Source organism: Adiantum capillus-veneris, chromosome 2 (genome assembly GCF_014529385.1).
Source record: "Adiantum capillus-veneris isolate H3 chromosome 2, ASM1452938v2, whole genome shotgun sequence".
Lineage (NCBI taxonomy): Eukaryota > Viridiplantae > Streptophyta > Polypodiopsida > Polypodiales > Pteridaceae > Adiantum > Adiantum capillus-veneris.
Genome location: NC_140932.1, coordinates 89603160 through 89891517, shown reverse-complemented (window position 1 = coordinate 89891517; position 288358 = coordinate 89603160). Strand labels below are relative to the sequence as shown.

At 44.7% G+C, this 288358-nt stretch overlaps 2 protein-coding genes across 4 annotated transcripts; one reads left to right on the top strand and one right to left on the bottom strand.

The window, feature by feature from the left end:
• Nucleotides 1–65467: 65467 nt before the first annotated feature.
• Nucleotides 65468–192572, bottom strand: LOC147463160 (uncharacterized). 2 transcript variants are annotated; one of them, XM_086487524.1, is made up of 12 exons: nucleotides 192396–192572; nucleotides 192044–192321; nucleotides 191858–191959; nucleotides 159135–159215; nucleotides 116756–116865; nucleotides 116536–116671; nucleotides 116320–116418; nucleotides 108766–109368; nucleotides 108532–108678; nucleotides 108231–108428; nucleotides 66018–66344; nucleotides 65468–65935 (listed from the first exon to the last, which is right to left on the bottom strand). In XM_086487524.1, exons 2-12 carry the CDS (start codon nucleotides 192314–192316, stop codon nucleotides 65843–65845), a joined length of 2169 nt encoding a protein of 722 aa, XP_086343650.1. In that variant the 5' UTR covers nucleotides 192317–192321; nucleotides 192396–192572; the 3' UTR covers nucleotides 65468–65842. The 2 variants fall into 2 exon arrangements, with proteins under 2 accessions (XP_086343650.1, XP_086343658.1); XM_086487532.1 differs by having other exon boundaries at nucleotides 192044–192303; nucleotides 192396–192571.
• A 16337-nt stretch (nucleotides 192573–208909) lies between these two features.
• Nucleotides 208910–287468, top strand: LOC147463159 (uncharacterized). Of its 2 annotated transcripts, none has more exons than XM_086487512.1 (16): nucleotides 208910–209176; nucleotides 230922–231116; nucleotides 232187–232261; nucleotides 232344–232508; nucleotides 232607–232764; nucleotides 264075–264293; nucleotides 264376–264502; nucleotides 264878–265063; nucleotides 265185–265274; nucleotides 265535–265698; nucleotides 284959–285078; nucleotides 285405–285630; nucleotides 286113–286172; nucleotides 286270–286443; nucleotides 286606–286715; nucleotides 286806–287468. In XM_086487512.1, the coding sequence occupies exons 1-16, from the start codon at nucleotides 209006–209008 to the stop codon at nucleotides 286966–286968; spliced, it is 2403 nt and encodes an 800-aa protein (XP_086343638.1). In that variant the 5' UTR covers nucleotides 208910–209005; the 3' UTR covers nucleotides 286969–287468. The 2 variants fall into 2 exon arrangements, with proteins under 2 accessions (XP_086343638.1, XP_086343629.1); XM_086487503.1 differs by having other exon boundaries at nucleotides 208911–209176; nucleotides 232341–232508.
• Nucleotides 287469–288358: the final 890 nt, after the last annotated feature.

Genomic DNA, 288358 nt, shown 5'->3' with positions numbered 1-288358 from the left:
CTACCCTCCTTTCATATGTTAAAACCACCCAAGCAAATGCCAGGACCAAAATATGTGTATCGACAGAAAACCCTGCACTTTTGAAAGGGAATCACAAACCAAGGACGTAGATACAAGCGTTTGCACTTCTTAATGATTCATCAATAAATTGAAAGCATTTACGAAAGGTGAATAAACCAACCAAGCCATAAACATAAAAGGCTCAGTAGAAGTGACATTACAATTTGTGCATGAGGAATAGCATCATAACTTTAGGTGAATCAAACCACACCATTCGGACAACAGTAAATTCTAAAATGATACAACATTAGTTGCCATTCAAGTACCTCTACTGGCATATGCATGAGAATACCAACTAGAGAATTACAACCCAACAGACGGTCTGACAGCAGTCCATTTTAATGAAAAAATTCACCTGAGATTGAGTCAGAGCGGCCAGCTCCACAATGGCTTGCTTCTCCTTGCCCTTTGCCATATATCCAATACTTAACACTACCTCTTAGTAGGAAAGGACGTATACAATCTTAATGTACAGACTACTACACCCAAGTACACACACACACACACACACACTACCAATGCTAAGTGATCTTGTAAAGCTCACCTTTTATAGGGGTTGGAGCAAGTGGCACCTTCCTTCATGGTTGTAAAGCGGGCCCGACCTCATTAGTTGAATGGTGAAGCAGCACCGCCAAGTACAGAGAGAGAAGAGGGGAGAGAGAGGGGGGGAAAAGAGAGAGTGTGGTTGGAGCTAGTGGCATCCTACCACCAGCATAGTAAAGCGGGCCCAACCTCAAGAGGTAGAGGTAACCAGTGTCGCCTCGTACAGAGAAGGGGGAGAGCGAGACAGAAAGGGGATGAGATAGAACAGTAGCGTAGACCTTCCAAGAGGAAGCCACCATGGGTTAAAACGGAGCATGACAGGGTATGCAGAGCCATGAATCCCGCCATAAGCACATAAGCACATAACCCCTATTAACCCCCGACCAACAATCCCAGCAAATTATATCAAGTACCAGAACTAGCCATAAGTGTGTGTGCTGGGGGGGGCGACGGGGCGGGGGGGGGGCTACCTGCCAGAATCCCTCCCCCCTTTATATATAGTATAGATACTCAACAACATTGAGCCGCCAAAGAATGGTTGGGAGCTCACCATCCACCACTAGAGCTCACCACCCAACCATGAGAGAACGAGTGCCCCTCATTCCTGGACATTTATTTATAGTGTGTCCTGCGTGTTCACCCAGGCACCATGGCCGGGCGATTTACTTCTGAACCCCACCTTCTCGGCTCTACGATTGAAAGGTGGTCGACACGGACATAGTCATTACAGGCTACATGCCATCCCCCCCCCCCCCCCAAACACATTATAAAGAGTTTTCGTCGTAAAAAACATCATGAGTAAATCTCTTGGCAATCGTACTATGTCATTCCCAAGTTGCCGCTTCCTCGTTTAGGTCTATTCACTTAACTATTATCTCTTTGTACACTTTATGACATGTTTGTTTATCTCGATATTTTAGAATCCTTTTCAGTTCATGTGGTATCTTTGGTGGCTCTATCAAGTCGACCAAAATCTCTGAGAAACTACGTTCTCCAAACTATTAACTGATTTCTTTGTTTACCACTGTGGAAGACATGGTGAGCTTGAGAACTCTTCGGTAACTCAAGTTTATATGCTAGATCTCCAATCTTTTTAAGAACTTTAAAGGGACTACAGTATCTAGGAGAAAGTTTGTCACACTTTTTTGCTTTCATGAATTCTGACTTCACAGGAACCTTCAGGAATGCAAAGCCACCTTCTACAAAGGTAACTTTTCTTCATCCTTTATCAATATACATTTAAGCACGATCTTGTGTACTATGAGTTCTTTCCTTTGCTGCTTTCAACATATCGTTCATATCCTTGACACATTGTATCTTCTCCTTTTCTAGGCCTACAAGCATAGGAGATCTCGGCTGGAAACCATACATCAACATGAATAGTGTAAATCCAGTTGTTGAATGTTTGGAACTGTTGTAAGAAAATTCCAAAATGGGTTAGTACTCTTCCCAGTTATGCAACATGTCCTCTAGGATTTGGTTAACCCTTTTGGTTTGACCATCAAAGTTGTGGTTGGAGCTACAATTGCTCCCACAAAGGTAGATTATGCCTTCTTTTCTCTTTCCTAGCCAGTTGAGGCAACCATGTGTGCGAGTGAAAGTTTGAGAATGGCACTGAGAGAGCGAGACATAGGAAGAGGTAGATATATTGATGCACTATAGGTGGCTAGCCACCTATAGTAGCAATAATTGTAGAATTACAAGGGCTGTTGCAATTGCTACCATGGTTGTGCCTGCATGGTGATAGCGGTTGTGAGAATGTCAAAAGGAAGTGCGCATGCAAGCTAAAGACCATAGCGGGGGTGGTTGGATGGCTAAAAAAAGAAATGTGTGGGGCGTTAGCCGCAGATGGAGAGGGATGAAAGGGTGGACAAGGGGGGGAGAAAGAATGGATGGAGACTATAGTGTGCTCCACAAAGGCGGCACTAAGCACCAACACACAAAAATGTGATACATCTCATTCCAAAAATGGTGTATGCAGTTTGGTGGGTGGGAGAGAGTTATAGAGCAAAGAGGAGGGCTATGAGTGGTTGAAAAATTGCATGACAATAGGCCCTCTAAACAAATAAAAACAAATTGCACCTCTAAGAAAAGCTTACTAAGAGTGGGAACACCCTCAATATGTGTGTGTATGTGTGTGTGTGTGTGTGTGTGTGTGTGTGTGTGTGTGTGTGTGTGTGTGAGAGAGAGAGAGAGAGAGAGAGAGAGAGAGAGAGAGAGAGAAGGAGTAATAGTAAGCAAAACTACCCAGCTATGACCTTAGTGATCAAATATTTTCTTGTCAAACGTGATGCTAAGATTCATAGAAAAAAAGAGCCGTGCAAAAAATATTGAGCACAATGCAATGAGAACATAGACCATGCATGGGGTCAACAAATGAAAATTTTTCATTTACATCCACTAGTCCTTGTTATATACATTAAATAGAATCATAAATAGATATACATGTCCATACAACCTAAGATGCTTCTAATCTAATCCTTAGTGAGATTGTTTTTAGTTTTGTTTCATAAACAAGCATAACCATAATTTGTTACATTAACAAACTTTTCTTTATATCTGACAATCTTAGCTACTTAACTTGGTTTGGATACCTCGTGTTGTGAAATGGTCCTCTCAAATGGAAAGTCACCAGCACCATGGAGACTTGTCGTGACACAAAATCAAATACAGGTGCAAACATAATAGTCCATGAGACCTCCTATTCCCCACGTGGAATATGTTTCATATAATATTGTAAAGAAAGTGGACATATGTGTTGGTTTCCGTACCAAAAAGGAGAACCATGTGTGGAGGTAGTGAAAACTTGTTCCAAACCATGTATATTTGGCTAAACAAAACTCCATGAGCCCCAAAACCAAGTTATCCACCCTTGTTACTAACAATACAATGCCACACAAAAAGACATGTATTTGTGTAGTCATGTGATCTTCATCAATTTAATTTTGTGTTTTGTTGAATGATAGGTTTCTCATAGTCCATTCTTGCTTTCTAGATTTGAAAAACATGCACCATAGCACAAACATAACTGCTACCTCTTATAACTTCTTGGATGGAATGCTAACAAAATAAGGCACCATTCAACCTTTATTCCTATACCCTCTCTAAGTTGCTACCCATGTGACGATACATAACCGTTTAACTTGGAAGAAAAGCCTATGTGATGAAGCCTCCATAAAGAAATCATTAGTTGATCATGGTGAGGTGAGCGCACTTGCATTGCATGTCTCCTAATTTAAGTTCATCTCTTAAGCTTTGAAATCTCGGAAGAAAAAAAATTGCAAAATTTATTTGTAAAGTTTGAGAACTTTGATTAACCCTTGTTGTTCTATTGCCTTGTACATCAAAACATCTTGTTTTCATCACATCATTTTATGTGAAACTTGGTAAACAAATTAGTGAAAATTGTTAGTAGCTTTGCTAAAGACCATGTAAGAAGGAAAAGTACAAGCCATGCTTGGAAGAGTAGTAGTTGTCATTGCAATTCTGGAATCCCATCCCGCTAAAGAACTATGGACATGTAATATTGAAATGGGTTTGTATTTGCAATCAATCAGTCCATACATGTCAATATACCATACCTCTAAACATGTATAAACTATTGAACAATGATGGGAAGTGAACTAAGGTAAACGATAACATAAGAACTTTGCTATTTTATCCATCCTCCCTAACACAAGAATTTTTATTTTCCATAATCTTAGACTATTGAACAATGATGGGGAGTGAAATAGGGTAAAAGGTAGCATAATAACTTTGCTATATTATACATTTTCCCCAACACAACAGTTTGTATTTTCCATGATCTAAGACTATCTTTATCTACGATTATGTTGTACGATGTTGTTACATGTAGACAATCTTGCAAAATACAAAACTACTATGTGAATGCTATGCTATCTAATTGTGACCACAAGGCTTGAAGGAAATAGATCCATAGTATCTAACATTGGTATACTTCATATCATTGTGCGGGAAACTCTCTTCTTTTAAACAACATAGAAAATTGGGTCGTCCACACCCTAAGTGAGTGATGGTGGTTAATCACATTCGCTTCAGGTTGATGTGTCAATACTTGGAACTTTTGTATCCTTGGTTGTAAGCATTCTATGAGATACTCATAGGACAAAGTACTCGTGGCATTAAACCACATTAACAAACAAAATTTTCCTTGGAAAATATGTACAAACTCATCATTTAAACTCATCTAAGTACATACTCCTCAGAACTCCTACACTCCATGGATGTCATAGATTTAACTTAGATGTAGATCATATTGAGGCCCTTGGCCTTTGTTTGAACACCCCTTGGGAGAAAGAATGTGCCAAAAGAGACTTGGCTTGCATGTGTTTCATATCTTTGCTAGTGTATGAATCTAACCAAGGACCTTGACCATCATACCTACTACTTGACATAAAAGAGTTCCCTACTTTAAATGTTGTTCTATGTATATAGCACTTACCGTAACTATGAATAACATTGTATGGTAAGAAGAATAAAGAAACCTTTATATGTCTAATAAAACCTATGAAAGTTGCATACATCCAATCCAAATTGTCGAAAAAGGATGGGGTAGAAAGATCTATGGCCATATTGCAATCCAAGAAGAGAAGTTATAACTCTTCAATGGAGAAGTGAATAGAACATTAGCTAAGGAGAGATGCCAATAGACTACTCAACTATTTCACATTAGCTACACCTTCATGATAGTGAAGCTCTAAAACAACAAAATCCTACTTACACACTCATGTAGTACAAGAGACATGCAATATTTGGATTTTTTGTGTGAGATCTAAGTATAAGAGGAGGGTAAGTTAAACATGATTGCTCATAGCAACATCTTTCAACTTCTTGGATTGCTCATGAAAATGTAATTCCTTCGTACATAACTGTTCAATAGTTTTTGAAATAAATTGTGTGAGTCCAAAAACATGCTTTGTATGGAAAAGGAAAACTAAACACATTACATCCTTTGGATGGAAAAACAAAACTAACATTGTGAGGCTTTGCCTACATGATATAAAGATGGTTACGCAAAAATATGACTCACACGTAACTCTCATGCTACAAGCATATTATTGAATGTGCGATGCCTTGGATGAAAGAAACATAACATTGCAAAATACTCTAAATTCATAATCCACCTCCATAGCTCAGAATTATCAACATGGGGATTGAGATACATTGAACCATCTATGCACTAGGTGGAGGCTAGATGTGTTCATGCACTTGCTATCAAGATGGATACAATCATTGTGATATGTAATAAGCAATAATGTGAATGGTTACAAATAGATAAAAGCACTTGATATACCTTGAAGCATATGGTGAAGCTAGGTAGTAGTCATTAGGAAGTGAATGGGGTATAGGAGGGCCTCTTTATTTGGCAGTTTAAGGAAATGCTTAAAGCTTAAGCCAAGTTTGACCAAGCCTAAAAGAGAGGGCAAAAAGGCCTATGTTGAGATTTTTAAAAATACCATTTGTATATTTGGTATTTGAAAATAGGCTATTTTAACCCAAAAGAGAGGCGGGTAACCAAATTTTAAAATGTCTTTTTTCCATCTCTCTCCTCTCTCTCTAATATATAAAACACTCTCTCTCACTTAGTTCTCATTAAAAGAATCACTTTTCAGCTCCCCCTACCAAAAAAGCAGATTTTGCATATTCTCTCACCGCATTCTCTCTCTAAAACACGAGCCAACTCTTTCTCTTTGCCCCCCCTTTTCTCTCTTGTCACTTCCACCTCCCAATCATTAAGAGAACATTCTATGCTGCCTACATCTTGACACAAAGTGCAGATCCTCCAAGGTTGCAAATTTTCTCTCTCCCATTCTCTTTCTTTAATGTCTCTCTCTCCCACTCCCTCTCCCTCCCTCTCTCTCTCTCTCTCTCTCTCTCTCTCTCTCTCTCTCATGCTTCTCCCACTCCAACTCTAGGCGAGAGCAATGGAAAACTCCATTATCTTGTGTGTGCATTAACATTTCTCTCTCTAAATCTCTCATGATCAACAATTTGAATTCAAAGGAGATTGAGCTGCACTCCCTCTCTTTCTTCTCTCCACAACATAATCCTTTTCTACTATCTCTGAGGACTCTCCACTTTTTCCCTCCATAGCTAGCTTTTTCTCTTGTAGCAGGCACAATTACACATTATCTCTCAATTTGCTTGATTAGCTAACAAACATGTCATTCAATCCTCCTCCATTGCAAGACATTAGTAATAGGCCAAAACGATATCGATTAAACACTGATTTGGAGCAGGAGTACACTACTGTGCAACTTGGCCCATTGAATTCCAATGTTGCAAATCAGCTACGAACAATTGGGTGTAAGGCAATCAACTTATGGTTTGATGGCCACATTTACCCTAGTGATCGAATGACCAATGCACCGCTACCCTTTTGTAATGTCATTGAGCTTCTGCGTTTTATTAGAGATGGAAGAGACGGATTGTTTATTGTATTCAGCTTTTGTCAATGAAAGGGAAGCAAGTAAACATCTCTTTGCTTCCTATTCATCATTGCAAGAGAAGTCCGCAAAAGGTCTACAACAAGTTAGAGAGGAATTTGACAAGAAGACTAAGCAACTGATGAATGCTGAGATGGCGAATCTCAATAAAAAAGTACATCAGCAAAAAAAAAAGAGTAGGAGTCGACTAGACAATTATGTTCAACTACATTGACGAATCGATCATCTCACACACAATTCCCTTGGCTACCACATTCATAAGCGCAAGAGACAAGCAATGTCCTTGCTCTCCTCAAGTGGTGGAGCTTGAAAGAAACATGTTTGTCAAACTCAGTAAGAATATGGATGCAAGCTTCTGATTTCCTACATCTTTTGCAGGTTGGTGTAACATTAATTCAATATGTAGTAACTTGGCTCGAATGATGATGTGAATAGATTCCAATGCTCAAACGATAGGACGTGCTCTACTGCTACATATTATAAAGCCAAAGGAGTTGGTTGAGCTACTGAATGATCCATCCAATGCTGGCATTGCTAAGGTTTTACGGCAGAAGTATTTCAATGAGCTAAAGAGCATTGTGTTGCCTCAAGAGATGATGGAAGTGTGTGACAGCGTAGGAATAAGTTTCAAAGCCTATAAAGCTTTGTATAGAAGTGTCATACTTGGTCATCAGGCGAACAAAAGATTTGTTTAGGTTTCTGTCAACACCTTACAATGTTAGTGTTGCAAAAAAGTGCGCCAATAATGATGTTTCAAGCTTGTTGGGTGGATTTCAGTATTTGAAGGATGCCATGCCATTAGAAGATAACAAATCCTTCCACTAAAACGCGTTCAACAATGTGTATGTTGACTTGTTGAAGCTCCAAGAGTCAATGATAAGATTTTATGGGTTGACACAGGAAGAGTGTGATAGAAAAGTGATATTTGTTATGAAGCTTGATGAGTGTCAGGTTGTTAAAGGTCAATGGCTCAAAAGGGTAAGCGTTACGTTGATGAGAAGGGCCTTGGCGGGTGTTGATGTTGAGCTAAATGCCAATGAGAAGGGAAACACGTGTTTAGGTGTTCAGTCAGAGAAGAATATTTAGTGGCTAGCAGATTTTCATCTCCCACATGAGACACATGAGGCCCTAAAATGGTATTTCAATCACTCCACAATCGTTGACATCATTCAACAACAACAAGAAGGACATAGATTACATGTTTCAGGTTTTGGAATGTTCCAAGTTGAGTGGGATTTGGTAGGAGACTTGAAGACATTCAAGTGTATGTTAGGGTGCAAGCAAGGTACAATGACCCTCTTTCCATGCATTTATTGCTGTCATAGTAAAGTTTCAATGGGAATGGAGGGTAAGGGTGCAAATATCAAAAAGTCAAAAGGTGGTAAGGGTAAGGGTGGCAAAGTTACAATCAACTCTGCAAAAGGTGTACCCACTACACAAAAAGTTGGTAAAGCACTACAACAATGGTTTCAAGGTATCCTCAGTTGTGACCAACAAAAGCAATAAAGAGGACAAAATTATTGTATATTGCTTTGGATATTACATCATGGTTGGTTGATTTTCTTGTAAATTACATATGTGGGTATAGGGAGCATAACATACTTGACACCAAGGGTTTTTACAATATCCTCTATGTTTGTCACCCCTTGACCTAGGCTCAAGGCACAATCGGAGAGGACTGACCGAGGGTGCTTGCCTATAAAGGCATATAATGTCGCCTCCCGGTCCACCAAGATACATTTGTGAGCAGTAAGGGTAAGGGAATCTTCAACAAGGATGGCACTTAATGATTTGCACTTGAGCAGCTCAAAAAAACCATGCTTGGATAACTTTGTGTGAGAAATTCTTATAATGGATAGCCCCAGGTGGCTAAGATAGTGCCACAGGGAGGTATCCCTACCCATAGGAACGTGCACGAACCTCCATTACGCATTGCGAACTTATCAACATGGTATGCGGTATGCAAAACATTTTAAATGACTTCAACACTTGCTATAAGGAACAATAGACTATCGACTAAGTTAAAAAATGCTTACCTCAATTTTTTCATCCATCTCTTCAAGAGTTTTCCTTGTAAGGTCGATGCTAGAGCGATCTTCTCTACCCATAGTGATCAACGGTTTGTGTGGATGGAAACTGCTTTCTGGGACAATTTCATAAAATGAGGCACATGATTTGATTTCTATAAGTGTATTTGATATAGTTTGTACCAACTTCTGTTCGTTTTCACTAGGGAGAAAAGAGAGGCTTGATGGGAGACCTTGGTCTTCACACTCAATTTGAAAGTTGACCTTCTCTTACTTTCCACTGGGATCCTTCATGCCCGCATAGATAGCAAGCACTGAGAGCAACTCATCTTCTTTGAGTCGTTGTATCTTTGCAATGTCATCAAGAAACAAAAAGCGATGACTATCCACCACCACTGCATGCAAAGTAAGAATTTGGAGGTCAAGAATTTCCTCCAACACCTCGTCTCCCTCTATCATCCGATCTTCCTCCCTAGTGGAGCTGGGATCTTGCAGAAGGACAGTGCCATAGATGCTTTAGCCTGATCATCAACCTCTTTGATAACTTCATTTGATTCCTCCACAATGGTCATAGGCGGTTTTTGGCTGGCCTTTTCCTTTGATTTTCCCTTCTCTATGCCCTCAAGCACAAGCAAGACCAGAACCATGTCCCAAGAGATGAATTGGGTGCCTATTCACCCCATGCCTAAGTCTATGAAGTCATCCTCATCCTCTGTCCTATAGTCCCACTTAGTAAGTCCTTTAATAAACCTCAACAAGCAATAGTGAAAGTTTTTGTTGGCCGCATAGAGGTGTTTGAGAAAATCCACTGGCAACCACGCCATGTCGGATCCCTCAAAGACTATTGCATATTCTTCCATGTGTTCCATCATGTAGTTAAGAAAGCTTTGGAATGCCTCTACATGAAGGTTAGCAGTGGCATGCATGTCGATTGTCCCCTCAAACACATTGGCTAGTTCATGTGCACGATCTGCAAGTCCTATCTTTCCTAGTTGTGTGAGAAGTGCATCAGAAGATGTTTCCATGGTTTTGTTCGCAAAGAAGATGGGAAGAGAGCTGAAAGCTAGAGCTTTGTGAATGTGAGTTTAAAACCTAGAAAGTCACTTTTATACTCAATGTCACTTTTCAAAAGCACTTAAAATTAACGTCGAATTAACTTAAAACTATAATTATAAACAAAATCACGCGAGAAGACATTGAAAGACACCAACATTGAAAGTATTCATGCTCCACATTAAAAAATTTGCACATTTCAATCAAAATCTTGAATAAATTAAGAATGAAAAATTTTGCACAAGAAGAGATTCAAAACACCATATGTATTAATGGGAGCGAAATCCGCTTCAGCTACAAGCTTTTACATTGATACATTTCGAAAAACCATTGTTTGCACACAGAAAGCTCTTCTCTTTTCTGGAACGAACAACCTTTTTGTTGATTACAAATACATATTGATTGGGCAAGCTTGGTATATATAAGATTAAGATACTCGTGAAGGTGACTGAGATTCCAGTTGTTATTCATCAAGATGTCGTGCAATGCATCGTTGTTGAGGCATATTTGCAGATCAATTGATTCTCTAGCAGCAACATCAGAGTCTATTGCCTCCCATTCTCCCTTTGTCAGCTTCCATCTTCTATAGGGAAAGACAAGTGACAAGCTTTGCTTTGCAATATGGTATCTGCACACCACATTCTCAGAAACTACAGAGCACTTGATTGTATCTCCTTGGTGGTTGACCACCATAGTCTCCCATCCAGCTGCAAGGAATCCATTGATTGCACTTCCCTCTTTGCAAGTCCACATTGTTGGTGTCCTGTGAAAACTATGCACTCGAAAGATAAACAAAAACACATGAAGGGACATAAATCAAGTTAGGGAAGTTTTGTGGGAACCATAGGTGCACTTCATTTTGCTGATCTACCTTGATTCTCCTTTTGGTTGCTGTGATTAAGGCACTATCTGGCTTAGGCCATTCCAGACTCTCCAAGCTTGGTGGTTGAACCAAAGAAAGATTACCATACCAAGTTTTCCTAGAAGCTACATAAGTATGGTTTTCTAAAAAAAAAGTCCCATGAGACAAGCTCCACAGATGGACAACCAGCATAGAGCAGCTTGCCAAGGTCAACGTGGATGGCCTCAAAAGTTCCTATGAAGGACTCTATTGGCTCCCACTCTACAAAATTAGATGGGAAAACATTTGCAAACATGAACAAGCAATGAAAACCTTATAGACATCAAAGCAACGTTAAATACAAAATATACAATCTAAAAACTTGACAGAGGAGTGAAATTACAGTTTGCAGGAAACCTCGATGGAGCCATTGCTCTCTAGATTCAGTTGTGAAGCAACATACACATACTGTGCCTTTGCAAGCCGCTTGCCATCATGGGTTTGCTTGAACTCCATGATCCTTCCCTTCCAATGGTGTGCTCAAGAATCCATGTGTCTCCTTGAGACCTTGTGTGCACCTTTTGAGCTGGGTTGCATTGTTACCCACATCAATTGTTTTAACTCCCAACATCTCGTCTTGTACATTGCTGCATGAAATGGAGTGAATGACACTCCTAGGTTTTCAAGTACTTGATGATGCCAAGAAAAATAGTGGCACAACCTGAATACAAACACTTATGATTGACCTATGCACATCCATGTTCTCAGCTGCACAAGAGCAAGATTCTTGGTGGTGCACAAAGATGGTTAATGTCACTTTTTGTTGTATTGCTCCACTTGCAAGTTGGCTTAATGGGAAAGATAATATTGAAAATATTGAGAGGGAATTAGATCCTCCCTAGAGATGTTAATGGAGAAGGAGCAAGAACCCAATTGAGGAAAGAAAGAGGGAAGATCTAGCAAAAGGATATGCTACAGATCTTCAATTTTAGGTAGAGATGTTTAGTGAGGGTCATGGACTAATGGAGAACTACATCTTGAGTAGAACAACTAAAAGATCTTTTTTGTATATTCCCAAGACCCGTTCATCGGCATTGAGCCTTTGGCTCTCATATGCTGATAGCCGATTTTCAGAAATCCAAGAAAAAAAGAAAAAAAAATATTTTTCTTCTGCCGAAGCCTTGGCAACACCGTCAGAAGGCTCGGCAATGCCCTGGTCCACCTCACGGGCCTAGCTCGTCCATATCCCAGCCTAGCAGGCCGCCATTTTTTCCTATGCACCTCCCTGTTCTCCTCTCTCCCTTCTCGGCACACACTCTCTCTTCCTCATTCATATTATCTCTCTCTCTCTCTCTCTCTCTCTCTCTCTCTATCTCTCTCTCTCTCTTATCTACACACACACACACACACACACACACACTCAGCCTTACCTTCCCATTCCCCTGGCCCGCTACTCCATCTCCCCTCTCGTCCACATCCCTTTGGCCTCACTCTCCTCACCATACCCCCCCTGTTTTCTTCCCAGCTCTGGTGGACCACCAGCCTACCAGCCCCCCTATCTTCCCCTCCCATTAGCTCTCACTCTCTCCTTGAGAGAGCGGCCCCGCAGGCAATAGATAAGAATCTCTCTCTCTCTCTCTCTCTCTCTCTCTCTCTCTCTATTCATTTCCCCTCCACCTACCCCCTATCCTCTCTCACAACCTCACACTCCCTCTATCTCTCTTTTTCCCCCATGGTGGGAACCCGCCTTAGGGGAAATCTCTCTCTCACTAATATACCCCCCTCCCTTTTTTTGTTGACTAAGCTCCCCCCCACCCCGTTTTGCGCCCTCTGTCGGATCCGCTTGCGCACACGCTCTCTCGCCCCCCCGGACCCAGCCCATGCGGGCGCCATGGAATGCAACCACCCATCCCCTATCCCCTTCTCACCCTCACCCAACCCCTCTCTCCCTCGCGCTCGCGCACACAGTAGGCAGCCAGCACACACGCTGCTCGTGCTCTTTCTCTCCACTCAGCCCGTACAAGCGCCGCATCACTCACTCACACACACACACACACACACACTCACATACACACATACATACACACACACCCCTCGCGCACACATCTTCTCTCTCACCCCATCTCTCCCCGCCTCTACGTTGCAGCAGTTCATCGAAAAAATAAAATAAAAAATAAAACTATATATATTTACATATATAATATATCCCCCCCCCCGTTCCCACGCACGCTCGCACACACATATAAATACACACATACACATACACGATTACACACATATATATACTCATACGCACATGCACCCATACATACACACACACACGCATAAACGCACACACATAAATACCAAAAAAACGGAGGATTCGACGATTACGACGACATCAACAAAAGGAGGATGACCCAGATCACGCGTCGCCAACACCAAAACAAGCAAAGGAGCCAAAGGCATGCCCCGGCCAGCACCGAAAGGGGGTAACTCAAACATCTCGGCTTCTCACGATAAAAACCGACTCCAGTAGCACTAAAACCTCACACCGACCACCCAAACCATCGACAAAACCCGTGTAAATACCCTAAAACCCCACTCTTCCCTAATAACCTAGCCGTGACTAGTGGATAGTAAAAAAACTCTCCCCAACCCCACTCTTTCTCTCTCTCTCTCTACCTTTTCTCTCTTTATCTCTCTTACTAGAGAGGAATCTAGGCCTTCTACTACGACCAGAGGATATTTTCAATGACCAGTGGGTAAGGACCACCTCTCAAGCCTATATAAAGAGGCCTCCGCTTAGCACAAAATACATACAATACACAGGGGAGAGGAGACACCCAAGAGAGAACACTCAAGTGAAGGAGAGGCATACTAGCTCCATGCACTCTACATTGTAAGCACCACTAAGCACGTAGTGCACCCATGCTTGAGAGCTAATGGCATCATGTTTGGTTGCAAGCTTTGGGCACTTAGCATTGGCAACATCACTCACCATTCTTCCCATGATTCACCACACCATGTTGAGTTACTAATCACAACCACTCTATGCACGTGAAGTAGTCGCTACTCTCTCACCAAGCAACATGAGCACGCTTGGATTGAAGGTATCAACGCCATGCCACCTTGGCCCGCTCTCAATGTTGGTGATCAAGGTCGTCGATGGCTGCATCATCTTGATGTTCTCCCTCAACTAACCCTCCCACTAACTCCAACCTCGCTGTGCACCATATGGCGCTCGTATCTCATGTTGCATCCCAAATGCCAAGAGCCAGGTTTGTAGTCGTCAAGACCACCACTTGTAAGTATATTCATCACCAATAAAGGGGTGTAATTGTGTCTTGATCTTTGGGGTCCATCCTCTATTCTGAATTCCCATAGTTACGAGATGTTTCGTCTCTTGTATATCACCCTACTCGTGCTCCATCATGTGCAATCTTTTCCGCCAGTCAGTGTGCCCTGTTCCGATCTTTTCACATTTGTCTCTCGTGTACATACTAATGATTTGTGATGAGGCATTTCTCTACATGTGAACGGTTGTTACACCACCATTTCATATTGACTACCTAGAGAGCATTTCACGTTTGCTACCCTAGGTCATGTATGTTTGCGTCCTAGCCGCATTTATGCTAGGTGGTGCCCCTTCCTACCCATAGGATCACTCCTACCTCGAGATGATGCTCGGGGATGTTCAGGCTATGTGTGGTGTAGAGGCCACCCCATATGGCATGTCATTTCTGGCCATCATTTTCTTGGTGCCCCCACTGAGGATCCTTTCATGAAACCCTCCAGTTTACAAGACTGAAACCCCTAAACTTTTGTGGATGGATGAATGGCTAGTAGGGTTCGCTAACTGGACGACAAAAGAAGAAGAGCTCCAAGCACAACTAGACGAACTCCGCATCTCCATCAAAGCTCGAGTGCTAGGCGTAACGGTAATCGATTTGCAGTGGGAGAGTCAACCAACATGCCAAACTCAGTGGATATACATAGGCCAAGTGCCAAGAAGAAGCAGGAGAAGGTCGAAACCATGTCCACAACCTACAACCAACCCGCAACAACAAGATGGAAGGAGCTCTGCACAATAGAGAATCAACACTATTCTACTTCAAGAATCGGGTAACTCAAGTCAACGAGGTAATTATCACAGTTAGTTTCCAAGTCACACCTGATGCTGCAGCATAGATAACGGAAGCATTTGCTCACACTGTCACTAGAGAAACTAGGGATCTACTGAGTTTGCTTCAGGAAAGAAAACCACCCTCTCCCACAAGCTTGGACAGTGACTAAGCACCTCTAAGGTTCACATGAATCAGTACAACCTACCTCAAGACAAATCACACATGCCAACACGTGTACGCTCAATTAAGGTAATACTGGACTTGAAGGCTTACTACTAGCACGTCATCAACACCATGCTCGGTGGGGAGCGGTTTTTTGAGGTTCTGGCATCAGATCATCCATTTGTCTTACCTTTGGTACAAGGCAATGTACCATTTGAAGTTTTAATCTATGTCCTAGTATAATAGGGTATACATGCCTCCTTGTAAAGAAAAAAAAAAACTTTTGCAAGCTAAGCAGTGTGTCTTTTTAGCTCTCTCTCAGTAATCATGGCAAGTGTAGCATTTCCAACATATAAAGGAAAGAAGGGGGAGGATGTAGTAATAGACTTCCTAGATGACTTTGAAGTAGCATGTCTAGTGAGCAAAAAGATACGGATGAATCCCGGGTTAGAATCTTTAAGCATCTCATGAAGCTAGAAGCTAGATCATGGTACAATGCACTTCCACAAGCAACCAAGGATGACTGGGAGCCCTTAAAAACCGCTTTTAAGAGGCGCTTTGGGGGAGGTACCACTTCAGAGAAGTTGTGGGACAAGTTGAGAGACTTGAACCAGGAGGGTTTTTTAGAATATGCCACCTATAAGTCCAAATTTGTGGATTTGTGGGAACGGTGGTTTAGTCACTGGCAAGGGGGGAAGCTGCACCCGATTTCCTAAAGAAAGATCGGTTCACGCATGGATTATAGCCGCTTCTCAAGGAGAAGGTGAAGGGTAGATTCCCGGCTACGTACGAGTTAGCCGTTGAGATTGCTCGCCTTAAGGACAAGAAGCTGCGAATGAAATCCAAAGAAACCGAGTCAACAAAAGCAGGAACATCGTGCCTACCAGCAACCACGACAACCACCATTCCACAACCACCACCGGCTCTTGGGGTAAGAGATGACCAACAAGATATGTTGGCCCATATTACTGACCAACTGCAGAATCTGTCTGTCCACTTAATACAGCAAGGAAGGAGTCAAGAAAGAGATCAAGACCCAAGAAGAGCACAACAAAAAAACATGGAGTATCACTGCTACAAGTGCGGAGAAGATGGTCACCGTATGTACTACTGTCCCAAACCACGACAAAACTATAATAGAGGAGGTAGGAGGAACCAACTGTCACCCCCTAGAGAAAGAACGCCCCCACCCCGGGCACCAGTCCCACCAACACAAATTCTACGTCCACCCCAGACGCCACCACAAGCATCCATCCCACCTCTTCCACCAGCAGCGCCACCTGATCGCCTTGTAAACATCATAAGGCTAGAAGAGAAAGGAAAAGCCGTAGTAGTGGATCCACCCAGAGAAAAGGAGAGGGACAAGGTTAAGGAGAAGGTAACCTTTTTAGAACCACTTGAAGCCATGACTGTGAAAAGAGCTAGGAGGGAGAAAGCCACACAATCAGATGATGAGAGAAGCATGAGAGGAGAGACTAGCAAGAGGTCATCCAGGCCACGACGGAAATTGGGCATCACCAACTTCCAGTTAGGGGAAAGTTCTAAGCCCTATGATCTAACATTGGATGTGGCAGAGCAAGGACCAAAGATTACATGGGCACAACTTCTACATCTCGCACCAAAAGTGAGGCGAAAATGGTCCAAAATGGTAAGTACAAGACGCTCCAAACCAAAGGTAGTCGGAGCAATTTTGGGTTGCAGGACGACATCCTTCCAATTGTCGACGTCAACATAAAAGGAAAGAGGGTTGGAAACACCTACATTGATGGAGGTGCACAAATCTGTGTGATGAGCGAAGCTATGATGCTTCAATTAGGGCTCAAGGTTGACAGGCCTTCTCCATGCAAGGCAAAGATGGAAAACAACGCAAAAGTAAAGTGTGCGGGTGTGGTAAGTGCCGTGAAGATAAAAGCTTTCAACACTGAGGTAGAAGTAGATGTTTTTGTAATGCCTACTAAGGGGGAGGGCTATCCACTAATCTTGGGAAGGTCATGGTTGATGGCCATGAAGGCAAAACAGGACTGGGGCACTTGCCTTCTACGCATGACTGGTAAGAAAAGGGAGACAATCTACTATGACATGAAGATTGGCAAGCAGAAGTAAATGAATCTGGAAACATCAGCAGATGAAACCACTAGCAAGTCTTCCACTTCTGAGGAGGAGACCACATCCACCGACGAGAGTGACAATTCCATCGATGTGATGGGTATCATCATGAAGGATCCACAAAGGGTAAGCACAACTGGTGATCCATCACCAGAAGGGCAACACAATGGAAAGGAGAGCAAATCACCTGGCCTAGGAGAAATTAGGTTGAAGGGTATGTTGTCCACGGAACTAACACTTGACGAGAAAGATAGTTTTTTGCATATGTTGATGGGATTTCCTGACCTGTTCATTGACATCTATGAAAGATTCACATGCATTACAGTGGTGGAACATCATATCAAGTTGAAGGAAGGGGTAAAACTACTTGTGCAAAAGCTACGACGACTGGGGGGTCATACAAGAGAAGGCACTCTTGGCCGAGGTAAGGAAACTGCTGGAGGCAGGATTCATCTATCCTGTAGAAAACTCAGAATGGGTGTCACCCGTAGTAGTGATGCCTAAAAAGAATGGTAAGTGGAGGGTCTGTGTTGACTACAAACCACTAAATGCAGCTACAAAGAGAGACCACTTTCCTCTCCCTTTCTTGGATGAAATTTTGAATGAAGTAGCGGGTTTTGAATGCTATACCGTGTGCGATGGTTATTCTGGATACTTTCAAATACACATAGCCTTGGAAGATCAGCTAAAAACCACTTTTATCATGCCATGGGGTTGTTTTGCATACAGAGTTATGCCATTTGGTCTCACAAATGCACTTGCCACATTCCAAAGATATGTCACATATGTTTTTCAACCGTTCTTTGGAACATCCATAAGAGTGTTCATTGATGATTTTTGTATATATAGCTCCCACATTTCACACTTAGAAAAGGTAACTGAAGGTTTGGCCAAGTTGCAAAGCCTAGGTGGGCAATTAAATGTGGATAAATGCCACATTGGGGAAAGTAAAGTCATTCTACTAGGCCATAAAATTTCAGCAAAAGGTATCAACGCCGACCCAAGTAAGGTGTCCGCACTCATAGCCCTACCTTCACCAACGACCGCACGTCAACTGGTCTCTTTTCTACAAAAAGTGAGGTACTTGAGTAGATTCATACATCTACAATCGTAACTTGTTCTACCACTACAACAGCTCACTCAAAAATCAACTTTCACTTGGGACGAGGAAAGCGAACATCACTACAACAAAGTAAAGGAGGTCTTAGCCACCCTGCCAACTATCCCACCACCTAAGTGGGATGAAAAATTCTATGTCACCTCAAGTGTGGGTGATAACTCATTGGAGGCTGTGCTACTCCAAAAGGATACGACGACATCTTTCATGAGGCCAATCTACTTCTCTAGTCGAATGATGACAGCAGCAGAGGAAGGTTTTACACATGTGGAACACTTAGTCCTAGCCCTTAGGTTTGCAACTGTCATATTTTTTGCCTAAGCAATTTGTGATTCTAACCACGGATGAGATATTTCCCTATGTCGTACAACACATGGATGTATCTACTAGGATTACTAAATGGCTAGTTCGTCTGCAAGAATTTGACTACACGGTATAGGTGGAAGGCACGACAAGGGCAAGCTTGAGGGGACTCATGACCTACCAAGTCTTTGTAAGGAAGGAGAAGCAATCTAAAGGGGAAGAAGTTCGATTACCTCCAGTACCACCGATGGTAGAAGGAGCACACTCTCTCTACTTTGATGGAGCCTACAAGCCGACCCAAGTAAGGTGTCCGCACCCATAGCCCTACCTTCACCAACGACCGCACGTCAACTGGTCTCTTTTCTACAAAAAAGTGAGGTACTTGAGTAGATGCATACATCTACAATCGCAACTTGTTCTACCACTACAACAGCTCACTCAAAAATCAACTTTCACTTGGGACGAGGAAAGCAAACATCACTACAACAAAGTAAAGGAGGTCTTAGCCACCCTGCCAACTATCTCACCACCTAAGTGGGATGAAAAATTCTATGTCACCTCAAGTGTGGGTGATAACTCATTGGGGGCTGTGCTACTCCAAAAGGATATGATGACATCTTTCATGAGGCCAATCTACTTCTCTAGTCGAATGATGACAGCAGCAGAGGAAGGTTTTACCCATGTGGAACACTTAGTCCTAGCCCTTAGGTTTGCAACTGTCATATTTTCTGCCTAAGCAATTTGTGATTCTAACCACGGATGAGATATTTCCCTATGTCGTACAACACATGGATGTATCTACTAGGATTACTAAATGGCTAGTTCGTCTACAAGAATTTGACTACACGGTACAGGTGGAAGGCACGACAAGGGCAAGCTTGGGGGGACTCATGACCTGCCAAGTCTTTGAAAGGAAGGCGAAGCAATCTAAACGGAAAGAAGTTCGATTACCTCCAGTACCACCGATGGTAGAAGGGGCACACTCTCTCTACTTTGATGGAGCCTACAAGCGAGCGTCCGACAAAGCAGCTGCAGGCATAGTGGTCTTTGATGACAAAAGTATTTTCGTTGGGCCGATTGTTAGATTCACATTCTAACAATGAAGCTGAGTATGCGGCACTAACCAAGGGTCTACAATGGTGCGTCTCGCAAGGTGTACAATGCCTTAATGTATTTGGGGATGCTCTACTTCTAGTAAGACAAGTAAATGGAGTATGGACATGCAAGAATCCTAGCTTGAGGACTCACTTACGTGGTGTAAAAACCTTGTTGGTTAAGTTTGAAGAAGTTTCAAATACACCATATCCCAAGGACTCAAAACCATGAAGCAGATGCCCTAGCAAGTGAAAGACTGTAGGAAGTGGTGGTTGGGGCTATAAAGCTAAAGATCCCTCTATTTCAAGGTAGTGACGCCTTACCTGACATCATGCATTTTTTGGAAACAGGGGAATGCCATCATGCATTTTTTGGACATCATGCATTTAACAAAGGGACAGAAGCAATGGCTGACGCAGAAGGCCACAAGGTATTGGCTCATCAATGACGGTTTGTACTGTAAGGGTAAGGACCAAATACTCAGGAAGGTCCCTCTCTCTCATGAAATCACGTGAGTAATTGCTAGCTGTCACGACGGGGTTTGTGGTGGTCACTTTGCCCTAGACATAACAAGTAGGAAAATCTTGCAGGTTGGCTTCATATAGCCTAGCCTCAACCGTGATGTACACCACTGGTGCAAAACGTGTAAGTTGTGTCAAAAGGCCGGCACTAGGTCACTTATGCATGAACCACAGACACCTATTCTTTCATATGGACCATTTGAAAAGTGGGGTATCGATGCCATAGGACCATTACCTAGGGCCAACTCAAGAAAATTCTATATCATCATGGGGGTCAACTACATGACTAGATGGGCAGAAGCTACAACCACTACTAGAATCACAGCGGTAGAGGTAGGTAAGTTTATCTACGAGCACATATGCTGTAGGTTTGGCACACCATTAGAGATCATCTCTGATAGAGGGCCAGGTTTCAGAGCAGACTTGGTAAGAGAATTAATGCAGAAATTGGGCATTACAAGGAGGCACTCTTCACCATATTACCCTCAATGTAATGGCCTAGTTGAAAAGGTGAATGGAATGGTTTCTAAAATTATTACCAAGTAGGTAAACAATCATCCTGGAGACTGGGATAAGTACCTACTACCAGCTTTGTGGGTCTACAGAACCTCATTTCGTACATCCTTGGGATTCACACCGTATCATCTGGTATTTGGTAAGGAAGCAATCTTGCCCATTGAAGTGCAAATACAAAGTCTCATAGTAATGGCAAGCCAACCTTAACGGCCCAACATGCATTTGAGAGATCACATCATCGACTTGGAGAGACTACAGCTGGACAGAGAAGAAGCAATAGATTATTATGCGGCACGCAGAGCACAGACGGCTTAGCTTTAACCAGCATCTTCGGCAAAAAGAATTGAAGAAAGGAATTTTGGTGCTCCGCTACGACAATCGCTTTGACACGCACAAAGATAAGAAACTCCTACTCCGATGGGAAGGCCCTTTCATCATCAGGAAAAAGTATGCCAATGGAAGCTACCAGCTTATGGAAGCTAATGGAAAACTTCATAAAACCAGGGTAAATGGTTGGCGGCTCAAACCTTATTTTCTTCAATTTGACCAGGCTCCACCTATCGACATTCTGAATGAGGATACACCATCAACCGCCACCTCCGGCGACAATGATCAAACAGATGAGCTAGAAACATGAATGCCTCTAGCCAAAAGGGGAGGGCTAATGATAGCCAATTTTTAAAAATCAAAAAGGAAAAAAAAAATATTTTTCTTCTGCCGGAGCCTTGGCAACACCGTCGGAAGGCCCGGCAATGCCCTAGTCCACCTCACGGGCCTAGCTCGTCCATACCCCAGCCTAGCAGGCCACCATTTCTCCCTATGCACCTCCCTCTTCCCCTCTCTCCCTTCTCGGCACACTCTCTCTTCCTCATTCATACTCTCTCTCTCTCTCTCTCTCTCTCTCTCTCTCTCTCTCTCTCTCTTATCTACACACACACACACACACTCAGCCTTACCTTCCCATTCCCATGGCCCGCTACTCCATCTCCCCTCTCGTCCACATCCCTTTGGCCTCACTCTCCTCCCCATACGGGGGTTGTTTTCTTCCCAGCTCTGGCAGACCACCAGCCTACCCCCCCCCCCCCCCCCCCCCCCCCCCCATCTTCCCCTCCCATTAGCTCTCACTCTCTCCTTGAGAGAGCAGCCCCGCAGGCAATAGATAAGAATCTCTCTCTCTCTCTCTCTCTCTCTCTCTCTCTCTCTCTCTCTCTCTCTCTCTCTCTCTCTCTCTCTCTCTCTCTCTCTCTCTCTCTCTCTCTCTCTCTATTCATTTCCCCTCCACCTACCCCCTATCCTCTCTCACCCTCTCTCACAACCTCACACTCCCTCTCTCTCTCTTTTTTCCCCATGGTGGGAACCCGCCTTAGGGGCAATCTCTCTCTCACTAATATACCCCCCCCCCTTTTTTCGTTGACTAAGCTTCCCCCCCCCCCCCCCCCCACTCGTTTTGCACCCTTTGTCGGATCCGCTTGCGCACGTGCTCTCTCGCCCCCACAGACCCAGCCCATGCGGGCACCATGGAATGCAACCACCCATCCCCTATCCCCTTCTCACCCTCACCCACCCCCTCTCTCCCTCGCGCTCACACGCATAGCAGGCAGCCCACACACACGCTGCTCGCGCTCACTCTCTCCACTCAGCCTGTGCAAGCGCTGCATCACTCACTCACACACACACACACACACACACACACTCACATAGACACATACACACACACACACACACACCTCGCGCACACATCCTCTCTCTCACCCCATCTCTCCCCGCCTCTACGTTGCAGCAGTTCACCGAAAAAACAAAAAAATAAAAACAAAACTATATATATTTACATATATAATATATTCCCCCTCGTTCCCACGCACGCTCGCGCACACACATATAAATACACACACACACACACAAGATTACGCATATATATATATATATATATATATATATATATATATATATATATATATATATATATATATATATATATATATATATATATATATTCATATGCACATGCACCCATACATGCACACACATGCATAAACGCACACACATAAATACCCAAAAAAACGGAGGATTCGACGATTACAACGACATCAACAAAAGGAGGACGACCCAGATCACGCATCGCCAACACCAAAACGAGCAAAGGCGCCGAAGGCATGCCTTGGCCAACACTGAAAGGGGGTAACTCAAAGATCTCGGCTTCTTACAACAAAAACCGACTCCAGCAGCACTAAAACCTCGCACCGACCACCCAAACCATTGACAAAACCCGTGTGAATACCCTAAAACCCCACTCTTCCCTAATAACCTAGCCATGACTAGTGGATTGTTAAAAAAATCTCCCCAACCCCACTCTTTCTATCTCTATCTCTATCTCTACCTTCTCTCTCTCTATCTCTCTTACTAGAGAGGCATCTAGGCCTTCTACTGCGACCAGAGGATATTTGCAATGACCAGTGGGTAAGGACCACCTCTCAAGCCTATATAAAGAGGCCTCCGCTTAGCACAAAATACACACAATACATAGGGGAGAGGAGACACCCAAGAGAGAACACTCAAGTGAAGGAGGGGCATACTAGCTCCATGCACTCTACATTGTAAGCACCACTAAGCACGTACTGCACCCATGCTTGAGAGCTAGTGGCATCATGTTTGGTTGCAAGCGTTGGGCACTTAGCATTGGCAACATCACCATTCTTCCGATGATTCACCACACCATGTTGAGTTACTAATCACGACCACTCTATGCACGTGAAGTAGTCGCTACTCTCCCACCAAGCAACATGAGCACGCTTGGATTGAAGGTATCAATGCCATACCACCTTGGCCCGCTCTCAATGTTGGTGATCGAGGTCGTCGGTGGCTGCATCGTCTTGTTGTTCTCCCTCAACTAACCCTCCCGCTAACTCCAACCTTGCCATGCACCATATGGCGCTCGTATCTCATGTTGCATCACAAATGCCAAGAGCCAGGTTTGTAGTCGTCAAGACCACCACTTGTAAGTATCTTCATCACCAATAAAGGGGTGTAATTGTGTCTTGATCTTTGGGGTCCATCCTCTATTCTGAATTCCCATAGTTACGAGATGTTTCGTCTCTTGTATATCACCCTACTCGTGCTCCATCATGTGCAATCTTTTCCGCCAGTCAGTGTGCCCTGTTCCGATCTTTTCACATATGTCTCTCGTGTACATACTAATGATTTGTGATGAGGCATTTCTCTACATGTGAACGGTTGTTACACCACCATTTCATATTGACTACCTAGAGAGCATTTCACGTTTGCTACCCTAGGTCATGTATGTTTGCGTCCTAGCCGCATTTATGCTAGGTGGTGCCCCTTCCTACCCATAGGATCACTCCTACCTCGAGATGATGCTCGGGGATGTTCAGGCTATGTGTGGTGTAGAGGCCACCCCATATGGCATGTCATTTCCGGCCATCAATGCTATGGCATGCCCTTCTTGAAGCAAAACTGCTCCAATGCAATCGCCACAAGCACCACATTGGGCCTCAAATGGCTTTGAGAGATCCGAAAGCATGAGGACTGATTGAGAGGTAAGATTCTCTTTGAGCTTTTCAAAAGCATTTTGCTCCTTAGCAGTCCATGAATACTGAACGTTCTTCTTTGTTAAGTCATGTAATGGTCGTGCTATTTGAGGAAAATTTTCTATGAAGCGTCTACAGTATACACACATACCAATAAAGCTTCTTAGTGCATGTAGATTCCTTGGATTAGGCCATGCTTTTATTACCTCCGACTTTGATGGATCCATACGAATACCATCTTGAGAGATAATGTGACCTAAATATTGAATCTCTTGAAGGAAAAATTCACTTTTCCTCTGATTAATGAAAAGCTTATTCTCTCTCACAACTTGAAAGATTACCTGGAGGTGTCACTTGTACTCCTCAAGAGAATTTGAGTGGCCTGAGGATTTTTGTCCATCATGAGTTTAAATGCGGTTGGAGCATTTGTCAGGACAAAACTTGTAACTTATCAAATAGATCTTCTACTAGTGGCACGAGAAATATTTTTTTATAGTGATCCTATTTAGTGCTCTATAGTCGACACACATGTGATATGTGTCATCTTTATTTTGCACTAAAAGTACTGTGAACAAAATGGAGAGGAGCTAGGCCTCACCATCCCCTTTTCCACCAATTCATACACTTGCCTCATGATCTCCTCTTGTTGAGCTTGTGAAACTCAATAAGGAGGTTTATTAGGTGGTGAGCTTCCTAGTAGAAGCTCTATTGCATGGTCATCATCCCCTCGTTTTGGAGGTAGCTCACTAGGGATTTCATCAATGAAAACATCTTGGAATCCATTTAGAAAATTAGACAACTCTAATTTCTCTTGATTCCCTTTATTGCTACTTGTGAAAACATTATAATCATTTACAAATTCTCTAACAAAAATAATATATGAAAAATTAGAGCTTTTCATTGACTTATCAAAAGCAAGCGTATTTACCAGGGATCATTAGCATATATGTACATGCTCTTTTCCGTGTAGATGAAATAGATTCTCCTTTCAGGGAACTTCATGTTGGTAGCCATGCGGTTGAACCATGGTGCCCCTAGGATAACATTCTCATGTTGGAGAGGAGAGATATAAAAAATCTTCTTTGTTGGTGTAGTTTTTGACATGAAGCCTCAACTTCCCAATCAAGGGAGTAACAAAGGCTTGCTATCCCTTGAAAGTTGTGTCAGCAGTTACATTATCTCCCATCTTGAAAGCTTGAATGCCCTGGCCAACTCCGTTGATATAAAGTTGTGAGTAGAGCTAGGGTCAAACAAGATGAAGGCGTCATGCTCCCTTACCTTTTCCAAGCATAGGAGAGGGATGAGCCTTTGCAATGATTATCCTCTTTTGGAGCTTCAACAATGGAAGCTTTAGGAGTGTCATTGAGTATATTTCTTTTGGGGCAAGAACAATAACCATGTCCTTGCTCCCCACACTTAAAACTCTTATGGTCCTTGCAAAAAGATTCTAATTCTTCAGGAGAAAGCTTATTTTTACCTTTGTAAGCTCTTTTCTCCTTGGCCTTGTTGTTGTTGGTGTTGGTGTCGCCTTGGGAAGAGTTTTGAGCATTGGTCTTCCCTTTACCTTCATTTTGATCCTTGTTTTCCATGGGCTTAAAATTTCTTCTCACCCCTTGTTGGAAATTGATCCTTGAAGCAACCATAGTGTGGTGGATGCCTTCGGTGATAGTGCTAGGCCATTGTGTGAGTTGACATACTTGGCCATTTCATCAAGTAATACCGCACAAAATTGTTGCTTTTGTTCGATGAAGTCTATTTTTTCAAAAGCTGTAGCTTTGAGATGTAAATCCCAAAACTTGTCTACATATTTGAGGATAGACTCGTTGAAGAATAGCTTTAAACTTCGCCATTCGGTGAGTACTTTGTCCTTGGCATCACTTGCAAGGAATTGATTCATTATGGAAACTCATGGAGTTTTCCATGTCTTTGGGGCTTTTCCGTTGCCACGAAGGCTAGCCCACCATTGACAAGTAGATTTCAAAGTGCATAGCTACATGGTGTAGCTTAGAGGAGTCTGTGAAGCCCTTGTCTCCAAAGGCCGCATCAAATTGCCTGATGAAGGTCAATACTTTGTCGGTGGCACCAAAGGTGCCATCATAGATAAGAAAAGAGATACTCTTTCCTCTTTCTTTGAATTTCTTGAGCTTTTGGGACCTTTGCCATGCAGGATAAGTTTTGCAATGTCCTCCCCTCTTGCATTCTCTAGGAGAATAGCTGTTGCTTTCGTCGGAAGAGGAAGAAGGTGAAGAAGAAGGAGAAGAGGTGACCTCTTTCTTGCCTTTTTTTTCTTTTGTTTCCTCTCTTTCCTTATGGAATGATGAGGAGAAGGACTATGGGTTGGCTGTTTCCTCTTGGGAGGAGTTGGTGACAGTTTAGACTGCCGTCTTCGTGGAGCCACATCTTCAGAGGAACTTAGGGACTTTCTTCTTTCTCATTCTTTGGATTCCTCCTCTCTTATGGGAGAGAGTCTTCTTTTGGGAGTCTCATCAAGAGGCCTCCTAAAATCTCTCTCCTCTTGGAGAGGAAGGGAAATCCCATAAGCACGTAGTTGTTGGGTAACTTCGGCTTGCAAAGTAGGGTTGCCCATAGCTTGATGCAACCTAGTAACAAGATAATTGATAAACATGGGGGCATCATCATTAGCACCTTCATGTGAAAAATCAAAGTTATCAATGTTCATTCTACTCTCTTGGTTATTGTCAGCCATGCTAATTATACTTATGTGTTTACTTAGTGTATCCTTCGGCAATTCAAAACCTTGATTGCTACTCCTCTTAGCCTTTGAAAATAAGCACTTAACTATCTACACCCCACGGCTCGGAGTAGTAGGGTGGGTCTAACATAGCGGAATTTCCAAGGGATAGCTCATTTTGGACTTCTTATGGCTCAATAATGGTAAATCCGTACGCAAGTATAAAAAGAACCCATTATTAAGACCAAAGCTCCCAAGATGTGCACCATACCCCACATAGTGGGCTCAACAAAACTGACAATAGATCCCACTCCCACTTACTCTAATATAATTAACAAAATCAACCATTAATAGGCTACTTAAGGACCTCTCTTCTTAAGTAAGAGAAGAGAAACCAAATGCTTTGATAACAATGTAAAGGAAATGGCCTATGAACTTTTAGAATAGCAGAATTAAGAGAATTAAAGTGAGTATTTTTGTGAGATCACTTTGAGAACATAGAGGGTGAACTTAATTGATGGTAGCAACATAAACATAGTACTTAATTAACTTGGCATGAACAATACTTTTGCAAGAGAGAGAGTATTAGAGAACATGATAATACTTGAGGACCGAATTTACTTGGAGCCGGTCCCCCCCTCCAATAGGTGTTTGTATTATAGATTATCCCATCAAGAGATACTTGGTACAATACAATATTTGTGCTCTTTCTGACCTTGGTGACGCTATGAAGATGGAAAGCTTCATGTATCACGAGCATAACATAAAATTTGCAAAAAGCATTAACTATCCGAAGCCTCAGTCCCAAGGCCTCAAACACCTTCGAAGGTGGAGAGAGCTAGCAGGGAATGAGGGTAGGGAAGAGGAAAAAGAATCATTCATAGCAGAAAGAAATAGTTCCTCACTTATCATTACTCTTCTTGCTTAGCATAGCATAATAGCATAGTAAAGAAGATGAAAAAGGTGGCAAGATTAAGCATTGAAGCATAGCTCTTGGTTGAATTTTCATTCCATAGCCAAGAGTGCTATTGTAGGCTCTCAACTTCTCAACAAGCTTGGAGAAGGAGATGGAGCTCTCGCACTTTGCACTTCACACAATGAGTGTGTGTGTGTGTGTGTGTGTGTGTGTGTGTGTGTGTAGGGGGGGGCGGGGGGGAGAGAGAGAGTATACCCCCCTCTCATGCTTGGTCCACCTCTCTCTCTGTGTGTGTGTGTGTGTGTGTCTTGTATTTAATTAATTCATTTGGACATGTGTCCTCTTTTTTCTCTTTGAGAGAAAGAAATTATTTATTTTTATGCATCTAAATTCTCATTGGACCCCTTTAAAACCTATCCAATAGGATTCAAGCACATCATGACGGCCACATGTGGAGGATTATTTGAACATATGTCTTTTATGCTTCTTAAGTCATTTGATTTGAATTGAATACGTTAAGCACTTAGTCAATCAAGCATGAAACCGTTGATGGCTCTTGAGAGTTTATCTTTGAATCGAACACTTAGTCAATCAAGCATGAAACCGTTGAATACGTTAAGCACTTAGTCAATCAAGCATGAAACCGTTGATGGCTCTTGAGAGTTTATCTTTGAATTGAACACTTCAAGAACCTTAGTTATGTTAAGCATAAAAATCACCTCAAGCTTTGGGCAAGGTTCCCACAAACATTTTGAGCACTTTAGTTAGCAAGCCGACAAGCACCTCATGCTTGGGTAGGGTTCCCACCTCAAGGTGAGCCCTAGCTTTGCCTAAGGTCAAATGACTTTTTAACACTAACTTTTGGAGGTCTTTAATAAAGCTAACCCTAAGGTCTTTTAAGCTCCATTAGATGCACATTGCTCTTTGATAGAATACCTCCTTTCTGACCCCTATTGAGATGTAACCATCTTTCCTCTTGGTCCCTTGCTGAGGCAAATCTAGAAGCACTTATTGCACATTGCTCTTTGGTAGACCGTCTCCTTTTGGACCCCTATTGAGATGCAACCATTTCTCCTTTTGGTCCCCATTTGAGATAGGTCTAGAAGCACATATCTATATCCTAACTCTTGTTCCCCTTTTATCTTCCCATATTAAATAATCAGTTTAATATGAGAAAATCATTTGGTAAAGCTAGATATTATATTTTATGATAGAGATGGTCGGCCATCTAATGCTCTTTTCTGGGGTAAAGGACAACCTCAAAATCAAATTGCTGAAAGAGCAATAGCCACCTCCAAACGCGTCCAGCAACTTGAAGCTTGTTGAGTAGATACTTGAGAGCTTGGTGGTCTGTTATTACTGCAAAATGGAAACCAAAGATAATTCCTAAAATTTTTCAGAGCATAGACAATGGCCAAACTCTCTCTTTCAGTGGTACTATAGTTCCTTTCTTCCTTTGTGAGTAGCCGACTTGCATAGCAGATAGGCCGGTCTAACTTGTACTCCTTCCTAGGTGGGGTAAGGACTGCACCTACACCTGTGATACTAGAATTAGTGTGCACATGAAAAATGAGTGACCAATCAGGTGTGACTAAGATGGGGGCATGTGTGAGGCATTTCTTCAGATAGTTGAAAGAGAGATCTTCTGCAGAGGTCCATTGAAAGGGTTGGGTTGGACTAGTGAGGTGAGATAGGGGCTTGGCAATATCTGCATACATTCTAATGAACCTTCGGTGGTAGCCGATGTGGCTACTACAAAGCTCTACACTCCTTTAGCATTAACTAGCATAGGCATGTGCAAGATGGCTATAACTTTTTCTGGGTCAGGAGCAAGTTCTTTAGCAAAAACAATATGACCTAGCAAAGTGCCTTGGGTGACCATAAATGACACTGATTAGGGTCGAGTTTCAGATTTACCCCTCTACAGCGAGCAAAAAATGAGGGCCAATTGCTCCATGTGTTCTTGCAAACATTCCACTAGACTTGCACAGCCTTGGCCCGAGAAGCAAGAAAAGTCGTCCATGAAAATCCACAGAAACTTGTTGAGGAAGGGCTCAAATACAATGTCGGTTGTTATGTTCCAGGAAGCTGGTGCATTCTTCACGCCGAAAGGGGGTAGGAAATCCATCTAGGATAATGACCTTATTGAGTGCTATGAAGTCCACACAAGCTCTAATCTTACTTGAATTTTTCTTTGGGGCAATAACCATTCGCAAGATCCATTGTGTGTGTTCAATGGGCTCAATGATACCTGCATCCAACATCTTATCAATTTCTTTCTTGACTACTACTGCGTACTTAGGGATGAGCTTGTATCCCCGGTCTTGCACATGCTTGGCATTTTCCTATAGGGGTATGAAGTGAATGCCCAGAGCTGGCTCAAGGCCTGTGAGGTCCTTGTATGACCAGTCAAAGACATCCTTCCAACTAGTAATAAAGGAAACCATCAAATCCAGCAATTATGGATGATTCTAAAGCCATGCATCCAACAACATTGGGTTGGGTTCTTTTGCAATACCTAGGTTGACTTCTTTGATTGGATCTTGATAGTTGTCTGGATTCCACTCTTCAACTGCATCCTGGCTAGCTTTGGTCAATGCTTCCACATCATGAGCATGATTATAATCAATGGGAAAGTCTTATGCCTGCTCTTGTAACAATCCTTGAGGAAGTTCATCCCAAAGATAAGTCATCTCTACGTTTCTTGGAGCTAGCTTGCTCACTCACTAGTGAGGTGGGTTCGATCATAGCCTTGCCCTTGGACATGGAAGAATCATCTGTGTCACTTTCATGCTCTCAATCTTCTTCTTGTTGCACTTGCAAGAGAGACTTCTTATGGCACGTGTCGTGAGTGATGGGCTCTCCGAGACCAAGAGACTCCACTTCTTCTTCAATACATGTGTCTTCCTCAATCCCTATGAGGACTGCAAAAAAGTGAGGGTCGGGTGGTGCTTCTAACTACTCCAGGATCTTGTTGTATTCACTAGGGACTATACTCTTGTGGGGTCTCCTCCATCGCTTTAGCTTCTGCCTTCTGGTCATCATGCTATGAAATATTGATGGAAGACCTTCTATTAGATGGGTCGGCTCCACTTTCTAGTTGGATCTACCTATGTCCTCTGCTTGGTGTGGTGATCCACATTGTACCATTACCCTAGCCATGAAGTGCACGTGTATGTCATAGCCAAGGCCTACCAATCAGTAGACCATCCACTTTTGGTAGTTGGACCACCACAAAACCGAGCCAAAAAGTGAAGTCTTCTACTACCATTAGGACTTGTTCCACCACTTGGATTGGGAAAACTTTGCGTTGGTCAGCCAAAGTGACAGTAAAAGGGGTAGTCTTAGTGGGCACCAAGCCAAGTTGTTGCATGGTGAACTCTAGCATGAGGTTAATGCATGAGCCACCATCCACAATGACACTGCTGGCCATAAATGGACATTGTGAGGCGAGGATTTTTGTAATCTGTGAGGGGTTCCGGTGGGTAGAAAATCATGTATGACACTTCAGAGGAAAGTGTTGGCAAATGCTTGCCACTATTTTGGCACGAGGGGTAGAGATCCTGAATTGCCCTTAGAAGCTCACCCCTAAAGGTAGGGTTTATTTAGAGAAGTTTGTACAACAAGACACTTTTGTAGGTGGTTTCTAGAATCTCCTTAACTGGCAATGATGTTAGTCTGTGTAGCCTTCCTTGTGGAAGAGCTTGGGCTTCCATGTCTTGTAGGCTTTTGCGTATGCTTGCTCCAATGCCAATGTCATAATTGTATTATGTGGCTTTGTCTCTTCTTCTTCCACTATCGACTGCAACTTAGTTGATGCCTTGGGGGATCTTGTAGGCAAAGTCCTTTCTATGGGCAAGGAGAGGTTCTCGGATATAATTTGGGCTCTTGTGAGTACTTTAGTAGTGCTTGAGATTTCTTTAGCCAAGGTAACATGTGAAGGTGAAGGGTGAGGAGTGAGAACTTGAGTGGATAGTGAGGGAAAAGTGGATACAATGGGCTTCTATGAAGTAAGCAAAGAACTTACCGAGATCATGTTGAGAGAAGAAGATGGGAGTTGCTTTGGGTAGTCTCTTGTGTAGTGATCTTTGGCATTCGCACAATGTCTGCATGGTGGAGCTCCTTGTGGTAGGGAACATCTAGTTTGGTAGTGACCATATTCACCATAGCTGTAGCACATCATCGATCGGTTGGCTAGCCGAGAGTCAGGTGGATGTGGAGGGCAAGGTAAATCTGTATCAAACGACCACCATAGGAGGACACAATAGGTATAATGGGGATGGTAACAACGACAAGGACGTATTAGGGCTTAAGTGGGTAGCCCAAGGTGAACCCATAGAGGGGCCATGGGAGCGGTGCTCATGTGCGATGCTCATGTGCATGGTCGAGGCCAAGTTTTGTTGCAGATAATGGACACCCTTCACACCCTTTAGATAGTAGCAATCATTGGCTTCATGACCTCCTTTTCTACAAAACTGATAGTGGACCATCATGGGGCATTCTTGAGGTGGATGGCTAGGGTTTTGCAATTTCTGCACCGTACTTGAGCCCTGGCCTCTTGATGTGCTTTCATTCTTCTAGCTCCCTTTTGAGTTGTGCCACTATATCTGTCTACCTGAGAGGGCCGAGCCGATGTTGCTAATGACGTCTTTTCATCTTGTAGTACACTCTCTGCAGCTTGAGAGTTTCTAACTATCTTTTGAGAGCAAGCAGGGTGTCAAGAGTAGGGTCATTCAATAGAACAGTGGGCAAAGAGTTACCTGGCAAGCCACCAAATTATAGTCGTGCATTTTTTTATTCGTGTGGCAGCCATAACAAAATCATCCATGTTAGCTTCAATCCTCAAGGTTTCTCAAAGATTTTGTGGAGTCGAGGCAGGCAAGGCCTTCTCCACCCACTTCTTGATCATGAAATCACCCGGTTGTTGGGGTAACCCGATTACAAGGGATCTAGCCCGTGTCATTAATTCGGCAAAGGTTTCCCCAGGACCCAACTCCAAGCTTTCTAGTTGGTCCAAGGCCTTCTTTCTATAGTCTCCCTATTGAAACTCAATAGTGAAGGCCAATTTGAGGGCATTCTAGCTGGCGAAGTGTCCCTCTGCAAATTGACTATACCACTTGTCGGCCAGTCCCTCCAGGGTGGAGGGAAAAAGCACCATATAATAGCATCTTCTCAATTTATCCCATGGCTTGAGCAAAGTGACAAGAACCACTGCACATGGCATCCTCAGGAGATGGTCCCTTAAAAGCAGGAAACTTGATCTTGACCCTCGAGAGAAGGGTTGGCAGTTCCTCCGCCATGACATGCCTAGTGAGAGAAGTGAAAGGTGGCTTTGGAGAAGAGGTCAAAGGAGGAGATGAGGTGGGGGTGGAAAAGGCCTCCTTTGTGACGGAGTGGGGCAAGGCTTGGCCAAAGGTTGAGGCAATGGTGCATGCGAGGTAGCAGAAGGCGAGTACAAGTGATGATGGTGATGAATCTTCTCAAGGCTTCTTAGACGTGCTCCACTTGACTTAGAGCAAGTAACATGCATGCATAGATGCAAAATAGGGTTTCCTAAATTTAAGGCTAAAATTTAGGATAGGTGGTCGAGCCACTACAAATGCCTATGGCACCTTGGAATGTGGCCACACTGTTTGCTTGCCTCAATGTAACTTTTAGGTGACTCAGCTAGCTTGCAAGACCCGATAGAGCTTTCACCGGAGTGTGCCAAATTTGAGATCAATTGTAGATGGAAATTGTGTACAATGCTCTCTAGTAGTGTGGTGCTCTAGATGCAGTATGCATGCGGACTCACAAGCTAGATCAAAACTGATAGACAATGCAAAAACTTGAAAACAAGACTGAACAATGAACTGAACAGTATAGCAGACAAGCCCAAGCCCTCGAAGGCAACACCATGTACATAATTTAATTTCCATACAAGACTAGTCTGGCTAGGGCCAACTCTGCCCAGTCCACAACTACACAACAAGGTACAATGGTGATGTAGATGTTGAGGTGCAATGGAGAGTGCAGTGGGTGCAACGCGACTAAAACCACAATGTAACTAGATGAAAAGACTACAAGGCTCATAGGCCCGAGTGTAGGCAACCAAGGTGAAGTGCTCCAAAGGCTAAAGCCCAAGAGTGCTAGGCAAGTGCTCTAGATGGTGACACATATAGTGGTAAGGCTATGAAAAGGATCACAAAACACTGGCTAGACTCTCAAGACTGTCTCTGTATCTGTTGTTACTGGAAATATCTATCCAAGGCAACTCGTGGCAACTGAAAGTATCTACTGATGGTGGCCTAGTGAAGCCACTAGTGAGTCTGTTGGGCACTAGTTGCATGGTTGGCCACTGGGAGCATAAACGAATTGATCACTTTAAATTTGCTCTAAAAAGAGAGGAGCACATACTCCCACCTTCGCAACGGCCTTATCATTCCATTCTTAATAGCCCATTGTATTTGTAATAATCTAATCTTGTTTTGCATAAAATCCTCTTTAAGGAGGTTTTAAGGAGGAGAGCTTCTTGGGATAAGCTCAATCTTATGGTCATCTTCTCCTCAAGAAAGAGAGAGCTCCCTTGGTATAGAATTGAGAGAATGGAAGCATGCTTATCAAGGAACAATTTTAAAGACAAATTATCCTTGAAAGAAATAGTATCAAGAGGAGATGAGTGAAAAACTTTGGTGCTAGATGCAAAATTAAACTTCTTTATTGATTTATGAAAGTATGATTGTTTGCTATCTACATGAATTTTATTTTTATTCACTTGGTGAGCCTAATGTGCTCTTGAGCTCCTTGGAGACGACAGAAGGCTACTTGGAATGATAATAGTTGTTATTATTGCACGGCTTAGATTCTCTAGGTTGAGCTTTCCACTCCCAGCTTGTATCAATCGTGTGAAAATTTGCATCTTTTTACTTGCAGCTTTTTTTTACTCACATAATCGTCACTGCAATGCCAATAGCCTTATTTCCAATGCTTATAATGAACTGTGTACAAGCGGTCTACAACACAAATCTCAATCTTGCTCTACTTGGTGACATTACCTCCCTCCATCTCACAAATCTCAAGTACCAAGTCTCTCTCTCTCTCTCTCTCTCTCTCTCTCTCTCTCTCTCTCTCTCTCTCTCTCTCTCTCTCTCTCTCTCTCTCTCTCTCTCTCTCTCTCTCTCTCTCTCTCTCTCTCTCTCTCACACTCACACACACACAATTGGTCACTATACTTGCCTTTGATTGCTTCATATGTGAGACACACACACTATTCCATTGTACCTCTGATAAACTTGGACTCACATACTAGCTTAAATTTTTTACCTGGCATAACCGAGTTACTTGCATGAATATAATTGCATTACATTGGCCTAACCTAGTGGCCTTGTAACTTTTTTACCTGGCCTAACATAGTGGTCTACATGGATTATGTGGGCCATCCCTTGGCCTGAAAACCTTTAATATTAAAGAGGCCCTATTTGTTGTGTGTGGCCCATCCCATAAATTGGGTTTCTCCCATCTGTAAGAACACTCCCTTATGCTTTTTAGTTCACACCTATCAGGTGGCATTATTATGTCTTTGGATTGCCACCTACTAAGAGCTTAGATAAATGGGCCCTAAAACAACTCATCCCTTGTGGCATGACCTATCCCCTATAATTTCCCAACCTGGATAACCTTACTCACTTAACCTAGTGGTAATGGGTGGGACCCTTAGGTAAAGGGGTGAATTACCCCTCCACGCACTTTTTCTGAGTGTGGTATGTTGCCTTTACTATGCCCTCCTCTTGAGTATGACGATCCACCTATAGTGCGTTCTTTGCTCGCCTACTGCGTATTAACTTGACCTTTGTATTCCCCCTATACCATTGAGTAATTTTAGGTGCATGATTTAATACATCCTCCTCCCGAGTTTTGATGCTCTAAACCTCTTCTACCTATGGTGTACTTGCCTAATTAATAGCACCATAGATATCTCTCTCCTCCCTATGAAAATCAAGTGGATGGCTTGCTATGCTCCCTTGTAAAAACCTTGAAGCTATGTTTTCTGCTGACTTGGATTTTGGACCGATTGTGTAAGCACAAATAGAGGATCTCACTAATCGAGGTTTGTTGATTGTAGTGGCTCTTTCAAACTATTTAAACAATCAGGTGAGAGACTCTCTTATCCCTCACTTAGCCTTGCTTTACGTATTACTTTCTATTTTTCTATGGGTGAGGGTTATTGTTCACTTTGCTGCTCTACAAACTTTGAAATGGACTTGGTTCTGAAGCCTTGCAGGTTGGTGTTGTGTTTTGGATTACTGTGATGAATGGTATAAATAGCGGGGTTCATCTGATTTCTAATGCAAGATACACCCTGATGTCTTTTATAACCGAGCTTGTATATTACTTTAATAATTGTATTAACCTTTGATAAGTTACTATTGCATTAAAGCTTTTTGGTGATAGTTTATATTGGTTTTTATTGTGACAGTTGTATATTGAAGGAAAAATTATGCTAATTTTTGGCTGGTTATTTCTACTGAATGAAGTGGATTTGACCAAATATAGGGGTATCATTTTTTTGGATATAAATAACTCCATCTTTGAGTTATGTTGTTGCCTTACTTTTTCTGATTGTCGAAAGGCTGTACTAGCTTTAACTCTTGCAGAGATTTTACATCTAGTTGATGTTTTTTCTTTTTTATTGTGGTTAAGACATAACCCATATAGCTTGGAAATCGGGCAATCGCATCTGGAGGTGGTGTAAATGATTGTCTATTTCATAATGTCATTAACACCTTGTAGTACTCTGCAAATTATTTTGGGAGTCTTCCAATTGAAATTTGAATCTGGAAGTATCTAGTAGTTCTCCATCAACTCGCCTTGATACACTTACTCCATTAGGAGATAGTGCTTTTCTATCGTATTTTTAGCTTTCTGATAGGACTGAATGAATTTTGGGTTACATACCTTATAGCTGAGATTTTTTCTACTCATCTAGAAGAGAAATTACCGAGATTTTCCTATGGCTATTAAAATATGACGGTGTTGCATGAGGACCGTGCCATAGAATGCGACTTGGGCATATTTAGGAGTGCAATAGCACTTACAACTGGCATTTAGCTTAATACATTATAGTATAGTGTTCATACTATTTGTGGTTGCCCGATTTAATCTATTGATTGCATGTATTAATTGATTTTTATGTGATCCATTGAGTCGGATATGGTCTAAAATTGGGAAAACACTGTTGGTTTCTATTACTACTAGACTTTGGGAGTTTTTGTACTATTATACTGGGAGCTTTTATACTACTATTGGGCGTTTTTATATTGGCTTCTCTGGATGGAGCACATATTGGGGAAATTCTGTTGGTTTCTATTACTTATGGCTACTAGGAGTTTTTGTATTGCTATATTTCAAGCTTGGGAATTCTCACATTTGTAAAATAGATTGATTTATGAAAATGGTCTACAAGATAGGTAGATATTAAAGGAATTCAATATGAAAATATTGTGTGGATTAGTTGAGACTGTCACTTAGAGTTATGAATTTGGATTGTACTGATCACTCATATAAATAGGCATCGTGGGTAATGTTTTTGCACTATGACCTAACGCTTGGATCATTTTGGAACTTGTATACTAGTCTAATACAAGCTATTGATTGAATGAGGGGTTGGTTGGCTACTGAATTGGCTCAGGGATGAATGAATAAAATCTTGGATTTAATCCTTTCTTATTATTAAACACCTGCTTCAAAAGGATAATGAACCTTATGTACTTATTATTATTGTCATTAATAATATTGTCCCTGACATAATGATAATGAACCTTATGTGCTTTGTGTGAGCATGGATCATTGGGTTCCTCACCACTACCAAAGAACTCTAATTGTTAGTAAAGATTATAGTGATAGACTACTATCCAATACCCAAGCTAGTTATAAGATGTTTGAGCCAAAAAAATTCAACCACACTTATGGAATTTTTCACTATACTCAACCTCTAAACTAGAAGTGGACATTGTAGCTACTTTTTTCTCATCCAAAATATGCAATTCTGTAAACTAACGTATTTTGTGGGTGTTATTTGTGTATGATTAGCCATGGCCGATGACGATGAGCCACACTCTCCTAGTTTTAGTTTTCCTGTCACTCCGGTCGGCATGTCACCCGAGCAGATGGGCTCGTTTTTGTCTCAATTCACACCCAAGCAGATCGTGATGGCACAGAACCTTTGGGCAACATGTTCCTCTAGACCTACTATGGCCAACCCTACGCCCGGGATGAGTTTCTTTATTAAAAAAAGGAAGAGAAGGGAAGGGGTAGGAGGAGAGAAATAGAGGTAGGATGCTTGCACTGAGGGTTTGTTGGTGGTAACAAATCGCAGGCAGTGAGGAGTTGAGGAGTAAGGGTACGTATGAATGGTGGGTAGTCCAGGTGCTTGCTTGGATCTTCGGCTCCCAAAGTATATTTCTTGCCGATGAGATGGTCCCACAACAAATTTTCCACAATCTTGAATATGTGCTTTAGATCGAGCAAGTGATTGATCATGAGTCTCTGCCAATTTGGAAACTCGTACCATAGAGAGAATCTCTTCATCCTTGGGGATAAACTCTCATCACACATCTCCTTCTGCTCTAACCATACTCGAGCAAACATCCTTGGAGGTTCTCTTCCCAAAAAACCGTCGTGTAACTCGTGATCCTCTGGAAGATGCACTTGCTGACCTTCGTGGTTTTGCTTCTTGAGTGAGGGCACCTGACGTGCATTAAGTCTAGGGCCACATGTGATGCATGCTCTATATTCACTTGTATGGAGCCCTACATATATACACATGACAATAAATCCACATGAGAAAAACAAAGGTCTATAGTGTTTGACTTTGAGTATCACTTGAGCATTCTGTTGGTCCGGGATAGTCATACATGGCCCACGTCGACCTATGTGTCGGCTCATATCCACCACTTCTATGCTAATCCACAATTGCTCTTCCAATAGAGGATGAACATACACATCCATATTCTTTATTTATACCGCCCTGGCATAATCAAACTTAGAAATAGGTGTCCCTTCTTGGTCGTCAACCACGGGGGAATGCTATAGTTGACGATGACAATTGGTCATACACTGTAAGATGTCGACCTCTGACCAAATGGATTTACATCATCCATAGCCAGGCCGAGACACAAATTTTGAGCATCCTTGGCAAAATTTGGCCATGTGTCATCTATATGATTCCATGCCGTGCAATCTGAAGGGATTCGTACCACACCATTCGAAGGTATTTTCTCCTCGCGCCATGATGCTAGAGTGGCCATGGACTTGCATGAAGAAATGCTTGATGCGAGGTAGTAGAGGAAAGTGTCGCAACACCTTCTGCGGTACTTTTTTGTTTGTGGAGATCTACTCGATATCTCTCAGAATCACATTTTGGACACTTCTCCATGTCTATGTATTCCCCTCTGAAAAGAATACAGTCGTTAGGACAAGCGTAAATGAAATTGTAATCCATCCCCACGTTTTGCAAGATAATTCTTTCTTCCTCTCTAGAATTTGGCATCACATTATCAGGTGGCAATATGTTCTCTTTGAGCAATCTACACAGAGAAAAAATTCAAGACACTTGTGTAAGTAATTTGGTACATTATACATTTAGAGTTTTTTATGGAAGTAGACACATTGAAATAGATCACCTGAAAAGTGTTGTGACGCTAGTGTCACTCCATCCAAATTTTTCCTACATATTGAGAAGATCCAGGAGCGCCTTCAATCTAGACACTCACGCTCTACCATACAATGACGTATTGGCCTCACTTGTCATGTCATCATAGATAAGCCTTTCTGAATCCATGGTTGTCTCGATCATTTTGTTGATCTCGGGCTCAAACATAGACTCATTGGGAACGTGCTCTGCATGATCACCCTTCAAGCTGTCAGAGGCTACATCTTGTGGCCTCACATATGCTGCTTGAGTAAAGCGCATGCGAACATGTCTATTAGGTTGCAAGATTTCTTCCCGTTGGCCAATGTCAGAGTTCACCGAGTTGTAATTGTTTGTCAACAACTCAATCTAGAATAGATAGGTCAAACTCGCCAAATTTACGAACGTGCTGCAAAGAAACCCGTCTTGTTCGTCGCACAACATGTTTGCATTGATTACAAAGACATAAGATCCTTGTTGAGGGATACGCGTTTCGGTTGGACGGCCCCACATCATCATCACTACTCATAATGAATATAAAAACCTTGAACCTTAAACATAAATTTAATCTTCTTTTATTGTCCTCCGTCTCTCTCTCTCTCTCTCTCTCTCTCTCTCTCTCTCTCTCTCTCTCTCTCTCTCTCTCTCTCAATCTCCCTCGCAATCAAGAAACCATAGATCACACTGTAAACTACCTCAAATTCTCTAGCCATTTTTTATCCTCGCACACCTCGGTCTAGAGGTGCACGATGATCAAAACCACGGGGTTATAATCTCATCTTTATTGGTCAATGCCTATATTTGTGGGTACAAGAAATCTACACATCCACCTCTACACAAAAATGCATGTACTAAAAAAAGCCCCTTTGCCTCTTGTTCAGATGTAGCTATTGCCTAGTGTAAACTACCTCGAAGAGCTATGCTTGTAAGTGAAGCCACTGTTTTGTGGTGTGCACAGTATGAGAGTGCTCCCGCGGGCTTCTCTAGAGTGCATTGAAGAAGAGCTTCTTTATTATGCTTCTTGCTCTTCATCTCTTCACAGTAACTCCTTGTTCGAGGGATTACTGTGCATATTGCATGTCTGCCTCCATTCTGAGGTACTGTGTCATTGAAAGCTTTGCAACCTAATTCCGCATCCGTGGAGAGAAAGAGAGGGAAAAAGAGAGAGATAGACACACACACAAAGAGAGAGAGAGAGAGAGAGAGAGAGAGAGAGAGAGAGAGAGAGAAGGTAGAGAGAAGAGATTAGCAAGTCATTTTTGAACTTCATCTTGGGGACATTACAAAGATCTTGCAAACAACTACATACCTAAGCTCTTTACTCACTTGCAAGCTCACATGTGAAAAAGTTTTGTCTGCGAGTCATTTGCACACGTGAGGTTGCAAAGAACTACATACCTAAGCTCATGTGAGCTACATGCAATCTACTGCGAACGTAACTATAAACCTAGATCTAAATTTAAACCATGATATATCCTGAAGCTAAACTTAAATATAAAACTAAATCCAAAATCTAATCTTAAATATCAACTTAAACTCTCATCACTAACTATCATTAAATATCCCTAAGTATGCTCTAAACCTTAAATATAGAGTTAGATACTAAACCAAAATCCAAATCTCTAACATTAAATCTAAACCCAAACTCTAACTTCAATATAAAACTAAACCCTAAACCTATGAATCTCTCTCTCTATCTCTCTTTCTCTCTCTTTATCTATATATGTCATAATACGTCTATTTACAAAGACGGACATTGATGAAGCTCTTCACCGACCGATGCACTACTTTCTCCGACAACATAGACATTAGATTAGATCCACAAGGAGTTTATCGGATTGGTCTCATAAATCATTTTGACATTTTGAAGACATTTAATATAACATTTCATTTCATTTCTCTCTCTCTCTCTCTCTCTCTCTCTCATACACAATGTCTGTGTGTGTGGGAAAGAGAAATAAAGAGGGGAAGGGAACCTGAGAGATAGGAGAGGGAGGGAGCAGCCATGGTTCTCCCTCCTCTCCTCGTGTGTGTGTGTGTGTGTGTGTGTGTGTGTGTGTGTGTGTGTGTGTGTGTGTGTGTGTGAGAGAGAGAGAGAGAGAGAGAGAGAGAGAGAGAGAGAGAGAGAGAGAGGGGCGTGGGTATACCTGTTTTGCAAGAGCGCCAAAACTCAGATCTACAAATCTGAGTTTTTGGCACTCAAGGATTATTTTTTACATGATCGACATTGCTATTGCCGTCTCTATGAGGGTCTCTATACAACAAAGAGTATAGCAACACTGTGAATTTTCCACATTTGAGCATCGGACTATAACCGTCGCTACATTGAAGAACATCTTGTACTGTTGAACTGGTAATGGATTGTAGATGCAATGCTGCTAATTCTTGTTGCTGCCTCTTGGATGGCAAAGCACCCAATAATAATACAAAAGGGAAAGCAACAGGAGTGTCTATTTCATTTGTCTGTTGACCTCGTTTATTGCTATATATGTGAGGTATGCTGCCATGCAGGAGGGACATATTTCTAGATTGTGAGCAAAGATGTCACATTGCATGCTCCAATCTTTATACAATGCAGTAATTTCAAACTATGACCTAGCATATGGATGATAAGCTAATTGCATAGCTTATTGCGCTTGGACTGTAATGTTCTAGGTCTTGAGAACTTCATACTGACACCTAGTATGGGAGAAATGAGGACATATATAGTATGGAATCAATTATTTAGACACCTAGTATGGTAGCAATTATTTAGAGCTAAACCAAAGATACACAAGTTCAAGTCACTACTGCCTCTCTCGCACACACACACACTGACATTCTCTCTCTCTCCCTCTCTCGCACATTCTATCTCTCTCCCCCTATCTTTCCCTCCCTCCCTCTCTCTCTCTCTCTCTCTCTTTATCTCTCTTTCTCTCTCTCTCTCTCTCTCTCTCTCTCCAAAAACTCTATTTCTTTGTCTAATCCCCCTCTTTCATTTCTCAAGTTTTTTCCTATTTTATTTACTTTAACTTTTTTTTTCTATTTCTCGCACAATCCATTTGCAAACAAATCTACTCTTACATCCATTTGCAAACAAAGCTGCTCGAGTATCCATTTGCAAACAAAGCAAGCAAATTTACAACAACGCCTCAGAAGAGTTATCTACTTCACTAAGCAACCTACATCAAAAAATCATTAATGATAATCCCTATTGCATCAATCGGTCAAATGAATAAGGTATTTGCACTTCTCAATCACCTATTGTTTCTATCTTTATGCATGCAAGTGTGTTGGCATACACGCATGTGTGTGTGTGTGTGTGTGTGTGTGTGTGTGTGTGTGTGGAGTAGAAAACAATAGGGAAAGAGGGTGGAAGATTTTGTGATTACCTTAAGTTGTAGATATGGTTGACCGTTAGGTTGAGCATCCTATGACAATCGTGGTAAGCCCCCCTTCAAATACTCCTTCACAAACAACCTGATAATGTGTGTGTGTGTGGGGGGGGGCGGGGGGGGGGGAGAGATGGACAAGGGAGAGAGAGGTAGAGGGTGTGGGAGGCAGAGTAGGGAGGATTGGACAAGGTGCAGGGGCAATGGCAGAGAAGAAGAGGACAAAGTATGCCACAAGTATGTTGCATACTCTACCCTTCTTTCTTTTTTAGGCGCGAGTGATTATCGTTGATATTACCACGCTTATTACGGGTTCTATTATTATTACCTTTTGAATTTTTTTATGATTATTATTTTTTGTTTAATTTTTCTTATTGAATATTTTATACTAACATGTACTTGAATAATTAGCATATATTTATTTGTAGGACTTTTAGATGTTTTTTATATGTATTTTTTAATCCTTTTGTATCATTTTCAATTTAAAAAAAACCATTTAGTCTAAGTATTGGTTGTATTTTATTCTCTTTGAATTTTTAGTCATTTCTCTTTTTTTATTGAAATATGTAATTGACACTATTTTCTCTAATGAATTGTTTATTTTTTAGGACACATATGGCTAAATATAATTTTTATAAAATTATAATCTTTCTTCTGTGCGAGAGCAGAACGACTGGGATGATTGTGGCCCTCTGAACGGCCCTAAACGTGATCAGTGGCTCAAGGACAAACTCCCTTATCCTTGCACCAAGTGCAAAAGGGTAATCCCTCACTTCATGCGCATTGCTTTAGATCACGTGGAAAAAAAAGGGCTTTGGCATCCTCAAAAAAGTATTTGAAAATAATTCTAGAGAATAAGATCCTCAGGTAACCCAAGTGGGACCTCATTTTCCATGTGCATGTGGATGCATCAGGACTAGCATGAGGAGCCTTACTAGATCAACCTGAAGAGGACACTGACATTCCAATATATTTTTCCAATAGAAGATTCTTCTATGCAAAACATGCATATACTAACACTGAGCATGATGATCTAGGGATGGTATTTGCAACACAAAAGTTTAGGAATTATTTAATGGGTAATATCTTTGTGCTTTATGCTGACCATCAAGCCTTGTTGCATCTTATTAATAAAGTAGTTATTTAGGGTAGGTTTTTTAGATGGATGTTGCTCTTACAATAATTTGAACTCAAAGTAATCAACAAGACAGACAAACGTTGTTATTGGGAAAATTTCCTGTCCATAGAGATGCTAGCAGACAAAATCGCCAGCCTAAATGAGGAGCTCCATGATGTAGCCTTGTTAAAAATTGATAACTATATGGAAGAATAAAAAATGACAGCTTACTTGCAAACAGGAGAACTAGGCCTAATAACAAGAAACGTGCACTGGTCATTCAAGTTAGGAACTTCACATGGGTAGCTAGAGCATTGTACAAACTAGGAAAGGGTAGAGTGATGAGATGGTGTGTGCTAGCTGAGGAATGAATTCAGTTGCTAGAAGGAGCTCATGATGGAGAAGCAAGAGGACACATGTCAGGGGAAGTAGCAACCAAGAAATTATTACAACTTGGGATAGTAATGGGAATAACTCTTCAAAGACTCCCATGAATGGGCTAAGGATGTGATGTGTGTTAGAGAATGGGAAGGCCATTACCCAACAACATGGGGCCATTATAACCTATTCAGCCCATGGCTCGATCTATGAAATGGGGAATTGATTTCATGGGACCCTTCAAAAATATGGGGAAATACAAGTATAAAGTGACAGCAACAACTAACTATGTCACCAAGTGGGTAGAGGCTAAGGCACTCATAGACAGCACAACAAGAAAAGTATAACCACTTTCTTGTATGATCAAGTTATCATAGGTATGGCTACCCACTGGAATTAGTCAATGACCAAGGTACAGGTTTCTTAAATGAAATGGTTATCATCCAAGATGCAATGGTTAGGCAGAGAGCACCAACAAAATTCTCAAGAATATATTAACAAAAAAAGCACAAAGAGAGAAGGGACCTTGGGATATGCATTTACATGCAACATTATGGGCACTCTATGGGCATAAAAAATGTCCTTTTAAGTAGCCATTAAACAAACACCATTTTTTTGGCGTTTTCATAGGAGGCCAAAGTTTCATTTGCATTACCATCCTGGTATTGTAGACTTTATTTTAGCATCAACTGGTGGAGCCAGAGATAAACCTTTAGAGTCAGCTGATGGAGCTAAGAAAACTGGATGAGCTATGCCAAAAGTCCTTGTGGGAGTAGGAAGTAGCCTAGAGAATAATGAAGGCCTATCATGACAAGGAACTAAAAAAGAAAAGGTTCATAGAAGGGGACCAATGTTGTGGGTTCCTAGGAAGCTAGATGCAAGGAAGAAGAGTTTGACCCTATGAGCTCTACCGACTCCATGATAATGGTTCAGCCAAACCAAAAGACCTTCAAGGACTAGAACTCCCAGATTGAGTAAACATCAATAAACATAGGTGAGACCAAGATCAAGGTGGTCACGGGGAGGCCATATTACCCAAAAAAGAAAAAGAGATGACACCAGCTAGAAGCCTCAAGTGAAGATAAATAGAGTCCACACCATGGCATGCACCAAAGCCTAGCAAAAGATGTGATAATGACTAGGTTTAGGCGTTGACAACAATAGGCCAAGCACAAAATAGAGAAATTGTGCGAGAATGCCAACATGGAAACAATCGGGCTAGAATCAAAGGAAAGAACATGATGGCTAGCACTTAAGAACCACTCATCATACAATAGCACTCATGATTTTGTTGTTATTAATGGTAGGATTCTGGGTGTCAGCTGATGGGCACCCTCCTAGTCAACCAAACCTTATACAAACCATTTTTTATGTAATTTATCATGTAAGAACCACTCATCATACAATAGCACTCTAATGATTGTATTGTTGTTAATGGTAGGATTTTGGGTGTTTGTCCAATGCAGGTGATGGGCGCCCTCCTAGTCAACCAAACCTTGTACAAACCATTTTTTATGTAATTTATCATGTTCTTTTTGAGAAGCCTTGCAATTGAGTTTATGTAAAGTTGAACAAAAGTTGTACATTGAGCTATATTATTTGATTATGAGCCCAAAGCAATGTGAGTCTACCGTCTTCCATTTGAAAGCCCTAGGTATATAAGCCAAAAGCTTTAGTTTGAAAGGAATACATTATCTTTTGGATTTTGGAGAGCTATGTGTATGTGCAAGTGTAAGCGGCTACTCGGATACAACTTGTAACTCATTTTTATCTAGATCTGGTAATCCAAATTCAATTCCAAGAAGCAAGGATTTCATTAACGAGATTATAAATACACAAATATGTAAATAACATTGAGTGATTACTTTTTAAAACACGTGATTATATTAATGTTCACATGACCTTACTATTAAATTGCAAAAACCACCCAAACCGATATTCTCATTGGGCTTTTCCATATCGTGGCAAGCTCACTAGCAGATTTTTTCCATATTGCATCGAGCCTGCGATGAAAAAATAATAGCCCTACCAATTTTTTGTGGATTATTAGTTCACCATTCATCGCCTTAAATGTGATCATGTAAAGTGTAATCATGCGAACATGATAGTAACACATGGTAATCACAAAAATTTCACAGGATTATGTGATTATTAATTCCCTACCAAGAAGTGCATCGTGTCCCTTGTCTCTTGCTCTTTCAATTAAGTATAAGTATTTCAAGTTTTATTGTGGTTCATGACTAGACATTTGTGAGTTTTATCTGCAAATTTGAGTGCTCTAATCACTATTGTTTTACATTTTGACCATAGGTGAGTGTTATTAGGGCAACCTATTCATGCTATTCTAATGTGGTTTTTTTGACCTGGTACATGATGGATCATGATTTTGATATGCTGTCAGATGACCACTAGACTCGGTACTTGTGCCCTTAGATCTAATATATCTTCCCTTAAAGTTTCCTTAAGAGACAAGTCTATCTAGTCATTAAAATGGCATGATGACCTAGAGAAACAAGATAGGACATAGGCAAAATTTTTTATCAGAGAGTGGAGGTTTTCTTGTTGAGTTGTTATGTTTTCTTGCTAGGTTCACTTCTTAAGGACTAAAAACCTCAAAGAGTCTCTCTGCCTCATCCAAGTCCCTTCCTTGACTCGCTAACATTGGTATCGTTGTCATGGGAATGATGCTTAGGTGGTGAGCAACCAGTCATATTTAGAGTCTTCTTTTCCAAAGACTTGTTATCAATAGTAAAGCAACTAGACAGGGATTTATATGCTTGATAGAGTCTAGAGTCGAGGGATCGGCTAAGCGAAACAAGCCGTGGATCTAATTTTGGAAAATCTTGCCTATGAAGGAGCTCTCTCTCTCTCTCTCTGTGTGTGTGTGTGTGTGTGTGTGTGTGTGTGTGTGTGTGTGTGTGTGTGTGTGTGTGTGTGTGTGTGTGTGTGTGTGTGTGAGGAGGTAGTGTACATGCATGGACGCTTAGTAAAGAGGGGAAACCGGGTTGACCACCACCAAACAACCATTGTTTAGTGGTGGTCAAGTGGTGGTCCAAGTGGTGGTCAACCCAATAGTTGAGAGCTTGGTGGATACATATCAAGGTGCCCCAAAGGTTGGGCATCCCAAAAATTTGAAGGGTTAAGGACATGTGCACACCCATCGGCAGTCACAGCTTGAGCAACAAGCTTGTCTACAAAGGGACTACTCTTTTGATGGGATGGTACTAGTAGCATGAAGGTACTTCCGTAATGATTTTTAAAAATTCTCTGAAAAGGCCTGAGAATTTTGAGAAGTTTTTTCTTAAAAATTTTAAAGCATTCTTCAAGACTTCTTATCAAACAAGTCACGGAAGCTGACGGTTTTTAAACATCGTATTTAAAGTACGAAGCAAATTCAGCAAGTTTTTAAAGAAAATTTCATTATTGGATAATGACTAACAAAGTTAACACTCGACATCAACATTTGATTACAAATTGATGGTATCGATTTAGCAAGGTTAGTAGATTTCCTTTGTGGTTGCTCTTTGATTTTTTAGGCCAATCTTTCTTCAAGGGTTTTACTTATCTTTGGTCTAGTATGCATTGCTTCATGGACTCCGTGTTTAGTTCGTTTGACATGCAGCTTCCTCAAAATCAACATTTTTATATTAAAATCTCTCCACAGGTATCCCATCCTCCTCCCCAAAGTGTTCTCAATATTATTGAGGATGACAGTAATTTACCCGAAGCAAAGGAATACGTCACATGACATGATTCTTAAAATTTTGATGACTGATTTTGTAAGTTGGCAGTGCATGTCCAAATACTTGCGCCACTTAGCTGGAGACACTTACTGAGTTAGTAACCACTCTATTTTTTTGTGAGGTTTTGGCTTTTCAGGTCAGCTAAAAGTCAAACCCTAGGTCCAACTTTGCAATTTGTCACTTGGAAGTGTTTTTGTTCCCTTTGACCTATTTTCTGGATTCTTTTGGCCACCTTCCTTTGGGATGTATTGTTTACAATGGTCTCTACTATAGACTGCTAAAGTCTCTGTCTAAATTCTCAGATGGGGGACATGAACTGCGATCCATATTCCATCACTTCTAGACTTGATATTTGGCCTATTGATAGCATATGATATCTACAGTCTATCCCCAATATATTTTTTGATTAGAATCAATTTTTGTCAACTAAAAGTGAATTTTTAGATGTGCTTTGACATCTTCCGAGTATTTTTGTACTTTGGCTCTTTTGACCACCTTTTTCAACTTTTTTGCAACTATTCCTTTGAATAAAGTGTTTGTCTAAGTCTCAACCACCCCTTGCTCAAATCTCAGTCAAAAACTACAATGAGGTACATGGAAAGTGATCCATGTTTGACCTCATTTTGACATGAAACTAGTCCGTTGGTTATCAATGCTATTTTGAAGTTGATCCCTAAAAACTTTTGGATTTGGATTACAAAAAGTTGAAAATCTCTAAAATTTGGTCAGTTTGAATAGCTTTTAGTGACTTTGTTTCCCAATTTCATTGATTTGAGTGTGATTTTGGTTTTAGTTTGATCCCAAGCTTTCATTTCACTTACTTGAAATCAATATAAGTGAGATGGTCTTGAATATGGCTCAGTTTGTCTAGAGGACGTGGATTGCAATCTATGTTCCACCATAGAATGGGATGAAAATTACCAGTTTGTACCTTGTGGGTTTTGTGATACCCTTGGGCACCAAAATTTTTAGTTTTGATAAGATTTTAGGTCTTCAACATCAAATTTCTAAATTTTAGAGTTATGATCTTTTTGCATGAGTAATGATTTTTAGCCCTTTTTGCTCTAATCTTTTCACTCCAATTTGATTGCGGTAGTTTCTCCTTACCCTACTCCTATGTGCTCAAAAGAAACTAGGAACAAAAACAAACAAGAAGGTACGATTTAAAGTTTGGATGGAAAAAGGAACAATACTTTCAAAGCATCAAGAAATTTGAAGAATGAAATGCTTTTGGTATCTCACTCACAATTCTCTTTGCCCCTTGGGTGCCCCTCAAGGATAGATCTAGTCGGTCCCTTGAGTCTAGACTTTATCAAGCACTAAATCCTTGTCTAATTGCTTTACTATTGTAAAGATAATGGATAACAAAAATAAAACTAGGAACAAAAACAAACAATTTAAAGTCGGAATGGAAAAAGGAATAGTACTTTAAAAGCATCAATAAATTTGAAGAATGAAATGCTTTTGGTATCTCATTCACAACTTTCTTTCCCCCTCAAGGATAGATCTAGCTTAGCTTTAACACCACTGTGAGACCACCGTGTCTAGAAGGTGTTTGTCCTCCTAGCCTTTGCCCCTTATATAGGCAAACTCTGAGCTCGGTTCAAACTAACCCTTCTGGCCCTCAGCTTGACACTTCTCATCTCTATGCTTGTCTAGCAGCCACATTCTTCCTCACTAGCTAGCATGCCAATTTTTGCCGCAAATCACACCTTGGCTTTGTCAAGGGATGAAAAATCTTAGGAAGGGAGGATTGTTGGAGGCTTCCAACACTTGTAGTTGTCATGCTAGTTTGCTCATCTTCACATTTTCCATATCCACTATGTATAGGCTTTAAGCTCGTTATGAGTTCTAAAGTGTATTAATCTATTCATTGTTATGCCGTGGGAAATTGGACATATTTTATGCAACCCTAAGTATAAAGGTGAAATTTAGCTTGTCTTGGGGATGGAATCTTTAGAGTAGAGATAACCTTTGTGAAGGAGGTGGCTATGGAGGAGAGATTTTCAACTCATTGTAATAACATTGTAGCTCTAATGTAAAGATAAGTCTCCTTACTCTTCTCTTTCATCTAAATGTGTTAATGGTGCTATCATTAATGTTTTAGTATTCTCTACCTTGGGATTAATCACTTTCTTGATTCTCCAATTTCTCTTGTGTGTCATGATTAGATTGTGTATTATTGTGCTTCCATGAGATTAGGATAGGATTAGTGTAGGTTTTCTCAAGTTTAAGGATTGCATTATTCTCATTAGAGCTTCTTGAGTAGTTCTTGTGTGTGAATAATAAGTGATTAGTGAATTAATAAAAGATAAGCACCATTTTCCTTTAGATTGTGAGATTGAGTGAGTGGTGGATTAGGTTATGTATGTGTGAAGATCTTCTCTCTCTCTCTCTCTCTCTCTCTCTCTCTCTCTCTCTCTCTCTCTCTCTCTCTCTCTCTCTCTCTCTCTCTCTCTCTCTCTCTCTCGCTCGCTAGCTTCTTTATTAGTCTCTTGACCTTCTCTCGAGAACCCTCTTCTCATAGCATTTTTTATTCCATGCCTACATGCCCTATCCGGGTTTTGATCCTCCAAATTGACATTATGTCAGTAGATTGTGCACTATGTTACAACCCTCGAACAATGTCACATATTCTTTAGCACAAAGAACTAGTCTTGTAGCTCATTCAAGGCCAAATTACTAGAATTTGCTCCATTTGAGCTCAATCACATCTGATGCTACAGTAAGAAGGGGTTCACTTTGCATGGTCCTCATGATGCCAATCTGACCAATTGAAGTTGAGACAACTAACAATTAACTTCTTTTGCTTGCTTCCCTTCTTCTATCCTTTAATAAAAGAATATGTTTCATTTTAATACTTTTCCTTGTAGGGATTGTCTTGTCTCCTGGCTCGAAATCCAAGGACTATGCTACCATCCAATTTTCCTCATTCTTATTAGGTGTCTCCCATCCTTATTTGCCTTACTTGGCACCTTTTTTTTCTCTCAATTTATGTTGGGATAAAGGCCATGTTGGTCAACCCAAGACCACTAATGCCCATCTTTGACTCACTAACCTTATTTTTTTGGATATAGTAGATCAATAAGGGGTCACATCCCATTCATGTTGTAGTACTAATTCCACCAAGCAAGTGTCTCCCTCTTCTTGTTTCCTTCCTCACTACAGAAGCACATGCACACTCTTTCACCGTGCACTCAAAATTTCTATCAGAGTTTGGTTCACCATGAAGAGCTTATTGAAGAGAGCTTTCACTTTGTGGCATGCAAACATTGGTGTATCACAATGGGGAGCAGACCCGAAACACAAGCAACTGCCTGTTTATAGCATCTTAGGGTATTAACGAAACACCTTTCTTCTCAGAAACACCTTCAAAAGATACAACACACACTAGCATACCACTGCATGCACACCTCTCAACGCACACACACTTAGCAAGACCACTATTCAACTCACACACATCGCCAAGGCTCGTTTCAACAAAACCGACACACACCACAACTCCATTTCACTTCCTTTGCACCACAAAGTAGTCTACGAGCACATACATATCCACTAGTACCAACACTCACACACAGAGCAAGAGGAAAGAGGGAGAGAGGGGGGAAACAATGCTAAAAACCGGGGGGAAATGGCTTGATATTTCTCAACACAGTGCACATACAACCCTTGCAATTCCATGAATGGTGAGCTCACAAAAATCATCCTTTAAGGCTTGACCCTTGGCCTTCTCGATACTCTCCGTCCAGAAAAACTAAGGAAAAGCTCCTAAAAAGTCAAAAAATTAGGTTTCATAGAGGGGCCCTGCCCTTTTTTGGAAACTTTGATCTTGTTGGACCTCCTTGGCTCCGAACTTAGCAACTTATATAAGGCTTGAGGCCTCTTAATCAACCTCTCTGAATCTATCTCACATTGCTAGATCAGCTTTTGAGGGGGGGGGGGGGGGGGGGGGGCAGCGCTAGTGCCTTTCTCACTTAGCCTTCAAAATTATTGGGGCCGAGAGGGCCTCCTGGGAATCCCCAGGCCTTTGCTTTACCTCACAAGACCAATGGAGCCATTTGCAACTTCTCTTTATCACTCCACATTCGCAATGAGAGCATAAACAAGTCAAAATGTGTGATCCACTCATCTGCATCTTCATCACCATTAAAAATTGGGCCATTACTCTCCAAATTTTTTCTTATGAACACATCACCAAGGGGAAATCACTGTGCTCCTCATTGGGGGCACTAGAAGATGGAGAGGGGGAATGGGGACCGAGCACAAACAGCTCCCTCTCTATAGCTCAAGGTATTCATTGCACTCCTATCCTCTCAAAAAAAACTCTCAAAAGATATAATGCACACTAGCATACCACCACGGGCACATCTCTCAATGCACACATGCTCTCAGAAACACCTTTAAAAGATACAACGCACACTAGCATACCACCACGTGCAGACCTCTCAATGCACACATTCTTAGCAAGACCACCATTCAACTCACATACACCACCATGGATCGCTTCAACACACCCGATGCACACCACAACTCAGTTCCACTCCCTTTGCACCAAAAGCGGTCCGTGGACACACACCTCCGCTAATACCCACACTCACACAAAGAGCAAGAGGAAAGAGGGAAAAATGACAATAGAAGTGGGGGGGAGACGGCTTGATATTGCTCAACACAATGCACATACAACCCTTGCAATGCCATGAATGGCAAGCTCACAAAATCAGCCCTTTAAGGCTTGACCCTTGGTTTTCTTAACACTCACAGTCCAAAAAAACTGAGGAAAAGCCCCTAAAAGTCAAAAAAAAAGGGTTATATAGAGGGGCCTTGCCCTTTTTTGGAAACTTCAATCTTATTGAACCTCTTTGGCTCCAAACTTAGCAACTTATACATGTCTCTCTCACATTGCCACACTTCAGCTTTCGAGGCGGGGGGCTGCCTTTCTCACTTAGCCTTCAAAATTATTGGGGTCTAGAGGTCCGCATAGGAATTAGCCTGTAGGTGGCTCTGCCATGTCATCACTATGAATTTCCGCCTGTCAATCGACCGATGCCGCCGCACTTTGCGCCTTGCAAAAATTATCAGCTAGCGCCACTTGGGTCACGCGAGCGGCACCTACAAGTGCCCCGCCATAGCCATGTGGAGAGAGATCTCTCTCCTCGTTTGATACACCACTATGAGTTCTCGCTCTGGATTAAATACCCCACCCCCCATGGTCATGCGCTCACGTATGGGCTCAATAGCATGCCACTTGGCAGCCTTCAAGCACCCCAACCCTCCAAGGTCATAAAACATCATGAAAACCTTCAAAAAAATCCAAATCCCCCCCCCCCCCCCCCCCCCCCAAAACACACACACACACACACTTCAGAGACTTGCTATTTGGTGCTCATGCATCCAATGCTTGAATCAGAAAAACCGGCCAACAGCTCCATTGCCAACTTCAAACTTTGCAGACCATGCCGCATTCTGACCTTCTCAAGCCCACAAACAAAGGCCGCAAAAATACCAGGAAAAAGTATATGGCACCACTCCACGAGCAACCATCCCAAATTTTGATCGGCCATAACTCGAAAACCACACCTCCAATTGCCAAGCCGTTGATCCCTCATGATGTAGACCACCCTTTAGAGCCTAGTCAAACCCAAAAAAATGCCAAACGGCATGTCCACCAATGCGGCTAAAGTGCCCCACAACTGGCCCCCGACAAATCTTCCACTAGCCATAACTAACCCATATGAGCTCCAACTGACGATGTGATAAGACCGAATTGCTCCAAAACTTGAGTACTTTGCACTATCCACTCACACTAGCTCTGGCCACCTGTCTCCACCTACCCCATTCGTCAGGGATTTGCAAAGCCTTTCAAATTTGGATAGGCATAACTTTCACATTGGGACTCTATTTGAGGAGCCATCTAGACTCGCTTCTAAAGCATCTCAAACACCACATTGCAAGGTTAATACCCAACACTGTGGACACTTGGACCATCCATCCCAATTGGCCCTTTTTGGAGGCCTTTTGTCCTAAAAAAAACTACATTAAGCATGCATTTTCGCTGCCACTGGCCTGCCCAGGTCCTCCACACATGCCTTTGAACCTTGCCCTGCAAATTTCAGCATACATACCCATGCATGTACCCACTTCTATCACCGACAAGATTTGGCTACACCATCACAAGTAGGTGGCCATTTCAGAGCTCACCATTGGAGCTTGGTGAAGGTGAGATCAATCAAACCTTGAGTAGATTAGAGTAGATAAGAATTAAGTGAGCTTCATTTGAGCTCATAGTGTGTAAAGAAGTAGGTGTGGGCTTGCATTTGGATCACATAAGAATTTGGGAGTGTATGTGTGGATAGATTGTTAGAATAAACTTCTAGATTTTTTGCAGATCTATTTTCTCCTTATGCACAACCTATTTCAGGCCGATTCTTCTTACCCCCTGATTGACTTTTTGTGCTCTCCAACTTCACATTCTTCACTGATTTTGAGATAGAATGTTTAGACTGCTTACACATTATAGGTAAACAACAACAAAATTTGTAGCTTGATTTTTGTTTCTCTTAAATGAGATTTTGAAGACACATCTACAATACTTTACCATTTTTTGAGATCTACAACTTTAGAAAAGAAAATGTTTGCCAATTCCTCATGGTTTGGTAGATATGATGATTTGATTAAGGTTAGTTTGATTTCACTACATCTGTGGCAACCATTGTTGTTTGATTTGGCATCGACAACGACACACTTTTCCTTGGATGATCAGACACGATACAAATGGATTGCACTTGATACGCATACACAGGCATACACATACAATTGCTCATACAAGAGCGTACTTTTTTGTACTTTGTAGCCATATATGCTTTGATTTCTGTATTCCATATGCGTTTTGAAGTTTAATCTCTATAGCTTGCACACATAGCCAGATTGGATTGTTGATTCTATAGGATTATAGGTTAGACATAGATTTCACAGAGTATAGGCTCCATACATTTGTAGATCTAGAGTTTGCAGCAGTATGTCATTTCTATGGATGTGTACGATCATTATGTCACTTCTATGGGATGATGTGTATGAGAATTTTTTTTCTTTATGGTTTATGCTATAAATGCCTTGAGCAGTTTTGATTGCATTGAGCTCTTTTGAGAGCAACTTATGGGTGCATCTCTATTTATGCTTGTTTATACGTAGATTTCACATAACAATGACTTACTCCATATATTATTGCCTTATACGAGTCTCATTGGCATCTATGGCATTTCTTGATGTTTTTTGAGTTTTGATCACTAGTAGATAGTCATTTCAGAGCTTGACAATAGTCTTGAGTCAATTGTTGAGCCATTGGAGGGTTGTGGTGAGGTCTTATTAAGCTAGGGAATTATCAAATGTTGAGATTCTTTCACTAATATAGGTTGCTACAGTACCTTATATGAGGCATCACCATATGACACGTACAGAGAGGACTAGGTGATATCGATGTCGTGTTGACAATCAAATTTTCTCAGTTATTGCTCCATTTTATATAAACACTAGCTAGAAACACTCTTTATGCATATTGTTAGCCTTTTTTGATCTGTTTTATCCTCATTTGAGTTTGAAATTTTGCTCCAGCTACAAGAAAAATTCAACAATTTTTTTTTTCTTTTGCCATAGTTTTTGACACATTGCATTATGGCTTCTAGTTCTGAGAAGGACATTTATAACATTCGGAAATTCAATCTAGAAAGAGCAAATGCAGGATGTTTTGATCCAAAAATGTTAGTTGGAGCATTGTTTGAATTCCATGAGGGTGATGCTTACACAAATTCCCAATGGAAATCATGATGCAAAAGCAAGGTCTACCACACCTTGTAGAGTTAGTGTTCTTTAATTTTGCGGGTTAAGCCACCACTTTGATCTATGATAGAAGTTATGCAGCACTTTTGAAGCAAGACAACTAGTAAAAAAAAAATCTTGATGAAAATTCTCTATGAGCTTCATTCGAGGGAAAATGGTAATGTGTTAGGACACTTGAATGAGTATAACATTATTCTCAATCAACAGACTGTGCGGGGACTTAACTTCAATGATGAAGTCGAGTCTATTTTCTTACTATGTTTCTTATTTTCGTCATGGGAGACATTGTATATAGCCCTAATAAATTTGGCATATATTGGCAAGCTTGTCTACGATAATCTCGTTGGTAGTTTACTCATTGAAGAGATTTATAGGAAATCTATTGGACCCTACCAAGGCTTGCGATGCTTATATTGCACTCTCTCAAAGAGAGAGGTCATACATTTGATTGTGTGAAGTCTAAGGATCGCAAGAACTCAAGAGGAGCTTTCATAAGTCTCGTGGTTCCATGCGTAATTTTGAGTGCTACTTTTGCCATAAGAAAGGGTATATGAAGAAGAATTTTCGTGTTTCACAAAGGGACAAGAAGTCTCAAGAGACTAAGAATTCTAACAATGATGCAAAGGGAAAAGCTAAGCTTCAGGAAATTGATGTTGTAGGGTCTCATAAGGATCATGATGTTTTTGAGACGATTCTTATTTGAGAAATTGCCGTTTTCACCTTAGATTTCATTACAAATTCCCTTGTCACACAAGATGATAGGTATGCACAAATTTGGATGATAAATTATGGTGAGAGTTTCCATGTTATGCTATTTCGTCTTATGAAAAGGGCTATGAGCATATAGTCAAATTGGTTGACTCTCATGCACTTGAGATCGATGGAGTTAGAGACATGAATTTGGTGCTTCCAAGTAGCATGGAATTTATGGTAAAGGATGTTAAACATGTTCTTGAGTTAGGTAAGATTTTAATCTCTGGTGGACCTATTCTTGAGTTAGATAAGATATTAATCTTTGTTGATGGCTAGATGTGGGAATAGTTCATGGATTGTCAAAAAGGGAAATGTTGTAGTTCTTAGGGGCCCAAAACATGGTATACTCCATGCATGTGTCTTTTCTGAAAGACATTTTTACTTCTATGAGTGAGCGGCTTTCTATTGAGTTTTGGAAAAGCCGGCTAATCCATATGAGCCAGTAAAGAATGAAAACTCTTGAGCATTTTGATTATTTACCCGTTGGAGAGGGGGAATGGGGTAACACACCCAACACACAACAATATGCCTCTCTATAGATAAGGGCATTCATAGCACCCCTATCCTCTCGAGAAACACCTTCAAACCTCACTTTGCATAAGCAGACCATCACTTGCACACTTCCCAATAGTCACACTCTCTCCAAGAACACAACACCACTCACACCCATTGTCACAGTCCGTCTCAACCCTTACACAAGTATGCAATCGCTCAATCTCACTCTCTTGCACAAAACACCGCCAGTTCGGGGGAGCACACACATCCACACTGCTGGCCGAGATTACAGTAGAGCAGGAGAAAGAGAGGGGGAGAAGGCAAAACGACACCAAGAACTGGGAAATAGTGGCTTGGTTACACTTCTAGAGAACATTTGCAAAGCTCCATCGGCCATCAACTTGGAAAATTTCATGACCAAATACAAAGGGGGTTGACTGGCACACTCCTCTATCAAAAATATCCACTTTGTAGGCTCCAAATGGCACAAAAAAGCCCCCAATTTTATTAAAGAATGACTTTTATAGGAGGGGCCCTTCAACTTTGGAAATTTCTCTTTAATTGGGCCACTTGGCACCTTAATTTGGCAATTTGAAGGGGGGAAACTGCCTTTGCAAGCTCTCTCGCAACAACTTCTCTCTTCTCTTGACGGGGGAGTACTAGCGAGGTCGCTAGTGCCTCTATCATTTTTTCAAATTTTTTCTCTTATTTTTCCTTTTCTTACCTTTTTTTTCACCTTGGAACTTGCCTTTTAGCTCACCTTTGGCCGCCCACATGAACTGCCCTTGTCTGGCCCTTTGACTTGCCCTTGGAATTGTCCACTTGGAGCTCGGATTACCCATATGTCCCTCTGAGTGCTCACTTCCATGCTTAGCTTTGCACATGAACTCTCCCTTGCTCACTCAGAGATCCACCTCCTCTCACTCTCACGCCTTCTCACTAGCGAGCTTGTTAGTGCTAGGGGAGGCTCCACACTTACCTTCAAAATGTTTGGGGGGGAACTCGTCCCATGTAAAAGGTCCCCCTAGCGGGCCACATTGCTACGTGAGCTGCTTGAATGCCACTGGCTGCCAGTCTCAGCCTCGCCAAAGACCGCCCGATTCCACCAATGTGCATCGCCAATGCGTGAGTGCCATAGCCAAGAGCTGTGTGTGTGTGTGTGTGTGTGTGTGTGTGTGTGTGTGTGTGTGTGTGTGTGTGTGTGTGTGTGTGTGTGTGTGTGTGTGTGTGTGTGTGTGTGTGTGTGTGTGTGCATGCAACTCCTCATACCCACAATGAGCACACGCTCCAACCATTATATTGTTTACCCCAAGGTCACGCCTTTGCATATGGGCTCTTTCCATTGCCATGTGGCGCTGCCATGGCTACCCACCTCTTGAGGCACTCCCCAAACCTACATAAAAAAGAACCCCCTATTGTGCCACTTTAGGAAACTCCCACTCTTCTACTGCCATGCTCAATACTCAAGCTACAACATTTAGTCGAATCTTCTCTTCCCCAACTTTATTCCATGCAAACCCTACCACCTTTGACTTATCCAAGCCTGCCAATTGTGAACCCAAAAACTGAGAAAAATCATATGCACCCATTTGCTTGACATTGGCTCCCAACTTCAAACTATAATATCTTGATGACCGTGCATCCAATTGACGATTGATCAAATCCTACTAACTCCATGTGGTGCACACTACCTATTGGAACCCTTTCAAGGCCCAAAACCACCAAATGGCACACTTTCCATTGTGGTCAATCCGGCCCATAATTGGCCCCCCACAAATCTTCCATTGGTTTGCCCATTTGAGCTGTGATTGATGATCCAAAAGAGCCAACATGCTCCATAGCTTGAACACTTTAACTCTCTCCACTCACTCCAATTGTGGCCACGTGTCCCCAATTTCCCTGTCCGTCGGGGATCTGCAAAGCATTCCAACTTTGGACAACCATAACTTTCACACCAAGACTCCCTTTGACGAGCCGTCTAGACCAGTTTCAAGAGAATCTTGAACACTGCACCCTAGGGCATATTCCTAGCACTTCAAACACCTAGAATTATCATCCCATTTGGCCCATTGGGGAGCTCTTTTGGTCTTAAAAACCACCTTAGACATATATTCCTGCTATCCCTAGCCTGCCCAGGTTCTTCCGACCTGCTTTAGCACTTTTCCCTACATCTGTATACACCCAAAGACCTGCATAGCACACTTCTTAGCACATATACAAACTATGGTTGCGCCATCATTGCCCAACCCCCTTGTTGAAAATTTATGTTCAACCACACATAAGCTTGTTGAACTCTAAAATTGCACAACCAAACAGGTGCTATGTACATCACAGAACCACTACCATATGTACAAGACCTGTCTCCTTCCACTACTCAAGCAGGTTGCCCAACCCCCTGCATCACAACATAGCTTCCTCTTCAATCAAAAACTTGGCTTTGATCACATCCATCCACCTGCAACAACTTCCTGTAGTGCTTCACCCCAGCACATAGCCCCTCATGCACATAAGCCACCAATAACATATCTCCACTACTCCATGTTCCCATTGGCAAACTGCCTACTTCTAACCAAGCATCACTAAGCACACCATCACTTTTATCATGCAAGGACATACACACACCTAAATTTCCAAAGCACATACCTGAACCTCCCTCCCAACCATGTAAAGCGAGGTTCTCCTTCAACAAACTCTGTATTTCCTTAATAGCCCACTCCACAATCGCTCCTACCAGCATACCTTTCAACCATTTCCCACATACCTCCAATGGAATCTTGGGCAAAACCGCAACATGGGATTCTCCTTCATCTACCATAGAGCATATATGTTGCACTAGAAACTACTCTACCTTTGGCTCCATGCTTTCCTCCTTACCTGCAAGGCACTGATTCCAACATCATCAAGCCCTTCATCTAAAATTGGCCCTTCAAGGTTGATTAGCATCACTTTTTTGTCAACTTCACCTACCTTCTCTCCAAGTATCTACTTTACGATGCATCATGATCTGTCAAAGAATATAGAAACTCATCCTCTACCGCAGCATCCTCGTCTTCTACCATAGGGTTTTCCATCTCATCCCTTTTGGGAAAACTTTGCACATGTTTCACCACCATACCACACTCCACTACCATTTTCATCAACATGGCCATCAGCATTGCACCGCACACCATCCTCACCTGCATATCATCACATGTAGGCCTGGATTCCTCCACTTGGTCTTCCTTATGACACATTAGAGGAGAAAAGATGAGTCATTAAGCAAACAAAAAGACTTAAAGGAACCAAGATATGGATTTCAGATAAACTCACTCCCATACAATGGAAAAGTGGAGCTAGTGAGCTAGCAAAAATCAAAAAATCAAGGAAAGAAGGGAGTAGGAAGCATACATTGAAGGAAAGGCACTCATCCGAGAGTTCAAGAACCCCATGCCTAAACAAGAGATCTAAAACAGGAGATATATATATATATATAGTACAAGGGATCTCTAGGAACACAATAGGGCTATCTCTTAGAAGAAGTACAAACTGGAGGAGTATAGTAGCACACTAGCTATTCATCATAGTGGCATATGGAGACCACACCCATAGCCAAGAACATAATATCTACGTATCCCAACGACTGTAGAGGATCCTCCAAATGGATGGATACCAGTGGTTGTGTGCCTACCAATGGATACAATGGCTATGAAAAGTAAGAGACAACTCTAATTGCCAACGCGTAGATGTTGGGGAAGGTTGTGAGTAAAATGAGCCTCCCAGATAATTCATAAAATAACGTAGAAAATTGTGGTATGAATTGTATTTTGTGGATGTACATCACACTGATGCACATTGGGTGGAAGCATATGAAGTGTGACTTGTCCATAACCCAAATATGCGAGTATGAAGACCAGATTTGTAGGAATGGGGCCTTGAAAATGGCAAGCCCATTCCCCATCATAAACTTGTCATGAATTCCAACCCTCAAATAGAGTGTGCGCTTGAAAATTGCAAGGCCATGCAGCCGCCCCCCCACATCATAAACTTGTCATTTATTCCAACTAGATAAGTGAACAACATAGTTGTTGGACATAACCAAAAATAATGGACTATAGACTCCTTGTGTTGTGTTGTACATCATTAACACATGGGGTCGTGTCTAGTGCGTGCAACCTAAGTTTCAATGGAAAAAACATTCACTAAAAAGCATGGGGGGAGGTACTGCTTAGACTAGTTCCACGATTGGCACAAATGATGAGGAGGGTGTTGCTCCCTTAAAAGGATCTTTCGTCCAACGCAAACAATGTTTTCAAAGAAAGAGACTAGCTAACCATCAACCTACTCAGAAGGCCAATGACACTCACTAGGATCCCATACCAACTCCACCAAGGGGGCTCCATCCAAATCTATAATCTCCAAAGACCTACCTTCTTTGTGAGGAAAGGCTCAACACAAGGGTGCTTGCCAAGGGACCCCACTACTCAAGTAAGCGTTATGAGCATCAGACGGTAATTAAGCGACACCATACCATGAAAAACCAACCCTAGATGATGTCCATGATGACCAGTCTTAGCAATATCAAAAACAAGAGTCCCATGACAAGCAACAATCGGTTGGTCAGAAAGGACAAAGAACACCCACCACACCTAATGGGAAGGCAAGGTAGTTTGTCCTCTAAGAATGTCATGCCTTTTGGTTGGAATAGTAATATCAACACATGTAGCAACCCTAAATTGGACCCCATATCTACAGCGAATGAAATAGCAAGGAGTCCTTAGACCAACTATGTAGAGATGTTGTCAAACCACGCTCTTATCTAGCCTAATCAATGCGAGTCCTCTTGCCAAGCTATCACCCCTCATGATTTGTAACATAAGGGTTCCAAATCAAGGGCTACCTCTTTAGGTCCTCTAAGCATCGAGGTTTCTATGGAATCAGTGCAGGGCGCAACTAGCCAATCCTCAACAAGAAATACATCAAAGGTAACTTATGAGATATATTGAGGAGGGCATCAGTTATTTGAAATGGATCATTGTGCACCAAGGTGCATCATTGTCCATAGGCCCAAAACGAGGATTGGCCGTCCGAGCCACCCCACTAGAAAATTGGGCACTAAGTGCCTTTAGGTGTAGGGTCAAGCAAGATTTCATAAATGAGGCTTTTGCAAGGAGAACCTAATTTACACTCAAAGCTCTACCATCCATAGATAAATGCAAAGAGGATCAATGGCAAAGCTTCCTCCTGATAGAATACAAGACCAGCTCAAATTGATGCTTAAAAGATACATCAATGCAAACATAAAAATGCAAAAATATACAAGTCTATTGACCTCACACGGACCAATTAAAGTGATCATGCATTCTCCACTAGCATTCCCCCGCAACCCCCACAAGAAAACAAATTACTTGTGCAAGTTGATAAGAGCACTACTGGCCAAGCAAAAGGTAGTGAGAGTTGCCTGTAGGCTGTCCAAGATCTCTCTCTCTCTCTCTCTCTCTATCTCTCACACACACACACACACACACACACACACATTGTATCATCTCCCCCCCTTCACAGTTTAATGAGGTGTAGCCTCCTATAACAATTTGATTCCCATTGTTACACCCATTGCATATATTCCATTTTCCTAGTTTGTATGGTAAGCTTTGATTCATTATTGTTCAAGACAGTTGTGTCACACATGATGGTTGTAACTTTTGGTCTCATAGGTCAGTTTGGCCTTTTTCAAATGGTCATAGTAAAGTAATCTCTCTCTCTCTCTCTCTCTCTCTCTCTCTCTCTCTCTCTCTCTCTCTCTCTCACACACACACACACACACACACACACACAAAAACAAACAAACAAACAACTTGCGCATGTTGATCATTAGGAAAACCTATGATCATGTAAGTTGTGCAAATCCCCAACAATCCCCAAAAAAAACACTTGAAAATATCTAATGGAGGTTGCAACACAATTATACCTTAGAGGGAAAGAACAAAAATGCAAAAATCACACATTTAATGCAGATAGACATTATAACCAATAGCAACAAAACACACACAAACAATACAAGAAAAGTGACACGATGTAGTAAATTTTGCAACGAAACTATTAAAGAAATTAGACAAAAAATACGTGAGCTAATTTTGGCATTTTAAAATATAAGTTGAATGAGTTCCTTAATTGAGTCATGTGCCCTAAATAAAGGAACCATTTACAAAGTAAAATAAGTCTTTTTGAAACAATAAGTTGAGAAGAACTCCTCGTGGCTCTTTAATGAAGGGACCCATTTACAAGATAAAACAAGGTGAAAGCTCACTATGGACTACATAAGCCTATGAGAGGAATTCAATAATAATAGGTTTCTTTGTGAGAGAAAACAAGAAAGTGACACTTTTTTTTTAAAACATTTTGTTATCACAATAAAATATTATGTTTCTTGAAAAAAAGGTATCAATAAACTATTTAGACCACAATATATTCCAAAAACATAAAACATAATGTCCGAATAGTGTCTTCCTTTTGAATTAAAGCCACTTTTTTTTTTTCAAAACTCAAAATGGTGAGGATATTATATTGACAAAACCAAAACATTACAAATTCTTGCCATATTCCTGATGAGCCATGACATCTTTGAAGGATCATAGATACATCAGCTGACTGGGGAGCAACCCCACAACAATGGATGAGGCCACACTTTTACCCATGCAAGTTCAGCATTGCGGCACCCATTGTCATGCTCCATTCCTCAGAGTTCATTTTGTTTCCATTGGCGATCAACACCCCCTTGCTTTGTTTACCACTAGTTCTGTAATCGGACACTCAAGTATCCTGAAACACTAAAGTGTCCTGTTTTATTAGCAACTTTCACAATTATTTGGTGAAGCCAATCAAAAACTTTATAGATCGCGTACATATTGGATTTGATATACAAGATTCAAGCATCTAATCATACATCACATAAAGCATGTTAGTTAGGTAGTTTCAAGTTGCATTATTTTATATAGATATGTAGCTTATGTAGGCAATATCTAAGGTATGCAAAATACAAGTAGAAGATTTTCTTACATCGCGTATAACAAGAATTTTCATTTTTCGCACAAGAGAAATGGTCATAACTTCAAAGTCTTTTGCCAATATCAACGAGTTATACAAGTTCCTCAATATGAGCAGAATTGGAGCATCTATAATCTCCTTTACACATATTTTTTTAGTGACAACTTCACATTTTTGACAAATTATGTACAATAAAGTTTCAAAATGTGTGATTTTATTAAATTTATGCAAGATTGGATCCCAAAAAATATGTACTTTCTTGGCTTTAACCTAAAGAATAGCTTTGAATCATAGGTTGTCTAAAATCACATTAGTTCTTTGATGAGGTTTGATGGACCACAATGTACCTTTCGATCAACATGCTTTCATTATTATTTACAATAGGCATGAAAATTAGGCCTAAAAGGATAACTTCTACATTCTTACATATCATTATCTAGGCAAACATTTCTTTTTTAAAGGCCTACCATGAAAGTTATTAAAGAAATAAATAAAAAGGAACTTGGAAGTTTGGTGAAACTATCAGCTTATATTTTTTCATAGAGTATTCATTTTGACTATAAAAAGAAATTCTTGTCATAACCTACCTACCTAATGAAAAAAACCTTTACATCTATATTTTTGGTGGGCAAACAGGGAATCTCCAAATACAGAACTAGCGTTAAGCACCTGTAGCAAGAAGGCCTCCCCTGGACATGGCTTCGCAAGTGCTGATAGGACTGGGGTGTGCTTGATGTTATGACTGCAGCAAAATATTTTTTCTTATCCATTTTCAATGGATATGGCTCATTGGGTGTCTGTGCATGCTTATGTACTCGCCTCCTTGGGGCTCACCCACTAGTGGAAGCTCACACAAAATCCAACTCTACCCTCTGCAAACTGCAGTTCATAAGGCTAGTAACCTTATGGTCACTGCAGAAATTCGCTGAAGGTCTGATGGGACACTCGAGCATTTCAAATAACACGAGACTTCTCAAATGAACTCCTATTTGTTAACAATTAGCATCATTTCTCACTAATAGAGGCAATGTAAAAACTTTCCACATATAAAAACAACCAAATTTTAGGCTCTAATGAATTGGATAAATTTTCCCCACCTGTAAAAAGACCATAACAAACTACATCATTGACCTCCCCCAAGACATGCACAATGTGCACATGTCGTTCTTCTAAGATGTACTATATAAGCACGGCAATGCATTGGGCAAACCGACTAGTTAGAATTTCTATGTAATGAGGAGTGGTACGACCTTGTCTCTGATGTGGAGGCATGGACATCCCAGACAAAAGAATAAACAATGCTGTTTATATTTTCAATTTGCTTACACTTTTACAGCACATAGACATATATCCGGCTTTAGTCATTGGGACCTTGCACAATCCGCTTTGAACTATCAAGGCAACAAATGCTCCAAGACAGTTTCAACACTTCCATCATACTGAGCAAGAAGTTGTATTGCATCTCCTCGCGAGACTGCCATCCATTCCTACAGTACAGGAATATGGTCATTAGCATATTGCATTTGTTGAATTCACTGGACAAAACCTTTTTAACCTTTCAAAACGTACCATGACTGTCAAAATCGCATTGTCACCAAACAAAGCTCCTTCTCTAGATGACTCTGCTTGCTGACGCATGTTACCATCAGATGACAGAGTGCTTATATTGCTTGGTCCAAGTTTTGAACTTAGGGTACTCGTTTCTGGTAAATTTGAGTGGCACAAAGACCCCACACTCACTGAATCTGTATCCTTCAACATATGTATGTTCAGCATTTCAGCAAAAGGATCAGCACACATTTGCACCTTAAACCATTCAGTGTGCATGTGAAGGGTGACTTTCATTATTTTCATCAAAGCTGGCTCCGAGATCCCAAGACTTGCACTCAATGCAACCTGCACAAAAGGAAAGATGCTCGTCTTTGTGAAAATCTCTCTCTCTCTCTCTCTCTCTCTCTCTCTCTCTCTCTCTCTCTCTCTCTCTCTCTCTCTCTCTCCCCCCCCCCCCCGCTGCCCTGCTCCCCCGCTGCCCTGCTCCATCGCTGCCCCCCTCGCCCTGCTCGCGCGCCGCTGTGCCGCCTGCATCCCCGCGAGCTGCTGAGCCCCTGCGCTGCCGCCTCCCCTCGCGCTGCCTCTGCAAGCCCGCCCCCCCCCCCCCCCCCCCCCCCCCCCCCCCCCAATTTTTAACGCGTAGGATGTCCCCCCCCCCTTCTTCTACGCGTAGGAAGTAATTGTTTTATATATTTTTTTCCGGACATGGTTTCAGATTCGCTATGTTGTATATATCGCTCGGTCCCATAGGTCAATTTGGCCTTTCGAAGACGTTAATATACCATTTTATTTATTTCTTTTCTTTTTGATACTCTCCCCCCCCCCCCCTCTTTCTTCCCCCTCTCTCTCTCTCTCTCTCCCGTCTGCACTCTTTCGCTCCCCCTCCCCTGCCATACCGCCCCGCGCTCTCCCACTCGCCCAGCTACCGCGCCCGCCGATAGTGTGGGTACACACGCACGTTTAGTGCCTCCTTGGCGTACGGTGATCAAGCATGAGGAAGCTGAACGATAAAGCCGACCCCCTAGAGAATGCCATTCAAAAGTGCAAAGAGGAAATGACAGAGATCATTACCAAGATGAACCGCAATTTTTTGGGCACAATAAACATGCTCGAAGGACGCATGTTGATCCAAGAGAGCAAGATAAGTACGCTGAAACACCGTGTGAAGACTCGAGAGGAAGAGATTGCGTCGCTCAAGAAAGATCTCGCCGAAGCACGATCAAGAAACACACTGGAAGAGGGCGAACTGCAACCCTGAGTAATCGAAGAAATCAACACAATCAAGGAGCAAGTACGGGTCATCAAAGAGGGAGGAGCAACACAAAGAAATGACGACTTCTTGGGTGGATGTTCTTACCAAAACTCAACAGAAGGCGGATGAAGCCGAGAAATGGATCAAGGTGGCCAAGAAAGGAAAAGGCAAGGAGATAACGAACACGTCCACACTCACTATCATTAATCAGACACTAGAGGAGGAGCAAAGGAGACGGGTGCGCGCTTTGCATGTGAGAATTTGCGGTCTTAAAGACAAAGGCAATGTGGACGAAGAAGTAATAGAACTCACAGCCTTGATGGGGGTTCATGAGCCGACGCACACAAGGGCATGGAGAGTGGGCAATATAAAGAAAAATGGAAGCAATGGAGAAACCTCAAAAGAAAGAGCACTCATCCTCCGCTTTCCCTCCATGGAAGCGAAGAAGTCCTTGAAGAAAAGACCAACTCTTAAAGAGACTGGCATCTTTCTCGGGGATGATCTCACCCTCTCGCAAATCGCTCATATGCAGGAAGTAATGCTGGAGATTAGAGCGGCAAGGGGAAAAGGCAAGATTGCCTTATACCAAGACGGAAAAGTGGTAATACTAGAGCGACGCTCCACATGACGGTGCGAGACTTATGGGACCGCACTCAAAGTGGCTGCCTGGAACTGTAATGGATCTATGCGTCTTGATGTGGGTGCTTTTGAGGATAGCTTTACTGGAAGAGACATCATCTTTTACTCTGAGACACACCATGCCCCTAGGCAATCCATGCCTCACATCAGTGGATACTGGTAGGAGACAGCTTACAGACAGGAGACACGCTCAGAACACAGAGGGCGGGGCTCGGGGGGAGTGGCAGTGTTATTAAGAGAGGATCTGCAGCCACTGATACATATAGCCCGCAAGGATCAGCAGGCTAGGTACATGTGGGTGAGATTGAAAGCAGAGACGGACAGATATCTCTACCTAGCTATTTGCTACTTTCCCTCGAGTACATCAGTTTATGCATCACCCAGAGGACAGTCCCCTTTCTCTATTCTGGATGATGACATATGGGAGTTCTCTAGGGATGGTGACATTATCATCCTAGGGGACTTCAATGCTAGGACTGCCCATCACCAAGCAGTGTTTTATGATACTTCAAAAGAGATGCTAAGAGAGCTAGATGTTGTGGAGACGGGCCTGTCCACGCTATCACACAATGTGGAATATACCGAGTATAGGCGACACCTGATAGACATGGGCATTGCACATAGTTTGGCCATCTTGAACGGCCTACAGAGATTTCCTACTCCGGGAGGTTTTACATGTTTCCCTCACAGGCATGGAGCTAGCACAGTGGACTATGTCATGGCACAACTGAATCTCATCTCTAGTATCCAGGATCTCAGAGTTGGGCCCACACCGGTCGGGGTAGCAATAGATCATGCTCTGGTGTCGATGACCATCTCTTTCCAGTTCAGTGTAGCACACAAGCCACGGGTAGCAGCCCCTACTAGCTACACATTCACACAGGAGACGGATTCTATATACATGGACGGGATCTACAGACGCCTATGCACTGAGGGCCCGGGGCGACCTCTGGAGGAGCTAACTACTATACTGACATAGACATTACATGAGGCAGCAGCAAAAGCATACCCACACACCCAGCCTGAGCAGAGCCACCGATCAGGGAGCATGCCTGGTATGATGAGGAGTGCCGCCAGACTAGAGCCAGACTTCAGAGGGAGGTGCTTTTGGGGGACGTCACTCACAGACAGTCACAGATTGACTTCCGACGCCTAGTACGGCGGAAGAAGAGGGCTTTTTTGGCTCGACTCGAACAGGATCTATATCAGCTATTCTTGAGTCAGGACTCGCGTGAGGCGTGGCGGCTCTTTCACGAGCAGTCCCCCCCCCTGCCCGCTATTTCCTCCACAGAGACTTGGGGTCAGTACGCATCATCTTTGTACACAGTACCTAGACAACCGCCCCCCCCCCCCCGACCCATGCCCACACACATGTGCTTTTTTCACCGCTGAGATGGTAAAGAAAGCTATTGACAGGATGAGGACTGGGAGAGCATATGATCATGATGGCTTAGTCGCTGAGCATTTCATCCATGCCAAAGATCTACTGGCAGAGCTTCTAGCAGTTATGTTTAACCGTGCCATGTGTGAGGGCCTACCGGACACTTGGAGCCTATCTACGATAGTACCTATCTTCAAGTCAGGAGACCCCATGGAGCCTGGGAATTATCGCACTATTATGATTGGGCACACACTGGCATGATTGTATGCATCCATTCTTGAGCAACACCTGAGTAGATGGGCAGAGAGGGAAGGAATGCGTGCAACTGGGCAGGCAGGGTTCAGGAGAGGCTTCTCTACTCTTGACCACATCTTGACACTCAGGGCCATCATCGAGGAAGGCAGATCCCATGGGAGACGGATCTATTGTAGCTTTGTGGACTTCCGCAAAGCTTTTGACACAGTACCCAGAGCTAGATTGATGCGCAGATTACAAGAAATGGGAGTACCCACAGAGCTCATTTGGGGGATCATGGCATTATACAGATCAGTAGTAGGGCAGGTACGCACCCCGGAGGGACTCTCAATATTGGTTCACTCCACTATTAGCGTGAAGCAGGGCTGCCCGCTCTCTCCTACTCTTTTCGGTATGTATGTGGAGAGGTTTCTAACTACATTGACAGCAATGGGGATAAAGGTGCACAGCTGGCAGGGACATGGATTCCACTTTTGTTATATGCGGATGATATTGTGTTGATCTCCGAATCCCCAGAGGGGATGCAACGCCAATTGGATGCTTTGCATACGTTTGCCCACGAAAGTGGTTTGTCTGTCAACCTTGGTAAAACCAAGGTTATGGTGTTTAATACCACCCCACAGTGGATCAGGAGATCAGCACCTACATTCACATACGGCCAAGAGAAATTGGAGTACACAGACGCTTACACTTACCTTGGAGTGGTTTTTAGCGGACCCACATTCTCACTCAGAAGAGCAGTAGAGACAAGACTGACTAGAGCCCACGCAGCATTGGGTAGATTGGAGAGGATGTGTTCAGTTTCAGGAACCCCGGACCACTGGCTCTTTGACACCTTGGTGGCCTCAGCATTGCTCTATGGGGCTGAGATATGGGGACCTTCATTGGATCACCACGGGAGGCCGGGTCGCACAGACGGATGGGGGAACATGGAGAAACCTCTCATCTCTATGATCTCGCGGCTCATTAGAGCCAAGGCATTAGTACCACGGGCCATTATCCGAGCAGAGCTAGCGGCCCCCCACTAGTGGAGGAGGCGCTCACCAGATCAGTCTCCTTCATAAACCGCACATGGGAACTTCCCAGAGATAGATATGCTCGCATAGCACTTGAGTCCTCTTGACAATTAGCCATACAAGGAGATACAACATGCTGGTATGGGGAGATGACATCATGGTTTCAGGCGCATGGGTTCAGCATAGACAGGCTGCCACCATTCCAGTACTCATTGGATGCACCATCTCTCATTCTTACACAGTCAAAGATCACCAAGCTCGTCCGCCAAGACCTGACCCAGCTAGACACCAGGAGGACATGGATACAACCAGCACAAGAACTGGGCACGAAGATGGCTTTCTACAGAGACCACCTTCTCCAGCTTACGGAAGATGGTTTTGTGACGAGACCCAGATACATGGATACCCACTTGTCTCATGGGATACGATGTGCTATTGGCTAGGTACGCACATCGTCTCACCAGCTGCGGATTGAAACTGGGAGATACAACGGAGTACCAGCAGAGGCCAGGACATGCCCTTGTGTGACATGGAACCTGAGACAGAGCTGCATTATACATGCCGCTGCCCCGTCTACTACGAGATACGAGGCCGCTTCCATTGCTTGTTCAGAGAGGGTTTTGGACCACTCTCAAGAGTAATGGGATACGAAGATCAAAGATGCCTGGGTTTGTTCTTGCTCGAGTTGTGCAGACACAGAGAGAGCCTGATGAATGGCGAGGCTAACCAGTCTCAAAGACGGATTACAGACTTTTTCAGAGCAAACATAGGACAGCCGCAAGCGCCACTCCCACAGCACAACTCCCCCTCGTCTCACGCCAGAGGCACACTGATCGACCGAGCGATTGAACTGGGAAAATCCAGGAGCCCACGACTGCGAAGGACTACACAGCATCGACGGAGGCTATGTCAAAAGATTCAGAGCACGTTGGCCAGGCATGCACAACGCCCGGTCAAACTACTAACAATGGAGGAAATTGATGAGATTCGCCAACGACTGATGCTAGATCTTTTGTGATTCAGCTATCCCAACCAACCGCCCATTTTTGCTTAGTTTTCGGCTTAGCTCACATCGACCAATCTAGAATCCCATAATATATATCTTTGTTTTGTATTGTTGTTAGGTTATTTTGTTACTCTGACTTTGTATCACCTTGTAACTTTCTGGTCTCATAGGTCACTATGGCCTTTTGAAGACGTTAATATAACATTTCATTTCATCATCTCTCTCTCTCTCTCTCTCTCTCTCTCTCTCTCTCTCTCTCTCTCTCTCTCTCTCTCTCTCTCTCTAATCTGCCTACCTCTACTAGCTTTGTACCACCTATAAATCACTCATTGTATCAGCCCACCCATTGTACCATTGTATCAGCTCTCAATTCCCCCTTCCGGCCCCCCTCCTCCTCCCCCCCCCCCCCCCCCCTTTTTAGTTGTACTCAGACATTGTACTAGATTCACCACTAGTAACTTTTTTGGTCTCATAGGCCTTTTGTAAACGTTAATATATCATTTCATTTCTCATAATTGGGGTCAGTATGCAACATCCTTGTATATGGCCCTGGACAAACATCCCTTCCAAATCCTCCTCGGCCATGCCCATCTACGAGTACCTTCTTTACCACTGAGATGGTAAAGACTGCCATTGACAGGATGAGGACCAGGAGGGAATATGGTCACCGTGGTCTAGTAGGCTAGTAGCAGAGCACTTTATAATATGTTGGTAGAGGTTCTTGCAGTTCTGGTCAATTGTGTCATGTCTGGTGAGACTTGGAGATTGTCTATTATAGTGCCTATCTTCAAGGCAAGTGTTCCTACAGAGCCTGGAAACTACCGTACTATTATGATTGGAGACACATTGGCACGGTTGTATGCATCTATCCTTGAGCAGAAATTCAACAGATGGGCAGAGAGTGAGGGCATACGGACAGCGGGGCAGGCCGGCTTCAAGAGAGGCTTCTCCACTCTTGACCATAACCTGACACTCAGAGCCATCATTGAGGGTAGGGCACATGGGAGACGGATTTATTGTAGCTTTGCGAATTCCGCAAAGCATTTGACATGGTGCCTAGAGCCAGATTGATGCCCAAACTACAGGAGATGGGAGTGCCCATTGAGTTGATTTGGGGGACCTCGGTTCTTTGATACCTTGGTAGCTTCAGATATGCTCTATGGGCTTCAGGTTTGGGGACCCTCTGTGGGTCAAGATGGGTTGAGAGGTACAGAGAGGCCCTTGGTATCTATGATCTCTTGATTGATGAGAGCCAAGGCCTCCATGCCACATGTGATTAGTAGAACGGAGTAAGCAGCCCTCCCTATGGAGATAGAGGCGCTTACCAGATCAGTCTCCTCTATACACACCATATCGTATACTACCAGAGATAGATATGCAAGATTGGCCCTTGAGTCCTCGAGACAGTCTGCTTTACAAGGGGCACATCATGCTGGTATGCACAGATGTCATCATGGTTCCAGATACATGGCTTCAACACGGACAACTTGCCTCCCTTCCAGTACTCCCTTGATGCACCATCGTTGTCTCTTACACGGGTGGAGATTACTAGACTCGTTCGCCAAGACCTGACTCAGTTAGATACTCGGACAGGGATAGAGCTGACACAGGAGTTGGGCACGAAGGTGGCTTTCTATAGAGAAAGCATCTACTCCAACCCACAGAGGATGGGTTTGTGATTCAACCCAGCTATATGGATACACATCTATCTCATGGGTTGTGGCATGCCAATGGTCAACTAGTACAGACATCTTCACACCCGATTGAGATTGAGACTGGTAGATTCAAAGGGATACCAGCAGCTAGCAGGATATGCTGCCTATGCCATACAGAGCCAAAGACAAAGATGCAATATCTATGTCAGTGCACAGTGTATTACAAGATACAGGGTCGCTTCCACTCTCTATTCAGAGAGGGCTTCGGACCCTTCTCCATAGTCATGAGCTATTAGGACCAGAGATGTATTGGATTGTATCTACTTCAGTTACACAAACACAGAGATTGTTTACTGAGACGATCCCAGAGACTGATTACTGATTTCTTCACACCAGACACTCGACACAGAGGATCATCTACCACTGCAAAGCGCAGTTCATACTCACACCGGCAGTACTCTGATTTACCGAGCATTGGAGCTAGGGACATCGAGACGCTCACGACTGAGGGGAGGCTCCATATCATCCACGGAGACTACAACAGGGGATTCGAGCCATACTATCTCGACATCCAGAGTACAGATGAGGATGGATTCATCACCCATTATATCACCATCTTTTATTAAGCACCCATTGTATCAATGGTCACACATACGCCACACAGTTCTAGCTAGTAGCACTTCTAGAATCATTTTCGTATCTCTTCCTTTTTGTACATCGACATGGTATCAGATTCACCAGTTTGTAACGGGTTGGTCTCATAGGTCATTTTGGCCTTTTAAAGACGTTAAGATATCATTTCATCTCTCTCTCTCTCTCTCTCTCTCTCTCTCTCTCTCTCTCTCTCTCTCTCTCTCTCTCTCTCTCTCTCTCTCTCTCTCTCTCTCTCTCTCTCTCTCATTGAGGAGGGCAGAGCACATGGGAGACGGATCTACTGTAGCTTTATCGATTTTCGCAAAACATTTGACATGGTACCAAGAGCTCGATTGATGCGTAGACTACAAGAGATGGGGGTGCCCATAGAGGTGATTTGGGGGATTATGGCTTTGTACAGATCAGTGATGGGACATGTACGCACTCCGGAAGGGGTATCTGATTTAATTCACTCTACTATTGTAGTGAAACACGGCTGCCCATTGTCTCCTACTCTATTTGGTATGTATATTGATGAGGTGTCTGATTACATCGACAGAGACGGTGACAGAGGTGCACAGCTGGCAGGGACGTGGATCCCATTGTTGCTATATGCTGATGATATTGTGCTGATATCTGACTCACCAGAAGGTATGCAACGACAGTTGGATGCACTACGCAGTTTTGCAGAGGATAGTGGATTGTGTGTAAACCTAGGTAAAACCAAGGTTATGGTGTTAAACACCACACCGCAATGGGTCAGGAGATCAATACCTACTTTCAAATATGGTCAGGAGATTGTGGAGTAAACAGATGCATACACTTACCTGGGGGTAGTCTTTACTGGGCCGAGATTTTCCTTGAGAAGAGCAGCAGAGACTAGACTAACTAGAGCTGGTGCGGCTCTGGGAGGAATGGAGAGGATGTGTTCGTAGGTTCAGTTCCAAGAACCTAGGACAAAGTTATGGCCAGGATGGTTGGAAGCGTATGGAGAAGCCCCTGATATCTATGATCTCTCGGCTGATTAGAGCCAAGGCTTCCGTACCGCATGATATCATTCGAGCGGAATTAGCTGCCCCCCCTATGGAGATTGAGGCGCTTACTAGATCAGTCTCCTTTGTACACAGTCTGTGGGATACTACCAGAGACACATATGCCAGGGTGGCTCTAGAGTCCTCCAGACAGTTAGCTCTTAATGGGGATACATCATGCTGGTATGTACAGATGGCATCATGGTTTCAGACACATGGTTTCACCATGGACAGGTTGCCTCCTTTTAAATACTCTCTACAGGTACCCTTGAGGTCTTTGACGCGGGTAGAGATTAATAGACTCATTCGACAGGATCTCATCCAGCTGGACACGAGGAGGACATGGATAGAGCCGATACAGGAGTTGGGCACAAAGATGGCTTTCTATAAAGAGCATCTTCTCCACCTCACGGGGGATCGGTTTGTGATTCGACCTAGCTATATGGACACGCATCTTTTTCATGGTTTGCGGTGTGCCATTGGCCAGATACGCACATCCTCACATCAGCTCGAGATTGAGACTGGCAGATCCGGAGGGACACCAGCAGGTAGCAGGATATGCCGCTTATGCCATCTAGAGTCAGAGACAGAGGTACATTACATATGTCATTGCACACTGTACTATGAGATACGAGGCCGTTTTCATTGTCTATTCAGAGAAGGTTTTGGGCCTCTATCTAGGGTCATGAGTTATGAGGATCAGAGATGTCTTGGGCTATATCTACTTGAGCTACACAGGCATAGAGAAACTTTACTCAGGAGAGCTGAAGAGAGACAACCCCAACGACACATCACAGATTTCTTTACACTAAAAATTATACACATAGAAGAACAGACACAGGAGCAACCAACAGTGGAGAGGTTGGCCCGCACTACTGGCATTCTTATAGACCGAGCATTGGAGCTAGGGAGATCTAGACAACCCCGATGGAGAAGAGGAGCTACACAGTTTCAAAGGAGGCTATAGCAAAGGATTCGAGCCATACTTTTCCGTCGTCCAGAGTGCAGATGAAGATGGATCTCTATGAAGATGGATCTCTACTTCCCTCCCATATTGTCTACACATTGTATAGCTTAGTTCACACATTTCATGCCTTTCACCTTTCACGCTTATCAGCTTAGTTTAGGATTCCGCAGTATTTATATTTGGTTATCCTAGTTTAATTTATTTGGTTAATCTGACTTTGTATCAAATACACCGCATTGTAACTTTCTGGTCCATAGGTCACGTTGGCCTTTTGAAGACGTTAATATAACATAACATAACATAACACCCAGTCCCCCAAGCCCACCCATTGTCAGCCCTGCTGCACACACACACACAGACATACACAAACAAACATATACACACCAACATATATACATACATACACGCCCACATCTCCCCTCACACCCACACACACACACACACACACATACACATACACAAACACACATACATACATATACCCCCCCCCCCCCCCCCCACAAAAAAAAAACCCATCATGGCCCTCGTGCCTTTGTCTTGTTGATCATCTTGATCACTTTGATCACCCCCCGAAGCAGGGATTGAGGCCCTCGAACTGTCAAAGGGAACAACAAAGGAAGAAATGTCAAAGATGGACGACAAAATACACCCCACAATCAAGGAAACCAAGAGGATGACGGACTCCGCCCTTAACACCACATCAACCGCCTCTCCAAGCTCGAGGAGGGAGAAACCTACAACAAATAAAGAGAAGCATGGAAGAAAGAGAAGGAGAGATGGGAGATGGAGAGGGAGGAAGAGAAGGAGGAATGGCGGAAGAGGCGAGAAGAATTGACCAAAGAGAGGGAGGACATGAGAGAACAAATCGAGCTGCTCAAAGCCTCGATCGCATCTCTCACCCCCGAAGAAGGAGAGATGACCACGGACACAAAGGAAGCCCTCAAAGAGGAACTCACCAAGGCCTTCACCGCTAGCATCGAGGACAAATTAGAAGCAACTAAAGAGAGGTGGGTCGGGGTAGTGAAGAAGAACATCAAGAAGGAGGCAAAAGAGGAGGCACAAAAGGAGGAAGTCCTCATTGTGCACACCACCCTCGAGGAGAAGAAGATGAGACAAGCCCGACATCTCAACATCCAAGTCACAGGCATTATGGAAAAGGAAGGCTCCACCCCAGAGAGTATTGGCCCCAAACCTTGGCGCCCCTTTCGGTATTTCTTTATATTGCATCAACACAATACAAGCCGGTACTCCAGACTCTGCACCTTCTTCAGGAAGCATGCCAGAGAATGAGCCCTAACCTCATATTTAAAGGCCCTTGGCCTAAAAAGCAGTTACAGTAAAAAGCCTTCAAACTCAAAAGCATCTGGTCCAAAAGCAAAGCCAAAAAGCTGTCAGCGTAAATCACGGAAATCCGTACATCTGCCACGTCATCAGCCAACGCAAAACGCAGATCGTACAGCCTGCCATGTCATCATGCCAACGCAATTTTCGAAAATCTGCCACGTCATAAGTTTTTGCGTGTGTGCGGGTCCTGCTTTATTTTAATCCTTTTGTCACTTGGGCCCCATCGGACGGGGTCCCCATAAGTTGGTAGGACTTCTTCTGTTACTTGTTCTTCTTAGGGTTTGGGCCCCTTGGCCAATATCTGTAAGTTGGCTCCATTCTTTAGGCTTTGACACGTCAGCAGTTTGTGACATCTCTCCTTCTCGAAAGAGAGTAATCATCCGCGATTACAGCATATCTGCAAAACAACTCAAGTTAGCTCAAAAAATTTCCGAGGGACGAGCAGTTTGCTCTTTTTATTAAGAAGTTAGCTTCTCCTTTCTGCTCTTTAGATCAAGGAGTTAGCTTCTCCTTTCGGTTGTTTTAATCAAGGAGTTAGCTTCTCCTTTTTGCTCTTTTGATCAAGGAGTTAGCTTCTCCTTTCGTCCAGATCGGAACTCTTGATATTTCGGCGTAGTAAAATTAGCCATCACACCCAGACCGTACTGATCTTCCACAGGTGTCTTGATGTACTAAAAAATTACATACCCAGGCAATCTCATCCAATTAGGAATATTCAGTAGCTGGCACATCACAATGCAACACAAATGCTCACATATGCATGTTACAAGACATAGAAACATAAAGTCGCCGATGAACACTCCTCCCACATAACCTAACAAGGTCTGGCCAGGGAGATATTCAATGACTCCCTCATCACTCCTCCCGCATAACCTAAAAAGGTCCGGGCCGGGAGATATAGAGGCCTTTTACAACCAAACGCCCCCTGGACCGCAGCCTACGTCATTTGGAGGTGCTGAGAGTAACCACTGCTCAGACTTCTTAATACTCCTCCCGTATAACCATCCAAGTCCGCGCCGGGAGTCACAACAACAATACTTCCCCCGTAAATAACCACAAGGATCAGGGCCATGAGTTTTTTTTTTTTTTTTTTTAAACAGCACTTTTCAATCATTCAATACTCCCCTCGCAAATAACCACAAGGGTCCGGGCCATCAGTATGAACAAGCATTCTCAAACATAATTTCTCACTACTCCACCCGGGAGTAAAATCACCAATCGTTGAAACCAATATTACAACCAAAGTCAAACAGTTCAAATCGGCACCAAGACAGGTTCAAAACAGATACCATTCATTTCAAACAAATTTCAAATAGGATCACCAGACAAGTTCTCAAACAGATTTCAAACTTCAAAAGCAATCTCAACATCAGTCGAGCTCGAAAAGTCGACTGACTTTCCATCCTGAAACATGCACCAAAAATTAGGGTTAGCATCGTTCCATAGGCTCGTGACCGAGCACAACATGGTCCATCAATCAGCTTTTGGACAAACACTGTTTCTTTGACGGCGATGGTAGTCCCAAGATAGCAATTGCATTGGACCTCCAAAATCATCTGCTCGTGAAGAGACATCTACTGAGAGATGTCGAGAAATTTCAAGTTATAATTTGCTAGGGTTTCCATGGCAAGCATTTTAGGATACCCCACTCTGCCAGAAGTTGCACTCCGAAGGAAGATTTCAGAAACCATACAGCTTCGGGCAAAAAAAAAAAATCTTGAAAGCTTGCCAAGTACTTGGAGTATGCTGCTTGGTAGTTGTAGACATCAACATCTGCATGGCACTGCTTCTGAGAACAACAGTGACTTGAAACAAATCTAGATCCTTCTCTTGCAAGTGATCTTAATTGGCTTATGCCCTGTAAGACATGAGCGGTGAAGACAGGAGTACGCCCCATACGCGATCGAGTAAGGGTGGGAGTGGCTAACAAGTCCGGGTTGGAGGACGAAGGTACCTCGAATAAAATTCCAATAGCTCTGTCTGCTCTTTGGTAGGACCGATATGCTTTCAGAAAAGCACACGCCTGATGCTCTAATACCACTGTCACAAGACGGGCACCACGTGCCAATAGAAAAGAACAGACTGAACAGACTTCAAACACTTCAATAACAACTGAATTGAGAGAGAGAGAGAGAGAGAGAGAGAGAGAGAGACGACACGCGACACAGAGTGGCGGAATTCCACCCCAGAGAGTATTGGCCCCTAACCTTGGCGCCCCTTTTGGTATTTCTTTACATTGCATCAACACAATACAAGCCGGTGCTCCAGACTCCGCACCTTCTCTAGGAAGCATGCCAGAGAATGAGCCCTAACCTCATATTTAAAGGCCCTTGGCCTAAAAAGCAGTTACAGTAAAAAGCCTTCAAACTCAAAATCATTTGGTCCAAAAGCAAAGCCAAAAAGCTGCCAGCGTAAATCATGGAAATCCGTACGGCTGCCACGTCATCAGCCAGTGCAAAACGTGGAAATCTGTACAGCCTGCCATGTCATCATGCTAGCACAATTTTTGGAAATTTGCCACGTCATCAGTTGTTGCATGTATGCGGGTCCTGCTTTATTTTAATCCTTTTGTCACTTGGGCCCCATCGAACGGGGTCCCCATAAGTTGGTAGGACTTCTTATGTTACTTGTTCTTCCTAGGGTTTAGGCACCTCGGCCAGCATCTGTAAGTTGGCTCCATTCTTTAGGCTTTGACACGTCAACAGTTTGTGACATGATGCCATGGTAGAGATATCATCCTACGCACACATACACAAGATCTCAGAGAGAGGTCTACCCCGAGTACAGGACTATCAGTGGGAGTCTACACATAGGAAGTGTACACGGCACAACACCTCCAGAGGATTTGGCGGAGTAGCCGTCCTCTATCGTCACTCACTTCATAGCAGGATACAGATAGTAGCCCGTGATCCCAAGGCAGGCTACATGTGGATACGAATTGAGCTATCTGAGGAGCACATCCTCTACATTGCCATTTGCTACTTTGCACCCAGCGGATCTAGGTTTGCACAGACAGGCGGAGGAGAGATGGAGGAGGTTCATACACAGAGGAGAGGAAGAGGACGATACACACTAACCAAATGCATGTATGAGGGAGGAGATGGAGTACTCTAGACTGGGTGAAGCCTTCCTCGCGAGGGATTTCAAAGCTAAGACACAGAGTAGACAGTGTGATATTTATGACTTCAACAACCCAGAGCTACTCTCCACCATGGAGGACACAAGGGCAGAGAGGATCTCTAGAGATACCACCACACCCACACCATATGGGTGACACCTACTTCGCCTCGGATCACAGCACCGTCTCGTTATTTAAAACGGGATGGCACAATGGCCATCTTCCGGCGGCTTGATGCGCATACCGCCATCAGTAGCCGGCGGAGGTAGTACAGTGGATTACATCATCGGCTTCAGGGAGGCAGCCCACCTGCTCACATCCTTCACCGTCCCACCATTAACTATTGGAGTTAACCACGCATATCTCGCCCTCTTTCACTAGCTCACCTATCTCACACACCACACACCACTATACACTTCACACATGAGCTAGCCAGAGTTTACTCAGCACATGTATATGAGGGGATCTACACTCTCGACCCAGACACGCGACTTTCTACACTCACTAGCCAGCTCTCGCAGTTTTATACACCTCAGCCCTCAACTACTTTCCACACACTACCCATAGTGGTCGACCCCCACCCTCTAGGACGATGCCCCACAACGATGGTACGACGGGGAGTGCAGAGATCTTTACAAACAACGATGGGCTCGACGAGCCTTGGAGGAGATCACCGAGAGTGAGGTCAGGCGACAGATGAAGGCCATCACACGCCGTAAATGGCGGGCCTTCGAGGAGGCGCAGGAACTTGAGCCATACCACCTTCTCATGAGTACAGACTGCGCCACAGCATGGAGGATTCTAAGAGAGCCACGCCCCACCAGCCCCCTGGAGGACCCCCACATCTAGCATGACTATGCTATGCCGAGCGCTTATACCAGATACATGGGCAGCCACTGATCCCAGAGCCATCTGATCCCCGACCTATCACCTCTACTTTCTTCACATCTAGGATGGTGGAGAGGGCCATTCGACGACTTCAGCATGGCCGCTCAGCAGATCACACTGGACTATAGAGCGAGCACCTGATATATGCGGCAGACACTCTCCCCCTTGATAGCACGTCTCTTTAACCGCGCTTTGGTTGAGGGACTACTAGAGGAATGGACTATGCACACCATTGTGCCTATCCACAAATCTGGTGACAGCCTGGATCCAGAGAACTACAGGACTATCATGATTGGTCACACATTGGCCAAATTGAATGGGGCAATTCTTGAGGCAGAGCTTAGTACATATGCAGAGGCATCAGAGCTACGTGCACTAGGACAGGCAAGCGTTTGACGCAGTTTCTCAACTATCGACCACATTTTCGAGCTTCGCTGCCTGATCGATGGAGCGAAAGCACGGAAGAGGAGACTCTACTGCTGCTTTGTGGATTTCCGTAAAACCTTTGACACCATCTCCAGAGAGAGACTCTTTCAGCGCCTTCACGAGCTACAGATACCATTTGAGATGATATGGGCCATCCATTCTTTGTATGCACGGGTCATAGGTAGAGTGCGATGCCAAGGTGGACTATCATATCCCATTGCTAGCACCATTGGTGTGAAGCAAGGATGCCCCCTTTCCCCGACTCCATTTGGTCTCTACAACGACGACATCTCAGATTACATTCTACAAGCAGGCGGAGAGGGATCGGACTTAGCAGGTATTCCAATCCATACTATGCTCTATGTTGATGATATCATTCTAGTTTCACAGCCGAGAAGGGGTCCGCCACCCTTTAGCTGTGAGAAATGCTATAGAGAATCTAAAACAAATAAGATATACACAACAGATAGAAAGCCCAAGTATAATTGATTAATTAAACAAAATAAGTACAAAGATTCGGTATCTCGACTGCCTGTCGCCCCAACCCGATATCCGAACACCCTTAAACATTGCTCAATGTGTGCTCAAAATCCACAGCGGCACACACTTAACACCTAAATCTACAATCCCAAATTGTAGACAAGCAGCCAAAATCCTCCTCCTCCACTTCTCTTATCCCTGATACACTGATATCTTGCTCAAAACACAAAGCAATAGCTCCAAATCACAGTAAACTGAGTAGAAGAAGCTGAAGCCAGAAACTTTGACCATGAAGCTTTGAATCGCCCAAACTGAGAAGAAAAGACTCTTCCTCCATGATGTTTCTCCTCCACTCCAACCATGAGAAAAAAAACTCTACTCAAAGTAGAGGAAGACAGTGATGACCCCTCCTCCCTCAAGAGCAAAGCACCGCTACTCCTTCATACAATGATGATGAAGAAGAAATCCCTCCTCTCCTCCAGTCATGCACCCTCCGGAACACACCGCAAAAATTCCCCCATGTCCACACACCAAGAATACACGCAAAAAAAACTCTTTTCTTCCTCCTCCCCCCTTTCTCCAAGTCAAGTTCTAAATTTACCAATCAATCACTAAGATTAGTAAAAATTCGCCATAATTTATCCTCGGCCGTTGAGGGTCACTCATGCATGAGCATCTCACAATTGAACAATCATGGCATCGTTACTACTACTAGGCACTCACGGATTGAGGACACCCTCCTAGAAGACACAAGGCCCCCTTGTCAAAGTCGACGATGCAGAAGCCTAGAGCAATGTGGAGAATACGAAAGAGAGAGAGAGAGAGAGAGAGAGAGAGAGAGAGAGAGAGAGAGAGAGAGAGAGAGAGAGAGCGGAACCAACCAACCTTGGCAATGGGGCTAGGTGGCTTATATAGCCACCTAAGTAAATTGCCCGACCCACACTTTGACAAAATAAACAAAATAAATAGCGTAAAAGCCAAAATAAATAATGGGATCACATTGGGCAGTTCAATTGAGATGCCCAAAACTTTAACACCCGCTCATAGTGGACATAAATAGTGAGACCAAGTTGATGAAGAAGCTACCATGGATACTCGAGCAGTTGTACACTCCCTGGATATACCTCCGATTTGCTACCCTCAACTTCGTTCCTTAGAAGAATGCCATCTTGAGCATCGGTTGCCTTCTAGAAAATTGAACTATAGAGCACACTACATCCAAGAATCCCCATTTGTGAACTATGAACACATCACGTCCAAAATACTCCAAAATAATGAACTTTGAAACACATCCTATCCATAATCCGGCCTGCAACAATGGGTTGACGCACACATCCATAGTGTTTTAGATACGTCAACGTCTGATTGATTCCCTACTAGATGTATATGCCTTGAACTCCAATCAACGGGTTCAAAGACCGGTAACTTGAACTCCAACACAAGGGTCCAAACTATTTATAGGGAGCCCTGCTTGCCCCCCTCTGCCACTCACAAGCCTCTCTCTGGCTAAAGCTAGTGCTGGCAATGGCCTCATGACTAGAAATCTAATGTCGTGGCCACTATGGTCGCCACCATGTGTTGCATGTCGATCTCCTCTGTCAAATCTTTATCACCGTTATCTCTGTCCAGTTTGCCTTTGCCTTTGTCCTTTTGTGAGTTCCTGCTTTTGGCTTTGGCTTCAAACTTCCAAGCCAAACAAAGCGTCGTGCCACTTTTATAATAGCGATTGTCAAACCTCGTGGGTATCGAGGCACCTAACTAAGTACTAGTACTCTTGTCCTTGTTACGCTTGCCTTTGCCTTTGTCCATTAGCGAGCTCATCCATTTGCTTTTGGCTTCATAGTTTCGAGCCAAACAAATGGTTGGTTTCCTTAAGAACTTCGCAAGTTGCATGGGCCGCTAACGGGAAATTGGTTGGTCTGCTATCCATAGCCTTTTGTTGGTTTTGGTCGTTGATGTCGCAGCCACTCGAGCAAGGAGGGGCCATGTTGTACGTACAAGATCTAGAAATGTTGTTGTTTCCTTCCTGTACTCAAAAGCATGGCCGCAAAATTCCACAAACCCGCTTAAAAACTCCTTTGTTGCCTTTGCAAGTCACCTTTCCAAAGAAACCGGTCCCCACAGCACAAGTTTCCCTTTGCAAAACTTCTTCCTCACTTTCGCAAGCTAAAAGGAGACCCACTTTTGCTGTTGATCTCTGGGGCTCCATAATTACTTACCGAGGCAAGCTGCCCACATCGTTTTAAAACGCAGGGAGTAACCAACGCCTTGCGAGGAGGGAAAGGGAGGGGGGCACCGTGGATAAGTGCGTTTCAAAATGCAGCGGATAGAAAGGGCGGAAGTTAATTTGGTCATCGGCCAAGTACTGCCGGCTGCAGCGTTTTAAAACGCTAGCAAAAAAGACGATAGGCTTGTCTCTTTGCTGCCCTGCGATGGTGTCCAGACAGAGGCCGTTAGCGGCGCCGAAAAGAAAGGCATTCTAGAACGCGTTGCGGAAGACGTGTCGATTAGCTCCTCATCGGGTAGAGAAGCTTCCATGCGGGAGCATATCAAAATGCTCTATAAGGTGCAGCGGAGTGAATGTTTAACTTTGCTCAACATGAGTGCTCCGAACTGTGCTCAAGGTTCCTTTTGTTCTTATGGAAGGGAGAGCCTTCCGTTCTTAATGAGAAAGTGCAATGGACACAAACAAAGTGAATGGACAATGTGCGTGAAAGTGAATGAGACAGAGAGATAGAGAGAGAAGAGAATACGACACCAGAGACGTTGTAAAACCCTCCTCCGAAGGCCCCACTCTCGTTGGAGAGAGTGGTCTACTATTGATTGCACAAACTGGTACAAAGTGGATGAATGAGAACTGATGCAAGTCTAGGGCTATGTCGATGTCGACGACGAGGATGACGAGACCGACTCTATGGCTGAAAAACTGCATGCTTGCTCTGCTGTCCAAAAACGCCAGAAGGCTGAAATCTGATGAAGCAAAAACATTGGGTTTAGGCTGTCCAAAAACGTTGGGTTTAGGCTGAGATCTGTTGGCTGAAAACGCTGATTTAGGGCTGAATATGCAGGCTGACAATTGATGCGGTGCTGCTGTCAACGAACGCTATGTTCGGCTGGAATCTCGTGCTTCAAAACCAGTGTAGAGGCAGCCTAACAACGCTGGTTGCTGTTGTTGGACAACGCTGGCTTTGCTTGTCAAAAACGCTGGTCCATGCTATGGGGTATGGCGATGCTATTGAGTGCTGAAAACGCTAGGGTGACTGTGGTCTTGCTTGAGGGAAAATCGCCACGGGAGTCTTGCTTGAGAAAGAGAGGGGGAGCCTGCTACCCTTGGCCTGTGTTCTCCTTGCTCTTCTGCCAAATAGTGTGTCACCAGACAGTGGCAATTCCATTTTTGTTTATTTTCTCTTTCTTTGGCGAATTTCGTTTGTTTTACCTTTTGAAAACACCCCCCTGGAAATCTAACTGCCCTGCATTGCATAGCCACTGTTGAACTGTTCAGAGAGAGTCCAGGCCAGAGGCCTAAACAGCACTAAGGTTGGACAAGGACTATGGTTAGCCCAAGTGGGCTCATTGGCCATCCAAAGCGGAATCCTTTGCTACATAGGCTGCATTTTAGTTCTGGGTGTAGCTGCAGTGTACAAAGAGGGTCCTATGACCTAGAAGAATGTAATGGCAGAAACTCCTAAATTTTAGGGACTGCTATTTTTGGACACCAAAATGTCTTCGCGTCATTACGTGCAGTTTGACATGGGGATCATTTTGTTACTCTGTGGCCAAGTCAACAGAGGCTGCAGGTGAGATATTTTTAGACCCGAGGGTCTAAAGCGGGAAAATGCACAAATGAGTGACACTTGGCACTCTGAGGCCAGTTTACTACTTAAAGAGAAGGCAAAAACGTGATTTTCAGCTATGAGCTCGTTTTTGAGTGTTGTCACAGGTGGGAGAGCTTCAATGGAGTGCTAGCTTACCCTCTATGTACAGTGAGGTGTAGGATGTCATGACCTGCACACCTCTCACTGCTCTCTCTCTCCCCTATTCTTTATGGTTATGCCCCTCTACAGGGCTCATCAAATTGACCATGTACAGTCTTGTGGTTTGATGCTCTATTGTTGAGGCAAGAGCCTCCCTGAACAGGAACAGGAGTAGCTAACTGCTACTCCAAAGCAGAGAAATGAGAGGGTGATAACCTCTCAAGTAAACACACAAAAATCAACACTGTTTTATTGTTGATTTTGGGCTGTTTTGGGACTGTTTTGTGCTCGGAATCATGCCAGAATCAAGGGGCACGTAGTCCAAGGCATTGGGAACAGTGCAGGGACAGTTGACAGCTGAAATTAGGTCAAAAACAGGTCCTAACCAGAAAATACAGCGGTCTGAAATTTACTGTTTCGCAGCCGTATGGATGCCAGATGCATTGGGAACAGTGCCCAATTGTCAGGGAACACTTCTGGGAAGTGTTGAGGCTCAAAACAAGTGAAAAACCAGAAATCCCAGCGAGCTGTAATTGCTCTTTTTGAGTTGGAATCAGAAGGTTTTGTCAGTTGAATCAAGTTCCAGTGTTTGGGAATTGTTTGGGGTCAATTTTGGAGCCGTTGTGTTGCCAAAATTTAGCCAAAACACATGCTGTATTGTTGGATACAGATTAGGATTCCCGGAACTCTGATTTTTGCAGGTTTGGGGCTGTTTCGATGCCCTAAATCCTTCCAGATTCAAGGGGCAACTAGTCCAAGGTGCAAGGAACAGTGCAAGGGCTACAAGGAGCTGAAAACAGAGAAAGACCAATAACCAGAAATTACAGAGGCTGGTTATGCTCTGTTTTGGTCAATTAAAGGTGGAATCCGGACAAGGACAGTGGTCTCCTTAGGATTCCCTACTTGTAGACTGTTTTGGGCAGGGTTCTGCGCCGTTATGCTGCCCAAATTCCTCCAAATAGGATAGAAACTGCGAGATACAGGTTAAGAACTACGGGATACACGTTTAGTGCTATAAGCACTCTTTGTACTTCCCCTTAACTGTAAAAGAATAAAGAAATACCGAAACGGGCGCCTATTTAGAGGCCAGTCTAGTGTCTGACTCGCATACAGATGCATTCTAGCATCTGTATCCCATTTCCCTCTCTTGTGTCATTATAGCACAGGTAGAATAGACGACTAATAATGGGTGAAAGCTAAATCAAGGTTTGAAGTAAAGTCTACGGCCCTTTTTGAAGTTAACACGCCGGTTTCACGGTTCCATCGACGGGATTAAATCACTTTTTTCTCGAAAAGTGAGCCTTGGTCAGTTTGGGTTAAAGACATAGAGAGAGAGTTTGGGATGACCTTGAAAACACAGAGAGTTTGAAAGTAGATCGAGTGGATTTACAAGTGAGAAAGGCTACGAGAGTCTTTCTTTGGATACATATGAGAAAGCCTACGAGTCTTTCTTTGGATTTACAGGTGAGAAAGGCTACGAGAGTCTTTCTTTGGATACAGGTGAGAAAGGCTACGAGTCTTTCTTTGGATACAGGATGGATGGCAACAAGGAAGAGGGTTCCTCTTCAGAGGATAGACAGCCTATTCCAACTGCACATGAAATTGGCGAGAGTTCAAGCCAAGCAGAGAAAGCTTTGCATGTTGTTACTACTGTGACCATGTTCAAGCAATTGATGGAGAATCCAAGATTTATGGAGTTCATACAATCTTCATCAATAGCACATCAAGTTCAAGGCAGTTTTGGCATGCCAGGAACAGTGTTTAGGGGTATGCAAGGCATGGTGCCCAACCCCATGTATGCAAACATTGGTTTGCACCCAGGATTTCAGGGCACACAAGGTCAGTTTAGGGTATCACAAGGCAACTTGGGTATGGCTGGTTTTTCAATCCCATCAGTGAATATGACACCTGGACATCAACATGTTACTGGCCAGGGAGTACAGATGGCTCCCACAGGTGTACCCATTATGCAACCTGTCTCTTTTGACAATTTGGAGTCAATGGATAAGCTAAAGCCATACAAAGAAGATGATCAGTGAGTCCATTGACACATTCAATGGCTTTGATGAGAGGAGAAAGGTTTTCTCTTTCCTCGAACAGTTTGACAAAGCATTTGTTGGAAGGAGCATTTAAAGTCAAGAAAGCTGCCACTTTTCTGGAAAAAAAAATTGCAAGTCAGTGGAGGAATACACTGTTGTTACAAGGACAGACTCCTTCCACTTGGAATGATTTCATACAGGTACCGAATTAGCTAAAGGCTAATTCAAAACAGGTACAGGATGATTTAACAAGATTTCTTGCGAGAAATCTCGTGTAAATCAAAGGGCAAGTAGTCCTACTGATGCAGAAGATCAAAGGCGACGAATTGGTGCGTTGACACGCAAAACAGAGCCCGAAAGAAGAAAATACAGCTTGCTGTATTTTTCTGCAGATTTAGGGTTTTGACCCTATTTGATGCCTTTTTGTCCCAAGTGCTTCGGGGAAGCTAGAGGACGGTAATACAAATGATCTGGAGCATTTTAGGAGCTAAAAACAGAGAAGTCAGCGTGCTGAATTTCCAGGACAGATTTGCAAAAGTGCTCTATTATGATTGGATAATCACTTGGATATGTGGATTTTTGGTTGTGAAAGTTTCTACTACAGTTATGCTGCCAAAATTAGGTCAAAAAGAGAATTCTCAGCCCAATAAAAGTGACAGCATAAGGGTAGATCACAGGTTAATCTCCAAAGATCAAGATGAAGAGCAGAGAAAGATTGTTTTCAATGCTCAGTATGCAAATCAGTGATATTGCATAAAGGCTGAAATTGCCTAAGAGTTGGAAGATTCACAATGCGTTTCACGTGAGTCTTCTCAGACCCTATGTGGGTGATGTGCCAGAAGATATGCCAGCTAAAGATCAGCCGGAAGTCGATGTGGTCCCAGAACAGATTTTGGCACATAAAGAAAGAAAAGAAAAGGCAAGGTTGCAAGGTGTTGTTTGGTAAAGTTCAAAAGCTATTCACCTCTAGATGTCAAGTGGATGGAAAAAAGTGAACTTGCAGAGTCACTAAAAGTATGGGAACTTAAACCTTGGTTTGCAACCTACCTTGACCCCTTGAGATTCAGAGCTACATGGATTGTAAGTGTGACAATGGCTTCTGAAAGAAATGATGTACATGTTACTTACAGTGAGCTCAAATGAAGTGCATGTTACATGAATGTTAGAGCTGTACAGATTGTCAGTTTGGCAGTTGCTCTTATGGAATGTCCAAAAGTTTGTTTAGTGCTATAGAAGTGAGTATTTCTTCTCAGTTTGTCAAGGGTACAGCAATTATTTCTATTGAAGAGTACATGTGTAACTGCATTCTTAAACTGTCGGTTTGGGTATGCTCGAAAGGTTACTCGATCCAACGTGTACTAAAAGACAGTGGCAATATGTGACGCTTCCATTTTGTCATTGGAAAGTTATGGACTCAAAGCAATGGCAAAGTGTGACGCTTCCACTATGTCATTGGGACAGGGTTCACACGCAGGCAATACATGTATCAACGAGGTGTTGACTGTGAGCATATATGTGTCGTACATGTGTCGACACAGTGTCCGAACACCCGAGTGCTGACTGTAAGCATGTGTTGGGGTATAAAGCCCAATGTGGTCGCCCAGGTAAGTGGGCGGGCCGCCAGGTATGTACACATATTCTTTTGTTAAAACCTAATAAGAACTCACTATGCTCTACACATTATAGTAGAGCAAGTTCACCATATCGTCGTGCTCTTCTTCTCGCACTCTCTCTCGCGTCGCACTTCCGCTCGTACTCCTTCAACTGGTATCAGAGCTCAGATCGAGGCTCGGGGCAGCACTGCAGGAGGCTAGAGTCACCAACTCAGATTGGAGTGAAATTCGACAGGCGAAGACACGGCCCAAAATCTCGTGGGCGAGCCCAAAGGGCGTGGTGTTGTCAGAATTTCATTCTGAGGTCATCTCGGCCACCGTTCGGCTTCGACAAAGGTCTACACAAGCCATTTTCGACTACGTGGTCTCAGCGGGTGCAGATCCGACTCTGCAAATTTGGGGTTTTCGGCCTACGACTGCAGGTGCTGAGGATATCGACACTCCCAGAGTGTTGATTTGTGGCTGTCTACACATCGAAGGACGGCTCATAGTTCTTGGAGGCGTGTCACATACGACACGGACGCATCTACACACAGACTATAGGCGACATCCACTAGTTCATCAGGTAGCTTGTGTTTGCTGCTTGATATTCCAGATTTCATCCTGACATTGCAAGTACTTCCACATGGGATGTATTGTCAGAGATGATGTATGTCTGTTGAGGGTTTGATGGCTGTGAGTCACGCAGCAAACAACCGCCGCAGCGGTTACAGCATATAGTGGGAAATTTGTGGATGTATGACTTTGTGGGAAGTCTATGTACTGTCAGATTTACTGCAGCCTTTGTTGAGGGTCGAGTGAGGTTTTATTGAGCTAGGGGATTCTCGAATGTTGAGATCCTTTCGGTGATACAGGTCTTGGAGCGATCCCTCGAGCACCCTTAGATAGGCAGCTAGGATGTATTGACTGTGAGTTAGATAGTTGGGATTGCATCTTTGCTTTGTTGCCGTTGAGGCATTGTCGCAGTCTATGCTTACAGGACAGTGACAGGACAGTCAGAGACAGTACAGGTGCAGGACAGGTTTACCCACAGCTTACAGTGTCAGAGAGACACTGTTTTTTGAGCTGTTTTTTGGTCTGTTTTTAGTACACCAGAGCCATTTTACAAAGGAGACTATGCCGAAATTTATGCAGAATCTAAAGCTTTCTTGGTTCATTTGACAGGTTGATATTGGTTCAGAGGTCAGTTTACAGGGGAAACTCTGCCGAATTTTTCCCAGGAAAGTAAACCACTGTGAAGCGTAGCTATGGCAGGATCACAGGACACTGCTCTTTACAATATCAAGAAGCTGGATGGAACCAATTTCCCATTGTGGAAGAAGCAGATTTGGCACGTGTTGGTACAAAAGAAGCAGATAAAACCTATAAAGCTCAAGGGGATAAAACCAGAAGATATGGACGAAGATGAATGGAACGAAATGGATGAATTGGCACTTTCTACCATTATGCTGACTTTGGCAGAAAGCGTTTACTTCAATGTAGCAGACGAGATGTCGGCTTATCAAGCATGGTTAAAGCTGAGTGATCTTTATGAGAAGCAGAGTGCAGCTTCACAGGTATACTAGCTTAAGAAGCTTGTTGACTTGAAGATGAAAGAAGTGACACCTATGTCCAATCATCTGAATGAATTCAACACAATCTATAGTCAGTTGTCAGCTCAAGGTGTCAAGTTTGATGAACCTGTTAGAGCTATGTTCCTGTTGATCACATTGCCGGAAAGTTGGGACACTTTTCGCACAGCTTTGAGTAATTATGTACCTCCAGATGGTTTGAACATAGCAGGTGTAGAAGGAAGTCTGCTTACTGAAGAAACCAATAGAAAGACAATGGACAAAGGCAAAGGAACAGCTTTAGTTGTCAGGGGAAGGACCAAAGAAAAGTACAAAGGTGGAAAGAGGAATCAGTCTCGTAGCAAGTCCCGCAGTGCTAAAGGCAAGAGTGACATAGAATGCTACCATTGTGGCAAGAAGGGTCACATGAAAAGAGACTGCAGAGAATGGAAAGCAGAAAAAGGCAAAGAGAAAGCTGAAGACCATGGTGAGAAGAACAAGTCCTCAGTGAAGATTCAAGAAATAAATGTGACAAACACTGTTGCAGAGGATGACAGTATAGTGTCAGGAGACATCTACTTCTTGAAGAATACAATGGACTCAGCTCTTCTTGCAGCATCTGATGGAAATGCACTGAGTGACTGAATTATAGACTCAGGGGTATCACTTCATGTGTCTCCAAACAAGGAGTGGTTTACCTCTTATGTGACCACTAAAGATCATGTTCGGCTAGGCAATGGGCAGACATATGAGATCTTAGGTGTTGGAGATGTTCAATTGAAGTTTCAGAATGGCTCTTCTTTCACGCTGAAGAATGTGAGACATGTTCCCGCAATTACAAAGAGCTTGATCAGCACAGGTTTACTTGATGATGCTGGCTACGTCACCACTTTTGGACAGAACATGTGGAAGATATCCAAGGGTTCTATGACAGTAGCACATGGAGTAAAGTCTGGAGGACTTTACATGATTTATGTATCAAATGTCTCTAAAAATGTAATCAATGTAACCGAGCAGCCGAACGTTTCTTTGTGGCATAGCCGGTTAGGACATATGTCCAAGAAGGGAATGGAAATCCAAGCACAGTTGGCACTTGTTCATAGTGATTTGTGTGGACCTATGCCTAACCTATCTCTAGGGGGAGCTTCTTACTTTATGACATTTATAGATAATTACTCGAGAAAAGTATGGGTTTACTTTCTCAAGCACAAGGATGAAGCGTTTAGTGTTTTCAAAACGTTTGTGACACTTGTGGAGAATCAGAGTGGCAAGAAGCTTAAATGCTTACGCACTGACAATGGTGGAGAGTATGTTTCAAAGGCCTTTCAGGACTTTTGTGAGTCAAAAGGTATAAAACGTGAACTTACTGCTCCTTACAATCCTCCTCAAAATGGTGTTGCTGAGAGGATGAATAGGACCATACAAGAGAAGGTCAGAAGTATGTTGTCTAATGCACAGCTGCCAAATGGGTTTTGGGCTGAAGCGAAATCAACAGCTGTTCATCTTGTAAATAGATCTCCTAGCAAGGTTTTGCAGAAGGATTCAGTGCCAGAGATGGTATGGTCAGCCAAAATGCCCTCATACAAGCATCTCAGAGTCTTTGGCTGTGAGGCATATACTCACGTTCCAAAGGAATTTAGGAACAAACTTGAGCCAAAGAGTAGAAAGTGCATCTTTCTAGGCTATGGTAATTCTGGTGAGATGGGGTACAGACTTTGGGATCCCGAATCCAGAAAGGTTGTCCGCAACAATGATGTTCACTTTAATGAATCCAAATATCATTCTAAACCAGAGAGGGTTGAGGAGATTAGAAGAGTTGTCTTCCAAGAAGATGGACCTGCACGTGCAAGACAAAATGTCAGGGCTCAAGAGGAGCAAGGACAGGATAGAGTGGAACCACAGGTTGTGGCCGAGCCTGAACACCTATTGTGCGTAGATCTAGACGTGTCATGCGACCTCCTGATAGGTTTGTTCCATCTATGAACTATGTCATGTTGACTGATTGCAATGAGCCTTCATGTTACAAGGAAGCAGTGCAAATGAAGGACTCCGGGAATTGGCAATTGGCCATGCAGTCAGAGATGACAGCTCTGCATAATAACCAGACATGGAAGCTAGTTAAATTACCACGGGGCAAAAAGGCTCTACCTTGTAAATGGGTTTACAGGTATAAGATCACCGCTCATGATAGTCAGCCAAAGTACAAAGCAAGGCTTGTTGCCAAGGGCTTTAAGCAAGAACAAGGCATTGACTTTGATGAAGTCTTCTCTCCGGTGGTCAAGATGACTACATTGAGATGCTTTCTTGGATTGGTTGCCATATTAGATTTGGTGTTGCACCAAATGGATGTCAAGACAGCGTTCTTGCATGGTGATTTAGATGTGGAAATTTACATGCAACAGCCAGAAGGGTTTGTTGAGAAAGGCAAGGAAGATTGGGTATGCCAGTTGTTAAAGAGTCTTTATGGCTTAAAACAATCACCGAGAGCATGGTACCATAAATTCCACAAGTTTATGCTTTCTCAAGGCTACAAACGTAGTGAGTTCGATCACTGTCTATATACAAAGAAGGCTAAGGATGGCAGTTGGCTGATCCTTATTTTGTATGTGGATGACATGTTGATTGTTGGCAAGCACTTGGAAGAAATTTCAGCTTTGAAGTCAAAGATGGCAAAATCGTTTGACATGAAAGACATGGGTGAGGCAAGTCATATACTTGGTATGCGCATTGAGAGAGACAGATCAAAGAAGTTGATTTGGTTATCTCAAACAGAGTATATTGACAAGGTTTTGCAACGTTTCAATATGGAGAAGGGAAAGGCACTGAGTGTTCCATTGCCACCATATGTGAAACTTAGCAAACAAGATTGTCCTGTGTCTGAGGAAGAACAGGCTGAAATGGATAAGATTCCATATGCGTCTGCAGTGGGTAGTTTGATGTATGCAATGATTGCTACTCGCCCAGACATTGCATTTGCAATGGGAGTAGTAAGTCGATACATGTCAAACCCAGGCAAGAAACATTGGGAGGCAGTGAAAGGAATATTGAGATACCTGAAAGCTACAAAGAGTATGCGTATATGCTATGGGAGTCAAGAGCTAAGTGTAAAGGGTTTTACAGACTCAGATTATGCAGGTGACTTAGACAACCGAAGGTCTACGTCAGGGTATGTCTTTACATTGGTTGGTGGAGCAGTATCATGGCGTTCTAGATTACAAGATTGTGTTACTCAGTCTACTACAGAGGCTGAATATGTTGCAGCATCAGAGGCATGCAAAGAATCAATTTGGCTTAATCGACTAGTAACAGATTTGGGAATCAAAGAAGAGATGCGTGTATTATATTGTGATAGTCAAAGTGCTATACAATTGGCTCGCAATCCACTTTATCACTCAAAGACAAAGCATGTGGATGTGAAGTATCATTTCATCAGGGAAATGCTCGAGGATAAGCAACTTCAGCTTGTCAAAGTTCACACCACAGAAAATCCTGCTGATCTACTTACAAAAGGACTTCCCTCAGAGAGCTTTGCGTATTTTCGCAAGCAGTTAGGTGTAGGGTAGTACATCACTTCTCTACATCTCTTGTATATTAGCTTGTATAGTAGCTTCTCTCACACTTAAAGTACCACATTGGACTTTAAGTGGGAGGTTGTTGGGGTATAAAGCCCAATGTGGTCGCCCAGGTAAGTGGGCGGGCCGCCAGGTATGTACACATATTCTTTTGTTAAAACCTAATAAGAACTCACTATGCTCTACACATTACAGTAGAGCGAGTTCACCATATCGTCGTGCTCTTCTTCTCGCACTCTCTCTCGCGTCGCACTTCCGCTCGTACTCCTTCAGCATGTACGACATAGGTGCAAACGAGGACGTTTGAGATTTCAAGAGGGGGGTATGTCGCCCGCCAGTGGCAATTCCATTTTTGTTAGTTTTCTCTTTCTTTGGGGAATTTCGTTTGTTTTACCTTTTGAAAACACCCCCCTGGAAATCTAATTGCCCTACATTGCATAACCGGTGTGGAACTGTTCAAAGAGAGTCCAGGCCTGAGGGCTACACAGCACTAAGGTTGGACAAGGACTATGGTTAGCCAAAGTGGGGTCATTGGCCAGCCAAAGCGGAATCCTTTGCTACATAGGCTACATTTCAGTTCTGGGTGTGGCTGCAATGTACAAAGAGGGTCAGATGACCTAGAAGAATGTAATGGCAGAAACTCCTAAATTTTAGGGTCTGCTATTTTTGGACAGCAAAATGTCTTCGCGTCATTACGTGCAGTTTGACATGGGAATCATTTTGTTACTCTGTGGCCAAGTCAACAGAGGCTGCAGGTGAGATATTTTTAGACCCGAGGGTCTAAAGCGGGAAAATGCACAAATGAGTGACACTTGGCACTCTGAGGCCAGTTTACTACTTAAAGAGAAGGCCAAAACGTGATTTTCAGCTGTGAGCTCATTTTTGAGTGCTGGCACAGGTGGGGGACCTTCAATGGAGTGCTAGCTTACCCTCTATGTACAGTGAGGTGTAGGATGTCATGACCTGCACACCTCTCACTGCTCTCTCTCTCCCCTATTCTTTATGGTTATGCCCCTCTACAGGGCTCATCAAATTGACCATGTACAGTCTTGTGGTTTGATGCTCTATTGTTGAGGCAACAGCCTCCCTGAACAGGAACAGGAACAGGAGTAGCTAACTGCTACTCCAAAGCAGGGAAATGAGAGGGTGATAACCTCTCAAGTACACACACAAAAATCAACACTGTTTTATTGTTGATTTTGGGCTGTTTTGTGCTCGGAATCATGCCAGAACCAAGGGGCACGTAGTCCAAGGCATTGGAAACAGTGCAAGGACAGTTGACAGCTGAAATTAGGTCAAAAACAGGTCCTAACCAGAAAATACAGCGGTCTGAAATTTACTGTTTCGCAGCCGTATGGATGCCAGATGCATTGGGAACAGTGCCCAATTGTCAGAGAACACTTCTGGGAAGTGTTGGGGCTCAAAACAAGTGAAAAACCAGAAATTCCAGCGAGCTGTAATTGCTCTTTTTGAGTTGGAATCAGAAGGTTTTGTCAATTGAATCAAGTTCCAGTGTTTGGGAATTGTTTGAGGTCAATTTTGGAGCCGTTGTGTTGCCAAAATTTAGCCAAAACACATGCTGTATTGTTGGATACAGATTAGGATTCCCGGAACTCTGATTTTTGCAGGTTTGGAGCTGTTTCGATGCCCTAAATCCTTCCAGATTCAAGGGGCAACTAGTCCAAGGTGCAAGGAACAGTGCAGGGGCTACAAGGAGCTGAAAACAGAGAAAGACCAATAACCAGAAATTACAGAGGCTGGTTATGCTCTGTTTTGGTCAATTAAAGGTGGAATCCGGACAAGGACAGTGGTCTCCTTAGGATTCCCTACTTGTAGACTGTTTTGGGCAGGGTTCTGCGCCGTTATGCTGCCCAAATTCCTCTAAACAAGATAGAAACTGCGGGATACAGGTTAAGAACTGCGGGATACACATTTAGTGCTATAAGCACTCTTTGTACTTCCCCTTAACTGTAAAAGAATAAATAAATACCGAAAGGGGCGCCTATTTAGGGGCCAATCTAGTGTCTTACTCGCATACAGATGCATTCTAGCATCTGTATCCCATTCCCCTCTCTTGTGTCATTATAGCACAGGTAGAATAGACAACTAATAATGGGTGAAAGCTAAATCAAGGTTTGAAGTAAAGTCTACCGCCCTTTTTGAAGTTAACACGCCGGTTTCATAGTGCTAGCCTAGGTTTTCTTATATATTATCTTACCCAAATTGCCCTACTCAGTTCCCAACAAAAGTCACTTAATAATAAAGTGAAAAATGTCAAAAATAGGGAAAATAGGTTAAATCCACTAGAAAATTCCCCTGGTGGATTCTAATGGGAATGCTTAAGATCATGTTGTGTGCAACCGGAGGATATACATCTATCCTCTAAGTGCCAAGGCATGCACGGTCTGCGAACGGACTCACAAAACTGCCAGAATACTTCCTAAGCTAGACTGACTGGATTGACTGAACCCTTGTCATGTTGTAGCTTGTCCACGGATACATAGGGTTAGATGTGTCACGTGACATCCCATCGTTTTCAAAGTGAGATACTGATACCGAACTGTATGGCGTCGAGGGAGATCGTGAATAGCATCCGAAACCATGGAAGGGACTCTTCGCCGGCCCACTCTGATGTGTGGATCATGCGGTACTTGAACTTCATAAAGGTCTGCAACGCTTGCTTCTTTGGGCCGCGCCGAAAGCGACACAAAGCCTTCTGGGGCTCCTTCAATGCTTCAACTTCGTCTAGAGGCTTGCCTCTTCCTTCTTTAAGAATCTCCATGGCTGAAAATTCCTGAAACCACTTCCAACACAAAAACATGAGGATACCGATTCCATGTAAGGTGACTAGAAAAAATCTCGTCTTCCTAAAAGACTGTGCATGCAATGCAGATGAACCAATAGACAGAGTGCCAAACCGTTCACCACACACACGCAAACAATCAGATTGAATCTTCTCTTGCTCATCTGTGGCAATTCACAATAGAAATGCCCATGCTTGGTGCTCATACTTTCATGTGCTCTTTCTACAAATGTGTCATGCCAAGGAAGAGACATGGAATGTGACTTCCTTGAACAATGCGCATACATTCGTGCTCATTCATGAGTGAAACGTGCTCAATGTACAATATGTCATGCCTAGGAAAAGGGATCACAATAAGACGCCGACTAAAATACGGGAAACGATCACAAACGAAACACTCGTACAATGCGTGCTGAAAAATCATTCGAACACAAAGTGCTTCCTGTAAGGGTTCTTTGGACCTAGGCTCGAGAGCCAAGATCGGCTCTTCGTGATTGACTGAATCTACAATGAGGTTAGCTTCGCTAGAAAAAGTATCCACTAACTCATCCTTCTTGTGAACAATCACATCTTCTTCATGCAACTCATCATGCTTGTGAGAAATCACATCTTGATCATGCAAATCATCATGCTTGTCATTGTTATCCAAATCATCATGCTCATCATTATCATTCAAATCATCATGCGTATCATCATGCAAATCTTGTGTGTCATGCTTTGGAGAAGAGTCTCCTTCTCCTGAATCCGTTCAATCTTCGCCTGTACATTAGCAATGAGAGATGGAGAATGAACAACTTGCTCTCCACGAATGACAATGGGAGAGTCACTTTTGGCATTGAAAGTGAACGTATTTTCCGCCCAATCAATGAGAGGGTTATGCTCACGAAACCATCGAATGCCCAAAATCATATCACATCCTGAGAGAGGAGAGACAAAAAAATTTCTACGGAAAGCAGCTTGTTGAACTGTAAACAACATATCAAGGCACTCTTACTTGATGAGAGAATCCATACCAGGAGCAAAGCCAGAGACCTCGAGAGGAGATTTCTGACTAGCCTCTAGGCGGCCTCTCTCAACAAGAGAGGGACTGATCACATCATGCATACTGCCTGCGTCAAACAATATGACAAAATGTTGCCCCGTCGTACGACCATAACATTTAATGAGGGAATCATCAATGGGAGCGCCAGGAGAAACTTGGGGCACACTCGTGTTGTCATTGATTGCATTGACAGAGGAAGTGGGTTCTGTGGATTCTCTAGATTCATTAGAGTCAAGCTTACGACATGCTCTTTTTATGTGACCCTTAATGTGACAATGAAAACAACGACCTTCCTTAGAATAAGTGCTTTGCTCTTCCGACATCATTTATCCTCTTTAAAATTCCTTGTGCTACCTTTTCATCAGGAGTAAGCTTAGGTTTAGCAATTGTGGTAGCCTTACCCTTAGGTTCATTGGAAGAGTTCTTTTCTAAGAGACTGTTGGAAGATTGGTTAGAAGACTTACCATTTTTATCGTTCTTACCATTCTGAGGGTTCTGAGAAGTTTGAGAGGTAATTGTGGAAGTCTTGCTCTCCTTAGGCTTTCCCTTGTTGTGCTTCATCTCCTGTGCGAGAGCAATTATTGAGATCGATTGGATCGAGCACCTCGACATCGTACTTGATATACTCGTCCAATCCGTAAAAGAATGCCTCTTTGCGCTCATCATCCGACTTGCGAAATTGGATACCTAGCTGCAAAACACGATTAGAGAAAGATATAATTGACATACCACTTTGCTTGAGAGCGCGCCAATCGTCCTTCAATCGTGCGAAGTACTAAGGTGGCATAAACCGCGCCTTGAGCTTGTCTTGGAAATCAACCCAATTGAAGGAAAGGGGCGTGAATTCATCGGCTTCCTCTAGGTGCGCGGCTAACAGTGCCTCTGGCCATGCGTGGTACCAGTTGATCGCATCACCCGCAAGGTACATAGCTGCCGTCAAAAGCTTGCTATTTCCTGTCTTCTTAGTTGTCGCAAAATAAGCATTAAATTGCTGCAAACAAGAATGAATAACCGTGGCATCCATCTTACCATCGTACTTACTGAACTGGATCTTCTCTGTGACTCTGTTGTTGGAGTCCGAACCTCCGCTTGCGCCACTTGATAAACTACCAACATCTTTGGGTGGCTCGTACTTCGAAGCGAGAACATGTCGAACCAACTCTTGCATGCATTGTTCACTCCATACCGCACGCTCGGCCTGTCGTTCTTCAGCCGCCAAGTGCGCTTCATCACGCTCCGCTCCAAGGTGTCCTGTCGTTCTGCTTTTCTTTCTAGTTGTGCCATCGCAACGCGAGTCGTTTCTTGTTGTTGTGCCAACATCTCCATCATCGACTTGACCATCGCCTCCATAGGATTTGGTACAACTCGTGGCGTAGATGGAGAAGGGGGAGGTCGGGAAAACCTCTTGGAGCGGAAAACTCTCCTTCGCCACTCCCATGCTCACCACCTCCATGCGAAGTATCCATTCCGCTTCGGGTGATGACCATGCACTATGATCTTTGGTTCTTAAGTTCACGAGGAACTTGGGTTCTTGTGGGTCTTGGGTTCGGGGGTTCTTGGGGGTCTTGAGTTCTTGAGGTTCTTGAGAGTCTTGAGGTTCTTCTTTCGCTTGCAATCTGTGTTAGAAAGGGATCTTCTCTTCACCCGAGTTCTGCTCTTTTCCGCGAGTGCACCCCATGGTGGCCTTGCGCTCACACCAAGGTTGCTTTTTCCCACCTCACGTCGATTGGCCGGCCGCTAAGTGCACGGTCCGCTCTCAATGAGTGAAAAGAGGCAAAAGGGGAGGCTGGACAAGCCATTCTTTCTTGGGTTTCCTGTCACTCTCAGAAACAAGATTAGGAATCGACACGCCCAAGAGGACTAGGGTTCGTGCGACCTCAACAAGCAAAAAAAAAAAATCTATGGTTCTTGTGGTTCTTTCCTTGAGTGATACAGAACACTGCCAAAGCTCTGATACCAATGTAAGGTGCAACGGAATGAATGTTGAACTTTGCTCAAGATGAGTGCTCCGAACTATGCTCAAGGTTCTTTTTGTCTTATGAAAGGGAGAGCCTTCCGTTCTTAATGAGAGAGTGCAATGGACACAAACAAAGTGAATAGACATTGTGTGTGAAAGTGCATGAGACTGAGAGATAGAGAGAGAAGAGAATACGACACCAGAGACGTTGTAAAACCCTCCTCCGAAGGCCCCACTCTCGTTGGCAAGAGTGGTCTACTATTGATTGCACAAACTGGTACAAAAGTGGATGAATGAGAACTGATGCAAGTCTAGGGCTATGTCGATGTCGACGACGGGGATGACGAGACCGACTCTATGGCTGAGAAACTGCGTGCTTGCTCTGCTGTCCAAAACCGCTAGAAGGCTGAAATCTGATGAAGCAAAAACGTTGCGTTTAGGCTGTCCAAAAACGCTGGGTTTAGGCTGAGATTTGTTGGCTGAAAACGCTGGTTTAGGGTTGAATATGCAGGCTGAAAACTGATGCGGTGCTGCTGTCCACGAACGCTATGTTCGGTTGGAATCTGGTGCTTCAAAAACGCTGTAGAGGCAGCCTAAAAACGCTAGTTGCTGTTGTTGGAAAACGCTGGCTTTGCTTGTCAAAAACGTTGGTCCATGCTGTGGGGTATGGCGATGCTACTGAAAGCTGAAAACGCTAGGGTGACTGTGGTCTTGCTTGAGGGAAAATCGCCACCAATAAAGGGGGAGTCTTGCTTGAGAGAGAGAGGGGGAACCTGCTGCCCTTGGCCTGTGTTCTCCTTGCTCTTCTGCCAAATAGTGCTAGCCTAGGTTTGCTTATAAATTATCTTACCCAATTTGCCCTACTCAGTTCCCAACAAAAGTCACTTAATAAATAGGTGAAAAATGTCAAAAATAGGGAAAATAGGTTAAGTGCACTGAAAAATTCCCCTGAAGGATTCTGATGGATTATGATGGGAATGCTTATGATCATGCTATGTGCAACCGGAGGATATGCATCTACTCTAAGTGCCTGGGCATGCACGGTCTGCGAACAGACTCACAAAAGTGCCAGAACACTTCCTAAGCTAGACTGACTGGACTGACTGAACCCTTGTCATGCTTTAGCTTGTCCACGGACACATAGGGTTAACTGTGTCACGTGACATGCTCCTAGACAGCCTCTCCTAGCGCTCTCGGTCCTCCAAAACACCGATTACAAGGAAACACTCCTACCCCTCCTCTTCGGTTCCTCTTCTCTGTGCACTGGTGCTTGTCCTCGCCCAAGGTCACGGAGCCTTGCGCTCTGGTACCATGTCAAAGTAGACAATGCGGAAGCGTAGAGCAATGGGGAGAATACGAGAGAGAGAGAGAGAGAGAGAGAGAGAGAGAGAGAGAGAGAGAGAGAGAGAGAGAGAGAGAGAGAGAGAGATACTGTTGAACCAACCAACCTTGGCAATGAATTGATGATAACACAATGTGGGCTACGTGTGCTTATATAGCCACCTAAGTAAATTGACCTACCCATACTTTGACAAATAATTAAAATAAATACCTTAAAGCCAAAACAACAAATGGGATCACATTGGGCACTTCACTTGAGATACCATAACTTTAACAACCCTACCCCCTTTCACATGCGAAAGAGGTCGCACCCCAAGGTAGTCCCCCACACATCCAAGGAGTCAATCCACGAGCCCACCAAGGAAGACCAAGGGTCCTTGAGTCATCACACAAGAGCGACCCTTCTCCTTTTGAGTTATGCAAATAGTGCACCCTCTCTAGTCTATATACCATCCACTTTCCTCTTGCACCTTCCCATGCGGGATTTCTCCCACTGCCGCATGGCAGATCCTCATGCATCCCCCTAGTTTTCACTCAAAACCTACACAAAAATACCCTTTTTTCCTTAATTTGGACTCAAAAGAGGTCCATAGGCAGGCATAATGGCACCCGTATTGCAAACCACAATTTCCATTCGTGAACAAGAGCTTTTAAAGAACCTTTTTAGATTTCTTGAGGGCACCTCATTAGGAGGCCTTAAGTAATTTTTTTAGATTTTGCATTGTGGAAGCGAAGCAACACGATAACTTCACCTATCAATGATCCAGTGAGGGACTAACACTATCTTAGTGGCATAAAACCAAGCTAACAAAAGTGGCAAATAAACTGACAAGTCCTCTATAACATACAATGCCTTGCAAGCATACAAATAATCTGAAAAAGAGAAGCCCATGTCATGATACAACCAACCACAAGTGTATACATATAATCTACATCTCACGCCCCATCTCCATAGGGGCACAAACATTGCACGGCATGATAGAACAAACATCTCAAACATCCTAAAAGAAAGCAAAAATATGATATTGAGCACGTTTGATTCACAATGGCATAGTCACGGTGTTGGCTTTTGGAGGAGGCCCTACACCCTGACCGGAATCTATTAGGAGGAAGAGGAGAAACTCAGTGACCTGGCCAAATTAGAGTACCTCCTCATACCAAGCTATGAGCTATACTTGAGTGCACTTCACAATGGCATACTCACGGTGTTGGCTTTTGGAAGAGGCCCTACACCCTGACATGAATCTATTAGGAGGAAGAGGAGAAACTCAGTGACCTGGCCAAATTAGAGTACCTCCTCATACCAAGCTATGAGCTATACTTGAGTGCACGAGCCACTTGGAGACCACCTTCACCCACCAAGAGCATAGGAATGGAAATGATAAAGCACTAGGGTAAAAAAAAAAACCGTCGGAAGGCAATGGAAGCTATCTATATCACTCCAATCCATGGCTCCAATGCAAGCTAGAAACTGCTCAGTGATAAGCTTAGCATTGTTATCATCTAACAACCACTCATGTGTGATAGCAAGCTAAAGAACCGTCTCCTTTGACCATTGCTCCTCACCTATAAAGGGAAGGAAAAATGAGAGCATATGGAGAGTCTCCCTGCCTACCAACTAAGGCGTGGCTCCTTGAGGCTTGCGTGGCACCCAGTTCAAACAAGGCATTCATTAAGGCCTAGGTTTCCTCCACCCCTAGTGGACCCACGGTCTTCTCAGGTAGTTCGTAGCGAGCCTCCAGAGTTATCTCAAGTTTCTGCTACCTAGCCTGCACCTTCTCCTCCTCGCCAGGTTTCTTCACCTTCAAGCTCTCCACGACTTATTTGTAGACCTCTCCTATAAATTTTCCTTAGGCCTGTGTCATGAGTTTGTGAACGGCTATAGGCAGGAGGAGACGTCCGCTGCTGTGCTCAGAGAGGCGGCTTTACCCCCTCGTGATGCATACTGGCCCCAAGCCTCTGTAGAAGTGATGGCAGGGGGGGGGGGGAGTGCTCATGAAAGAGCCTCCATGCCTCACGTGAGTCCTGACTCAAGAATAGCTGGTATAGATCCTCCTCTAGGCGAGTCAAAAATGCCCTCTTCTTCCACCGCATAGGTGTCGGAAGTCAATCTGTGACTGCCTGTGAGTGATGTCCCCCAAAAGCACCTCCCTCTGAAGTCTAGCTCTAGTGTCCCGGCATTCCTCATCATACCAGTTGTTATGGGGCATGCTCCCCGAACGGCGTCTCTGCTCAGGCTGGGTATGTGGGTATGCCTCTGCTGCTGCTGCATCCTGTAGTGTCTGTGTCAGTATAATAGTAACCTCCTCCAGAGGTCGCCCTACCTCCTCTAAGCACAGGCGTCAGTAGATCCCATCTATGTATACAGAGTCCGTCTCCCGCGTGAAGGTGTAGCGAGTAGGGGCTACTGCCCGTAGTCTACTACACTAAAATGAAAAGAAATGGTCAACGACACAAGAGCATGATCCACTGCCACACCAACAGATCTGGGTCCAACTGTGAGGTCCTGGATACTAGAGATGAGGTTCGGCTATGCCATGACATAATCCACTGTGCTGGCTCCATGTCTGTGTAGAAAGCATGTTGAACCCCCGGCAGCGGGAAATCTCTGTAGGCCATTCAAGATGGCCAATCCATGTGCAGTCCCCATGTCTATCAAGTGTCGTCCATACTCAGTGTGTTCTCCATCCTGTGATAGTCTGGATAGGTCCATCTCTGCAACATCAAACTCTCTCAGTACCTCCTCTGAAGTATCATAGAATACTGTTTGATGATGGGCAGTCCTAGCATTGAAATCCCCTAGATGATGATGTCACCATCTCTAGAAACTCCCATATGTCATCATCCAGAATAGAGAAGGGGGACTGTCCTCTGGGTGGTGCATAAACTGACATACTCGGGGGGGAAGTAGCAAATAGCAATGTAAAGATATCTGTCTGTCTCTGCTCTCAATCTCACCCACATGTACCTAGCTTGCTCATCCATGCGGGCTATATGTATCAATGGCTGCAACTCCTCCCTGAATAACACTGCCACTCCTCCTGAGCCCCGCCCTCTGTGCTCTAATCTCCTGTCTACAGGCTGTCTCCCATCTATATCCACTAATGTGAGGCATAGATTGCCCCGGAGCCTGATGTGTCTCAGAGTAGAAGACGATGTCTCTTCTCGTAAAACTATCCTCAAAAGCACCCACATCAAGGCGCATAGATCCATTACAATTCCAGGTGGCAACTTTGAGCGTGGTCCCATAGGTCTCGCACTGTCATGTGGAGCGCCGCTCTACAATCACCACCTGGCCATCTCTGTAGAAGGCCGTCTTTCCCTTCTCCCTTGCCGCTTGAATCTCTGGCATTGCCTCTCTCATATGCGCAAGCTGTGTGAATATTCTCTCACCATCACTACTTTTGGACTCTATAGTACTCGCTCAATGGGTCTCTCCCTCCATCCTAAAGACCACGTGGTCTTGAATAAAGACCAAGCCATGGGATCAATGGCGTGCAACACGGACACAACTTTTGTGGCGACGGGCGTCCATTGGATGGCGATTGAGATTACTTTCATCTATGCTTGTTCACTTTATCAAGATGGAAAGTGAAGGGCTAGACAACCAAGCCCACGCATGCGTGTGGTTAACACATCAGCATGCCAATGGGAAGGCTGAGGTCATCTCCAAGGAATATTTTAGTGTAGGACGCTTCTTCAAGAAGTCGTTCTTTGCCTCCATGGATGGGAAACGGATAATTAAAGCTCTCCCTTTTGAAGTATCCCCGTTGCCTTGTGTCTTCTTCCCTACCCTCCATGCCTTTGTATGAGTAGCCTCACTACCCATCATGCGGAGAAGTTCTTCAACTTCCCATTCCACATCTCCTCGGTCTTCTAGACCGGTTACTCTTATATGCAAGGCTTTAGTTTTCCTTCACTGCTCATCTTCTAGGGTCATGTTGATGATTGTAGGAGTGGGGACGGATGTGGTTTCTTTCCCTTTCCCTTTCCCTTTCCCTTTCTTAGCGACTTCTATCCATTTCTCGGCCTCATCTGCCTTCTTCTGCGTCTTCGTGATCACATCCATCCACGAAGACGTCTTTACCACCTTCTGTTTCTCCTCCTCTGTGATGATCCGTACCTGCTCCTTGATGACCTTGATCTCGTCTATCACCGAGGGCTGAAATTCCCCTTCTTCCAGTCCACTGCTTACTCGATCCGCAAGCTCTCGCTTGAGGGCTGTGACCTCTTCTCTCAGTGCTTGTGAATCCGCCTTATATGCTTGTAGCTCTACATGCAATTTCTCTTTCTCCTTCTTCCATTGCGCGCCTTCATTGAGAAACATTCGAAGAAGGTTGGCCTTCTCTTTCCACCATCCCTCCGTCTCTGCTTTCCATTCTTTCATCTCCCTTTCCATTTGTGTTATTCGCTTGTTTGTAAGCGCAAAATTTGCCTTCGTATGGGGCTTACATACTGGCGAAATGATCATGGCCTCCACTGGCGAAGCGCTCATGGCCTCCAATGCGAATATAGCTCGATGCTCTCGCTCGGCTGAGTCCATGCGGACAGGGCACACTAGAAACCAATCCAAAAGCAAGGATAGGCGAGTGAGGGTATATCCTCCTTAGCTCAGCGAGCCCACCACGGCATACAAAGATGTTGGTTCGTGGCCCACTCAAGGAGTCAGCATAACCTCCAAAACAGCTCGACGCTCTCGCTCGGCAAAGTTCAGGCAGAGAAAACAAAATACCACAAACCAGATGCGGATGTATACATCAACTCAGCCCACTGCGGGCGTTAGCAACCAAGGCAGCTCAAATGAAGGCCTTGCACCCGCTACCCTGTGATGAATCTGTGTGACCTTCCAAACATAAAAACATAAACCTGCATAGTGGCAGAGAAATGCACGCGGCCCCCCAGCAGGGTCAGCTCACGGCTCAGACAAGCCCCTGTTGGGCGCTGGCTCAATCTATGTGCAGCCCCCTCTGTGGGAGAAGCTCGCGCCCTGCAAGAGAGAGGCCTCATTGGCTGAGCACGAAGATGAGGAATCGCCCTCTTCAGCACTGCGCGCTGAGTCTGCTGCAGCCTCTACGTGTCTTGTACCTGCTGCGTACCTGCGTGCCCTCTTCAGCCCTGCGCGCTGAATCTGCGTGACCTGCTCCCCCTGCATTTCCACAGCCTTGCGCGTTCAGCAGCCCCTGTGCGCTCAGCAACCCCAGCCTTGCGCATCCAGCAGAGAGAGAGAGAGAGAGAGAGAGAGAGAGAGAGAGAGAGAGACTCTGCTGAAAGAGCCAGCTGGGCAATGAATTAGTGATTATACAATGGGGTCTAAGTGTTGCTTATATACTAGCCTGGGGGCCTCAAGTACCCCTCTCAAGAAATTGCCCTACCCAAAACTTTGACACAGCCAAAATAAACATTGGGATCACACTGGGCCATCCAATTGAGATGCTATAACTTTAACAAAAACCCAAGGACTTGGAAACCGTCCACACTGATACTTGCTCAAAGTTGTCTTCTCGATATTGTGGGCCAAGCTAACACTTGGTGAGTTCACTTAAGAGTCGCTTCCCCGACTTTGAATGAAAGGAAAAGGATTAAATGAAAAAACCCAAGGACTTGGAAACCGTCCACACTGATACTTGCTCAAAGTTGTCTTCTCGATATTGTGGGCCAAGCTAACACTTGGTGAGTTCACTTAAGAGTCGCTTCCCCGGCTTTGAATGAAAGGAAAAGATCTCAAGATGTCAAGATGAACGCCTTCGAAATGTCAAGCCAATGTGAAGCAGCCATGTGAGTGAACGCACTCTTAGTCAAATGGGGGTTAAGGGGGCCTCTTCAAGAATCCTATAAAATTGACCCTAGATCATTTAGGAGAAGGAGCTGTTCTCTATAATCATGACATTTAAACAATGAACCCTTGGTAGTGTCTTCCACGATACCCAAGGTAGGGTTACGGCTGGTGGTATGGGAAGCACCTCATGGTGCGACTCTAGGCACGTGTACTGAAGGCTCCAAGGCTCAAGGGTGAGCCAGTTAGGCTCTATGGCTGGGAGGTGAGTCAAATGTCTCTCTCCTATATTGTTGTATGATATCATCAAAAGAACAATCAAAACAAAGGTAAAGCCATGATTTGGAACAACAAAAAGATTGCAAGAAGGCATGGCAAATCTTCCTAGATCTTCTTTTGTCAAGGCCATTACACTTAATCTGGATACATTACATCCAGCTAAATAAAAAGTCAGAACATGCCATATAGATGCTGACCTGCAGAGTTGCACCCAATATGAAAGGGGAGACCGGTTTGATAAGTTGCTCTCCTTGAGGACGAGCTAGAGCGAGGACAGTTTCTTTAAGAGATTTCAGCAGATCACTATGTTTTGCTGCAATAGGACCCATATCACATCGAGCAATGGAGAGTGCTTCAGCATAATTACCGGACTCCACCAGCTTTAAGAATTCCACCTACCAGGAAATGATAAAAAGAATGTCTTTATGCACCGTTGCCCACATCTAATCCTAGACGTTTACTAAATGTTTACTAAATGTTTACTAAAAGAAAGCTCACCTGTTTCAATTGAAAGAGTAGATGTGGATTATACTCAAAAAACTGTGAATTTAACCGGTTTACTTTCTGAATAACTTCAGGAACCATCCCTTCACATGCCATCTCTCTTATTTCAAGAGCTAACCCAAATTTATCAACATCAGCACCCTGGAAGTGAAACAATCGCTGTATTAGTACAATAGTCAAGGGTCAATATATCTTCAGCAGAAATTAGCAAGGAGAAGAGCACACCACCTCGTCATTAGTAAGATTCAGCACAGACTGATTTGCCGCAATATGGCCGTTGGCGAACGAACTGAAATGTCTTTCCTTCTTAAACTTTTGGTTAACATTTTGAGAAAAAGGTGAACGACCCACCCACCTCTTTCGAGGATAACTTGGCTGAAACTTTCTACGACTGGAAGACTGCTTCTGCTCCTCACCTTTGCAGCCACTTGTGCTGCAGATGCTCTCACTTGCTGTACAACTATCAGCACGCGCTGGTTCACCACCACCAATACTGTGTTCAGAGCGTGAGTCTCCCTGATCTTCCATGGCGGCATCTTCTCCATCTCTCTCTAATCTTTTGTGTTCGTCGCCAAAACCACCATGCAGAGCTGCCACACTGTTTTTCTGATCTTCAGAAACATCACTATCGGTGCAAGCCTTAGTATCCTCTCTTTCATCTTTAATAGAACTTCCATGCTCTTCAGCTTGGTCTGGCACAGCATTAATAATCTCCGAGCATGTGCTTGAAACTGAAGTGGTGGTCACATCAATCAATCCTCTATAAACACAGTAGTCATGTACAAGGTCATCTAGAAGCCCTGTGTCTAGCCTGACTCGGCTCAGCTCATTCTGCATGTGTCAGATGAGGTCAGTCAAAGACTAAGTCATTCACAGGCTGGAGAAGTGGATTTTGAACCATAATTGACATGACTAAACAATAGAATCTCATTCAATGCAGAAAAAATATAAGAAATCAGCAGAAAATAGTTTTCATGAAGAGACAATGTACTACACATGAGCATTGTCATGATGCTCCTATAGTAACTGTGGGCCTCAAGAGCTCTTTGGACTTTGAGAATTGACCCTGATCAAAAGTTGGGAATCGATGACTATTGACTGGACCAGAAAAGGCCTGGTGCTACAAGTCAATCTTATAGAGATATGTAAAAGAAGTGGAAAAGGGAACATAGTTGCACTCGCACTGCATATGTACTTCTTTTCAGCATAAATGTGTATATAATGTTCGGTGCAGTCGGTCACCTCTCGCAATATGTAGTAGTCTCACTCCAATCCACCCGCACAAGACAAATTGAGCATGATAAGAACTGATACATGGCCCACAATAGACTAAAAGCACACGGCACTACCCCATACAATCTAGTACAAGCAGCAAGCAGACTTAACAATGACATGGATACAAGGAGGTTTCAGGCTCAAAAGACTTAGTGCATAGGAATGGTACAATGTAGACTAGGGCTCGACTAGGCTGCCCAGAGACTAGGACTTTGAGGGACTGAATAGATACAACATATTGCGTATGAATGGCAGGGGGAACGGCCGCCCAACTCTGTAGTAGCCCACAGAAAGTCAAGCCTGGTCCACTTTTCCAAAGGCTGCCGAAAACCAGGCCAAGGGCCACTGGACACTAGACACCAGGGGATGCAATCAGACTCGACAAAACCTAGAGCCGCCCTATCCACCAGTCCACGTTTGCAAGCCCACACAGCTCTACCCACAAACTACACTGAGATTGGTGGAGCACGCTTTTTTTTGCTCCACCACCAACCTCTGGTGCAAAACAGACCGTGGTTTGCACCACAAAACGTACCACCGGCAATACGCACTCCTCCCACACAGTGGCACACCCCCGCCTTGCCCTCACACCCCCAGCCCTAGCAGTCTTACCTCCCCACTTGACATAACTATTGGACTCTCTGCCAACGTGGCGGCGGAGAGCCTCGTGACCAGCAACCGGCCCAAACTGGGCCAACTTTTTAAGCATCCTCCAGGGTGCTGTTTAGTGTTTGAATACATTTGATCAGCTGCTATGGTCAAGCTGCGGTGGGTGTGCTACTGCTAAGGTTGTGTAATCCCTGTGCGCCAGTGAGGGTTCGAAACCCATGTATGAGCAAATGTTGTTCAACCTCTCACATGAATGAACACCTGTCCCTAATCAATCTCCACATGTGATTAATCATTTTGCACGAAGGAGAGGTTCTATGGTTGTCCACTTCACCTGCTACCGGCTAATCCGGTCTTCACACTCCGATCTTTTACCTTGGCCCTACCAACCCCAAACACACACACACACACATTTTTTTTTGTAAATCTTGTTGATAGAATTTACAAGTGGGAAACCTCAAAGCGAGGAAACCCCTCGAAAAATAAGAGATACAAAAAGCCGAGCATCATGAGGCTCCGAAGGCTAGAAACACTCAAAGTAAATCCTATAGGCACCAAGAAATGCAGCGCTCGACCAAGCAACGATTTGAAATAGGGGGAAGGGGTCAACATCAGTGCCTTGAAACATTAATGAGTTCCTATGGTGCCGGATGGCCCACAAAACCCAAAATCTGACCCAAGTAAAGTACACCTAAAACTAAGATTGCGGAGATTGGAGCACCCCAAAAAGCCAAAACCGTCTGTGAAAAATGCCAGAAGGAAAACGCAGCCAAGAGCAGCCGACAGAATGAAGGCTTTGGAGCAGCGACAACCCCACAATAAGTGTGGCACAATCTCCTCAGCTTCAAGACATCTTAAGTAGCGAGAAGGCGCAATATGCCATGCATGTAATACACTGCCAACAGGTAGAGCTCCCACTAAGCAGCGCCACAAGAAATACGTTCCTTCAAAGGTAGATGACTGCCAAATACTGGACAATGTTCGTTGCCACCACAAGGATGACTCCAAGAGTGACCACAGCTGATTACCATGATGCACAATCCACACATCAGATTGCAGGACATTGCAATCTAGGATGACTCCAAGAGTGACCACAGCTGATTACCATGATGCACAATCCACACATCAGATTGCAGGACATTGCAGCTGAAACGCAATCCAATCTGGTAGTAGCAAGGTTCCAATCAAAGAAGCGGGAGTCCACATCCAAAGGAGGAATGGGAGAGTGATCAGCAAGCATCCTTTGAATTTCCTGCCATAAAGGAGAATAATGGAGACCCAACCAAAAACGGGACATCCTATTAGCTAATGAAAGAACATGACCCGTGTCAACCACCACCTGATGCACCTAGCAGAATCCTTTTTGGGAAAAAAAATACGCTTGGCGAGGAGACCATTGAACCAAAGTGGAAGAGAAGGCACTGCTCCAATGCAAACTCTCCAACCGAAGGGAGTTACCCACGAAGGATTGTCTACCATGCCATGCCAAATGCAAAGTGATAGCCTTCCAATCAACAATGATAGAAGAGGTAAAGGGACATCCAGGAATGTGTCCTTCAAGCTTCCCAAAAATAATGTCCCAATATGATGGTGTGACAATATGCGTACACAAATGCGAGACCATAAGAGCCCAGGGTTGCTGCTGCTCCACCAAGACAGGCAATAGCATAGCGTTTTGAGCCAGAACATGACGTCGCAAGCCCAAAATATTCAGCCCTTTGGACCGCGGGGTTCAAGGTTGGGATTTCTATCCGGGTTGCCATGGTGCTTGTGGGGTTTGCCGGCCCGCACGGATATGGAGGGATCGACCGTGGGTCTAGTCTTTCCAAAGACCATATCTCTAGTGTAAACTATGGACTCTAATTGCTATGCTCAACTCAATTTTCAGCCGATGTGATATATTGGACTGTGTGGAGAGACGATGAACTTTCATGAGTCGTCCCATCCATGCGATGGCAACCATGCTTTATCCTCTCTACAGGTCGCCAAAGCTATGGAGTGATACCTTCCTCAGCACAGAACAATCTAAGTATGTTGGGCTCATGTTTTCAAAGGATGATCAGCTTTACATAGATAGGGAGTTCACCAACTACATGAATGGCATCGGCGCTTCTTTTACTAGGGCAGTAGCCTTGAGGAAGGAAGCCACAAAGTTTCCTTTGACGTGGTGGCACTCTTATGAGAGGGTTGGTCTTCCTAACCTCTCACGCCAAGCTCTTCGTGTTCTTTCACAGGTAAGAGTCCATTTAACATTATACTTTTTCATCTGTATATTACAACACAACCATAAATTCCACTTACTTAATTCTCGCGCGCAAAATTGCTCGGCTGGAGCATGTGAGCGCAATTGGAGCTCTTACTCTCTCATTCACACGAAGATTCGAAATTGCCTTAGCACTTCTCAATTGGAGAAGTTGGTGTTTTGTAGGGCTAATATGAGGCTCGTGCGGAGTTACCAATCTTTGGGGCAACCCAAACAGGTAAATGATTTCGGCATATGGCTGCTGGCATAAACACATATTATAACTTTTTTATTCACTACCATTTATTTTACTCTTCAATAGATGGATGTGACACAGCTCAAGATGGTAGATGATCCTGCTCGAGAGGAGATTGACCGACAGATTAGAGACGAGTAGGAGACGATTCACAGAGAGCTGCATAGAGAGCTTGAGAGTGTGGATCGTCCTGTGACTAGATCACGTGCACGAGCTCTCAGCATTCCTCTATGCCCGACGCTTCCAGATTCAAACACTGTAAGACGAGAGAGTATTCGTCTGGGGAAGCTTCGTGTTCGCTCCTCTCGCACATGAGCAAATGAAGCTGTCCAACTCATTCACACGGAGATTGCTGATTTCTTTGAGGAGGCTAGTGGAGCAGAGGTGCTTGTTCCAGATGCCATTGTTGCAGAGCCAGAGTTGATGAAGAGGGCGATGTCCTTGATGATGGGGGCATGCTCTCTACCGACGAATCATCTTCTATGCATCTGACACAGACTTTTGAGGCTATAGGCATGCCGCCTAATAGCCTATGTGCATGCTTTGGAGAGCAGCAAACTTTTATTGTGTTTCATTATTTTGTTTCAGTTTGTATGGCATATACAGTGCCGGCTTGTGGCTCATGCCATAGACGTTATGCTTGTAGTTGACTTTGGACTGTTGTACCTGTGTTTCATTGTTTTATTTTAGTTTGTCTGGGATTTATAGTGCCGGCTTTTGGATGACGCCAGAGACAATATGCTTGTAGTTGAACTTGCTTTTGAGATTTATCATTGAGGCTTGAGGCATTTGAGTTTTATGTCCAATTGTCAATATGTTCATTTTCAGCATTGTAATTTGCAATGTAAATTTGTTTATGAGTCTGGGTTTTTCACAAAAACATGAGTTTTTTACAAATAGTAGGTGTACCTATTACGTATCTGGAAGGTGGTTCAGTATGGTAGTACGTTCCATACGTAAGACAATGGATTTAGGCATTCCATGATCTCTGAAAACCTTCACAAAGTGAGATTGCTTGCAAAACCTGGCTACAAATATGGCATCATGTGCACCATTAATCCTAGGCAGATCAAAGATTCAATCCATAGCAATGTTGTCCTATTGCCTATCTAGAATAGGCAGAGGCTGAATCAATCCTGGTGCCTTGTGCCTATCATTTTGACATTTTAGCAAACCAAGCGAGTATGCACAACTGTATCCACATCTATTTTGTCCTGGAAAAGACAATGATTCCATCAAAGAAGGTGTTCGCAAATTTCTCGCATCCCTTAAAGATTATATCGATCATCCTATTAATAGTTACAAAAAGCATTGGTACAAGTACAGCTTACAAGGCAGGACAAAAATTTCACACAGTCCACAAGTAGTCTTGAAACCAATACTGTGAGCATCGCTTGGTGCAATCTTGACTGGGTGATATCCACTCTTAAGTTCAATCCTACTGAGGCGAGTCAATTCTTGCAACTTATCAAGGATGTAATCAGTTTGTAAAATAGGGAAATGACTTTTAAAGGTTATCTTAATGAGAGCTCTACAATCAATATACATTCTCCACAACCCATGCTTCTACACAACAAGCACTAGAGAATTTCCACTCTTCCCCCCAGTATGATGTGGACAACAGAGGGCAAGTTCGGCTATATATGAATTGTGTTGGGTGTGGTGATGTGTTCGATAAGGGTCCACTTTAAGCATTTTCGTTACCATTCAAGCATGTGTATCGCATGTTGTGCTTTGCACACGTGTTTAGTAAAAATGGTTGTTTTGTTATACGAAGTTGCAAGAAAGTTTCCTTAGACAGAGCGAAGTTGAGCTTGGCCATGCAATGTCAAGAAGGAGATGATCATGGCAAGTGACACATTTGCACATTTCTTGTATGCTACTAATGCTTTGGGGGTAAACTCCCTGGAACAAGGTGAATGGTATGATCCTCAGGTTTGTTGTGAGGACGTTCTTTTGACAGACTCTTAGAAAAACACTCGACATAATCCCTTCTTCTAATCCACACATAGTAGAGTTCCTCCCACATTCCTCCCTCTCTCTGAAAAATATAAAGTAAGCAGAAATGAAATAAAATGATATATTAACATCTACAAAAGGCCAAAATGACCTATGAGACCAACTGATTACAATGATGAGAGATGAGTTCTGTTCATTTAGAGATTGCAAAAGAAAATGCAATGGGAACTCACTCCCACTTGATTTTTACATCAAGAACACTGTGGTCCCATCTCCTCAGGCTTCACCCTGATGGCCCAGGGGTGAAGCATTTCAGGTGATATGAAGTTGGACTTGGCTCCATTGTCAAAGAAGATAAAGTCCCCAGGCTCTAACCGTTCCCCATGACCTCGCAAAGCCTCGAAAACTCATCCTTCCATTGGACACTTCTAAATCTACTTCAATCATGACACGTGCAGCCTCACTTCTCTATTTAAAGCCACCTAAAAGCAACGCTGCACTCTCTGTTACTTAATACTGAAAACCACCTTCACCATAGACGATAGAGACGAGGTGGCAGATAGTGTTCTTCAAGGTCTCTTTATAGACCTAGAAGTTTCACCACAGAGATGCAAATCTGTTGGAGTTTTGATTCGCCCAACAACAATCTCTATCAATACACTTCTACTGTTTGTATGCTTTCTGCTCACCTAAGCATGATAGGCGTTTGGGGTGTAGACATCGGTGTTGGTTAAAGCCAGTAGAAAGCATGGTAAGCAGCATGCTTGTGCCGCTGACTAAGGAGGGCAGCAAAGAAAGATGCAGTACATCCAGGAAATACTTGGTTTGGCAAGTGCAGTTCCAGCAGGGTAGCTATTTGTGTTCGTGTCCTTTGTACTGGAAGCCAGCTAATACTTGCTCTATTTCTGTTTATTGGTCGATTGCCTCTATCCGCTTCTCAGTTCTTGGGGCTCCTTGCTAGGCTTACATTCACTTTGGAGACCTTCCTGTTCAGCCTTGTTTGCTTACCTTCAAGCGCCATTGTTGACAGTCCCCTACCTTATATACTGCCCAACACTTGCACCCCTCCATCACTTGACCTCAGACCTTCCGTGCCTTGCATGACCTTGTGCACACAGGGGATGGTGCAGCCCATGTGGCAGCCTTTTTACGGAAGTATAATCATGACGAACGAGACACCAAGCTGCTTGGTTTTGAGAGTAACTGATAATGCTTCTTGATTTCCAAAGTTGAGAAATCGATATACATATGTATGCATGTATCTATATATAACCAGACCTACAAAGGAAACTTCAAAAAGGGAAGGCTTGAGGTACTACGTAGACATCAAGATTGTGATTAATAAATAAAGCAGTAAGCCACATTGAAATTCAAAAAATGTAGAAACATACAAGCTATGTTGCAATCAAAGAAAAACTTCTTATTTCTGATTGTATTTTACCTTTAAAGCCAGGTTCAAATCACCTCCTGCATATCTCAAACTATCCACAGCCCCTTGCCTGGACACATCTACAGCATGTGCCAAGGCTTGCACATCACTCTAAAAGAAAAACAGGATTGACATCAGACCAGAGCTCCCTGCCACCTTATAAAATGCAACATTTTAGATAAAAAGAAAGAGCTCAACAAGCGAGGTCCTGGTAAGTTGGTAACAAACCTCATCAAACTGGGGAGCCTCCAGAAGACAATCATGTGGAGTTGCAGGAGGATCTTTTTCCTTATCCAGAAGAGCACTAGAAAGCTCTGCTATTGGTGAGGTTGCCCCTTGTCGAGAACAGTAACTATTGTGTGTGCTGAAAAAACAGGGTATCAAAATCCAGAAAACCATGTTTTCATCTTCAGGAAAGAAAAATGAAGGATAAAGTTTGTAAACCTACCTTAAAAGATATCGAAGGGAAAGAGAAAATAGTGGGTCATAGGCACGTAAATGTGCCCTTAAAACAGAGGCAACAGTAGCTGCCAATTCAATCCGATTTGATTCTGACCACTGCCATCATTAATGCCAAATTACCTTCCATTTAGAAAACTAATCAATCTTAATAACATTTCACTCATGTTTATGGTTTATGAAATTTACGTCTTGTCGTAGATCTCTTGTACAACCTCTCCACTAGCAAAAATACATGTGCAATATCCGGTTTGCAGGAAAACACCAATTCAAAGTGCAAGAAGTTTCACCATTTAAAGGAAGAAAGAGAGTCACCTCTCCACAAAGTAAGGAAGTAAGGGAGCTCACACACACAGGCACATCCAACAGAACAACGAGATACAGTGAATTCATATTATCGCATGAAGTATATTTATTATCACACCTCTTGACTAAACAAAAAAAAAACACTTTTATTCAATCTGATATGGTTGAGAACCCCCCCCCCCCCAAAAAAAAACAAAAACAAATAAAAAGAGTTTGCAATGGGCAGTACATCAACAATCTCCTGTCAAAGGACTCGCCGAAGCATAGGTAGGAGTGCACACTTACATGGAGGAGGTTGTCACGAGGGAGGCAGAGGGGGACATGGTCAATCTATGTGTTTGAACATGGCATTGAAGGCACTCATCACGATCACAAAGCACTGAATGAACACCTGATTGCAGTTCACAATATTGGTAAATCTCGCAACAAAGAACCAAGTCGAGACTTATACCTCACTCACGGCCGGACACAGCCACAAAACAGCCCTCAATGCTCAGTTGCTGCATCATCGATGTGTACGCAACCACATCATCAATTCATACAGTGTGTACAATTTGCACCGATTTTCACGCATAGGTTAAGGTCAACAGTGCCTTGTCACACCCAATGTGACTTCTTGGGCTTCTTCATGAAGGACTTATTATGGAAAAGAGTTGAAGGTCATCTCCTTGGTTTCCCCGTCTAGATCTTGTGAGTGAGCGTTTCTTTGTGACCATGCCCGGTCTTGTGAGGATTTCTAGGCATGTGGGGAAGTTCTTCCAAATTTTTGTCCGGTCAGCCACCTGTAGGCCTTTTTGGTAGGGCGCCCTATTTTATGCAACTGTGCTTGGATCGTGGGAAATTTAGAGTGGACTGGACAAAGAGTGTACACCCCTATATAGGGAGAGGGGGGCGTCTGCAGTTGTGTAGAGCCTTGGACTCTCGTGTTAGCAAAGTTTGCCCTCGCAAGGCCTACAGACCAGGAGACACACCCAGAGACAGATCTCAATGTTCTTTCATCCAAAGAGTGAGCAGAGACGAGAGGAGCTAGAGAGGAGGGATGCAGGGCATAGGAGAGGTATTCGAAGTGATCGAGCAGGCGATCTAGGGAGATCTAGAAGGCCCAAGATGAGGGGATGCTCCCAACGCCAAAGGAGGTTGTAGCATAGGATCAGAGTCATATTGGCAAAACATAGGAGACTCCTTATGCCGACTCTCACCATGGAGGACATAAACACGATCATGCACAGACTCATGCGAGCTATCAAAAGATTTTGATACATACATATCCACCATATGTATTTTGAGATACCTACCCTCAGGCTCATGCTACCCGGCCTTTTACAACTCTATTAGTGTTCTTGTTTAGTTTAGTTTCTTTCCTTTATCCAGACTTTGTATCAGATTTATCAGGATGTAACTCAGATTCACCATGATGTAACTCTTTGGTCTCACATGCCATTTTGGCCTCTGGAAGACGTTAATATAGTATTTCATTTCATTTCATTCCTCTCTCTCCATCTTCTCTCTCTAGCGGTCTTCTCTCTCCTCTTCTCCTTTCCTTGCCACGTGGTCCCTTGTCACCACACCTCCCGCTGCACTTTGACATGGTATCAAGGTCAGGGCCTGACAACGCCTAGTGGATCCAGAAGGCTGTTTGAGGCTGCTTTTTTCAGCCAGTAGGAGGGGGACTAGCGGCTCCAATCTCTAGATACATCATATCAATCATCATTATCACCTTATGACAAAATGTTGCAATCATTTCACCTCTCGTGCTCAAACAAACACATATTTGCAAGAGTAATTCAATCAATCAGTTGCTAGCATGCAGAGAAGTTTCCAAGCAAAATATTGTTAGTGCAACCAGCCTGTACAACGTAGAGGGCGGTACTATTTCAATTACCTGTTAACTTTACACATAGCACTGAGAAGGGAAGAGAACACTGTTGCGTCCAGCGACTAGAATGTCATTGCGCACACGAGATCGACACCCTGTAGGCCCCAAAGACTGGCGCCCCTTCCGGTATTTCTTTATTCAAATTAAGGTAGACGATCCGACCACTTAGCACAAGCTATCACAAAGCTGTCCAAACCTGGCGAGGGCTGAAAACGCAGGTTTTCGACCTGATTTTGGTAGCATAACGACGCAAAAAACCATGTAGGTCAAAAGCACCTGTCTAGGACGGATTCCCTCGCTATGTGGAAGCTTTCTGGTGAGCTGTCACAGAAATTCAGCGGGCTGTAATTCCCTGTTTTTCACTGCCGGGTGCCCAAAAGCCTGTACACGCATCCCAAGGCTCTCACGAGGCTCCCCCGGTGTTCCCTTGCAGTTTAGGTGCGAAACCCTAAACCTGCAGAAAAATACAGCAGGCTGTAATTCGCTGTTTCGGATCGTTTTTAGCAGAACGAACACGCCTACGCATGTCCCAAAGGCTCCCACACACAATGGGACAGTTCCCCTGTGAATTGGACGTGTTTTCACGCGAGAAAACTCTCCAAACTCGCAATCTTTCGCGATGGAACTGTGCGTACCTTTGGGGGATTAGCAATTAGCTAATCCGGTTCCTCTTCAGAAGGCTCTTGCCTTGGCAAATGCGCATAAACCCCCAGAACTGTACATGTTCATCTGAGTAGCCCAACTAGTGGGGCATTACCAATGTGCCAAAGGGGGGGGAGAGATGCATGAGAGCAAGTCATCGCGCTACATGAGACAGAGGAGAAGGCAAGCTTTCCATTAAAGCTGTAGACCTGCACCCCCTACTCACACACACACTGTAGGTCACTTGTGTGTAAAATTCAGCCCCTCTCTCAAATTGGGCGCCTCCTCTTGCTGAGGTGTCCTGCAGATTGACCTCCTCCTGCCAAGTGTCCAGTTTGCCCCTTTGAGTTAATTCCCTAGTTCCCACTCACTTATAAAGTTGTAAGTGACTTTCCGAGTGGCCCAGATTTCGCTTGACAGGCACAGGCTTCCATATTCATTAGAATTCAGTGCTAACTGGCCCGAGCAGTCCTAGACTGATCGACCAAGACTCCCGATGTGAGAAACCTATTCGGCGCAGCCGTTTCACACTGGCCATGCAATGTCCACTTGCACCTTTTCAAGGGTCCCGAGGAAACAAGTAAAAACAAAAATAAATAGAAATATCTAGTACTTATTTATTGAAGGCAACAAGAAAAATACACCTACTGGTGACACACCCCACCCTTGAAATACTGCAAGCGACCTTGCTTGCATGCCAATAATACATGCGATATCTCCTGATATCACATATATTCTATGATGGGAATCCAAGATATACATGCTTCCGGAAATGTAGCGTTGGACGATTAAACAATCCCACCAACCTGGCTACGACACATATATCAAGCATAGAAGCCTTATAGTGTACTCTCAAGCACAAACTTCTCTAGCTAAATTTTGTATGGAAAGAGTAGATACAATCACTTAACTACTCTCTTGAGCATCATGAACCAAAAAGGCTACATCAAGTCACTGTGGGTTCCATCTGAAAGGCTTCAAGATACAATTGCAATAGCTGAGGTGAATCAACCAATTCAGACTCTTCCATCCATTTGGCATCCAAGGATGAATAGTTCTTGAACTTCACCAAATAGCGTCTTGCAACCTTTCCTCTAACCTTTCTTTCTTTCTGTGCCAATATCTGTTCAGGGACAAGGATCTCATCCAATTCTTCCACTTCGGGTTGTTCCTCATCAAGCATATTCTCGGGCACATTACCAACAAAGGGTCTTAGAAGGCTGACATGAAAAGCATTATGTATTTTCCAGCCTTCTGGTAGCTTCAACCTGTAAGCTACATCACTGATCTTTTCTGAAATCTGAAAAGGACCATAATATCGCATACTGAGCTTAGGAAACAAACGTTCCTTGCCTTTCCTTTTCCTTAACCTGGCCTTTTCAAAGCGCAAAAGCACCCAATCACCAAGTGAAAATACAAGTTCACAACGGTGACGATCAGCAGCTTTCTTTTGTTTAGCCTGAGTCTTCTCAAGAGCAATCTTTATCTTCCTGTATGTTTCATCCATATCTTGCACATACTTGTCTGCCTCAAATATCTTGTCCTTAGTCTGCAAAATGGACGGGACTTTCTTTCCTCCTTCCACTATCTCAAATGGTGCCTTACCTGTTGACGTATGCACAGTGTTATTGTAAGCATATTCAACCAATGGAAGATGGTGTTCCCAAGTTGCCTTGTGCTCTGACACATAACGTTTGAGCAGGTCCTGGACAGTAGAATTTGCCTCTTCTGACTGTCCATCAGTTTGCGGATGAAACGAACTTTAGCGTAGTGCCCATGTTCTCAAACAATGCCTTTCAGAAAAGACTCGTTATACGTGGATCCCTGTCACTGACAATTGACTGAGGCATCCCGTGGTATTTAAAGATATTGCTCATAAATTCCTTGACCATGTGTTCTGGCTTTATTTTCTTCCTAACGGGAATGATATGGGCCTGCTTACTGAACCTGCAAATGTGTCAACATCTTGACGCAAAGTTGGCCAATAGAAGAATGCCTCAACCCCTTTCACTGTCGCATCAATTCCATGATGCCCAGCATAAGGTGGAGCGTGCTTTCCATCAAAATCTTTGGCCGTGACTGTTTAGTAACACATAACTTTCCATGCATCATGAGAAAGTCATTCTTAAGCATATAGTGCTCATGATGTTGTCCATCAATAAGTTGGTCATAGATCCTTGCAAAATCTGAATCTTCAACATATTGTGTCTTCATTTCGTCTAGTTCACAATGGTACGGAATTGACACTGCTGAAATTTGGGGCTTTCGTGACAACGCATCAGCCACCACGTTCTTTTTCCCTTGCACATGCACAATCTGAAAATGGAACATTGACAAGATGTTTGCCCATCGCATGTCCTTCTCAGACAACTTCGTCTGTGTGAGAAAATATCTCAAGATTTGATGATCCGTTTGGACAACAAAATCAGCCCCTAGCAGATAGTGTTTCCAACTAGTGAGAGCATGAATTACTGCCATCAATTGTTTCTCATAGACTTGCAAGTTCCTTTCAGTCTTCAAAAGAATTATGCTCTCATATGCGACTACTCGGCCATTCTGCATTAGAACTGCACCAAGACTATGGCCACACGCATCACACTGAACCACAAAAGGTTTCGAAAGATCTGGCAAAATGATTACCGGGACTTCATTCAAGTGTTTGAACGCTAAAATTTCTTTGGTTGTCCACTTGAAAGTAACTGCTTTTCCTTGCAGTGCATGGAGTGGAGAAGCAATCTCAGCAAAATTTTGGATGAACCTCCTGTAGTAGGAACATAAGCCTAGAAAGCTTCAAATGTCATGTACGGACTTCAACTCTGGCCATGACCTAATTGCTTCCACTTTGGCAGGATCCATGGGTACCCCATCCTTTGAAACAATGTGCCCAAGGAAGTGAATCTCTTGCAAAAAGAACTCACTCTTCTTCGCATTAATGAGTAGCCTGTTCTTACATAACTCATTGAAAACTGCAGTCAAGTGATCCCTATGCTCCTCTTCAGAGTTCGAGTAGACAATCATGTCATCAAAGAAGGTACCCACGAAGTTTCTATGTGGTCTAAAAATTATGTCCATCATTCTATTAAACGTGGCAAGAGGATTTGTGAGACCAAATGGCATGACAAGAAACTCATAAAGACCAAATGTTGTCCTGAACGCAGTCTTACGGACATCTTCTGGCCTAATGCGTATCTGATGGTAACCACTCTTTAGGTCTATTCTTGTAAACAATGACGCTCCCTCAAGCCGATCAAGAATGTCATCTATCCTCGGTATGGGGAACCTGTTCTTGATGGCATTCTTATTCAAGGAACGATAGTCAATGCACATGCGCCATGAACCATCCTTCTTCTGCACTAAGAGTATTGGCGAACAAAAAGGGGATGAACTGGACTGAATCAGCCCCTTCTCTAAAAGCTCGTTGTCCTGACTCATAATCTCTTTCTATTGGGCTGCACTAACCCTGTATAGTGGTCTATTCGGTGGACTAGAACCTGGCACAAGATCTATGGTATGATCCTCAGGTCTCTCAGGAGGTAACTCCCCTGGCAAAGAGTCCGAAAAACAATCACAGAAACCACTCAAAAAAGTTGACATGTCTTTATCTAAGGTAGACAAATTAGATACAACTTGAGGTACTTCTTTTGCAAAGATCAAGTGCGTAGAAAGATGATTCTTTATTACAGATGAAATAGCAGAAGCAGAAACAACTGGAACAGACTAGCCTTTAAGCTTTACATCAAGGACATGAGTCTTTCCTCTATGTACAAGGGTAATCTTTTTGTTGTAAGTATCCACCATAGCATGCAACCTGTAACACCGTGGGATACCCAGTAACACATCACAGCCCTCAAGTGGCATAATATGAAATTCTTTCGCATCCACATAGCTCTGAATGTGCAGACGAAGCTTTCCCAAAATGGGAGTAACAGGCTCTGAATGACCTGGGCATGCCAAACGTGCTTCCCCTGTCATACCCATCTCCTCTGCACGAATGCCCAACTTTGATGCCAATTCTGGTGATATGAAATTTGCACGAGCTCCTGGATCAAAGAAAACCAGCACTGTCCGGTCTCTAATTTTGCCCCAAGCTCTGCACAGCTCCGTGGCATCTGTGTTTGGCTGGTCTCCAATCAAATCTAGAACAAGTCCTGCACTTGGCTTTGGCTTCTTCCCTTTATGGTCTGACTTGTCCTCCTTATCCTGTGACTTCTTCTGTGGGCATTCACTTGCAAAATGTCCTTCCTGTTCACAAATATAGCATTTCTTGGCCTCCCTAAGAGCTTTCCTTTCTTCAAAAGTTTTGCTAAAAAAATGCCTTTTTTGCTCTTGTCCTCGTCCCGAAGAAGATTTAGACCGCTTCTTGGACGTATCACCCTCTTCAATGGAGGGCTTCTTTGTGGGAGGCTCAGAAGGCTTTGCTGCAACATTGCCCTTGGCTGAAAACTGATTGCCCTGGGACCCTTTCTTGTGGCTATTAAATCCATCGGAATCTCCCTTCGACAGATTGCTGGCCACTCTTGCATTCTCAATCAACTGAAACATATTCATGACAGTAGTCTTCGTGCAGTAGTCCCTGATTTTCTTGGGCAATCCGCAACAATACTTCTCAATCTGTTCTGAAATCCACTTCAAAAGTGTTTGTCAACCATGCAGGCGCAAAAAGCTGTTTGAATTGGACCCACATTGTTGGGGCTTGACCCTGGTTCATCAATGCGGTCCACCATTGAAGCGCATTCCCTTTCAAAAAAGTGGCAGCCTTGCGTATCTTTGAGGATTCCGTGAAGTTTCCTCCAGCATAAGCTGCATCGAACTGTTGTATGAAGGTCAAAGCCTTCAACTGGTCCTCAGTTCCTCTGAAAGTTTCAAACTTCACTCCCTGCCCACCTTCCTTGTAATCCTTAAGCTGACTTAAAGGAGCCACATTATCATAAACAGGTGCCTGTAACAGTGGTGCTCCATGATTGTTCATTCCAGCACTCGCATCAACTGTGTTACCTGTCATATCTACATTTTGTATGTATGGCTGCGAAAAACAAGCCATACCAAATTGTGTTCCAGGCACTCGAAACTGGCCATAGGCACCCTGAAAACACGATTGAACACCCATGTTCGCGTACATAGGGTAACACCCATGTTCGCGTACATAGGGTAACACCCATGTTCGCGTACATAGGGTTACCCATGCCTGTTTGCATTGTCCCGAACACATTCCCTGCATATAACCTGTGGAAGGTCCAGCCATAGCTTGAAACACTGAACCACCTCCAAAATAACCAGTGCTCCCTTGACCATTCACAAACGGTTCCTATCCAGCTAAAGCAAGTTGCTTTGGATCATTGGACACCGCTACTTGCTCAACCACATGGGCTTTCCCTCGAGCATCATGAGTCCTCTCGCATTGGAAATCTCCTTTTCCTGCAACGGCTCAGTCATGCCCTTTGTAGGAAGCTAAAAACCCTGTGTCGGAGCCTGTAAGAACTACTGCATCCTTGGGTTGTTACCCAACTGCTGAAACATGTGCATGCAGCAACGCTGTTGAGTTCTAAACAACCTGTCCTCTTCTTGAAGAGTTGAAGGAACTTTCTCTGTGCCATGTGAGGAAGATCCCTCTTCACGAACTTGGTCTCTCTCTCTGCCATAGCGAAGGTCTGTGTTGCTTTCACCCACAACAATCCACGCTGCACTTTTTGAAGAAAAAGTGACTATCCCGTCAATGGAACCATGCAACCGGCCTGTACAACGTAGAGGGCGGTACTATTTCAATTACCTGTTAATTTTACACAGAGCACTGAGAAGGGAAGAGAACATAGTTGCGTCCAACGACTAGAATGTCGTTGCGCACACGAGATCGACACCCTGTAGGCCCCAAAGGCTGGCGGCCCTTTCGGTATTTCTTTATTCAAATTAAGGTAGACGATCCGACCACTTAGCACAAGCTTTCACAAAGCTGTCCAAACCTGGCGAGGGCTGAAAACGCAGGTTTTCGACCTGATTTTGGCAACATAACAGTGCAAAAACCCCTGTAGGTCAAAAGCACATGTCTAGGACGGATTCCCTCGCTATCTGGAAGCTTTCTGGTGAGCTGTCACAGAAATTCAGCGGGCTGTAATTCCCTATTTTTCACTGCCGGGTGCCCAAAAGCCTGTACACGCATCCCAAGGCTCTCCTGAGGCTCCCCCCGGTGTTCCCTTGCAATTTAGGTGCGAAACCCTAAACCTGCAAAAAAACACAGCAGGCTGTAATTCGTTGTTTCGGATCGTTTTTAGCGGAGCGAACACGCCTACGCGTGTCCCAAGGGCTCCCGCACACAATGGGATAGTTCCCCTGTGAATTGGACGAGGTTTCACGCGAGAAAACTCTCCAAACTCGCAATCTTTCGCGATGGAACTGTGCATACCTCTGGGGGATTAGCTAATCCAGTTCCTGTTCAGAAGGCTCTTGCCTTGGCAAATGCGCATAAACCCCCATAATTGTACATGTTCATCTGAGTAGCCCAACTAGTGGGGCATTACCAATGTGCCAAAGGGGAGAGAGAGATGCACGAGAGCAAGTCATCGCGCTACATGAGACAGAGGAGAAGGCAAGCTTTCCATTAAAGCTATAGACCTGCACCCACTACTCACACACATATTGTAGGTCACTTGTGTGTAAAATTCAGCCCCTCTCTCAAATTGGGCGCCTCCTCTTGCTGAGGTGTCCTGCAGATTGACCTCCTCCTGCCAAGTGTCTAGTTTGCCCCTTTGAGTTAATTCCCTAGTTCCCACTCACTTATAAAGTTGTAAGTGACTTTCCGAGTGGCCCAGATTTCGTTTGACGGGCACAGGCTTCCATACTCATCAAAATTCAGTGCTAACTGGCCCAAGCAATCCTAGACTGACCGACCCAGACTCCCGATGTGAGAAACCTATTCGGCCGCAGCCGTTTCACACTGGCCATGCAATGTCCACTTGCACCTTGTCAAGGGTCCCGGGGAAACAAGTAAAAACAAAAATAAATAGAAATATCTAGTACTTATTTATTGAAGGCAACAGGAAAAATACACCCCCTGGTGACAGTCAGCCTACTAAGCTTAATTAAAAAGGTATACTGATGATTTCCCTTTCCAATCGTGTCCATCTTTTATGGCAAGTGGAGTGCCTCTCCTCATGCACCACGCACTACACCATACGCACCTGTTGAATACCTGATCTCACAAAGAAGCTCCTCTCATCTCAGGTTTCCAAGAAAAGATCTTTCTCCTTCGAGGGTTATCTGGCAAAGTCGCCCTCCTCCAAATCCAAACTTCCAAGAGCTCCACAGCTCCTATCAATAGAAGTCTAAAAGATCCCTCTATGAATCTTTTGGAAAAGTTCTCGCAACATGTAAACTTTTCAAGAGATTCTACCAATCTCTTTCAAAATCAACCAAGTCAAGTAGCTCACTACCCAAACTCGCAAACTTGCAATCATTGCACACACCAACAGATGTACGATGCCGAATTTTTGTTCGGTATATTTTCAAAATGTTTTTGCCAACTAAAACTTTTCTACTTGCACAAAGCCAAAAGATTCTATTCTGAATCTGTTGGGAAAGTTCTTGCACACTGCAACTTTTTAAGAGATTCTGCCAATCCCTTTTGTCACTTCTTCAGAGACACCAAAACGGATAGTCTCTTCACTTTCTTTTTTTCTCTCCTCAGCTTCTTGTCTTGCCCCTTGGTCAAACACTCTATAGACTCTTAAAGGCAAAATCAACCATCGCTTTTCCATCTTTCGCCGACTCTCAAAGTAGACCTTGCCGAGTCTAGAACTGCTTTCCATCAGCATCTAATTTTCCACTTCCTCAGTTTATGCCACTTTGTCAAAAAGCTACCTCTCCTTCCAAAAAGCTACTTCTTAAAAAAGCAATATGTTCCGAAAAGAAATTTCTTTCAATGCAGATTTAAAAGCAATTTCTTTAAAAAGCACTTATTCAAAGAACACATCTTCATAAGGCCAATTCTTCAAAAAGCATTTTCTTCATATTGTGCTTTTTGAAAAAATCTTCTTCTGTTGCCACAAAAGCACAAAAGCACTTCTTCAAAAGACTAATTCTTCAAAAAGCTTTTTCTGTTGCCACAATCTCAATGTCTTGCTTCTTTGCTTCTTCTTCTCTATCCCAAAGATGAAAAAGAATTGCGTCCACGGACCACAGTCAATTGTCATGGTTCTGGACTGGATGTAAGAGCAATCGTTTGAGCTTTGATACCACTGTAATTGGCAAGCCACTGGCGAGGCAATAGAATCACTGCGACAATCACCAAACTAATCCAAAACAGCAAACATTTGAACTTAAAGTAAAATACTCACTCTCTTTCGAGAAGCATTGACCGTTAATTCAGCTGCTCCTTGGGTAATCTTTATATTCATAAAGGCACTAAGGACCAAAAGCAACTATCATAAATAAGGCACCCAAACAGTTCTGCAAGTCCATGCTTTCAATAACTAGGACTCAAAAAGCAACGGACGGCCAAGTTTGCCACATCAACAACTGTAGAGCATGCCACACTATCATCTCGGTGCGAAAGGTGCTGTGAATTTTGCCGGGAATCCCACCGCATTTTATGCATCCCCACACCCAAACTTGGGTCTATGAGTTCGGTCCAGCTTCACCTAGACTCGTTGTCTCCTCATCCGATCTGGTACAGTCATGTTTTTCATAGCTTTTGCTTTTGGGCTTGCGTGCGTTTATGAAATGGCCTAGAGGATCTAGTCTCGCAGATCCATGCAAGGTTGCAAGATTGCAGACTAAACTCTTGAGCAGTTGTATATGTGATCATCAATATAAAAGAAGTATCGTGTGGAACGCCTAACCTAGGGCCCATTGCATCTGGGTAGAGAACTATACCCTACCGTATCTCATTCTTTGCAATTCAAGTGTTACAATTTTCAAGTTTCGCTAAGTGTTTGTTGTTGATTTCCCGCCCTCCGTGGCTTGCCGTTGAAGTTGGTATTGGAGCTTCAGTCGATTCTTCTCTGACACCAATCCAATTTTTTGCCACACACTATGGATACTGACAAAGACTGGAGTGGAAGTATGAGTCTGAAGAGAGAGACGCTGAAGATAAAGCAGAAAAGCAAACCGAAGACGAAGCAAAAGATGAAGAAATCGTTCACGAAATAGTCTAGGATGAGGAGGTTGAGCAAGAGGAAGAACGACCTGAGGTACTTGCAAGGGAATGTTCCTGTTGTAGAGCTTAACTCGGAGATAGATCCCGATGTTGCCGACCAAAGGCAATAGTTGGAGATGCAATCTATTTGGATCGTCTCCTTGCTCTTCCCCAAGATCCTCTCTACACCAAGCAAATACGAACTCAGCCAATGACAAAAGTTTACAAGTGGCAAAATACAATAAACCATATATCCAAGACGGCAATGAAAGTCAAAGCAAAGCCATCGCCAATGTCCTCTACCAACAATAAAGGGTGCAACTCCTCTATTGCTCCAGATGATTTACAAAGAGATATCCAACGCCAAGTGTACCTGTAGTTCGCTAGTTTGGGGCATGTTCCATTGCAAAAGCGACATAAGTGGAAATCTTTTATGGGTTTCTTGGACCAATAGCTTTTCTGACATGGCCGACAAGGGTGCTCGTTTCAATGCATTAGGTTCTCAGGGTATCAACAAGGGTGCTTTCAAGAAGCACCATAGTGATGTAGTCAATTTCGACGACGAGTAATTGAACGACACAAAGAGGAAGAAGACAAGATTCAGAGACCATGGGGTGCTGTGATTATCGAGAGGATGATGCAAATGAGGACGATGACAACAATGAGGATAAGGGAGACAATGGGTTTCCTCGGTTTTTGAAACAACTCTTGGATGTTCATCCAAGGTAAGGGAAGATTGCAATCATAAGTCCAAGTCTCAAGAGGCTATGACCATGCTACATCATGCTCTACTATCTTCCCTGACTAACCAATGACACAAAGAAGAAGAAGAAGACAAGATTCTGAGACCATGGGGCGCTATGATTATCGAGAGGATGATGCAGATGAGGACGATGACAACAATTGAGGATAAGGGAGACAATGGGTTTCCTCGGTCTTTGAAACACCTTTTGGATGTTCATCCAAGGTAAAGGAAGATTGCAATCATAAGTTCAAGTCTCAAGAGGCTAATGACCATGCTACATCACTATCTTCCCCGACTAACCAATGGCACGCATCACAAAGACAATAGCAAGTTGGCTACCATGCACACCAAAGAGTCACACCAAACTGATGTAGCAGGAAAAGTGTGTCGTGCTCTCTATTGCGGGTGCTCCTTAGTGCAATATGCATGAAATCTCAATCCAAACAGAATCAAAACACTTAAGAGCAATAGAGCAAGCAAACTCAGAAGACACAACAACAGACTCATAACTCAATGGAACTCAACTAACGCATGGAACCAGTACAAACTCTGGTTGGCAGCACACTCGACTCCAAGCCCACAACTCACAGGTACAATGGGAGTGTCGAAGCTCCAACTGTTACGTCCCCAAACATCAGGCTAGGCACCTCAGCTATGTCCAGCCAATGTGAACCAACCGTGCATGTGAACGCAACCTTAGTTGAAGGGAGGTTAAGAAGGGCGGTTAAGAAGTCTTATAAATGGGATTGAGGTCTCATTTGTGAGAAAACTTGTGTGATCACCACACTTGGACTCTAGACCCTTGGCAGCTCTACCCACACACCCATTTGGTGTGAGTTTGGTGGTATGGGACACCAGCCCTTGAGGTAGAGGCTAGCCCGTTGGCTGCAGGCTCCCAAGCTCGGAGGTGAGCCCATATTGGCTCTATGGCTGGGAGGTGAGTTTGATGTCCACTCTCTACGCTCATTTATGAGCGAGTACGGCTTGTGTCATGTTATATATGCAGGATGAATCCAATGAGAGATTAACACGAACTCTGCGGGGAGAGTGCAAATGTGCGGTGCTAGACTTAACACAAGACACAAGACTCTAGACTCGTAGAAAGTATGATATCTAACGACTAGACAGTTCAGCATATATACAACCATAAAGAGCAACCACCGGCTAACAAAATATCCTTGACAGTCCAGCTACGTCTATCTTCGAACTTTGGTGGATGAACTGGCCACGGTGTCCACTAGACCACCACTCGTATGTCTGCCGCGTGTCACTGCCCATGCAAGAGTCCACCCAGTGTGAACCGAAGACCAATTGTAACTGCTTGTCCTGTGCAAGTGATACTATAGCCCTCCTACAGGTTGCCCACCACAAAGCCATTCACCGTCTTGGTGAGAGAAGACATTGGAAACTACAAAAGGAAACTGCTATGTTATGTGTACTGAGACAGCTAAAAAAGAACTGCAAATCTACAACACAATGATGCTGAGCTACGCTCTCCCGATCGTGTCAACCAAGAGAGTATCGTCGCCACGGCACACTCAAAGTGTCTACATCTGGAGGTGGAGCCATAAGATCGATCGATCGTTCGGTTTTGAGCCGTCATCGTCGACGACGACAACAATCCGGTCTAGTAGCCTCGCCGCATGCACAAGATCCCATCAGCAACCCTAGCCTATTCAGATTTCAGCAGATTTCAGCCCTTAGCCTAAACATCGTCACCGACCTCATCGTCGTCGTCATTGTCCTCGACATCTTCGTCGTCAAGTACCACAGCATTTAGAACCATTGTACCAGACTTTGTGCAATCTAAAACAAATACCGTTGTCGTCGTCGTCGTCATCAAGTACCACAGCATTTAGAACCATTGTACCAAATTTTTTGCAATCTAAAACAAATACCTCTCTAGCAATAGAGAGGGGGGCCCTTAGAGAGGGGTTTGGGACCCCATCTGCTGTCGATTCTTCACTCTCTCTCTCTCTCTCTCTCTCTCTCTCTCTCTCTCTCTCAGCACTCTCTCTCTCTCTCTCAGCACTCTCTCACAGTTTTCCACTCTCTCTTGTTTTGGTCATTGCACATTCTCTCATTCAATTAAGGAAGGTTCTCCCTTCCTCTAAGGTAAAAGAAACCTTGAGCACACATTGAACACTCATCCTGAGCATACACCATCATTCACATCCGCTGCACATTACACTTGATAGACAATCGTCCTAATACTTTTGCTATGACTACGTCTTGCCAAAGAATGAGCATGCAAAATTTCTAACATGACCTACAATGATGAAACATTGTGTATTCCTTGAATGCAACTTTCTATCTTTTCTAGAGTGCACTTCATGCTTCTCTGCTCATCCGTGAGTGAATCATGTGCATCATGCAATATGGCTTTCCTATAGGCTATGAGAAGGTAACACACAGAGACGGTGACGAAAATACAAAAGACCATCACGCATGAGAGACTCGAGAAATGCATACTGACTTTTCATGCGAACAAAAGATATTTCATGAATGGGTTCGATGGACCTCGACTCGAGAGTCAAAAGATTTGTTTTGTGTGATTGATCGTATTTGGAATTGGTTATCTTTACTAGGAACATAATCAATCAAACCACCAAATTGCTCACAAGACTGGAGCCATATAGCTTGACGGTGACTCCAAGGTGTCTTCGGTACAGACTGGAGCTAATTGAGGGCTTGATGATCCTTACGAAAAATTAAATCACTATCATGCAAAACATGCTTCTCATACTCTAGAGAGTGCATGGCAAAGAGATGTCCCTTTTCATGCAATGATTGATCCTTTTATGAACTATGTGATTGTGTACTAAAAGATATTATTGGATTGTGTGTTTTATCCCCTTTTAAAACATGAGACATTAATGACACATAAGGGGTACTCTTATGACCGCAAATCATTATGGACGATACACCTTCATGAGAAATACTGAGCGTATTCAATTTCTAACTAACTTGTGCATCAATCTCATAAAAACACTTAATGCCAAAAATCATATCACACCCAGACAAAGGAGGAAAAACAGTCTTGTGGCGACGAAAACATGCCTGCTAAACACAAACTATCACATTAGAACATTCATGCGTGATGGAAGAGTGCATGCCAAGGGAGAATCCAAAAAGCACAATGGGATCCATTGGAATAGCTTCGAAACTTGCGCTCTTTACAAGAGTCACTAATCACATCATGCATACTGCCAGAATCAAACAAAATCACCATGCACTCACCATTCCCATGACCATAACACTTCATGAGAGACTCATCTAGATGATCACGAGAAACTTAGCGCGCACTACTTGGCTCATTCATGACACTAACAGAAGATGTGGATTCTATGGATTCTTTTGTGGGTTCTATGGGTTCTTTCTAAGGATAATCTATTTTCATGTGACCTTTAGTGTGACACTTAAAACACCTTTCTTCCTTTCCATACTCGGTTCGTTCTTCAAGACTTAACCAACCTTCTACTATTCCTAAAGCTGATTTTTCATCAGGTGTCAACTCCGTGGTTTCTTGAGTTTTAGCCTTTCCTTTATTATCACTATTAGGTGAAGAGTTTTGTGCCCTAGGTGTAGTGGACGATTGAGAAGGAGAGGTATTGTGGTTCTTACCATTAGTCTTACCATTCTATGATTCTATTGGTTCTAAGGGGTACTTGACTTATTCTCCTTCGGCTTACCTTTGTTGTGCTTCATTTCCTACGCGAGAGCGATTCTAACGGCATCATTGTAGTCCTTTCGGTCAAAGACTTGCACATCGTATTTGATATACTCGTCCAAAGCAAAGAGGAAAGCCTCTTTGTGATCCTCATCCGACTTAAGCAATTGAGCACCTATCCCATTAATAAAAGATATAACGTGAGTCCCATTTTACTTGAGGCCTCTCCAATCCTCTTTCGACAAATCAAAGTACTCGAGTGGCATAAAACAAGCCTTTAGCTTGTCTTGGCAATTGGCCAAACTATAAGACAGTAGTGTCCGGTCCGCGGCATGCTCAAGATGCTCAATGAACTGTGCCTCTTTCCAAGCTGTATACCAATTAATGGCATCACCCGACACATACATGGCAGCAGTCAAAACTTTATTGTTACCGTTTTTCTTGTTAGTCCCAAAATAAGCATTAAATTGATGCAACCAAGAATAAATCACAGAAGCATCCATCTTGCCATCATACTTACTGAAAGTCAACTTTTCAATGACTGAATTAGTGAAGTCATCGTCTCTACCTGGTCTACGTAATGACTCGCTGGCCTCCTTGAGCGGGTCTCTCTTCGAGGATAGCAATTGCAAGACAAGTCTTGCATGCCTTGGTCTCGTTGCGCCTCACTCTCTAGCTCCATAGCTTCCCTCTTTTCTTCAACAACCATGCATTGAGCTTCGCATCTGTAGCGCGGATAGTGTGTCGTGCTCTCTACAGTGGGTGCTCCTCGGTGCAATGTGCGTGACAATCTCACTAAAACAGACTGAAAACAAAGGAACAAAAGACAACAACTGAGCTCACAGAGACACAACAACAACAAACCACAACATATGACTCGACTATCTCAAAGAATTGATACAGACTCTGGCGTGGCAGCCCACTCAGCTCCAGCCAAGGACTCACAGGTACAATGGGGTGTCGAGGCTCAGATGTGCAGGGATGGTGAAGCCCTACTCTATGTATAGACTCACTACTCGAAACGACAACACTCGACCATATATCTAGAAAATAATCCACCAACGGCTCATAAATGTCAGCCACCTAAACCAATCTCCAAACTGAGTGGTGGTGGTGACCTGGCCACGATGTCCACTAAACCACCACCGTCCGTATCCTGCCACGTGTCACTGCCCAGCCCAGAGAGTCCATTTAGTGTGAACCAGACCAGACCAACTGTACTAACTGTGTGTCCTGTGAAAGTGACACTGTAGCCTGCTACAGGTTGCCCGCCACAAGACCGCTCACCGTCTCGGTGAGAGGGATACTGAAAAACTGTGAAAGAAAACCACTAGGCACCGCATCCGTACATCTTTCGTGAAGCAGGTGTGAGGCCCAACCATGACCTTACATGCCTCAAAAGTGGTGTTAAAAACACTGCACTGCTTGCAAATGCCTTAAGACTTTGAATAGGCAGGAACCCAATATGATTGCATAGTCCAAGAATCCCAATTGGCACAACAAAATGAGGCTCCACAGCAAAGAGGTATGCTCACTAGGTAGGGGTGAGGTAGGGGGGGAGGGGAGACTCGGTAGGGGCGAGGGGAGAAAGAGGTGGTTAGGGGGGCTAGATAGGGGCGAGGAAAGAGAGGGGGTGGGTAGGGCCGAGTAGTGGGTGGGTATGGGCGAGGGCAAGAGAGGGGGTGGGTAGGGCCAAGTAGCGGGTGGGTAGGGGCGAGGGCAACAGAGGGGGTGGGTAGGGACAAGTAGGCGGTGTGCACGGGCGAGTGTGTGTGAGGGGTTAGGTAGGGGCGAGTAGGGGGAGGGTAGGGAGCGAGGGCAAGAGAGGGGTGGGTAGGGGCGAGGGGGAGTAAGGGTAGGGGCGAGGGGTAAGTGGGTAGGGTCGAGGGGGTGTGAGGGGGAGGGTAAAGGCGAGGGGGAAGTGTGTAAGGGCGAGGGCGAGGGCAAGGGAGGGGGTGGGTAGGCGCAAGGGGTGAGTAGGGGGTAGGGGCGAAGCCTAGATACGTAGGGGGTGGGTAGGGGTGAGGGCTAGGTAGGGGGACAAGGGCTAGGTAGGGGGTGGCTAGGGACGAGGCCTAGGTAGGTAGGGGGTGGATAGGGGCGAGGTGGAAAAGGGTAGGGGCGAGGGCAAGTGGGCAGAGGGCGAGTGAGTGTGAGGGGGAGGGTAGGGTCGAGGGGATAGGAGACAGCAAACATTCATCTTCAATGCAAGGTATAGCCGGAAGAGAGGGGATAGGAGACAACAAACATTCATCTTCAATGCAAGGTATAGCCGGAAGAGTTCGTGTTCCACTGTAGATGAATTCCGTGGTCCGCTAGCTCCGTTGGCTGAAAGAGGAGATGCTACAGAGCTCAGCCAGTGGATGGAGAGCAAGAGGAGGTATCATGAGCAAAACAGCGTCTTTATGTGATCCCTTTTACTAGGCATGACATATTGTACCTTGAGCACGTTTCACTCATGAATGAGCACGAGTGTATGCGGAATATTCATGAAAAGCTGAAAAATATGTATGTAAGAAAGTCACATTCCATGTCTCTTCCTTGCATGACACATTTGTAGAAAGAGCACATGAAAGTATGAGCACCAAGCATGGGCATTTCCGTTGTGAATTGCCACAGTTGATTGATTTAGATCGGAAAGACACTATTCGATCTCATTGTTTGCGTGTGTGTGGTGAACGGTTTGGCACTCCGTCTCTTTGTTCATCTACATTGCATGCACAGTCTTTGAGGAAGACAAGATTTTTTCTAGTCACTTTACATGGAATAGGTATGTTCATGGTTTTGTGTTAGAAATGGTTTCAGGAATTTTCAGCCATGGAGATTCTTGAAGAAGAAAGAAGTATGTCTCTCGACGAAGTTTCGTTTTCGGCGCGGCCCAAAGAAGCAAGCATTGCAGACCTTTATTAAGTTCAAGTACCGCACGACCCACACATCAGTGGGCCAGTGAAGAGTCCCTTCCAGGATTTCGGATGCTATTGGCGATCTCCCTCGACGCCATACAGTTCGGTACGAGTACCTCACTTTCAAAAGGAGGGGATGTCACGTGACACATCCAACCCTATGTGTCCGTGGACAAGCTACAGCAGGACAAGGGTTCATTCAGTCCAGTCAGTCTAGATTTAGAAGTAATCTCGCACTTTTGTGAGTCTATTCGTAGACCGTGCATGCCCAGTCACTTAGTGTAGATGCATATCCTCTGGTTGCACACAGCATGATCGTAAGCATTTCCATCAAAATCCATCAAAATCCTTCAGGGGAATTTCCAGTGCATTATCCCTATTTTACCCTTTTTTGACATTTTTCACTTATTATTTTTAAGTGACTTCTGTTGGAAAGTAGGTAGGGCAAATTGAGTAAGTTTGTATATAAGCAAACCTAGACTAGCACTAATTGGCAGAAGAGGCAGCAGGAGACCAAGCTCAACAGGCACTTCTCAACAAGAACCTTGGTGGATGTTCCTCCTCCAAGCAAGATCCCCTTCCTAGCGTTTTGCATCAACATCAGCCATTGGCGTTTTTGCATTAGCAACCGATCGACACACACGAGTACCTAGCGTTTTCTCAAGCAAGCAACATCGCCAAGAAGTCCCAGCATATAGCGTTTCCACATCTCCATCATCGCCCACTTCTAGCCTGGCGTTTTTCAGCAATGAAGCAACAGTAGATTCAGCCCTAAAAGACCTGCAATTTCAGCACAAAGAACATCAGTTTTCAGCCACACAGTAGATGCAGATTTTCAGCCATAAAGACCAGCAAAATCAGCGTTTTCCATATAGCGTTTTCGGCAACAGCAGATTTCAGCCCATAGCGTTTTTGGACAGCAGATAAAAGGTTGCAGATTTCAGCCCTTAGGTCAATCTCGCCATCACCGTCGTAGACGCCGACATAGCCTAGACTTGCATCAGTCACATGCATTCAGTTTGTACCAGTTTGTGCAATCATAAGTAGACCACTCTCGTCGACGAGTGGGGCCTTCGGAGGAGGGTTTTACAACGTCTTGGTGTCGATTTCTCTTCTCTCTCTATCTCTCAGTCTCATTCACTTGCACGCACATTGTCCATTCACTTGTTTGTGATCATTGCACTCTCATTAAGAACGGAAGGCTCTACCTTCCATAAGAACAAAAAGGAACCTTGAGCACAATTCGGAGCACTCATCTTGAGCAAAGTTCAAACATTCATTCCACTGCACCTTACACTGCTTAAAAGAAAGCTTCATCAATATCGGAGAGCAAAGATTTGGATTCCTTCATGGCACTGGAGGATGGCTTGTTAACAACTGAAGGCAGCGTATCCACTGGTGTGAGAACGTGTGGGGGAGTTGAACTTGCTGGAATGCTAAGACCGAGAGCGACTCTCTGGGCCCGGGTGAGGACGCCCAATGGCTCCTCTATCGACTGCGGCGGCTTATTTTGAGGAGTAACCACGTGGGTAGAAGGGGGCAACTGAGAAACGGTGCTAATTGCTATCAAATTGAGCTTGGGAAAGGCAAACTCATTCTGGCTTCGACTTGGGTTCGAAGCCGTGGATGCACGAATTTTAGGGCAATCCTTACTGTAGTGATCCTTCGTTTCGAGGCAATGACGACAAGGAGAGGACCCTTCGGGCAGAGGGAATTTGCTTTGGTAATGACCATATTCCCCGCATCTATAGCACAAAATGGGCCGATTCAATGGGCGAGTCGAAGGGCGAGGTGGTCCTTGCTCCTGGTGCATGGCGTTGGAGGTGGAGGCATAGAAGTTTTGAGTTGATGAGGGAGCATGAATATGATAAAAGCTCTGAGACGGAAAAGTACTTTGCATACCTTGCATACGAGGGGCTGTCAGCAAAGGTGGCATATGGTGTGGATGGCCACGGGGAGAAACCATGTTGGATGCAGGTGCTGGCCCTTGTTGAAGAGTAGGACCAAGACTTTGTTGTATTTGTAGCAATCCCTTGAGGTAGTAACAGTCCTTGTCCTCATGTCCAGATTTTTCACAGAAGTGGCAGTAAACCCGAAGGGGGCATTCCTGTGGAGGGTGCCCTGGAGAGCGGCATGAGCTACACCAAACCGTAGCCTTAGTCTCTTGTTGACACTTGAGCTCTTCTAGCTCGCGCTTGATCTGTTCCAATGCCTCGTGATGTGGAGGCTTCTCCTGTCTAAGAGAGAAGGACCTCTCCTCTTGAAGAGCTCGCTGTAACTCTAGGGCTTCCAGTTCCTTGTGTAAGAAGTTAAAGGATCAGAAGGACTTTCTAAAGACACTGAGGGGATTTCTACCTGAGGATAGTTGGTGAACAGCTTCCTAGCTCCCTCTATCCTAGTAGCAGCCGCGACAAACTCCTCTAGAGTGGCGTCAGGTCGGAGACTCTCTCGGAGTTTTTGCTGGGAAGTTTTTGGAAAAGCCCACTTCTTAACCATAAATTCCCCTGGTTGTTGAGGAAGCTTGGCAACCAGAGACTTGGTTTTAGTTATGAGTTCAGCAAAAGTCTCCTCTGCCTGGAGCACCATAGTGGCCAACTCATCCAAAACCTTCTCCTGGTAGTCACCTACCCTGAATGCTGCACAGAACTGTTGTCGTAAAGCTTTCTAAGTTGCAAAATGGTTCTCTGCAAACTGACTGTAGCATTTATCTGCTAAGCCATCTAAGGTAGATGGCAAGAGTACCAAATAAGCATCTTCCCTATTAAGACCACGACCTCTACAGAGAGACAAACCTCCTTGCATGGTCGTCTACATCTTCTGAGGAGAGTGCTTTGAAGGTAGGGAACTTGATGTTTACCTTGGCCAAAACACTAGCCAACGCCTCCATGGCCCCTTGCTCAGGAGCCCGTTGCTCAATAGCCTGTTGTAGCAGAATAGGTGAGAGCTTTACTGGGGAAGGTGATCTGGAAGATGTGGAACTGGATGGAGGAATGGGTGATGTCGTATGTGGAGGTATGGGTGATGAGGTTGATGGACTTCTACTAGGTACCAAGGGTCGTCTTCTGTTGTAGTACTTCAGAGGACTCAGTAGTGCGCTTTGACGCTCGACTGACTGCCTTGTATGTGTCATGCAGCGACCACCAATCCAACCAAGCTTTGGGCAAGAAAACCTTGAACTGGTTGAAGACTAGTCTAGACTCTACTAGACCAGGCAAGTGACTAGACCCAGGCTGGACCAGGGACGAGGAGGACTAGACCAAGGTCGAGGAGGGACTAGTCCAGAGACGAGGGCTGGTTGGACCAAAGCGAGAGAGGACTAGGGCGAGAGAGGACTAGACCCGTTGGACCAGGGCGGGAGGAGAACAGACCAGCAGACCACACAGTGCAAGGCAAGGTAGGCGAAGCTAGGTAAAAACCACTAGCTTCACTGTTTGTATTCTCAACAAAGAGTGAGACTTCAGTTGAGGTCCCACCGTGATCGCCAAAATGAGAGCACCTGTAGCGCGGATAGTGTGTCGTGCTCTCTACAGTGGGTGCTCCTCAGTGCAATGTGCGTGACAATCTCACTCAAAACAGACTAAAAACAAAGAAACAAAAGACAACAACTGAGCTCAGAGAGACACAACAGCAGCAGACCACAACATATGACTCGACTATCTCAAAGAACTGATACAGACTCTGGCGTAGCAGCACACTCAGCTCCAGCCCAGGACTCACAGGTACAATGGGGTGTCGAGGCTCAGATGTGCAGGGATGGTGAAGCCGTGCTCTGTGTATAGACTCGCTACTCGAAACGACGACGTTGGACCATATATCTAGAAGATAATCCACCAACGGCTCATAAATGTCAGCCACCTAAACCAATCTCCAAACTGAGTGGTGATGGTGACCTAGCCACGACGTCCACTAAACCACCACCGTCCTTATCCTGCCACGTGTCACTACCAGCCCAGAGAGTCCGTCCAATGTGAACCAGACCAGACCAATTGTACTACTGTGTGTCCTGTGAAAGTGACATTGTAGCCTGCTACAGCATCCCTGCTCACGCTCTAGCTCCATAGCTACCCTCATTTCTTCAGCCGCTACACATTGAGCTTCACGTTCCCTTTCCACGGCAGCTGCTAAGCCTCTTGTTGTAGCGTCATCTCCATCATAGACTTTACCAAAGCCTCTATAGAATTTGGTGCAATCCGTGGCTAGATGGGGAGGATCTAGAAATGGTCCTCTTGGTGTGGGGACATCTTTCACTCCAATTCCACTTTCATCACCTTTATGCAAAGTATCCATTCCACTTCTGGTGATGACGATGCACTGAGTACTTGGGTACTGGGTACTTGGGTTCTTGGATATTGGGGGTTCTTAGTACTTGCTACTGCTTACAATCTACGTTGAAGAAGGCTTTCCTTTTACACAAGCTCAACTCCTTCCTGCGGGTGCACTTATGCTCACACCAAAGTTGCTTTTTTTACCTCACATCGATTGGCCTGCCGCAATGTACAAGGTCCGCTCTCAATGAGTGGAAAGAGGAATGAGGGGAGACTGGACAAGCCCTTCATGTCCCTCTTTAGAAACACATATTAGAGAGATCGACACGCCGAAGTGGCCTTGGGTTACGTGCAGTCTCAAACAAGCAAAAAAAATTATATGATTCTTTTTATGGCTTAATGGCCCTTAAGAGAGAGACATGAGGACGAGAAAGATTCTCTAATAGAAAATCTTAGAGAGGTTCTTTGGGTTCTTTTCTTGAGTGATGATACCGAACACTACCAAAGAGCTCTGATACCAATGTAACGTGCAGTAGGAGTGATTGATGGTGAATGGTCAAGATGAGTGCTCAGTGCGTTCTCACGGTTCCTTTTACTTCATGAGAGAGTTCTTTTTACTTCATGAGAGATGTGCAAAGACTAGGGAGAATGATACTGTGAATGAAGGTTTTGTGAGTGGAAGAGGGAGAGAAGGAGACCAACATCAGATGGGGGCCCAAACCCCCCTCCAAGGGCCCCCCTCTCTATTGCTAGAGAGGTCTTTGCTTTAGATTGCACTAATGCTCATACAATGGTCCTAGATGCTGCGATATTGATGGAACCTTGTTGTAGATGCTTGGATCTGCGAAGCTAAGGGCTAAAAATGCAAAACGCTAGGGATGTTGAAAGCGCTCTACAAGATCGACGAGGCTATGGACTGATTTGCTATGGCCAACGTCGAGGATGGGCTGAAAACTGAAAACCGTTGGCTGATTTGAGGGTTGAATATGGAAACGCTGGGACTATGGCTAAAATTTGCAACTTCTGAAAACGGTAGGGCTGACAATGGACAGCGATGTAAATATGATACTTTATACTAAAAACGCCGCTGGGTTGAGTATGCTGATGGAAAAACGCCATGGATGCTAATGGCAGTGTAACAGGGAACGGGCGGAACGCGGCCCAAACGGCGTTCCGGACGAGTCGTCGGGAAGGGAATGCCATTCCGCAACGAGGTGTTCCAAAACAGAGAGGGGGGGGGGGGGGGGGGGGGGGTAAAACAGCAGAACGCGGGGTGGAACGGGCAAAAGTAGGCATTTGCGGGCAGATTTGGGGGACATATTTGGGGCAGTTTGAGGGCACGTTTGGGGACAGTTTTGAGGTTTTAGGAGTTGATTTGGGAATAAGCTGAATGGAGGCAATTCAAGCCTTACTTTAGTCAACCGTTCCGGCCCTCCCTGCTCCTCCCCGTTCCCGTCCCGTTTCGGATCCTCCCGTTCTTGTTCCGGTAACTTTGGCTAATGGTACTGCTTGCAAAAACGCTAGTGCATGGTGCTACTGGTGCTTGTACTACAAGTACCGATCTTATGCTTGAGAAGTAACCCTTAGGGTCACTTGTATAGGGAAAGAAAGTTGGGTCAGGCAATGCAACTAAAAACCAGCCATTCTTAAAATGTTACTTATTAATGAGTTAATAAACTCACTTATTAGAGATGCTTCACATGCACATAAATACCTAGGCTGGTTACTAATGCAAATGTATGGGAACACTCCCCAGTGCCTACACGTAGCAGAACTAGCTATACTCATGTTCAATTAGAGGTTATGCAACTAATCTGAAGTGCCTGGATATGCACGTTCTGCATACAGGCTCAGAAGGGTACCAAAACACTTCCTAGATGTCCTAAACCCTAGAAATAGGAGTTAACTTGTCCACACGCACGTAGGGTTAGATGTGCACATGACAAGCCATAAGATCGATCATAGGAGCCTGTTGGACTACAAGCAGTTGCACCCTGCTCTCTACAAACTGGCCCTATATGAAAGTAGTGGCCACCTGCTAAGCTGCAGATGGAAGCACCTGTCCGTATTCGTACTGAGGCCGCCCCAATGACGCAACCATGGCGATGTGTACTAGCAACTCCCTCAAAAAAGACTCTGTGTTGGTTGCATCTGTGTCAAGAGGGTGGGCTGTTGAATCCCCTAGGCATGATTGTCGAATTGCTAGATCTAGCTCATCCCATAAACTATGTAATAAAAGGGTACCAGAACACTTCCTAGATGTCCTAAACCCTAGAAATAGGAGTTAGCTTGTCCACATGCACGTAGGGTTAGATGTGCATGTGACAAGCCATAAGATCGATTGTAGGAGCCTGTTGGACTACAAGCGGCTGCACCCTGCTCTCTACAAACTGGCCCTCTGTGAAAGTAGTGGCCACCTACTAAGTTGCAAGTGGAAGCAGCTGTCCGTAATCGTATTGAGGCCGCCCCAATGACGCGACCATGGCGATGTGCACTAGCAACTCCCTCAAAAAAGACTCTCTATGTTGGTTGCATCTGTGTCAGGAGGGTGGGCTGCTGAAACCCCTAGGGATGATAGTCGAATTGCTAGATCTAGCTCATCCCATAAACTATGTAGAATGATAGCTGAATCTATCTCCGAAGCTTGTACAGAAACAGCAAGGTGCGCCAGAGTAGATAGGATGGCACACTGGATAGGGGTAGACAGGATGGCACGCTCATTTGGGGGGGAGGCGGCGGGGGGGGGGGGGGGAGGCAAGGGGGTTTAGGGTTGCTAGGGGTGAGGGTATGGGTAGACAGTGCGAGAGAGAGGGGGTGGGTAGGGGCGAGGGGGAAGGGTGGGTAGGGACGAGAGAGAGATGGATAGGGGTGAGGGATGGGGGTGGGTAAGGGGGGGCGAGAGAGAGAGAGAGAGAGAGAGAGAGAGAGAGAGAGAGGGACGGGGAGGGGGGGGGGGATATAGGGGCGAGGTAGAGAGTTGTGGGTAGGGACGAGAGGATGGAGACAGACAACGGGGAAAGGGTTATCCACCTGTCAAAATAGCTTGCTGATGACGTATTCTCAGGTACTGCAATTGTTTGCTTTTGTAGTGAGAATTGTTTACTGCCTCTGTCACTTAACTCTGCAAATTGTGAAATGGAGCGTTGAATGGTAATTACGATATCTGAAGTTTCCCTTCCTATAGCTTGAATTTTTGTAGAGCTTCTATTTCTCAAGAGTGCCAATTCTTCTGCAGGAGAAAGTTGTACAATATATATGTTGACAACAGAGAATGTAAGCACAGCCAATAAAGTGTACACATAAGATATATAACCATCTTAGGTGATATAACCTTGATGTTAGCCTAGGAATCTTGTAGCTTTTCAATTAGCTACAAGGTACTTCAAAAACCTTGTAGGGTTCTATTAAAAAATCCACACAGCATCTAGTGGATGAAGCTTAAGCTAACCTGTTCCATGATTTGACAGGAACATGTGTTCAGTGGCCCTTGCAAGAAATCCCCTATGCACATTCCAGACAGAAGGATCTATGAGCTGTACAACAAGCCAATCTCTTTCAAAATCATTAGTTCTTGACTCTTCGGTCAATTTGAAAGAGCCTAATCATATCTTCTGAAAAGCGTTAAATGCAAACCAGGGAGCATAGAAAAGCTGTTGTGCTCAAACCTTGGTAGCAAAAAAAGCCAGTTTTAATCACTCTGAGATCTAGAGGGGAGGTTGGCAAGACCCAAGGAACATCATAAGAGATAAGAGGCTACAATTTAACAAGTGATGAGGCTCAATTGCTCAGAAGGGGAAGAATTATTTTTGGGGGAGGTTAACCTAGAGTTTCGTGTGCCCAAAAACTAAGGTACTATGCATAATTGTACAGTACGTCACTGGAATTAAGAGTGCGAGAATGAAGTCGCTTTTTCAAACAAGATCATTAAGTAAAGGAAGAGGTTCGCAAATACAAGAAACTCAATTGACAACTCAAAAATGACAGATCCATAGCATAGCATAGAAAAGGACTGGTCAACATAGCGGGAAAAGAACCAGATGGACAACAGGCTACAGAAGAGGCTTACGAAGATGGAAAACATCCCGCATAATTTGAAAGCTCGAAACCAAGGGGATTTGCAAAACCTATAAGAATTCTCCAAGGGATTGCTAATAGCACTTCAGTCAGGATCCACTTACCAATGGCAGACGATGCCAAAGGTAGTGAGTTACACCACACCTTCAAGTAAAATCTTTTGCACTCTATATGGCCCTTGCCAAACACGAACGGCTTCTTTGCTTTTTCTGGTAACGAGCTTGATAGAGTAGCACCAGGGACCCTTGTACTAGCTTGGAGAGTTGTTAGGTCCAACGGCATGATTGTTTGCGCTTTGCTCAAGATGAGTGCTCCGAACTGTGCTCAAGGCTCCTTTTCGTTCTTATGGAAGGGAGAGCCTTCCGTTCATAATGGAAAGTGATATGATCACAAACAAAGTGAATGGACACTGTGCGTGCAAGAGTATGAGACTGAGAGATAGAGAGAGAAGAGAGATACAACACCAGAGACGACGTAAAACCCTCCTCCGAAGGCCCACTCTCCTCGGTGAGAGTGGTCTACTTTATTGATTGCACAAAGTGGTACAATGCGTATGCAATGGACTGATGCAACTTGGACTATGCCGATGACGACGACGCTCATGATGACGACAACTTAGGCCTAAAATCTGTGGTCTTCTATCTGCTGAATTTCGGGGCTGTTTCGGTGGCTGAAAATGACTGTTTTACTGCTGTTTTTATGGCTGAAAATGGGGGTTCTTCTGCAACCAATGGAGCTGAATCTGCTCCCTTCTATGCATGCTGAAAACGCTAAGTCTTCTGCTGCAAATTGGGCTGAAAAACCAAAACGCTGGCTGCCCTTCCTAGCTTTAGTGAATTCCTGATGGTTCCCGAGTCCTGGCGATGATGCACAGATGAAAACGCTAGGGCTCTGTGTTGATGATGACACATGCAATGCTGATACGCCGGATCTTCGGGAAGTACTGCTGGGAAAACCAAAAACGCTAGCCACCGGGGGGAGGTAGCGCCAAGGTTGGGAGTGTTCTGCGGGTTCTGCTGAGAAGTTGCCTGTTAAGCGGGGAGCTCCTGCTGCCTCTTCTGCCATTGAGTGCTAACTTAGGTTTGCTTATATATTTCCTTAGCAAAATTGCCCTACCTACTTTTGTTGGAAAGTCACTTAAAAATAATCAGTGAAAATATCAAAAATAGAGAAAATAGGCTAAATGCATTGGAAAATTCCCTGACTGAATCTGATGGATTCTGAAGGGAATACTGATGATCATGCTGTGTGCAACCAGAGGATATGCATCTACGCTAAGTGACTAGGCATGCACGGTCTACGAATAGACTCACAAAAGTGCCAGATCACTTCTAATCTAGACTGACTGGATTGACTGAACCCTGATCATGTTGTAGCTTGTCCACGGACACATAGGGTTGGATGTGTCACGTGACATCCCCTCCTTTTCAAAGTGAGGTACTGGTACCGAACTGTATGGCATGGAGGGAGATCGCCAATAGCATCCGGAATCCTAGAAGGCACTCTTCGCCGGCCCACTCTGATGTGTGGGTCGTGCGGTACTTGAACTTCATAAAGGTCTGCAACGCTTGCTTCTTTGGGCAGAGACGAAAGCGACACAAAGTCTTCTGTGGCTCCTTCGATGCTTCAACTTCGTCTAGAGTCGTGCTTCCTTCTTCTTCAAGAATCTCCATGGCTGAAAATTCTTGAAACCACTTCCAACACAAAAACATGAACATACCCATTTAATGTAAAGTGAGTGGAAAAAATCACGTCCTCCTCAAAGACTGTGCATGCAATGTAGATGAACAAAGAGACGGAGTGCCAAACCGTTCACCACACACACGCAAACAATAAGATCGAGTCTAGTCTTTCTGATCTAAAGCAATCAATTGTGGCAATGCACAAGGGAAATGCCCATGCTTGGTGCTCATACTTCCATGTGTTCTTTCGGAAACTGTGTCATGCCAAGGAAGAGACATAGAATGTGACATCCGGACATTACATACTTTTCAGCTTTTCATGAAAATTCCGCATACATTCGTGCTCATTCATGAGCGAAACATGCTCAACATACAATATGTCATGCCTAGGAATAGGGATCACATAATGATGCTGACTAAAATACAAGAAACGATCACGAATGAAACACTCGAACAATGCGTGCGTATCAATCATGAGTGTATCAACATACAATATGTCATGCCTAGGAAAAGGGATCACATAATGATGCTGACTAAAATACAAGAAAGGATCACGAATGAAACACTCGAACAATGCGTGCGTATCAATCATGCGAACACATAATGCTTCCTGTGAGGGTTCTTTGGACCTAGGCCTGAGAGCCAAGATCGGTTCTTCCTAAATGATCAAAGCGTCCTGTGGGGGTTCTTTGGACCTCGACTCGAAAGCCAAGATCGGTTCTTCGTGATTGATCGAATCTACAACGAGGTTAGCCTCTCTAGAAAAAGCATCCACTAACACATCATCCTTGTGAACAATCACATCATCTTCATGCAACTCATCATGCTCGTGAGAAATCACATCTTGATCATGCAAATCATCATGCTTAGCAATATCATTCAAATCATCATGCTTGTCATTCAAATCATCATGCTGATCATCATGCAAATCATTGTGCTTATCATTGTCAATCAAAACATCATCATGCTTCACACAATCATGCAAATCCTGTGTATCATGCTTTGGAGAAGAAGAGACTAAGAGAGTCTCCTTTTCCCGATCCTACTGCATCTGTGCTTGCATTCGAGAAAAGAGTCGCAACATCTCTTGCCTTCTTGCTTTGCTCTCATGATGAATGCCTGTCATTCTCTCTGTGTAGTTACGCTCTATGGCTTCCATTCTTTCTTTGTGTTCACGCTCTATTTCTGCTTTTCTTTCCTGGTCCAACTCCTCCATAAGAGCTAGCGCAATCCTTGTCGTAGATGGGAAAGGGGGAGGGTCGGAAAAACCTCCTCGTGGGAAAATTCTTCTTCACCTCTCTCATGCTCATCACCTGTAACCGAAGTATCCATTCCGCTTCGACTGATGACCATTCTGAAGTCGTGGGTTCTTGTGGTCTTGGGTTCTTAAGTTCACGAGGGACTTGCTTTCTTGCGGGTCTTGGGTTCTTAAGGTTCTTGAGGTTCTTGAAATTTTCTTTCGCTTGCAAACCGTGTTTGAGAAGGATCTTCTCTTCACCCGAGTTCTACTCCTTTCTGCGGGCGCACCCCTTGGCAGCCTTGCGCTCACACCAAGGTTGCCTTCTCCCACCTCACATCGATTGGCCGGCCACTAAGTGCACAGTCCGCTCTCAATGAGTGAAGGAGACAAAAGGGGACGCTGGACAAGCCCTTCTTTCTTGGGATTCCTGTCACTCTTCAAAAAACACGACTAGGAATCGACAAGCCCAAGCGAACTTGGGTTCGTGCAACCGCAACAAGCAAAAAAAAATCTTGTGATTCTTGTGGTTCTTTCCTTGAGTGATACAGAACACTGCCAAAGCTCTGATACCAATGTTAGGTGCAGCGGAATGATTGTTTGCGGTTTGCTCAAGATGAGTGCTCCGAACTATGCTCAAGGTTCCTTTTAGTTCTGATGAAGAGAGAGCCTTCCTTTCTTAATGGAAAGTGCTATGATCACAAACAAAGTGAATGGACACTGTGCGTGCAAGTGCATGAGACTGAGAGATAGAGAGAGAAGAGAGATACGACACCAAAGACGTTGTAAAACCCTCCTCCGAAGGCCCCACTCTCGTCGGCGAGAGTAGTCTACTTTATTGATTGCACAAAGTGGTACAATGCGTATGCAATGGACTGATGCAACTTGGACTATGCCGATGACGACGACGCTCATGATGATGACGACTTAGGCTTGAAATCTGTGGTCTTCTATCTGCTGAATTTCGGGGCTGTTTCGGTGGCTAAAATGACTCTTTTACTGCTGTTTTTATGGCTGAAAATGGGAGTTCTTCTGCAACCAATGGAGCTGAATCTCCTACCTTCTATGCATGCTGAAAACGCTGAGTCCTCTGCTGCAAAATGGGCTGAAAAACCAAAACGCTGGCTGCCCTTCCTAGCTTTAGTGAATTCCTGATGGTTCTCGAGTCCTGGCGATGATGCACAGATGAAAACGCTAGGGCTCTGTGTTGATGATGACACATGCAATGCTGATACGCCGGATCTTCGGGAAGTACTGCTGGGAAAACCAAAAACGCTAGCCACAGGGGGGAGGTAGCGCCAAGGTTGGGGGTGTTCTGCGGGTTCTCCTGAGAAGTTGCCTGTTGAGCGGGGAGCTCCTGCTGCCTCTTCTGCCATTGAGTGCTAACTTAGGTTTGCTTATATATTTCCTTAGCAAAATTGCCCTACCTACTTTTGTTGGAAAGTCACTTAAAAATAATAAGTGAAAATATCAAAAATAGGGAAAATAGGCTAAATGCACTGGAAAATTCCCTGACTGAATCTGATGGATTCTGAAGGGAATACTGATGATCTTGTTGTGTGCAACCACAGGATATGCATCTACGCTAAGTAACTGGGCATGCACGGTCTACGAATAGACTCACAAAAGTGCCAGATCACTTCTAATCTAGACTGACTGGACCGACTGAACCCTGATCATACTGTAGCTTGTCCACGGACACATAGGGTTGGATGTCATAGTAACAGGGAATTGCCGTTTTCAGGTCTCCGTTCCCCGTACCCATTCCAAGTGAATCCCCGTTCCATGTTTGGAACGTGAGTACTCGTAACAGGGAATGGCATTTTGTTGCATATTCCCGTTCCGCGTTCCCGTTCCGGTTTCACGTTCCTGGTAACTACGTTGGATGTGTCACGTGACATCCCCTCCTTTTCAAAGTGAGGTACTGGTACCGAACTTTATGGCGTCGAGGGAGATGGCCAATAGCATCCGGAATCCTAGAAGGGACTCTTCGCCGGCCCACTCTGATGTGTGGGTCGTGCAGTACTTGAACTTCATAAAGGTCTGCAACGCTTGCTTCTTTGGGCCGAGACGAAAGCGACACAAATTCTTCTGTGGCTCCTTCGATGCTTCAACTTCGTCTAGAGTCGTGCTTCCTTCTTCTTCAAGAATCTCCATGGCTGAAAATTCCTGAAACCACTTCCAACGCATAAAAAATGAACATACCCATTCCATGTAAGCTGAGTGGAAAAAATCTCGTCTTCCTCAAAGACTGTGCATGCAATGTAGATGACAAAGAGACGGAGTGCCAAACCGTTCACCACACACAGGCAAACAATGAGATCGAATCTTGTCTTTCTGATCTAAAGCAATCAACTGTGGCAATTCACAAGGGAAATGCCCATGCTTGGTGCTCATACTTCCATGTGTTCTTTCGGAAACTGTGTCATGCCAAGGAAGAGACATAGAATGTGGCTTCCTGACATACATACTTTTCAGCTTTTCATGAAAATTCCGCATACATTCGTGCTCATTCATGAGTGAAACGTGCTCAACATACAATATGTCATGCCTAGAAAAGGGATCACATAATGATGCTGACTAAAATACAGGAAACGATCACGAATGAAACACTCGAACAATGCATGCATATCAATCATACGAACACATAATACTTCCTGTGAGGGTTCTTTGGACCTAGGCTCGAGAGCCAAGATCGGTTCTTCCTGAATGATCGAATCGTCCTGTGGGGGTTCTTTGGACCTCGACTCGAAAGCCAAGATCGGTTCTTCGTGATTGATCGAATCTACAACGAGGTTAGCTTCGCTAGAAGAAGCATCCACTAACACATCATCCTTGTGAACAATCACATCATCTTCATGCAACTCATCATGCTCGTGAGAAATCGCATCTTGATCATGCAACTCATCATGCTCGTGAGAAATCACATCTTGATCATACAAATCATCATGCTTGTCATTGTCATCCAAATCATCATGCTTAGCAATATCATTCAAATCATCATGCTTGTCATTCAAATCATCATGCTTATCATCATGCAAATCATTGTGCTTATCATTGTCAATCAAAACATCATCATGCTTCACCCAATCATGCAAATCCTGTGTATCATGCTTTGGAGAAGAAGAGACTGAGAGAGTCTCCTTTTCCCGATCTTGTTGCATCTGTGTCTGCATTCGAGAAAAGAGTCGCAACATCTCTTGCCTTATTGTTTTGTTCTCGCGATCAATGGCTGCCATTTTTTCTGTGTGTAGTTATGCTCTATGGCTTCCATTCTTTCTTTGTGTTCACGCTCTATTTCTGCTTTTCTTTCCTGGTCCAACTCCTCCATAGGAGTTAGCCCAATTCTTGTCGTAGATGGGAAAGGGGGAGGGTAGGAAAAACCTCCTGGTGGGGAAAATTCTTCTTCACCTGTCTCATGCTCATCACCTGTGAGAGAAGTATCCATTCCGCTTCGAGTGATGACCATTCTGAAGTCGTGGGCTCTTGTGGGTTCTTGTGGTCTTGGGTTCTTAAGTTCACGAGGAACTGGGTTCTTGCGGGTCTTGGTTCTTGAGGTTCTTGAGGTTTTCTTTCGCTTGCAAGCCGTGTTTGAGAAGGATCTTCTCTTCACCCGAGTTCTACTCCTTTCCGCAGGCGCACCCCTTGGCGGCCTTGCGCTCACACCAAAGTTGCTTTTTCCCACCTCACGTCGATTGGCCGGCCACTAGGTACACGGTCTGCTCTCAATGAGTGAAAAGAGACACAAGGGGAAGTTGGACAAGCCCTTCTTTCTTGGGATTCCTGTCACTCTTCAAAAAACACGATTAGGAATCGACACGCCCAAGCGAACTTGGGTTTGTGCGACCGCAACAAGCAAAAAAAAAATCTTGTGATTCTTGTGGTTCTTTCCTTGAGTGATACAGAACATTGCCAAAGCTCTGATACCAATGTTAGGTGCAACGGAATGATTGTTTGCGGTTTGCTCAAGATGAGTGCTCCGAACTGTGCTCAAGGTTCCTTTTAGTTCTTATGGAAAGGAGAGCCTTCCGTTCTTAATGAAAAGTGCTATGATCACAAACAAAGTGAATGGACACTGTGCGTGCAAATGTATGAGACTGAGAGATAGAGAGAGAAGAGAGATACGACACCAAACAAAGTGAATGGACACTGTGCGTGCAAATGTATGAGACTGAGAGATAGAGAGAGAAGAGAGATACAACACCAAAGACGTTGTAAAACCCTCCTCCGAAGGCCCCACTCTCGTCGGCGAGAGTGGTCTACTTTATTGATTGCACAAAGTGGTACAATGCGTATGCAATGGACTGATGCAACTTGGACTATGCCGATGACGACGACGCTGATGATGACGACGACTTCGGGCTGAAATCTGTGGTATTCTATCTGCTGAATTTCGGGGCTGTTTCGGTGGCTGAAAATGACTGTTTTACTGCTGTTTTTTATGGCTGAAAATGGGGGTTCTTCTGCAACCAATGGAGTTGAATCTCCTACCTTCTATGCATGCTGAAAACGCTGAGTCTTCTGCTGCAAATTGGGCTGAAAACCAAAAACGCTGGCTGCCCTTCCTAGCGTTAGTGAATTCCTGATGGTTCTGGAGTGCTGGCGATGATGCACAGATGAAAACGCTAGGGCTCTGTGTTGATGGCGACACATGCAATGCTGATACGCGGATCTTGGGGAAGTACTGCTGGGAAAACCAAAAACGCTAGCCACCGGGGGGAGGTAGCGCCAAGGTTGGGGGTGTTCTGCGGGTTCTGCTGAGAAGTTGCCTGTTGAGCGGGGAGCTCCTGCTGCCTCTTCTGCCATTGAGTGCTAACTTAGGTTTTCTTATATATTTCCTTAGCAAAATTGCCCTACCTACTTTTGTTGGAAAGTCACTTAAAAATAATCAATGAAAATATCAAAAATAGAGAAAATAGGCTAAATGCATTGGAAAATTCCCTAGCTGAATCTGATGGATTCTGAAGGGAATACTGATGATCATGCTGTGTGCAACCAGAGGATATGCGTCTACGCTAAGTGACTGGGCATGCACGGTCTACGAATAGACTCACAAAAGTGCCAGATCACTGCTAATCTAGACTGAGTGGACTGACTGAACCCTGATCATGGTGTAGCTTAACCTCGGACACATAGGGTTGGATGTGTCACGTGACAAGAGCGTTTGAACCCTAACACTCTTCTTTCTTCCGACAAACGAGAGAAATGGGTAGAGGCACCTACATGAAAGCTGCCCACCTAGATGATCCAGAGTTGAATTCGCATAGAGCAATGGCTTCTAAGCCGAAAGCCAGTTGAAAGGGGGTGTGGTTAGTCGTTGCTTGGAATGAAGTGTGATATGCCTAGAGGGTGCGAAGCATTGCCCGAACCCATGAAGTGGGATGCAAATTGCACGCTTTTCAGACGAGTGCAATTAGAACCTTGTTAGTGCTCTTTGCTTGCCCATTGGCTCTGGGGTAGTATGACCAAGAGTTGTTATGGAAGATCTTGTAGTTTGCTAGCAATGTCGAGATCAGCTCGTTGACAAAGTGACTACCTCGATCACTGGTGATCTCAAGGTGATACCCAAACTTGCAAATTATATTCTCATACAAGAACTTTGCCACAGTCTTACCTGCGCAGTCACAGGTGGCCGGTACCTCTCCCCATTTCATAGCATAATCTATAGCGACTAGAAGACACTTGCAATTTCTTGGTTGGTTGAGCTGGGGGAGAAATTGGACCAACAAAGTCTAAACCCCATCATTCAAAGGGCAACCATGACATTAAAATCTGTAAAGGAAGGTTGGACTGCCTACTGGGTTTAGGTGCTCAACGCTGACAGACAGCACAAACCTTCACACGGGCAATTGCATCCCTAAACACATAGGGCCACGATAAACCACAGTAAATCATTCTTTGTGGTGTGATGTGACCACGGTAATGGCCACCAGTGGGACCACTATAGGCATCTTCCAAAATATGCTCTACTTCATGAAGGGAGACAAATCTACGCAACACACCATCTGGTCCAGACTTGTAGAGTTAATCTCCAATTAGAGTAAATGGTCTAGACTTCAGCAATAACCTTCTTTTCTACAAACGAGAGGCATTCTCTGGATATAAGCCAATGAACAGCAAATGCAACAAATCGCCATACCATTTGTTCAACAAAGTATGGGCCAACCATGGCAGTAGTGATGAAATAAACCCACCACGGCACCAGTGATGAACTAAACCATCGGTCTGCGTGTCACCAAAATAACAAAACCCTTTTTTTTTATGTAGAGTAAAACATAAGTGCACAAATATAGTGCAAAAACCACAACAAAGAACAATACTCCGTATGCAGACAAAATATATTCCGACAAAGTGCAGTCCTTTATCAATGTGCGACAGTATATGTTATCAACAAAATCAAGCAAGGTAACCATAGACCTATGATGGAAGCTCCACAGGCTCCATGTAAACTTAGTAAGCGGCAACAGATTCACTTCCACAAATCAAAACCAAGGCTAAGTGAGGGGCAAAAAGCACCCTCACCTCTTTATAGCAGTTTTGGCGAGGTCGAGGCATCATGACATGCTCCAAGCAATAACTCCCACCACGATCTGAATGATTTGCCGGTGCGCTATACCAAGTGTGAAGCAAATGCGGCCGCCTCAGTGAAGATTATGATAGTCTAGGTTTTTGTGCAAGTGGTTGCGACGCCCTAGTGCAAGCAATGCGGCAGAGGGGGAGAAGGTGAGAGGGAAAGAGGGCTGTAAGGGCGTGAAGAGGTCCTCGATAGGACGAGAAGAGTAAAGGAGAATTAAATTGCCATGTTTAACCATTTCAAGGTCTTTTTACCATGCGCCCATTCAAGGGTATACTTCCACGAGGAGAAGAAAATAAGAGGCATCCATATATATAGCAACAATCTAGCTACGCAATGGGGTAAAAAAACCCCCCTTTTTTTTAAAAAAGAAATATGCAGTGTTCTTGCCATATAAGGCTCGAATGAAGGTAAGACAGTAAAAGAGTGCTCTTGGTGCAGGAAAACCATAAGTTGATCAGGGCTTGTTTTTTAGGGGAACGGTGGACATGCTTTTACTAATCAAAGCATGTAGTAGTACCTACGTGTGTGTGTGCGTGTGTGTGTGTGTGTGCCCGCCCTATCCCAGGCACCATACACAATTGGTCGGCAGTAGGCCCATTTGTATGGGCCTACTGCCTAATTAAAGAAATGAGATTAGTGCGATTAAATTTCAAGCCATCCCAACAATTATGTCAAATAGCCTTTGTCTAATGTCTTCCCAAGCTGTGAAGTAGTTAATAGAAGAATAAAGGATCATGTAAAGAAGACTTATACATGTCTTCAGAGCCGCTTTATGTGGTTGGTTACTCCTTTTTCCGACAAATTCAATGGAAGAGATTTTAAGTTGGTCTCTTTTCCAGATGAATCGGTAGTCATAGTTACCATTACACGGATTGTGACACGAAATTAAGAGGGATTTCTTGGGGTGGAACTCCGCCACTCCCGTCTCGTGTGTCGTCTATCTCCTTCAATTCAGTTCAGTTATTTGAAGTGCTTAAAGTTGTTCAATATGTTCTTTTCCGTTGGCACGTGGTGCCCCTCTCCTGTCACACCAAACCATAGGCTTAGACTCCCGCTAAGCCCGAGCTCTTCTAGCTCTTTTGATTTGATCCAAAGCTTCTTGATGTGGGGACTTTTCTTGTCGAAGAGAGAGGCACCTCTCCTCTTGAAGAGCTCGTTGTAATTTAATTGCTTCAAGTTCCCTGCAAATAGAGATCAAGGGGTCAAAAGGCACTTTCCATGAGAACTGAGGCGGTCTTTACTTAAGGGGGGTCCTTGAATAACCGCCTTGCTCCCTCTAACCTCGTAGCCGCCGCAACAAACTCCTCTAGAGTGGCGTCAAATCAAAGAGTCTCCCGTAGCTTATGTTTAGACGTCTTGGAAAGTGCCTTCTCCACCTACTTCTTGACCATGAATCCCCCAGGTTGCTGGGAAGCTTGGTGACCTTCTTGTCATGAGTTCTACAAAAGTCTCATATGGTTGGAGCACTAAGATTTCCAACTCATCCAAAACCTTCTCTTAAAAGTCACCTGGTCTGTAAGCTTCACAAAACTGTCGCCTTAGTGTTGCCCAAGACATAAAGTGGTTCTCTGCAAATTGGTTGTACCATTTGTCTGCTAAGCCATCCAAGGTGGACGAAACGAGCACTAGGAAGGCATCTTCTCTGTTTAGGCCCCAACCTCTGCAGCGGGATACAAATCTCCTAGCGTGGTCGTGTGCATCCTATGTGGAGAGTCCCTTGAGAGTCAGAAACTTTATATTCACCTTAGACAGAATGCTTGTCAACTCCTCCATCGCTACTTTCTCAGGAGCCTGTAGTAACACAATTGGTGTAAAGTGTACTGACCGGTGTGGTGAGTGTCACAAGACAAGCACCACGTGCCAATGGAAAAGAACAAACTGAACAGACTTTTAGCACTTCAATGACAATTGAACTGAGAGAGAGAGAGAGAGACGACACGCGACACGGAGTGGCGGAATTCCACCCCAGAGAGTATTGGCCCCAAACCTTGGCGCCCCTTTCAGTATTTCTTTATATTGCATCAACACTATACAAGCCGGTACTCGAGACTGTGCACCTTCTCCAAGAAGCATGCCAAAGAATGAGCCCTTAGCACATATTTAAAGGCCCTTTCGCCTATGAAAAGCAGTTTACATGAAAAGCCTCCAAACTCAAAAGCTTCTCGTCCAAAAGCAATGCCAAAAAACTACCAGCGTAAATCACGGAATTCCGTACAACTGCCACGTCAACAGTCAACGCAAAACGCGGAAATCCGTACAGTGCCACCTCATCATGTCAGCCCAATTCACCGGATTCCATAGTCTGCCACGTCAGCAAGGCAACGCGAAATCCGGGTTCATCTGCTTCTGCCTCTTCACTTAGGGTTTAGGCCCCTCGGCTGGCATCTGTAAGTTGGCTCCATTCTGAACTCCACCATTGCATAGCATTATCTTTAAGAAATCCTGCTGCTAGAGAAATCTTGGATTCTTATGTATAGTTCCCCAAAGCATAGATGTTGTCGAATTGCTGTAGGAACTGCAATGCTTTCTTACAATCCTTCACCCCAGAAAAAGTGGAAAATTTGTCGTGCCGCCGTCTTTGAAATCTTTGGGTTGGTTAGGCGCATATCTCGGGTATGGATAATAAGGGTATCCATATAGGCTCCAACCATTGTAGCCTGGTGGCAGTGGTGGTGGTGGAGGTGGGGGCAATGGCGATGGCAAAGGCAGTTGCACTGGATCAAGGTCAGATGGCTGCACAATATTCCTGAAAACTCCCCCGATCGGAAAAGACGGCTAAGAAGTTTGCCAGTTGGAAGCTCTCGTACTTTCTGGTGGTAGAGGAGGAGGTATCACCTGGGGCATCAGAAGGGGTTACATGTAGTTCAAAAATTGTTGAAAACTTTGCAGCATCGAAAGATTCTGTTGAGGATGCCGTGAAAGAATGTCGTGGAGTGCGTTGAGCAGAAACTGCAAATATTCTGTTGAATCCATGTCTTGGGTTCTTTATGGCTTATGTCGTGTAAGACAAAGCAATAAGATGGGAGCGCGCCCGATGTGCGATGAAGTAAGAGTGGGAGTGGCTAATAAGTCCGGGTCGGGGCCCAAAGAAACTTCAAGTAAAATTCCAATAGCTTTGTCTACTCTTTTGTAGGACCGGTATGCTTTCAGAAAAGCACACGCCTGATGCTCTGAAACCACCGTCACAAGACACGCACCACGTGTCAATAGGAAAGAACAGACTGAACAGACTTTTTTCAATAACAACTGAACTGAGAGAGAGAGAGAGAGAGAGAGAGAGAGAGAGAGAGAGACGACACGCGACACGAAGTGGCAGAATTCCACCCCAGAGAGTATTGGCCCCAAACCTTGGCGCCCCTTTCGGTATTTCTTTATATTGCATCAACACTGTACAAGCCGGTACTCCAGACTCTACACCTTCTCCAGGAAGCATGCCAGAGAATGAGCCCTTAGCACATATTTCAAGGCCCTTGGCCTATGAAAAGCAGTTTACATGAAAAGCCTTCAAACTCAAAAGCTTATGGTCCAAAAGCAATGCCAAAAAGCTGCCAGCGTAAATCACGGAATTCTGTACAACTGCCACGTCAACAGTCAATGCAAAACGCGGAAACTCGTACAATGCCACGTCATCATGTCAGTGCAATTCACGGGATTCTGTAGAGTCTGCCACATCAGCAAGGCAGCGCAAAATCCGGGTTCATCTGCTTCTGCCTCTTCACTTAGGGTTTAGGCCCCTCGGCCGGCATTTGTAAGTTGGCTCCATTCTTCAGGGCTTTGACATATCAGCAGTTTGTGACAGTGAGGAGCTGGTTGAGGGCGATACCTGAGAGGGAAGAGGTAGCAGGGGTGGAGGACTTCTATTCGGCACGAAAGGTTGGCGCTTTTTGTGATAGTATTGCAAGGGGCTCCATATTGGGCCTTGTTGATCTTTAGACTATCTTGTATGTGCCATGCAGTAGCAACAGGCCCCCCAAGCTCTAGGCATGAAGACCCTTGAAATTGTTGGACAGTCTAGACCCACGAACCAAACTCGACTAGACCACTCCAGCTAGACACGGGCGCTAGACCAAGCTGGACGAAGGTGAAGGTGGACCAGACCAGGCTAGCTCAGACGAATCCAGACCAACAGGCTAGGCCGTGCGAGAGACTAAACCGCTAGCTTCTCAACCATGTACCCTTCACGGAGTAAGACTCGAGTTGAGGTCCCATGAGGCATGCCAAAAATGAGAGCACCTATAGTAGGAAAAGTGTGGCGTGCTCTTTACTGCGGGTGCTCCTTAGTGCAATATGCATGAAACCTCACTCCAACAGAATGAATACACTGTAGAGCAATGGAACAAGCAAAGTCAAAAGGACACAACAGCAGACTCATAACTCAATGGAACTCAACTGACTCATGGAATCGGTATAGACTCTGGCTGGCAGCACACTCAGCTCCAAGCCTCACAGGTAAAATGGGGTGTTGAGGCTCCAACTGTGCGCGGAAAGTGTATATGTGCAGTGCTAGACTGAACACAAGACACAAGACTCTAGACTCATAGAAAGTATGATATTTGACGACTAGAACCAGCTGAGCATATATACAACCGTAAAAAGCAACCAATGGCTAACAAAATATCCCTCACAATCCAGCTATGTCTATCTCCGAACTGTGGTGGCGGTGAACTGGCCATAGTCTCCACTACTCTGCCACGTGTCACTGCCCAGGCGAGAGTCCACCCAGTGTGAACCCAAGACCAACTGTAACTACCTGTCATGTGCAAGTGACACTATAGCTGCTACAACTGAAGATCTTGAACACCGGCAACAGCTGAAAAATGAAACCCAAAGGAGAGAGCCGGTCCAAACCACCCGGCCACCCACACAACGCCCATCTCCATGACAATACCTCCAGAAAACAAAAGACATACAAACAGCAACACAAAAACACGAGAAGACAAATGAAAATAAAAAACAAAGAACAGAAAATTAAACACATACACCCGCACAAGACATATGATACAAGGAAAATTGCAGAAAACAAGAAAAACATAGCAAAATCCCCATCAGAAAAGCAAAACACACAAACAGAAACAGGAAACAGGGATAGGGGTAATGAAACATAACAAGTGCACAAAACTTTTCTTGTGACTACTTGTCTCTATCCAATTTTTGAGATCGACTATTATTAGTCTTCTTTCCCAACTTTATTGATACAAGGCATGCGTCAACCTCTTTAAGTAAGATATTGATCTTTTAATAGAAATAAAAAGCATAGTCCTTACCTCCTGCACAACCGGAGAGCCAGTATCATCCTTGCTATAAATTAGCACTAAGAGCAGCCGTTTGAATTCCTCGTAAGCTTCCTGTAAATATTGTCAGCAATAATGAGTGTCAATGACTGATACAACATTTCAGGTCTGAGACATGACAAAATTGCAATCAAGCTTAAAAAATACACACAGCCATGCCATATAACACATCACGACAATTCATTGACAACCTGTGAGCATCTAATGAATGGTTGATGTGCTATTAAGCACAATCTTTAAATTTTGATTACATCGGTTTGACTTTGATTCAGGGGCTTAAGCAAGGGCTTATTCAAAAGACACAGTGGTCTTGTGTGCAGGAGCAGATGGCGGTAGCAGTTGTGTGTACCGTGGGTCTACCCATTGAGGGCATGTGAGATCTATGCCAGACCACCCTTGGTCGCTTGTATATGCAGTTTGGTATTAGCATGGACAGCCTAACTCTCTCTCTCGCTTGTACTATTGTTAGGTTAATTTGTTACTCTGACTTTGTATCAGATCCACCACTTTGTAACTTTCGGGTCTCATAGGTCATTATGGCCTTTTGAAGACGTTAATATAACATTTCATTTCATCTCTCTCTCTCTCTCTCTCTCTCTCTCTCTCTCTCTCTCTCTCTCTCTCTCTCTCTCTCTCTCTCTCTCTCTCTCTCTCTCTCTCTCTCTCTCTCTCTCGCTGTTACACGCAGCCCCCCTCAACTCCGCTCTCCCGCCTCGCACCCTCCCCCCCCCCCCCCCCCCCCCCCCCCCCCCCCCCCCCCGCGCGCTGCCCCCCCCGCTCCCCCTCTCTATCGCGCTGCCCCCCCGCTCCCTCTCTATCGCAATAGGCCCCCCCCCCCGCCCCCTCTCTCTATCGCAATAGGTCCCCCCCCCCCCGCCCCCTCTCTCTATCGCGCTGCCCCCCCGCTCCCTCTCTCTATCGCAATAGGCCCCCCCCCCCCCCCGCCCCCTCTCTCTATCGCGCTGCCCCCCCCCCCCCCCCTTACCCCACGCGCTGTCCCCACCGCCCCCTCTCCCTCTCTCTCTCTCTCTCTCTCTCTCTCTCTCTCTCTCTCTCTCTCTCTCTCTCTCTCTCTCTCTCTCTCTCTCTCTCTCTCTCTCGTCCATACTCTATCGCTGCCCCTCCCTTGCCATACCTCCTCGCGTTCCCCCACTCACCCAGCTATTGCGCCCGCTGCTAGTGTGGGTGCACAAGTGCGTTTAGTGACTCTTTTTCGCACGGCGATCAAGCATGAGCAAGCTGAACGATAAAGCCGACCCCCTAGAGGATGCCATTCAAAAGTGCAAAGAGGAAATGACGGAGACCATTACCAAGATGAACCGCAATCTCTTGGGCACAATAAACATGCTCGAAGGACGCGTGCTGATCCAAAAGAGCAAGATAATACGTTGGAAGACCGAGTGACGACTCAAGATGAAGACATTGCGTCACTCAAGAAAGATCTCGTCGAAGCACGATCAAGAAACACACTGGAAGAGGGCGAACTGCAACCCTCAATAATCGAAGAAATCAACACGATCAAGGAGCAACTACAGGCCATCAAAGAGGGAGAAGAGCAACACAAAGAAATGACAACTTCTTGGGTGGATGTTCTTACCAAAACTCAACAGAAGGCGGATGAAGCCGAGAAATGGATCAAGGTGGCCAAGAAAGGAAAAGGCAAGGAGATAATGCCCACGTCCACACCCACTATCATTAATCAGACACTAGAGGAGGAGCAAAGAAGACGGGTGCGCGCTTTACATGTGAGAATTTGCGGTCTTAAAGACAAAGGCAATGTGGACGAAGAAGTAAAAGAACTCACAGCCTTGATGGGGGTTCATGAGCCGACGCACACAAGGGCATGGAGAGTGGGCAGCATAAAGAAAAACGGAAGCAGTGGAGAAACCTCAAAAGAAAGAGCACTCATCCTCCGTTTTCCCTCCATGGAAGCGAAGAAGTCCTTGAAGAAAAGACTAACTCTTAGAGAGACTGGCATCTTTCTCGGGGATGATCTCACCCTCTGGCAGATCGCTCATATGCAGGAAGTAATGCCGGAGATTAGAGCAGCAAGGGGAAAAGGCAAGACTGCCTTTTACCGAGATGGAAAAGTGGTAATACTAGAGCGGCGCTCCACATGACGGTGCGAGACTTATGGGACCACACTCAAAGTGGCTGCCTGGAACTGTAATTTGGCCATCGTGAACGGCCTACAGAGATTTCCTGCTACGGGAGGTTTTACATGCTTCCCACACAGACATACAGCCAGCACAGTGGACTATGTCATGGCATAGCCGAATCTCATCTCTAGTATCCAGGATCTCACAGTTGGGCCCAGACCGGTTGGGGTGGCAGTGGATCGTGCTCTTGTGTCGATGACCATGTCCTTCCAGTTCAGTGTAGCACACAGGCCACGGGTAGCAGCCCCTACTCGCTACGCCTTCACACAGGAGACGGATTCTATATACATGGACAGGATCTACAGACGCCTATGCACTGAGGACCCGGGGCGACCTCTGGAGGAGCTAACTACGATGCAGGAGCAGAGGCATACCCACACACCCAGCCTGAGCAGAGCCGCCAATCAGGGAGCATGCCTCAGAACAGCTGGTACGATGAGGAGTGCCGCCAGACTAGAGCCAGACTTCAGAGGGAGGTGCTTTTGGGGGACGTCACTCACAGACAGTCACAGATTGACTCCCGACGCCTGGTGTGGCGGAAGAACAGGGCTTTTTTGGCTCGACTCGAGCAGGATCTATACCAGCTATTCTTGAGTCAGGACTCGCGTGAGGCATGGCGGCTCTTTCATGAGCACTCCCCCCCCCCCTGCTATTTCCTCCACAGAGACCTGGGGTCAGTACGCATCATCTCTGTACACAGTACCTGAACAACCGCCCCTCCCCAACCCCCCCGATCCATGCCCACACACATGTGCTTTTTTCACCGGAGATGGTGAAGAAAGCTATTGACACGATGAGGACTGGGAGAGCATATGACCATGATGGCTTAGTCGTTGAGCATTTCATGCATGCCAAAGACCTACTAGCAGAGCTTCTAGCAGTTATGTTTAACCGTGCCATGTGTGAGGGCATACCGGACACTTGGAGCCTATCTACGATCGTACCTATCTTCAAGTCGGGAGACCCCATGGAGCCTGGGAATTATCGCACTATCATGATTGGACACACACTAGCACGGTTGTATGCATCCATTCTTGAGCAACAGCTGAGTAGATGGGCAGAGAGGGAAGGAATGCGTGCAGTTGGGCAGGCAGGGTTCAGGAGAGGCTTCTCTACTTTTGACCATATCTTGACACTCAGGGCCATCATCGAGGAAGGCAGATCTCATGGGAGACGAATCTATTGTAGCTTTGTGGACTTCCGCAAAGCTTTTGACACAGTACCCAGAGCTAGATTGATGTGCAGATTACAGGAAATGGGAGTACCCACAGAGCTCATTTGGGGATCATGGCATTCTACAGATCAGTAGTAGGGCATGTACATTGTACGCACCCCTGAGGGACTTTCTATACCGGTTCACTCCACTATTGGGGTGAAGCAGGGTTGCCCGCTCTCTCCTACTCTTTTCACTATGTATGTGGATGAGGTTTCTAACTACATTGAGAGCGATGGGGATAGAGGTGCACCGTTGGCAGGGACATGGATTCCACTTTTGTTATATGCTGATGATATAGTGTTGATCTCCAAATCTCTAGAGGGAATGTAACGTCAACTGAATGCTTTGCATAGGTTTGCCCACGAAAGTGGTTTGTCTGTCAACCTCGGTAAAACCAAGGTTATGGTGTTTAATACCACCCCACAGTGGATCAGGAGGTCAACACCTACATTCACATACGGCCAGGAGACTGTGGAATACACAGATGCTTACACTTACCTTGGAGTGGTTTTTAGCGGACCTGCATTCTCACTCAGAAGAACAGCAAACACCAGACTAACTAGAGCCCACGCAGCACTGGGTAGATTAGAGAAGATGTGTTCGCACGTTCAGTTTCAGGAGCCCCAGATGAAGCTCTGGCTCTTTGACACTTTGGTGGCTTCAGCATTGCTCTATGGAGCTGAGATATGGGGACCTTCATTGGATCACCGCGGGAGGCCGGGTCGCACAGATGGATGGGGAACATGGAGAAACCTCTCGTCTCTATGATCTCGCGGCTCATTAGAGCCAAGGCATCAGTACCACGGGCCATTATCCGAGCAGAGCTAGCGGCCCCCCACTAGTGGAGGAGGCGCTCACCAGATCAGTCTCCTTCATAAACCGCACATGGGAACTTCCCAGAGATAGATATGCTCGCATAGCACTTGAGTCCTCTCGACAATTAGCCATACAAGGAGATACAACATGCTGGTATGGGGAGATGACATCATGGTTTCAGGCGCATGGGTTCAGCATAGACAGGCTGCCACCGTTCCAGTACTCATTGGATGCACCATCTCTCACTCTTACACAGTCAGAGATCACCAAGCTCATCCGCAAGACCTGCCCCAGCTAGACACAAGGAGGACATGGATACAACCAGCATAGGAATTGGGCACGAAGATGGCTTTCTGCAGAGACCACCTTCTCCAGCTTACGGAAGATGGTTTTGTGACGAGACCCAGATACATGGATACCCACCTGTCTCATGGAATACGATGCACTATTTGCCAGTTACGCACATCTTCTCACCAGCTGCGGATTGAGACTGGGAGATATAGCGGAGTACCAGCAGAGGCCAGGACATGCCCCTTGTGTGACATGGAGCCTGAGACAGCCTGAGACAGAGATGCATTATACATGCCGCTGCCCCGTCTACTACGAGATACGAGGCCGCTTCCATTGCTTGTTCAGAGAGGGTTTTGGACCACTCTCAAGAGACATGAGATACGAAGATCAGAGATGCCTGGGTTTGTTCTTGCTCAAGCTGCGCAGACACAGAGATAGCCTGATGAATGGCGAGGCTAGCCAGTCTCAAAGACGGATCACAGACTTCTTCAAAGCAAACACGGGACAGCCGCAAGAGCCACTCCCACAACAGAGCTCCCCCTCGTCTCACACCAGAGGCACACTGATTGACCGAGCGATTGAACTGGGGAAATCCAGGCGCCCACGACTGGGGAGGACTACACAGCATCGACGGAGGCTACGTCAAAAGATTCGGAGCACGCTGGCCAGGCATGCACGATGCCCGGTCATACTACTAACCATGGAGGAGATTGATGAGATCCGCCAATGACCGATGCTAGATCTCTTGTGATTCAGCTATCCCAGCAAGCCGCCCATTTTTGCTTAGTTTTTTGCTTAGTTGACATCGACCAATCTAGGATCCCATAGTATATATCTTTGTTTTGTACTGTTGTTATTTTGTTACTCTGACTTTGTATCAGATCCACCACCTTGTAACGTTCTGGTCTCATAGGTCACTATGGCCTTTTGAAGACGTTAATATAACATTTCATTTCATTTCATCTCTCTCCCTCTCTCTCTCTCTCTCTCTCTCTCTCCTCTCTCTCTCTCTCTCTCTCTCTCTCTCTCTCTCTCTCTCTCTCTCTCTCTCTCTCTCTCTCTCGCACCCCCTCTCTCTCTCGCGCTGCCCGCCCCGCTCCCTCTCTCTATCGCGCTGAGCCCCCCCCCCCCCCCCCCCTCCTCAGTCTACGCGCCCCCCCCCCCCCCCCCCCCCCCCCCCCCCCCCTTAATTTAATTTAATTTAATTTAATTTTAACTTACACCCCCGCAGTCCCTCGCCCCCCCCACCCCTCTCCTCAGCCCATCTATCGCTCCTCTCTCTCTCTCTCTCTCTCTCTCTCTCTCTCTCTCTCTCTCTCTCTCTCTCTCTCTCTCTCTCTCTCTCTCTCCTCTCTCTCTCTCTCTCTCTCTCTCTCTCTCTCTCTCCCCTCTTTTTCCCCCCTCCTCTGTCTATCGCGAAATAACACCCCCCCCCCCCCCCCCCCCTCTCTCTCTCTCTCTCTCTCTCTCTCTGATTCTTTGGGCCTCACCGGAATGGATTCACTTGAAGAAGACCCTGCACAGGACACAGAAGCCGCCAATGTCTCACCTGTTTGCAAGCCGCGAGCAAAGGCAACCTTCATGCTCACGAATAAGCGGATGGCGCATATGGAGAGGGAAATGAAGGAATGGAAAACAGAGATGGAAGGATGGTGGAAGGAGAAGGCCAACCTCCTTCAGATGGTCATCAATGAAGGCGCACAGTGGAAGAAGGAGAAAGAGAGCCTTAACGCAGAAATACAGACACTCAAAGAAGAAGTATCAACCGTCAAACAGGAGAACCCAAACGTCGAGATACGGGTACTCAAAAAAGAAGTCTCAGCCCTCAAACAGGAGCTTGCTGATAGAGTAAGCAATGGACTAGAGGAAGGCGAATTTCAACCCTCGGTAATTGATGAAATCAAGGAAATTAAGGAACAGGTAAGGATGATCACAGAGGAAGAGAAGCTGAGTGTGGCAAAGACATCTTCATGGGCGGAGATGATAACAAGGACACAGAAAAAGGCGGACGAGGCTGAAAAATGGATCGAGGTCGCCAAGAAAGGGAAAGGTCAAGAAACTCCTTGTACACCGACGCTTATTAACATGACTCTCGAAGAGGAACAAAGAAGGCGGATGCGAGCACTGCATGTGAGAGTGACCGGTCTCAAGGACATAAACAACGTGGAGAAAGAGGTCACAAGCCTTACATCCATGATGGGGATGGAAAAGCCTTTGCACACAAAGGCATGGAGGGTAGGTAAGAAAAGTGATGGCTCAGGAGAGTCTTCAAAGGGGAGAGCTCTCATACTACGCTTCCCCTCGTCGGAAGAGAAGAAGGAATTCTTGAGGAAGAGGCCTACTGTCAAAAAGACAGGTATTTTCCTCGGTGATGACCTGACCCTCTCACAGCTCGCACATATGAGAGGTAATGCCAGAGATTACAGCGGCAAGGGAGAAGGGAAAGATAGCCTTCTACAGAGATGGACGGGTGGTGATTTTAGAGCGGCGTACTGCATGACGGTGCGAGACCTATGGGACCACACTGAAGATGGCTACCTGGAACTGTAATGGGTCTATGAGGTTGGACGTGGGTGCATTTGAGGAGAGTTTCAAAGACAAGGATATTGTATTCTTCTCAGAGACTCATCAGGCCCCTGGACAGGTAATGCCACATGTGGTGGGATACAGATGGGAAACAGCCCACAGGACAAATGCGAGATCTGAGCACGGGAGTAGAGGTTCAGGAGGAGTAGCAGTGCTATTCAGAGAGGAACTACAACCATTACTGCATATTGTACGAAGGGATGATCATGCTAGATATATGTGGGTGAGACTGAGACCTGACACAGGTCGATTCCTATATATTGCCATATGTTACTTTCCTCCCAGTACACCAATGTATGCCGCATCCAGAGGGCAGTCGCCTTTCTCTATCCTGGATGATGACATTTGGGAGTTTTCAAGGGATGGTGATATCATTCTCCTAGGGGACTTCAATGCCCGAACGGGCAACTCGCAAACAGTCTTCTACGACACCTCAGATGAGGTGCTTCGAGAGTTGGATGCGGGTGAGTTGGGGCTTGACAGATGCTCAGATGACAGAGAGCAAACGGAGTATGGGAGATACCTCATGGAAATGACGACGACACATGGATTAGCCATACTTAATGGCTTACAGCGATTTCCTGGAGCAGCCAGTTTCACATGCTTTCCACATAGACATGGGGCCAGTACAGTAGATTACGTTATGGCACAACCGAGCTTTATCCCCTGCATTCAGGATTTCACAGTGGGAGCCAAGCCATTGGGCATAGCAGTAGATCATGCCCTATTGACACTGTCCATTAAATTTCAGTATAGTACAACCAAGACACCAGGAGCCAGGCCACACACCCGCTATACATTTACACCAGAGACTCATTTCGTTTATACAGAGGAGATCTGGGACCGTCTATTGGAAGGCACAGATGGCAGAAATGGTACAGGCCTATCAGTGGAGGAGTGCACCAATATACTGACTAAGACACTGCATGGGGCTGCATCAGTGGCATATCCACACACTCAGCCGGGTAAGAGACGACATGCTGGGAGCATGCCCCAGAACAGTTGGTATGATGAGGAATGCAGAGAGATGAGGGCACAGCTTCAGAGGGATCTTCTGTTAGGAGTCATCACTTACAAACAGTCTCAGATTGCTTTCCGATGCCTTGTGCGACGGAAGAAGAGAGCTTACCTAGCTCAGATGGAGCGAGACTTATATCAGATGTTCTTGAGTAGGGACTCTGGAGAGGCATGGCGACTCTTCCATGAGCACTCTCCTCCCCCAGTGATTACTTCACCTGATGTGTGGGGCCAATATGCGACATCATTATATACGGTTCCGGGACAGGAACCCCTTCCAGACCCTACCAAGCCTTGCCCAACTACAAGCACTTTCTTTACGCCTGAGATGGTACGAAGGGCCATCGACGGGATGAGGACCGGGAAGGCATATGATCATGACGGTCTAGTAGCGGAGCACTTTATACATGCCAAGGATATGCTCATGGAGGTTCTCGTAGTGTTGTTCAATCGTGCCATGTGTGAGGGATTACCTGAGACCTGGAGGTTGTCTAATATTGTGCCCATCTTCAAGGCTGGTGACCCTACAGAGCCTGGGAATTACCGCACTATTATGGTTGGACACACATTGGCACGATTGTATGCATCTATTCTGGAGCAACACCTGAGTAGCTGGGCAGAGGGAGAGGGTGTACGAGCAAAGGGTCAGGCCGGCTTCAGGAGGGGTTTCTCCACTCTTGATCATATTCTGACACTCAAGGCCATCATTGAGGAGGGCAGAGCACATGGGAGACGGATCTATTGTAGCTTTGTGGATTTTTGCAAAGCATTTGACATGGTACCAAGGGCTCGATTGATGCGCAGACTGCAAGAGATGGGGGTGCCCATAGAGGTAATTTGGGGGATAATGGCTTTGAACAAATCAGTGGTGGGACATGTACGCACTCCAGAAGGGGTATCTGATTTAGTTCACTCTACTATTGGAGTGAAACAAGGTTGCCCATTGTCTCCTACTCTATTCGCTATGTATGTGGATGAGGTGTCTGATTACATTGACAGAAAGGGTGATAGGGGTGCCCAGCTGGCAGGGACGTGGATCCCATTGTTGCTTTATGCTGACGATATTGTACTGATATCTGACTCACCAGAAGGTATGCAACGACATCTGGACACACTACGCAGTTTTGCAAAGGATAGTGGCCTGGGTGTAAACCTAGGCAAAACAAAGGTTATGGTGTTTAACACCACACCGCAATGGGTCAGGAGATCAGTACCTACCTTCAAATATGGTCAGGAGATGGTGGAGTATACAGATGCATACACTTACCTGGGGGTAGTCTTCACAGGGCCGAGATTTTCTTTGAGAAGAGCAGCAGAGACTAGACTAACTAGAGCCGGTGCGGCTCTGGGAGGAATGGAGAGGATGTGTTCACAAGTTCAGTTCCAGGAACCTAGGACAAAGTTATGGCTCTTTGATACTTTGGTAGCCTCTACTATGTTATATGGGGTGCAGGTTTGGGGACCTTCTATAGGCCAGGGTGGGTGGAGGCGTAGAGCCAGAGAAAGAAGTACATTACATATGTCATTGCACAGTGTACCATGAGATACGAGGTCGTTTTCACTGTCTATTCAGAGAAGGTTTTGGGCCTCTATCTAGGGTCATGAGTTATGAGGATCAAAGATGTCTTGGGCTTTATCTACTTGAGTTACACAAGCATAGAGGAACCTTACTGAGGAGAGGTGAAGAGAGACATCCCCAGAGACAGATCACAGATTTCTTTACACTAGATACTGTACACCCAGAAGAACAGACAGAGGAGCAACCAGCGACGGTGGAGAGGTCTACCCGCACTACTGGCATTCTCATAGACCGAGCATTGGAGCTAGGGAGATCTAGACGACCCCGAGGGAGGAGAGGAGCTACACAATTTCGAAGGAGGCTACGGCAAAGGATTCAAGCCATACTCTTTCGTCGTCCAGAGTTCAGATGAACATGGATCTCTACTCCCCTCCCATATTGTCTTCACATTGTACTGCTTAGTTTAGGATCCCGCAGTATTTATATTTTGTTATCCTAGGTTAATTTATTTTGTTAATCTGACTTTGTATCAGATACACCGCATTGTAACTTTCTGGTCTCATAGGTCACTTTGGCCTTTTGAAGACATTAATATAACATTTCATTTCTCTCTCTCTCTCTCTCTCTCTCTCTCTCTCTCTCTCTCTCTCTCTCTCTCTCTCTCTCTCTCTCTCTCTCTTTTTGGAAAAAGTCAAGGTTGTATATTACTGAGTACAATATAATCCCTAGCGGATGCCAAAATAGCCTATCACGTGGGGTGTACAAGCTGAATGTAAGGAGGAGAGCCACTATAGTGACAACTCGACTAGAACAATCTCATGGTGGTCGGTGTGACAAGTGGAGGAGAAACCACCGAGGAGAGGCATAATGCCACGTAACCTGGCCACCTGTAAGTGTGAAGAAGAGTGGGGATCGTGCCCAACGCCGAAGGAAGGCAAATCGGCGAGCCTCGGCTGCTCGAGATGTACCTGAGGAAGAATCCCACTACCAAATCAGGGTGTGAATGATGTCCAGCCAAATGGTAGTGAGGGTATCCTGAAGGAGCTGTGGAGCCGCACTTAGAATGTGAAGATAACGAGCTCTCCAAACATTCCATAGTGTAATACTAGTGATGACTGAAAAAACTTCATCACGTGTCTGAGAATCCCCCTGCCAAGCAATCTGTGGTAGCATAGCCAAAGTCCCTCGCCGATAACCAGTCGAGGTAAGCATAAAGGCTGGATCTGTGTCTGAGCCCTCGTAGAAAAGATGGGGGCCGGGCATCGGCATCAACCATGAGACAGATCCCCAAGTAAGAAATCCATGTTGAACGCCTGCTCTGCTAAGTAGAAAGCAAACTGCAAGCCACACTACATGGGAAGCTGAGCATGACCAAAGACAGTGTGCAGGTGACTCAAGTAGTCGCAAAGGACAGCGAGTACATAACGGATCATGACCCATAGTAGCTAGCCAAGTCCCAACTGGAAGTCACGCATGTGCAATCATCCACATGAAAAAAGAAATACGACGAGCCGCATGTAAATCCCAGATGGCGGACCAAAACTGCTGCAGATAGGCATGGGAGAGGCCTGAATGTAACTAGAAACGCATACGAGTGGGCTGCTCTGGCTGCTCTCTCATCAATGCTAACCGTCCAATCCTGACAGTGTACTCAAAGAAGGATACAGGTGCACCGGTGGGGTCAGAGTGAGGCCAATGCCACTCTCCTGGGTCCCAATAAAGTTGAGATAGGGCACGACCCTCCCACACCCAAAGCCTCCAAAGTGCAGCATTAGCAGAAGCGAAACGAGGGTCAACACGACGACGCTTCCCGCGGGAGCCAACTACTCTGATGGCCTCCCATCGAGTGCCGGGAAGGACAAGGTGCGGAGAGGTGGCATCATATGTCAATCTCTCTCTCTCTCTCTCTCTCTCTCTCTCTCTCTCTCTCTCTCTCTCTCTCTCTCTCTCTCTCTCTCTCTCTCTCTCTCTCTCTCTCTCTCTCTCTCTCTCTCTCTCTCTCTCTCTCTCTCTCTCTCTCTCTCTCTCTCTCTCTCTCTCTCTCTCTCAGTTTCATTTATGCATAGCACTTGGGCTCTCCCTACAGACAGATATGCTCGATTAGCACTAGTCTTCGCGACAGCTGGCATTGCAGGGAAATAGATCATGTTGGTATGCAGAGATGGCATCTTGGTTTCAGTTACATGGCTTTAGTATGGATCGGCTACCCTCATTTCAATACTCTTTGGATGCACCCTCCATCTCCCTCACTAGGGCAGAGATTACCAAGCTCATCAGACACGACTTGATTCAGCTGGATACGAAGAGGACATGGATACAACCTGCACATGAGCTAGGTACGAAGATGACTTTCTATAGAGAGCAAATTCTCCAACTCACGGAGAATGGTTTTGTGATCAGGCCAGGATACATGGACACTCATCTATCCCACGGGATACGATGTGCTATTGGTCAGATACGAGATCGAGACAGGCAGATTTAGAGGAGTACCCGCTGACTCCAAGATTTGTCAGGTGTGCCAAATAGAGCCAGAGACAGAGCTACATTACATATGTCACTGCCCAGCATACTATGAAATACGAGGCCGCTTTCACTGTCTATTCAGAGAGGGTTTTGGGCCACTTTCTAGAGTCATGAGATACCAAGATCAGGGATGCCTCGGATTATACTTACTGAAGATTCGCAAACACAGACAGGACCTCTTGATGAGGGACACAACGAGAGAGATCCAGCAACAGCGGAAAATTACAGATTTCTTTCAGTCACAGACAGAGGAATCCGAGCAGCCCCAACAGCATAACAACACCAGAGGCACCAGAGGCTTGATCAGGCGACAGAGTTGGGGCGGTCCCATCGCCCCGGATGAGGGGGGCCTCTCGACATCGACGCAAATTGTGACAGAGGATCCATACCATACTGGCGCGACACAAGAGCCATCCCGACAGAGTGCCTACCTTGGAGGACATTGAATCTCTATAGCCTTTTGGATACTTGTGTATATGTATATGATGCCTCGACTGTCAGAGAGCTCCATTGTATCAACTCACCCTTTGTATTCCCTTTGTATCAGCTTTCACCCCACCCCTACCCACTATTTCTTTTCAATTCTTTGTACTTTTTGTACCTAGACTTGGTATTAGATTCACCACATGTAATCGTTTGGTCTCATAGGTCATTTTGGCCTTTTGAACATGTTAATATTACAACATTTCACTTCATTTCATATCTCTCTCTCTCTCTCTCTCTCTCTCTCTCTCTCTCTCTCTCTCTCTCTCTCTCTCTCTCTCTCTCTCTCTCTCTCTCTCTCTCTCTCTCGCCTTTCTCTTTGTACACCTCAGTGATCTCTCTTCCCCATAGTTGCCTTGCATATATATGTGGCATTGCAGGTGCTCTCTAGTGTCAGATGATCTTTTTGGAGTCGAGTCAGATTGGAGTCCAAGTGTCCACCTAATCGAAGGCCAATCCGTGTCTTCATTGCATCTTCTATTGCCTATTCTGGCATGGTATCAAAGCCTTGGTGTCTCAACCACCTTGGATGCTCGATGTAGGCTGATCCGTTGCAGTATTGGACTTGATTGAGAAAGAAGATGCTTGTTGTTGTTTCCTGGTTTTTCTCCTGTTCGGGGCTGATTTGGGTATGCAAGAGGCTATGAACCCTCGTCTACTACTTCCCCGTCTTCTACCCTTGATTACCCCGACTTCACTTCACCGAGGGGAACCCCCTGAAGGATTGAAGATGTCGAGCATTGATGGATAGCTTCGCTTTTTCCAGATGGAGTTACATTGTTGTGCCTTCCCACAAGGGAGCAAGCATACGGCTTTTGGATCTAGAGAGGGAGCCATTTTTTCCCTGCTTTCTTCTTCGGAGAGAAATGTTTGGACCGTAGTGGGATCTTCTTCAACATTTGTAGAGCAGGTTACTAAGGCTGTGTTTTTCTGGATTGGCTGATTGGCTGTGTCTTTTGTGATTGCACATTTATCTTGGAGTCATCGACGGATTTATTTGAGGAATCTAAGGAGGCCGATATGGTGTTCCAGCCTTGTCTTCTACAAGCAGACGTGGAGTTTCGGTCCATCTTCAAAGAGGGGTAGTAGGTTGATGATTTAGTTGCACCTTTGTACCAGTCTGTGGTTAATGGATCACACAACAGGGTCTCTTTCCTTTAGGAGCAAAAGATGTTCTTTGATTTTTTTTCTTTACCATCCAAGGATGAAAGATTCAGTTATGGCTGCGATAAACTTTTGTTCATCCGGCATGCAGCAGACTAGGTGCATATTGCCATGCATCTGTTGGAGTAAATTTTAAAGAATGCCTCCATGTTCTCTCTTCACCGATGGTAGTGTGGCCCTACAGATTTGGTCATTCTTATGCCCTTTTGTGAGCTTGTCAATACCAGTGAGGGACAGGTTTGCACTCTCTTATGGGCGTCATGGCATTGTGTTGCACCGGTGAAGTATACTTCCTAGAAATTTCACTCTAGTGTATCATGGCATTGTGTTGCATCTGTGAAACATGCTTCCTAGAAATTTCACTCTAGCACATGAAAAGTTCCGTTTTGGATGAGATAAATTGGTAAAGCTAGTGTTCTGCGAGAATGAGATGACTAGACAGATCATCTGTAATGTGCAACGGAAGTGATTTATGGTGAATGCTTTGGATGAGTGCTCAGAGAGTACTCAAGGTTCCTTTCATTGAATGAGAGAGTTCCTTTTACTTCATGAGAGATGTGCAAAGACCAGAGAGAAAAGAGAGAATGATATTCTGAGTGAAGGTTCTATGAGTGATAGAGAGAAAAAGAAGACTAAAATCAAATGGAGTCCCAAACCCCTCCAAGGACCCCCCCTCTCTATCGCTAGAGAGGTATTTGCTTCAGATTGTACAAATGCTGATACAATGGTCCTAGATGATGGGACGTTGACGGGATCTTGTTGTAGGTGCTTAGATCTACAAGGCTAAGGGCTGAAAACTGAAAACGCTGGGCTGATTTGACTTGGATCTGCAAATTGACGACCAAGCTAGGGCTGAAATCTGAAAACGCTGGGCTGATTTTGCTGCTGAAGCTGACGATGGGCTGATGGCTGAAAAACATTATGGCATGGTACTGTTGGCAAAAACTCCAGGCTAAGTGTAATAGAGTTGGACACTCCAAGCAGAAGATCTACAGCAACACACGTGAGAGAAACCAAAAACAACTGAACTCAACTGAAAATAGAGAGGGGGAGAGAAGAGGAGAGACAACACGACACGGTGGACTTCCGCAAAAAGACACACTCGCCCCAAAGACTGGCACCCCTTCTCGGTATTTCTTTATTATTATGCTTCTCAAAGAACAACGCCCGAGGGTCCTCCTCTCAACGCTCACACGAAAATCTGAGCAGAAGTGAGGCACTTGGCGCGCTTATAAAGGCCCTTGGCCAAGCTCAAAAGCAGTCACATCAAAAGTTGCAATTCCAAAGCATCTGGTGCCAAAAACAAGCACCCCATGGGCTGTCCGTAAAACACGGAAATCCATATCGTGCCATTTCAACAATCAACGCAAAGCACAGAGCGTCCGTACAACGATGCCACATCAGCAGCTCTACACAATTTTGGCTCCTTGCTTTGTTTTTAAGGGGTTTAGGCCCCTTGGCCAAGTTCCATAAGTTGGGATGGGTTAGGTTTTTAAACCTAGCCCCTTCTGGGTTACTCAACCATAATCTGAAAATTGGTAAACTTCTTCTGCCTCTTTTGCTAGGGTTTAGGCCCCTTCTATTTGGCCTCTGTCCTTTAAGAATAGTCACATGGTGGACGGGTATAACCGGCCCGTACAACGTAGAGGGCGGTACTATTTCAATTACCTGTTAACTTTACACAGAGCACTGAGAAGGGAAGAGAACACAGTTGCGTCCAGTGACTAGAATGTCACTGCACACACGAGACCGACACCCTATAGGCCCCAAAGATTGGCGCCCCTTTCGGTATTTCTTTATTCAAATTAAGGTAGACGATCCGACCACTTAGCACAAGCTTTCACAAAGCTGTCCAAACCTGGCGAGGGCTGAAAACGCAGGTTTTCGACCGGATTTCGACAGCATAACGGCGCAAAAACCCCTATAGCTCAAAAACACCTGTCTAGGACGGATTCCCTCGATATCTGGAAGCTTTCTGGTGAGCTGTCACAGAAATTCAGGGGGCTGTAATTCTCTGTTTTTCACTGCCGGGAGCCCAAAAGACTGTACACGCATCCCAAGGCTCTCACGAGGCTCCCCCGATGTTCCCTTGCAATTTAGGTGCGAAACCCTAAACCTGCAGAAAAACACAGCAGGCTGTAATTCCCTGTTTCGGATCGTTTTTAGCGGAGCGAACACGCCTACGCGTGTCCCAAGGGCTCCCGCACGCAATGGGACAGTTCCCCTGTGAATTGGACGAGTTTTCACGCAAGAAAACTCTCCAAACTCGCAATCTTTCGTGATGGAACTGTGCGTAACTGTGGGGGATTAGCAATTAGCTAATCCGGTTCCTGTTCAGAAGGCTCTTGCCTTGGCAAACGCGCATAAACCCCCAGAACTGTACATAGGTCAAATGAGAAGCCCACTAGTGGGGCATAACATACTGTACGTAGGGGAGAAAGAGAGCAATATCTAGCGTGCGGGGCATCACTCCCGTCACCATACTGTGCATAGAGGGCAAGGTAAGCATCCCATAGCTTCTGTACCTGCTACAATCCACCTGAGGCTGAAAATGGCGCCCCCTTTGTTGATATGCAGCTCGTTTTTGCCTCCCAGAGTGGCAGAATCGCTCACAGGCTGACACGTCGCCCAGTTTCCGAGTTTGGGCTTTCCCTGCTAAAAATATCTCAACTGGTGCGTCAGTTGACTTGGCAGCAGAGCAATAAAATGTTCCTCTTTTCATTCCAGAGCTAATGACGCGAACACATTTTCTGGTCAAAAATAGCTGTTCCCTAAATTTTAGGAGATACTTCCATGGCGTCCCTGGCGTCCCTATCGGTCTCCTAACCATCATTGAAGACTACCATTTGACCACCATCTACAATGTGGGTTAATTTACTGGCCCCTTTCAACTTATAAAGTTGCAGTGACTTGACGAGTGGCCCAAATTCCAGTTTGGCGCACACGAGCTTCCATACTCATCAGAATTCAGTGCTAACTGGCCCGGGCAGTCCCTGTCTGACCGACCTAGATCCCCGATGTGAGAAACCCATTTGGCTGTAGCCGTTTCACACTGGCCATGCAATGTCCACTTGCACCTTTTCAAGGGTTTTGGGACAAACAAGTAAAAATAAAATAAATATATCTAATACTTATTTACGGAAGGCAACAGGAAAAATACACCTCCTGGTGACAACGGGGATGGGTCTCCGGGATGTGATGGGCCCCGCGGATAGGGACGTGGCCAAACAGGGGACGAGGGACACGCCAAGGGACACGTGTTAAAAAACACTTGATCTTTGCAGATTTAATACTTGACATATACTAGACAACACTAAGAGCACAAGATTGCAAAGAAAAAGTGGGTTTTGCACTCATATTACATAATACCAAAATATAGCATGCGGTAAGGGCGTGCGCGACACTGCGCAGATTGATGTGGTGATCAATCATCCTACTCAAAGGACAAAAAGTAAAGATGTACAAGTGAAGAGTGGATAAGTAGAGTTTAGCATATATGAGACACTGTCAAATGACAAAAATACAAAAGATGACTCAAAAAGGGAAGGACTCAAGAGTCAAGACTCAAGAGGTCTACATGTTCATGTTGGCCAAAGTCCATTTGCTCCAAAAGATCATCCTCAAGTGGTATTGTCTCAATCTCTCTCTCTGAACCTATCTCTGTCTCTGGGATAGGATCATCCTCTACAAGCGTCGACTCCGCAAAATATCACTTTGATCTGATTTGGAAAGCATCTTCAAATTTGATGAGACATATATGAGATCCTTGGCTCTTTGCACATCAAGACGATTCCTCTTCTTTGAGCCAACATAAGCATACACACTCCAAAGTTGCTCCAAGCAACTCGTAGTGCATGCTTGGCTGAAAATGCGAATAGCAAAATCCTGTACATCGCTCAATCCTGCCCCAAACTCCTCCCACCAAAGAGCACTCCCCATCTCAAAGCAAGCTTGTTGTGCATCACGCATGTGACAAATTTCTCCCTTTCAATCCTGTAAACATTGATTTGCCTCCGAATCTTGGTCTTTCCTCTGGGTTGGGCACAAGGCTCGCAAGGATGGTTTGCCAACCATTCATCACCTCTATCCTTCCATTGGTTCCCTTGTTGAAATCGTGGATCCACTATATAAGCCGTCACATGAAGAGGAGAATGGTAAGCATTCCACCATGACACACAATTCTTGGATCTCCTCGTACCTACAGTATACATAGTACATGGCACATGCACAAGGCTTAAATCAAGATTCACAACAAACTCAAGAGAGTAAACTTGTAAAGCTTAGGGAAAAGTGACTCGTGACTACCTAACGGGGTCGGTCACAAGTTTTTCAAGAGAGGCAACCATGGTGTCCATGGCATCGTATATCTTGCCGATGCAAGGTTTCATGGAATCCAACACGCGCAAGAGGTGGATGATAGGCTTCACCATTTTGGAGATTGTCTTCACTTCCTCCCACCATTCCGGCATGTCAGCCCGTGCTCGGCATGCCACTCCATTGACACTTTTTGCCTCGAGCATTGCCAAGAACCCATCACTAATGAAGAGTCCCCTCAATGCCCGACTACACACACGCAAGCGATGGAGCATAATGAAGTTCAAGGCGAAGCGAGTCTTCGAGTATTTGAGGAGAGCTAGCTTTGACCTCTTTGAAAATTCAACTCTCACCTATTTAGAAAATTCAACATTAAAAATGAAAATTGGCATTCCATATTGAAATTAGATTCGGATGAAATTAGATTCGAATGAAATGAGATTAACACTTAATGGTTACCTTTTCATGATTGTTGACAAAAGTCACCATTGTACTCACATGCTCAATGACGAGGGAAATCCATTCCAAGGCGCCTATATCTTTGGGAAGATTATTGAGGCAATGAGCCATGCAATATATAACCGTGGTTTTTGGATAAAGGGATTCGATGATGGCTCCAGTAGCACGTTGCTATTTTCTCCATCGGTGACGATGGCAATGACATCATGCTTTCCCACCTTCTCAATCGTAAGCGCCCACCCGATGCAAGTACTTGCGCACTCTTCCCAGTCCTTGATACATCATGGGAGTCAATGAAATACATCTTCCCCCGAGAATATGCCACCACACCATGAATGGAGCGACGATGGGTATCACTCCACCCATCCACAATGAGGGATACCCCATTCTTCTTCCATGAAGCCGTTGTGGATGCACATGCCGCCTCCACAACCATCTTCTCCCTATCAAGAAGAGTGGTGTGCAAGCTCTCCAAAGACGGAGGCACATATGTGGATCCAAACTCTCCGATCTTCCGTGCCATTTCTTTAAAATAAGGAGACCTATTGTCCAAAAAAAAGTGTACATTAGTGATGTACATTGTACATACTAAAGATTAAAGCTTAAGCCTTATAGGTTATAGTCTATAGAACTTATCGTGTCACATTGAAAGCAATATGGTCGTGGTAGAAAAATCTTGCCACGGCCACATCTACCTCCTCTTTCAAGGCCAGTTTCCAACTCTCTCCAAGAGTTGCTTGCCGCTTGGGTGGACAAGAATGAGGCAAAGACGACGAAGGATTGGTAGAGGGTGGAGGTAGACGGTCGTCGTCGGTGCTAGTTGATGCACAAAATGATGCCGATGCTATGATGAAAGCCTCCATGGCCATCTCCCTCGGATTCACCGTGCGACGCTTGTTGCGATTCTTTTTGCCTCTTTGATATCCTCAAGAGTTTTCTCAAGGTGTAGGAGCTCTTGCTTCTCTTCATCCAAGACGGTTTGCGAGCAAAATTGAACTTGATGCCCTTTTTTGTGAAGGAAGTGGGAACACATCTTCCTCACAGAACCGTTGCGTTCGTAGCCACAACGGCGGCACTTCCATGGCTTGCTTCCACCTCCAACATCGGACTTGGGAGCAATCACCTCATTCCACCATGTCCATGTGAAGTTGGCGGAGGAAGGGGGTTGAGAAGCGACGGCGGGGCCGGAGGGAGGAGGAGGGCTTAGAGAAGCTCCGGACCCACCTTGAGATGCCATAGATGATAGATATTAGAGAAAGCTCGGAGATCCGAAGAGGAGAGAGGGGTAGGCTTCAAGGAATCGAGGCTCCAAACTTCAAAGTCTCGACTTGGAGGAGAGGAGAGATGGAAAAGAGACAGGGGAAGGAGAGACTGGAGAGGGGAGGGTTACTTGCAAGGCTCAAAGCCTCAAGAGTCAAGGGGCATTGGGCAAGCCTCAAATTTCAAGGCTTGGGCAATGGGCAAGTTTTCTTGAAAGTGGCTTCTCCTTGGGCCTCTTAAAGAGAGAGCCCCCCAAGTGAAACAGCCTTAAACGGCCCCTTTTTTGAATTTCAAAATTTGAAAATTGCCGCCCAGGCGCCTCCTGCCCGCATCCCATCTGCAACTGTCACCGGGGACGCCCGTCCCAGGACGCGTCCCCCCTGCGCACCCTTGTGAGGGACATCTGCACGTCCCATCCCCCCGTCCCGTCACGTGTCCCCCGTTCCGTCCCTGCCAAAGAGGGCCACGTCCCCGGGTCCCCTGTTTCTATGCCTTTAGGCCATGCCACATCATCACTTTGTGACATACCCCCTCTTGAAAGAATTGTAATCGCCCTCAATACACCTACAAAACAGACATAGGACAAAAACTAGTTCAGCAGATATTGACTCTAATTACGTGGCGTACTAGACCACATATATCTAGCACTTGCACGAAGACAACAATCACTGAATATTCACATCACATTCACATCACTATCCCCATCGCAAGCTTAGATGGGAATCATGATCATTGTAACTTATTTAATATTTAGCAATCACATCCAAACCACGTTGATCTTTTCACGGATATCTTGATCTACTAAATCTCGTTACTCACATTCACATCACCCCTAAGGTGAACAAGACAAAATGCTACAGTCATTTCGCCTTTCAGACATGCACTCAAACACTACACACATGAGAGAGCACATGTAACAGATTCAATTAAAGTACTTCCTACTTAAAGTACTTCTTTACATAAAGTCATTCAGCAAAATACTGTCAACCTGTCAATATCCCTGAAATCTCACAAAAAATCAATGACTTTATTCCATCGAGGTAACATGTGACAAAGGAGCCGAGTAACTCCCCTCGTGCAGTCCGCACCGCACCAGATTCAACCTGTTGATTCATCGGTAACTCTTGGAATAGTCAGTGCTAAACCAAAAGCTTTTAAGGAAAAGCTCTATTATGTGAGGAATATCAGCTAAGTCATCCTTCTCCATCCACTTGGCATCAAGAGCCGGATAATTCTTGAACTACCAAATACAGACGTGTCAACTTGCCTTTCATGTTCCTTTCCTTGTGAGCCAGGACCTACTCAAGAATGAGGATTTCCTCTGTCTCTTCCACTTCCGGTTGCTCATCTGGCTCCCTATCCACTGGCACTTCAGCTTTGCAAGGTCTCAATAGACTCACATGAAATCCATCGTGAATCTTTCAAGTATCAAGTACCTTCAATATTAAGGATACTGGAAGTGTAACAGGCTTGGACACTCCAAGCGAGAAATCAATAGCAACACACAAATAGAAACTTCAAGATCACTGAACTTTTCAAAGAGAGAGAGAAAGAAAGAGAGAGTCGAGACGTACGACGTAGTTCCATGCCCAAAGGTATTGGCCCCAGAGTCTAGAGTCCCTTTTGGTACTTCTTTATCATTAATCATTGCAAAGTACAACTCCCGAGGAACCTCTGCTCTCAGACTCTACGTCCAAATGCTTTGCAAAGTGAGGTCCCAACGGCTCTTTTATTCTTACAAGGGATGCCCTAAAAGCAAAGCCCCAAACGCAATCACTTCAGAAGCAGTCAATCCCAAAAGCATCTGGTCAAAAAACAGCCAATGCAATCACGGAAACCCATATAGCTTGCCACGTGGCGTCGCCATCGCAAAATGCGGAATTTTCGTACAATCTGCCACATCAGCATGTCAGCGCAATTCGCAGGTAGTCCGTACAGCTTTGCCACGTCAAAATTACTCATGCAATTTAATTTTCCCTTTGTCCCTTTGGCCCCTTCGGACGGGGTACCATAAGTTGGTTACAACTTATAACTTATAGTCTTTCATTTTTCATTGCAATTTGTTCAGGTTGTCATGCCACATCATCACTTTGTGACATATCCCCCTCTTGAAAGAATTATAATCGCCCTCATTACGCCTGCAAAATCAAACATAAACCAAAAACTAGTTCAGTAGACATTGACTCTAAGTATCGACGCACTAGACGACACAAATTCAACACTTGCACAAAGACAACAGTCACTGAACATCAAATCACATTCAAATCAAATTACATTCAAACCAAATCACATAATATAGAATCCATCGAGATCTAGGACCATGATTCGTGGCAACGTGTTTAGCAATCGCAACTAGATCCACATAGGACCTCACTGATGTCGGATTAACTAATTCTTATTGCGATCACGTCCATAGAATCTCAAGACCAAAATGTTGCAATCATTTTGTCTTTCAAACCTGCACTCAAACACAATCACATGAGTGAGCACTCAAAAATCAGAATCATTTCCAAGAATTCCCATTTCAAAGAACTTTCGTAAAGTCATCCAACAGAATACTGTCAACTCATCAGTATCCCTGAAATCCAAAGGAAAATCAGTGACTTTATTCCATTTGGGTAATCTATGACATAGGAGTGGAGTGACTCCCCTCTTGTGTAGTCCCATCTGCACCAGATCATAGTTTTTTTCTCACGCGTTGGATTGGACAACGAAGCTTCCGGACGCACCTGCGTATGGAGGACGTCCAATTGAGCTTTTTGGACGTGGGCAGGGGAAATTTTAACGAAAAGGCATTTTGGATGAATTGCGCATTTTGCCTAAGTGAAAGCCTGCTCGCCCGATTTCTGCAAATAATTGCACTTATTTTCTATACAAGCAAGTCCCCCTTGACCCGTTGTGGCCAGTGGGCTTGAGCCCTTGAAAGTTGCGCCCTACCTACCTTCACGCCGTACGGCATCACCCTGTGGGCTGCTGTGTATCAAGGTTTGCAGATGGGTCGAACCAAGCACCCTAAGTGGCAATACGTGGAAAAATTGAAGGCTCAAAAGAAAGGACAATGGACATATAAATATATCTATTGTGGGCATACTTGAGACAGAGGTCCCTATCGTATTCGCACACATTTGTTGTCCATCTCTGGCCGTGGTGTAGGCCCATATGAGAAAGTGTCAGATGCCGTTAAAGAGATTGTCTTAAGATTACATACAGATGCAGCCGGTGATGGGAAGGACCCAAATGCACATGTAGATGCTTTGGTGAATGATTTGGGAGGTGATGCCTCGCAATCTCAAGGAGATGCCTCAGGCTCAATGTGCACATGTAAGTGCCAGTGGTGCTTCCAAATCAAATATGGGATCCTCAAGCAAGAAGAGGAAGGTTGTACAAGGGCCTTTGGCAAGTCCATTTCGCTTGCGAGCACGCAAGCAAGTAGACCAAGCCTTGTGCAGGTTTTTTATGCAGAGGACATTCCTGAATGTAAAGTGAGGAGTCCTTTCTTCTTGGAAATGGTCAAGGCAATAGGACAAGTTGGTCCATCTTATGCGCCTCCCTCGTACAATGCTTTGCACACCACGGAGTTGAATGATGAGGTCAAATGCATTGGTCATGAGATCATGGGTGTGCGCGATAAATGGAAGAAACATGGATGCACAATGTGATGGATGGTCTGACAATAGACGCAGGCCTATCATTAACTTTCTTGCATTCTCTATACATGGCTCTGTGTTTTTGAAATCTATGGACACATCTGGTGAGATAAAGACGTCAGAGTTTATTTTCAAGCACCTCAAGGATGTGATTCTTGAGGTAGGACCCTCCAATGTTGTGTAGGTATGCATGGATAATGCAAGTAATTGTGTTGGCGTTGAGCAAATGATTGAAGAGAAATGGAAGCACATTTTTTCACGAGATGTGCATGCCATTGCTTGGACCTCTTGTTTGAGCATATTGGGAAGCTTCCTTGGATTGCAAAGATTCTTGATGATGCAACAAAAATTGTGACATTTGTTAGAAGGAAGTCCTCTGTCTTGGCATTGTTTCAAACGGTTAGCAAGAAAGAATTGGTAAGCCGGCTGCCACTCGATTTGCCTACTACGTCATCATGTTGGCTAATTTTGTGGATGAGAGATGTATACAAGATGTACGTAGGCTTATGATTGATGCAAAATTTGTGAAGGTGAAGGCATCCAAGACTAGAAATAAGATGACATGATTGAACAATAAAAGCAGATTTACTAGAACAAAAACGAGAAATTCTAAATAATTGAGAGCAAATGACACCGTACTTAGCTAAAAGAGAAATGTTCGAAGAAATGTGAGGCATACATATGATATTTAGATGGGTATATTCTGGTTCAAGGAGTTTATCATAAATATCTACTTCTAATCCCAAGGGAGTCTGAAAAATCATAAGGTCTAAAAAATCACATTTGTGGTACAGTTAAGTTCACAAAACTCCTTAGGATAAATTCCTCCACCTACACAACTTGAATTCAAGTACATAAAATCTTGAAAAGAAGGAACATCAGGAACAAAAAGATCATCTACAAAGCATCTTACATTGCATAACTTGTACAAAAATATTGGGCAAGTGTTAGCAAGGACAAGACGCTCCATAAAATCAAACTCATAAGTAAAAAGATAGAAATTAACAAGAAAAACAGCACAATTGTGCCCATAGGGATACCAATTGTTTGCTTGAAAAGAGAGTCACCGACGGTTATATATAAATTGTCCAAAAGAAAATCTAACTAAGATATGATGTCAATGTCATCTACAATCCTGGTGAATCTCTTTCTTCCGTTGTCTACATCTACATTCTTACTTTCTAACCATAAGAAGTCAAAGTTCAAGGCTGACTTTTCTACTAGCAATGCCTTGTACCTATCCTTCTCAAGCTTGTATGCAAAAACTTTTGAAAAAAGAGACCTTACTCTGAATTTAAGGTCCTCCAAATTTGGCTTCGTATATAGCATTGTAAAGTCAAAAGTTTGGAGACATAAAGGAGAAGATTTCTCCTTAAGGCTTCTTGAAGAGATCAAAAACTTTATAGCAGGAATCACACCTACTGAATCATTTAAAATCCAACTTGAATCGGTAGGTACGTCTATTTCCTCTAGCATATTTTTCCACAATTCATTTACGCTACGTAAAATGGCTTTGAAACAATAACTAGGCCATTTGGAAACCTCGGTCAAAGAGGTGTTACAAGAAGCAGCTATAAATCTAAACTTTATAGGGTTCTTGTGGAGCTTCCAAACGGTATATAAAAATGGTAATTTAGGTTGGCACTTGAAACCAAAAGACTTACAAAGTTTTGATGTTTCAAGATAACCTCTTGCATCAAAAGATCACAACCATTGTAAGTCTGAGAGTTCACTTCACCTAACAAGCATTCTAAGTAGAACTTTTTGCACGTACCAACAAAGTTATTAGAGCACTTATCTACGTAAGAGATTACAAAATCACGATTAAATTTCCCAACGCAAAACGCAGAATTTCCGTACGATCTGCCACGTGTATGTCAACGCGATTCGCAGTCAGTCCGTATAGCTTTGCCATGTCAACATTACTCGCGCAATTTAATTTTTCCTTTGTCCCTTTGGCCCCTTCGGACAGGGTACCATAAGTTGGTTACAACTTATAACTTATAGTCTTTCATTTTTCACTGCAATTTGTCCAGGTTGTCATGCCATGTCATGACTTTGTGACATATACATCATTTATCTTTTCTTGTATCTGGAAAGGTCCATAGTATCGTATACTTAGCTTTGGAAAAAGCATCTCCTTACCCTTCCGTTTTGATAAATGTGCCTTCTCAAACCGGAGTAGCACCCAATCATCTTCCTTCGATTGCAAGTCACGTCGATGATTGTCTGTTGCCTTCTTATGCCATGCTTGAGACTTCTCCAAAGCCTCACATACCTTGGCAAAAGCAGTGTCCAGATCCTCTGTATACAATTCTACTACAAAAATCTTAGCTTTGGTGCCAAAAATAGGTGGAACCTTCCTCACACCCTCAATAATCTAAAATGGTGCCTTCCTTGTAGACATATGAATTGTGTTATTATAAGTAAACTCCACCAAGGGCAAAAACTTCTCCCATAGAGTCTTCTCATTAGAGATGTATGACTTTAACCAAGTCCAAGACCACTAAATTGGCTATCTCCAACTGCCCATATGTCTGTGGGTGAAACAAGGACGAGAATTTAAGCCATGTGCCTATATTCTCCCAGATTGCACTCCAAAACAAACTCGTAAATCAGGAATCTCGATCTAAGACTAAAGATTCAGGCATACCATGTAATTTGAAAATCTGCGAGACAAACAGGTTAGCCAAACGGTCGATTTTAATTGTTTTCTTTAGCGGAATGAAGTGTGTCTATTTATTGAATTGAATGATGATCGTCCAAATGCCATCATGTCCCCACTCTAAGTCTTCAGAAGATCAAAAATGAAGTCCATTGCTATACTCTCCCAAGGTCGGCTAGGAATGGGTAAAGGTTGTAGGAGACCTGGTGCCTTGTGCCAATCCACCAAACAACTGCGAACAAACTCGTCCACATCCTTTTCAAGCCTTGGAATGGGTAAAGGTTGTAGGAGACCTGGTGCCTTGTGCCAATCCACCAAACAAATGCGAACAAACTCGTCCACATTCTTCTGAGCCTTGGCCAATAGAAATATTTCTCCACACCTTTCAAGGTGGTGTCAATGCCTGGATACCCAGTAAAAGGTGGACTAGGACATTCTCTCGGAACCTTGTTCTTCAACCCTTGAGTAACACACAACATGGTCTTCACATTATATATCCTTCCTTTAGAGCATGGCCTGCAAGTCTCTCCCCACTCTGCAACCATTCAAATATGTCTGTAAAATCTAGATCTGTGGCACAACAATCAACCATATCCTCGAAGTTTTGATGGTGGATCGCCAAAATAGCCGGTATCTGTGGTTTTCGAGACAATGCATCTGCCACCAAGTTCTTCTTTCCCTTAACATGGACGATTTGAAAATGAAACTGCGACAAAATGTTTGCCCATCACATCTGCTTAACCGAAAGTTGCTTTTGGGACAAAAAGTATCTCAAGCTCTTGTGATTGGTGCACTATAAAATCTACTCCAAGTAGAAAATGGCGCTACTGAGTAAGAGCATGGATGATTGTCAATAGCTCCTTCTCATAGATCTACACGACCCTATCTATTCGCGAGAACATTCTACCCTCATAAGCTACAACATGGCCCTCCTGCATTTAGACCACCCCTATACTGCATCCACATGCATCGCACTAGACTTCAAAGTGTTTCTGCAAATCTAATAGAATCAACACTGGCCCAATTGTCAACTAAGCCTTGCAGTAATTTCTGATGGTCCTAGCAAAAGGAACCGCTTTCTGAGTCGAAATGTGTAATGGACAAGCAATCTCCACATACTTTCAAATGAACCACCTATAGTACGAACATAAGCCCAAAAAGCTGCGAACTTCATGTACATTCTTCAAATCTGGCCAGTCTCTAATAGTTTCGACCTTGGCCGGGTCAATCTTTACACCCTCCAAAGAGACAAAGTGCCCCAAAAATTGTCTCTCTAGCAAGAAAAACTCGCTCCTTTTCCCATTAACCACCAATCTATGTTGTCGTAATGCGTGAAAACCTGTAAGAGATGGTGTCTATGCTCTACCTCACTTTAAGAGAATACGATGATGTAAGAGATGGTGTCTGTGCTCTTCCTCACTTTCAGAGAATACGATGATGTCGTCAAAAAAGGTACCCACAAATGACCGGTACTCTCGAAAAATCATGTTGTCAAGTGCAGCGGAATTGTTTAAGGATTTAGCAACGATCTAGAACTCCGCACAAACACAAGGTTACTTCACTTTACTTGAAAAGAGAAATTGAATTGAACACAATGAAGGAGAGAGAGAGAGAGAGAGAGAGAGAGAGAGACGGCATAGCAAGGCGGATCCCAACCACCCATGGCAACACCCCTTCCTAGTGCCCCTAGAACTGCCTCTGCGGATGGCCCCATTTCCTTTGGCGCAATTCCAAGTCAAGCCGCAAATTCGCGTTGCCTTTCACATAGGAACACGCTCGTCGTACTTTTGAGTGTTCGGAAAAGCGCCCTTTCGAGAAAACAATGTCAAACTGTTGAATGAAGGCAAGAGCTTTGTGGGTGTCCTTATATCTTGTAAAGGTGTCAAATTTAAGTACTTGCCCACCCTCTTTAAAATCCTTGGTCTTCCCACCCTTTTGTTCAAGTTGATCAAACTAACTCAATCTGTAGCCTCGTCTCCACCTTGTGCCAAACATTGACTCATCCGGACTGTCGGAGGACGAGGTATCCTCGTCAGATGTCAAAATACTTTTTGTGCTTTCGGGATCCTTTCCGAAATCTACTCTTCTTGCTCTTCCGTGTCCTTCTGAGCTTATAGTGCTTCACGTCCTCCTCACTAGAGTCGGAGGAAGAGGAAGTCTCCGAGCTGTTTGAAGGCAAAGATAAACTAGGGTAAAACTCAAAGCGTACCCTTGGATTTGCTACCTGCTTCGGATGTGGATTTCCAACCTAAGTAGCCGTGGTAATCCGCTACGGGAAAAGGGATCAAATCCTTCATAGACGAAGAATCGCCGATACCACTGTAATAGACTTGGACACTCCAAACCGAAGATCTACAGCCACACACATGAAAGAAACTCGAAACAACTGAACTGAACTAAAAATAGAGAGGGAGAGAGAAAAGGAGAGATGACACGGCATGGTGGAGTTCCGCACGCTGATGCACTGGCCCCAAAGACTTTCCCCCTTCTTGGTAGTTCTTTATTATTATGCTTCTCAAAGTACAACCTCCAAGGGTAGTCCTCCTCCTCTCAAACTCAAAAGCAATTGCATGAAAAGCTGCAGTTCCAAAAGCATTGGAGCCCAAAAGCAAGCCCCCCACGGACTGTCCGTAAAACGCGGAAATCCGGACGGTGCTGCGTCTATAGTCTGCGAAAAACGTAGAGCGTCCGCACGGCGATGCCACATCAGCAACTCTATGCAATTTTGGCTCCTTGGTTTATTTTTAGGGGTTTTACACCCTTGACCAAGTTCCATAAGTTGGGATGGGTTAGGTTTTTAAACCTAACCCCTTTTGGGCCACTCGACCATAATCTGCAAGTTGGTAAACTTCTCCTGCCTCTTTCGCTAGGGTTTAGGCCTCTTCTTACCGGCCTCTATCCTATAGGCCATGCGACGTCCTCACTTTGTGACACCAAGGCAAGGGTGTTAGGGCTGCTATGGGCACCTGCAGTACTGGTACTGACTTATCTCGGAGAGGTGACCCCCAAGGTCACCTATATAGGTACAAATGTCTACCCCCAGGACTTCTATTATGCTGCCTATAATGTCACTTATTAATAAGTTGAGAGACTCCTAATAAGAGGTTCTTCGTATGCAGATAATTCCCAGGCTTGGTACTAATGTAATTGTAGTGAAACACCTCCCAGTGCCTACACCTAGCAAACCAATTGTGCTCATGTGCAATCAGAGGGTATGCAACTACTCTTAAGCACCTGGACATGCACATTCTAAGCACAAGCTCACAAAGGTGTTCTTGGTTGTCCTAAACCCTAGGAGTAGGGGTTAGCTGTAATGTGCAGCAGAAGTGAATGATAGTGTATACTAAGGATGAGTGATCAGTGTGTCTGAAGGTTCCTTTTACTGAAGGGAAGGGAGAGCCTTCCTTGACTTAATGAAAGATTGTGAAATAGACCAAAACAAAAGAGAAAATTGTGAGAGAAAGTGTTGAGTGATAGAGAGAGAGAGAGAGAGAGAGAGAGAGAGAGAAGATCAACACCAGAGGGGGTCCCAAACCCCCCCAAGGGCCCCATTCTCTAGCAATAGAGAGGTATTTCCTTTAGATTGCACAAAATCTGGTACAATGGTTCTAAATGTTGAGATGCTCTGATCTGTTGTCGTCGGCTACAATGATGGCCGAAAACTGAAAAACGCTAGCTGAACTGAGGGCTGAAAGCTGAAAACGCTGTCTTGGCTGCGATGGAAAAGGCGACCACGACCAGGGTGTGGCTAATCTATTGTGGTACTTCGGCGGAATGCCAATGGAAAGAGAAAACGCTGCTGCTGCTGCTGAAAAACAGTGATGCAAAAACGTTGAATGCTACTTGAGAAAAACGCCAGAGCTCCATTGGTACTGTAGGTGCTACTTGGTGCTACTGCTCTCTGGCTTCTTCTGGTGATCTCTAGCGCCCAAGGGGTAGCATATATAGGTGCAAAGAACTGGGTTGAGCAGGCTGCCCTACAGCCCCACGACAAGGAAAATGAAAGGTCATTTACTTATAAAAATGCCTTGTAAGAGGTTGTTCACGCGCTGTTGGGAAAAATGGTCCTGTGCGGTGAAAATGCTTATGCTTGATGCAAGGTACTGATGCTAGTGCTAATGGGTTGTGCAATCAGAGGGTATGCAGCTAGTGCCTAGACATGCACGTGCTGCGTACAGGCTCACATAGGTGCCAAAACACTTCCTAGGCTAACCTAATCCCTAGCAGTAGGTACAGCTTGTCCACATGCACACAGGGTTAGATGTGCACGTGACATTAGCTTGTCTGTATGCACGTAGGGTTAAAGCTGCACGTGACATCCACCCCCTTTTCAACATGAGGTTCTGGTACCGAGCAGCATGGGTAGCCAGTAGGGGATGGCAAGTGGGGATGGTCAAACCTAAGCTTTAAAGGGGAAAAGAAGCCCCAATTTTAATATTCTTAATTTTGACCTTTTTTTTGCAGCACTATAGCGGGCATACCTTTGGGGTCTTTGAGGTCTTATTTGAGATTAAAAATAAGCCCATTCGGCTCCCTCTTCCAAGCTGCAATTATCAAGTACTACAGCATGCGATCCTTGCAAGGTGCTTTAAGTTCTCTCTTGCCTCGAACCGTCAAGTTCTCTTGCCTTCAAGGCTCAAGCATTTTAGAATCGGGGCTTGGGGCCTCTATTTCCACCTCCAAGTGCTCCCTCTATCTCCATCTCCCCTAAACCTCCAATTAGGAACCTCTCCATCTTTCACTTTCTCAATCTCAACCATCCCTCTTTTCATTTCGGCTCTCTTCATCCATTTTCACTCTCTTTGGTTTCAACTTTCTATCCACTCTTCATCTCCAATTTCTCCATTATCCTCCATCATCTCTACAAACCTCCTGAATCTCTCCTTATAATCTAAAGACTACAGCCATATGGATGATAAAAGGTGTGGTGAAAGACGGATTAAATTCTCGTCAAATATCTGCTCATTGTGTTTATCTCTCACAGTAGATCAAGTGACCTTTCAAAGAGATTAAAAGTTCAAGCATTTTTTGGTTGCCGTTTTTTCCCCTATCCAGGACGGCCCTCTTGCCCATCCCATGTTACTATTCATGCCAAAGAGTGTATTGTCTAGCGAGGACAATCATTAGCATGTCATGAAGTCCACCGTCCGCCCAAGAATCGGAATTCTTTTGTAAATATAATCGGAGACGATTACTTTTCTCCCAAAAAAAAAGCGAGGAGGGGAGGGGGCGTTAGTATATGTCACAACTTGGTGACGTGGCATGACCCACTGGACCAAAAAGACAAAGAGAATGCCAAGGCCAAGCCGCACCAGAAAGGAGGATCAAAATGAGAGCATATGCATCCGTAAAACACAGCCTAAGAGGAGCCACGATTCACGCCAGAATTTTCAGGATGGTACAAAATTGATAATGTGGCTCTTTCTGGCGACTATTATGAAAAGCACTGACTTTTTTAGATGCTTTTGAGGCATCAACTTTTTAATCAATTAAGTTTTTGTATCAGTTATTCAAAGCTAGCAAAAACCAAGTGCCTGAAAATTAATGCCTTGAGTGGATCACCTGGCCCTGGTGTAGTGGCAAATTGTTGGGATGAGTGCTCCTCCAAGTAGTTGTATCAAAGATCAATAATCAAGAAATCTTGCAAGGGGTGCCAAGATCGGGGGCCAGTGCATCTGGAAGTGGAACTCTACCAATCTGAGTCTCATCTCAAGTATAAGTATTTTATTTCAGTCAAAGTGCTTGAAGTGTTAAAGTTTGTTCCAATTGTTACTTTCCGTTGGCATGTGGTGCCCTTCTGATTACGTGTCATAGTGTCTCCAAGTGGTCTTCAAACCTTCTTGCCATAATACCACAGAAGGATCAAGAAAAAAGCACACGAGAGGGCACACAATGTGAGAGGAAGAATGGCAGAGGATGACCAAACAAGATAAGGGATTGCTCATAAAACTAGATAATGAGATTAAGGTCCAGAGGGTCAATTATATACTGATATAAGTGACCTAGAGTCTAGAAAAATGAGGACCCTCAAAAATGTGACACGTCATCATAAAAACTAATAAAAAAGGGCAAAATGGACTGAAAAAGGCGTATGCAAAGCCATTATGGCCATACAGCCATGAGAGGCAACATAGAATGCCACCATCTGATGATGACATATCTCCAACTGTATATAAGCGCACCCGTGGCTTTTTTATGTACTTGGACATTTTAACCATTTTTGTCAAATGTTTTGCACCTTGATGGTCCAATGGGTCACCATTGCCTTTTTTCAATTTGTTTCACAAAATGTGCAAGTAGAACTTGTAAGGAGGACACTTGAATGGCAAACTCGTAGATTGAAACATCACTGACAGCTGGTGGCCAGAGTCAAGAGTTTATATTTAGGAAGCCATTAAGGCACCATATGCTTGTGTATAAATGCTTACATTACATACTAATAGTGGACTTACTCTTCATTTGATTTCTAATGACACATTTCAAAACTTATTAGATTGAGAAATACACAAGCATGTTATTGAAAAAAACTTATTATTAGCAACATGCACATTTGCCACAAAGATGTACAGCAACTCACAGGATATGCCGTTAAAGCACAAGGTCCCAAAACAGTTCGGGAGCACTGTATTGCTTCGTCTTGGGCTTGCCTTCCTCCAGTCCGCAGCAGCTCTATAAATTTCTGTTCCCAAAAAATCAAACTAGATGCAGAAAGGAACCTGGATTTATGGGCTGCGACACTTTACAATACCAAAAAAAAATTGACCTGCTTATGCAATCGAAAAAGAAGCCTCTGATCTTGTAAAACCAAAGGTGCGTGTCGCTTAAGCAACTCCAAAGCTTCACTGACAAAACCGTGTTCTATCAATCCGCGAATGTGGCTTATGGTGGAGCGAAGCACGAAGCCATTTAGACTCTTATCACTTTCCAGCAGTAGCTGTTCAGCTTCTGCATAATCTAGAACAAGTGCATCCAAGGCATTCCAATTGACAGGAACCTTTTCAAAGATGCTCTCATCCATGTCGGCTGTGAATAGCATAAAACCTAGTAACCAGAAGGAAAATTGAACTGCTTTCTACAACGGAAAACTACAGGATCTTATGCAGTTATAAGCTTACCACGAAGTAGCGATGGCGTCAAGGCCAAGAACCGCTAACAGGAGCACGTAGATTACACTGAAGGAGGAAATCACGAGCGCAGCATCAAGCTTGCTGTCTTGGTACGTGGCAACTGCGAGGGGGGGAGAAATTTGAGCTATAAGTCGGTCTTCGGGAAAAAACAGGTTTCTCGATTATTTACGTTCTGAAATTCCAAAATACCGACCAGATTTTAACCTTGTCTTGAAGACATTCTTATGCATATGAGTGTAAAGAACCCACAAATTCTGACACAAATTTGGAAGAATCAAAAAGGTAGCATCTTTCTCTTTGGTTGGAAAATATGTTGCTCATAAGGGTCTACCTCTGTGTGTGTGTGTGTGTGTGAGAGAGAGAGAGAGAGTGAGAGAACTAGAACTTTTCGGGGTAAAAGGGAGAGATAAGTGACCGACATTACATAGTCATGGCCCGTCGAGTATTGTCTTGCAAAGGGTGAGGTAAGGCTAATTTTAATATGAGAATTCCTCCAAGAAGGTCAGCTCAATCTTGAAGCATCCCAAGTAAATCTATGGCAAGTAATCCAAAAGAAGGGATTATTAGTACTGAGCAAATCATCTACGAACCTAGAGGTAATGTTAAATAATGAAAGTGTTTTTGCTTGCTTTGGATGAGCCATTTTTGAAACCAACCAATTATATTCAAAACATAACAAGTACAAATTACACATGATGGGTGAGCAACAAAACCCCATCGAAATTGTGATATTTTTTCTGTAGCAAGATTCACCCAATTGCACAAAGCAATTACACAAAACCCATCGCACATACTCATGTAGACGAAGTTTGTCAAAGTGTAGGGGTGGCTTGTTTAGCGACGTTTTAATTCATCAAGGCGCTTTAATATGCAAGATCTTTTCATATGCATGTTTACTATTGTGAAAAAAGGCCAAATTAATGAGCTTATGGAGCACTTTGAGAAGACCATATTCCCCCTTGGGGGGGAGATTTTCATAGCACTATGTAATATCTGCAGTGAAGATACATTAATTTTTTGTGGGAAAGTTAATAAATCCCTTAGCCGAGTGCATTAAATTTATGTAGGAAGGTTAATAAATACCTTAGCCAAGTAGTTGTCGAGCCAGTAAGTACAGCAATCTATCCCTAAGAATCTCCTTAGGTCATCCCTTCTTGTAACACAATTGTTACTAATTTATGCAAAACAAATGCTAAATATTCCATTTGAAGTGTCTAAAGTCCACCTAAATTTGTGTTTGTGACTTTTATATATTGGAAACAACACTTGCAACTTAGCTGATGATTCTTCATAACCTAGTTTTCTTATCTCATTCATTAGTATTGAAGAGACATCTACACGTAAGTCATTTGTTTTCTCAAGCTCATTCAGATTAAGGCCTTAATTGAGCGGCTTTGAATGCAAGTTTTTAACAAACGATAGAGACTATGTTGGCTACCTTGTCAATGTCGACAATATACCTATCACAAGTCAATTCTTGACATCCTCGCATAGCGTCAACAATGATCCAAATAGTCACAATGATAGGTTTGAGAAGGTCATTTTGAGTTTGTTGAGGGCGAGCCACACACCATGTGTGAGTGCGCCCAGTGCGGACGCGTGTGTGAGCAGTGTGGTGCACGAGAGGGAAGAGGACAAGAGAAGCACTGTGTGGGTGGGGCAGGCCTCAAGAATGGTAAAGAGCTCCTTATTCTTTTTGTATATGAAGAATATGGAAAGATGTACAGTGGATGGGCCGTTGGCCGCCCGGTCGTGGACAACCAGCAGACAGAGGCGTAGCGCCTTTACCCCAACAAACTCCCACGTAAAGGCAATGCGCCAATAAGTGAGTGCTACTAGCTAAACTACTAGTATGTACAAAGAAACTGGTGAGAGACTCTCTCAACCTACACCCTATGGGCTATCCTAGCCTCCCCTGCGCTATCTATGTGCACTGCATCTACTCATCGTGTATGGATGTGTCATCGTCTCGACACTGGGATGGCTACGTCCCTCTCACGCATAGGAGGAATCATACATCCTAGTATCAATTGATCGACCTCTAGCATGAACATATCAAAGAACTCCATGTCCGTCATCTCTGTCTGTGTCTCTAGGGAGTAGATCCGCTCTACCTCTGTGTGCACAAACACTAACAACGCTTGTTGTCTCACTAGAGCAATGACGCTCTACCTCTGTCTCTACAGAGTCTATTGGCATGTCCTGCACAGCTAAATGCTCTATCTCATGAGCATACTAGAGCTCACCAATAAAGGAGACACGTATCGTCTCTCGCTCAATGCATGCCAACAACAAAATCGAGACTATGCCATCTCGTACCTCAAATACATATGTAGGATATACCACGCCACTACAAGATTCCCTGGCAATCACTAGTGATCCGCAATTCATCGAAAAAGAGTGTTCTCTAAGCACTACCTAACATCCACTATCGCTCAACTATCTCACTGAGATCAATTTGTGTAAAAGGTGAGGAACATATCACACGTGACGAAGTGTGTGTGTGATGCACTATTGGGCACTGACAAACATACATCTCCTGCACCCTCTATGTCATATTCTCGTCCGTCACCAAGTTGCAAGCAACCAAGTCTCCCACTAGAGAAAGTGTTAAACCACTCACGATGTGGTGTGACGTGGAAAGTTGCATCCTCATCTAGTAACCACTATGGAGAAAATGTGCTATCCATAGACATATATGTAAGAGATATACTTGAGGCAAGTGTGATATCATTGTCACTAGCATATAACGCCATTGTAATTGCCTCTCTGACATGTGTCAAAGCCGCATCTGCATCTCGCATACATCTGCGTAGTTGTCTCATACGTCTAAAACAATGGCACCCAATGTGTTGTGTGCTACAAACGGGAGCGTGGCTGCCCTGCGAAATACCCGAAATAACACAATAAAAAACATAAAATAGACTAATCGGCATACCTGGCACGATCACGTGGTCGCCTGATTGCAAGATACGCGAACAAAGAGAGACAAAGAGCGAGAGAGATTGAGAGAGCACGTGCAGGCGCACCTCCTAGAGCGGAGTGCTACGCCGGCACGGCGAGAGAGAAGAGAAGAGAGGTGAGAAGAATGAGACGGACATTGGGTGCAATCTCCCCCCGTGCAAGAGTGACCATTTCCCTCTTGCACATATTTGTTATATAGATTTCTTGAATGGTCAAATTGGTTACAAACTCGCCGGCCGGACATAATTGGCCAAAGCTCATAAAGAGCACTTGAATAATCAAATATACATAAAATGTAACATCCTTCTGCATAATCCATTATCTGCTGATGCTTTTGCCACCTGTCAGCTGCAATAGATAATAAAATATTAATTCTATAACATACCTCTCCGTTGGAAAGCAACTGTCCTTAGTTGCGAAGATAAAAATCTGCAAACCATACTTGTCAAAAACAGTGATTAGTACGTTGTGTCAAAAACATCACATAATAAAAGAAAAATTTATGAAACTAAACAACATTAGCTTATGCCTGTCGTCATCCACATACTACCTATTCTATTGTCCCATACCACTAGAATAAGCAGTATATGTCATACCCTGATGAATCAGGATATCATTGGTCACACTCATCATTAATCTCATAATGTCAAGTCTCATCACATAACACTGCCATAATAATCACCAGATACCAAATCCCAAACCAATTCCAATTCCATAATATAAGTCCAAATCCAAATCACTTTCATTATGTACTCGGGTAACAAAATCATACCAGTTGCAATGGTGGCCAGCCATTGCAGCATGATTTTGTGATCGGTGTTGCCTCATCCGACGAGTCTACACCAAGAAAACGTGCTGCCTAAATCGGAGAATCTGCACTAATGCTGCCTAAATCGGCAAATCTACATTCGGTATAAGTTTAAAAATCATGAATCTGCAATTTATCAATGTGCTGCCTAAATCAGCGGATCTGCACCAAGATGAGTATGTACACACTGCCTAAATCGTCGAATCTGTGTGTGTGTGACCAATGGACCAAGCAAGGCATTAGAAGAAAACGTTTGTTACCTATTTGACACCAAATTAGAGTATGTTCTAGTAGCAAAGCACTTACAAACTGTGGCTCAATATCCCCGAGCACCCTAGCTCAAATGAGGAGCTGCATAGCTAATGAATAATCACGGCAATAAAATTTCATAACATGCAAGTAGTAAGCCCTGACCGTAGCAATGTATTTTCTATTGAAAATTAAATGAGTGTCTGGAATGTAAACTACATTGAGAAATTGAATACGTGAAAGTTTGGTGAAGAAATAGTGATTGACGAATGCGATATAGAAACGAGTTTAGAGAAGTATGCGTACCTGCATTGTTTTTCATGAATGATATATTGTATGAGAGGATTAATATAGTAGATGCTAAAGGTTAAATGACAATATGTTGCTAGCGATTGATACAGACCACGATCCTTATGTACGTTGTTGGACAACAAGCACTGTTGATATCAATAGAACACACACATCTTGATTAGTATACATATATATTGCAATTAGTATACCATTTATTCACTATATACTTTAGTTTAATGTCTTTTTTATAAATATATATGTATAATATAATTATTGTATTATTATACAAATATATGTTTCAATTGTCAAAATTACAACATTATTGATGTCAATGACCAAAACATAACAAGGTGGTCGGGGGTTGTGAAGAGAGAGAGAGAAATGAAATGAAATGTTATACGAACCGTGTTTAAAATGCGAAAACTACCTACGAAAACAAAGTGAGATAGTCCTTATGGATCTAATACAATGTCTGGGTACGAAAATAGACTAAAATCATCGTCGTCGTCGTCAAGTCCCATAGATGCCATGCATTGGGCGTCGTCGCAAAATTTTTTGCATTAGTCATGGAAGAGCTTCTGGCAATGTCCACCACTGTAAGTAGTCATATTGGGAGGGGAAAGAGAGAGAGCGCCATAAAATGCTATATTACTCTTCTTCCAAAGGCCTACGGGACCAAACTGATACAATTGTTATGGTTCTAATACAATGTATGGGTACAAAAAATGAAGTAAAGTGAAAGATTAAATTGAAAACCTAAAAACGCATCATTATCGTCATCGTCAATGGGGGGGGGGGGGGGGGGGGGGGGGGGGAAGAGATTAAATGAAATGAGATGTTATATTAAACATCCTCAAAAGGCCAAAATATGAGGCGAACTGATATACTCTGTGTGAATCGAATCCAATGCCTTGCCTAGGTACAATTTTTGAAATGAAGTAAAGTAGAAACCCTTCATCATCAGCATCGTCAATGTCTTGACTCATCCGAGAAAATATGGAAGTGGGCACTGCCGAACTTCATCAATGGTCGCCATCTGTGCAGGGTCGTGAGGAGCTCTCGTGTGACAGGAGGTTGACAGTTGCCTGAGGGTTGGCAGCGGGTGAGAAGGGGTTGGGAGGAACTCTGGAGAGCATTGTAGAGGGTGTGGGGCCGCCTTAAGGTTAGAAGGGCCATGAAGGCAGAAGTTAGATTTTTCTTAAAACTTGAATCATCCGGCTTCCGCTGCCAAAGGCAATGGTTGCAGCTTGGCAAAGGGAGGCTAAAGGGATATCATGCAATCAATTGAGGCTGAAAGCAGCGCCATGCCATGGCCGGGTAGCCAACTGGATCCGAAGGGGAGTTGGTGGAGAGAGAGAGAGGCGCCACTCCTTCATGACACATGCTTGCACTCGCAGGTAGTGAGGTACCATGCATCGTCTTCCGGCATGTCATGGCCAGTTCCTCTAGTGTCTTCGTAGTCGTACTCTATCTTAAGCCTGCTTCTCTGTCCCTGCAACCCTTCCTCTCACTCTCGCCCTGCGACTTTATGTGGTGATTACACATACAACAAAAGGTTGATCTTCTACGAGCACTCTGTACACATGTTGACAGCTCGTTGAAGTGGCACATCTTTAGATCCAAAAACGACATAGTACCATGAATGCGTGCTTCCACCAGCTCGGCACCCTTGTCGTTGCACGCCGCAGCCAGCTGTGTTTTGTCGCCATCGCTGACTGCACCAACCAGACGCTCTGGGTACTCATCATCTCCATTGGCCACACTAGAGAGACATGCAGATTGTAGAGAGAGGCGGCTGTGGTTCGTGTGAGGGAGTTGAGCAAGGTGCAGAGCCGAAGAGCTGTCTGTTGTAAAGAGTACTGCGAAAGGTGAAGGGGTGGATCGTGCCAAGGCGGCACGTCTGGGAGAGGATATCAAGGGAAGGAAGCCTCTGCGAGTAGCACACGAACTCTGTGGAGGAGGAGAAGGGGACTAAGGGTGTTGCTGCTACTGCAGAACGCAGGGGGGGGGAGAGAGAGAGAGAGAGAGAGAGAGAGAGAGAGAGAGAGAGAGAGAGAGAGAGAGAGAGAGAGAGAGAGAGAGAGACGTGCCGCATGTGGGTATGTACCACTGCATGTGAAGTGGAGGAAGCGAACGTGAGAGAGTGGTGCATGGGAGTGTTAGCACCCCACATTTAAAGGGAGGGCACCGCTCGTCGATGAAGGTTGGCGGCTGGGGTTGGTTGCCAGTCGCTCACTATGGGCAGTAAAAAAAAAGGCGCCCCATGCATGGCAAGTCAAGAGAAGCCACAGGATCTCTGTCCGTTGCCATGCAAGAGGGAGAGGTAGAGATAATCGGCTTAGGCCACTTTGCAATTGTGTCTAGGTAGTGTGACGTGGGCGAGGTGCATGCTGGACCATGGTAGGCAATTTGCATGGTTGCAGCCGTTAGAACAGGGCCACTCGAACTCGATAGTTAATCAGAGAGAGAAAAATAAAAATAACAAAACGAAAACTCAATGATGGGCCTTGGCCAACGTGATGGAACTGCAGCAATAAAGAGAGAAAGGGTGTGCGACAGTTGGAGAGAGAGAGAGGCGCTGGTTTGCTTTCGATTGGTGGGAGTCGTCCCTTTCCTACTTCTCCTGCGTCAAGTCACTCATTGTTGTTGTCGATCAACTACTGCATACACTCAGTTCGCTCGCCATTTGGCTGCTGCATTGAGTTTTACCCACCCACCATATGAGGCAGATAAACCTGGATGCCAGCCAGCGATGTCGACCACGAAAGCCAAGGCTAGCTTCTCTACATTCATTACTTTGTGCAGTGGCTCATATGTTACGAAGCACTCAGGTTGTCGGATCACACTCACCGTGGCTAGATTCCTCTCATTAGTTGGAGTTGTTCTCGCTACGGCTGCCAAGCACATCGCCATGCTCATTATCGGCCGTATACTCGTTGGTATCAATCTACCGTTGAGTTTTCAAGACTCGTCGGAAAGAGCTTGAAGCCAGTTGATCATCATAATTCTCGTAATTCCTTGTCCTTCTTCTTACAATTTTAGTTATCTTCTCCCTCGAATCTAAAGAAATTACTATAATTTTCTTTTCGCTCAGTATCCCTCTATAATTTAGTTTAATCCATATTATTATTATGTTTAATTATAAACATAATTACACTAACAATCACTATATCATGGCAACAAATAAGGAATCTCTTTAATTCCAAAAATAAATCACTAATTATATCATGCATCCAACATAGATTACTATAAATTGAGGCAATTAGCGGAATCTACAAACATAAGAAAGCAAAATACTTAGTTGCGGCTTGTTAATGTTTGCATCTTGGAACGTAGCCTATGTTCTGATACCACTGCTACAAACGGGAACATGGCTCCTGCGAAATACCCGAAATAACACAATAAACAACAGAAAATAGACTAATCGGCATACCTGGCACAATCACGTGGTCGCCTGATCGCAAGATACGCGAACAGAGAGAGACAAAGAGCGAGAGAGATTGAGAGAGCACGTGCAGGCGCACCTCCTAGAGCAGAGTGCTACGCCGGCACAGCGAGAGAGAAGAGAAGAGATGTGAGAAGAATGAGACGGACACTGGGTGTAATCTCCCCCCGTGCAAGAGTGACCATTTCCCTCTTGCACGTATTTGTTATATAGATTTCTTGACTGGTCAAATTGGTTACAAATTGGCCGGCTGGACATAATTGGCCAAAGCTCATAAAGAGCACTTGAATAATCAAATATACATAAAATGTAACATCCTTCTGCATAATCCATTATCTGCTGATGCTTTTGCCACCTGTCAGCTGCAATAGATAATAAAATATCAATTCTATAACATTGTGTGTGACCGCAATGCCAACATCGCATATATCAGCAACTATGAGACCATCGTCTCTGAGAATTCATCACTATGGACTCTGAATTGTCACACATATATGCTAGCATAAGTGAATGTCAAAGTGAGAGATCACTCAACCACTACACAATCATGAAAACCATGATCAATCGCGTCGAAATCGATGCTTGTATTTGTACAAAACCTGCTTCATAATCTGCTATCTATAGACATACAATCTGGGACAAATAGCTTAGCCGAACGTAAAGCGCATAACCATATATGCAAGTAGTGAGCAAACACGCCCAAAATGCATCCCATAAGAAAATTGTTTGCTATGAAACCCGTGATTGCTAGTAAGTTGTAGCCACACGAGCATATGCAATCCTCACTCTTGCAACAGGGATGCAAGTACACTAAGCTGTGTCCAATCTGACAAGACCTGTCAAAGTGGGAGTCAAACTTGACCACTACACTATTACAGAGTAATCCTACAAATACACATAAAAGATGGCAAGAATCACTCAATGTCTTGGTAAACAGATGCACAAATGGTATACATGCACTGCCAAAAGCCTAGCAAACTGGCTCACTCCTACGAGTGGCTCTATGGATGACTACATGTGTCCAAAAACCAGATAAACCTATGAACATGCTACCTGCAAGCTATACCTAGCTCAACTTGTATGCGCATATGTATACATAGCACAAAATTGTACAAAATAGACTCTCTGGAATGCCCCACACAGTAATACATGAGCATTACACGTGTAACATAATCTGCACTCGAAAGAACATGAAGAACGTGCAACCTGTGAGCAAAACTGCATAGAAACTGGACACTGCCTCGTTGGTTGGGAAAATTGTCGACTAAAAACTAGACACAAATGTCAAGGGAAACAGTCAGAGCCAAGCCTCTCTCAATCTCTCTACATGTATGTCGATGTCACCACAGCCATAACCGTGATGTTGTGAAATGTTGAGGCAATGTATAAATTGAAGTCAAAGCCGAAGGAGAGCCAAAAAAAAAACTGCACTTTCTGGCTCTCTTGCTAAGTCAATCGGCGAAATCGAGAGAATTCAAGAATCTCTCTCTCTCTCTCTCTCTCTCTCTCTCTCTCTCTCTCTCTCTCTCTCTCTCTCTCTCTCACACACACACACACACACACACACACATCAAGAAGAGAAACCTCTCGCTCTCTCCATCAAGAATGCGCACCCGCACGTGTGTGTGTGTGTGTGAACACATTCTTACACACGCCTTCAGAAAAAGGAATTCAAATTTTCCTTCTCTCTCTAGTTCTCTGCCAATTTGCTCCGTTGCAACCTCTGTGTGTGTGTGGATTTCACACAACCACACCTTACTTCCTTGCATGATTTTTTGCAACTTCCCGACTACAAAGTTGCCCAAATGTTCCAGTGCTACTGATGAGCAAGCACTCCAAAAAACTTTGATCGGCTTTTGATTTAGCTCAATTATATGCTTGTGATGCTCAAATTTCCTCTATCCATAAAAAAAGACTTTAATTTCCTACTTTAGGTCGATGTAGTGCTAGCTGGCCTAGCCTCCTACTACAGCTTAATTCCCTTAATTTGCCAAAATCGTGAGCAAAGCTCGATCCTCCCCAATTTTCGTTGAATTTTTCCAAGTGTTGTGCTTTTGCAAGCATTTGATATTTCCCCCCTTTGCTTGTTTCCAACGCTATTGAAAGCCTTCTATATGCTTGTTTGAGAATTGGGCTACTGCTAAGCTCACCAAGCATTCGACCATATGCTCAATTGTAGCGTTATCAGCAATGCTCTATCTAAGCTCTGCTTTGCTCTTCTCTCTCTCTCTCTCTCTCTCTCTCTCTCTCTCTCTCCCCCCAACGGCTGGTTAATTGCACTGCTCGTAAGATTCAATGCTCCCAATTGTGTGTGTGTGTGTGTGTGTGTACACACGCACATACCCTGCCTCAACCTGATCGATGGCTTAAAATGTATGATGTTGCTTTCGATTTGCTTTGCAAGCCCTTGGACTACTTGCACTAGAACTCCTACTTAATTGGCTCTGCTCGATTCAACCTTGCTTCCAAGCCTGACCTTGGGGCTTTTGCTTTTATGCAACTTTCCAAGCTCTCCTTCAAGATCACTATCTCTGCCCAACTCCTTTGCTTCGACCTCCCCTTTTGCTTGATTCCTGTAGATTTCCCTTGAGCTCAAGAGAGGCTACACACACTGAGGAAGCCAAGCTCCATTGGGTTTCCTCCAATCTACCCTTCTCTTTTCCGGATCCGGGCCAACGAGATTCCTTAGATGCAAAAAGTACTATTTTCTTTATTTTGTTTAGAAATTGGGCCTTTTTGGTATATTGGTACTTATGCATTTTATGTGGCCCCACCAATTATTGGCTCTTAGAAATGTGTATGGCTAGGGTGTCATGCAATAACATTTGCATAAAAAACTTGCTTTTTTGCAGTCTAAAGCTGCATAAACTACCAAAATTGGGTACACCTGATCTTGCACATACACAGAGGGAGATGCTTTCTTGGTGGAGTCACTACAGCATGAATCGAATGTCACCCCTTATTCATCTACTATATCAAAAAGAATAAGGTTAGTGAGTTAGAGATGGGTGTTAGTGGTGTTGGGCCAGGAAGCATGGCCTTTACCCAACAACCTCCCACTTAAAGGCCAATGTGTCCCCAAGTGACCAAAGAACAGAAGTATGTACATAACATGTACAACCATGAAGCATGACAATGGCTTCAGCCCACACCCATCAACTCTATATAATGTGCAAGTTGCATCAAAGCTACTCTTTGTAAGAGCATCCGTAGGGTTGTCATCCATATGAAATTCGACAAGCTCAATTTGCTTATCTTTTAACACATCCTCGATGAAATGATACCTTGCCTCTATGTTATTTGTTTTGGAATGAAACACGGGATTCTTTGACAAAGCAATGGAACTCTAACTATCAGAATGCAACATTAGAATTGTTCACCCCTGTTTAGATCTCCCATTAAACGTGTCAACCATAAAGCTTCCTTGATAGCCTCTAATGCTACAACATATGTAGCCTTTGTAGTTGAAGAGGGCGTGTAATCTTGTGAAGATATGATCTCCAAGAGAGCTCCTCCAAAGAACATAGCCAGATGTGGACATCATGTTGTGTACTCCTTGGATAATCCGCATCTATGTATCCACCGGTGGATGCATCATTGTTTTTAAAGTGTAAGCACATGCTTATTGTACCTTTCATATATATATATGAGGATATACTTCATTGGTTCTCAATGTTTCTTGCGAGGGTTAGCCATGTAATGGTTCACCACTCCCATTGCAAATGCAATGTCTAGCCTCATAACCACCATCGTGTACATGCGACTGCCCATAATTGAGGAATACAGAATCTTAGCCATCTCAGTCTTCTCAACATCCAATTTAGGAGAATTACCCTTGCTAAGTTTCACATATGTTGGAATGGGGGTACTTGATGCCTCCTCCCCCCTCTCGCATATTCAAATGTGACCTGAATAATGTATGATTATTGAGACAATTCAAAAATCCTCTTGGATTTGTCACGCTTCATATGCATGCCAAGAAAGTGACAACCTTCTCCCAAATCCTTCATAGCTTAACATTTGCTCCAAATTGGCAATTTTGTGAGAGTTCTTCCCACCAATTAGCATTTTCAACATATAACACAAGAAGAATGAGTGAACCACCACTGAGCTTCTTTGTGTAGAAACAATGGTCCTCTTGATCTCTCTTATATCCATGGGATTGCTTAAATGTATCAACTTTGATACCATTTCCTCGATCCTTGCCTCAAGCTGTACAACGCTTTTTTGACTCCACACACAAGCTCTTCTCTGCTTGACTTTACAAACCCTTCAAGTTGCTGCATTATACATCCTCTTGGAGATTACTCCGAAGGAAATCCATCTTCACATCCATTTAGACTAAATTCATCTCCTCAATAGCTAGTAATCCAAGAACCATATGCAAAGTAATCATCTTGACCACATGTAAGAAGATTTCATCAAAATTTACACCTTTTGAGCTGCCTTATATACATGTGAAGGAGCTTTTATGGGCTACCCTCTCTCATGAGAGATAGTTGTCCATGCACCCATGTGTAGCCAGGTCCACCTAGAAGTTGGCTACCGCCCATTGAGTATCGGCCATTGGCTGACCATTTTTCCGTCACTTTCCGATCGTCGTCCATCAAAGATATTTGATTTTCTAGCAAGTGATTTCTCACGCATGATGGCTTCTAAATGTTTGCTCTACCATGCACGATCACAAATAAAGATCTCATTAGCTTGTAAGCTTGAATCCACCAAATATATGTGCACTATTGGCTTATCCTCATATGTGAGCCTTACAAAATGTGGAACATACGTTGTGGTGGGCAAAACGGAGAAGTGGGCAGTGCATGTATACTAACATTCATTGCAACCATCTATAGCATGAGTGGAATCCATGGACATCTCATCAAACATCACATACATTAAGACAATGTCTACATCCATTGAAACATTGATATCATGAGAGTCTTCTAAACCGTGATAGCCATCAAATTTAGCAATTTCACACTCAAGAGAAGATTCTAATGAGCACTTCTTGAGCTTCAATTGTATTGTATGCTTTCACAACCCCACTTTTCATAGGACCATCATCAAACAAACCACATGCAGACACATAGTCCTCCTCCATATCAACAACACTCTTGCCCATGGAATTCAAAACATTTTCAAAAGCACAAAAATCAGCATCTTCATCATCAAGAGGAGAAACCATAGAATCATTTATGTTTACATCATATGCATTCATTGCATGTATGTTACTTTCTTCCATACAATCACATGCTACCACATTTGCATCTTCCTCAATGCCAAGTGGCTTCTCAAGTGCACGTCCATTTTCAACAAACCCATACAATAAATCAACCAAATGCATATCCACTATCTTGGGTGGTGCATCCAAACCTACCAAAAGCCTTATCTTCCTCTTATTTTTGTAGGAAATCTAATATGCTTCTTTCATGCTCGTTGGACTCTTCAATTGCACATGTGATCTCAAGGTAGGCTTTATCTTGCTTATTAAAATTTTCAACTTCTCAAATTTCATGTGTGTACCACATAACTCCTGCATTGGCATCACTTTAGCATGCTTCACACACTTTTCCCATTGCATCCATACTTCACACACTTTTCACATTGCATCCATACATGATTAAACCTCTTCCAAGGGCAAGAAAAAAACCCATCTTTATGCATAGTTACGATCTTTTTTTTTGACCAAGCCTCATTTGGAGTTGGCATCACTACATATCTTTGAAGGAAGACTGCTTCCAAGAGTGACCAACAACTCTTATCCTCATCATTCAAAATCTTATACCACGTATATGCATCACCTTCAAGCAAGAAAGAAAACATGTGCAACCATTCTGCTTCACAATCATTCCCTGATAATAAACATTGCAATTATATCTGTCTAAAGAATCTTCTTGGGTCTTTTCCATCGGCAGCTGCAAATCTTGGAGAACAACTCATAGGTAGAAGGTTGGGGTTGACTCCAGGGGAAGTCTCAAGAGGAGAGTCAAAATAGATCTTGAGTGAGGGGCACTAAAGCATGTTAAGGATTTGGGGGTGGCCTCTATAACACCCCCATAATCGCAAGATAGATGAGGATGAAAAAAATATCTCTCACAAGAAGATGTGAGATGATATCCACTCACCCTTACCCACCTACACTCGAGTAGCTTCCCTCTACATTTCCATAGCTCGAGCTATGAGAAATTGGCATCAAGGAAGCAAAAAACCCACTAAATTTTGGGAAAAAAACCCCAAGGAAAACCTCTAGACTTTCGATCATAAAAACCATAACCTCAACCCATTTCAACAGCCCTTGCATATGTGAGATGGGACTACATAGCTCCTCACAACCATGCACATAAACCCATCAAAAACCATGCCAATCAAGAGATATTAAAAAATCATAATGTTCAGTCAAAAAACTTAAAAAAGACCATGATGAACATGGGGAAATACTCGGCTATTCACAACAATAACAAAAGGCTTTCACTACCAAACGTGAGTCGTAGACGCAAGCATACAAGGGAGATCTACTTCATGCAGTTTCCATCACCAAAAAACAAGAAGAGGACTGAAAGTGTAGAGGTCACTACTCATGTTCATGGACCTGTCCTTGCACAGACACACTGGCACCTCTAGTACACAACCCCCATGCAGCACCAAATGCAGCAACAACAACAACGGCTTCCTTTTCCACAACTGAAAACCCCACATCACTCATGACCCAAAGTTGAGAAAAAAAGTTTGATTATCTTCATATTTTAAGTGTACTTAGTTACTCTTTGAAGCCTCGACACTTCTATGTTCAAAAATAATAAAACTATGTATCCTACACAACTGGCTTACATCCATAAAAACAACTAGCACACATTGCCTTTATACACTTTGCACAATCATACTTTATTTACATCCAAGGGGTCCAAAAACACTGAAAATAACTTCTCAAATCCCTCAAAATGGCTTGCATCATTCCATAAAAATACGTCACAATGTCTCTCAATTCATGACAATTTTGATGCTTTTGATATACATACATATTGTGCAGTAGTTGGTTATCTCATTTTTTTGACAATCCCTTTGTGTCCAAACATATGGTGTGTAGTCTGAATTGTATTGCAGATTTATGCATCAGCCTATTGTGACACATTGGAAAGATGTGAAGAGGATTATGCGGTATCTTCAACATATCAAGGACTATGGATATTCTTTGCATGAGGGGGGTAGGACCTCTTGAGCTTGTCGCATTCATCGATTCAAATTGGATTGGTGACTATGATACATGACACTCTATAAGTGGGAATTGTTTATACTTGGGTGTTGCTTGTATTTCTTCGCTTAGCAAGAAACAACCCATTGTGATGGCATTTGCATGTGAAGATAAATACACGATAACTTTCACAACAATTTAATATTGTGTTTGGACATGTGACATGTTAGCTGATCTCTTGATGCCTCAAGATGGTGCTACTAGAGTTTTCACAAGACATTCAAATTGTGATTTCAGTGGCACAAAATCCTGTTTTGCATGCTTGAATAAAGCATATAGAGGTGCACCATCATTATATGTGAGAGCGCATTGCAATGGGAGACATAATGTCGACATGTTGAAAAGTAGGCGGTAGCAAAGATCTTCGAAGCGGGGGGCAGGGGCTTGCTTGTTTTCAAGTGGATTTTTTGGCCATAAACTTTTTGCCGAATAAGAATTGTCCACACAGAACTAACGCCCCTTTGGCTTTGCTTGCCGCCACCTCGTCTGAACTCGGCCAAAGGAAGTTGCCCTAGTCAATGACAATAAGAGAGGGATTTGTTGTCCTTCCTCTCTCTCTCTCTCTCTCTCCAAGACTTGGTCTTTGCTTCTTCCTCATGTACAAAACACTATCAAAATCTGATAATATCCCCAAGAAAAACTCCTCCTCCACCTATTTTCTCCAAAATTAGTCCAAAAAGCAAAGAGATGTTTTTATTTTTAGCCATATCATGCCACGGCCCTAACGGTGTTGTCAGTAACCACAAAGATCACGGGAAGAACCCCTTACAGGAGTACCAACTTTAAAGGGCTTAGACAAGACCTCTTTAAAGTTCACATAGGGGTGGTCCGGAGAAAATCCCTATCGCAAGATCGACCATCAACGGCAATGTACTAGCCCCCTCGCCATAGCACATCGCGGGGAGGACGACCCAATTCTGCAATTTTGCCATAACCAATGGAGGGGAGCTCCATAAGGGGTTCCTCATTTTGAACATATACCATTATGGTCTCCTACTCGCAAAAACGATTGCATAGGGGTTCCCCCACTCCCACGCACCCCTTTTTTCCCTTTCTTCAACCCTCCAAACCCTCCCATGAATACCCAAAAATGTTATTTTTGATCCTTTTTGGGGTCATTTTGGACCAAATCTGAGTCCAAAGCCTACCATCTTGACCTCGGCTTTGGAAATACCAACCATAACTTGCAATTTGACTCACATAGCCCCATTGTTAGCATATTTTTCAATCAACGCATCAAAATTTCCATTTGTCCAATTCCAAAGGAAGTACTGCATCCACAAAGTCATTGTCAAATTCCTGTGATACTTTGATCAATTTCTTGTCAAGCACAGTATTTAGCATACATTTACTTTGACCGCTAATAACAAACCATAATTTGAGCACGGCAACGAAATACATTGTCCAAAACAATCGTGGCTTGTTTCTATTGGTGGCTCGATAGGCAAATAGCTGCTATGTGCAACCAGCCTTACTTAGAGTTGAATGTGGCAAATAAATACGTAAAACTACACGACATAGTAGGCCTACTTAGTCGTTGATACGAACAATTGGCTGTTTGCTTCATGCTGCGAGCTTTGAGCTAAACGCAGATCATGGCAGGCACGGAGGTGATCGTGGTGCTATTGCTGGTTGTGGCTTTCCGAGTGGAAGCAGAGCCATTCCGGAGAGATGTAGGGCATCCTCAGTGGCATCACAGCGCGTTCCACGATATTCCTGTCAACTACAAGCATGAGATGCGTCAGCTTCTCCACTCCCGAGCTCAGGTAACCCGCAGTTGCCTCCTCAGCTTCAGAATTCTTTATTCTGCTATAATTTTTCTTTTCCAATGAGGAAATATATGAATTCAATGTGATCAACCTAGATACACTGCATAATTATGTTTTTCTCAAAGCGATAGTCATAATGCATGCTGTCTACAGCCGTTCTGATGACACCCTCCTTTAGAGAGATGCTCAAAGTAAGGTGGGACAAGGAGGCAAATTACGTTTGCCTTGTGGCCACCCATCGTGCTCACTACTAACTATATTGATCATTCTTTTTCACAGCTGTGGAGCTCATACCACTATACCACTTCAAATCTTTGCTGGGTATATTAAGAGTTTGCCATCTCTCTAGATTCGAGTGAAGGATGATTTGTGGCTGTGCCAGGGTAGATAGCTTTTTCTTGTTAGTCTTGTATTGCCGTAGAGGCCCAGTTTCCTCTCCTTCCTAATTTTCCCATGTTGTGGGGTCAGTTGGGTAGCTCCATTGGGGCTAGGGGGTACCAGCCTCTCTTGGTCATTTATCTCTATGGTCATCCCCTAGGGTGAACTCATAGCAGCCCTCCACTCATGTTATTGGGCAAACGGTGTTGCAACTTGTTGGCATCAGTCTTCGAGATTTGCCTCGCTTTTTGCTTATGTACGTTACCGTATGTTTTAGAGGCAGCCCTAGATTATGGCAATCCCATCATGGAGGCACTTCCTGCAAAGGTTGAGAGTCAGTGTAGAGCAGAGGTCTTCAAGGCTCTAGAGGGCCATCCATTCGGAGCAGCAAGATAATGAAGTTGGAAGAGGAACGTGGTGCATTAAAGGTGAGGGTACAGAAGGAAGAAGAGATCACTTCGCATCCTTGATTACCCCAACCTCTCTTTATCGAGGGCAACCCGATGGAGGTTTCAGAATGTGTAGCATTGCTGGATTGTTTCAGATTTCCCAGATGGAGTTATGTTGCCGTGCCTTCCCGCAAGGGGAGCATGCATGCGGCTTTTGGATCGAGAGGGGGAACCACTTCATTTCCAGCCTTCTTCTTCAAAGAGAAGTGTTTGGATAGGAATAGGATCTTCTTCAACACTTCTGGAGCAGTCAGTCGTCTATGCACCCAGAGCAGCAGTCCTAGATCCGATGATCCTCAGAGAATGTCTTCCTTGTGCTTGCTCGGTGGTGTCCTAGTTGTTGCCAGAGGTCTCTTGTGCAGGAGCAGTTGGCGGTGTCGGCATAACCAGTCAGTAAGGCTCCCTACCGTTTGAACAAGACTCAAGAAGAAGAGTTAGAGCGGCAACTCACGGAGTTGGCGGCCAGAGGATTCATATGTCCTAGTGTAAGTCCTTTTGCTGCTCCTACCTTATTTGTCCGCAAGAAGGATGGTTCCGTCTCGTTTATGTGTTGATTACATGGCTTTGAACAAGATGACAGTCAAGAATAAGTTTCCGATGCCTCGCATTGAGTATATCCTCGATAGGCTCAATGGGGCAAAGGTTTTTAGTAAGGTCAATCTCAAAATTGGATACCATCAGATAAGGGCATTTAAAGGCGACATCTACAAGACCGCCTTTCGCATTGAGCGAGGGTAATGGGAGTATGTGGTTATGCCTTTTGGATTGACAGGTGCCGTGCGTACATTTAACCGTCTCATGGTATTCCGTTTTGGCGATATGGTTTGCGTGTGTGCGCATATCTTTCTTGATGATATTCTCATTTTTTTGGCATCGTGGGGAGAACATGAAAAGGATGTAGAAAGGGTTTTAACCCGTTTGGATGAGTGTTAGCTGTACATTGCAGCTAAGAAATTTAAGTTTTTTCTCACTGAAGTTACTTATGTGGGTTATATCATTTCTGTAGAAGTGTCAAGCTAGATCCAGCGAAGGTAGAACAGGTTCGTGATTAGATTTTGCCCAAAACTGCATATGATGTGTGTTCTTTTCTTGGTTTATGTCAAGCATATAGTTCACACATAGAGAATTTTGCACGCATTGCCGCACCCATGACAAATGTTTTGAAAGGGGTAAAGACTCGCCAACAGCACGTGGATTTGCGCGAAGCAGCCATTGAGGCTTTCGCAGCTCTCAAGGTTGCAGTGACAGAAGCGCCGTGTCTCATCCTTGCCTCTTGGGATGACCCCTTTGAGGTATGGACGGATGCGAGCAATGTTGCCATAGGCGCTGTGCTTCAGCAACATGGCTGTCCAGTTGCATTTCTTAGTCGGAAGTTAAATAGAGCAGAAAAGAACTATTCAGTTTATGACAAAGAACTTCTGTCTGTCATTCACTCTCTCAAGCATTGGAAGCATTTTCTGTATGGTAGAGAGTTCTCAATTCGCACAGATCGCCAAGCCCTCAAGTGGCTCCAGTCTATGCCTAGTGCACATTGGAGTGATCGCCAAGCATGGTGGTCACAATTTTTTGAGCAATTTAGAGGTTTGATTGAGTATGTTCCTGGTAAAGCTAACCCTGTTGCAGATGCGTTAAAGTTGCAGAGGACAGATCTTGGCTCTTGAGTCAAGATCAACAGTTTCTATTCAGAGTGTCTCTTTTGACAGCATGAAGAACCAGTATACAGATTCTGAGGTTGGTAAGCAATGGTTGCAGGCTCTTGCTTTCCAAGGGCCCAACAACTATCTCATTTTGTGAAGGTTTGTTGTATTTTTGTCAGTCTATGTGTGTTGCCCTCTCTCACGACATCCATATTGCACGATGCTCATGAGACTCTCACGGGTGGGCACATGGGAATGAACATTGGAGGTCCAACTTGATTGCTATGTCTTGGGCCTACCATCACCGCTACAGGAACATTGTCAGTCGAGGCCTGTTTTGACTATTCAAGAGCTTATGGACAATGCTACGATCGGCTACAACCTTATGAAAGAAATCTATAATTTTGGTGTATGTTTCAGAACAGACTTTTGAGCTCGAGTGATGTCGAGAATGCTTTTTCAGTTTGATTTAGGAGTTTTTTGAGATCTGTGTGAAAACTTGTTTGTTAATCCTGTTTGGAATTCGTTTGAAATGGATGTTATCTGTTTTAAACCTATCTTGGTGCCGATTTGAACTGTTTGACTCTGGTTTTTATATTGGTTTCAATAATTCGTGATTTACTCCCGTGTGGAGTACTGAGAATTAATGGTTGAGAATGCTTGCACATACTCATGGCCCGGACCCTAGTGGTTATATGCGGAGGGAGTATTGAATGCTTGAAAAGTGATGCTTTTACTCATTGCCTAGACCCTTGTGGTTATTTACAGGGGGAGTATAGTAGTGGTTACTCTCAAAACCTCCAAACGACGCAGTCTGTGGTCTGGGAGGCATTTGGTTGTAAAAGGCCTCTATATCTCATGGCTTGGACCTGGATGGTTATTTGGCGCTTGGGGGGGGGGGGGGGGGGAAACATCGACGGCTATATGTTTCTATGTCTTGTAACATGCATATGTGAGCATTTGTGCTGCATTGTGATGTGTCAACCACTGAATATTCCTAATTGGATGAGATTGCTTGGGCATATAATCTTAGTGCATCAAGACACTTGTTGGAGATCAGCGTAGTTTGGGTGTGGTGGCTAATTTCACTACTCCAAAACATCAAGATCTTCGATCTGGAACGAGAATATACTCCTTATTGGATGAGATTTCTTTGGGAAGTCAACGACCTAGGATATCAAGAGCTCCAATTTGGAATGAGAAAACTAATTGTCCCTCGGAATGACCCTCGGAAATGTTTGAGCTAACTTGAGTTGTTTTGCAAATATACTGTAATCGCGGACGATTAATTTCTTTCAAGAAGGGGAAATGTCACAAACTGCTGACATGCCAAACCACTGAAGAATGGAGCCAACCTGCAAATCCCGACCGAGGGGCCTAAACGCTAAGAAGAAGTAGTAGAAGAAGCAGAAGCAATAGAAGAAGTTTTACCAACTTCTCAAAACAGAGTTCAAAAGCATTTAAAACAACTAGATAATTTAGATCTTCAGTGGGATCTGCTTTTCTTAGCCTTCTTCTTGTTCTTGCTATGTCTTTGAGTCTTTCTTCGCTTCTTGCTCTTTCTATCCTCATCAATAGAGTTAGAGGAGGAACAACTGTCGAAACTCTTAGAAGAGGATGAGGATGAACTGGAAACACCCTCAAAGCGTACATGCTTCTTTTGACTTTCATGCCTTTGCAAAAGTAGACTTGTGACCCAAGTAGCTAGGGTAGTCTGTTGCTCGACAGTATCTCCTCAGCTGCTTCTTGGTCTTCAAGGGTCAGTTGACTCGCCTTTCTACCGCTTCGTCAATTCATCCTCCGAATACACCTGCGGAATAGGCGTTTTCTTCAAAGTTGGCTTCAACAGTGAATTGATGGCCAAACGCCATCGAGAATTCATTTCGTCGATCAGGTGCTTTGTCAAAAATTTCGCATGCTGAGGATCTTTTGAGTACTGGAGCATCTGTCGAGCACAGGGATCAACCTACTGGTGATGTTGCATCTCCATTCGCTCATACTCCGTGGGCAGAGGGGGCCGTAATTGCCTTCCGAGTCGACAGAAGGTGGTCGTCGTCCATTCGAGTCTTCCGTATTTTCACCCGAACCTGAGTTGTCAGGTATATTAGTTTCCTTGTGGGATTCGTCAACTGAATCCATGGGTGTCGTGGTAGAAGGGATCGGATTCTCCATAGAAGGAAAATCGACCGAGCTCTGATACCATGGTAACAGACTTGGACACCCCAAGTCGAGAATCTGGCACGACACGTGAGAAACTGTAAACCACTTCATAATTTTAATCACAACTGAGAGAGACGACACGGCCCAACGTAGTTCCGTGTCCAGAGGTATTGGCCCCAAATTCTGGCTCCCCTTTTGGAATTTCTTTATATTAATACTTGGCAAAGTACAATGTCCGAGGGTCCTCTCTTTGCTTAGTTCTCTCAAGCCAATCTGAGGGAGAGAGGCCCTGGCAATTCTTATAAAGGCCTTTGGCCCAAAAGCAGGACATGAAAAGCTTCAGGTTCTAAAAGCACTTGTCCCAAAAGTTGCAACGCTGGCTATTGTAAATGGCGCCGCAAATCAAGGAATTCCGTACGTTGTGCCACGTCAGCAGTCAGTGTAATTTTCGGGGCGCCGTACAACCTGCCACGCCAACATTCTCTACGTAGCCTTAAGTCCTTGCTTTATTTTAATTTCCTTGTGTCCCCTAGGCCCCATCGGACAGGACCCCATAAGTTGGAACAACTTAAATCATTTAATCTACCAGTTTCCACCCGGGTTTGTCCGGGTGGACATGCCACGGCATCACTTTGTGACACCACGTCATCAGTTGAATTCGTTGTGTGTGTCGTGCTTTGTTTTAATGTCTTTAGGTTGCTTGGGCCCCATCGGACGGGGTCCCTTAAGCTGGTCGGAACTTTTCTTTAAATTTAGGCCACTCGGCGAGACTTTGCAAGTTGGTAAAACTTTTTCTGCTGCTTCTTCTTAGGGTTTAGGCCCCTCGGCCGGGATTTGCAGGTTGGCTTCGTTATTCAGTGGCTTGACACATCAACAGTTTGTGACATAGTCCCCCAAGGCTAAACATGGCTAGAAGACCGCCGTCGATAGGGACGGGCTCACCACACCGCCCCCCCCTGGTGGTAGATCTCCTGTAGCTCAGCAGAATTGGGTTTCACCAGGGAACCGTTTCGACCCCCTGCAGCAGGAGTTCCCTGAGGAGCCCTCCTCCACCTTAGCTTCCCCACCGTGACTACCTCCCCCGCCTCCACCTTCAGACTCCTCTGCCCCGTTGCCACCATCCCCCCTCCCCCCCCCCCCCCCCCCCCCCCCCCCCCCCCCCCCCCCCCCCCCCCCCCCCCCTTCTCCTGTTGGGCCCTCAGCCTCATCATCCGACCCATCCGACACTCCTTCGACACAGGAGACTGGACACACATCCGCAGCTAGACGCTCTCTTGGTAGTGCTTTCGCTATGAGCCAAATGGCTCGGGAGGAACAACCTTACCCGGGGAGGCCGCTTCTGGTGTAGGCGTCTCCTTTTGCATCAGTCTCTCGTGGGCTGACCAGTTTTGACATTGGCCGACGGTGGGATTTCTTCGACTACAGCTTCACCAGATGTTTCGGCGACCCTTCTCCCGACCTCGAGACAACTTTCTTCTGAGTTCACGTCCTTTTTCTAGCAGCCAGAGGCACCGAGGCTTTGGATATAGCGGTAGGTTTCTCCTTTCCGTTGTGCGGCACGGATCACACAGAGTGGACCTTGCATGCAGTTCTTGACTGGCTTCAGGTCCAGGTTGTAGAGTTTTCACACCACACAGGGGACCTGGGGGTGACAGATCTGGTAGAGACACTTTGGCCTCTAGCCAAGTTTAGTGTGACGCCACCGGATGTACACCTTGTGGTTCACTTTTTTGCTGACACTCAGAGCCCTCTTTGCTATGTATTTGTACATGAGGATTCTTGGACAGAGGAGGTAGCCCTATGGACTGCACGCTCTGCTTGGGCATGGGTGGGACAATCACTACAAACGCGTTTGTGCTGGCCTCGAAGATAGCAAGGTTGGCTGCTGTTGGAGCATCGGTCTTTTCTCATTGACATGGAATGTACAAGGTTTAGGTGGGCCCCAGTTTCAGCGCCAAGAGGGGCCGCTTGTGTCAGGAGCTTCAGAGATGCCTTGTGGGTGATTGATATTCTTATGCTCCAGGAGCATCATCTTTGTGAGAGCCGCATTTGGCGATGTGGTCGAATTCTGAGTGGCCGCTATGAGACATTTTGGTCAGCTGCTTTTGGGCTTGGAGGCATTCAGGGAGGGGTATGTATGACTATTGTGGACTCATGGCAGCAGGCCATTGTCGGTAGAGGCAAGGTTCAGTGGATTACTATGCAGGTTCATGGTTGCCTCATGGGATTCCTCAACATCTATGCGTCCAATGTGGCAAGTGCACGAGCTAAGTTTTGGTCACATATTGTAGAGTCTTTGCCGCATGCAAAGTAGTGGTGTGTTGGGGGAGACTTCAACATGTTGGAGGACCCCTCAGATAGGATTGGAGGTAGTCATGCTACTGTGCACGGGGCTGGGTTTGCAGCTTGGGAGCGTTTATGTATGACCTTGAGGATTTCAGATGTTTGGCAGCATGCAGACTTTGTGCAGGCTCCAAACAAATTATCTTTCTCTCGCTCTGACCACAAACATGGGAGGATCCATTTGCATTCTCGCATGGACTTCTTTCTCAGATCATGGGCCAGTGATCTTACTGTGACAGACAGACACAGGAGTGGGAGTGTGATGTTGTGCATCCTCGAGAGGATTTTTCTAGATATAGAGCTCAGAGAGTGGGTGGTAGCACTTTGGACAGAGAGTTTGGGCACTCAGGGAACCCCAGCTAGCAGAGTGATGACTAGACTTGCTGAGCTTAGCCGCTTCTTCCTTTAGGAGTTTGCAGCTCGCTTGGTTGCGGCCAAGGAGGAGGAGAAGTGGCTCAGATGAGGCTTCCTTACAGTGGATGTAGGAGCGCCACCCCGACAGTCCTTGGTTAGAGGAGCATATGCAGTGGGCTCGACAGGAGTTGACCACCATTGAGGAGCAGTGCCATGAGTTTGCCTTTCATCGACAGGCATCTTTGTGGACCCAGGTGGGTGATAGAGTTACTGGTGAGTTCTTTGAGACCGTGGGCACCAATGTTAGCCAATTGAGGAGATTTGATGGGTCAATTGCTTTAGAGCCTGAGGATATGCGTGTGGTTGCTACTGACTTTTACCGCGTGTTGCTTTCAGTTGAGCCTCAGGCAGAGCATTAGGGTGCATGCAGAGAGTAGGTTTGGGCACAAATGCCTTGCTTAGTTACTGAGGAGATGCGTCAGAGACTAGAGATGCCTCTCCAGCTAGAGGAGCTCCATGAAGCCCTCAGGGCACTTCCCTGAGGTAGCTGCCCAAGGGAGGATGGTTTGACTCCTAACTTTTTCTTGGAGTACTGGGAGCTGCTTGGTTTGGATCTATGTAGCGCCTACCAACACATCTTGCACACTAGAGAGGTGCCTGACAGCTTGAGTGAGGGTTTGATTTACCTTATTCCCAAGGAGGGGGGCTCCTTGGATGAGATTCGGCAGTGGCGACCCATCACTATTCTCAACTCAGCCTACAAAATCTTATCAAAGGTTGTGAGTTTGAGAATTCAATCGCTACGTGAGAGCATTATACATGAGACTCAGAAAGGTTTTGTTAAGGAGCGCAGTATCCTTTACAACATCTTTACCTTTTGGGAGGCGTCGGCCCTCGCACGTCTTCGAGGAGAGGATCTTGTGATACTCCTCGATTTTGAGAAGGCTTACGACAGAGTTGACTGTGATTTCCTAGAGGGCACTCTACGCAGGATTGGCTTCTTAGATGCTTGGATTAGAGGAGTGTCAGCTCTTTACAAATGTGTGCACAGCCAGGTGCTTTTGGCAGGGGGAAGAGGGGAACGCTTCATGCTGAGGCATATGGTTAGACAAGGTTCCCCTTTTGCCCCCTTCCTTTTTCTCTTCTATGCTGAGGCAATGAGCAGATTTCTGACTTCACAAGAGGGTGGTTTGCGTGGTTTAGAGCTCCCTATTAGGGGAGACGAGTTGCTTGACGCTGAGTTTGCTGACGACTCAGGCATGTACTTGGAGGGCCATGAGGCCAATCTGCACAGGTGTGAGCAGGCGCCTGAGGTGTTTTGTTGTGCATCAGGGGCACTGATCAACTGGAGAAAGACTGTGGCTTTCTGGGTTGGCAGTGCTCCTACGCCTGATTGGTCATTGGCAGAGAGCTTTAGATTGGCTTGGATTTGTCTCCAAAGCAGCAGATGCTCCCCTCCTCCTATCCATTAGGAGGAAGGTGCTTTGTTGGAGTTCTGCACGGCTCTCTTTGGCTGGTAGAGTGGTAGTGGCCAACTAGGTGCTTTTGGCTACTATGTGGTACATCACGTCTTGCTGGATCTTTTCAAGCTCTTGTATCAGCTGGCTGGAGAGGCTGATGTGGATTTTTTCGTCTTCAAGGCGCGACACCTAGTTAGCCAGGGCCAAAGTGTCTTGGCAGGTCATCACTTTACCATGTTCCGAGGGAGGGCTAGGGATCATCGATCTAGCACGACAGATCAGAGCTCTCCTTGGGAAGCTTGTGGTCAGAGGACTTCTTCCAAGGGAGGAGTCTGGAAGGAGTTATTGGATTGGTGCTCGAGTCCCTCATACGGGTGGCCCTTGGAGCCTGTCCATCACGCGGATTTTTATAGAGATGCGCTGGATCGGCCTGAGCAGGAGTTGGGAGGATTACTTTGCTGCGAGTTTGCTTAGGTCCTGGGAGCAGTTGTGGAGTGGCCTGGAGCAGCACCAGCCCACTTGCATGGAGGAGCGCTTGAGGAAGACTCTTGTTTGGAACCCCATGGTTAGCACACAGAGAGGCCATTTGGTTGGCAGCATGTCTCATGTTTTTGGGGTCTCATGGCCAGAGGGTTCAATCCTCACTTTCGGTGACTTGCTACAGTTTTCTGACCTTCCCGAGGAGGTTCAGAGCATCCAATTACGAGGCATGAGGGGGGTGCAAAGCTTGTGTCAAGATATTACAGAGGCTATACCAGCTGAGTGGCATACCCCTTGTCACAAGACGGGCACCACGTGCCAATTGAAAAGAACAGACTGAACAAACTTTTAGCACTTCAATAGCAACTGAACTGAAAGTGAGAGACGACACGCGACACGGGGTGGCGGAATTCCACCCCAAAGAGTATTGGCCCCAAACCTTGGCGCCCCTTTCGGTATTTCTTTATATTGCATCAACACAGTACAAGCCGGTACTCCAGACTCTGCACCTTCTCCAGGAAGCATGCCAGAGAATGAGCCCTAGCCTCATATTTAAAGGCCCTTGGCCTGAAAAGCAGTTACAGTAAAAAGCCTTTAAAACTCAAAAGCTTCTAGTCCAAAAGCAAAGCCAAAAAGCTGCCAACGCAATTTACGGAAATCCGTACAGCCTGCCACGTCATCATGTCAGCGCAATTTTTGAAAATCTACCATGTCATCAGTTTTTGTGTGTGTGCGGGTCCTGCTTGATTTTAATCCCTTTATGTCACTTGGGGCCCCATCGGACGGGGTCCCCATAAGTTGGTAGGACTTTGTCTTCTTCTGCTACTTGTTCTTCTTAGGGTTTAGTCCTCTCGGCCGGCATATGTAAGTTGGCCCCATTCTTTAGGCTTTGACATGTCAGCAGTTTGTGACACCCCTCTTGAGGCAGCAACTCCTAGATGGATGGGGGCGTTTACGCGCCTGGAGGTCCTCATTGCCTTGAGGGCTTGCTTGGAGACAATGCCCCACATGTTTTTTGAGATTCAGGGAGAGGGTCGGCTTCACAGAGTCTCAGTAGAGGCACCATAGGTTGCAGAGTGTTGTTTTCAGAGGATTCGAGTTGTCGGCATCTTGGGAGGACTTGTGTCATTGATACAGACCCAGCAGATCTTGAGTCAGAACACTGGCGGCTTTGGGCTTGGGAGAGGCGCCCTTTGGTATGAGTGCAGTGGGACCCGGGAGAGTGGTTTTGGTGGGATCCTTTCTCTTCAACCGATCACCCAGGGACTCCTTTTTTCGAGTGCATAGCTCTCTTGGGGCGACATATTGACAACATAGAGAGGCTCGCCCAACTGCAACACTTTACCGGCAAGAGGAGGGTCTCATAGCAGAGTTCTTGTCAGGCTTTTGGGAGCAGTTGTGGGACTACAGGCAGTCGAGGAGAGTTACTATGTTTCAGTGGCTTGTAGCGCACAGGGCTCCAGTAGTTGGGAGTTGGTTGGTACACATTGGCTTCTCGGAAACATGTGTAGCCTGTGGCCATCCTTTGGAGAGTTAGCGACATTTTTGTGGGACTGCCCCAAGGCACAACAGGTTTGGCTTCGGGTTCTCCGGCTGATGCTAGCTTACAGCCCGACAGTACACTTGGGGTGCTGTGGCTTGGTCCACTCACGGACCCCGCAATCGGCTTCCACCAGCAGGATGATAGTGATCCAAGAGGGTCGACCTACACTTTAGCTTGCCATAGAGCTCATCCCCCAGGAGCGGTGCAATGATAGAGAGTGGTGTTTTGAGCTCATCTGTGGCCTAACACTCTGTTTCATCCGGGGGTCTCGTTGCTTTCGCATCTTCGAGTCTCGTGCTAATCCACCGACAGAGACTGTTCGTGACATTTGGCCGGAGCTGATACATACTTTTTTTTTGTAATGTCAGATTGAATTACAAGTGGGAAACCTCAAAGCTCATCCAAGTCATAGGCAACTTGAAGAGACTGTCTAAGAGATATCTTGAAGAAGGAAATATATTCCACTCGAATCTGCTGAAACATAAGGGAATTCCGTGCTTTCCACACTGTCCATAGCAGCCAGAATCTAACCCAGCCGAAAAAGTATGCATACGGCTGAAGCACTCCAAAGATCCAAAAAAATTTACCAAATTGTGATCCAGGGAAACGCGAGCGAAGAGCTGAAGAGATGCTATCCACAAACTGTCGCATACGAGAACAGGACCACAGAAGATGTGATATATTCTCAATGCCTGCACCACAGCGAACGCATTTCGAAGAGGCCAATCTCCTTAGAGTGCAATAATTTGCCAGTGGGGAGAACCCCAACAATACATCTCCACATAAACAATCGCGCCTTGAGAGGTAGCTTAGCATGCCACACTTTCATAACTTTACTCCGCCACCAATTAACACTCTTATTCATATTCCATACCTTGTTACAATGTTCTTGGACCCAAGAGGATGACTGCAAATGATAGTACACTTTCTTTGCCGATATCGAACCAAGCGAAGAACCATTATAGAGCCAATCACAAATTCGATTGTCTTCAACTAGTGGCGGGATGGGAGATACAGAATCCACCAACTCCTTAATAATGTCCCATATGCGTTTGTAGTGTAACCCAAGTCCAAAGGTATGAGTAGCCTGTCCGAACGAGAGCACCCGTCCTTCAACGTCTAGGACGTCTGCTATCCTGTCAATACCTTTGTGGGAGAGAAAGTAGGCCTGTCTAGGAGAGCGTTGAACAAGAGTCTGAGCAAAAACTCTACTCCAATGCAAACTTTCCAGTCGAAGTGAATTTCCACAGACCTCATCTCTACCATTCCACAACAATTCTGTCGTGACCACCTTCCAATCCGCCACTAGACTGGAAGCAAAGGGACATCCCGGAATTGTAGCTTCAACTTTACCAAAAACCACATCCCAATACGACGGCTGCGAATGGCCGAAGGCTGGCGTAGAAACCGCATGAGAGCACAAAAAACCCAAGCATCTGCGTCCAAGGCTGTTTTTGCTCAACCAACACCAACAACAAAGTAGCCTTCCTTGTTGTAACATGAGAACACAAATGAAGGATATTCAGATCACCACAACGTTTTGGAGTAGAGAGCTTATCTATCGCAAGCAATCTCAAGCCTTTTTTGTGAGAGGAAGTGGACCAGAAGTGCTCCAGAATCAGAGACATGAAATCCCGAAGATGACGGGGTGGCCAATGCAACAGTGGTAGGAAAAATTGCATGTATGCAACCAAAATAGATTGCACTATTCTGAGCCTTACATGGAGCGGCCAGGTAGACAATTTCCAATAGAGCAATTTAGATCTCAGTTTATTCTCTACCCATTGCAATAATTTCGCATTGTTAACCGACCAAGCCAACGGATAACCAAGATGTCTCACAATTTGATTAGGCTTCACTATCTCACTTGGCCATAACAGAGCATGCCAATCCATTTGATGCAACGGCAACAATTTAGATTTTCGGAAATTCACTTGCAGACCTGCAGCCAACCCATAAATATGCAGAGCTTTCATCATACAACGAACATCCTCAGGATGATTTCTAGGCCGGAACATGGAGTCATCCGCATACGCTTGTGCCACAAAATGATCATGAGCTTGCAGTTGCAGTCCATGTAGCCGACCGGATGCTGTTAAGGAGTCCTAATACAACAGTATAGGATGTATAGCAATAGCATACAACATAGCAAGGACATCCTTGCCTGACCAATCGACCAAGATCCCATAACTGAGTCAGCTCACCGTCAAGAATTCCGGCGGATTGACTGTTTTCATAAAGAAAATAGACTACCTGGTGTATCGTGGGCCCAAAGCGCAAAGCCGTCATGATCTGAGCAATGAAGTCCCAATGAATTGTGTCAAATGCTTTCTCTATATCAATCTGCATGATATAAGCACATCTTATCCAATATATTTTGCATACTCAATTCCAATAAAAGCATTGGCAATATTATCCATAATTTGCCTACAAGGAGTAAATCCATACTGAGCCGGATGTATGCCAAAAAACAAATGGTTAGTAACACGAGTAGCTATCATTTTTGACAACAACTTGTAAACGACCGGCATAAGCGTTATTGGTCGCCAATGTGAGAAGTATTCACACAATGCTTGCTTAGGCAACAATTTCACCAGTCCTTCTTTCCACGATTGTGGCAAAGATTGCGCGGTCCATGCATGGTTTATCATGAAAAGGAGAGGCTGCTAAAGGGATTCCCAAAAGCAAAGAAAAAATTCCACCGTAAGCCCGTCCCATCCAGGCGATTTCCAACAACCAAGATGCAACAAATAGTCGTGCAATTCATCCTCAGTAAAACTCGCCTCAAGGGTTTCTACATCATTCATTGTCAATATAGGATGTACATACGACAACAGCAACTGTCTGGCTTGCAAAACCTCAGTCGAGGAGGCTTCAAGCTTGGCAAAAACACGTTGAAAATGATCCACCATTGAATCTGTCAATTGACCTTTCTTGGTCGTCCATTGCCCAGTTTCATCTTTAACCCTTTTGATAGAAGTAGAAGTGCTCGAATGATGCAAATGCTTCAAGAATTGTTTCGATGAACAACCATTATCCATAAAAGCGTATTGCCTAGATCTAATTTTCTATTTTTTAACTTTTCTCTTATCATTACGTATCAACGAGGTTTTAGCTATGCATAATTCCTCTTGTTCAGAGCCAGTAAGCCTTTTAGTATCTGCAAGACTTCCCAAGGCTTGACATATCGCCTTATCTTCCTGCACTTTATTTCTCAACTGGTACATGTACCACAAACCATAATCCTTTCTGACTGCGTGGATACGCATGACAAAGCGATACTAGGCCACATCCACATCAATAAACATATGAGAGACAAGTGGAGGATTACTGCTTCAATCAAAGTTCGAAATGTTGTATGTGAAAGATATGCATTATTAATATGCAACAACTGCTTACGAAGGAGCGAGGAGTCTATCTACTACCTCAAAATAGACCTAGAGCCAAAGAGGAAAATGATCAGATAAGGTGAAAGAACGATCAATCCTCTTATCACAGGCCAACATATCATATTGCGGAGTGCCCAGTACATACCAACGATCCAAACATGCTCTATATCCAGAGTGAGCATTATGAGTAAATGTATAACCCCGCTCTGAAGAGTGCGTGTTGGCCCATAGATCTAGGACACCTGTATTATTGACCATGGCATCCCAAGAAGAGCATTCAGAGCTCAACATATGCGAATGACTCGTTGTGTTGTCCGTGTTTGTGGGTGCATTATTAAAATCCCCTCCCCAAAAAGCATGCGAACGCAAGGGGTATTTGACAAACTCTTGCCAAAGACGACTTCGTTGTGCTGAGGCAGTATAAGCATAAATACCAGCAAATTCCAAAACATTTCCTTGGACAAGACATTGAACCACCATCCAACGTCCTGCCGGATCATTATGTGCTAAAGCCGGCTGCAGTTCATGACGCACCATCATCAACACACCCGAGAAAGAACCAGTGCCAGCATAAGCAATCCAAAATCCCGGATAATACGAAGATTGACCTACAAAATCATGTTGATTATGCTCCTGTAACACCACTATGTTTGCTTTATTTGTATGTACATAATGCCAAATTAACTTCCACTTGTCGTGGTTGCACAAACCGCGCACATTATACGCAAAGCATCTAAGAGGAGAATGCATCTGTACAATATTTACAAGAGAAGCATGAGGCACTATCATCAAGTGGTATTGCCCATGGGCACATCCGCCCATACTAACAGTCAATGAAGCGGACACTATATGCGTTCCTTGGTGAGGATTCCGATGTAGAGGCAACGACCGAGATGTCGATCCAAGAAGAGCATCTTTATATGAGTGTACCACTCTGTCCCACGCTTCAACAAGTGACTTATGATCATGTGATGTAGATGTGGAAGATCCACCACTTCTCGCATCCAAAGCAGGCACATAATTTCTTGAAACAGACGAAACACGGGGCTTAACTGGCTTCTTTGGAGTTTGCAAACCATCAATAGAATGTGTCATTTTAGCTTTACCCTTGGTATATGTCTTTGTAGTAGGATGCACATTAGGCATGCTTTTATTTTGATCTTTCCCTTGTTTGGTCTGCATGCTTCCATTAGCATCCCCCATCTTTGGTCTCACAAATGAAGAGGAAGGGGAGGCAACATGGGTTCTAGATGCTGGAACAGTGGAAGGTGGTAGTTTCAACAAAGATTCCTGGCATTCAGACTGCATATGTCCAAATTTTCCACAACTGAAACATGCACGTGTAAATTTTTCCCATTTGAGTTTAAACGGCCTTTTGCCTACCATTGGATCACCAAAGTCGATCGTTATTCCTGACGGCGTCGGCGTATCCGTATCCCACAACACACAAAATCTATTGGAATTAGTATCCAAATTTGGGGGGCATATCACTTTGCCCAACTGAGCAGCTAGGAGAGGCAAAAAATGCTTCCAAGTTCGTGGAAATCCAACTATTTCCACTCAAACTGGGCACCTATGTCGAATCAAGCTCTGATAGTCTTTAGTAAGTGCCGAAGGCAATACATGTGTCATTTGCATATTGAAAAACAAGGGCGACATTTCCAATAATTGCGAGCGAGCTTCCATGTCTGCCAGTAACACCTCATAAAAGCCACGGGCACCAAAATACACTCCTTGGACAGCTTGTCTTTTCAATAGGAAATCAACCCATTGACCTACATCCTGTGCCGAGGGCATCTTGCCAGGGAAGAACAAAATGACCGCATTCAACGCATACTGTGCTACCGGATCCATAAGCTGCTGAACCGGAATAACCACTTCGGTAGCTGGCTGCTGACCTTCCCAAGCATTTCGAGCATCAGCAAAATCCTCTGACAAACACTCTTTGATGATAGTTGCAGCATCCATCGTGGAAAGATCCACTTGTTTCCTACGCTTATATATAGCTTCTTCTTCCATATTTAATCAACACTTCACTTTCTAGAGCTGTCACGATTGTGACTATGTTAACAGCAATACATCTACTCCTAGTTGCAGATACGCGAAGTGCCATGCCAAGGAGGACCCCTGCGCTTGGATGGTCACACCCCTTCACCCAAAGGACGTATCTCTTCGCCAAAAGCCACACTCCTTCGACGACTGGTCACACCCCTTCGCTCTACGGGTGCGACTCTTCGCCCAATGGTTGCAACTCTTCACCGAGAGGATGGGTCTTTACGTCTAAAGTCGTGTCTCTTCACCAAGAGACGTGTCTTTTTCATTTATGTCTCTTCGTCTCCTATATAAGGAGCCCTTGTATCACACATTCAATCAATCAAACACAGAGTCTTCTGAGTTTTTCTTTGAGTTCAGTTCAGTTTCTTAAGTCTTAATCATGAGTTTAAGTACTTAATAAAGGATTAGTAACTAGAATCCTCACAGTGGTATCAGAGCAAATTTTTTTCCTTGGGATCCGAAGGTTGTGAGCCTCTCACCCTCGCCGCTACCCTCTCCCCCCCTTCTCGAAGCTGCATGGAAGCAGAAGAAAGATGGTACGCATGTGCATACAAGCATGAGGTAACTTAAATCTATCCTGTTCCAATTACATACATATAGAACAAAGGACAGGGATGCAAATGTGGATGTGCGGGTGTGCCACGTACCTGGCCTCCTCATCGGGTGGTGTCCCTTCGAGATTGTGCGTGCACCTCTTCATGTGAAAGGACGGTACCTCTTCACCTTGCTCGCACCCTTTCGCATACGGGTGTGTTGCTTCACCTGTGTGCCCATTCACTCGGCAAGGGGTTGAATTCCCTTTGTTGGCTGCTGCATAACCAAAGGGCACCTCTTCGTGAGAGGGCACCAAGGAAGCCGCCCCTTCCCAAAGATTGCACCCCTTCCCTAGAGTCACACCTCTTTTCTTCCACGCTGACACCCTTTCCCAAATTGCTGAATTTTCAGCGCTGGCTGGTTTTTTTTTCCCCCCCTGCTGCAACTCTTCGCTGGCTGAATCGTTGGCTCAAGCGCTGCCTGCTGAAATCTTTTACGCCGGCCAATATTCTACGCTTAGGCTTTATTTTATGCTGGCAGCACCCTTATAAGATTGAGAATTTAACTTATTAAAATACCCCAAAATTTCAGCCCCAAAGTGGCCGGCCAACATTGACTGACATGCCCTAAATTTTTAAAGCCCATGTGAACACACTTAATCACTTAAAAGGCCCCAAAATTATTAGGTGCTCTAGGTGCTCCTCTTCGTGCTCAAAGTTGCATGGATGCCGATGCCAACGAGTTCCGCGTGCCAGTGCCATACTAGAGCTACCTTGACGTACTCCTAGAAGAGCCTATTCACAAACCAAATCTTGTTCCGGACTTTCCCGCGGAAATTCCATCGCCGGTCTACTCTCTTGAACTCTTAAACCTTGCGAAATTTCCGGAATCCAGAGCGCGAACTTATTCCAGATAGATTTTTCGCTCACGGATCACCAATCCCATAACCTATTCTCGAACCCAAACCTGCACTTATTCGAGTTCCTTTTGAGGCGTAACCATGCCAAATTCTCAAGACGGAGGTGGTCAATTTGACGAGGCCCTTACTCTTATCAAGGAGCAGATGGCCACACTTTCCATAAGCCTCGCATCACTTCACATTCGCTTGGATGAGATGCACACAGAAAACACTTCTCGAAGTCGACCTGCTGTTTCTCGAACTACTAATGCAGCATCTTCAACACATTCTTCCGAAGCTTCAGTGGACGAACCAAACGAATGAGACTCAACTGAAGAGGTAGACAATCGCGAACTTCAATTACTTCATAAGATTTTTAATGCTGCACAGAAGAAGCTTGATGTTAAACTGCCGGAATCGTATAATGGTCGCCGCGACAAGCGCATGCTGGACCAATGGCTGTTCAAGATGGAGATTTACTTATCGAACACGGACTTGGTCGAGAGTAAAAAAGTTACACTTGCTAGTTCTCTGCTCAAGGACACAACATTTCTTTGGTGGCAACGACGGGTTGCTGATGGTAAACACACACCTTCTTGGGATAAATTCCGGCATGCTATTCGCAAGGCGTTTGAACCTGCCAATGCGGATTTTTATGCCCTGTCCTCTCTTTGCCGCCTGAGCCAGACAAGTTCCTTGGCTGCATACATCACAAAGTTCCAAAGGCTAACTCTGGAGATAGAGACCCTTAGTCCCTCTGATAAACTTCACAGTTTTATCGACGGACTCGAACCCAACCTGAAGGATGATGTGCACAAATACAACCCTACCACCTTGGATGCTGCAATTGCCTATGTGGAGCGTCTTGGTGATAATCGGCGCCCTACACGGAATTTTCTCCCTGGTAACAGATCTTAAAATAGCGCTCGCTTTTCACAGCACGATCGCAGAGACAACTATAGCCAAAGTCAGCAACATCAGTCTCAGTTCAGACAGCAATCAAGGAAACCTTATTAAACTTCAAGGTTCTATTCTCAAGATCGACAATCTCAAAGAGATCTTCTTCACATGCTCCTCCACTTGATTGTGGTAAAGAACGTGATTTTTCTCAAGATCGGCATTCCAATCCTCAGCAAGGCTCTTCGTCAATGGATCTTCGACTTCAAAGAAGGAAGGATTATGTACAATTTGCAGTGGTGACCATAGATGGTATCAATGTCCAAAGAGACCAAATCCGTCTAATTCGAAAAGAAATTCCAACGCGGAACATCATCGAATTTTGAACAACCAGATTCTGCTAAGGATAAAAGAAAATCTGTGGTCAATACGATTCGTGTCTCAGAGGATACGACTATTTTTATGAAGCATGCTCAGTGCAATTCTTCAGTTTTGAAGCCTCTCTCAAAGCAAGTTTTGAACCTTCTTGGAACACTCAATGGTCGCTCCATCAATATTTTGGTGGACAGCGGATGCTCGAATAATTTCGTCAGCACTCAGATAGTTCAACAGCTTGGCTTACCAACTCAGAAGACATCTCACTTATATGATGTGGAATTAGCAGATGGATCAATTTTGACTTGTGATCAGACAGTTCGACAGTTGCAGTTGAGATTCAAACTTATGCAGATCAATTGGATTTCGAAGTCATGCCTTTATCTTATTACGACATGATTCTTGGTCAACATTGGTTATTCCAATATGATCCAACAATTAGCTTTCGCGGACATACTATCAATTTGTTCAAAGATGGACATGAATTGACTTTACACGGGCTTTCTCATGCGGAAAGAGTGATTCAAGCTTCACGTGTACAAGTCAAACAGCATGATACAGTGGATTATGAAATGAATATGATTTCCGATGCAGATGCAGATATTATTATTGATGAATTTTTGAATTCATTAATTTCTCTTGAATCAATTGATGAAGACAAAGATAAAGATATAGTTGCAGATTTCGAGTCTGCAGACGACTATGCTTTCTTTGATTCTTTACTGGATGATGATATCCCAATTACAAGTCATGAAGTTACAGTTCAAGAAGATGATTTTGAAGAATTTTGGGATTCATTATTGGAAGATGATTACAGTCTCAAGCCAAAATCCTCTTCAGAGATTACTAAAGTTGAAGTCATCCCATCTTAAGAGTACCTTGAGAAGATTTCCTCTTCTCCAAATATTTCGCAGTTACTCGAAGATTTTGAACCAGAAATCTTACATCGCATGAAGAATTTTGAAGATCAACCTCTTGTTGCAGTCAACCTGATTATGCCAGATTCCTCTAAAATGTCTTTGAATAATGCAATGACATGAGATTTAGCAGTCAATGCAAAAAGGTTTCGCAAGAATCAAAGGTTCAAGACAAAGACTTCAGATAACTCAAAGACTGAAGATTTTCGAAGATTCAATGCTTTTCCAGAGTTCTATCAACATCAGAAGTCATTTCTTTGACACGGGCTCTCATTTTAAATGGGAGGGAATGTCACGATTGTGACTATGTTAACAGCAATACATCTACTCCTAGTTGCAGATACGCGAAGTGCCATGCCAAGGAGGACCCCTATGCTTGGATGGTCACACCCCTTCACCCAAAGGACGTGTCTCTTCGCCAAAAGCCACACCCCTTCACTCTACGGGTGCGACTCTTCGTCCAATGGTTGCAACTCTTCGCTGAAAGGATGTGTCTTTACGTCTAAAGTCGTGTCTCTTCACCAAGAGACGTATCTTTTCATTTATGTCTCTTCGTCTCCTATATAAGGAGCCCTTGTATCACACATTCAATCAATCAAACACAGAGTCTTTTGAGTCTTTCTTTGAGTTTAGTTCAGTTTCTTAAGTCTTAATCATGAGTTTTAAGTACTTAATAAAGGATTAGTACCTAGAATCCTCACAAGAGCACACTCTGGACTAACACCCACTCAATATATTTATATACTTTTTTTAAAGGCTTTCTTAGCAAGGACTCTGCTGAACACACCGACAAAAAGAACCTCCTGCTAAAGTAAATACACACACACCCACTTTCACTGACACGAGAATCTGACAGAAGGGCCGCGTGCAGGTGAAAATCATCTTCGACCACCAGCGCGCTTAAAAGGCCTGCGCAGTGTAGGAGTTGTGCAGGACAGGGTCGCACGATAGACGAATGGCAGAAGGATTCACTACACCCGAAACCAACCATCACTGCTTTACACACCCACACACATGCACACACACAGAGGAAGGAGGCGATATCCACTGCACTACTCTGTACAAAATCCCTGCAAGACACTTTGTACTTCGAACACCTTCCCCACACACACACACACACACACAACAACAACTAAGAACTCGAGCTATACAGAGAACAGAAGTTCGAATGAGCATGGGCAAATTGTAGTGCTAAAGGCTTGCCCACACACTCAACCCGCCACTGAGCTTACACACCCCACCCAGGGACAAAGCAGCAAAAGGGCAGGAACCAAGAAAGCTACAGTCCGCTGCTGGGATTGTATGCTGCGCTAAGGTTTGCAGGACAGAGCGCGTTGCAGTCGTACGTGCAGCAAGGCTGAGGGACAGTGCGCAGAGGTCCTCGCGCTAGGGTTTGCAGGTGCAGGCAGTTCGCGTTCCAGCTGGCTCTCAAACTTCTGGAGCTGATACATACACTAAGGGGTCAGTTTGAGAGACTTCAGGGCAGCTCCGACCGCATGCGGGAGCGCGGAGAGGCTTTCTTGCGACTTTGGAGCCCAGGGCCTTTCTTCACCATGGTTCAAGGTGCGCCTAGATGGCATTACCGGCCACCAGTGTGGCTTTTTTCTCCTCCCATCTCGTGATTTAGCTCCCAATGTACATACTTTTTCTCACTGGGAGAGTCTCCCCATGTTTCTCTGATGTATCCCTCTCTCATAGAGGTGGTTTGTAGCCTTTGGGCAGCTATTATTAACTAATGGAAGATCTCTGTTCTTGCAAATCTCCTTCTCAAGGTTTAAAGGACATTCTTATTTTACCATCTGTAATCTGTAAACTGTCTTCGCACTTTTCCACATGAATCATTTTTTCTCATCTTTATCTGTTTTTCACACAGGTTCCATTCCAAATCCCATTTGAAATCAATGTCGTCTTGGTCGGGCTCAGCGGTGATGGCGGCTATCGATATACTTTGGATGGGCACAAGCTGGGTAGCATCCTGAAGGAGGTGTTTCCAACTCATCGTCCTACATGCTTAGAGACTGCTCAACAACTAGATATTGAGCACAATTTGTACTACAATGTTGTCCCAGTAAGTGCGTGGAACTCTTTTTATAAATGTTAATTGACTAGTTTGTGAATGATTCAAACAAAAAGAAAAGTTGGGGGGGGGGGTGTTGGTAGGGACAGGATAGCAGTAAAATGAGATTAGATGAATTATGCAATGGGTGCTGTTTTTGCCGGGGGGGGGAGTTGTTGTAGGTGTTGAGCTCAAGGGGAACTGCAAATTAGAGGCACAGCTTGGATGATTTTAGAAACTATCAAGTATGTACATCGTTTTGCCTCTTTTAGTTGCTTTGTGTTTCGTATTGCTATATGAATATGCTCTATCTATGTATGACTAGAGCCTTATAATTGAGAATGTAATTTTAGCAAGATAATCAATGGTGTAAAATTGAACAAAAATCACCTGATTAATTATGGGGTAATTATTGACCTCAACAAATCGTAGTAATTATCTTTAAGTGTTTATGCTCAACATCAAGCTGAAAAGTAGCACAAGAAAGATAGCTTTAAATAGAAAGAGAAGAAACATTAGAGGAGTGAGGGGTTGTTTGAAGGAGAGTATTCGGGAGAGAATGGTGCTGATTTTCTGCTGAAAACAATGTAAAATGTAAATTAAGCAACTAAGGCTGAAAATCCCTGACGATAAATTGATTAAGCTTTAGTAATTAATTGCTAACCGGTAGAGCAAGTTGAGAGGAGAAAAGGCTGCTGCACTGGGAAATTGAGGAGAGTGTCGAAGATATACAGGCCAGAAATAGAGTCATTTTTCCTTCATTAATGAAGCTGGTTACAATGAAATGCACACCATCTTCAGCCAGTCTTCTTGAACCTAGACCGATGCTTGGGGTGAATCTCCAGTCCTTGTCCAGCTTCCACTGTTGTGTTACTGTTATGTATGTCTTTGTCATCTCAGATAGTAAATTCTACAATGATTCAAACTTCACTGCAGGAAAGGTTCAATTTTTTGTATTTCCCAGCGAGGAAGTTGAAAGCCAAGAACATGAAGATTCTCATGGGTTCACATGCGTGTGCTTGCACGATGTCTCTTTCATGGTGAAGTACCCAAATTGTGACATTTTTGTTTCTTTTTCTTAGGTTGGGCAGCCAGAGCTTTTAGCATTTGAGCAAACAATCAAGGCTGCAATGGTGCATTCAGGAAAGACACGAGAGGTGAGTTGTTTTGGAAAAGGGCAAACAGTCTTTGGTTGGATCCTCTTTCGCAGCCTTTGAGTTTTATGTTTTTATGTAGAAGGAACATGGCAAAGAAGTGCCCTTGTATGAGGTGGAGGTTACCCATGTAGAGACAATCTTCAATACTCTATACTCTTATCTATTTGGCTACGAGGCAGGCACAACATCTGCTGCAGACATGAACAAGCCTGTGCCAAATGCAATTTTTATCCTGAACTTTGACAAGGTAACTGATTAGAGCTCTTTAGTTTCAAACTTTAATTTATTTTGGTCGGAACATTTGATTGAGTATCGAAACTTCAAAGTGGTACCTTACCTCCTCAGGTGCGTATGGATCCAAGAAATGAGACAGCAGATTCTGACGCTCAGTATAGAGTCAAAGAACTCAGTTCTGAAGAGCTGAAAAACCAAGAAGGTGGCTATGTATACAGATACAGATACAACGGAGGTGGTGCTACGCAAGTCTGGCTGGGTTCTGGCAGGTCTGGTGTTTCAAGTTTTTCGCATCTGCAATCAAAACATTCCAAAGTTTCAGGGTTGTTATTAAGTATTAGTCAAAGATTGAAACATTTGCTTATGCTTCATCTTGTAGACGTTTGCAACTTATGGGATTTTTTGACTTATGTTTGGGTCAAACATACTTGAGTTTTTGAAAAAATAAACAGTATGTTTGGGCATTGAATAGTGAAGGCAATAGTGATATTCATGATGATAATAGTGGTGCTGGTGAAGATGATTCTTCTCACTCCATCATGAAAGAGATGAAGTCTATGGAGTAACTAGTCACTTGCATTACGCCTGGACCCACCTTGGACCTTGTATGATGTGTTTTTGTTGTACTTTTTTGGGGATGGTTTGATTTAGTTCATTACGCCTTAGACCAAAGAGTCAAAGTGCGTTTCGGCGAAAGGGCAGCCCCTTTGTTGTACTTTTTGCTTTCAAGCTTTGTTCTTCACAGTAGCCAGCCTCTATGCCTCATTTTGTTGTAATCAACCAATCTACCACGGTTTGGAGCTTTATGAGCAATGAAAACTTGTCCTAAATGTCCATGTTATGTTGCAAGTTTCAACTTCCATATTTCTTCTCATAATATTATCATTGTTTGAAATTTGAACGTTTTTGCAACAGCATAAATAGAATATTTATCTATAAAATTGGCCAGAATGTAAGGTCACGTGTGTTTTTGGCAACCCCTTCGAAACATACTTATAACATACTTCCATACCCATGTGTGTATGCGTATGTTTCCGGTATGTTTCAATTTTTTGGTATTGATTGCTGACTAAACCCTAGTAAGGTGGGAATCATGTAAGGAGCCAAGCAAGCTCTGTGACCTTGCTGAGCCATCTTCTGGCAAATAGTGGTGGGATACTTGTGTACTGACCTTTTCTTCTTGTTAACGGGATATTCAAGGGATCCCAAGAGCCAGATTTTGCAGTGGCCAAGGTAGAAGCAATTTTGTAGACAGTTTTATCAAAGATTAAGATGATGTAGTCAAAAGATTACACGATCATAAAAGGTTTTTGGTTACTCAGAGAGAGAGATTTGTTATGCCCAAGCAATGCTTTAGTTAAATATTAGATGGATATGAGTACGTCGCTAGGAATGGATCCATTCATTCCTAGCGACGTACTCAACCTACACATAGCCCACTTACAGTATAACTCCTAAACCTACATAGGATAGCTCTTTTACCTTTCCTTTTGGTATATTTACTCATTTTTAACAAAACTATGTAACTGAGTAAAATTTAGCTGCATTCAAGACTTCGTATCACATTCAAAACGTCTTCTTTGAGGTGATTTGTGACCTTTTGTAAGTGTTGTTGCCTCTTTGGGGTATTACCTTTGCATTCATGGTGTCGTTCATTGCCAAGGTGCATAGGTATGATAAGTACGGTACGAAAAAAAATGTTGTGCAGTATGGGTAATCACTACCAGTACGAAAATTTTGTCAAGTATTGAATTGAAATAGCAGTACATGTCTATTTATGCATGCTTGCATACATGTAAATGGATGTATATACTATATACACGTGTACATGCTTGTATATAGCATATGTGGACAACCCTAGATACATGCATGCATACAGGCATGTATGTGTATTTGTGTGCACGTATAAAATAACAACCAGTACGTAAAGTACTAAATACCGTTACGCTATTTATCGTACAGTATGGGAAGACTGATAAATATGTGTTTTGAGTGAAACCTTGTTCATAGCCAAGCAAAGAATCGCTAGCAAAATAACCTACAGTTCTCTGAGTCATGTACAAACTATGCTCATACTTAGCCTCACATGCCTTTATGATATAGTTGTTTGACTTCCAAGCCTCCATCATCACAGGAACAACCACTAGCAGAGCATGATGGCTAATGGGAGAGTTATAGGACGGATGCTGATGCTGATGATATGATATGGCTTTTTAAGTCCGAGGATTACAACAGCGCATTAGATGACTTTTGTACACACAGGGCTCGCATTTTGAACCTTGGGAAGAACAAGGTCATGATCTTTCACACATCGAGGCAGGGCATGAACCAGGTGGAGGTGGTCACTTCATATGTATATCTTGGGGTCATTTTTTGTTTGGCCGGATTGACAGCTGGGGCAAGGCTGATATGAGGATATGATGCATTGGCTATATTACAGCGACAATGCCAGAAACATGGGACGAGGTAAGGAATGGAAAAAAATACATCCTTTTTAAGAGTTTTACATAACCACATGAAAAGACTTGCGAGGCAGATTGAGGAACAAGGAGCTTCAAGCTTGAGCTCTTATATGTGCCAGTCAAGGGGGAGTGAAGCTCTCTTTTATAGCTAATGGAGGGTGGCTATATTTTGGCTATTGCCCCGTTGTCAGGAGAGCTCAAAACTTGGGGAATGAATGGTCTAAAATGGTCACTTCTTACTATTTTTGCCCCTTTGCCATCCCCGATAGCTTGCCATCCTCCAGATGCATCCCTAGGACATCCCTTTGTGACCCTACTATTTGACCCTCTAGCCGGCTGCCGACCATCCCTTCCCGTCCCCCTCCGTGACTTGTTCCCGACCCGGGCTTTGGCATCCCCTCGTCCGTAGGGTTTTGTCCCTCGTTCCCATGTGACTATGCCGCGATCTGCTGGTTGCAACCGTAGAGGGCACCACATGCTAGTTGAAAAGAATGAGACTAGAATAGAGTTTAACACTTGCAACACAACTGGAAACTGAGAGAGAGAGAGAGAGAGAGAGAGAGAGAGAGAGAGAGAGAGAGAGAGAGAGAGAGAGAGAGAGAGAGAGAGAGAGAGAGAGAGAGAGAGAGAGAGAGAGAGAGAGAGAGAAATGAAATGAAATGAAATGTTATATTAACGTCTTCAAAAGGCCAAAATGACCTATGAGACCAATCAGTTACAAAATAGTGAATCTAATACCATGTCTGGGTACAAAAGAACTAGAAAAGAACTAGAAGTGGAACAAAATACTACTACTACTACTACAATCTAAAACTACGTGGGTGTAGCAGCTGATACAATAGGTACCCGGTAAACTGGATGTAACAGTGTGTGAAACAAAGATGGAAGAAATGGTGAGGATCCATCCTCATCTGCACTCTGGATGTCGAGAGAGTATGGCTCGAATCTTCTGTTGTGGTCTCCGTCGATGCTGTGTAGCTCCTCTCCTCAGTCGCGGTCGTCTGTATCTCTGTAGCTCCAATGCTCGGTCGATGAGAGTGCCAGTAGTGGTCGAATGAGTGTGGGATGAGCTCTGCAGTGGTGGCTGCTCCTCTGGCTGTCCCATATCTAGTGAAAAGAAATCTGTAATGTGTCTCTGGGACTGCCTCTCTCTAGCTCTCCCCAGTAAAGTGTCTCTATACCTGTGTAACTCAAGTAGATATAGTCCAAGACATCTTTGATCCTCATAACTCATGACCCTAGATAGAGGACCAAAACCCTCTCTGAATAAGCAGTGGAAACGCCCCCGTATCTCATAGAACACTGTGCAATGACATATGTAGTGCAACTCTGTCTCTGGCTCTCTCTGGCATAATCGGCATATCCTGCTGTCTGCTGGTATCCCTCTGAATCTACCAGTCTCAATCTCGAGCTGATGTGAGGATGTGCGTATCTGACCAATGGCACAACGCAAACCATGAGACATATGTGTGTCCATGTAGCTGGGTCGAATCACAAACCCATCTCCTCTGAGGTGGAGAAGATGCTCTCTATAGAAAGCCATCTTCGTGCTCAACTCCTGAGGCGGCTCTATCCATGTCCTCCTGGTGTCGAGCTGGATCAGGTCCTGACGAATGAGTCTAGTGATCTCCACCCGTGTAAGAGACAGCGAGGGTGCCTGAAGAGAATACTGGAAAGGGGGCAACCTGTCCATGGTGAAGCCATGCGTCTGAAACCATGAAGTCATCTGTGCATACCAGCATGAAGTGTCCCCCTGTAGAGCTAACTGTCTGGAAGACTCAAGGGCCAGTCTAGCATATCTGTCTCTAGTAGTATCCCATAGGCTGTGCACAAAGGACACTGATCTGGTAAGCGCCTCAATCTCCATGGGGGGGGCAGCTAGCTCTGCTCGAATGATCGCGTGAGGTACGGAGGCCTTGGCTCTAATCAATCGGGAGATCATAGATACCAAGGGCCTCTCCATACGTCTCCAACAATCCTGGCCTACAGAAGGTCCCCATACCTGTACCCCATACATCATAGCTGAGGCTACTAAAGTATCAAAGAGCCATAACTTTGTCCGAGGTTCCTGGAACTGAACCTGCGAACACATCCTCTCCAAGCCTCCCAAGGCCGCATAAGCTCTGGTCAGTCTAGTCTCTGCTGCTCTCCCCAAAGAAAACCTCGGCCCAGTGAAGACTATCCCAAGGTAAGTGTATGCATCTGTATACTCCACAATCTCTTGACCATACGTGAAGGTCGGTGCCGATCTCCTGATCCACTGCGGTGTGGTGTTAAACACCATGACCTTGGTTTTACCAAGGTTTACAGACAATCCACTATCCTCTGCAAAACTGTGTAAGAAAGAGAGAGAGAGAGAGAAAGAAAGAAAGAGAATCTATTAACGTCATGTGGAGGCCAAAGCTGACCTATATATAGGACAAAACCGATACATCTTTGGTTACATTCCACTTCGGGTATCATAAAAGGAAAATGAGTGCATGTGCAAAACATAACCTCATTGCTCTCATGACTCATGAGAGCTAGGTTTACAATGGTAAGAGATCACCGTGTGCATACTGTGTCTACATCTATAGAATACCTAAGTCCATGTCTTTGTGGGAATGGATGGATTCTTGAAGTCTCGGATAATAGCTTTTCCTCCTCTATACACTGCCCATTTTCCTTGCTTCCTTGCTTCTCTGACTTTAGCCAACTCTTTGGCTCTTTTGAGTTGAAGGGGTGTCAATTCATCCAAGATCCATACTGATGTACCTTGCAATGATTTAGTCTGCTTCATTACCTTGATCTTCTCGTGTAGGTTGTAGTAGCAAACCTTTGCATGCTTCCCTTTAACTTCAATGTGAGTTGGGTCACCAAGATCCACGAAGGGCACCGCTTTACTTAATCTTTCCTTAAGTATGTCTACATCTAGGATGTAGCCTTCTAAATGTTCAACTGGTAAAGTGCCCACCGACCAATCATCTGGTAAACCACCAATTCCGACATATCCTTCCAAGCTTTTTTTCCTCTCATTTTCCTTCAAAACTGATAGCACTTCTTTAACAAAAGTCTCAGATTGTACCTTTGAAGTATTATGGTCTTGCTGTGCTGCTTCCAATGTCTCTTCTTGGGTTTTCTCTTGAATTTGTTGTTTGGTCACAACATTCTGTAACTGCTCTTCTAGATTGGATATCCGGGCTTCTTTGGTGATCAACTCCGACTTCAAGCTGGTTACCTCCTGCTGTAGCCTCTTCAACTCGTTCATGATGAAGGTTTCCCATGGTGACTGTGGTTTGAGAGGGGGTGGGATGGGTGGGATACTTGAGGCCATGGTTGCCGCAAAAGTCTTCTTGGGTGGGGCCATGCTAGTGTGAGTTGGGGGGTGTTGTATATGTCCACCCCACAGGGGCCCCCACTCCCCACTGGGGGAGGCAAAAGAAAAAGGACCCCCCCTCCCCCCCCCCCCCCCCCCCCCCTTCTGCTTCTTCCTCTTCTGTAGCTGCTGAGTGGCGGGCTGAGCCTGAGGCTGGCGAGGGAAAAACGCTGGCGCTGGCGAGGGGAGAGTGGCGGTGGCGCTGAAGCCTGAGTCTGGCGAGGGAAAACGCTGGAGAGAGAGAGAGAGAGAGAGAGAGAGAGAGAGAGAGAGAGAGAGAGAGAGAGAGAGAGAGAGAGAGAGAGAGAGAGAGAGAGAGATGAAATGTCATATTAATGTCTTCATGAGGCCAAAATGACCTATGAGACCAAAAAGTTACAATTGGTGAATCTGATACCATGTCTGAGTATGGAAATTAGAAAGTTACGAAGAACTAACACTAACTGTAAGACACTAAAGCACTAGTGTGTGTGGGGGGGGGGGGGGGGGGGGGGGGGGTTGTGGGTTTATATGAAATCTCTCATCGGTCGCTGTCGGATCTCATCGACCTCCTCCATGGTTAGCACTCTGGTTGGGCGTCTTGCATGTTGAGCTAGAGTAATCTGTATCTTCTGTTGCAGCCTTCGTCGGTAGTGGGAGACCCCCCGAGGTCGTGGACGCCTGGATTTGCCAAGCTCAGTGGCTCAGTCAAGCAGTGTACCTCTAGTATGAGTAGGCTCTGAGATCAGCTGTAATGACTGCTCCGTTGGCTCTCCTCTCGCTAGTGTAAAGAAATCTGTGATTCGTCTCTTTTCCCTGATGTCCTCAGCAAGCTCTCCCTAAGTCTACGCAGCTCTAGCAGGAACAATCAGAGACACCTCTGATCCTTGTATCTCATGACTCTAGAAAAAGGTCCGAACCCTTCTCTGAACAGGCAGTGGAAGCGGCTGCGTATCTCATAGTATGTTGGACAGTGACATGTGTTGTGCAGCTCTGTCTCTGGCTCTAAGTTACATAGGTGACATATCTTGGCTCCTGCCGGCACCCCTCGAAATCGGCCGGAACTCGATCTGGAGCTGATGTGAGGATGTGCGTATCTGTCCAATAGCGCATCTTATCCCATGAGATAAGTGTGTATCCATGTATGCAGGCCTAATTACAAAGCTGTCCTCCGTGAGTTGGAGAAGATGCTCTTTGTATAAGGCCATCTTCGTGCCCAACTCCTGTGTTGGCTGTATCCATGTGCTCCTGGTATTTAGCTGAATCAGATCCTGACGTATGAGTCTGGTGATCTCTGTCTGTGTGAGAGACAGAGAGGGTGCATCCAGGGAGTATTGAAGTGGAGGTAATCTATCCATGTTGAGACCATGCGACTGAAACCATGCTTTCATCTGTCCATACCAACATTCTGTATTGCCTTGTAGAGCTAGTTGTCAAGATGACTCTAGGGCAAGCCGAGCGTATCTGTCCCTGGGTAGATCCCATAGACCGTGCATAAAGGATACCGATCTCGTCAATGCCTCCACCAGGAGGGGGGGGGGCAACTAGCTCGGCTCGGATAATCTCATGTGGTACTGAGGCCTTAGCCCGAATCATCCGAGCGATCATAGAGACCAGAGGCCTCTCCATACATCTCCATCCATCTGTGTTGCCAGATCTCCCATGGTGGTCTAGTGAGGGTCCCCATACCTGAACTCCATAGAGCATAGCTGGAGTCACCAGAGTGTCAAAAAAACCAAAGCTTTGTTCGCGGTTCTTGAAACTGAACACATCCTCTCCAGTCCGCCCAAAGCTGCATATGCTCTTGTCAGTCTAGTCTCTGATGCTCTCCTTAGTGAAAACACCGGTCCACCGAAGACTACTCCAAGATAAGTATATGCATCTGTGTACTCCACAGTCTCCTGGCCATACATACATGTGGGTGCCGACCTCCTGACCCACTGTGGTGTGGTGTTAAACACCATAACCTTGGTTTTCCCTAGATTGACAAACAATCCACTGTCACGAGCAAATGTATGCAGAGCATCCAAATGACGTTGCATCCCCTCTGGAGAGTCAGAAATCAGCACAATATCATCAGCGTATAGTAACAGCGGAATCCATGTCCCTGCTAGCTGTGCCCCCCTGTTCCCTTGACGCTCTACATAGTCCGAACACTCATCCACATACATCCCAAAAAGAGTCGGGGATAGGGGGCATCCTTGCTTTACTCCAATAGTGGAGTGGACCATGTCGGACATTCCCTCAGTGGTGCGTACCCGCCCCATCACTGTCCTATATAGAGCCAGAATACCCCATATCAGCTCTGTAGGCACCCCCATGTCCTGTAGTGTGCGTATAAGTCTGGCTCTCGGCACTGTCTCAAGAGCTTTGCGGAAATCCACAAAGCTACAATAGATCCTCTTGCCATGGTGTCTACCCTCCTCTATAATAGCTCTGAGTGTTAGAATCTGGTCAAGAGTGGAGAAACCTCTCCTGAAAACTGCTTGCCATGGTGCCCTTATGCCCTCCCGCTCTGCCCATCTACTCAGCTCCTGCTCAAGAACGGATGCATACAACATAGCTAATGTGTGACCAACCATGATAGTGCGATAATTCGCACGAATCATGGGATCTCCCGACTTGAAAATAGGCACAATCGTAGACAAACTCCAAGTATCCGGGAAGCCCTCATACATGGCTCGATTAAACATCATAGCCAAGAGATCTACAAGCATATCTTTGGCATGGATGAAGTGCTCTGCTACCATACCATCATGATCATGTGCCCTCCTTGTCTTCATCCTGTCAATGGCTTTCCTTACCCTCTCGGCAGTAAAGAAAGAACATGTCTCCGGGCATGTCTCTAGTGGGTCCGGCAGAGGCGGTTGCCCTGATGCTGTGTAGAGGGATGTGGCATATTCCCCCCATGTCTCAGTGGAGGTGACCGTTGGTGGTGAATAATGCTCGTGAAATAGCCTCTATGCTTTGCCTGAGTCCCGATTTTTAAATAGCTGATATAGATCCCACTCTAGCTGAGATAGATGGGCCCTTTTCTTTTGTCGCACTAGGTGGCGAAAGATAATCCGTGACTGTCTATGTGTTACCCATGAGCACTTCCCTCTGTAATTTGATCCTCGTCTCTCTGCACTCCTCATCATACCAACTGTCCTGGGGCATGCTCCGAGATCGCCTCCGTGTGGGCTGGCTGTGGGGGTATGCCTTTGATGCTGCATCATGGAGCGTCTCTGTCAGTATCTGAGTGAGTTCATCCAGTGGCCGTCCCGGCTCCTGGGTGCATAGCTGCCTGTATATCTCATCCATATACACAGAATCCGTCTCCATCATGAAGGTATACCGAGTGTGTGTGAGGACCTCTCCTAATGGAGCCGTGCTGAACTGAAAGGTCAGGGTGAAAGACACGATAGCATGATCAACTGCTACTCCAACTGGCCTAGTGCCCACCATGAAATCCTGAAAGAATGGAATGAGACCTGGCTGGGCCATAACATAATGCACTGTGCTGGCACCATGTCGGTGTGGAAATCAAGTAAAACCTCCAGTTGTCGAAAATCTTTCTAGGCCATTCACAATGGCCAATCTGTGTGCGGTTCCCATATCTATCAAGTATCTGCCATATTCAGTGTATTCCTCATCTTGTGATAGTCTGGATAGACCCATCTCTGTGACGTCCAGCTCCCTAAGCATTTCTTCGGAAGTATCATAAAATATTGTCTGGTGGTGGGCAGTCCTAGCATTGAAATCCCCTAGTATGATAATGTCACCCTCCTTGGAAAACTCCCATATATCATTATCCAAAATAGCAAAGGGGGATTGTCCTCTAGGTGATGCATATACTGACGTATAAGGAGGAAAGTAACAAATAGCTATGTAGAGGTGTCTGCCGTCTCTGCCCTGAGCCTCACCCACATGTACCTAGCCTGTTCATCCTTGCGTGCTATATATATCAGTGGCTGCAGTTACTCCCTGAATAGAACTGCCACTCCCCCTGAGCCCCCGTCCTCGATGCTCCGATCTGGTCTCCTGTCTGCATGCCGTCTCCCATCTATATCCGCTCACCTGTGGCATGGATTGACCAGGTGCTTCATGCATCTCAGAGTAGACAATGATGTCTCTCCCCGTGAAACTATCCTCAAAGGATCCTACATCAACGTGGAGTGACCCATTAAATTCCAGGTTGCCATCTTTAGTGTGGTCCCATAGGTCTCGCACCGTCATGCGGGGTGTCGCTCCAATATCACCACCTTTCCATCCCTATAAAAAGCAATCTTTCCCTTTTCCCTTGCTGCTCTAATTTCCGGTATTACTTCTTGCATATGAGCAATCTGCGAGAGGGTGAGGTCATCTCGAAGAAAGATGCCAGTTTTCTATATATATATATATATATATATATATATATATATATATATATATATATATATATTATATATATATATATATATATATATAATTATAGAGAGAGAGAGAGAGAGAGAGAGAGAGAGAGAGAGAGAGAGAGAGAGAGAGAGAGAGAGAGAGAGAGAGAGAGAGTCATGCATTTCGGGGATTGACCATGCCAGTACCTACAGCTCCAGACCTTATCGATCAAGAGTTTGCTGATGACACTATGCTCATGTTGCGCTATTTGCTACCCGCTCTTGATGCAATGCGGGAGGCCCTACAGGTTTTTTGCATTGCCAGTGGTGCACGCATTAACTGGTATAAATCCTTTGGGTTATTGGTTGGCAGTGATGACATACCTACTTGGGGGGCAGCTATTGGTTTCACATGGCTACAGTCGGGTCAGACATGCCGATACTTGGGCTTCCAGGTTGGATTTGATGTTTCCTCACAGCAGAAGTTTGCACCCGTACTACAGTCTATTCGCATGAAGCTATGCCATTGGTCTTCACGTCATCTGTCGTTGGCTGGCCGTGCATTGGTCGCCAACCAAGTCATTCTGGCTACAGTATGGTATACGGCTTCTTGTTGGATGTTACATTCTGGTGTGATAGCTCAGCTTCGCCGACTAGTAAGGAACTTTTTATGGAGTGGCACAGACGGGACTATTGATACTCGTGCTAGAGTTCGCTAGTCCGTGATCATTCGTCCTAGATCAGAGGGAGGCCTTGGCATCATTGATCTAGAGTTACAGAGCCGCGCACTTCTTACCAAGCTTATTGTTCGGGGTCTTTTTCCTGGCCAAGAACCTTGGAAGATGCTTCTTCAGGCTGCTCTTTGCACAGTGACTCCACGACTCGGCACTAGAGACAGTCATACTTGGCATTCAGGGTATCGTTTTCTCTTTACGGATGCTCCTTTGTCTACTTCCACCCTCTCACCCTTTCTACGATCGCTCCTTCAGATTTGGGTTTCCATGAGACGGACTATCGTACGCTCACCTCCCTCATGTCGTGAGGAGATTGAGCGCTAGCCTCTCATTTGGAATGCTACAGTTCTTGATTCTTCGGTTCATCCACCTCGTCAGCTTGGAGAGAGGACTCAAATTGATTGGGCTGCTTGGGATTCTGGCCCTGCAGCCTCTATGCGGTTGTTTTATGAGACACGTATGTTGGATGCAGATTTTGTGACAGAACATTATGACATTGGTCGCGGGGTGCCAGACAGACTGCTTGAGATTGATTCTGCCGTTCCTTCACAGTGGGATGCAGTCATGCGCGGCACGCTTCAGATGCCTCCTCATTGTGGCTGGGAAGGCCTCTTTGACCGCAGCACTCTCTTATTAGTTCGTTTGGACTCCATGCTATTCACAGTTGATACTGACAATTCTCAGGGGATTCATGCTCGATTGACATACTTGGCCACTTCTCCACTACTTATCTCCTCCGGTGCTCGATGGGAGGCCATACGAGTAGTTGGCTCACGCGGGAAGCGTTGTTGTGTTGATCCCCATTTTGCTTCCGTTGATGCTGCACTTTGGAGGCTTTGGGTGTGGGAGGGCCGTGCCCTATCACAGCTTTACTGGGACCCAGGAGAGTGGCATTGGCCTCACTCAGATCCCACAGGGGCACCCGTATCTTTCTTTGAGTACACTGTCCGGATTGGAAGATTAGCATTGATGAGACAGCAACCTCAGCAGCCCACTCGAATGCGTTTCTGGTTACATTCAGGCCTCTCTCATGCCTATCTGCAGCAGTTTTGGTCCGCGATCTGGGATTTACATGTTGCTCGTCGTATTTCCTTTTTCATGTGGATGATTGCTCATGCGGGACTACCGGTTGGGACTTGGCTAGCTACTATGGGTCATGATCCATTATGTACTCGCTGCCCTTTACGTCAACTTGAGTCGCCTGCTCACTGTCTTTGGTCATGCTCAGCTTCCCATGTAGTGTGGCTTGCAGTTTGCTCTCTACTCAGTAGATCAGGTGTTCAACATGGATTTCTTACTTGGGGATCTGTCTCATGGTTGATGTCGATGCCCGGCCCGCATCTTTTCTACGAGGGCTAAGCCACAGATCCAGCCTTCATGCTTACCTCCACTGGTTATCGACGAGGGACTTTGGCTATGATACCACAGATTGCTTGGCAGGGAGATACGTAGACACGTGATGCAGTTTTCTCAGTCATCACTAGTATTACACTATGGAATATTTGGAGAGCTCGTTGTCTTCACATTCTCAGTGCGGCTCCACAGCTGCTTCAGGATATCCTCACTGCCATTTGGCTAGACACCATTCACACCCTGATTTGGCAGTGGGATTCCTCCTCCGGTACATCTAGAGCAGCCGAGGCTCGTCGATTTGCCTTTCTTCGACGTTGGGCACGATCCCCACTCTTCTTCACATTGACAGGTGGTCAGATTACTTGGCATTATGCCCCTCCTCAGTGGTTTCTCCTTCATTCCTCACACCGACCACCATGAGATTGTTCTAGTCGAGTAGTCACTATAGTGGCTCTCCTTCTTTCATTCAACTTGTACACCCCGCGTGATAGGCTATTTTGGCATCCGCTGGGATTATTTTGTACTCAGTAATATACAGCCCTGACTTTTTCCAAAAGAGAGAGAGAGAGAGAGAGAGAGAGAGAGAGAGAGAGAGAGATGAGATGAGATGAGATGAGATGAAATGGTATATTAATGTCTAGGGCAAAATGATCTATGAGACCAACAAGTTACAAACTGGTGAATCTGATACAATGTCTGTGTGCTTAAAGAAAGACTAAAAAACTAAACCGCGTGCTATAGTGAAATTGGGATGGACTAGAGACTCTCTAGCCAATACATTAATATAGAATGAGGGCTGATAACCTGGAAAATACAATGAGGGGATACAATCTCATGAAAAACAAAATAATGAGGAATACAACAACATTAGCTACTAAGAGGGGATAGTCCTCCTGCTTAGAGTAATTCCAGCATCGGTCGGTGTCGGATCTTCTCGATGTCCTCAATGGTCAAGACCTTGAATGGGTATCACGCGTGGCGCGCCAAAATAATCCGAATCTTCCTCTTTGTCTCCGTCTATGCTGGGATGCCCTCCTCTGTAATCGTGGACACCAGGATCTCTCTAGGTCCATCGCATGGTCAATCAGTGTGCCTCCAGTAGAGATAGGATCCGAAATCTGCTGCAGCACGTCTGTCTAGCTGTCGAGTGGTAGTGACTGGCCTGAATAGAGAGAAATGAAATGAAATGAAATGTTATATTAACGTCTTCAAAAGGCCAAAATGACCTATGAGACCAATCAGTTACAAAATAGTGAATCTAATACCATGTCTGGGTACAAAAGAACTAGAAAAGAACTAGAAGTGGAACAAAATACTACTACTACTACTACAATCTAAAACTACGTGGGTGTAGCAGCTGATACAATAGGTACCCGGTAAACTGGATGTAACAGTGTGTGAAACAAAGATGGAAGAAATGGTGAGGATCCATCCTCATCTGCACTCTGAATGTCGAGAGAGTATGGCTCGAATCTTCTGTTGTAGTCTCCGTCGATGCTGTGTAGCTCCTCTCCTCAGTCGCGGTCGTCTGTATCTCTGTAGCTCCAATGCTCGGTCGATGAGAGTGCTAGTAGTGGTCGAATGAGTGTGGGACGAGCTTTGCAGTGGTGGCTGCTCCTCTGGCTGTCCCATATCTAGTGAAAAGAAATCTGTAATGTGTCTCTGGGACTGCCTCTCTCTAGCTCTCCCCAGTAAAGTGTCTCTATACCTGTGTAACTCAAGTAGATATAGTCCAAGACATCTCTGATCCTCATAACTCATGACCCTAGATAGAGGACCAAAACCCTCTCTGAATAAGCACAGAGAGAGAGAGAGAGAGAGAGAGAGAGAGAGAGAGAGAGAGAGAGAGAGAGAGAGAGAGAGAGAGAGAGAGAGAGAGAGAGAGAGAGAGAGAGAGAGAGAGAGAGAGAGAGAGAGAGAGAGAGAGAGAGAGAGAGAGAGAGAGAGAGAGAGAGAGAGAGAGAGAGAGAGAGAGAGAGAGAGAGAGAGAGAGAGATGGGTGCTCCTCAGTGCAATGTGCGTGACAATCTCACTCAAACAGACTGAAAACAAAGGAACAAATAGACAACAACTGAGCTCACAGAGACACAACAGCAGACCAGAACATATAACTCGACTATCTCAAAGAACTGATACAAGACTCTGGCGTGGCAGCACACTCAGCTCCAGCCCAAGACTCACAGGTACAATGGGGGTGTCGAGGCTCAGATGTGCCGGGATGGTGCAGACGTGCTCTGTGTATCGACTCTATCAAGACGACTACGTAAAGATAGCCTGACCCAACCGCTACTCCTCATATATACAACCATAAAGAGCCACCAACGGCTCATAAATGACAACATCTAAGTCTATCTCCACTGAGTGGTGGTGATGACCTGGCCACGATGTCCAGTAGACCACCGTATCCCCTCCACATGTCACTGTCCAGCGTGACCGTCTAGTGTGGACCGGCCAGACCCAAGACCAATTGTAAAGTCCCAACTGTACTAACTGTCCTGTGAAAGTGATTGTAGCCTGCTACTGACTAGACCCAAGACCAACTGTAAAGTCCCAACTGTACTAACTGTCCTGTGAAAGTGACACTGTAGCCTGCTACAGGTTGCCTGCCACAAGACCGCTCACCGTCTCGGTGAGAGAAAGACTGAAAAACTGTGAAAGAAAACCTTTAGCTACTACATATTTACAATGGTGAGCTCCTGAATCTGTCATCCAAGAGTTAGAGTGGTGGCCACTGCTGCACCCGAAGTATCAGCCTCTGGAGGTGGAGCCATCAGATTGATGGGAAAACTCTATACTCTATGAGGGCTATCCACAAACCGACTCTCAGCGAAAGGAGCAGCCACCTGTTGCTCGGCGGATGGGAGTACTTGGCTTGAAGTGTACTGAGGCCTCCGACTCGCACACCCATGTCTATGTGCGCCTGCGTAGCCATCACAGGGAACCGTCTGGGAGGATGACATGTGGGGTAAGGAGCCAAAGGTGCTAGGCTGCTGAAATCCCTGAGGGTAGTAGTCAAACTGCTGATGTGAAGCTGTACCTCCCCCAAACTGTCAATGACTGTACTCAGCATATCCCATAGACGGCTGTACTGATCTAGCTGGACGAACCCACCCGTACCCCATGGTAGGTTGAGGCTGCTGCTGAAACTGCATGTCCCCTTGGACTAGCATGTCCCGAAATCCTTGCATTTGAGCTCTGAGGTCATCAATAATCTGTGTCTTTACGTGCAGAGCCTCACGCAAGGCAAAAATTGTAGCATCTCTATCCGCTATGGCACTCTCTGCAACTCGCAAGCAGCCTTCCATGGCCGCATATGTGGCCGAGTGCTTCTGGTGGGTGGCTGCTAATGTCTCTGCACCAAGTTCAATCATTGCTATGGCATTTCTTGACTCCTGTAGGTTTTCTTCAGAGATTTTGAACAACGAAGAAGAGTCGCCTCCACTAGAGGAAGCAGTACTAGCACCTTGAGGTGTAGTAGTAGCAGGGTTACCCGGAGGCATTGTAGTGGTCGGGGTGATCGGAGTGACACTGGTAGCAGGCTCAGTAGGTGAGCTGGAGATGGGAGGGAATGACGAGGGTACTACATGTGCTGCCGAGAATGGTGTGGGAACAGTGGCAGGAGTGTAGATGGTAGTAGTGGGAAGAGATACCTGTGGCAGAGAGACCGCCTCAGTAGCAGGAGTGGGCGTACTAAGACCATTGGAGCTCACAACGGCCTCCTGCATTGTAGAGACAGGAACGGGGTTAGAAGAAGGACGTCTTGGAGGAACTGTCACCCTAGTCTGACTCTCTGAAAATGGCAGAGGTCGTAGTGTCTTTGCCGTATCTTTGACCACTTTGACTCTTTTCTTCGGCTTCTTCTTCTGATCATCTGTACCGAGAGACTTCCTTTTTACTGGCAGTGGCACTGTTGTATCTTCATCCACTTCCAAAGGGTTGATACGGATGTTGATCACCCAGGTCAACAGTGGCGCGGCAAAACATTGAAGCTGGATTGAGCTGATCGTACTTGTGCTCTAAACCTTTTTGCCCTTGTCTGCAATGATGTAAAGAGGATCTGATGAAACCCACAAGGGATGTTCTTGATTAAGTAGTAAAGACCATCACATAGTGGGAATGTGGTACGTACTTCTACTTTCCCCTTTGGTCCTTGCGCATCTCTCACCAAAAAATAATATCTGAAAACTGCTAAGAGAGCTTTGTGATGCTGCAGTTCAGGATGATCGGGTTCGAATAATACCTTACATGCCTTTATGGTATCAGCTTTGGAGAGCTTTGAGTAAGACCTGGTACTAGGCTGTAGTGAGGGAAAGTTGGTCATCCCCATTGCATGTCCTAGACGCGCAGTTGTCAAAGTGTGACCTCTAACTTTTGGAAAATTTTTCAACATCTGATGAACCATGCCGACTGGTATGTCATCAGGAAGGATAGCTTCAGCTAAAGATTTGATACCCAAGTTATCCAATTGGTCCTGTGAGAGAATATCTATCAGAGATGGTTTGGGCTGCTGCATGTGAAAATTTAGTGAAAACTTCGTTTTGTGTTTTGTTTTTTACGGCCTAGCAACCTCATGACTGATCATATGACTCATGATTTTTCGTTTTCCTTTTGGATCTTTCTCTTGATCACTTGAGTTGCCGTTGTCGGAGGCGCTATCATTGTCCACGTCTAAGCCGGACTCTGCCTCTGACGCCCTGTAACTTTCGTCGGATGGGGCACTAGACGTCATGTCTGTGACCCCATGGCTGCTATGTTTTGATTCTTCTTCAGTTGCATAAATTTCCTCCCTGTGAGTTGAGCCTTTTTCCTTGGCAACAATTTTTTACCTCTTGCCATAGCAACTGGTTGCTGACTGTACGCACTGTAGTAGTGTCCTTTATAGAAATCAACAGCTTATAGCAAACTCACTGCAGAGTGGATTTGTAGGATCCCCAAGATCATACATGGACAATATCCTCAACTAATACATTTCTCAGCACATACATCATTGTGTCTCTCACACAACTGCAATTCAATCCCAACTAAAATTGCAACTCTGCTAACTTCCTCTTCCTATTTGTTCTCCTAAGAGACCTGTAGGTGAAAACGCCTTTGACAGTTTGGTGCAGACCGGCTGATGTTGCTTAATAGGTGGAGGAAGAAAATATGCTGTTCCGAGGGCGAGAGATAGAGAGGACGGCCAGCCTTAATCAAGGCTTTGCGCGAGAGGTCGGTGAGAGCGAGCGATAGGTGGGCGAGCTCTGGGTAAAAAATAAGGGGGGGCGAGGACTGGCAAGGTATGGCAGAGGTGAGGGTTCGATAGGGGGCGAGGGCGAAGGCTGGAGAGGAGGCGAGGGGTTGATAGGTTAGGAGGGGGAGGGCGAGGGCTCGATAGGGGAGGGGGAGGGCGAGGGCGAGGGCAAGGGCTGGAGAGGGGGGCGAGGGCGAGGGCTTGATAGGGGGGACGAGGGCGAGGGCGAGGGCTGGAGAGGGGGGGGGGGGGGGGAGAGCTCGATAGGTGAGGAGGGGGCGAGAGCTCGATAGGTGGGGAGGGGACGAGGGCTCGATAGGGGGCGAGGGCTGGGATAGGGGTGAGAGGTCGACAGGGGGCGAGGGCGAGGACTGGACAGGTGGGATAGGGCGAGGGGTCGAGGGTTGGGGTAGGAACGAGAGGTCTATAGGGGGAGGAAAGTAGGAAATTAAGGGCGAGGGTGAGTAGTGGGTGAGGGGTCCAGGGCTAGATAGGGAGAGGGTTAAATTAGGGGCCAGGGTGGTAGGATAGGGTCGGAAAGAGGGGGTTTATAAGAGGCCAGGGTCACAGCAAAGCAAAGGACACACTAATGCAATTGGGAAGTGAACGAGAGAAATGAAAAAACAGAGATTAAGATTTAAAAGAGATCGAAATAACAATTTTAGCTGTTCTCCTCGAATAGGATTTTGGGCTTCTCATTAACCAGATGTGGGCTATGAGAAAGTTTATGGGAAATTCACACCCACGAGCAAAGTTGTTTTGCATGTGTGTGAGAGAGATGGAAAAGAGATCACCCAGAAAGGCAAATAGAGAGAAGTGAGTGTGTAAGAGCGCACAATCAGTTAGAGCAGGTTTAAATGTCGAACAATATCCAATAATGAGAGATCTATCCGACGAGACTTGAACCGCGTATATTTAAGAAAATTATAAGAACAGAGAGGTAGCAAGACAGGCCAGCAGCAAAGTTGGAATATAGTAGGACTCCAAAAACCCACTTATCTCAATGAGATGAGAGCAAAACGATGCACGCCTTGAAACAGGGGAAATTCTATAAGATAATAATGACTACATCTTAGGTGAGAACTGAGATGAGAACTGCCAAGAGGAAGAGTGGAGAAGAGGGGAAAATGGTAAGCCAGAGACAGGGAGAGAGCTGAGAAGGGGATAATCATATGGTGGTGGGATGGAAATCATCATCAAAGTTCTATATACTCAGGGCGAGTGATAGCACTTAATTCTTGATCCATTTACCAGTGGTAAAGGAATGCTTGCCAGAGTGACTAACTGGACAGCCCTCTGTGGCAAAATTTCGTGTACCATGAATGGCCCTTGCCAGGCTCGGACCAGCTTTTTAGCTTTTTTCAGATACTTCGCCTGATATAGCAGCGCCAGGGAACCCTGCATTATTTTCGGCTTTCGGAGATGGCGATCATGCCACGCTTTGCGACGAAGTTTCTCGGCCTGAAGAGCAATCCCTGTTGTGACACGAACACTTCCCACTCTTGCTGAACCTGAGTTGAACTCATATGGTGCAATTGCTTCTAGACCGAAAGCTAGCTGGAATGGGGTGTAGTTAGTGGTTGCCTTGAAGGAGCTGCGATAAGCCCAAACTGTGCCAAGGATAGCATGAGCCCAAGATGTTGGATGCAGGTGACAAGCTTTCTTGAGAAGCGTGATTAGCACTTTGTTAGTGCTCTCAACCTGCCCATTTGCTTGAGGATAGTAAGAGCAAGACTTGCGATGAAACATCTTGTACTTCGTGAGGAGTGTGGAGATTAGGTCGTTGACAAAATGACTACCTCGATCACTGGTGACTTCCAGAGGGCACCCAAACCTGCAAAAAATATTTTCATACAAAAATTTTGCGACAGTAGCGGCTGTACAGTCGATGGTAGGCACCACTTCGGCCCACTTTGTTGCATAATCCGTTGCTACCAGGAGATAGTTATGATTGCCGGGTTGAGCAGATGGAGTAACTGGACCAACAAAGTCCAAGCCCCATCGCTCAAAGGGCAACCATGCCATAGATACCTGCAGAGGGCGATTGGATTGCTTGCTAGGCTTGGGTGCACATCGCTGACAGACATCACAAATTTTGACATGAGCAATAGCATCTCTAAATATATAGGGCCAACACAAGCCCGTGTGTAAGATTTTTTGTGCCGTGATGTGATCGGGATAATGGCCACCTGTAGGACCATTGTGTGCATCCTCCAGAATGTGGTCTACCTCATGAGGGGAGACGCACCTTCGTTGCACACTATCTGGCCGAGATTTATAGAGCTGTTCACCAATCAAGGAGAAAGGTCTAGACTTTAGTAAGAGTCTTCTTTTTTGCAAGGGAGAAGCATTCTCTGGATATAGGCCAGTAGAAAGCAGATGTAACACATCTCCATACCATTCTGGGGTCGTGTCGACCTTAAAGAGATGACTATCAGGAAAGTCATCATCAACAGTTTCGGGCTCACCTGAGTGTATGCGAGAGAGATGGTCGGCCATGACGTGTCGCTTGCCTGGACTAAGGATTACTCCGAAGTCGAACTCCTGGAATATAAGTAGCCACCTCCAGACTCTTACTGCAACTTGGGGTTTATTAAGAAGATAGCGTAGCGCATGATGATTAGTGATGATAGTGGAGTGAATCCCTAATAAGTAATGACGAAACTTTTGTAAAGAATACACCATAGCCAAACCTTCCCTTTCTGTGGTGCTAAAGTTGCGCTCTGCTTTGGTGAGCATGCGACTTGCATAGTGAACAGGGCGATCTAGGTTGTACTCTTTACTAGGCCGAGTCAGCACAGCCCCCACAGCTAGTTGACTGGCATCAGTATGCACATGAAAAGGTAGAGACCAATCTGGAGCCACTAAAATAGGTGCTCTAGTGAGGCGCTTTTTGAGGTATTCAAATGCTTCAGTCTCGGGTTTTGACCATTTAAAGGGTACTGTAGCACTAGTGAGTCGGGTTAATGGTTGAGTCACCTCTGCATACATACATATAAACCTGCGATGATAGCCCGTGTGGCCTACGAAGCTTTGAACACCTTTCGGGTTGATGGGAGGTGGTAACTTCAAGATTGCCACGATCTTTTCTGGTTCAGGTGCTAAACCTTTGGCAGACACCACATGGCCTAGAAGTGTGCCCTCAGTGACCAAAAAGTGACATTTGTTAGGTTTGAGTTTTAGCTGTGCCTCTCTGCACCTGAGGAAGACAACAGAGAGTTGAGCGAGGTGCTCCTCTAGATTTTCCACTGGGGTTGAACATTGGGCACCTGAGAAGGTCGAAAAATCGTCCATGAAGATGCGAAGATGATCCGTAAGTAAAGGACAAAATATAAGATATACCGCTTGATTGAAGGAAGGTGGAGCGTTTTTCAATCCAAACGACATCCTAGTGTAGATAAAAATACCCCAGGGAGTCACAAAGGCCGTTTTCAGCTGATCGCCTAGATGAATGCCCAACTGATTGTATCCACTAAACCCATCCATGAAACTGTAGAAAACATGCCCTGCTACATCTTCGAGCACCCGCTCAGTGAAAGGTGTGGGGAAACAATCTGGGATAGTTACCTTATTTAGAGCGTGGTAATCTACGCACACCCGAATTTTATTGGATTGCTTCTTAGGCGCTATCACCATGGGTGATAACCACTCAGAGTGCTCCACAGGTACAATGATCCCTGCCTCTTGCATTTTTTCAAGCTCTGACTTCACAGCCTCTGCATACTTTGGGTTGAGCTTATAGGCTTTGCCTCTGACAGGCTTAGCCCCTTCAACCAGAGGGATAGTGTGGAGACCCAATTCTGGTGGGACCCCTTCCAAACCCTTGTAAGACCAAGCAAAAACATCCTTAAAAGAGTGAATAAAAGAAACTACCTGATCAAGTAATGCGGGATGCTCCCATAACCAAGCTGCTAAGAGGACGTGCTGAGGGTTGTCAAAGTTGCCCAGGTTGACTTTTTTGACCGGGTCAGGGGGTGTAACTGTGGAGGGCACTTCAGACGTTGAGAACTGAGCTACCTCTTAGAGCTTCGAGACATCATGTGCGGGTGTGTGATCGATTGGAAACTCCGCATACTCTTCTTGTAACCATCTTGGTGGAAGCTCCTCGAAGGGTAAATCTTCAAACACAGACATAACAGAGTGCTGTTGAGGGGGCGGGGGGTCCGACTTGGGAGATGTTATAGGAAGGGACGAATCCTTGGCGATTTCATGCAGAGGAGATTTCTTCCTCCTTCGGTGATGTGTTGTAGGTTCCCCGAGGCGGACGGCTTTTATCAGAGGAACATTTGAATCATAAGAATCAGGGACTAACACACTTACTTCTTCGACTGCTACACTATCTGCTGTAGAACTTGGGACATTGGTGTCCGTCTGAGGAGTTGGGAGAGAGAGTGTTACCGGCACAAGTGAGTTTTGAATAGCGACCACATAGCATGGCATCGAGGTGGTAGCTTCCAACAACTGCAACAGGTCTTCGTCAGGCCCGTCAGGCGGGATGGGCTGCTCAGGGTCGGGATTGGACTATACTGACAATGAGCTGTGATGAACCACTGGATCCATGCCTCCTTCGAGCCGAATTGGTTGCAATGGGGAGCCAGGAGTATGTATCCACATGGCGTGCCTTAGTATGCCACAACCATGGTCTACCAATGAACAAAGGAAATCCTCCCTCCACCTGAGGAAGACTGACCACCACAAAATCCAAGCTAAATGTGAAGTCTTATACCATCAGAGGCACCTTCTCTACTATGCCCACAGGGTAGACTGTCCTTTGGTCTGCTAATGTAACGGTGAATGGAGCAGGGCGGGTAGGCTGCAGACCTACGGCCAACATAGTAAATTCTGGCATTAGATTGATCCCCGATCCACCATCCACTATGACGCCCGAGAATTGATGCCCAAGAATAGACACAGTGAGACGAGGACTTTTGTAGTCAGTGAGGGGAGCAGCTGGATATGAAATCATGTAGGACTCCAAGGGCTGCACAGGTAGGTGCTCGCCACTCGACCCTGCACCAGGGTACAGAGACTGGATGATGGAAAGGGTGTCACTTCTAAAATTTGCATCAAGTCGAAGCATATCATACAGTGACACTTGCTGAAAGGTGTTTTTCAAGATAGACTCTGTTGTGGGCTTGTTTCCTTTGATTAGATCTTGCTCTGGTATCTTAAGCTTCTGCAAGTCCTCTACTGCTTCCATGAAAGCACCATCAATATCTGATAGAAGCGAGGTAGGTTGGCTCTTGACACTGCCTGCTGGTTTGTCAGCTACTAAGGGAGTTTCACTCATTTGTGTGACACGAGATGTAAAAATTGGACCAGGGAGGCTGAGCCCTAGAGCCGCTCTCTGTGCCCGTGTGAGCACACCAGCCGGCTCTTCCACTTGCTTCAACCCATCTCGAGAGGCAACTACAAGCGTGGAAGGCGGGGCCTGTGGAATGGTGCTGACTGTGATGAGGTTAAGCTTTGGGAATGTAAACTCTTGCTGGTTCTGGTGTGTGCTTGCTGTGATCCTTAGCTTCAGGACAATGTCGGCAAGGAGGAGACCCTTTTGGCAACCGACATTTGCTCTGATAATGCCCATACTCTTCGCACCTGTAGCACAAAATTGGCCTATTGGAGGGGCGAGATGGTCTCTGCCCTTGCTGCATGGGACCGGATGCTGACGTGTAGAAGCTTTGGGGGACTGAAGGAGTACTAGCATGATAAAAGCTGGGAGATGCAAAGTTGTTGTGCATACCTTGCTGCATAGGAGGTGTTGTCACCAGCAGAGGTGGCAACGGGTTTTGATGGCCATAGGGTGAGACCATGTTGGATGCAAGTGCTAGCCCTTGCTGGAGAGAAGGACCTAGACTTTGTTGAATTTGCCGCAATCCCTTGATATAGTAGCAATCCTTGTCTTCGTGCCCAGATTTTTCGCAGAAGTGGCAATAAGCCCGAAGGGGACAGTCCTGTGGAGGATGCCCTGGAGAGCGACAAGAGCTGCACCATACCATAGCTTTAGTCTCCTGCTGAGACTGAAGCTCTTCTAACTCTCTCTTGATTTGATCCAAGGCCTCAAGATGTGGTGGTTTCTCTTGTCTAAGAGAGATCGATTTCTCTTCTTGGAGAGCGCGTTGTAGTTTTAGGGCTTCAAGTTCTCTGCGCAAAGAAGTCAAAGGATCAGCAGGACTTTCCGAAAACACAGAGGGAGTCTCTGTGTGAGGGGGGTTGGTGAACAGCTTCCTAGCCCCCTCTATCCTAGAAGCAGCTGCGATGAACTCCTCCAGAGTGGCGTCGGGTCGGAGACTCTCTCGGAGTTTTTGCTGAGACTTTTGGGAAGCGCCTTCTCTACCCACTTCTTAACCATAAATTCACCGGGTTGCTGGGGAAGCTTGGCAACCAGAGACTTGGTTTTCGTCATAAGTTCTGCAAACGTCTCCTCTGGTTGGAGCACCATGTTGGCCAACTCATCCAAAACCTTCTCCTGATAGTCACCTGGCCTGAATGCTGCACATAATTGTTGTCTTAAGGCTGCCCAAGTTGCAACATGGTTCTCTGCAAACTGGCTGTACCATTTGTCTGCTAAGCCATCCAAGGTAGATGGAAAGAGTACCAAATAGGCATCCTCTCTATTAAGACCACGACCCCTACGGAGAGATACAAATCTCCTTGCATGGTCGTCAGCATCTTCTGAAGAGAGTCCTTTGAAGGTAGGGAACTTGATATTCACCTTGGCCAAAACACTTGCCAAAGCCTCCATGGCCCCTTGCTGAGCTTGTTGCTCAATAGCCTGCTGTAGCAGAATATGAGAGAGATTTATTGGAGAAGGTGATCTGGAAGATGTGGAACCTGATGAAGGAATGGTGTACTAACTGTCCTGTGAAAGTGACACTGTAGCCTGCTACAATTTGCGGTGCTTTTCATGGGAGTCTGTTTTTGTTTTCAGATTTTGGTCCACTTTCATGGATGTCCATAGCCGGACAATATCCCCATTCCCCTTGGGGCTCTAGGGTCTTGCCATATCATACCTTTCACAGACACACTTCTAGGAACCCCCTGCCTTTATACAGAGATACCCCACCTTGTTCAGAGAGCAGCACTCCCTTCAAAGAGCAACACACTTCTAGGAACCCCCTGCCTTCAGAGAGAGATACCCCACCTTCTTCAGAGAGTAGTGCTCCCTTCACCATCTTTTAGAGTCAGTAGACCAGTAGTGCTAGGGAGGTTTATATTGGAGATTCAGCGACACAGAGATCTCTTTATAAGCCTAGATTGTACTAGGCCGGAGGTGTTGGACACCACATTCTCTGAAAGATCCACCCCACCTCCTGCACCCACACAATAGACAGTTACCCTCCAAAGAGCAAAGCTACTTAGAGCAAGCAGGAGATAGAGAGCACCTAGATTTCAGACATCTCGTCACTGCCAATGAGAGATGACAAAGATTAGATAGTTCCATCGGGAGACTACGGAGCGCCCGGCTCAGCTTAGATCAGACCGATAGCCCCATCTTTGATGTCTACCATACCACACCCCCATTATAGAACATGATGGAGCAATCTAGAGTGCATATCATATTTTGCATATAGTTTTGCATTTTGAGCCCCTAGCGGTAGAGCTCCATCCTCCCTCTATCCACAATCATGGTCACCACTCATTGTACACCCCATATCACTAGTTTATCAGTTAGCTTTAGTTATAGTCTTTACTTTTAGTTCATCTTTTCTTTTTTGGGATGACAAAGGATATATCATATATGTATATTGATTATCAGAGCAGAGCTGGCTGCATCTGCACTCGTGGTCGAGGCACTCACCAAATCGGTTTCCTTTATGCACAGTTTATGGGACCTCTCGAGGCATAGATATGCTCGCTTAGCTCTTGAGTCTTCCTGACAGCTAGCACTAGAGGAGGATACTACTTGCTGGTATGGAGAGATGACAACATGGTTTCGGTTACACAGTTTCAGTATGGATAGATTGCCTCCGTTCCAGTACTCTTTGGATGCACCCTCTCTGTCTATTATGCACAGAGAGATCACTAGGCTCATCTGTTAGGACCTGTCTCAGCTTGACACTAGGAGGACTTGGATTCAGCCGACATGAGAGTTGGGCACGAAGATGGCTTTCTATAGAGAGCATCTTCTCCAACTGATAGAGGATGGGTTTGTGACTAGACATAGTTACATGGATACACATTTATCTTGGGGGATACGGTGCGCTATTGGTCAGCTACACACCTCTTCACATCAACTTGAGGTCAAGGCTGACAAATTTAGGGGGATACCTGAAAAGGCTAGGATATGCAAGCTATGCCATTTGGAGCCTGAGATAGAGCTGCATTACATATGTCACCGGCTGGTTTAGCCATTTCATTGTCTCTTCAGAGAATTATAGAGGGTCATGAGATATCAGGATAAGAGATGTCTTCGGTTATTTTTACTCGAGGCACGTAGACATAGAGAGAGCCTGTTGCGGAGACCAGCAGAGAGAGTCTTAGAGGCAGATTACAGATTTTTTTAGACCATCTGCTGGCAGACAGAGGGGCAGACTAAGCAGAGCCCAGATATCACCCACATGAGAGGTATGTTGATTGATCAGGCTACCGAGCTAGGGAGATCGAGATGCCTGCGACTGGGGGGTATCTCACTGCGTTTATGGAGACTACGACAGAGGATACAGATTACTTTAGCTTGACATGCGAGACGCCCAGTACGATTACCTACCATGGTGGACATCGACCACATTCTGCAGTGATCGATGCGGTACATTCTCGGACAACGACCGATGCTCGGACATTGATGTTTATACACTAAGATTGTACTACCCTCTGTTCATCGCCACACACTTTATAGTGCTACACAGCTCTGAGCTACTTAGATTCATGACAGTAGCCATTTAGTCTTTATCTTATTTCATCTCATTTTAATTTGTACTCTGACATTGTATTAGATTCATCAGGATTGTAGCGGTTTGGTCTCATAGGTCTTTGTGGCCTTTTGAAGACGTTTAATATAACATTTCATTTCATTTCATTTTCTCTCTCCAAACCCCCCCGTCACAAACTGATGATGTGGCATGCCCAAAGGAAAGAGGCTTAGAGTTATAAGTTGTTGCAACTTTTAGGGTCCCATTCGATGGGCCCTACGGAGAGTAAATGAATAAAGAGGCTGGTGGCTGGCTGTACGGAAGTCCGCAAATCGCGCTGGAGTGCTGACGTGGCTGGCCGTATGGAAACCCATAGGCATTACGAGATCACAAGTTAGTGATTAATGCGAAGAAAAATCAATTTTTCTTACTAGAGATACACTTTTTGGGACACATTGTGTTAGCCAGCAGGAGTGCAGATGGATCCGGCCAAGATAGAGACTATCCGTGATTGGCCCAATTTGAAGATTGTCCATGAAGTTAGAAGCTTCTTGGGATTGTGTTCGTACTAAGGCGGTTCATCCGAAAGTTTGTAGAGGTTGCTTCCCCTTTGCATAACTTGACACAGAAAGGAGTCCCTTTCTCGTGGGGACCCACAGAGGTGACTGCCTTTCAGACTTTGAAAGAGAAATTGACTACAGGACGAGTTTTGACTTTGCTAAATTTGCAGAAGTCATTTGAAGAATATTGTGATGCTTGTGGTCGTAGTTTGGGTGCGGTCTTAATGCAAGAAGGCTATGTCATTGCTTACGAGAGCCGATTGTTCTCAAGGCTGGAATCGACAACAAAAATTTATGAGAAAGAGCTTTTGGCGGTTATCCATGCTCTTACTCAATGGCGACACTACCTACTCGGAGCGGATTTTACTGTCTTTACAGACCATCAGAGTTTACACTACTTCTTGTTAGAGAAGCAGCTATCGGAAAAGCAGATGCGGTGGGCGAACATTTTGTCACAGTTTCATTTCCAGATTGTCCATGTTCAGGGACAGAAGAATTTGGTGGTAGATGCTTTGTCTCGGAAGCCGTTAGTTCTGGCTATTTCCGCGATACATCATAGGAGCTTCGAGGATATGGTCGACCAGTATGCCACAGATACAGATTTTGCAGACGTTTTCACACGGATACGGGATGGGAAAACAGTAGCGGGATATTCCATTCGGGATGGCTACTTGATGAGGAAAACCATGTTGTGCGTTACACAACAGTGGAGGGAAAAGGTTATGACCGAATGCCACTGTCCACCTTTTACGGATCACCGCGGCATTGCTACCACCATGAAAGAGGTAGAGAGATATTTCTTTTGGCCAAGACTCAGGAAGGATGTGGACGAGTTTGTGCGCAGTTGCTTGGTATGCTAGAAGGTCAAGTTTGACAGGCATAAAACACAGGGATTGTTACAGCCTTTGTCCATACCCACCCGCCCCTAGGAAAGTATTGCAATGGATTTCATTTTCGATCTCCCGAGAACACAGAGTGGTCATGATGGTATCTAGACTGTTATTGATAGATTTAGCAGCAGGCTCATTTCATTCCAATGAAGAAAACAATCAAGCCGGATCACTTAGCGACACTGTTTGTGGCCCAGATTTTTAGATTACATGGCATGCCCGAGACGATTGTCTCCGATAGGGACCCCAGATTTAGAAGTTTGTTTTGGAAGGCAATTTGGGAGAACATTGGCACGCGGTTACAGTTCTCATCATCTTTCCACCCGCAGACTGACGTGCAATCTGAGATTGCCAATCCAGTGGTTTTAGGTTTATTGAAGTCTTATATGTCGGATTAGAAGACTCAATGGGAAAAGTATCTACCTTTCGTGGAATTTGCCTACAATAATAGGATACACTCTTCGACGGGGAAGGCGCCATTTGAGATTATTGAAGGTGCTGCGAAGGTTCCACCCTTCCTAAGTACGAAAGATAAGATTTTTGAAGCCGACGAGTACACGCGCGACTTAGACTCGGCTTTTGCCAAGGTCTGCGAGACTTCGCAGAAATCTCAGGAAAGACATTAAAAGGTAGCGGATCGCCATCGTCGCGATTTGAAATTGAAGGAGGATGATTGGGTGCTCTTACCTTTTGAGAAGGCACGCCTGAGAAAGAAGGGAAAGGAGAGCCTTTTTCCAAAGCTTAGTATGCGATACTAGGACCTTTCCAGATCTCTGAAAAGATCAATGATGTCTCCTTCCGACTGAAACTGCCTGACACTTTGAGGATTCACTGCATTTTATGTGAGTCTCTTGAAACCTTTTAAAGGTGATGTGCCTGAAGATGGGGAGCCTGATGAGCAACCCGAAGTGGAAGAGAACGAGGAGATCCTTGTTCCTGAACAGATTTTGGCACATAAGGACACAAAGAATAAGGGTAAAGTAAGAAGGTGGTTCTTGGTTAAATTCAAGAACTATCCTGCATTGGATGCGAAGTGGATGGAGGAGGAGGACCTAGCAGATACTCCTCAGATTGTGAAACTTTACCTTGAAGCTTTTGGTTTAACATAGTCTACTCCAAATGGAACCCCGAATTCAGCTTGGCCGGAGATCTGGTGCAGTGGGTTGCACAAGAGGGGAGTTACTCTGCTCCTTTGTCAACAAATGCCTCGATTTTAGAGTACTAGAGTCACTGATGTCTCTTTGAGCTTCATGGATACTGAGAGCTGACAGTATTTTGCTGTATGACTTATGAAATGGAATTCCTGGATATGAAACTGATTTGTTCTTGACTTGTTTTTAAGTGCAGGAACTGATAGACGAAATGACTGCAGCATTTTGGTCTGAATGATCTCGAATAGACATGGTTGCAATAGCGGATAGTCAATCGGGCATCTATGAGGTCCTAAGTGGATCTAGATGCGATTGCTAACTGCATTGCGATAAATCATGGTCTACGATCCGAATGAATGTTGAATGTGATTTGTCATGTGATGTCCTGTGATGTCTAGTGATGTCCTATGATGTCGTGTGATGTGACTGTCGATTGGTACATGTGCTAGATGTGTGTTCCTAGTGCGCCGGTACTAATAGTCAGTGTCTGTGAAGGCAGTTTTATGGCCTCTATCTGTTTTGCAGGCGTAATCAAGGGCGATTACAATGCTTTCAAGAGGGGGGTATGTCACAAACTGGTGACGTCCTGTGCCACAACGCACACTGCCGGACAAAAAATGCTAACGTGGCCATGACAACCGCATGCTGACGTGGCTGGCTGCTGACACGTGGCAGTACTGTACGGACCCCAACGGATTTTTTGGCAGATTCTCTACGCAAAAATCTGGCTGCTTGTTAGGCTACACAATTGTAAGAGAGAGATAAGAGAGCCCTTTTGCTTTTTCTACGCAATTGAAGAGAGAGAGAGAGAGCTCTTCTGCTTTATTTTAAAAAGCTATTTTATGGGCAACTTTTGGAACTTGCTTTATTTTACAAGCAAGAGAGAGAAAGAGGCTTTGCTTTATTTTTGGGCTTTTGATTTTCAGCTTTTGGGCTCTGCTTTAGCATCCCTTTGTGATCTATAAATAAGCAGGTAGGCCTCTCACAACTCAGAGCATCTGGATGCAGAGTCTGAGTGTGAGCGCCTGCCCACACTCTTGTACTTTGAACTCAGAATAATACAAAAAGAAATACCGAAAAGGGTGCCAGTCTTTGGGGCCAATATCTCTAGGCACGGAACTCTACAGGGCGAGTGTTGAATCAATTGTGAACTGTGAATTGTTTTGAGGTGTTTATTTGTGGTGTGGTGGTAGATTCTTGACTTGGAGTGTCCAAGTCTGTTACACCCCCCCCCCCCCCCCCCCCCCCCCCCCAAAAAAAAAAAAAAAAAAAAGAAAAAAAGAAAAAAAGAAAAGTGCAGAGTAGCTTCAACAGATTCGATGTATTTCCGCCACAAAGGAAGAGAGTTGGCAAGCTCATGCTTGTCACAAAATAGTCTCTTGCTGACACTTTGTGTCTTCATTTAAACGTGTGAGTGAGCCTGTGCACCCAAGGATTAGAGTGAAATATGTACTTACCGGTCATAGTTGCCAAGAAGCCCGTTTCTTCAATCAAGGAAACTTATGAAACGTTTTGAGACTTTTCTTGAACATTCAGCCCATGCTTTCTACTAATGTCTAAGCCACATGGTCTTGTTTGGAAAGTAGTTTTCTAGTGAAGTTTTCAACTTCAAGGTGAGTTATTGAACTTCCTAGTCTTTTTATGTTGATTTGCATGTACACCATGAGTGTAAGTCTTAGGCATTAATATTTATGGCTCGACACTCAGATTTTGGCAAAACTTCCATTGTGGCGTTTCATAAAATAGTGAATTGTTTGGAACTTTTGACACTTGTTTGGTATGAAACGTTTCGATACTTCATGGCCATTATGTTACCAATGTAGCTTACAACTATGCATTGCATGTATTCTGATGGATTGTTCTTTTTGAAAGTATTTTCTAAGAAGTTTTATTCTTCTCGAAATATTATTGACATGGTGTAGAAGTTTTCCCTTGGATCTTGAAAAATTTATGTTTGAATTTAATCTATGGATATGCTCACAAGCATGCCTAATTTAATTCGATATACCATACTCAATGTATCTTCTAAACTCTGATGCTAAATGAGAGTTGCTTTTGCTTGATGGGAATGGATATCACATGTACACTTTAAGAAGCCTGAGGATTTGGTTGTGATATGAAAATTGGTGTAAAGAGGTCATGCTCAATAGTTTATACTTGGAAGATGTGCTTTTCATTATGCTTAATTTTTTGCGGTTCAATTCATCTGTTGCTTTTCTTTTAAGAAATATGTTAAGCCAATGATATAAGCATTAAACCCTAATTTCTTTTAAAGCTGCATTTTGGATATTTATTATTCCAATTACGAAGAGCACTTTCTCTTGTTGGGCTATGGTTCAACATCAGACTTTTGTTTTTGGCTTTAAATAAACAGAACTTGCTCAAAGGATAGTAGGCACACATTAGCGATGAATAACACTCTCATCTTACATATGTAAACAATTAACAACCAAAAACTTACAAGGTTGTTTTTGAAGAGTTACATTCGTATCAAGTGAGCTGCTTGTAGTCAAAATTTATTCTTTCTTTACTTGCAAGTATGAAAGATTTTGTATTTAACCCCAAAATTTTCAGAAAAAGGAGAGCATCTTAGATTATATATGTGCGTGGTCAACTGCAATTCATGTCTTTTATATTTTTAATATATGTTTTGTTACCCAGGTATGCAGTCATTGATCTCTCAGCTGGTCCTTGTGTCTATGGAAAAATTGAGACAGAAGAAGGGAGTGTTAGCTACAGAACCCTTCCAAGATTGAAGAATTTTCTTTTCCCAAGAGGACGTGATCCAGTAAGAGCTATACTAACGCAGGAGATTTTTGCTGCCCAATTAGCAGGACTTATTGCAACGACAATTGAACATGTGATTGCGCCTGATGTGAGGTGATTTTTAGGTTTTAGGGTCAATTTTTATTTATCTTTTTGAGCATCTACATAATGTTTTGAAAGAAATGCTGCGTGTTAGGTTTGAAACCATCGATCCAACAGCTCGAGTGCTTATTGCGATCATTGCTTTGCAAAACCATGAGAAGTACAATCTATTTCAGTCTGGCCAGCCTTACACTATAGATGTGGAATCCATTGTAAAAGAGGTGAATGCTATCTCAATTGTTGTCTGGCTCTCTGAAAAATGCATCTTAATTTATTGAACATGACTGGATATTTCCTTACAGATAGAAAAAAATTATTTTATGTGTTGGGGAGGTGGGATAATTGGGGGTTAGATACAATTAGAGAGCGAGCAGACACATGAGCAAGTAATTTTGCAGAAGCATTTTCAATTTTCACATGGAAACACTGTTTTGTAGCTCTTGAAGTTATGAATATCGTACACCTTCAGTCTTTACTCTATTAAAATACAAATGGAAAATACAATAGTAGCCTCTATCTAGTGACAGGCTCAAAAAGAAAGCTCAATTTGGCAACAACTAATTGAGATTGATCAAATATTATTTGCACTTTTATAGGCGAGAAGGATGCTACAGCCTGGGCAGGATGTAGTAGTTGTTGCAGGATCTCATAGCCTTCATGAACATGAGAAACTGGCAGTTGCTGTTTCTAAGGCATTGCGGGGTGAGTCTATTCAGGAAACAAAGGAGGGTCGCTTCCGAGTTCGAACAAGGACTTTTCTAGATGGCGCAGTTCTCAGGGATGTGAGTAAATTTTATGTTGATTTTTAAATGACAAAGTTAATGTTTCTCACAGAGGAACTGCGGTTTGTTTTTTTCTGGTTGTCGTTACAAAGTATAGTGAAAAGAGGATGTGGAGGTGCAGGAAATGAGGCAGTCTGGAGATGTTTTGGCTGCTGGTTTACTGGAGTCTTCAGAGCCTTCACTGTTTAACACATACTTTGGCCGCTATAAGGTAAAGCCACATGCATGTCTCCTGGATTGTATAATTTTCCCTACTGTAAATTAAAACTGTTTACAGAGGAAATTTCTCTGCTGGAAATTTGAGTGAGAAGCACTAAGTTGCCTCTCATGGTTTGATAAGAAGGATACTTTTTATTGTAGAGGTATTTATTGAACAAACAAACTCTAAACGTGTTTAAATTATGCAGAATGTAGAGGTATTTAATTAGAATGATGTTACCACACAGCTAATACATAACTTTTTTATGATAGTTCGCTGAAAAGGACCCTAGGGAATCGACTGAAGATTCTGTCATTAAAAGCAAACCACTGTGGTCTCTTGCGATCCCTAGATATACAAGCATTAAAGGAAGAGCTAAGCAAATTCCTCAAGAAGACGGTGTCTATGTATCTTACGGTACCCGTGTAATTCCAGTGTAAGCAAGATGAAAAAATTCTTAGTTATTTCTGACTAATTAGTTTCGCTTGCTCTGTTTTCAGTTCTTGTTTTTCTTTGGGTAAGATACTTTTTCAGTGGTTTCTTTTCCTAATGCTTAAATCCTTTTAATTTCACGGACTACTTTTCAAATTGTAGTCAATATGCTGTTTTTGTGGAACTTGGAGAAGCTCTATACGTTCTTTGCTGTGTGTTATTGAATAAGTAATGCAGCACACATGCTGAAGTAGCTCTGTATAGGATGATTGTGTTTTCCTCCAAGGATGGTTTGGGTAGAGTGGTGTAGAGCACAACTCTTCTTACAACTGGTTTATAAAATCTTAAAAGGTAAAAGTTCTCTTGATACCCACCTTTTATAGCTCTAGCAGTGTTTCTGGTTGGTTAGTTTCTTTCTTTTTATCCAGACCTTGTATCAGATTCACCATGATGTAACTCTTTGGTCTCATGGTCATTTTGGCCTTTAGAAGACGTAAATCTAACATTTCATATCTCTCTCTCTCTCTCTCTCTCCCCTGTGATTTAGCTATCCCGGCAAGCTGCCCCTTTTGCTTAGTTCACATCGACCAGTCTAGGATCCCATAGTATTTTTTGTTTTGTTTTGTTATGTTGTTAGTTAGTTTGTTACTCTGACTTTCCATCAGATCCACCACATTGTAACTTTCTGGTCTCATAGGTCACTTTGGCCTTTTGAAGATGTTAATATAATTCATTTCATTTCATTTCTCTCTCTCTCTCTCTCTCTCTCTCTCTCTCTCTCTCTCTCTCTCTCTCTCTCTCTCTCTCGCCTGTTCAGATAAGGTTTCGGACCTTTTTCTAGAGTCATGAGATACAAGGATCAGAGATGTCTCGGATTGTTCCTGCTAGAGCTGCACAGACTTAGGGAGAGCTTGCAGAGGACATTAGGGGAAAGACAGTCTCAGAGACGAATCACAGATTTCTTTACACCAGCCAAAGGAGAGCCAACGGAGCAGTCATTACAGCAGATCTCAGAGCCTACTTATACTAGAGGTACGCTGCTTGACCGAGCCACTGAACTTGCCAGATCCAGCCGCCCACGACCTTGGGGGGTCTCCCACTACCGACAAAGGCTTCAACAGAAGATACAGATCACTCTAGCTCGACATGCAAGACGCCCAACCAGAGTACTGTCCACGGAGGAGGTCGACGAGATCCGACAGCGACCGATGAGAGATTTCATCTGAACCCACTAACCACTCCCCCCCCCCCCCCCCCCCCCCCCCCCCCCCCCCCCTTATTTCCTTTCTCCTTAGTGTTTTAGTGTTAGTTCTCTGTAACTTTGTAATTTCCATACTCAGACATGATATTAGATTCACCAATTGTAACTTTTTGGTCTCATAGGTCATTTTGGCCTTTTGAAGACGTTAATATAACATTTCATCTCTCTCTCTCTCTCTCTCTCTCTCTCTCTCTCTCTCTCTCTCTCTCTCTCTCTCTCTCTCTCTCCATTTTATTTTTGTACCTAGACATTGTATTAGATCCACCAAGATTGTATCAGTTTGGTCCCATAGGTCATTTTGGCCATTTGAAGACGTTTAATATAACATTTCATTTCTCTCTCTCTCTCTCTCTCTCTCTCTCTCTCTCTCTCTCTCTCTCTCTCTCAGCCGGCGGGCAAGAGACGACATTCTGGGAGCATGCCCCAGAATAGGTGGTATGATGAGGAGTGCAGAGAGATGAGAGCCCAGCTTCAGAGGGATCTTCTTTTAGGAGTCATCACTTACAGTCTCGGATTGCTTTCCGACGCCTTGTGCGACGGAAGAAGTGAGCTTACCTAGCTCAGATGGAGCGAGACTTATATCAGATGTTCTTGAGTAGGGACTCAGGAGAGGCATGGCGACTCTTCCATGAGCACTCCCCTCCCCTAGTGATTAATTCACCTGATGTGTGAGGCCAATATGCGACATCATTATATACAGTTCCTGGACAGGAACCCCTTCCAGACCCTACCAAGCCTTGCCCAGCTACGAGCACTTTCTTTAAGTCTGAGATGGTACAAAGGGCCATCGCCAGGATGAGGACCGGGAAGGCATATGATCATGACAGTCTAGTAGCGGAGCACTTTATACATGCCAGGGATATGCTGATGGAGGTTCTCGCAGTGTTGTTCAATCGTGCCATGTGTGAGGGATTACCTGAGACTTGGAGGTTGTCTAATATTGTGCCCATCTTCAAGGCTGGTGACCCTACAGAGCCTCGGAACTACCGCACTATTATGGTTGGACACACATTGGCACGGTTATATGCATCTATTTTGGAGCATTACTTGAGTAATTGGGCAGAGGGCGAGGGTGTACGAGCAAAGGGTCAGGCCGGCTTCAGGAGGGGTTTCTCCACTCTTGATCATATTCTGACACTCAGGGCCATCATTGAGGAGGGCAGAGCACATGGGAGACGGATCTATTGTAGCTTTGTGGATTTTCGCAAAGCATCTGACATGGTTCCAAGAGCTCGATTGATGTGCAGACTACAGGAGATGGGGGTCCCAATAGAGGTGATTTGGGGGATTAATCATTATGGCTTTGTACAGATCAGTGATGGGACATATATGCACTCCGGAAGGGGTATTTGATTTAGTTCACTCTACTATTGGAGTGAAACAGGGCTGCCCATTGTCTCCTACTCTATTTGGTATGTATGTTGATGAGGTGTCTGATTACATTGACAGAGAGGGTGACAGGGGGGCCCAGCTGGCAGGATTGTTGCTATATGCTGATGATATTGTGCTGATATCTAACTCACCAGAAGGTATGCAAAGACATTTGGACGCACTACGCAGTTTTGTAGAGGATAGTGGATTGTGTGTAAACCTAGGTAAAACCAAGGTAACGGTGTTTAACACCACACCGCAATGGGTCAGGAGATCAGTACCTACTTTCAAATATGGTCAGGAGATTGTGGAGTATACAGATGCATACACTTACCTGTGGTAGTCTTTACTGGGCTGAGATTTCTTTTGAGAAGAGCGTAGAGACTAGACTAACTAGAGTTGGTGCGACTTGGGAGGAATGGAGAGGATGTGTTCGCAGGTTCAGTTCCAGGAACCTAGGACAAAGTTATGGCTCTTTGATACTTTGGTTGCGTTTACTATGTTATATGGGGTGCAGGTTTGGGGACCTTCTGTAGGTCAGGATGGCTGGAGGCGTATGGAGAAGCCCCCTGGTATCTATGATCTCTCGGCTGATTAGAGCCAAGGCTTCTGTACCGCATGATATCATTCGAGCGAAATTAGCTGCCCCCCCATGGAGATTGAGGCGCTTACCAGACCAGTCTCCTTTGTACACAGTCTGTGGGATACTACCAGAGACAGATATGCCAGGGTGGCTCTAGAGTCCTCCAGACAATTAGCTCTTAATGGGGATACATCATGCTGGTATGCACAGATGGCATCATGGTTTCAGACACATGGTTTCACCATGGACAGGTTGCCTCCTTTTCAATACTCTCTACAGGCACCTTGAGGTCTCTAACGCGGGTAGAGATTAATAGACTCATTCGTCATGATCGGATCTAGCTGGACACGAGGAGGATATGGATAGAGCCGATACAAGAGTTGGGCACAAAGATGGCTTTCTATAGAGAGCATCTTCTACACCTCACGGGGGATGGGTTTGTGATCCGACCTAGCTATATGGACACGCATCTTTCTCATGGTTTGTGTCGTGCCATTGGCTAGATACGCACGTCGTCACATCAGGTCGAGATTGAGACTGGCAGATTCAGAGGGACATCAACAAATAGCAGGATATGCCGCCTATGCCATCTAGAGCCAGAGACAGAGGTACATTACATATGTCATTGCATAGTGTACTATGAGATACGAGGTCGTTTTCATTGTCTATTCAGAGAAGGTTTTGGGTCTCTATCTAGGGTCATGAGTTATGAGGATCAGAGATGTCTTGGGCTATATCTACTTGAGTTACACAGGCATAGAGAAACTTTACTGAGGAGAGTTGAAGAGAGACAACCCCAGAGATAGATCACAGATTTCTTTACACTAGATATTGTACACCCATAAGAACAGACAGAGGAGCAGTCAACAGCGGAGAGGTCTGCCCGCACTAGTGGCATTCTCATAGACCGAGCATTGGAGCTAGGGAGATCTAGACGACCCCGATGGAGAAGAGGAGCTACATAGTTTCGAAGGAGGCTACAACAAAGGATTCGAGCCATACTTTTTCGTCGTCCAGAGTGCAGAAGAAGATGGATCTCTACTTCCCTCCCATATTGTCTACACATTGTACTGCTTAGTTCACACATTTCACGCCTTTCACCTTTCACACCTATCAGCTTAGATTAGGATTCGGCAGTATTTATATTTTGTTATCCTAGTTTAATTTATTTTGTTAATCTGACTTTGTATCAGATACACCGCATTGTAACTTTCTGGTCTCACTTTGGCCTTTTGAAGACGTTAATATAACATTTCATTTCATTTCTCTCTCTCTCTCTCTCTCTCTCTCTCTCCCCCCCCCCCCCCCCCCCCCCCCCCCCTCCCCCTTCCAGATCCTATAGAGCCATGCCCACCTATTAGCACCTTCTTTACCATTGAGATGGTAAAGAGAGCCATTGACAGGATGAGGACCAGCAAGGCATATGATCATGATGGTCTAGTAGCAAAGCACTTTACACATGCTAGAGATATGCTGGTAGAGGTTCTTGTAGTGTTCTTCAATCGTGCCATGTGTGAGGGGTTACCAAGACTCGGAGGTTGTCTACTATTGTGCCTATCTTCAAAGCAGGTGATCCTACAGAGCCTGGGAATTACCGCACTATTATGGTTGGACACACATTGGCATGGTTGTATGCATCCATTCTTGAGCAGCAGTTGAGTAATTGGGCAGAGGGTAAGGGTGTACGAGCAAAGGGCCAGGCTGGTTTCAGGAGGGTTCTCCACTCTTGATCATATTCTGACACTTAGAGCCATCATTGAGGAGGACATGTCACATGGGAGACAGATTTATTGTAGCTTTGTGGATTTCCGCAAAGCATATGACATGGTAGCGAGAGCTCGGTTGATGCGCAAACTGCAGGAGATGGGGGTGCCCATAGTGTTGATTCGGGGGATTATGGCTCTATACAGATCAATGATGGGACATGTACGCACTCTGGAGGGGATATTTGATTTAGTTCACTCCACCATTGGGGTGAAACAGGGTTGCCCATTGTCTCCTACTCTATTTGGTATGTATGTTGATGAGGTGTCTGATTACATTGGCAGAGAGGGTGATAGAAGTGCCCAGCTGGCAGGGATGTGGATTCCATTGTTGTTATATGCTGATGATATTGTGTTGATCTTTGACTCACCAGAGGGTATGCAACGACAATTGGATGCATTACACAATTTTGTAGAGGATAGTGGATTGTGTGTAAACCTTGGTAAAACCAAGGTTATGGTGTTTAACACCACACCATAGTGGATCAGGAGATCAGCACCGACTTTCACATATGGTCAAGAGATTGTAGAGTATACAGATGCATGCACTTACCTTGGGGTTGTCTTCACTAGGACGAGGTTTTCTTTGGGGAGAGCAGCAGAGACTAGACTGACTAGAGCTTTTGCTGCCTTGGGAGGCTTGGAGAGGATGTGTTGGCAGGTTCAGTTTTAGGAACCTCGGACAAAGTTATGGCTCTTTGATACCTTAGTAGCCTCAGCTGTGTTGTATGGGGTGCAGACATGGGGACCTTCTGTAGGCGAGGATGGTTGGAGATGTATGGAGAGTCCCTTGATATCTGTGATCTCTTGACTGATCAAAGCGAAGGCCTCCGTACCCCACGCTATCATTCGAGTAGAGCTAGCTGCCCCTCCTATGGAGATTGAGGCGCTTACCAGATGAGTCTCCTTTATGCACAGCTTGTGGGATACTACTTGAGCAGATATGCTAGACTGGCCCTTGAGTCTTCCAGACAGTTAGCTCTTCATGGGGACACTTCATGCTGGTATGCATAGATGACATCATGGTTTCAGACGCATGGTTTCACCATGGATAGGCTTCTCCCTTTCCAGTACTCTCTTTGGGCACCCTCGATGTCTCTTACACGGGTGGAGATTACTAGACTCATTCGTTAGGACTTGATCCAGCTGGATACTAGGAGGACATGGATAGAGCCGCCACAGGATTTCGGCACGAAATACCAGCAGACAGCAGGATATGCCGCTTATGCCAGTTAGAGCCAGAGACAGAGCTACATAGCTACATTACATATGTCATTGCACAATGTACTATGAGATACGGGGCCGTTTCCATTGCTTATTCAGAGAGGGTTTCGGTCCTTTCTCTAGGGTCATGAGTTATGAGGATCAGAGATGTCTTGGGCTATATCTACTTGAGTTACACAGATATAGAGACACTTTCCTGGGGAGAGATAGAGAGAGACAGTCCTAGAGATAGATTACAGATATCTTTTCACTAGATATGTGACATCCAGAGGAGCAGTCGCCATTGCAGAGCTCGGCCCACACTCATTCGACCACTACCGGTTCTCTCATCGACCGAGCACTGGAGCTACAGAGCTACAGAGATCCAGACGGCCACGATTGACGAGAGGGGCTACACAACATCGACGGAGACTACAGCAGAGGATTCGAGCCATACTCTCTCGATATCCAGGGTGCAGATGAGGATGGATTCTAGTAGTAGTATCTAGTTCTATTGTACCCAGACATGGTATTAGATTCACCATTTTGTAACAGATTGGTCTCATAGGTCATTTTGGCCTCTTAAAGACGTTAATATAACATTTCATTTCATTTCATTTCTCTCTCTCTCTCTCTCTCTCTCTCTCTCTCTCTCTCTCTCTCTCTCTCTCTCTCTCTCTCTCTCTCTCTCTCTCTCTCTCTCTCTCTCTCTCTCTCTCTCTCTCTCTCTCTCTCTCTCTCTCTCTCTCTCTGTGTCTCTGTTGCCTCGTACCCAACCCCCCAGCGCCGTCCCTCGCGGGCTCTTCCTGCAATCCCGCCCTCCCCTCGGCCCGACCGATAACCCCCCCCCCCCCCCCCCGGCAGGTACAAGAGAAGACAATAAAATTCAAAATTCAAAATTTTTCTCAGAAATTGCAGAATTTGCAAGAATTGTACAATTTGCAGAAAGCGGACATTTCTTGTAATATGCAAAAATTGCAGAAAATGTACGCCATGTATGCTTAGTGTGGGAGAATATGTATGCATAATGTGGAAGCACTTGCGTGTAGTGTGGTCCCCTTCCACCGCAAAATTCTTCTCGTTTTTTGCAGGGACCAAACATGAGAAAGCAGAATGATAAGCCCGACCCCTTAGAAGATGCAGTTCAAAAGTGCAAAGAAGAAATGACCGAAACCATGAACAAGATCAACCGCAACCTATTAGACCAATAAAAATGCTCGAAGATCGTGTTTTGGCCCAAGAAAGCAAGATTACTGCAATGGGAGATCGCAATGGGAGATTGTGTGACGGCCTAGACGAAGAGATTGCGTCACTCAAGAAGGAGCTCACTGGGCACGATCACAAAACACGCTTGAAGAGGGAAAATTGCAACCCTTTGTAATAGAAGAACTCAACACAATCAAAGAGCAAGTGCGAGCCATCAAAGAGAGGGAAGAGCAACATAAAGAAATGACGACTTCTTGGGTGGACGTTATTACAAAGACTCAACAGAAAGCAGATGAGGCTGAGAAACGGATTGAGGTTGTCAAGAAAGGGAAAAGCAAGGAAACAACGTCCACACCCACCATTATCAACCTGACACTAGAAGAGGAGCAAAGAAGACGTGTACGCTCTCTACATGTGAGAATCTGCAGCCTTAAAGCCAAAGATAATGTAGACAAAGAGGTAAAAGAACTCATGGCTTTGATGGGGGTTCATGAGCGGATGCACTCAAGAGCTTGGAGAGTGGGCAAGAAGAAAAATGGCAGCAAGGGGGAAACCTCGAAAGAACATCAGGCCCTGGGAGACAGCCTGGAGATAGGAGACACGATCAGAGCACAAAGGGCGGGGCTTAGGAGAAGTGGCAGTGTTATTCAGGGAGGAGTTGCAGCCATTGATACATATAGCCCGTAGGGATGAGCGAACTAGGTACATGTGGGTGAGATTGAGAGCAGAGACAGACATATATCTTTACATTGCTATTTGCTACTTTCCCCCGAGTACGTCAGTATATGCACCACCCAGAGGACAGTCCCCCTTCTCTATTTTGGATGACATATGGGAGTTCTCTAGAGATGGTGACATTATCATTCTAGGGGACTTCAATGCTAGGACTGCCCATCATTAGAGAGTTTTTTATGATACTTCAGAGGAGATGCTGAGAGAGCTGGATGTTGCAGAGACGGGCCTATCCGGACTATCACAGGATGGGGAACATACTGAGTATGGATGGCACTTGATAGACATGGGGACTGCACATGGATTGGCCATCTTGAATGGCCTACAGAGATTTCCCGCTGCGGGAGGTGTCACATGCTTTCCACACAGACTTGGAGCTAGCAGAGTGGATTATGTCATGGCACAACCGAGCCTCATCTCTACTATCCAGGATCTCATAGTTGGGCCCAGACCTATTGGGGTGGCTGTGGACCATGCTCTTGTGTCGCTGACATCTCTTTCCAGTTCAGTGTAGCACATAGGCCACGAGTAGCAGCCCCTACTCGCTACACCTTCACGCGAGAGACGGATTCTGTATACATAGACGGGATCTACAGATGCCTATGCAATGAGGAGCCAGGGCGACCTCTGGAGGAGCTTACTATTATACTGACACCGACATTACATGATGCAGTAGCAGAGGCAATACCCACACACCCAGCTTGAGTAGAGACGCCGTTCTGGGAGCATGCCTCAGGACAACTGGTATGATGAGGAATGCCGCCAGTCTAGAGCTAGACTTTAGAGGGAGGTGCTTTTGGGGGACATCACTCACAGATTGACTGCCGACGCCTAGTGCGGCGGAAGAAGAGGGCATTTTTGGCTCGACTAGAGCAAGATCTATACCAGCTTTTTATGAGTCAGGACTCGCGTGAGGCATGGCGCCTCTTTCATGAGCAGCTCCCCCCCCCCCCCCCCCCCTTGCCATTACCTCTACAAAGACCTGGGGTCAGTACGCATCATCTTTGTACACAGTTCCTGGACAGCCGCCCCTTCCCGACCCCCCCGATCCATGCCCACAGTGCTTTTTTCACCGCGGAGATGGTGAAGAAGGTCATTGACAGGATGAGGACTGGGAGAGCATATGATCATGATGGCTTAGTGGCTCATCATTTCATGCATGCCAGAGATCTATTAGCAGAGCTTCTAGCAGTTATGTTTAACCGTGCCATGTACTTGGAGCCTATCTACGATTGTACCTATCTTCAAGTCAAGAGACCCTATAGAGCCTGTGAATTATCGCACTATCATGATTGGACACACATTGGCATGGTTGTACGCATCCATTCTTGAGCAGCAGCTGAGTAGATGTGCAGAGAGGGAGGGAGTGCGTGCAGTTGGGCAGGCAGGGTTCAGGAGATGTTTTTCTACTCTTGACCATATCTTGACACTCCGGGCCATCATTGAGGAGGGCAGATCCCATGGGAGACGGATCTATTGTATCTTTGTGCACTTCCGCAAAGCATTTGACACAGTACCCAAAGCTAGATTGATGCACAAATTACAGGAGATGGGAGTACCCACAGAGCTCATTTGGGGGATCATGGCATTGTACAGATCAGTAGTAGGGCATGTACGCACCTCAGAGGGTCTATCTACACCGGTTCACTCCACTATTGGGGTGAAGCAGGGCTGCCCGCTCTCTCCTACTCTATTTGGTATATATGTGGATGAGGTTTCTGACAACATTGAGAGAGATGGTGTTAGAGGTGCACCGCTTGCAGGGACATGGATTCCGCTATTGTTATATGCTGATGATATTGTGTTGATCTCTGACTCTCCGGAGGGGATGCAACATCACTTGGATGCTTTGCATAGGTTTGCCCATGAAAGTGGTTTGTCTGTTAACCTTGGTAAAACCAAGGTCATGGTATTTAATACCACCCCATAGTGGATTGGGAGGTCAGCGCCCGCATTCACATACGGCCAGGAGACAGTGGAGTATACAGATGCTTACACTTACCTTGGAGTGGTTTTTAGTGGACCATTATTTTCATTGAGGAGAGTAGCAGAGACTAGATTGACCAGAGCCCATGCGACATTGGGTAGATTGGAGAGGATGTGTTCACAGGTTCAATTCCAGGAGCCTTGGACGAAGCTCTGGCTCTTTGACATTCTAGTGGCTTCGGCATTGCTCTATGGAGCTGAGATATGGGGCCCTTCATTGGATCATCACGGGAGGACAGGTCGCACTGATGGATGGGGTGACGTGGAGAAGCCTCTGGTCTCTATGATCGGGCGGCTCATTAGAGCCAAGGCTTCAGTACCACGTGCCTTTATTCGAGCAGAGCTAGCTGCCCCCCCACTAGTGGTTGGGGCACTCACCAGATCTGTCTCCTTCATACACCACACGTGGGAACTTCCCAGAGATAGACACGCCCGCCTTGCACTTGAGTCCTCTTGATAGATAGCCATGCAGGGAGATACAGCATGTTAGTATGGGGAGATGACATAATGGTTTCAGGCGCATGGGTTCAGCATAGACATATTGCCCCCCTTCCAGTACTCACTGGATGCACCCTATCTAACTCTTAAACAGTCCGAGATCACCAGGCTCTTCCGCCAGGACCTGACTCAGCTAGACACCAGGAGGACGTGGATACAGCAAGCACATGAGCTGGGCACGAAGATGGCTTTCTATAGAGAGCATCTTCTCGAGCTTACGGAGGACGCTTTCTAACGAGGCCCAGATACATGGACACCTACTTGTCTCATGGGATACGATGTGCTATTGGCCAGATACGCACATCTTTACACGAGTTGCAAATCGAGACTGGGAGATACAGCGGAGTACCAGTAGAGGCCAGGACATGCCCCATGTGTGACATGGAGCCTGAGACAGAGTTGCACTACACATGCCACTGCCCCGTCTACTATGAGATACGAGGCCGCTTCCACTGCTTGTTCAGAGAGGGCTTTGGACCACTCTCCAAAGTCATGAGGTACGAGGATCAGAGATGCCTGGGTTTCAAGCTGCGTTGCTCCCCACCTTCTTTGATGGCCCGCACTTGTTCCTTGATCGTGTTAAGCTCTCCCTCTTCGAGGACATTCTGCGATCGCACCTTTGCAAGCTCATTCTTGAGTAGTGCGATTTCTTGCTCTTGGGCCTTCACCCGATCCTCGAGTGTATGTATCGTGCTTGCCACGCGCGCGGCGAGTACGTTAATAGTACCTAGGAAGTGGCGGAATTCCTAGTACCTAGGAAGTCTCTACGCTCTTTTTTTTCCCTCTTTCTCTCTCTACGCGATTCCCCCCCCCTCTTTCTCTCTCTACGCTCTTTTTTTCCCCTCTTTCTCTCTCTACGCTTTTTTCTCTTTCTCTCTCTACGTAATTTTTCACCCTCTTTCTCTCTCCGTGCCCTTTTTTTCCCCCTCTTTCTCTCTCTACGCCCCTTTTTTCCCCCCTCTTTCTCTTTCTATGTGTTAGGTTTGGGAGTTGCAGGAAGAGCACGAGGATGCAACACGGGCAGCGGGGGGGAGTAGGGGGCGGGGGCAGGGGCAAAGGGAGCAGCAGCAGCCCGAGGGGGTGGAGCAGCAGTAGCGCGAGAGAGCGGGAGCGGGTGCAGGGCGAGAGAGAGAGAGAGAGAGAGAGAGAGAGAGAGAGAGAGAGAGAGAGAGAGAGAGAGAGAGAGAGAGAGAGAGAGAGAGAGAGAGAGAGAGAGAGAGAGAACGAAAGAAATGACGACTTCGTGGGTAGATGTCATCACAAAGACCCAACAAAAAGCAGAAAAGGCTGAACAATGGATCGAGATTGTCAAGAAAGGAAAAGGCAAGGAAATAACCCCCACCCCCACACCAACCATCATCAACTTGACACTAGAAGAGGAGCAAAGGAGACGTGTGCGGGCCTTACACGTAAGGATATGTGGCCTCAGAGACCAAGATAATGTGGATAAAGAGGTGAAAGAACTCATGACTCTGGTGGGGGTCAACGAGCAGACGCATACGAGGGCTTGGAGAGTGGGCACTAAGAAAAGTGGGAACAACGGAGAAACCTCAAAGGAAAGGGCACTCATTCTACGCTTCCCCTCCATGGAAGCGAAGAATGACTTTTTGAAGAAGAGACCGACTCTAAAGAAGACTAGCATCTTTCTTGGAGATGACCTCACCCTCTCACAGATTGCTCATATGCAAGAAGTAATGCCGGAAATTAGAGCAGCAAGGGAAAAGGGGAAGATTGCTTTTTACTTGGATGGAAAGGTGGTGATATTGGAGAGACGCCCCGCATGACGGTGCGAGACCTATGGGACCACACTAAAGACGGCAACATGGAATTGTAATGGGTCACTCCGTCTTGATGTAGGGGCCTTTGAGGATAGCTTCACGGGGAGAGGCATCATTTTCTACTCTGAGATGCATCAAGCACCTGGGAAATCCATGCCACAGGTGAGCGGATATAGATGGGAGACAGCCTGCAGACAGGAGACCAGATCGGAGCATCGAGGACGGGGCTCAGGGGGAGTGGCAATTCTATTCAGGGAGGAGTTGCAGCCACTGATACATATAGCACGCAAGGATGAACAGGCTAGGTACATGTGGGTGAGGCTCAGGGCAGAGACGGGCTGATACCTCTACATTGCTATTTGTTACTTTCCTCCTAGTACGTCAGTATATGCATCACCTAGAGAACAATCCCCCTTTGCTATTTTGGATAATGACATATGGGAGTTTTGCAAGGATGGTAACATTATCATACTAGGGGATTTCAATGCTAGAACTGCCCACCACCAGACAATATTTTGTGATACTTCCGAGGAGATGCTTAGGGAGCTGGATGTCACAGAGATGGGTCTATCCAGACTATCACAAGATGAGGAATACACTGAATATGGCAGATACTTGATAGATATGGGAACCGCACATAGATTGTGAATGACCTACAAAGATTTTCAACAGCTGGAGGTTTTACTTGATTTCCACACCGACATGGTGCCAGCACAGTGGATTATGTTATGGCCCAGCCAAGTCTCATTCCATTCTTTCAGCATTTCATGGTGGGTACTAGGCCAGTTGGAGTAGCAATTGATCATGCTATCTTGTCTTTCACCCTGACCTTTCAGTTCAACACAGCTCCATTAGGAGAGGTCCCAACACACACTCAGTATACCTTCATGAGGGAGACGGATTCTGTGTATATGGATGAGATATACAGGCAACTATGCACCCAGGAGCTGGGACGGCCGCTATATGAACTCACTCAGATACTGACAGAGACGCTTTATGATGCAGCATTAGAGGCATACCCCCACAGCCAGCCCACACGGAGACGATCTGGGAGCATTCCCGAGAACATTTGGTATGATGAGGAGTGTAGAGAGACGAGGATCAAATTACAGAGGGAAGTGCTCATGGGTATTACCACACATAGACAGTCACGGATTATCCTTCGCTGCCTATTGTGACGAAAGAAAAGGGCTTATCTATCTCAACTAGAGCGGGATCTGTATCAGTTATTTATAAGTCAGGACTCACGCGAAGCATGGAGGCTATTCCACGAGCATTCACCACCACTAGTGGTCACCTCCACTGAGACATGGGGGGAATATGCCATATCTCTCTACACAGCATTAGGGAAACCACCTCTGCCGGACCCACTAGTCCTAGCATTGAAGTCCCCTAAAATGATGATGTCACCATCTCTAGAGAACTCCCAGATGTCATCATCCAAAATAGAAAATGGGGACTGTGCTCTGTGTGGTGCATACACTGACGTACTCGGGGGAAAGTAGCAAATAGCAATGTAAAGATATCTGTCTGTCTGTGCTCTCAGTCTCACCCACATGTACCTAGCTTGCTCATCCCTGCGAGCTATATGTATCAATGGTTGCAACTCCTCCCTGAATAACACTGCCACTCCTCTTGAGCCCCGCCCTCCGTGCTCTGATCGTGTCACATGTCTATAGGCGGTGTCTACAAGCGGTCTCCCATCTGTATCCACTACTGTGAGGCATAGTGTGCCCCGTTTACCACGTATCCCGTAGTAAACGGGGCAGTGGCATGTGTAGTGCAACTCTGTCTCAGGCTCCATGTCACACAGGAGGCATGTCCTGGCCTCTGTTGGTACTCCATTGTATCTCCCAGTCTCTATACGTAGCTAGTGTGAAGATGTGCGTATCTGGCCAATAGCACATCGTATCCCATGAGACAAGTGGGATGTATCTGGGCCTCGTCACAAAACCGTCTCTATAAGCTGGAGAAGATGCTCTCTGTAGAAAGCCATCTTCGTGCCCAACTCCTTTGCTTGCTGTATCCATGTCCTCCTGGTGTCTAGCTGAGTCAGGTCCTGGCGGGTGAGCCTGGTGATCTCGGACTGTGTAAGAGTCAGAGAGGCTGCATCGAGTGAGTACTGGAAGGGGGGCAATCTGTCTATGCTGAACCCATGCGCGTGAAACCATGATGTCATCTCCCCATACGAGCATGCTGTATCTCCTTGCATGGCTAACTGTCGAGAGGACTCAAGTGCAAGGCGGGCATATCTGTCTCTGGGAAGTTCCGACATGTGGTGTATGAAGGAGACAGATCTGGTAAGCGCCTCCATCACTAGTGGGGGGGCAGCTAGCTCTGCCAGGATAATGGCACGTGGTACTGAAGCCTTGGCTCTAATGAGCCGCGAGATCATAGAGACTAGTGGCTTCTCCATGTCTCCCCATATCAGTGCGACCTGTCCTCCTCTGATGGTCCAATGACGGTCCCCAAATCTCAGCTCCATAGAGCAATGCAGAAGCCACCAAAGTGTCAAAGAGCCAGAGCTTCGTCCGAGGCTCCTGAAACTGAACATCTGAACACATCCTCTCCAATCTACCCAATGCTGCGTGGGCTCTAGTCAGTCTAGTCTCTGCTGCTCTCCTCAATGAAAATGCTGGTCCACTGAAAACCACTCCAAGTTAAGTGTAAGCATCTGTATACTCCACTGTCTCCTGGCCGTATGTGAATGCGGGTGCTGACCTCCTGATCCACTGCGGGTTGGTATTAAATACCATGACCTTGGTTTTGCCAAGGTTGATAGACAAATCACTTTCCTGGGCGAACCTATGCAAAGCATCCAAGTGATGTTGCATCCCCTCCGGAGAGTCTGAGATCAGCACAATATCATCAGCATATAACAACAGTGGAATCCATGTCCCTGCCAGCTGTGCACCGCTATCACCAGCTCTCTCAATGTAGTCAGAAACCTCATCCACATACATACCAAATAGAGTAGGAGAGAGCAGGCAACCCTGCTTCACCCCAATAGTGGAGTGAACCATTGTAGAAAGGCCCTTTGGGTGTGTACGTGCCCCAGTACTGACCTGTATAATGCCATGACTCCCCAAATGAGCTCTGTGGGTACTCCCATCTCTTGTAATGTGTGCATCAATCTAGCTCTGGGTACCGTGTCAAATGCTTTGCGGAAGTCCACAAAGCTACAATAGATCCGTCTCCGATGCGATTTGCCCTCCTGAATGATTGCTCTGAGTGTCAAGATATGATCAAGAGTAGAAAAGCCTCTCCTGAACCTTGCTTGCCCGACTGCCCGTATCCTCTCTCTCTGCATATCTGCTCAGTTGCTGCTCAAGAATGGATGCGTACAACCGTGCCAATGTGTGTCCGATCATGATAGTGCGATAATTCCCTGGCTCCATAGGGTCTCCTGACTTTAAGATAGATACAATAGTGGATAGGCTCCAAGTATCAGGCAAGCCCTCACACATGGCACGATTAAACATAATTGCTAGAAGCTCTGCTAGTAGATCTCTGGCATGCATGAAGTGCTCAACCACTACGTCATCATGATCATATGCTCTCCCGGTCCTCATCCTGTCAATGGCCTTCCTCACCATCTTAGCGGTGAAAAAAGCACGTGTGGAAACATGGATCGGGGAGGGACGACTGTCTAGGAACTGTGTACAGAGATGACGCATACTGGCCCCAGGCTGCTGTAGAGGTAATGGCGGGGGGGGGGGGGGGGGGGGGGGGGGGGGGGGGGGGCAGTGCTCATGAAAGAGTTGCCATGCCTCACGTGAGTCCTGACTCAAGAATAGATGGTATAGGTCCTGCTCTAGGCGAGCCAAAAATGCCCCCTTCTACCCCCGCACTAGGCGCCGAAAGAGAATCTGTGACTGTCTGTGAGTGATGTCCCCCAAAAGCACCTCCCTCTAATGTCTAGCTCTAGTCTCGCGGGATTCCTCATCATACTAGCTGTTCTGGGGCATGCTCCCAGAACTGTCTCTCTGCTCAGGCTGGGTGTGTGGATATGCCTCTGCTGCTGCATCATATAATGTCTTTTGTGTCAGTATAGTAGTAAGCTCCTCCAGAGGTCGCCCTGGCTCTTCTGTACACAGGCGTCTGTAGATCCCACCTATGTATACACAGTCTGTCTCCCGCGTGAAAGTGTAGCGAGTAGGGGCTGCTGCCTGTAGCTTGTGTGCTACACTGAACTGGAAAGAGATGGTCAGCGACACAAGAGCATGGTCCACTGCCACACCGACAGATCTGGGTCCAACCGTGAGATCTTGGATACTAGAGATGAGACTCGGCTGTGCCATGACATAATCCACTGTGCTGGCTCCATGTCTGTGTGGAAAGCATATAAAACCCCCCGCATCAGGAAATCTCTGTAGGCCATTCAAAATGACCAATTCATGTGCGGTCCCCATGTCTATCAAGTGTCGTCTATACTCGGTATGTTCCCCATCCTATGATAGTCTGGATTGGCCCGTCTCTGTAACATCTAGCTCTCTCAGCATCTCCTCTGAAGTATCATAAAAAGCTGTCTGATGATGGGAAGTCCTAGCATTGAAGTCCCCTAAAATGATGATGTCACCATCTCTAGAGAACTCCCAGATGTCATCATCCAAAATAGAAAAGGGGGACTGTCCTCTGGGTGGTGCATACACTGACGTACTCGGGGGAAAGCACCAAATAGCAATGTAAAGATATCTATCTATCTGTGCTCTCAGTCTCACCCACATGTACCTAGCTTGCTCATCCCTGCGAGCTATATGTATCAATGGTTACAACTCCTCCCTGAATAACACTGCCACTCCTCCTGAGCCCCGCCCTCCGTGCTCTGATCGTGTCTCCTGTCTACAGGCGGTCTCCCATCTGTATCCACTAATGTGAGGCATAGTCTGCCCAGGGGCCTGATGTGTCTCAGAGTAGAAGATGATGATCTCTACCACTAAACTTTCCTCAAAAGCACCCACATCAAGACGCATAGATCCATTACAATTCCAGGCAACAACTTTGAGTGTGGTCCCATAGGTCTCACACCGTCATTTGGAGCGTGGCTCCAATATCACCAATCTTCCATCTTGGTAAAAACCTATCTTACCTGTTTCCCTCGCCGCTTTAATCTCTGGCATTACCTCCTGCATATGAGCGATCTGTGAGAGGCTAAGATCATCCCCGAGAAAGATGCCCGTTTTCTTAAGAGTTGGTCTCTTCTTCAAAAAGTCCTTCGCTTCCATGGAGGAAAAACGAAGGATGAGTGCCCTTTCTTTCGAGGATTCCCCCTTGCTCCCATTTTTCTTGTTGCCTACTCTCCATGCTCTTGAGTGCATCGGCTCATGAACCCCCATCAAAGCCATGAGTTCTTTTACCTCTTCGTCCACATTATCTTTGTCTTTAAGGCTGCAAATTCTCACATGTAGAGAGCGCACACACCTTCTTTGCTTCTCTTCTAGTGTCAGGTTAATTATGGTGGTGTGGACGTTGTTGTTTCCTTGCTTTTCCCCTTCGTGGCAACCTCAATCCATTTCTCGGCCTCATTTGCCTTCTATTGAGTCTTTGTGATAACGTCCACCCAAGAGGTCGTCATTTCTTTGTGCTGCTCTTCCCCCTCTTTGATGGCTCGCACTTGCTCTTTGATCGTGTTGAGCTCTTCTATTACTGAAGGTTGCAATTCTCCTTGAAGTTCAAGTGTATTTTGTGATCGTGCCTCAGCGAGCTCCCTCTTGAGTGACGCAATTTCTTCGTCTTGGGCCGTCATACGATCTCCCAATGCAGTGATCTTGCTTTCTTGGGCCAGAATGCGATCTTCGAGCAGATTTATTGTACCTAATAGGTGGCGGTTGATCTTGTTAATGGTCTCGACCATTTCTTCTTTGCACTTTTGGATTGCGTTCTCTAAGGGGTCGGGCTTGTCATTCTGCTTCCTCATGGCTGGGCGCTACTAACAAACAAACGAACGAGACGAAGTGTTGCGGAGATCTACAAGCACCCGGGCTTCCGCATTATGCATACATGTTCCCTCATTAAGCATACATGGCGTATTCAATTTCTGCAATTTTCTAAAAATCTGCAATTTTGCAATTTCTGAGTTTTGCTGTTTCTGAAATCTGCTATTTCCTGCTCTGATCTGTCCTGCAATAATTCTGCGCAGAAAACTGCCTGTTGCAATTGAAAAAATCTGCCTAGTGTGTTTTGAAGTCTGCAGAATTTGAAAAATTTGGAAAATCTGTGGCCGGGCGGGGTGGCAGCAGAGCGTAGTTGGTGGGGGGGAGAAAGTGGCGCGAGGGGCGGGGGCAGCGGGGGGGGGGGGGGGGGGGGGGGGGGGGGGGGGGGGGGGGGAGAGTATAGGGCAGAGAGAGAGAGAGAGAGAGAGAGAGAGAGAGAGAGAGAGAGAGAGAGAGAGATGAAATGTTATTTTAGAAGGCCAGAATGACCTATGAGACCGGAAAGTTACAATGTGGTGGATCTGATATAAAGTCAGAGTAACAAGAATGACAAAATAAAATGACAGAAATTAGAATAATGCTATGGAATCCGAAACAGCTAGGTGTGATCTGAGCAGCCAGGTGGGATAGCTAAATCACAGAACACAAAAGATCCAGCATCGGTCGCTGGCGGATCTCATCAATCTCCTCCATGGTCAATAGCCTAACCATGGAGAGAGAGAGAGAGAGAGAGAGAGAGAGAGAGAGAGAGAGAGAGAGAGAGAGAGAGAGAGAGAGAGAGAGATTTTTAACGTCTATGTGAGGCCAACTATCAAGTATACATGTGTGTATGTCCTCCATCTATTAGAAAAGACAAAACAATCCAAACTGTGTGTGTGTGTGAGAGAGAGAGAGAGAGAGAGAGAGAGAGAGAGAGAGAGAGTGCCAATTGTTGAACTCTTGATATGTAGGTTTGTTTTGTCGTTAGCAGAAGTTGATCCTCAGCTGATGATGGATGGAGAAAGCTTGTTGTGGGCAAGCCACGATTCCATTTTTGTGTTGCAACATGGAAAGGCCTCAATTGATTTGAGGTATTTCAAATAAAAAGGAATATTTGTTAGCTTCTGTGGTTTTCTTTGAATATCCTCCTCTAACCTAGCAGCTACAACACATTAGGTTCTGATAATGATGTTAGTGGAGATGTCCTAGTATTTAGTTAAGTCTATGCTTGCTGGATCTGATGCTGCACTGACCTGTAAATGTGAACATGGGCTCTTCCTAGATTCATCTAGGTCTGTTTAATTGTGTGCTGTCCCCCTTTCTTAATTAAGTAATGTCTCATAAATCCTATAAAACATGTGGCTTTTCATTTTCAAGAGACTATTGATGCTGGGTACTGCTGCATGTTTGTGTTCAGCTATGTTTCTGAAACAGAAAAATTAAAAGTGGAGCCAATATCTCCCCAGAGGCATATACTGGCAGGACTTGCATCTGTTCTTGGAGGTTTGGTTGCACCATATGAGAAGGCCTCTCACATTCATGAACGTCCAGTTCTTAACTGGCTTTGGGCCAGTGGATGTCATCCATTTGGCCCATTCTCAAATCATTCTGGGATCAGTCAACTGATGGCAGATAATGCTATTGTAAGTGAAACCCACAGTTTTTATCCTTAACCTTGTGCCAGCACTTTGAGCATGATGAAGTTGTTTTTGTCTGCGTGCATTTGGCATTTTGTAATCGGCATGTGTTCTAAATCGGCAGTTTGGACCTGGCTGCTGACTTAGTTTACAAACATCACATTGTCTCCAAAGTGGATTTTTTTCTTTTTTTTGGTTTCAGTACACATTAGTTAAGTCAATACATGGAAAGTCTGAGATTTGCACTTGCTCTGTTCTAATTTGAGAGCAAATGAGGTGTATATCAAAAACATTTGTGGCAATGAGTGTTTGTCTTTACTTTTAGCAGCGAGTGCAGTGAAAATGCTGGTCATGTCACAAGGTGAAATAACAGTGTTTTGATGGAAAAATGGTTTAGGACGAGCCTTGTTAAGGTGTGATTCTTGGACAATGGTGTCAGCTTGTATAAGTGTTTTTAAAGGAAAACCTTGAATTGAACTTGAATGCAGAGAAATGGAATATATGCAAGAGTCGACAAAGCGCTCAGAAATGTCCGGGATATGACAGAGGTATGCATGGAGCGGATTTAAGGAACATTCATGGATAATTCAAATAGGTTTCTGGGGATTGTGATGAACAACTTTGGCAATATGGCTTTTCAAGCAGAACATTCAGGCATTTGCATCAGAACATCTAAAGACTACTCTGGGGGAACCTGTCAAAACCCCCTCAAAGAAGACAACGGCTGAATTATGGCTGGATAAATTTTACAAGAAGACGACAAACATGCCCGAGCCATTGCCGCATGAGCTCGTGGTACGGATAGAAAGCTATCTAGACGTAAGTATAGAGTGCATAAGGCTGGTGATGAGTGGGCTTAAAGCATGTTTAATGCTTGAGATAGGCAGAGAAATTGATTTTACTTTTTGTAAAAGAGTAACAAACTATGACCCAATGTGACCAAGAAGGGAAATTCACTGACAAGATTTAAATTGTGAGCAGAAATTAGAGGAGCAGCTGGTGGAGTTGGCAGCTATGCTGTACAATCATCAACTTCAGGATGCTCATCGAAACTCGACAGAAATTCTAAGATCATCGCTTTACACGCAACAGTGAGTTTTTCCCCAAGAAAGTGAGCTCATTTCTTAGCTGAATTTACATACACTACATGGACATCAGACTCTATCATTGTTCAATATCAGGTATACGGAGCATATGCTTATGCGGGAACGTGACCGGCTCAAGTGCTGCAGACTAGAGCACATGGCTCCTGTTCAGTCATCCCAGGCATTTGTGTATGGAGGAATCCTAGTTGCAGGATTTTTAGTATACTTTTTGGTCATTTTTTTCTCATCTCCTGAATGATCATCAGTCAATGGATGCTGAAGTGTAGTTCGAGAGTATGCTCGAGGAATGAATTTGAGATATAGAGATCAAGTGTTGATGTTGGTCACCAAAGCATGAGATGCATCTCCGCCAACTTCCAGCAGTGTCGAAGTCGCGGAAAACCATTTCCTGCCGCACATGTCTTTTACCAGCGGCTTTTTATTTGATGCTGCCTAACATAGAAGTCACATGTATGAATGAGAGCCCTCTTTCCCGTGTGATTTGAAGCTCTTCGCTTTCTTGTAGCGGGAGAAGCATCTTTATGAAGCAACATAGTAGCTACCATCTCATGTTAGTGATAATATTCTTTGCCACTTTATAAGCAAGTGTGTGCAGGCTTGCTTCTTTTTGTAGAGTGAATCAGAAACAGTTGTATTGCTAAGAGGCACATTCCACTGAGAATGGCAGCTATACGGCAATGGTGCACTAAAGTTTCAGTGAAATTGTCTCGGGCACAAGATGGTCCACTGATTCCTTTTTTTGTGCCTTATTCTTTCAATCTAATGTGCCCTAATTTTTGCAGTTTTGATTGTGAAGAGTATGTGAGGAGCCAGCATGCAGTACTTGTTCCAATTGAGGTGCAAATAATTCATAGCTCAAGTTGGATAGAAACATTTGGTAGGAACGGTTTTTGATGAAGATATGTGGCACCAAAGTTAACAAAGGCCATGGTTTACCACACATCTGTGGCCCGAAACTCTGTAAGGAAAGTTGATCATAGAACGGTTGCAACATATGCTTATTTTGATCTTGTCAAGTAGGGTCTCCACTTTCTCGATTTCCATCTAAACAAGAGCCTCCCCTCGATTGGCATGGTATTAGAAGAAAAACCACAAACACCAAGTCTATGTCGCCCATTACCCTCCATTTCAATAGCCTTGAAAGCACACTATCAATGAAGTCGATGGTTAACAACCAAAATGATAGTATGACTTGGATTATTATCAAGGTAATTGACACATGTATGCTAAGCTAATACAAAGTGGTTTTTATTGAAGGCACAAGGAAATTACATGTATAAGCTTTCCAAGGTGAAGAACAAGTGTGCTACTTGATAGTGCTAGCCGCAATGACATGAACAAGGGAAGCAAGGTTGAACGCTGAAGTGGAAAACTTGTTCAAGTTGTTAGGAAACACCAATCCAAGTTTACGTAGTATAAAATGCTCAATGAAGCAAAAACAGGGAATGATGCTCAATGAAGCATTCAGGTGAAATTATCATAGGTAAAGTGGGTTGCATATGTATGTTTGGTGAATGGTTTCTAATGAGCATAAGAAAAAAGAATGTACGCCAAGGTGGGAATCCATAAAGTGTGAAATGGCTAAAGCTAACCTACACTAAATCCTAATGTCAATAAGCAAGTTTTTA

What these genes read in the sequence shown, in the direction of transcription:
- LOC147463160 (XM_086487524.1), bottom strand. Translation starts at nt 192,316, where the DNA reads ATGCTATTCACAGCCGACATGGATGAGAGCATCTTTGAAAAGGTTCCT. An exon ending in GCTCTCCGGTTGTGCAGGAG is followed by an intron (nt 116,866 to 159,134) that starts GTAAGGACTATG and finishes TAATGATGGCAG; the next exon opens with TGGTCAGAATCAAATCGGAT. An exon ending in ATTTGAACCTGGCTTTAAAG is followed by an intron (nt 109,369 to 116,319) that starts GTAAAATACAAT and finishes TGACACATGCAG; the next exon opens with AATGAGCTGAGCCGAGTCAG.
- LOC147463159 (XM_086487503.1), top strand. Translation starts at nt 209,006, where the DNA reads ATGGCAGGCACGGAGGTGATCGTGGTGCTATTGCTGGTTGTGGCTTTC. An exon ending in TTCTCCACTCCCGAGCTCAG is followed by an intron (nt 209,177 to 230,921) that starts GTAACCCGCAGT and finishes TTTTTCACACAG; the next exon opens with GTTCCATTCCAAATCCCATT. An exon ending in TGGAATCCATTGTAAAAGAG is followed by an intron (nt 264,503 to 264,877) that starts GTGAATGCTATC and finishes GCACTTTTATAG; the next exon opens with GCGAGAAGGATGCTACAGCC.